At 37.9% G+C, this 288,358-nt stretch overlaps 13 protein-coding genes and 1 non-coding gene across 29 annotated transcripts; 8 read left to right on the top strand and 6 right to left on the bottom strand.

Annotated features, from left to right (window-relative positions):
* The first annotated feature begins 10,979 nt into the window (after positions 1 to 10,979).
* LOC131362270 (potassium voltage-gated channel subfamily KQT member 2) lies at positions 10,980 to 54,606 on the top strand. 7 transcript variants are annotated; one of them, XM_058404183.1, is made up of 17 exons: positions 10,980 to 11,393; positions 29,101 to 29,191; positions 29,787 to 29,913; positions 30,244 to 30,419; positions 36,534 to 36,659; positions 37,433 to 37,543; positions 37,697 to 37,792; positions 39,206 to 39,300; positions 41,183 to 41,251; positions 41,362 to 41,391; positions 41,620 to 41,843; positions 42,750 to 42,797; positions 45,812 to 45,917; positions 47,519 to 47,650; positions 48,557 to 48,652; positions 50,129 to 50,252; positions 50,751 to 54,606. In XM_058404183.1, the coding sequence occupies exons 1-17, from the start codon at positions 11,101 to 11,103 to the stop codon at positions 51,474 to 51,476; spliced, it is 2,670 nt and encodes an 889-aa protein (XP_058260166.1). In that variant the 5' UTR covers positions 10,980 to 11,100; the 3' UTR covers positions 51,477 to 54,606. The 7 variants fall into 7 exon arrangements, with proteins under 7 accessions (XP_058260166.1, XP_058260165.1, XP_058260168.1 ...); XM_058404182.1 differs by having other exon boundaries at positions 45,809 to 45,917; XM_058404185.1 differs by lacking the exon at positions 42,750 to 42,797.
* Positions 54,607 to 60,926: 6,320 nt separating this feature from the next.
* On the top strand, positions 60,927 to 65,921 carry arfrp1 (ADP-ribosylation factor related protein 1). The gene is made up of 7 exons (XM_058404060.1): positions 60,927 to 61,310; positions 61,465 to 61,552; positions 61,641 to 61,723; positions 62,884 to 62,965; positions 63,358 to 63,428; positions 63,948 to 64,048; positions 64,357 to 65,921. The coding sequence occupies exons 1-7, from the start codon at positions 61,218 to 61,220 to the stop codon at positions 64,442 to 64,444; spliced, it is 606 nt and encodes a 201-aa protein (XP_058260043.1). The 5' UTR covers positions 60,927 to 61,217; the 3' UTR covers positions 64,445 to 65,921.
* A 379-nt stretch (positions 65,922 to 66,300) lies between these two features.
* stmn3 (stathmin-like 3) lies at positions 66,301 to 72,461 on the top strand. The gene is made up of 5 exons (XM_058404061.1): positions 66,301 to 66,467; positions 69,169 to 69,264; positions 69,470 to 69,648; positions 69,925 to 70,116; positions 71,182 to 72,461. The coding sequence occupies exons 1-5, from the start codon at positions 66,449 to 66,451 to the stop codon at positions 71,239 to 71,241; spliced, it is 546 nt and encodes a 181-aa protein (XP_058260044.1). The 5' UTR covers positions 66,301 to 66,448; the 3' UTR covers positions 71,242 to 72,461.
* Positions 72,462 to 85,714: 13,253 nt separating this feature from the next.
* Positions 85,715 to 89,795, top strand: sp7 (Sp7 transcription factor). Its single transcript, XM_058402205.1, has 2 exons — positions 85,715 to 85,846; positions 87,270 to 89,795. Exons 1-2 carry the CDS (start codon positions 85,826 to 85,828, stop codon positions 88,602 to 88,604), a joined length of 1,356 nt encoding a protein of 451 aa, XP_058258188.1. The 5' UTR covers positions 85,715 to 85,825; the 3' UTR covers positions 88,605 to 89,795.
* Positions 89,796 to 103,127: 13,332 nt separating this feature from the next.
* Positions 103,128 to 113,216, top strand: igsf8 (immunoglobulin superfamily, member 8). The gene is made up of 6 exons (XM_058403652.1): positions 103,128 to 103,529; positions 107,215 to 107,595; positions 107,691 to 108,143; positions 109,092 to 109,502; positions 110,454 to 110,879; positions 111,005 to 113,216. The coding sequence occupies exons 1-6, from the start codon at positions 103,487 to 103,489 to the stop codon at positions 111,166 to 111,168; spliced, it is 1,878 nt and encodes a 625-aa protein (XP_058259635.1). The 5' UTR covers positions 103,128 to 103,486; the 3' UTR covers positions 111,169 to 113,216.
* A 5,299-nt stretch (positions 113,217 to 118,515) lies between these two features.
* On the bottom strand, positions 118,516 to 128,080 carry soat2 (sterol O-acyltransferase 2). Of its 2 annotated transcripts, none has more exons than XM_058403883.1 (16): positions 127,921 to 128,080; positions 126,045 to 126,203; positions 125,890 to 125,936; positions 125,615 to 125,766; positions 125,467 to 125,517; positions 125,269 to 125,376; positions 124,874 to 125,156; positions 123,126 to 123,201; positions 122,441 to 122,525; positions 122,286 to 122,331; positions 122,041 to 122,170; positions 121,019 to 121,116; positions 120,432 to 120,530; positions 120,208 to 120,343; positions 119,870 to 120,015; positions 118,516 to 119,578 (listed from the first exon to the last, which is right to left on the bottom strand). In XM_058403883.1, exons 2-16 carry the CDS (start codon positions 126,142 to 126,144, stop codon positions 119,522 to 119,524), a joined length of 1,614 nt encoding a protein of 537 aa, XP_058259866.1. In that variant the 5' UTR covers positions 126,145 to 126,203; positions 127,921 to 128,080; the 3' UTR covers positions 118,516 to 119,521. The 2 variants fall into 2 exon arrangements, with proteins under 2 accessions (XP_058259866.1, XP_058259868.1); XM_058403885.1 differs by having other exon boundaries at positions 122,041 to 122,101.
* A 1,016-nt stretch (positions 128,081 to 129,096) lies between these two features.
* On the bottom strand, positions 129,097 to 159,557 carry kif5ab (kinesin family member 5A, b). Its single transcript, XM_058403882.1, has 28 exons — positions 159,042 to 159,557; positions 152,102 to 152,189; positions 149,929 to 150,002; positions 149,745 to 149,849; positions 149,538 to 149,586; positions 149,013 to 149,068; positions 148,229 to 148,316; positions 147,936 to 148,060; positions 143,818 to 143,922; positions 143,515 to 143,663; positions 143,178 to 143,326; positions 142,668 to 142,822; positions 142,171 to 142,239; positions 141,812 to 142,018; positions 141,568 to 141,714; positions 141,242 to 141,430; positions 141,045 to 141,162; positions 140,560 to 140,606; positions 140,311 to 140,405; positions 140,112 to 140,213; positions 132,408 to 132,468; positions 132,259 to 132,330; positions 132,058 to 132,162; positions 131,715 to 131,931; positions 130,872 to 131,022; positions 130,710 to 130,780; positions 130,565 to 130,592; positions 129,097 to 130,382 (listed from the first exon to the last, which is right to left on the bottom strand). The coding sequence occupies exons 1-28, from the start codon at positions 159,168 to 159,170 to the stop codon at positions 130,283 to 130,285; spliced, it is 3,051 nt and encodes a 1,016-aa protein (XP_058259865.1). The 5' UTR covers positions 159,171 to 159,557; the 3' UTR covers positions 129,097 to 130,282.
* A 1,163-nt stretch (positions 159,558 to 160,720) lies between these two features.
* On the top strand, positions 160,721 to 175,905 carry dctn2 (dynactin 2 (p50)). Its single transcript, XM_058402405.1, has 14 exons — positions 160,721 to 160,923; positions 161,756 to 161,824; positions 166,587 to 166,683; positions 166,769 to 166,830; positions 166,923 to 167,021; positions 168,255 to 168,415; positions 168,700 to 168,850; positions 168,947 to 169,012; positions 171,236 to 171,274; positions 171,359 to 171,436; positions 171,673 to 171,744; positions 172,551 to 172,653; positions 174,926 to 175,017; positions 175,114 to 175,905. Exons 1-14 carry the CDS (start codon positions 160,888 to 160,890, stop codon positions 175,198 to 175,200), a joined length of 1,212 nt encoding a protein of 403 aa, XP_058258388.1. The 5' UTR covers positions 160,721 to 160,887; the 3' UTR covers positions 175,201 to 175,905.
* Positions 175,496 to 191,168, bottom strand: mbd6 (methyl-CpG binding domain protein 6). Of its 3 annotated transcripts, none has more exons than XM_058402403.1 (13): positions 190,665 to 191,167; positions 188,705 to 188,895; positions 186,655 to 186,794; positions 185,489 to 185,591; positions 184,928 to 185,096; positions 182,563 to 184,590; positions 181,573 to 182,411; positions 180,715 to 180,874; positions 179,672 to 179,811; positions 178,581 to 179,240; positions 177,295 to 177,344; positions 177,145 to 177,208; positions 175,496 to 176,993 (listed from the first exon to the last, which is right to left on the bottom strand). In XM_058402403.1, the coding sequence occupies exons 3-13, from the start codon at positions 186,768 to 186,770 to the stop codon at positions 176,943 to 176,945; spliced, it is 4,380 nt and encodes a 1,459-aa protein (XP_058258386.1). In that variant the 5' UTR covers positions 186,771 to 186,794; positions 188,705 to 188,895; positions 190,665 to 191,167; the 3' UTR covers positions 175,496 to 176,942. The 3 variants fall into 3 exon arrangements, 2 of the variants coding, with proteins under 2 accessions (XP_058258386.1, XP_058258387.1); XM_058402404.1 differs by having other exon boundaries at positions 190,815 to 191,167; XR_009206024.1 differs by lacking the exon at positions 175,496 to 176,993 and adding an exon at positions 177,433 to 178,148 and having other exon boundaries at positions 177,140 to 177,208; positions 190,665 to 191,168.
* Positions 191,169 to 194,227: 3,059 nt separating this feature from the next.
* ddit3 (DNA-damage-inducible transcript 3) lies at positions 194,228 to 198,607 on the top strand. Its single transcript, XM_058403037.1, has 4 exons — positions 194,228 to 194,393; positions 195,954 to 196,019; positions 196,478 to 196,685; positions 196,907 to 198,607. The coding sequence occupies exons 3-4, from the start codon at positions 196,545 to 196,547 to the stop codon at positions 197,573 to 197,575; spliced, it is 810 nt and encodes a 269-aa protein (XP_058259020.1). The 5' UTR covers positions 194,228 to 194,393; positions 195,954 to 196,019; positions 196,478 to 196,544; the 3' UTR covers positions 197,576 to 198,607.
* mars1 (methionyl-tRNA synthetase 1) lies at positions 198,608 to 213,752 on the bottom strand. 3 transcript variants are annotated; one of them, XM_058403035.1, is made up of 23 exons: positions 213,602 to 213,752; positions 213,392 to 213,526; positions 211,345 to 211,435; positions 211,193 to 211,271; positions 209,010 to 209,141; positions 208,505 to 208,580; positions 208,236 to 208,402; positions 207,405 to 207,514; positions 206,376 to 206,492; positions 205,860 to 206,063; positions 205,289 to 205,490; positions 204,957 to 205,031; positions 204,706 to 204,876; positions 204,519 to 204,614; positions 203,686 to 203,803; positions 202,918 to 203,131; positions 202,578 to 202,709; positions 201,325 to 201,429; positions 200,905 to 201,100; positions 200,668 to 200,739; positions 200,210 to 200,236; positions 199,301 to 199,366; positions 198,608 to 199,012 (listed from the first exon to the last, which is right to left on the bottom strand). In XM_058403035.1, exons 2-23 carry the CDS (start codon positions 213,492 to 213,494, stop codon positions 198,998 to 199,000), a joined length of 2,568 nt encoding a protein of 855 aa, XP_058259018.1. In that variant the 5' UTR covers positions 213,495 to 213,526; positions 213,602 to 213,752; the 3' UTR covers positions 198,608 to 198,997. The 3 variants fall into 3 exon arrangements, with proteins under 3 accessions (XP_058259018.1, XP_058259017.1, XP_058259019.1); XM_058403034.1 differs by lacking the exon at positions 213,602 to 213,752 and having other exon boundaries at positions 213,392 to 213,595; XM_058403036.1 differs by lacking the exons at positions 200,210 to 200,236; positions 213,602 to 213,752 and having other exon boundaries at positions 213,392 to 213,595.
* Positions 213,753 to 214,091: 339 nt separating this feature from the next.
* arhgap9 (Rho GTPase activating protein 9) lies at positions 214,092 to 254,231 on the top strand. 4 transcript variants are annotated; one of them, XM_058403860.1, is made up of 19 exons: positions 214,092 to 214,213; positions 226,914 to 227,396; positions 229,545 to 229,849; positions 235,233 to 235,451; positions 239,025 to 239,081; positions 239,536 to 239,682; positions 239,848 to 239,910; positions 245,082 to 245,143; positions 246,091 to 246,178; positions 246,325 to 246,420; positions 246,640 to 246,738; positions 246,836 to 246,953; positions 247,145 to 247,264; positions 247,948 to 248,046; positions 249,163 to 249,240; positions 249,432 to 249,485; positions 250,767 to 250,901; positions 252,097 to 252,202; positions 252,940 to 254,231. In XM_058403860.1, the coding sequence occupies exons 2-19, from the start codon at positions 227,012 to 227,014 to the stop codon at positions 253,130 to 253,132; spliced, it is 2,424 nt and encodes an 807-aa protein (XP_058259843.1). In that variant the 5' UTR covers positions 214,092 to 214,213; positions 226,914 to 227,011; the 3' UTR covers positions 253,133 to 254,231. The 4 variants fall into 4 exon arrangements, with proteins under 4 accessions (XP_058259843.1, XP_058259841.1, XP_058259844.1 ...); XM_058403858.1 differs by having other exon boundaries at positions 239,845 to 239,910; XM_058403861.1 differs by lacking the exons at positions 214,092 to 214,213; positions 226,914 to 227,396 and adding an exon at positions 229,366 to 229,414 and having other exon boundaries at positions 239,845 to 239,910.
* A 5,974-nt stretch (positions 254,232 to 260,205) lies between these two features.
* Positions 260,206 to 285,686, bottom strand: LOC131361132 (zinc finger E-box-binding homeobox 2-like). Of its 2 annotated transcripts, none has more exons than XM_058402055.1 (8): positions 285,549 to 285,686; positions 269,869 to 270,102; positions 268,278 to 268,475; positions 266,678 to 266,889; positions 266,451 to 266,559; positions 264,324 to 265,675; positions 263,499 to 263,682; positions 260,206 to 261,999 (listed from the first exon to the last, which is right to left on the bottom strand). In XM_058402055.1, the coding sequence occupies exons 1-8, from the start codon at positions 285,604 to 285,606 to the stop codon at positions 261,392 to 261,394; spliced, it is 2,955 nt and encodes a 984-aa protein (XP_058258038.1). In that variant the 5' UTR covers positions 285,607 to 285,686; the 3' UTR covers positions 260,206 to 261,391. The 2 variants fall into 2 exon arrangements, with proteins under 2 accessions (XP_058258038.1, XP_058258039.1); XM_058402056.1 differs by lacking the exon at positions 285,549 to 285,686 and adding an exon at positions 273,750 to 273,974.
* On the bottom strand, positions 279,667 to 279,830 carry LOC131362317 (U1 spliceosomal RNA). The gene has a single exon (XR_009206161.1). It is a non-coding gene; the product is annotated as a U1 spliceosomal RNA (small nuclear RNA).
* Positions 285,687 to 288,358: the final 2,672 nt, after the last annotated feature.

Genomic DNA, 288,358 nt, shown 5'->3' with positions numbered 1-288,358 from the left:
GTGGCATCCTATCACAGTTCCACGCTGGAATTCACTGAGCTCCTGAGAGCGACCCATTCTTTCACAAATGTTTTTAAAAACAGTCTGCATGCCTAGGTGCTTGATTTTATACACCTGTGGCCATGGAAGTGATTGGAACACCTGATTCTGATTATTTGGATGGGTGAGCGAATACTTTTGGCAATATAGTGTATGTACACTGATCAGGTATAACATTATGACCACCTGCCTAATATTGCTGCCAAAACCCTTCGAGGCATGGACTCCACTAGATCCCTGAAGGGGTGCTGTGGTATCTGGCACCAAGATATTAGTGGCAGATCCTTTAAGTCCCATAAGTTGTATGAGGTAGAGCCTCCACCTTACAGGACTTAAAGGATACTCTTTATAGATACTGACCACTGCAGACCGGGAACACTCCACAAGAGCTGCAGTTTTAGAGGTGTTCCTCCACACCAAACTCGCTCATCCATGACTTTGCCTTGTGTACAGTCATGTTGGAACAGGAAGGGGTCATCCCCAAACTGTTTCCACAAAGTTGGGAGCATGAAATTGTCCAAAATATCTTGGTATGCTGAAGCATTAAGAGTTCCTTTCACTGGAACTAAGGGCCCAAGCCCAAGCCCTGAAAAACAACACCTGAATTCATTGATTTGGAGGGGTGTCCCAAAACTTTTAGCAATATAGTGTATGACTGTGAAATCAAGTTTTGCTTGATTCAAAATGATTTTGCTAAATTTCTGTTGAATAAAATGGGATTATTAATTATGTTCACAAATGTATGACAAAACCTATAGCATATCTCAAGACAATTTTAGCTAGTGGTTAAAAAAGTCACAAAACAGCTTTACAGGGATATATAAATTCAGAATAAAAATGATCATGTTTAAAATGTAAAATTTTATGTTTATTCCTAATGAACAATCCAGAGGCAAAGAAAAACTCCTAATGATATTAGAAAGAAATCTTCAGAGGAACAAGACTCAAAATGAAATTAATTTCATGCATTAAATTTCCTGTAATAACAATTCTGGCATACTGGGTAAGGGGAAGACATTGCAGGCTTAGTGGTTAGTACATTTGCCACACATCTTCAGGGTTGGAGATTTGATTTCTGCCTCTGCTCTGTGTGAGTGAAGTTTGCGTGTTCTCCATGCTTTGGGGGTTTCCTCCAGGTAATCTGGTTTCCTTCTCCAGTTGAAAGACACGTGCTGTATGCTGACTGCCATCTCTAAATTGTTTGTGGTGTGTGTGAGTGTATACTGATCAGCCATAACATTATGAGCACTGTCAGGTGAAGTGAATAACACTGATGATCATCTTATCATGGCACCTGTTAGTGGGTGGGATATATTAGGCAGCAAGTGAACATTTTGGACAAGTTGATGTGTTAGAAGCAGGAAAAATGGGCAAGCATAAGGATTTGAGAGAGTTTGACAAGGAACAAATTGTGATGACTAGATGACTGGATCAGAGCATCTCCAAAACTGCAGCTCTTGTGGAGTGTTCCCAGTCTGCAGTGGTCAGTATTTGTCAAAAGTGGTCCAGGGTAGGAACAGTGGTGAACCGGTGACAGGGTCATGGGCGGCCAAGACTCAGTGATGTATGTGGGGAGCGAAGGCTGGCCCGTGTGATCTGATCCAACAGACGAGGATCAAATTGCTGAAGAAGTTAATGCTGGTTCTGATAGAAAGGTGTCAGAATACACAGTGCATGACAGGTCAGGACTGTTTTGGCAGCAGAAGGGGGACAACCACAATATTAGGCAGGTGGTCATAATGTTAAGCCTGATTGGTGTATGTGTAGTTGTGCCTTGCTTTGTGCTCTGCGTGGTCTGGGATAGGCTTCAGGTTCTTTGTGACCCTGTGTAGGATAAGTGGTACAGAAGATGGATGAACTTACAGGCTTTTCTGTCAGATCTTCCTTGAATCATTAGTTCACTGATTCTTATAAGTAATTTAATCCCTATACTTTTGATGTATTGTGATGGATAAAATAGAAAGTAAATTCAAAATGTTTGATGGCTATTTCATTTTTATCTGGTTAGACTGTCATTGATTAATACAGGTTGAAAGGCATGTATTGGGATTGTAGTATTTTATTTAGTGTCCAGTTGGCCATGGCTGGGCTATTCAAAGCTTGGTGCTGGTGTCTGGTTTGGACAGCATATTTCAGACACTGGTTTACCAGCAGTTATATAACACTAGTTACATATGGTTCTATGAGCCCCGGATAATGTCTGTGAGGAGTACGCTCTCCTTTTGGAGCAGTATATGATGGTAGAAGCTGGGACTACCTTTCACTGAGCTCTGTTTTAAGAATGGTCTTTTGCATCATGTGATGATATGCAGGAATCAATGACTTCCAGGCCTCTCTAATCAAGCTAGGCCATATTAGCCTGGAAAAATCGAAACATGGCTGTAGATATAGGATCCTTGTACTCTTCAAATGAGGAATGGGGAGGAGGAGATTGGAGGAGATTTAAGGAGATTGGTGAACATGTTAACACAGAGGCAGCAAGAACATAGTTGATGCCTATCTTCAGCTTCCAAAGGATTCGGAACCCGTCACAGTATTAAGTATTGGCAGCTGACTTAGCCGAAAAAACCAAGAATAAGACCAGTTATAGTGGAAGAACTCCACGCAAACACAGTAGTATGTAGCCACATGTCTGTCAGCCAGCAGGAGATGTGGAAAAACAGATGGAAAACCTGAGGCAGCTGTAATACTGAGGTGTGAATAGAGAGAAGCTGACTCCAGAGTTATTTGCTAGCAAATTTATCTAACATAGCAGGCTGTGAACAGCACGCGGTATAGATGGAAAACCCACTCAACCATTTTAGCAGCGCTTAGCCACAGGCCGACTAGTCAGTAGATGGCAGGAAGTGTGGAAAACTCAGCAGATAATGTGTAGAAAGAAGGGATACTGGACAGAGCCCCTACATTGGCTGCAGTTTGCACTTCATTAGAGTCCAGCTAACAATCTCGGGCTGAAAATGGTGAAGGAAAAGGACTCAACCATGATAGCAGCATATATTCACAGCCAGACCACAAGCAATTTGAAATGTGGTGATGAGGGAGAACCCAAACCTTTGGTTACTCATCCTGACTGAGAAACAACACAATTTTCTGACATTCTGTACTTGCAAACTGCATGATGAGTGATAGCTACAGCTAAAAATGGAAAGGCTCAAAAGAAAGCTTTCATAGGAAGCACTAGCAATGTATGGAAAATACACTCATTGAAGCAGAAGAGATGATAAGTGTTTATCACCACCTTTGAAAGACAGGTGATTGTAGCTATGAGAGTTCCGTTCCTGAAAGGGAAAGATGGCTATATGACACGTATTTATTGAAAGTGTAGCATCATATATCCATTTTTGACTGTTGGAACGTCGCACTATTCTATGCACAAACTTATGCTGGTGATTTTTGCAACCCCTAAATAAAATAGAAATGATTTATCGGTGTAAGCTTGGGATCTGTGGAAGCTTTGTTATTTATTTATTTATATTTTTTAATAAGTCAGCCATTTTTTCCACCGACCTCCTCCTTAGCAATATTGAAATGTAGTTATTTATTTATTTTTTACTCAGAAAGCAATATCTATATAGATATTATTCCATGAACTAGCAGTTTATATGTTTATAGCATAAAGTTATATATATATATATATATATATATATATATATATATATATATATACAGTATATAAAACTAATAGAAAAATATCCCACTAATAAAACAACAGTAATACATTGCTATTTGCTGATCTGAGGAGGAGAATCCTGGAGAATCTGTATTGATGCGTCATCTCAGTTTCCCTTCTCTGTATTCTCTAATTTCATCAAATGTTACAAGAAAAGACTCAGTGTTCTTATGTAATGGACACAAAGTACTAAATGCAGGGATGCCAATAACTGTGACACATATAGTCTTGTTAGAATAAATATACTTGAAGTTAAGGTTAGATTCCTCTGATATTTTCAGTGTTTGATTAACCACAAATTCATAAACTTGTTATTCATTTTTACCAAGGATGTGAATAATTTTGCTCTCTCACCGTGGAGTTTAGTCCCGTTTTACTTATCGATTGTTAATATAATAATCAAAAACATTATAACTATAATTAAGAACTGAATAGTTAGGTTTTGCCGTTTCATTACCTTGAAACATGAGGATTGTTTACACCAGTGATCCATATATAACACAAGCTGTTACTACATATACTAGTAACAATTATACAAGTTATAAATATACTCCAAAACATGACATCTTATCAATTTGAGATCTCTTGAATGTTTTCATCTGATATTTTCTGTTACAAGATTCCAACAAGCCAGATATAAGATTATTAAAAACCTATTTCTAGACATTTGTACTAATTACAGGCTTGGAACTGTTTTGTTTAAAGGGCAGATAATTTGGCTAATTTTTATTAAGTATTCATTTCTCCAGAGAAGTAAAATAATCTGCCAATAGAACAAGAAAATGTCAAATGTCAAATAAGCAAAAATGTCTTGAAATGGGTTTAATAACTTTATATTTAGTTAATTGTAATCATATAACAAGATATTTTCATCTGCTGTCCTTTTTTTCAGTCTAATTTCCTAGACAGATCCTAAGAGATGACCGATGACGCAAGCTTTACCTAATGATTCATCATTTATTATATTTTGAGTTCTTAACATTTGTTTAAACACATACATCTACCCACCATCTTGTCTCATGAGACTTCCAACCCCCTTCCCTGGATCTCTGCTCCCAACCTCTAAAAGCTGACCTTAGGTTTTCATCCTGTCAGGAGAAAGGTTAGAGAAGATAACTGTGATTTATTGGATTTCATTATCCCACAGGTCTCATGCACCTTCTAAGACATTTTCTAAATACATTATTTTCTAGGTTTTGCAGTGTTTGTGGAAATGAATTCAGGTTTCTAACAGCAAATTAAATGAAATTTTAACAAGAGTACAGATTTTGTCGATGAATTGAAACAGGACTGAGATTCTGAGGGCAGGACACAGAGGAAAAAGGCCTGTGTCAGTAGCATGCTGTGAAGTGTGTGTGTGTGGTGTGTGTGGTGTGTGAGACTGCAGAGAGACGCAGATTCTTGGCACTGTGACAGGCTCTATGTGCCCGTGTTAGGCTTTGGAAGTCTGCCATGCCAAAGTCTTACCCTGCTGGAGGCCTCTCCAGTGCCTTATGCTGCTCTTTCCCATCTCCTATTGAATTCTGCGGACAGTTCATCTGCTGCTTGAACTATAATATTAATAACAATAGAAACCACTTTCCAACCATCTGCTCAAATCTTTCTCAATTTAAAAAAAAAACAAACAAAAAAAAAACTAAATAGTAAAGCCTGCTCTGTATTACTATACTACCAGTCTGTTAGAGTACAATATTTAACCCTTTTTACCAGTTTACCACTGGCATTCTATTTCACACATTTTCAATAAGTATAAACAAACTCATTATTTTAAGTCTGATCTAATATTAGTCAGGACAGTGTTGTGTGAGATGTTTTACCTCTGTCTGGATAACCTTACACAGAATTTTAGTGGTTCAGAAAGGTTAAGAATATGCCTTTCAATTTTAGAAGTTTGTGAACAAGCACTTGAGGCATATCAGAGCGCGGAAACAGGTTTGATCTAAACATTTATGTTAAAGATATAAACATTTGTATGATCTGTATGATGTATATATGTAAGGCCAGGGCTCCTTTATGCACGTGGTGAGTGAAGGCTGGCCCGTGTGATCCGAACAGACGAGCTACTGTTGCTCACATTTCTGAAGAAGTTATTGATGGTTCTGATAGAAAGCTATCAGAATACACAGTGCATCAGAGTTTGTTGCGTATGGGGCTGCATAGCTGCAGACCTGTCAGGGTGCCCATGCTGACCCATATGCACAGCCGAAAGCACCAACAAAGGGCGCATGAGCATCAGAACTGAAACACAGAGCAATGGAAGAAGGTGGCATGGTCTGATGAATCACATTTTCTTTTAAATTTATGTGGTTGACTGGGTGCGTGTGTGTCACTTACCAGGGGAACCAGGAACCAGGATGCACTATGGGAAGAAGGCAAGCCAGCGGAGGCAGTGTCATGCTTTGGGCAATGTTCTGCTGGGAAACCTTGGGTCCTGCCATCAATGTGGATGTGACATGTAACACCTACTTAAGCACTGTTGTAGATCATGTATACCCTTTCAGAGAAACGGTATTCCCTGATGGCTGTGGCCTCTTTCAGCAGGATAATGCGCCATGCCACAAAGCAAAAATGGTTCAGGAATGGTTTGATAAGAACAACAACGAGTTTGAGGTGTTGACTTGGCCTCCAAATTCCCCAGATCTCAATCCAATCGAGCATCTGTGGGATGTGGTGGACAAACAAGCCTGATCCATGGAGGCCTTACAGGACTTAATGGATCTGCTGATAACATCTTGGTGCCAGATACCACAGCATACCTTCAGAGACATAGTGGAGTTCATGCCTTGACAGGTCAGGGCTGTTTTGGCAGCAAAAGGGGGACCAGCACAATATTAGGCAGGTGGTCATAATGCTATGCCTGATCAGTGTGAAAGCTCTTAAAGCCTGAGTGTCTACTTTCATATGAGCCATTTAACCACCACTGTGGAGTGTGACATGACAAAGAAATCATGCTGAATGCTGAACATGTACATGACAAAACACAAATTCCATTTTTAGGCCTCTGGTAAAGAGATAAATACGTAAGCTGGGGGATTTTTAATAATGTCTAATGATGTCATATTGTGCGTCAGCATCCAAGAAATCTGTGACAGAGTCTTGGGTAAAAATGAGTCATTTCTTCTTATTGTGAATCTAGAATTCCCCAGGGTGGTCTATCAACTTGGACTGAAGCTGTTTGACCTCCACTAAGCAAACATGCAAACCACGGGCAAATTCATTAAATAAACATGCAGTCAATAAAAAGAAAAGTAATCTGCGAAGTCATTCTCTGAGGTCACCTTGTAGTGTGTGTGTGTGTGTGTGTGTGAGTGAGTCTGAGAGATTCAGCAGATTCATCCTTGCATGTTTTTTAAATGGTCTTCTGTCTATTAGATGCCATAATAATATATTCTTTAAAGCTCACGATGCTCAGAAGAACAGAAGCCCTTTCCTGCCATCTGAGTTACTAATAGGTTTCCCTATATACCCTGCATAACCTGCTTTACAGTTCAGCTGTCCTCAAAGTTTACTGAAAGTAAACAAGAAGAGGACATGTAAATGATGCATCTATATAGAGCAGGAACACAAACATTACTTAAAAATAGATGTACACTAAGCCAGGCCCAGTAAGCCCATATCTATTATTATTATCCATCCATTGTCTATACCTGCTTTATTCCTAATTAGGGTCACAGGGGTCTGCTGGAGCCTATCCCAGCGCACATTGGGCGAAAGGCAGGGGTACACCCTGGACAGGTCCTAACTATTATTATATTTTCTATTATTTTATTTCATAGCAATATGATTGTAACCATGTTCTCCCTGTATTCACATGGGTTTCTTCTGGGTTCTCCAAGTTCCTCCTCCTACCCAAAGCATGCAGATAGATGGACTGGCTATGGTAAATTGTGTAGGCTTATTAATAAAACACCCAAATGTATCTTATTCTCATTTGATCTTTCTCATTCATATCATCAGTCATGGGATTCCACAGTGCAGCAGTACTGACTGAGTCAGATCACTGTCATTCCACAGACACTGCACATGTATATAAGTATCAAAAAGTTTCCTGTGAGCTCATCAACTGCTCTCATCAACAAGGTGTTCTCACCCACAGAGCCACAGCTCCTGTTTTATTCTGTCCATTGGTGGAGAACATGAATGTCTCATAAGATAATTGAATGAATAAGAAGGTTCCTATTAAAGTGGACAGACTGTATATATTTAAGTGCCTGCTGTTTTTTTTACTTCTCTAATCTGTTTGGGGAAGCTGATGAGAGTGTGAAGGACTCTACCTGGCTTTTGCGCGGAGGAACAAAATGAACCAAGTTGTCATGGTAACAAGCCCCTAACCTGATTTGGTACTGAATGTGGAGCAGTCATGTCTCGGTGTCTGACACGTTCACATCATTTTGTAAGCAGACACACAGAGCATAGACCTAGCTCAGCTTAATAAGCCCTCGTTTCGTAATGTCACCCAATTCTAAAAATCCACCTCTGCTTCCAGTATAGTATTACCCACCAATACGCCTATTTGCCATAACAAACCAGCAACAGGAAAAGTAATGATGCATATGTAGAAAACACAGATTCCTCTTTGATAGATAATAATCCACTGCATGCTATGTATGATATAATAGTGTCCCAGCGCACTCTCCTGCTTCTGAGAAAGCCACAGTGGCTTTTATGCTTATTCACACAAAGAGCCTCCTGTAGTGTCTGCAGTCCATTAAATCATTTTAGACTGTTACAGGGGAAAGCATGTTGGTTAAAGGAAATGAATTTGATCATTATCATAGCTTAAACAGAGGATTTGTTATCCAAAATATATCACTAGGTGAAGCTCCATCAGGCTTTTTAAGAGTCATTTCATTCTCCAGAGATGAAATGCTAATGGTTTCGTTTATCAAATTCAGTTGAGCTCTTCCAAATTAGGAGTTTTATCAACTAGAAACCAGTATATACCAGTTTGGTTCATTATACTTACACTATGTATAAAATGTAATGTTATTTGTATGATATATCTTTTAGTCCATCTATAACATAAAACATCAGTTTCATTACATAGAGCTCTTTTCTTTCTTTTTATGTTCTGGTGAAATGTTAGAGTAAATGGAATTATAAATTGTATGACATTATGTGCATGTTATATTAAATTCTTTTTTTTTTACATTAAATAATGTGATATCTAACATTAACTTAATATATTATACTGCTTTGTATTTCATTTTAATATTATGCGTTTTTATATTTTTTTATTTTATAGTATTTTAATTTTCTGTGTTTTTATAGAGGGAAAAATAAAATCTCTGAACTGGGGATCCTGAGTAGAGGTATGCATAAAAACTGGCTTATAAAAACTGGCTTATTGTTCACTGGGCTGTTGTCATGGAAACGCCTGGACGAACAGATGAAAGGCTACCCTCCATCCCGTTCTTCTGCTTCCATGCCTCTCTGTAGAAAAATACCATCTAGACATGCATTATTTATCACTATCACAATTCAAGTCATCTTTGGTGTCACCCCAAGGTTCTGATCTACTGCAACCTCAGATTAATGTCCAGTATGCAGCTGTGCAGTGCCTGATTCTACAGTCAACTGATTTTATACAACAGGGCTGTACAGTACCCTGAAAGGATTTAGTGTGTACTATAAATATTGTAGGTATTAATATGTAATAATCCTGAGTATGCTGGTTTTCTGGTGGAAATTGAGACATCAATCGATAGAGCGTAGTGTGATCAATCTCCTGCCCTCTATATATCAGCAGACCATCAGATGAACAGTCACATAACCATCACACTTAAAATTGATGCTGATATATGATATACATATTAATGGTATGAATTTATTGCATAGGACTAATAAAAATCTGCACAGTATTTGTGTTGTCAAAATGCTATTATGGAAAAAATTGAATTGTGACTGTCTTCAGTAAAAACAAATACAAAATAAGAATAAATAAATAAATAAATTAATTAATTAATTAATTAATTAATAATATAAAATGATGATAAAAAGAGAAATGTATTCCTAATAAGCAAGCCAATTGTGATGACAAGGAAAAACTTCCTGAGACGACTTGAGGAATGAAACCTTAAGAAGAACCAGACTCAAACTGGGTCCATCCTTATCTAGGTAACACCAGACAGTGTGCTAAATTGTTTACCTTCTATAACTGTGCATAGTAGAGAACTGGGTTAAGATGAGTTTGAATTATCTTGAACTCCACTATTGTTTAGGACCCTTGCATCAAACTGATCTGCTCAGTGATGGACACCTGAATGTAAAAAGTTCTTAGCAATTACAAACCAATGGTGAGTTTAAGGCTAACTTTGTGGGGATAGCCTGAATGTGCATATAGTTGTTTTATATTTGTAATAAAAATGAAGTGCTGTGACTTTACAGTCAACATACAAAAGATTACTTACTTAAAGTAACTGGCATCCAAGATATGAATTGTTTAGCATATAGTATGACTAGGGAATTATGAGCTGTTAGTGTGAGAGAAATGGAGGGCATTGGGATGCCGGGGTATAGGCCTATCTGATGTTGCTTAGAACACTGTGTGCTTAGTAGTGTGTGTCTGATTCACATCCAAATGATCTCTAGTGCTGCACACTCATCTTCATTACAGTGTGAACCTGACGATACATGAAATAAACAGCAGTCATAGTGATTGTAGGTATGATGAAATTACAAATGCATATTGAAGTGAAATTCTATTATCGAAGTGTTAGAGAGCATGTGTCTATAATGTGATCATACGGTCTCTCTCTCTCTCTCTCTCTCTCTCTCTAACCGCGTGACCCTCAGTGGCAGGCCTGGGCAGGTAGGGTGTATGTATCAGGGGTTTGCTCATGATTACATTAGCAAGAACTAGAGCAGATATTAGACTCAGGGTGAATGATCTGAATCTCTCTTTCTCTCTCTTTTTAATGTCCAGACCACTCCCATAGTACCGTTGTTTCACTACAGACTGTTTTTGTCTTTGTGAGCCACTGTACAGATTGTATACCTTTAAAGTGTTTACCGATTCATTGTTTGTTTGATTGTTTTTTCAATAGTAGTATGTGTTACACCGATTCTCCCTCCATCCCCTCTGAATTATTGAGCACCCGTTCTCTCTTATCCACTCCTGTTGTCAGGTGGTCGGTGCCGAGAGAGAGAGAGAGAGAGAGAGAGAGAGAGAGAGAGACTGCGGACTCTCATCCAGCATCGCTATTGGTTTCTCCTTTTCGCGCACACCGAGCTCCTCCTTGCGCGCGCGCGCGCACATCTTCCAGTTCTTACCAGCGCGCGCACACGCGCCTTTCTCCCCAAGCTGCTCGCACCTGGCAGAGGGCGGAGGAGCCCCGGCACGCGCGTCCGCGCCTCCTCTCTCTCCTCTCCATGCCAGCGCCGTTGCAAACATGGTACAGAAATCCCGCAACGGCGGGGTTTACCCGGGCCCGCAGACCGAGAAGAAGCTCAAGGTGGGCTTTGTGGGGCTCGAGGCGGCCGCGGCGGATTCGAGTCGTGATGGTGCGCTGCTCATCGCGGCCAGTGACGCGACCAAGCGCGGCAGCATCCTGAGCAAGCAACGCTCTGGCATCGCGGGCAAAAAGCCGCCCAAGCGCAACGCCTTCTACCGGCGCCTGCAGAATTTCCTCTACAATGTTCTGGAGAGACCACGAGGCTGGGCATTCATCTATCACGCTTATGTGTGAGTAACTCACATCAGTGATGCTGCAGAGCTTGAAAACCCAGATGTGTTTTTGTTCTCTGTTAGCCAATCCAGCAGGTCATGTGTCTCAGTGGTTATGTCAAATAAGCAGTCAGGTATTTTATTTACACCATAATTTTTGTTACAACATTCTATCAGACGTCCTCTAACATGTGATTATTTACCTCTTTACCTCTCGAATGAGTGGAATGTATCGAGATGACGAGTGTATAAGTCAAGGATGCTTGCGTGATTCGTTTCCATCTGCGTTCACGCATCTTACTCGTTTCCTCTGTTCGTTCTAATCCACTTCTCCTTGATTCCCGCTTCATGCATTTGATGCCACGTAATAAAACAATACTGTATATATTTATCCAGATAAGTTAGCTAGACGGTGATGGCTGGTGGTTGTATGGTGCTATTTTTGTTTTGAATGATTAAGATTCCCCTCGAAGCACGTGACTTGCTTATTTCAAGCTGTATTTTACATGTTTTGTCAGGTGAATGCTTTGTTTACTGCAGATTATATATCTTTCACGCCTCTATCTGATCTAACACAATTCGACATCGGCGGTTGTAGTAATCATCGTAGAAGACAAAGAGGCGTTAGACTTATAGTGTACACTGCGTATGAACAGGGTGAAAAGGATGTGTCTGCAATACATTTCACCCATTCATAGCTACATGCGTGTTATGTATCGTGTTTAATGGAAATGTAACGTTTCTTTATAATTTAGGCCCATGTTTACTACATGCACAGTGGCAGCTCCAGGTGCGGACGTGCCCTGTAGTCTAATAAGCTGTTTTGTTTTGAAGTAAAGCAATAGCATGTCACGCTCACTGTGCGGCAGCCCCTCTCAATCTGTGTATTTTTCTTCCCCGGATTGAGGAGATGCTCAAGCCTTTCCCAGCCTTTCTCATCTCACGCATTTCAGCACCAGCCAGCCCCGGACAGCTCCACGAGCAGCTACTCAAAGACAGAGGGTCTGAACATACTACACAGTACATTCTTAGAAAATTGCCAACACTTCATGATTACTCTGTGGGAACCTTTAAAGGTTTTGCATAAAACTCTACGAAAGACTTTCCTGTATTTTCCTATATCAGCATAGATTACATGTAAGAATCCTCAATTATTTAACAAATCCCATGAAGAGCCTAATTTTCTAAGAGTGTATATCAAAATAGGTGTCACAATATGTGTAGAGCATGAGCCTGTTTTTAGTTACATCTCCAAACTACATAAGAAAAAATGGCAGGAAATTACAAGCAACCTAAAGCACTGTAAATAAATAGCAAATAATTGTATAGGTGTTGAAATATTTTACATACTGTAGTATAAACTATATACATAATCCAGTACATTTGCTTATTTGGCTGATGCCAGATATAACTGAGCTTAAGGGTTTTGTTCCAGGATCCAACAAGAGCAGTTTGGAAATGATCTTCTGATCTGTAACTCGAAAGCTTGACCACTGAACCACCACAACCAGCTTGACTCACTTACACTGATTTAACTGCTTTTTCCATTAAATTTACTCAATAAAAGATTGCATTGTAGGGATACCTGCTAGTAGAACTAGTTGTGGTGGTTCGGGCTTGGAGTAAAAGATCAGAAGGTTTACACATTATTTTATATTATGTAAGATATTACAGAATTACTGCAAATATGTTATAAAATAAAAAACATATAAATTACTGCAAAATACTGTAAATCAATTTTAGAGTACATTAATAGCAACCCAGATTGGCACTGTATTACTGTAAAATCCATAGTAATTTTTTTAGTAGTGTAGACCTACAGTGTTTTTATTTAGTACCACCACACCCCTGTGTGTATGGCTCTAAAACCAGCCTAGTGTATTTATTTCCCCCCTCTTGTGTTTCTTTGATGAGCAGTATGTGCTGTCTTCAGCATATTTTTAGACCTCTGTTTTCTACAAATGTTAGAAGACTTTGTAGTGAAATCAAATTTCATGAGGGACAGAAAAGCATTTCTTGCATACAGGTGGTATGTTACGTTGCCTTTATTTGTAAATGTGGCAGTATGTGATTTTGGAAGTAGCCAAATCTTCATGACTTACAAGGGCTTCCTCAGCCATCACACTGTAGTTTATAAGAAAGAAGAAAGTTTAAGAATGAAGTGAATAAAACAACTGCGTTTTCTGTGACATTTTATAGTCTCAGCTATCATTGAATAGAAATAATTTCTCAGACATTGTTTTTTTGTTACTTATTGTACATCCAGTGCATATACAGTATATACTACAAATTTACACACAATAAAATGTATGTATTCATGATCAAAACCAACGCAATAGAATGATTTGAAACAGATATTCAAACACCACAAATTACCAACGTAAATACTTTGTTGCAAAGCTGTTGGTTAATTACAGCTTTGAGATGTCTACAGTAAGAAGTAATTGTGGTCCAATTTTGGACCATTCCTCTTGACAAATCGTCTTCAATTCCCCAAGGCTAAGAGAGTCCCTCTAACGGACTTGCAATTTAAAATTCCACCATAAATTCTCAGTGGGATTAAAATCAGGAGGTTGACTAGGCCATGCAAGAACTGGTTGAGTTATATTGGCTATATGTTTGAGATTGTTGCCTTGTTGAATCTTCCCACTTTCTCAAATAATATTCAGTCAGTTGGCTTATTAAATTAACCTCTAATATGTCTCAGTATATCAGAGCATCATGAAATGACCCTCTTCATTCTTCACTCTTGGGATCATATGCACATCTATTCTTTCTCCAAACATAACACACTAAATTACTGCCAAAGACTTTTACTTGGTATTTTGTTTGATAAGAGTATATTGATCTAAAATAGTCCTGAAATCTGAATGTATCTCTGTGCTCCTTTTGAAGGAAGATGAGGAATTTTGTTTGAGGTGTACAAATGGAGATGATTGTGGTGCTTTATTATTGTCTGTGTCCTGCTGATTTCAGGTCATTCTGCAACAATATTAGAATAACTATTGGCTTCTCCCTTACCTGTTTCATTTATCCTATTGATCTTAGCTTCCTTATGATTAGAATCACTGAGCACTAAGAACATCTCTGTACACCTACTCATTCATGCAATTATCTAATCAGCCAATCATGTGGCAGCAGTGCACAACATAAATTCATGCAGATCTAGTCAGCAGGTTCGGATAATGTTCCAAACAACCAACAGATTGTGGAGAAAATGTGATCTCTGTGATTTACACCGGGTCTTGATTGTTGTAGGCTATTGTAATATTGGTGCTGATTATGTACATCCCTTCCTGAACACAATTTAATTTATTTATCTCCTAATGGATCCTTCCAGCATGTTAATGCACCATTTCACAAAGCAAAAGTCTTGATCTCAAAGTGGGTTCATGAACTTGACAATGATTTCAGTGTTTTTCATTTACCTTCCCAGTCAGTGGATCTGACTCCAGTAGAACACCGTTTGTATGTGGTACAACAGGAGATTTGAAATTGCACCTGAAAATCTGCAAGGAATTGCATAATGCAATCATGTCAACATGGACCGGAATTTCAAAGGAATGTTTCCAATATCTTGTGGAATCCATGCCATGACGAATTACATCAATATCCAGTACTAGTATCCTAATAAAGTGTATTTTGTATTGTAAGTTCTTGCATGGAGAAGCTGTCCGGGGATGATTAGTTTTGGTTCCATGAATTTTCCACCTCTTTAATATAGAACCAATTGTACTGACAGGATGCGGTTAATAATTCTTTGTTACGGCTCTGTAGCTCCTTCATCATTATGAGATTACTACATTATATATGAAATCTTCCAGACCTATGGCAACCTCTTTTATATCTTACAAATGACACCAGGTGCTATTTGCACAAGAACATTTTTATGCATCCTTTGCATAAATATGCATATTTGTATATAGAATCTGAATACTTGTAATTCAGATTTGTAACACATCTACTTGTTTATATTTCTAAGTACAGAGTCCAAAGACATTATGTGTCTTAAATAAATCTGAAGTGGGTATATTCACTGGACATATTATAAATAATAAAACCAAATGTGACTGAATTTTTTATTTTGAATACTGATACATTTGTATCTCTGTAAGTCTGTCCCTTAAACCTCATTCTGTTGTTTGGCTACATGGCTAGTGCATGACAATGAGGAATTCCAACATGGTGCAGATTAATTGTGCACGATATCTGACCAATTTCCCCTAACCTGTTTATGATAACAAGGGTGAATTTGGAGAAAAAGTGAGGTGAGAAACAAAAAGAAAAGAAGTGAACAGACTTCTTCATGAGCTGTACAGCGAATGTGCTGATGGTTACTAAATTATTTATTCATTCAGTCGTCTTCAGTAACTGCTTTTTCCTGTTCAGGATCACGGTGGATCCGGATCCTATCCCAGCAACACTGGATGAGAGGTGGGAATATGCCCTGAATGGGATGTTAATCCATGAACGCACATTCACAATTTAAATCCCACCTACTGGCATTTATAATAAATGAAAAACCTGCAAGATGCTAGATATATGCTTTCTCAAAGGCAGTGAGGATTCATTGTAATAACACTGCTGTATCTGAGCTTCCCTTTTTATTAAATGTTGAATTTAGCGATTGTTGTCATTTTATTACTCCTCTGTACACTACACTACGTAACTCATTATGACAAGCAGCGGTGCAGTCAGCTCTTCAAGGTGCTTGTCACACACAGAGAGTCAAACGCACGTCTTTGCATTCTCAATGGACCTGCCTCTAAATTATTATGTTGTTCCAAATCACTTAGGTGTTGATAAGATTTACTAGATTCATCAGCAGCTCAGTCACGGTTGCACTGTATATGATTAAAAGCGGAAGAGATTCATGAATACATAATACTGATGAATTTAAAGCAGAAGGATATGTTACAGCTCTTTAACTCCCGATGTTTGTCTAAAAGATCCGCCTCAAAGGGTTTTGTCCCTGAATGACACTACTACTTGTCTTCTTTATTTAGTACTTTAGTGTACCATATTTACTACTTTACTGTCATTACTCTTGCTCCAAAGGATCTTTCACACTTGCCACTTGTTTTTACACATGACCATGTGCCCTTGCCATCCTGCAGCTATACAGCTGCCGACTGCATCTGATTGTCCTTATTGGGCTTGATACTGATGCCCCTCCAGACAACGCAGGTGTGTGTGTGTGTGTGTTTTAGTGTGTGTGCATGCATGTGCAAAGATAAAATGAAAATCAGGCACCAACATCCATTTATTTTATAAATACCAGTCATGATAACTAGCCTCTTGAGATCAGCACATTGCCATCTGTCTTGCAGCACCACACACTGCCAAGCCTGGGCCGAGCTAAAACTCGAACACAGACACATTTAGGAAAGCACTGAGTCATACTGAGAGGTCCATGGGCCATTATCATGATAAAGAGTTTTCATAAAAGTACTTTTATTGGATTTGCTGTCTGAATCTTGAATGATTTATCTCAGCTGAACTCATACCTGTGTCAGTCGATGTACACTTCAGGTCAGAATTTGAAACAACACTAATTTTATAAAAACAAACAAGAACTTTCTCATCTTTTTCAAGAGATAATGGACAGTGGATTCTTTATTAACACAGAAAAAAGTTTTTGATTAAATGTGTGCAATAGTAATTTAATAACTTCTTCTTACTTGGTATTTTTGCTTAAAGACCATATTTATCCTTCAGATTTAATGGCAAGCCATTAAATTCTGATGCTTTGGAAGGTTTGTCTAATCAGGTGTAAGTTGTAAATAATGAAATTCAGGTCAACGTTATAAGAAATGACTGATGGCCTCTCCTATGGAATGCTTTCAATCAATAATACAAATCTACTTCGGTTACACGAGATGTCAGAAATATGTTGGTTTATGTCCTTGCTCATATCCGGACCTTGTATCAATTTTTCTTAATCTTGAAAAATCACTGTTTGCTTACAGATACGAACCTAGAATCTGTCAGTGGAATCACATCTAGTGTGCTGCTATTACTGTATGTGAAATTCTGCTTCTTGTTCCTAGCAACTTGGCTGCTGTTACCTGGTGACTGGTATTCCTTTGAGCCCTGACTCTTTGTACCTTTGGTCTCTCAGGCCACTTGGGATACAGATTTATTCTTCCTTATTGTGCCACATGCTCATGAGCTCTCTCTCTCTACCTGCCAGCATTGAGTATTGATTCAGAATTTGTACATGCATTGGAATCATTCAGATTTTTAAATGAAGTTTAATGTTTTGCCCATTATCTCACATCTATGCTGGGGTTAATTTCCAGGTTGTCATTATTGCAGACCCAGTAATGTCTCTTTTTCTAAGTTCGATGCTATTTTGAGTTTGAATGACCTTCATGGACCCTGGCATTATTGATCGGTTCATAAGTAGTATCATAATAAAGATAATATAGTTACAGCCTTTCCCTAGAGCTAGTGCTTTATATATATTATTATCAAGCAGACTACATTCTCTCTGTTTTTTCCTCTGGAGTTTTTTGTTGTCTGTCTGTAAGTTGCTCTGATTGGCAGATTATAAGCACAACAACAGTAGTGGACACTGAGATGCTGACATCATCTATATAATGCATGCAAGCATTGGGCCAAGTGTGAACTGAGGCATCTAACATTAGCTCTTTGTGTAACATTAAGCTAGGGAAGGGCAGCACTAAACTGCACTGAGCTCACCACTCATCATCAATCCATGTTGTTAGTCAGTGTGTCAGTCAAATGTATCCTGCCAATGCTGTCGCAATAAATCTAGGGTGGATGTACAGCCGGCTGGATGAATGGGTAGATAGATGAGTGATGGATGAACAAAGAGATAAATGGCTGTCCCCTGTCTCTGGAAGGATTCATAGGTGACCCAACAGCTCTGAGAATTGGATTTCCATAGTAAATGTCTAACTCCTCAAGATTTCCTTAGAAGATTTGATCAATGCACTCTCCAATTCATTTAAGCCTATGTTTTTTGCTAGGGTGTATTATTCTGCCACTCCCTTTAATTGAGAACCCCACTCCCAGTAATTTATAATTGTTTTGTTTACTTTCCATTTTATGCTGGCATATTTTTTTGTATTCTCTTACTCAAATCATGGTTGATGGCATGGTCACCTGGTGTAATGCTGTGGTTCTAGAAACCCCAGATAGTGGGCAGTTGTGAGAATCGTATTTATAGCTTCTTTTGTGTGTGCAAGCATGCTGAAACATCACAAAGTGATGCATGACACTGTAATTAAATAAATCCTGCTGTTATACAGCTGGTTATTTCACCTCTCGTAGCCACCAGGGATAGTGGATAACAGCCAACCATATAATAAAGAACAGGCAGTAGTGACAGAAATTTAGTGCTGGACTGGAATCTGATCATGAAACTCTTTAGCTCAGACTGCTCAATTTTTATTTTTCCTGATTAGAATGTAGATTGGCTGCATTAGTACCAACCAAGGAGTGATTTTCTCTCATACTGTTATAGGACTCGTCTCCATTTAGTTTTCCTGGTCATTGGAAATATAGCAACTTCTAAGTACGGTAATGGGAGTGAAAAGGTTGTAACTCTAAAGTTATTGGAGAATCTCCCCTCAGATATCAAAGGAGAATCTAACTGATCTAAAGAAAAACTTTTTTTTTTCATATTTGATTGATGTCAGGCTTTGGGACCAATAATGTTAAGAAAGAATGCTCTGCAGGCTCACTTTAATGATGAGCTACAATCTCAGTCAACTGACCCACAAATAGGATGAGATGACCTTGAACGGGAGTCAGTCCACAAAGTTATAAAAGATAACAATTTCAAGGATGTTGTAGTGCACTGTGATGGCTGTCACATACATCTTTCATAAAGATGTACACATGCTGATGTCTAGTGGTCCCTGATTTATGGACATTAGTGCCAACAGCTTGAGGTGAGCTGCCATGATGTTCTGTAGTGAAAACCAGGGTCTGGCATGGGGCTGGATCATTGCTGAATGCTGATCAATCTAAAAAGGGAAGGGTTTCAAAGCACGGTGTGAGCTAGCACATCTTGCTTGAGTGGGCTATCCATCTCTACCAAAGAGAACTATGTGTGTACTTGGCATTGGCAAAGATGTCCATCTGTGCTTTGACAAATCTTGTCAACTCTAGATCTGGTTTACCAGCGTCGAGACACCACTATCACAGACATACAGAATGTGGCATGTCAGCTATTATTCTACTGCATTGCTGTACAGCCACAGCAGATGCACTGCACTGAATAGTGCAAATGGATGAAAAGATTCTATGGAAAGTGGAGAAGGCTTCTCAACCTTGTGCCATTCTGATGCTTGATATTGCTGACCATCGTGGTATAGAATTAGTAATTCATCATGTCTCATAAATTGCAAGAAGTCCTTCAAGGCCAGATGGACCTCCCTCAGTTCCATCTAGTTTATGTGTTCTGAGGGGACACACTTTTTGGGCTACAGTGATTCCACAATGTTCCCCAGCAATGTTTCTCTGTACGCAAAACATCTATGGTGAATATGACCCACTGATGGTGCAATACTCCCAAGTGAACCCCTTTTTTTGGCATTACCAGCCAGGGTTCATCTAAGTGAGCCAAGCGCATGTTATTGTCGATGGCATTTGGGGCCCAGCTGTAGACTGAAAACCCACTGAAAAGTCAGTTCCAGCAAGTCTATTGGAATTGACAGAAGCTGGTACTGCACATGCTGGCCTGGCTGAATCTAATTGACAAGCATGATAACATCTGGTGCACACGGTGTCTAGCATTTTCAGTGATTCAACCCCTATGTAATGTAATATATGCCCACTTGTGTAGGGTGAGATTAAAGGTAAGGGGTGTTTAGTGAGCAGAGAGTAAAATCTCATCAAATTAAGCTCATAGAGTTAATGTAGTGGGCAATGCAATGAATGGTAGTGCTAATTAAACATCAAAGCTAATGGATGTCTCTGCAAAAGTCAGTGATAGAATATATTTTATAAAAATAGAGAGAGATAATAAAAAAACAACACTTACTGCAGTTTAACAGGATGAGGAGGGCTACCCCCTAGTTTTGGAGGACAGGATACCCTTAGCTCTTAATTGTGTACATGTGGTCTTCCAGGTGCACAAGAAGAAAAGCTGACAGTATGGAAGTGTTATTTATTGCAAGTGCTGCATCATATATCACTATGTGACAGTTGTTGGAAATCCTTGGCATCCAGCTGATTCTCACTGCCTCTGTTGGTAAAGAGAGGTGAAAGAGAACTTGAATTTCTTCTGAGACTGTCACCTTGACAGTGAGAATACATCTTCCTGTTTCACATTCTCTATATCAAGGGTGTCAAACTCAAAATATGCCCTTATATATGATATATAAATAAGATATACTTAATGTTAAAGTTCATGGATCAGACTTGTCTGCCCAGCACATCCCACAGATGCTTGATCACATCCGCATGAATGTCAGGACCAAAGGTTTCCCAGCAGAACATTACCCAAAGCATCACACTTTGTCCGCCAGCTTGTTTTCTTCCCATAGTGCATTGTGGTGCCATCTCTTCCCCAGGTAAGCGATAAACGCACACCTAGCCATCCACATGATATATAAGGAAATGTGATTTGGACCATCAGTCCTGACCACCTTCTTCCATTACTCCATGGTCCAGCTCTGATGCTTATGTGCCCACTGTAAGTCATTTTCGGCAGTAGACAGGGGTCAGCACGGACACTTTGACTTGCTATGCAGCCCAGAACACAGCACTGTTTGTTCTGAAACCTTCTATCATAGCCAGCAAAGTCTAGAGACTGTTCTGTATGAAAATCCCAGGAGATGAGCAGTTTCTGAAATACTCGAACCAGCCCATCTGGTACCAAAACCATGCCACGATTAACGTCACAGAAATCACACTTTTTCCCTATTCTAATGTTTGATGTGAACATTAACTGAAGCTCCTGACATATATCTGCATGGTTTTATGCACTGTGCTGCTGCCACATGATTAAATGATTAGATAACTGCATGAATGTGCAAGTGCACAGGTGTTCCTATTGAAGTGGAAGGTGAGAGTATACTATTATCTACAACAATACATATACTATTTGGACATTATTTGCTCAAGCAAAGGCAGAAAGGATGTATAATTGATTGTATTGCCCCGATTGCTTTGCTTGTTTTCTGTAGTGTTTGTTCAGCTTTGGGTGTAGTACTGTACACAAAACCATTATGTCCCTCCCTGATTTTAGATTAGAGTGTTGATATACTCGACTGCAGAGCTGAATCTGGCTCAGACAGCCACTGAATACTGCAGTGTGTGTGTGTCTGTGTGTGTCTTATTGCAACCACAAAATCAACTGAATGTTTTAATGGTTTTTAATTCACTAATGTGAAAAAACAAACAGCATTGCTAAGTAGCTACTGTGTAATAGTCTCTAATGTGGTGACAGAAAGGTTTGTGACCTCTAGAGCTCTCCTCTCGTTCTTGTGTAAGGCTGTCTGGCATTAGAAATACAAACTTTGTATAAGGATAATACAGAGAGAAATTTGTGAATTTTGCTTAGGAAATGTCTGTGTATAAGCAGTGTGAGTGTTCTCCCGATCCTCCTATTGACTTCAGAGACAGCTTAGAAATGTGAGATGCTCAAAGATGATGTTTTAAATAGCTTTTGGGTCACTGTCTTTGCAGGTTTGTCACATCACCTGCAGTGAAAGTATAATTGGATAGCTTCAGTGATTTCTAAGGTTTATGGAGGATTCTGACATATTTGTGATGTTCCTATACAAATCTGGAAAATCTATGAGAAGGATTCTTTCCCCTATGTGTGTATATAAGAATGTAAGGCTGCAGATGCTCTAATGTGGTGTACTCTATATATCTACACATCACAGCCCACGGGGGGTTTGGAAATGTTTATATCAGACTTGTTTCCTTAATAATATTTTACTCTATTTTACTATTTTTCAGCTGTACCATTTAAGTTTTATGACATAAAACCACATTTTCTTTTCTTTTCTTCAATTCTTGCATATTGACATTCATATTTGGAAATATTTATATAATTTGGCTAAAATCTTGATAACACGAGACCTTTCAGTGACACATTACAGCTTTTATCTAGAAGTACCCTAAATGTACCAGTTTTCATCAGGTATCATTGAACTTCATGTCACAAAGTACAATGACCTTCAACATGGTATATCTGTACTGCCTATTTTTTAACAAGTTGGAAAATGCCTTAGGAGCTTTGAATTTATATATCGTACATTGTCTGTCTAAAATAATTAGTTTGTAATTAGATGTAATTAGTCAGATAAGGTGGAGCTAAGACTGAATCAACCCTGGGGCTTTAGTCCACTACTCAACAGCAAACAAAAAGGGAAATATAAGTGTGTGTGTGTGTGTGTGTGAGAGAGAGAGAGAGAGAGAGAGAGAGAGAGAGAGGATGTAGCAGACATCAAAAGGCATACTCAAATTAGCAAGTGCCCATCAATTACTGCTGCAGAAACTCATTAATATCAAATGAGTCCAGAGAAACTGAAGAGTGAGCCCAGCATTCCCACTGTGAAGGCACGCATCATCTCACTCTCTAGGGCTGGGAGCAAAAGTACAGTACACACTTGAATAACTACACTGCACTGAGTGCTGTGTCACATCAAACTTCACTCCATGTTTTAGACAGCTTTTATTGGATACAGTAAAAAGCACAGATGTTAAAGCATTAGTTATAGGACTGCAGAGTAATTCCAAGCTGTAATCAAAAGTAAAGGGGGCTATTAGGGATGAATGAGACTATTTTCTAATTCATATGTGTTTTATAAATGGGTGTGCATTTATAACTAAGAGAAACCTGACAGAAGTGACTGATTTAATGAGCTCAACATACTGCCTACATACTGTACAGTGAGGTGCAAAAGTGTGTAATGGCTATTCTTGTCTAATTTTATACAACATTCTTTCATTCCAATTAACATTAATGACAATGCAAGTAAAAAGTAGAATCTCTGAAATATTTCTTAGTATTTGTTTTGTCCCCTTCTTGCTTTAATGTTTTAATGATCTAATTAACTGGCCATAAATTCTATTTCTAACACTAGCTAGGTAACTAAAATGACATTACCAGGATTTCTAAAATAACCTTTGTATATATTCATACACTGTATGTCTATAATCTTACTACACTCGTACGCCATCAAAGAATTTAAGGGGGTACTAACCTGTATTCCTTTAAAAGGATTTGACATTTTCCACCAGAGCTGGATCTTCGGTCTCAGTCAGAATGAGAATGGTTCATTTAGAAAAAAGAGATTCAATCACAGATAAAGCAGCAGCTAGTTTATAGAGTGACCCAGCTGCTGGATAGAAACACCTGATAGTGATGAAGGAAAAGAGACGCAGTCACATCTGCACTGTCTATATTGTCGCTGACCTTGTTTATAATTGGTCATTTCGTGTGTCCACTACACACAAGACACAGTAGAACTCAAAGCACTTTGTCTGAGACTCATTTTAACCATCTGTTTCCCCATTTTGTATTGAACAACCAAAACCCCATCACACATGCCTGGTCAGTGCTGATTCTGGAAGTACATTAAGTTAGTGGAGTTACTCTTCTTCATATAAAGAGAGTAAATGCATGGGGTTAAAATTTATCAGGATAAAATGACACATGAAATGGTGTAGGCATGAGCACACTGGGAGTAAACTAGTCATTTACATTTTACATTTTTGGCATTTGGCTGATGCCCTTTTCCTTACATTTTATCTAAAAGAGCTTTGCTCAAGGGCCCAGTGGTGGCAGCTTGACCGCCCTGGGACTTAAATGTACAACCTTCTAAGCAGCAGTCCAACACCTTAACCACTGAGCTACTACTTCCTAAGTGACTAGTGTGATGTAGAGTAATGTTTGTACTGCATACAATATAAGGGACATGAACATTTTGTTATTATGTTAATTATCCTAATAATAGAGAAGCATGGTGACTTAGTGGTAGCACGATTGCTTCGCTCCTACTGGCTTATGGGGTTCAATTCCTGTCTCCATCCTATGTGCACAGAGTTTGCATGTTGTCCCTGTGCTTCAGGGGTTTCCTCCAGGTATTCTGGTTTCCTCCGCCAGTCCAAAGACATGTTAGGGATGCATGAGAATATTTTCTAATTCATATGTGTCTTATATATGGGTGTGCATTTATAACTAAAGAGAAACCAGACAGAAGTTACTAAGTTTTTGCCTACATGCTGTACAGTGAGGTGCAAAAGTATGTGATGGCTATTCTACTTTTATAAGCATGTCTCTGTCCTGTATGCATGTACTCCCTGTGCTTCAGTTCTTTCAGGTTTCTTTCAGGTACTCTGGTTTCCTCCCCAGTTCAAAGACAAGTGTTCTTGGCTGATTCTCTAAATTGTTTGTTTTGTGTGTGTGTGTGTGTATATGATTGTGTTCTGCAGTGGCTTGGCACCCTGTCCAGGGTGTCCCTTGCCTTTTGCCCCAAGATAGACTCCAGGTGTCCTATGATGATGTGTGCATTTACATTGACATTACATTTCTGGCATTTGGCAGACGCCCAGCGACTTAAAATTTCATTTTTTATACAACTGAGCATTAAGGGCCTTACTTAGGGGCCCAGCAGTGGCAGCTTGATGGACCTGGGAATCAAACTCACAACCTACAGATATAGACCAACGCCTTAACCACTAAGCTATCACATCTCCCTGCTGCTTTATCCTGTGATAAACAGTACAGAAAATGGATTGCTGGATCTTAATAACATTACTTTAATTCATTTTACCTACTAGAATTAGGTTTTTTCCATGTCTTATTTATCTTATTCTCTTTGTGCTTCACCTGATCTCTATCTCCTTGATACAACCTTGCACTTCCCCTCCTACAACCCATATCTTTCTTCCTTCTTCTGTTTCACATCACACTGTGCTCAGTCTTTTCTTTAGACAACTCTTATTCCCTCTCTCCCTCTGCCCTGCTATCTATCTCAGCTTTAGCTGAGTAAGGAGTGCTTCTTCTAGGCCGTCTGGTCACATTAGCTTAAGCTTGGGGTGGGTGAAAAGATGGAGTACATTGGTGCAGGCAGAACAAAGGAGGAGAAGTGGAAAATAGGTAGAGTGTCTTCAGCTGTCATGTGTTTATCAGTATAAATGGCATAAATCATCATAAAGGGTTCTGATACAATATGCTTTTAATTAAATAATAAATTAACTTAGCAGATGTTTATGATGCTCTTTCAGTGGAAATCAATAGCTTACACTAGCTATCAGATACATTCCATCTATGAGGAAAGAAAAAGAATTGATACAAGTAAGTCTAGGGGATGTGATTAATGGTGTAATCACAGTTACCTCTATGTGTAGCGCTTTTAAAGTAGATAATTACTGTTTAGGAATATTAAGGTTCTTAAGGAATGGAACATCATTTATTGATATTTGTTGACATCATCAGTTGATATCAGAAATCACAAACAAATTCACCATACTAGAAAAAAGAAAGAAAGGGAAAAATAAGTAGACTCGAAGACCTACTGAGCGGTAGACAGTTAATAATGCTTCGAATTTAATATAAATCAAGCTTTCAGGTTTTCCCTCAATTATAGTTTTGTATATTTCCTTGTAGTGTACATTGTCTCTGTGAGTTTTTGTGAATAATCCAATATTCAAGATCAATCCAGATCAGTCAGAAGCTACTCCAACATTCAATGTATCACAGGTATGCAAATAAAAAAAATATTATTTTCTTAAAATTAATATAATTTGATCTTCAGCAAATTATCTGCCAGAAATAATAAAGGCTCTTCTTAAGGCAAATGAGATTTCAGGCTCACATGAACATAAAAATATCAACTCTTTATTCAATATTTCTGCCAATACAAGTTTCTGTTTCCATAGCAATGGGGAGAAAATGTTCAGTGAGAGCTATCTGAGATCATTTTTAGATTGCGAAAAAAAGCCTAACCTAAGCAGTGCCCATCAAGCTCAAAACGGTAATATTACATATCAGGCCTCTTTCCTCTTTTTGTCATTCTTGTGACATACATGTTTGCTGAACAGAAAAGACAGATAAACTTGTCCCAGGTAACTGGTGGTCCATATAGACTCATAATCCCTCATGAATTTGGACATTCTTCTATTCCCATTGTCCAAAAGGCCTATGAATTTTCTCTCTAATATAAAAGTACATAGTTACTCCCAATTTGAACTTTATCATTTTATTCAAAACAAGTAGTTTTTACTTAAAATGAAACTGTTCCACCAACAATTTGTTTTTATTTAGTTAGAGAAACTAACCGATTTCATTTTCTTCATTATAATTCTAAAAGAATAATAGGAAAAAATGAAGAAACTCCTTCTACAAGCAATTGTGTCTAAATTTTTGGTTGGAATTCTTATTCTTATGTACTCTATGTGTTAATGAAAATAAAGAGATTTGTACTTTTAATAGCTGCTTAAACAACAATAGAGAAATATTTGTCTTTTTCCTGGTTTCTGCCTCCTGGACTATTGACTGTTGTCTCTTGTTTTGGATCGAAGGTTTGATGTGTCATCTAATCTGCTGGACAGAATATCTGTTTGCTGGGCCAAAGCACAAAAGGCTACATCTTTGTTCAGTAATGTGAGCCATGCAAAGCAGAAATACAAGACTGAAAGCTAAAAGCTGTTGTAGAGACACATTCAGCAACTGTAGATTATTTGATTTGAGAAAAATCAGACAATTCGGACTCAGTGGGGTAGGCGAGGTTGTGTTTGCAGTTGATTTGCTGTACCATGGGTTCTAGTTATCTAATGTTATCTTAGTCAAGAGACTATTGTTGAAAACAGGCGTACAGAGTTTCCCTATGCAAAAATAAATATGTTTTTATTATTATGTCCCACATGCTTATTTAGTGACTAATGACTGATGGAGCTCTAGCCCAACTGTTTTACCTGATTCTGTCCAAATGGCTGTACAACAAAGGCCTAAAAGACTGTTCTATTATTCATTCACCAGATTATAGACATGTATGTGAATATACTGCATTTCATCTAAGTGTGCTTGTTATGTGTGTCCCATGTTTGCTCATGTGAGTGTTTGTACTGTACGTTTGCATTACTTTTTTCTGTCTTAACTGTCTGTATATGTTTTCTTTGCATGTTTTCTTTCCTCTACGTTGAGCTTACTGAAACATGATATTTGATATTTTGTATGAAAGCATGTAGACATAGTTTATTTAGCTCTGCTCAGTAAAGTTAAAGGTAGTTAGGATGGCAGGAGTGTCTCCCCTGTGACAGAGAACAATACTAACAATTGTGTACAATGTCTCATATATGCAGAAGAGGAGAAGTAGCTCTGATTGTGTGTGATCAGCTGCCTAGTACTGTAACATGAGGACAGTGTTTATTAGTACTTAGCTTCCCTGGTAAGAAATGATTGTGTGATATAGACAAAATATAAAAACAGACAAAAGTATATTTTTTCACTTGTCTTTATTTTTGAAAAATCTTCTTTTAATCATCATCCATACTTACTGTATATATAAGATCGTATTCTTAATTGATGATAGGACCACGTTCGAAGGAAAGTGTAGAGTTACTCTGGCAAATATCCAAATAAGTCATTCAAAAATGAATTTCATTTTCAGCACTGTACAGATCTTTTGCCATTGTTTCAAAGCATATTTATAAAAGAGTATGAACCCAACAGTTTTTTACTATCTCAGGTTTCTTTCTTTTACCTGTTTCACCTTCCCATTTTCCCCCAACATGGTCATAATATCTATCAACCGAGGAAGGTGAAAGTTAACATGTGCTTCCTCTGAGAAAGGTGAAGCCATGGAATTGTTGCATAACACTGCATAACACACTTGGAGGCGGCTGCTTTTTCGCACTCTTCCTCATACATGTGTTATCACATGTCCACAGCCGGCTAGTACTGCTGTGATATCATATCCATCCCACCCAGAGACCATGGGCAACTTTACTCGCTTGGGTCCATGACCACGGATAGCTGTGGCATTGTTGGGATTTGATAGAGCAAACACTTTTCAATTTCACCACTCAGGACCTTTAATTTTCCCCCTTGCATGTTTTCCAAGGTTAAATATTAAAAGAAAAGTTTTTACTCAGATGAAGAAGATTCATTGCTTTATGGTATCATTTTTTAGACTCAGTTCTTCCTGACTGATGTTTCGAGGACGACAGGCTGCTCATACACACAAAATATATGGCTTTTATTTTTTTTTTGGCAGAAAATTCTATTATACCTATTGGTTTACATGTGAGTTATAATTTGCATTGGTTTATATTTTACAGGCAAAATTTGATCTCTGTATCAGTGTAATTGTAAAGATTATGACTTTTATATGAATACACAGTATTGTGCTTTTCACAGAGATGAGCTCACAGGTAAAAGGAGAAGAAGCAGAGAGCTGTAGCGCGTTTATGAGAGTCTGATCTCCTGCAGTGGATCTTATGTCTTTCGCACTGCTCTTGCTCTGACTAGCTCAGCACTTTCGTCTGAATCATGTTTAATCTCTCAAGAAATCTTACTAACTGCAGCAAGCCTCCTGCTATGCAAAAAAACTCATTTAGCCCATTTATGAAGACTTTTGAACAAGAGGCTAACTGTATTATGTTTAATTAGGTGTGTGTCTTGCATACAATATAATCTGTGGTAGCAAATGTTGAGAGGATCATAATAGCTCTGGTTCACTTTCATTAACCTACAGATACAGTGAAACAAGGCTGTTCTTTTCTCTTTCAGTTTCTTGCTGGTGTTCTCCTGTTTGGTCCTGTCTGTGTTCTCAACCATCAAGGAGTATGAAAAGAGCTCTGAGGATGCCTTGTACATACTGGTATGGAATCTGGTTGCATGTCTGGTTGACATTCTGATCATTGCAAAGTCGATATTTTCTTAATAAATTATAGATAGAACTGGATATACTCTCACTGGCAACTTTAATAGCAAAAAACTGAGCCTCAGATTCCTGTTCTTGGCTGACAGAAGTGGTACCTGAGGTGGTTTTCTGCTGTTGTAGGACATGTTTATTCTGGGATGCTTTTCTTTTCACCATGTTTTTTTTTTTTGTGGCCATAGCCATCTTGATTTCTAGAGACTATTGTGTGTATGAGAATCCCAAGAGATCAGAGGCTTCTGAAATATTTACTCCCAATAGCAACAACCATGCCACTATGCCTTAAGTCACAGAGCTCACATTTTACCCCTTTCTGATTTTTGCTGTGAGCTCTACCTGAAGCTCTTGATCTGTATCTGCATAATTTTATGCATTGACACAACTAGCTAACTCAGTAAGTGTATGAAAGTGCAGGGGTAAAGTTGTTCCTAATAAAGTTGCCAGTGAGTGTATATTAAACAATCTTTAATACATTACCTGATGATGCTTGTCTTCCTGTTTGTGTGTTTGTGTGTGTGTGTGTGTCTGTGCAAAGGAAATTGTAACGATTGTGGTGTTTGGAGTTGAATACATCGTAAGAATCTGGTCAGCAGGATGTTGCTGTCGATACCGAGGATGGAGAGGCAGGCTAAAATTTGCTCGGAAGCCTTTTTGCGTCATAGGTAAGAAAATTAATTATTATATAAGAACTAATATATTAATATAAAGTTTATTGCAATCATGGTCATAAAGCATGGCTTGAAAAACAATGTGTTCAAATTATAAATCAACTTTTTTTAATGCACTTTCCACAAATAAATCTGACCAAGTATAAAACTGCATTAATTTCTTCAGTATTTGTACATGATTTGTTGAGATCCTGTAGCTTTAAACCAGCACACAGGCACCACAGCAGGCAATCCAAAATTACTGTCTCTTACTATTTTCAGAGCAGTTCACACCAAGAATTCCTGAGTGACCCATAATCACTTTTGGTTTTCCGAATTCCACAGACATCATGGTGCTAATAGCCTCCATCTCAGTGTTGGCAGCCGGCACACAGGGCAATGTGTTTGCCACCTCAGCCATCAGAAGTCTCCGCTTTCTCCAGATCCTCCGCATGATTCGTATGGATCGCCGTGGAGGAACCTGGAAGCTGCTGGGGTCTGTTGTCTATGCTCACAGCAAGGTAATCAACATCACTGAACATGAGTCAGAAACTAAGTGGCTCTATCATCATAAAAAATAAAATAATCTGTGAGTAGTTCTCAGAGAATGGTTTCTCATTCAAATTGGCTAAGCTGTCTCAAGTAAGGATGGCATGTAGCATTGCCACCTCATAGTTCTAGGGTTCCTGTTTCAATCCTGAACCCACCGAACCTTTCTGTCCATGTGTAACCCTGGTGGAAAAACATCCTGTAATCAGTTCCAGATCCAACAAAACCCTGACCAAGATAAAGCAATTATTGATGATGAATGAATGAATGCTTCAAATAAGATTTTCAAGGTTTCCAGTATATGCTAACAAATTTCTAAATGGTTGATCTGGCTCTTGTCATCTAATATAGACTTTCATCAAAAAAGTAGCTGAGTACCTCCTACTTCTGGAAATTTCATTTGACTGACATAGCAGATGAACAACCACAGACTGTTTACTGGAGCCCCTCTGCTCTTGTTTACTTATCATTAACAGCATCACACAAAACTCATTAATAAAGTATGGTAGAGCTCATCAGATTGCACCATCAACATTCTGAAGCCTGTGGTCAGAAAGCTCAATAGTCCAGGCATTTTAGACTGAGCCTAATTTATAATTTACAAGTTCCTAAGTTAGGATTTCAACACTTAGATCTTAAACACCAAAGATTGCACTGTGTTAAGTCACATGCCAGCTCTACTTACCTCTTATTGTACCTTTTTGAAGTGTGTATTATTGGATTTGGTGATATTCTAAACATTTGATCATTGGTTTTTCCAAAGACCTTTTAAATAGCAACTGAAAGGCAACGTATCGGCAAAGTATCATAAAAAATTCTAGTTTTTCTACCTTGGGCTGAAATTGAACTTGAACTACTATTGGTAACATGCATTAATAATTAAAATGTTTTAAGGAGATTATTAGTACAAAATGACTGAAACCTGGGTGAACATGTTGGTCTGTAACACTTTTGACCATCTTCACACATTTTTAAATAAATATATTTATATGGCTGTTCAAATAAAAGAAGCTTTTTCCCTAACTATACTGTGAATGTGATTGAAGAATTGTGCACATGCTACTCACATAGTTATTAACATAACATATTTAATCATTTAGTACCCAAACCAATTTTCATGAAAAAAATAATAATAAAAGTCATCATTTCCATAGTCCAAATCCTTCTTCAAGACTTCCCCCAAAGACAGGAATTACTACACTACCTGTCTGGCACCATATTTTGTACCTATTTTGTAAATATCTACTCTAAGTTAAAAGCCAGCAAGGCCATATGGGAGAACCGATCCAGCCAGAGGTATTATATTAAACTGTCAAACCAATCTGCCATTTCTTTCTGATGATAAAGTGGATCTTGATTGGCTCTCACAATTGCTGGAAACTTGTTAAGAAAACTCAGCTCCTTCAGGCCATGGCGTAGTGGTTATGGAGTTGCCCACACTCTAATGAAACATCCTGATTAAGTGTCCTTTAGAATAGATTGGGGGCATGACTGAGAATGTTGGAGCCACGGTTAGTTTGCCTTCAATTAGTTTTGGTATTCCGCATCCTATTTATCAAGTATCTGTCCGGATGACAGTTAGTGACAAAAGGCAGGTATAGGTGACATGAGGATGGGTAGGATTTTGGTCAAAATCAGGATGTTGTCAAAATGTCTGCAGTAAATACACACTACATCTTTCAAGGATCTGATTCACTATTCTGTTGATGTCAGACTAATATAATTGAAACCAGATAAGCAGACCCTCCATTACCGAATGATCCCTTATATCTCCCTATCTCTGGATGTGTCCCAGTCCTTTCTATTCCCTAATGTAAGCTGCAGGCAAAATGTCAGTATTTTTTTTATACCCCTTAAATGCACTTATGTCTTTTAGGCTCCCGTAAAGCAAAGGTGCTGCATGGTGGAGTGGTATGTCATGTCCACATTAAATCAAATTTGAGTGTTTGGGCCAACAATCAGAATTAAGCATCGCCCCTGCCACTGTCACTTTTTTTTTTTTATAAAAGCCAAAGAGAACATGTTTGTTCATCCACAAATCATATAATTAGCATGCTATTTAAATCATTTATAATATTGGGAATATATTTCCTATGTATAGTAGGATTTGAGATCGTATTAAGCTAGGCTTTAAATAATAGTATTACAGTGTCTTTAAAACACCGCTATAAACGCTACCCTTTAATGAAACATTTAATTTTCAACCCTGAATATACTGAGAGAGTTCTTGGTTCTTGCTCTCACTGTATCTAAACCCATTTTTTGCCCACACATACTGTAGACCCAGCTCTATTTTTAGATCAGCACATTTTGAGCAGTGGCTCTTCTGAGTTGACGCCTCAGCACTTTGCTGCTCATTCAAAAACTTTAGCCTGCATAGAGTATCCAGAAGCTGCAGTCTTGGTGGTGCTACAGTCTTGCTATTTTTAAACAACCAATACACTTAATAAATAACCAGCCCCCTGGAGGCCTGCTTGAATATGATGCTGGAATATGAGTGAGTCTTATGATATCCCTATGGCAATGAACTTTTGTTTAATAAAGTGACAACCAGAACTGTTTCAATGAACAGCTATTTTGAAGCTACATTTGAGTGCTATGGAAATAAATTGCTTTGCCGTGTCTGTGAATGAATAAAAATCAATAGATCTTATTGAAAAACTTTGGAAAAGTCCTAGTACATCATGGACAGGGGTATTGTGTCCTCTTAGCATGAATGAAGAGAGATGATGGATGAATGTATTTGAACTGTTTTATGGCTATGCATTAGGGCTGTCAAATCATTTAAACAATTAATCTTGATTGTGTACAATATGTAGGTAAACTTAGCTAGTTTTTCACTGTTTGTGTTTTAAGGGCAATATTTGGCTTTAGAGCATTGACAGAGTGATAGAACCATGTATGTGTACCTTATGATTCATTATGCTCAGAATATACAGACTGAATGCTCTTTCCACTTTTTTCTTATCTATTGGCTTGTAATCCTGAGGTAAATATGGTTACTCATCCGTATCCAGTAGTTTCTGGTTAATGGACCATTTACAGGTCCGTAAATCAGTCACAAAACAGGGAGCTTAAAAAAGCATTGTGATAAAAGGTCGTTTATTTACATAACATTAACACATTAAATAGCTGTGCTTTGAATGCATTGTTTCTTTTGACAATAATCATCTTTCAACATATAAATCACTTGGTCTAGCCCACTAAAAAAAATAAATAAATCACAGCATCATGTTATTGATGCTGTGATTTAAGGGCTTATTATAGCTAAGTTGATGAAAGATCTGTGCTCTTGTTCTAGATGATTGCTAATCATTATACTTAATTTTTGCCATTATTTATCAGGATTTAAAAAATATATATTTTCTACTTTAGTCCCCATTTGCTGTTACAAAAATGTTTTACTCTTCTGGAAAGGTTTTCCACTAGATTTTGAAGCATTAGTGAGGTCAGATATTGCGGTCAGGTGGGGAGACCTGATGCGCAGTCTGCATTTTAATTCACCCTAAAGGTGTTCAGTGTGGTTGAGGTTAAGGCTCTGTGCAGGCAGCTTCAGTTCTCCCACTCCAGCATTGGCAAAGCATGTCTTCATGGACCTTGTTGTAACGTCTGGGACCCCCGCCCTATGCGGGGCTCGACCCCAGACGCCCGTGGTGTGTGGGCGCATGACAGCACACGGTGTAATGAGACCCGTGCGCAGGATTCAGCGAAGCACTGCTTTTATTACATTTAAGACGCGACATAGGGAAACAAACGTAACACTAGACATGGCGTGGTTAACTAAACTAAACAAAACCTAGACCTTAGCTTGGACATGGAACCTAGCAAACAAAACCCCAACAGAAACCACAGTACAGATAACAATCATGGACAAGGACACAAACACAAGGATCCCTATTTATAGGGGTAGACATTAGGGCTAATGGGATACAGGTGACACAGTCAGGATAGGAACAATAGGAAGGGCGTAACAAAAGACACACAAAGAAGCAGGCTTCCAAGGTTCACCTGCCAGCGCCCTCTCTGGGCCTGGCAGGGAACTGTCCAGCTGTTCCTGACACTTGTCTTATTCACAGGAACATTGTTATGCTAGAACAGGTTTGGGCATCTTAGTTTCAGTGAAAGGAAATCATAATATTATAGAAAACTACATGACATTCTATATAGTTGCTTTCTTCCAACTTTCCAACAAGTTTGGGAAACAACTAAATGTGTGTAATGGTCAGGTATATGAGTGAGACATTGTGGGACACTGGGTTGTGTTGCTACCTCATAACTCTACAGCTATTGGTTTGTACTGAGCTTGGGTTTTTATCTGTGTGGCATTTCTCTTCATGTTCTACTGGTGTCTATGTGGATTTTCCACAGGTTCACTGGTTTCCTCCAACCACTTAAATGCATGGCTGCAGGTGAATTGGCTATAGGAAATTGTGTCCCATTCAGGTTGTATTCCTGCCTTTGGCCAGGATAAAGTGATTACTGAAGACGATTGAATGTTTCTTGTTTTGAAGCAGTGTCCATAAAAAAAAAAATCTTTGGCACAGTTGTTTTTCTCCTCTGTTTGTCCTAGCAACTCAGCATGTGAGATTGATGTGGGGAATCCCAAGTCCAGCATGCTAACCTTCAGCAACCTTCTAGCTTTCCTGTCACTCCCACTTGTGCCAGCTGGATGTCAGGCAATACGGATGTGCCAACTTAGCACAATTTCAAGGACTATATCATGAGCCCGTAACAGGGTTACATAATAGGTAGTTTCTTCTGTGCTTACAGGATGGCGCTGTGCTCTTGTCACTCAACCAGCACTGAACTGTCCACTCTCTTAGGTGCTGAGACGAGCACAAATTCAATGGCTCCTTCAAGGTGAAAGTCCCAATTACTGACAGATATAGAGCATTAAGAGCTCATTCCTTTCTGTGATAAAGGTTTCGATGACTTTGTGGGGCTCCATTCTCTCTCAATGCTCAAGTACTGTACATCACAGGGAATGTTAGAGTGCTGATATAGCATGTCATTTCTTTTTGACAATTTGGCTTATTGAAGGTATTTGTGTTGTATGCTGTTTCCCTTTACCTCAATGGGAGCTCTAATTGCTAATCAAGCCTGTGTTAAATTTATTTATTTGATAAAGGGAGGCTATAAACCAGAATGTGTCAATACCCCATAGTTATCATGCTGCATATAATGTGCAGTATGTGATTACCAGTTTGATATCCATCAAAAATAATTAGTCTCATGCAAAAAAAAAAAAAAATGATGAGAACATTTTTGCCAGATGTACAGGGCATGATAAAATTTCAGCAAGTCCCTGCGGTGCACGTCAGTAATAAAGGTCTTATAAGATTAAGACATGGTTCTAATTCTATAATTATATTGAATTCCTGTGAGGTTCTTACCAAAGGCTGCGGCCCTTATTGATCATGTGGGTGTTGTCATGCTTTTCTCCAGACTTTCTTATTTGTCTTTGCTTTCACCTCAGGCGATGTGTCCAGTTCTCTTTTAGGGAGAGTAGGTTAGAAAATTGCATTACATTATTTTTATGAGAAGCTCTGGGCTCAGATGAGATTGATTTTACTGTAGTGCATTAATAATATGTTAGAAGATGAAGCTCAAGCTCATTACCCAGTAATAAACTTGATCAGTTGGATTTTGTTTTGGGCCTGTGTAGATTCTGAGGACTGTGACTTTCCATCCTGTTTTTATGTAAAGGAGGACATATGAATGTTTGGTTAGTTAACTAGGTTTTTCTAATCATGGAATAAATATGTTGTCCAATACAGTATCATATGTTAACATCTTCTACTTCTGTTTCTAAAAACACAAGGTTTATTATTTTTATTGCTTTTGTTTATTATTTATTTGTTTATATTTGTTTATTGTTTTTAGTTTTATTATTTTTATTTTAAAATAGGGATAATTAAAAGGTAATTTAAAAATAGTGCTTTCATAAATTATCTAAGAGATGAAGAAGGTTGACTTAATACTTTTTTTTGAAAATAGCAAATTAAAAGCATGCATGTTTCTCTGAATGTATGCTTTGTTGAATATTTAATGTATGCATGTGTTTGGGTTGTGTTTGCCCTTGGCAGGAGTTGATCACAGCTTGGTACATTGGCTTCCTGTGTCTGATCCTGGCCTCCTTCCTTGTGTATCTGGCTGAGAAGGAGGACAATGAGATGTTTGCGACTTATGCTGATGCTCTCTGGTGGGGTCTGGTAAGCAACATCACACTGTATGGTCGGCCATGTTGTGTTGTGTAGCTTTTCCATGTTTTCCAAATAATAAAGACAACAAAATGATCATACTGTTTGAATAACAAAGACTATATGAAGTTGACATTGCACCGATTGGATTCATTGTTAGCAATGGCAGATATTTGCTTTGTATTTTCTGCTATTTATGGGATTAAGGACAGAATTGCTTATAACTAGGTCATATCTCAGTATGGGTTTTTTTGTTGTACTTGTTTTTGCAGTCTCCACCCTGATCACCGCACTATTTTTGGTATTAACTCCTAACTATGTTTTGTTCTGATCTTTCAATATGGCCTGAAAAGCTGATCTTTCTCCTTATTGAATATGAAAATCAGTCGAGTACTCATGCTGTTCTGATGCTGTTTTCTATCACACAAACTTAGTAAATTAGGTACTTTGCATTCGCAGTGCTCATGCTGTTACACTCTGACATAAACAATATGCCATATGCCTGATTCATCAACAGAGTCTACCATGGTGAGAGTAGCAATTAGTCAACACTAGAATTATTGTCAACCAAAAGTGTGCATCAGTGTACACTCCCATCACAGTGCAGATTTAACAATAACAAAATTACCAAGAAACAATTCAGTTTAAAGGTGGACATTAAATGTAAGGAAGTAAAGCTGTTCTTCTGATCCTTAAATAAAACCTTAATTTCTCCAAATGACATATACTAGTGTCTCCTGTAATTGTCCAAAGAAGATATAAATACATTTTAATGTCTTTTATAGATCACGCTGACCACAATAGGGTATGGAGATAAGTATCCAATAACGTGGAACGGACGCCTTCTTGCAGCAACATTCACCCTGATCGGCGTGTCCTTCTTTGCCTTGCCTGCTGTAAGATTCCAGAAAGCCTGAGAAGAGACACAAAAAACACACAAACTTTAACAGTTTTTGCGTACCTCATACATAGACACTGCAGTCATTTAATTTGCAGTGGTCAAATTTGTAATCTCCTGTTCTAAGCATACACTCCTGTATACTTTCTAGGGCATCTTGGGCTCTGGCTTTGCCTTGAAGGTCCAGGAGCAGCATCGACAGAAACATTTTGAGAAACGACGGAATCCAGCTGCAGGACTCATTCAGGTAAATCACACTTTATATCCCTGTTATATACACAACATCCTTAATGGTTCCATGTCCAAATAATTGTAATTTGATTTGAGAAAATTATATTCTAATTTTACAATTTGATGCTTTATGTTCCTGCTTTATACTTTTGGTTACTGGCTATAAGATTTCCTGTACAGAAATGTACAAATTCTTACAGATGCTTATACAGCTGTTAGCGTGTTAAAACATATCTTACTTTTTATGCTCTGTGTTTTGGTTTTGAGGTCTTTGGCCTCAAAGATGATCTATTATATGAACAAAATGAACCTGCATGTGCTCAAAAACCATACACATGCCGATCTAACATATGTACATTCAACCTTTTTTGTTGTCACCAAAATAATTTTTCAATTATAAGTTTAAGTCCAACAAAACTAAATCTACTTCCACAGTGATTTGAACAGCGTACATTGTCACATAGAGCAGATTTACAGAAATACAGATATGTTATAGATTTCCCAGCTGACAGGAACATTATATTTCCAGAGGAATCGGAAGATCAAACATCTATAGCATCTGCCATCAGAGAGCCAATATTTTACCAGATGATATTGACATACCACAACCTATATATTAAATAAGTAAAAGAAGTCCCTTGAGTCGAAACCAGACCACAGTATCCTCAGTTTTTCTCTATGGAAATAAAGATGCATCAATCATCCCGTCCTTTGTGGGCTGCATTCTAGGTTCAAAAGTGTAATTTACAATGTCACTTGCCTCCAAAATCCTGTGGAGACTCAAGCTGCTGTCAGTCACTTCACAGATGATTACAGAAGCTGTCACTGTTCAAGGCTGGCTGAAGCTACCACTTCTCATTACTGATAACATTGTTTTCTAAATCGATATTTTACTGAGTGGTTGTCCAGTATGAGAGTTTAAAGTATGGACAAGATTAACTATGGTGCAAATAATAATAATAATAAGAAGAAGAAGAAGAAGAAGAAGAAATTTGTACTTTTGTTTGTTTGTTTAAATGTTCCTGTCCATTTTTTAGCAAATGCATTTGTTTCCCCAACCATTTCATTCATAAAGAAGTAAGCATGGTGGTCATGTGTAAACTAGTTATGAAAAAAAGCTCTACTTTGGATGGCTGCATAGAAAAGCAGAGGATTTACTAAAACATCTAGGATGAATAGTAAAGACATCTGAGCTGTTCAACATCACCGCAAATGAAATCAGAAGACAAGCTTTGAGATTTACTATTCTTTTTTAGAATTATTTTTTGTTTTATTCTTACCGAACTACCAAAATAATGTTGGCCTACTTTATTTTATTTACATTTTATACTAAACAGTGTATTGAAAATAAAATAAGCAATCTCTTAAATACATTAGGGAGCACAGTGCTTGTGTGAGTTATGTGCTTCTGTTTGATGTGACTTTTTAGGCAGCCTGGAGAGTGTATGCTACCAATCTCTCTCGCACAGACCTGCAGTCAACCTGGGACTACTATGAGAGAACCGTGTCTGTCCCTATGTACAGGTACGAGGCTTGAAAGAATTCCTCTCTATCCATCTCAAACGTCTTGTAATATTTATTCCTCTTTCTTCCAGAAATTCAGCTCTAGTCTATCTGCTTACAAGGACAAACTCTTGTCTTCTCTCTCTCTCTCTCTCTCTCTCTCTCTCTCTCTCTCTCATGCACCCCCTCAGTGTCCTGATTTAATTCTCAATATATTTCTCCTTTGTGTCAGATGAGAACAATGCACTAGATGCACTGATCCAGACTGTGACCTTATTTAAGAGGTGGTTGGGTTGGGAGGAAGGAAAAATTTGCCACATGATCTGGTAGCTTCTATGGCTGGGGATTTTGTAGTATAACAGAACAAGGACTGAGAATCCACATTGCTGAAAACTTTGTGAGACTAAGAACCTTCAGTGCTTTAATGAAGCAGTCTTCAATCTGTGGCTACAGGATTTCATTCCAGACAAATAGAAGGCACACATAATAGATGATTAGAAACCAAGATGCACTGATTAAACAAGTGGATAAGGTATGGCTCTTGCTTGGTTGTAAAGAAAATCTGCAGCCATGCTAGCCCTTTAAGGATAAAATTGAAGACCTCTACTTTAATTGTTTGTTCAAGGTACCAAGTACTCTTTTGGGAAATAGATTCATGAGTAGAACAATGTATGACTTACTGAAGGCATCTACTATTGCCAATATTGCTATCTTCTCAACCTCTCAGTCCACTAGTCATCGATTCCTTTTATTGGAACGTTGTCACTGGGAGCCAGATTCACTTATTGGAAAACTGGGAATCAGATTTATTTGTAAAGTAAAGTCAGCAGTAAAGCTTTTGTAAGAATATCCAAAAGGCAAATAAGTAAAGCATGCTAGAGTTCGTACATTGTAACATGATTTCTTTATACACCTTATGTTCCCATCACAATATTATAACCAGCAGATTGACCAGATCGAGTTAGCAAACACACTTTCTGTATCTAGTGATCCTATGTATACACACTTTGTGAAAATGTGTATAATATAATAGCGAAATATAAATACAGTTAATCATATATAGTGGCTGTTATCTCAGTGCATGAGAATATAATCCCTGCAACAAACCCTGCAATCAGAAATTCTAAATATGAAAATTAGTAAATATTTTTTAAACACAAATAGCTCTAGTAATCACTGGCACTTTTTTGGTAACACAAAACAATTTTAACTAAAGTCTTACTCACATGGACTCTTCATTGTGAAGAGTTTTGAACAGAATATCTATGGCACTCCCTCTAAGGCCCTGTGCCTGCGGTGACTCATCACAGCCGTGCTGATATCCATCCTTCCCTCTAAGATTTTCACCTTTCCAGCTTTTATGTGACCTTTATAGCTTTTATAGCACTGCAACCACACTTTTTCACCTTACAAGGCAGACAGCAGCACTGCATCCCCCTAGGAGTAACTCACACCTCCAGTTTTCTCTATACATATACAGTACACACTTCGACCTTACATGCACCACATTTTCTCACCTCAATTTTACAATTCAGCATGAATCTTTAACACTTCGGTCTTGTTTTCATCCTGCTTTCAAATTTATGCCTTGAGTCACACCATGGATTTATTGTTTCTCCACCTGCTGCCACTGCACACTGTGTTCTGGCTGGCTGATAGAAAACGTAGCATTTCTTCTTCTTTTTTTTTTTACGTTTTGCTGTTTAAATCTATATGTGATGCACGGTTATTGCCCTTTTAACATGCCTTCCTCTTTCTCACGACCTAGCATCATGGAATATGGTGCACACATTTATTGTTTACTTTGCCACGTTTGCATGATCATTAGATGGTATTTAGGCACACAAATTGACAGGCGACACACACTACCACTGAGGCTAAAACACTTGTGTATTTTTTTCAGACTCATCCCACCTCTTAACCAGCTTGATCTGCTGAGAAATCTGAAGAGCAAATCTGGCCTTTCTTTTAGGTAACATAATAGTTAATAATTGTGAATCTCATTATTTCTTTATTTTAAAAAAAACTTTGATTGTGAGTAAATATCCTGTTATATATTTACATATATGCTTTTTCACACAGGAAGGAAGCCCAACCCGAGCCATCACCCAGGTAAATATATTTTTAACAACAACGTACAATTTACACAATGAACATGTTCCTCTCTGATTAGTGTTTCTATTCACAGCTTATTCCAGAAAAATCTTTAATGTTACTGCATTACTGTCATTCTAGATCCTCTAAATCACTAATGATCATTTTTGTCTGTTTGCAGCAAGCTAGAAAGTTGGTGGTTTACTTGCTAACTGAGGTTTATCGCAATACTTTTATCCTTTGCAGTCAGAAGGTTAGTCTGAAAGAACGAGTGTTCTCCAGCCCGAGAAGCTCAGGAACAAAGGGGAAAAGTTCACCCCAGGGCCAGCAACCCCTGAGACGCTCTCCCAGTGCAGATAATATGGAAGACAGTCCTTCTAAGGTGCCCAAGAGCCTGAGCTTTGGTGACCGTAGCCGTGCTAGACAAGCGTTTCGCTTCAAAGGGGCGGCTTCGCGCCAAAACTCAGAAGGTAAGGGAATCTAGTAGAGATATATTCATATATAAATGCCTTTTGCTTCAGAAACGTGTTCAGTGGACAGTGGAAGGTCTGTATTATTGTGATTGATATTTGGGTTTGTGAGTGTGTGGGGCTTTTGTATGTGATTTGTGTGAGTGTTAAATTAGGCTCTAGTTCTGCTATCTCTGTTTTCATTTTCATTTTTGTTAAACTTTATAATTTTAGGAATTTAGTACCTTCTTTTAATGTTAGAAAAAAAATCATTAAAGTTACCTAAATTGAGTGAATAGATGCTAAATTTATACATTATAAACATCAGGATTCTTGTTCGTTTTCCCATAAGTTATTGCATGTAATTATTACCCAGTAACTTATGTTAAAGTGTGATGTGTTTCTTTTCTAAAGTGCTGTCTTTCTTTGTAAATATTTTACTGGTTGTGGTATAATGTGTAGCTTCTTTGTGCTGCCAGTGTGTTGGTGGATATATACTTTAAAAGTTGAGTGGAAGCACAGAAACTCTGGAACTGGAAGCCAAACTAATCGATTATCATTGCTACCTTAATCATCTTTATCAAGTCCTTTATGTTGCACAGAAATGACATCTGTTAGGGCCGCACCAGAGTTTGTGTGTTATTGCAATATTTTTTACTCAAGCTTCAAGCTGGTCACACTTTTTACAAAGTGCAATTTTGTGAAGCCCTAACATTGGTATTTTTATATTTAACTTACTACATATCAGAAATCCAAATGTAAATAAACATTTAAAGCAGTTTTAAATCAATTCTAATTCCTAATAATAGCACTTTGTGTAAAGTGCAGCCTCTTTGTAATCCATGCTGTTTTTCCCCCTTTGTTTTTTAATGAATATGGATCCTGATGCTGTCCTTTTCATTTCTCTGTTCGATGCTGATGCTAAAGTGCTGATTGAGATGCAGGCAGAAGATATGAGGCAGAAGAGCTCTCCAGGTCAGGCAAACCAGATGGGTCTGGGCCCTGTACAACTTCTACCGTTTAAAACAACACTATTCTAAATCAAACTACTTTTAAATATAACTTCCTGTTGGTAGATATACTGATGTTATTTACTTTGATAAATTCTGCTTTTTTTCGTTGTATCTTTTAGTTTAGTTATGCCTGTGATATGTTGTAGATGTACAAATTTGGGTGTTACAGTAGGTAAACATTCTTTTTAAATTCTTAGTATTTGAAAGACCACTCTGCTGTTTTAGCCACCAAGAATTGTGAAAGTGGATGCAAAATTAGTCCTACTTTATTTCATAGGTGTTTAATTAATTTTTTTGTTTGTTCATTTTGTTTTGCTTTGCTGTGAATCCTGGTAAGAATGTGTGAAATATTCAAATCGTTCTAGGTCCCAAATTGTCAAGGTTCTAAAATTGTATCTTGATGCAACATGTAGTTCTTCAATACTGCAGAGTTTACTCACATAGTAATTGGCTGTTTCTTGTCCTTGGGATTCTTTTCACAAGGAAACCTCTGCGTACTGTGTTTTTAAAGGTTTAAATGGTTTATTTTTTATTGCAATTTTTGTATTTAAAATTACTTAATATTTCCATGGAGTTACTTTATTTAAGAAGAAAGGAATGTATAAAACAACATATTGGGTTTATTACAAAACAATAATATAATATAATATAATATAATATAATATAATATAATATAATATAATATAATGTTTTATTTATTTATATTGGTTATCCTCAGGACCATCAACCATTTTAGGGTTTTTTTTAAGATTTAAGATTTTTTTGTTTAAGATTTAAAAAAAAAAAAAAAGTCCAATGATTACCAAGTATTATGGCACTTTGCATATATTTTAATCCATATTTTTTAATATTCATATCTCTTAGTTAACTGCTAGCATGTTTAACAACATTCATTTTCTGAGAAATTTAAATTACTTTCCTTTATATTATATTATATTATATTATATTATATTATATTATATTATATTATATTATATTATATTATATTATATTATATTATATTATATTATATTACTATATTTTTTCAATAATATATTACTTTTAAAATGTATGCCATTGTTTTTTTTTTGTTTTTTTTTTTAATAATTTCTAGTTATCACAAAAGTTGTGTGTTTTGTTTAAAATATAACAAATCCTCTGATTTTTATTTTCTATCATATATTTAGTTTTATGTGCAGTTAAGTAACAAATAACAAATCTTTGAGTTTCTGGAGAAAATCATGTCCTCTTGAATGGCAATACTGTTCTGGTATGTTATTTGATTAAGTTTAAAAAGCTATCTTTATGTTCTATTTTGTTTATTGCCTGTATCTGGGTGCATGTACATTTAATTTAATTCTAATAAGGCACATTTCACCAACACTGGTCCTTTAATACCCCCCTCCTGCAATTTATAGTGTTTTCCCTGCTCTAACACACACACACTTCAGCTCAGTGTGTTGTAAGCAGGTCAGTTAAAATAGTTGAAATTGTTAGAGCAGGAAACACACTACAATGTGCAGGACACAAGTACCTGGGTTGGGAATCAATCCTATAAGGCAAGACCAGCCCCGTGTTTACTCTTATACCTTACCATTAATTTATAGAACTTCATGGAGTTTTTTTTTTTTTAATCCTTGGTTTTCTTTATTGTTTATATGTATTCATGTACTTTAGCCATTCAGTTTTAAAAATGGCCTTGTCATATAAGTTCTTGGGAGCCACATTTTAACCAACACATTGTCATCTTTCTTCTCCAATGTTTGCAGCAATTGAAAGGTTGATCAGTAAGACAATAATCACATGGTTGTGGCCACTGTAGCAAGCACTTTTATGAACCCTAGAAAAAGGACAATCAACAAGGGTGCATGTTTCTGAGCCATTTCATGACCCATCATACCATGATTCCAAATTAACAGCCTCAGCCAACTCGCAATGCTGTGCTGTTACCTGCATGTAAGAAAAAGCTGATTAGTTTCTGAAGTCTCTGCAACTCACCACTTGATGGGGCCTTCCAGCTGGCATCACAGAGCACTGTAACAACTCCATAGTTGTCCAAAAGCTATTGCAGCCGTTTATAAATACCTGAGAGATTGGAGCTGTACAGCTTTTTTAGGCTCTGTGATTTAGCTGACGTAGAAAGCACGATTAATACTATAGTTATTTTAATGCCAGGTGAACTATGGAGACAAATGGGACCACAGTTGGCAAATACTGTAACCTAGAATTACTGCTCCAGCATAGTTATCAAGGAGATATTCAACAATTGGTGTTAGAAAATATTTATCAAAGCTTCACTGAACTGGAAATGTCAAGGAAATATAAAGTCAGTAACAGGGAACCATGCACATTGCAATTAAGATAAAAGCAGTTTATCTTTTACTTTTAACAGTTCAGTCAAATACATTATTAAAGACTTTCACTTACTATTTACTTTTAAGAGCATAAACACTCTTTACTCTTGTTCAGTGCCTTAGAATTTCCCTTACATCACCTACCATTAATTGAAACAATGGCATTTGACTTACAGGTACTCCGCAAAATAAAATATCCAAGAGCTCTGAATGTATACGATGATCTAATATCTTTTAGTTTTCCCATTTTTTTTGCAGAGTCACTGTAATTCAAGCTCTCACGGAGGTGGAGTGTTCAGCTCTAATATCTAATTTGCAGTATTTGCTGGTTCATGTGCTTCTGGGCTACAGTAGTTTTGGTTAAACCCTTATTTGTAAATCCTACCTATCCCTTCCCTCTCCTTGTGCATCAGGCCGCTGTGATATCACCTGGCCAATGAGATGAGCTCACGCTGCCCGTTAACCTGCCCTGACCTAACCAATATTCAACTGTACACTGTCTTACTGAGCTGTGCAAGTTAATGGCTGTGGCTGGTCTCTGCTTGGTGCCATCCCAGAGAAAACAAGCTTAAGACCAGGAAGTTTTAGGGGTTTGTTTACTAATGCTAGAGTCCCTGTTTTCATATTGTCTTTCTTTCAGAAGCCAGCCTTCCTGGAGAAGACATTGTTGATGACAATAAGAGCTGCCATTGTGAGTTTGTTCCACAAGATTTAACACCAGGAATTAAAGTTACCATCAGGGCGGTTTGGTAAGTAACATTGCACAGAATAGTTACCTGCAAAAAGCATAAACAGGAAGCTTACTAGTCGGTTCATATATTTAAGAACCTGAATTTAACATATAGTATATGGCCAAAAGTATGTGGACATCCCTCCAAGTAATTGAGATCAGTGTTTCAGCCACTCTAGTTGCTAACTGGTGCATCTCTGTAGTAGTACAATGACTCATACTGAAGAGCTCAGTGACTTTAAATGTGGGGCTCTCATAGGACATCACCTTTACTACAAGTCAGTTCATGAAATTTCTGCCCTGCTAGATCTGCCCTGGGCAACTGTAAGTGTTGTTATTGTGAAAGTCAGAGCAGGATTGCAGAGTGCTGAAGCATGTTGCACATTCAGATCACCTATCCTCTTTTTTAGCACTCATTACAGAGTTCACATTGCCTCTGGAACTGTGCAATGGGAGCCTTATGAAATAAGGTCATGAATGGGTGCCCCTGCACTACAAAAAATGACATCTTACAAAAGTTAAAAGAGTAAACCAAATATGATATTATTAAACCTCTTCATAGATATATATTACTATCTTACACATTATTTTTTCTTATTCTATTGGCAGATAACTTCCTTCTAAGGATGCTTCCTTCTAGATATTAACTCTTAAAAATAGCAAACAAGTCTGCCAATAGAACAAGATCATTTAAAGCTTAAAATAGTCAAATGTGACTAAAAAATTGTTTAATAATCTTAGATTTGGTTGTAATCTTTTAATAAAGACTATTAGATACATTTGACTGAATTCCAGACACTAGCTGACATTTCATTTTTTTTTTTTTTTTTTTTTTTTTGCAAAAGGTGAGATTTATAAAGACATAGTTTAATGAGTTTGGTGTGGAGGAACTCTAGTGGCCTGACCACCTGTCCTGACCTCAAGTGCACTGAGAAACTGGAACATGGAATGCAAGCCAGGCCTTCTCATCAAATATCAGTGACTAACCTTATAAATTCACAAAAACTTTATAGATGACGAGCAGAGGCTGTATAAGCTGCATACGAATGGTCTATAACAGCAATAAACCCAATGGTTATTGAATCCAGCAAGCTTATATAGATGTGATGGCCAGGTGTCCACATATATTTGGTCATGTAGACACTATTATAATTAATAGCTTGCCATTTTATGCTATTTCTTAATCATTTTTACGATATGTATCCCAATTTCTCATGGTGTCACCTTTTTATGCATTAAACAATCTAAGTTATGTATGCTTTCTAGAAATTCAAGAAGAACTCACTTTTGTTCCATTAAACCTTTATACATTTACAAATCTAAGTAAAGGAATTCCGTCAAGCATAGATTGACATGTTTTAGAACAATGGAAAGAAAATCATGGTCATGTGAGAAGACTCAAGGCTTCATGTTAGCATTTTGAAATTAGGAAAAGTTGTAATTTTAAGTGCCCTGTCATGGCATCATTTAACCCTAGCATGGCCTAACTGACATCACCAGACTTAAAATTAATTATTTTAACTTTTATATGCCATGTGACTACAAACTTAATGTTGTACTGACAATGTAATATATTAGACTGTCATTAATATTTTATGTGAAAATGCTTTGTCTCTGCAGCATTATGCGGTTTATGGTGTCAAAGAGAAAGTTTAAGGAGAGTCTCCGGCCTTATGATGTGATGGATGTTATTGAGCAGTATTCAGCTGGACATCTAGACATGTTGGCCAGGATTAAAAATCTGCAGTCCAGGCAAGAGCAGATATAAAAATCTCTGTGTTCTTAGGTAGTGGTTTCTCCCTCTGTGTTTTCCTTATGTTTTCTCCTGTTTGTCTTTGTTTTCCTGTTCTCTTCTTTCCCCACACCAATACCGATACACATACACACGTGCACAGAACACTATTCAAAGCATTGGCTATTGTAGAGCAGTACACATTTACCGCATGACCTTCTCTTTTGGAATCTTCTCTGGTTCAGTCATATTTATTATTTTCTTCAAAGCAATATGACATCACATTTATCACCTGTGTATCTCATGAAGTCAAATAGGTCAAAAATGTTTCATTGTGTGTATCTTATATCATGGTGTGACCCAGTTTGTCTTTTTGTGGTGTGTTGTGTGTGCATAAACACTCACCCACCATGGAAGGACATCACTGCTTATTTAGAGTGATAACACAAAATGTATGGTAGCATGGAAGGCAGACCTGAAACAAATCTGTTTGACATTGCATTTAGGGCCAATCATATCAATCCCATCTACAAGGAATATTGATATATGTATATAGTATATAGAAAGTGGCTCAATATACAGTATACAATTTATGAATATATTCATGCTCTTGAAGCATACTTAGGCATACTTTCAGTGTACCTACTTTTGCCAAAATCTTGCTTTTGTTTCAATGCAAGATCACACCATCACTGCTCCAGCTGAAACTTAGAAAACGGCCATTCAGCTGTTTACTCTGTAAAGTATGTCGGGAATATATTTTCACTTTTTTGTCCTTCTCTCTTTTCCTATTTAAATCTCCTTTTTCATGGTTTGGTTGTTTTCCCCCCCTCCCTATGCTAATGTGCCCATGGTCCTGACGTCTGTGCTGGTCCGTGTCGCGTCATCCTGCATTGTGCTGTCCTCTCCTCTATTTGCTTTGCCAGGATAGATATGATATTGGGTCCTCCAGGTCCCACCACTCCCCGCCATAAGAAGTATTCAACCAAGGGAACCAAAGAGTCGCCCCAGTTCTCACCTAGGTTAGGACGCACCAAACTGCATCTCGTGCTCGCCTTAGACCTATATTTTTTTAATTTTTTTGCTGATTGTGCTAAGCAGAAAGAAAAACAACCTGTTTTTGTTTCACACTACATGACTTGTATAACATTGTTTTATTGGGATGCTCAGTTAACGCAAACAAGGTACAAGAATGAGCTTCTACTTTACTGGATTGGCAGCTGAAATGTGACATGGTTTATTGACATTTACAAAACATCACAAAAAGCCTTTTTTTGTAAGGAGTATGTGTGCTCTGCATGATCATTTACATGGCAGCAGCAGCCCTGAGCAGTAATAGTTCCTGTAGTCTTTACTGACGGCAGCTGTGCAGGGATTTAGCTAGTAGGTGTTGATAAACTATTCATTTGCTTTTGTTTGTTGAGACTGAGCATGGTACATGTCATGGTACAAGTGCTGATTCACCCATATACAGTATCATATACATATCAAACCTAGAAAAGAGGATTCTAATATCATACATCATACAGGTAAGTAATTAGTAGCTGAACAAAAACAGGTTGAGCTGGTATGCTTGCTTCGCTGTATGAAATGAATAATCTGGACCGAGCAAAATGCAGCAAAGGTGCCTATGACCAAGTAGAATTGTAATTTCAACAGTCTTTTTTATGCATGTTGGCATGACATATTTTAGGGGCATGCCATATAATACACAACAACCATCCAAGGATGTCTGAGTATCAGGTATATGTAGGTAAGCTTATTTCAAAATCAATTTACTTCCTTTTTTATTCATCTCATTTTCTTTTTGTTCTCTTTCTTTATTTTTCTAGTTAATTGTCTGGTTAATTCAAGAAACTTGTTGAGTTAATTGAGTTAATTGTCTGGTTAATTCAAGAAACTTGGTGTTATTTTCAAAATCAGTAACAAGATTATTCAAATAAAAATATGAAAATAATTTTTTCATAAAAAAATTAAAAATATATTAATAAGATATTTTGAAAAATGTGTCAGAAATTTATTAGAAATTCAGAGTATGGTCATATGGTTAATTTGATGGTAGTTTACAGCGGCTGTTTTGTTCAGTGACACATTGTTCAAAATCTGTACTTCAGTGCACATATGTAGGTAAAACCTTTATGGTGGGCCGGGCTCTCTGTTCATTCTTCTGTTCTCTCTCTCTTTCTCAATTATCTGGAAACACCTGTTCATATCATGTTCCACCATTCTGCATGCTCTCATTCGCGTACATAATGTTCCAGTAGAGAGCTAGTGAATGAGTGCAGGATGTCCTTATATCTCCTCTCTCCTCCTGTTCTACTTTCCTCTATGTTATTTTTTATTTTTTACAAAGTTTATTCCTGAACGCACATTAAACAAAGCAATACAGCTGTCTCTGCATATTTTTTGACAGTTCCTATAATAAGGCTTGTATTTCCTAACTTGATTTTGCAGTGTATGCTATAGTCTAGATTGTTTCTTTTTGATTTGAACGGTAGGGTTGACCAGATTGTTGGCAGAGGTGCTCCAATCACAGACAAGGATCGTCCTAAGAGCTCAACAGAAGCAGAAATTGCAGAGGACCCAAGCATGATGGGAAGGCTTCTGAAAGTAGAGAAACAGGTCATTAAACATTATTAAGACGGGTTTGGTAAAGATGCAAGTTTTAGAGATTCTCACATTCATACATTTACCACTTTAGGTTTCTTTATCTCGGACGTGCATTTCAATGTTATAGCTCTATAAGACAAAGTACACACAAGAGTAATTCTAGTAAACTCCTATTCTCTTTAAAATCCACATACCATTTCCAAAATCTATCAAAATATTATATTTGTCAATTGGAATATTAACCATCCACCCACAGTTCTGCAAAAGTGTGGATTAAACTACCAGACTGCATTTAACTTCATAGACTGCAGCTGTGGAAACTGTTTGTTCTCATAAATTAAAAGAAAATGTTAGCAGCTGTTTAACCTGAACATTGACACTTGAACTCTCCCCATAAGTGTGAATAATTGCAAGTGAGATTTTTCTAATTAGCTCTTCAGGATTTTTTATTAATTCTTTTGTTACCTTGTACCTGAGGTGTTATGTTTTCCTAACTCTGCTCTTGAACAGGTGATGTCAATGGAAAGGAAACTTGATTTCTTGGTGAACGTCTACATCCAGCGAATGGGAATCCCACAGTCTGAGACAGATGCCTACTTTGGTTCTAAGGAGCCTGACCCAGCCCCGCCGTACCATAGCCCAATTGAGCACATGGAGAAATATGGCTCTATTACCAAGATCATCCGTTCCAACAGCTCAACTGGTCAGAAGAATCTTGATGCTCCTCCAACTGCATGTGTCAACCAGAACAACTGCCCTCCATCCACCTCTTGGCAACCCCATGCCCTTCCTGGACCCCCTCAGTGCTGCAGAGGCACCTCCCCAGTAGGTGACACCTCCCTGGTGCGAATCCCACCCCCACCAACTCATGAGCGCTCCTCCAGTGGCCATAATGGCTCTAACCGAGGATCTCGTGGTAGTGCCGTGGAGGAGGTGAAGCCTGGAGCTGTGTCACAGCAGCAGGCAGGTGCTGACAGTGACACCTCCATCTCAATTCCCTCTGTGGATCACGAGGAGCTTGAGCGCTCCTTCAGTGGCTTCAGCATCTCACAGTCTAAAGAGAACTTGGACTTCCTTAACAATGCATACTTCACTGGTGTGACACGCTGCTCCAAAGTGAGGCCCTACATCGCAGAAGGTGAGTCAGATACAGACTCTGAACTTTGTGCCCCTTCACCTCATTCTGCCACTGGAGAAGGAGCATACAGTGACAGGGGCTGGTCTGGCCCCAAGTAAATCTGAAAGGGAGCTTTCCAAGTCGGATTTTCTGCTGGGGTGGTAACCTCTGAAACCAAACACAGGCCACATGTGGCAAGAAGCTGTATTTGTTAAAACCACACCTACTTCTTACATGTACAGCTCTGAAATCCATGCCAGAGTCCTGGTAGTAATGCCAACCGCCTAAATGTGGAGCTTTCTGGTACTTAAGAATTTCCTAGACAGGTGGTACTTGTGGCTGTTACCTTTAAAGGTGTCATTCTTCTTCTGAGAGACAAGCATCTGCTGCGCAGTCATTGTGCATCTTTCCTTCAAAAATCTAAGCAAGAGAAAGTCACAAAAAAAGATAAGTCAGCAGGAAAAAATGCCATAGTTTGTCTTCACCTTAAGTCACAATGTTCTTCACCCTCATCAGAGCGCCAAATTCAGGTCATGTTTGTCTTTTCACACTGTACTCTGAGACAGATAACAAGACAGTTTCTTGTTGTCCACATAAGCCCATGGATGCACTTCAAAATATAAACTGCTTTAAAAATGGTCCAATATTCAATATCTTCCATCATGCCAAAAATAATTTTTTAAGTCAAACTGTACTCCTATAGAAACAAGAAATAATTTACTTATATATCAAAGGTACAATATTTCAGTGTATCAGGGTTCAAACTTTTTAAGTAATTACTGGTTTTAACAATTTGCATGAATTCAGAATATTTATACAGTTTATTTTATACAAACCATGGCTTAAAAAGGAGGAAAATAAGCTTAATATTTTATGCAGAAGCTTTGTTCTTTTCGTAAAGAGAACTTCTGAAGCTATCTATAAATATAATGTACTATTACCATAAATATTGACACATTTAACAAATCACAATGTATAGATGCATAGATCACGTGTGTAATTTCTGCGCCACAAATACTGTTGTCTAGAATAAAATAATTGAATACTTGATCTATTCATTTAAATATATTTTTAAAAACCGGACAGCTTTTTTTGTTCGTGGATAGTCAGATAGTCAGACATATCCTTAAATGCTATCTTTCGGTTTTCCTAGAACATGAGCACATTCTAATATAATGTTGCATCACAGCTTTAAAGCTGTAATGATTTATTGGTCATTAGGTGGCATGGTCAGTTTTTACTCAGCACTAAAGAGGAGACATTTGCTCTCTTATTGTGAAATTGCACAGTTCTGAACATGTACTTACCACAGGAGTGCACCGGCCCCATCCAGAGCATATTCATTCATGTATTTTTGCCTTATTTCACCTGCTGTATGCAACCACCACAAAATCTTTTCTGTGTTACACAAAACATACAAACTGGTCATGCAGCATTCTCAGAGGTAGGAGTTTATGATAGGGTAAAACTGTAATATAACTTGATATCATAATATTAATCTACTTTTCACAAAGCGTCACCGGTGGTTGTTGTTTACAAACTCTATAACAGATCTCACGTTTTTATTAATTGTTTCATGTGAAGTCACTCTGTATCACACTCGCCTCATCACTGGAGAATGTGTGTATTATATTCTAATGGAGTAACAACTGGAATCCTCTTCACACCCTGTCTATGAATTGGTTCCAAAATGGGTTCCAGTGTCTTCACCACATACTTTCTGTTCAGTCTACATAATAGCCCTCAAGTGCACGTTCCACAAAGTGCATCTTCAAACACAGCAACTTAGTTTACATCATTTTTGTCTTCCATGTCTTACTTTATACAGAACAGACACCATCATTTTTTAGAACCACCAGACTTTTAGAACCATCATCTCTATAGCTATGTTAAAGGGAGAAGACGTATATAACCATGATGATGAATCACATTTCTGAATCGGTTTGGTATGATGATAGTTGCAAATTAGATTAGGGTAAAGCATGCCACACTAATAATGACAGTTTCAGGTTGAACTGTGCTAAAGTCTAATATAACATGGGTAAAGAATCAATATGCAGGCCTTAACTTACATATTGTATATGAAATACTACACCAACATTTCTCTCATGTCCATTTAGAAAGTCTGATAGACGTGTTATTAAGTCATTTACAAAGCTCAAAAGCTCATTTGAGCACACAAACACAGGTGTCATGGTGTATAATACACCAGAAATATGTGTCACGTTCATTGATTTGTGTTTTTATTGCATATCTTGTCATCACAGCTGCCTTGCTTGGTTTAAAAAAAAAAAAAAGAATTATTTGATTATTTTCCAAAGAATATTATGTATTTTGCTAAATTGCCTTTGGTGTTTTGTCCATGTTTTCTGTAATGTATAAGTGTCCTCTCGCTGCAAATTTGTTCTAATCACACATTGTGCTTGTGAATGTATTATTGAATGCTATCTCACTTGCACACACACACACACACACGCCGGCACTGGCAGATATAGACAACCATGATTCATAATGTAAATGGATTTATTTGTATAAATGATATTTTTGGCTCACATTGATTTGTAGGTTTAGGTGACCCATTCTTAACTATTCACATCATCATAAACTAAGACATTTTGAGCAAGTGATTGGAATTAAATTGGTATCGTTTGTGATTCGAATCAAATCAGAGTACCAAGAACTAAAACTCATATGATGAATGGTACAGGATGTTTAACAACTCACATATACAATCGCTATAGCTCAGAACATGACTGTCTATCTCTGCTTTAAAAAAGTACATAACTAAATAAATAAACAGGACACAGTCATTGGACACAGAAGACAGATACAGAGAACGAGCAATACCTAACGCATGTCATGTAACCTGCAAGCCTTATGTTTTATTTGTTTTGTTTTTTTTTAACTCATGTCACAGTGGCAATTACATGATTCATGTTTACATTAAAAAAAAAAAACAACGTTTTCAATAGCCGAGCTTTTAGTGGAAGAAAAATTGTCTTTGCAAGGTCTGTAACTTGAATGCAACACAGTGGCGTTCGCATTGTGTTAACGGTCTCCTGTCATATACATGATTGTTTTACACAAAAGGCACTTTTTTGTTTCCTTAAAGGAATAAAATGCTTGCCAGCATGTTTTAAACCACTGGATGCCATAAAATATAGCTTTTGATTGTCATGTAGCATATCCCTTGTGTAGTCATTCAAATCCATGGGAGCTGTATAATAAACTTTGTATTATTAGAACAGATGATTATTGCTTGGCGTTTTTGTACATTCTGTATAATTATCTAGCTCAGATGTCTCCTAATAAAAATACTTCTAAATGCAGATGCAAAATAGCATACATATTTCATCTAAGGGTATAAATACATAATTATACTTTATGAAAGGATTTACATAATTATCTTATAATTAGGTATAAGATGTTTGAGATATTACTGTGTATTTGCTTCCTAACTCTACCAGGAGGTTAATAGCTCATTAAACCCTCCTGAGGTAAATAATAATGCTATATGGTATTTGGTATATGCTGGTATAACTTTATAGACCTAAATGACTAAATGTCACACTTGAATGTCACTAATAAAAACACTGATACACTGTGTATGAGACTAACTGTATATGGGATGAATACCGCTCAAAAGTTTGGAATCACTCAAAAATGTTATTGTTTTCCAAGGAAACACACACAAAATTAGTCTGAATAGAAAATATAGCAAAAGAACAGGACATGCTGACATGTCAGAGTTAGAAATAATGATTTTTATGGAAATGATGAATGTTTTCTTCAAACTTTGCCTTCATCAAAAAAAAAAAACACCTTTTGCAGCAATTACAGCCTGGGCATTCTAGCTGTCAGTTTTTCAAGATAATCTGATGAGATTTCACCCCATGCTTTCTGGAGCATCTCCCACAAGATGGATTGGCTGGTGGAGTCTTCCTCTGTAGCTAAAATCAAGCTGAAATATGCAAGTGATCCCAAACTTTTGAGTGGTAGTGTATATGACTCATCCCCATATACAGTGTACATTACTGCTTTTTGGGATTTGTTGTTGTTTTTTGTTTAGTTAGGTTTTTTTTGTTTATAAAGACAGCAGTTAATCAGCTAGAATCAGCAGACATCCAGCATCATATTTCATTGTGGAGGCAGAGATAACCATTATGAAATGGTTGTGGGGGTGTATGAAATTATTGTTGCTCACTTCCAATGAAGCCTAAAACAAATCCCATGAAATATCCTGAATGTGAGCATCTGTAACTTTCTTCAGTCCTTTGAAGATTATTTTTTATTTATGCACCACTAGGGTCTGTTCAGCCCTTACGCCTGTATTTAATAATTTGATCACATAAGAAAGTAGAAGATTAGGTTTCTAAAAATATTAAATTATAAGTATATTTAGTAGTCAACAGATTTTCTCTAGGTTGGTAAACCAACTGTCTTTTTCATGTCACAAGTTTTACAAATATTGTAAATGGTTTTGTATGGAGGCATAGTGTGTGTGTGTGTGTGTGTGTGTGTGTGAGAGAGAGAGAGAGAGATGAATAGTTTACTATTAATAGGATTACTATGTACAGTGCTAAATGTACACACAACCTTCCACTACAAAGTTACTCCATGCCTGTCTGGGAAAATATGTGTATCCTTGACGTTCTCTCACAGTTCCTGTTCAACCGCTGCCCACTTGTGTTGGACAAGGTATATAACAGCTCTCTGAATTCTGAATGAAAAAATATCCGGCTGGAGTGAATGAGAGAAGGAGTGTGCCTTTTTAAAGGAATGTTTGTCTCACTATTCCCATTCATCCCCAATTCAAAATGTTCTGTGGAAGCATCTCTTTACATCTTCCAGCTCCAGTCTAGTTTGGTTGAGCGTGTGCCCCCTGTAGCCTCAGATTCCAGTTTTTGGCTGATGAGAGTAGAACCCAATGTAGTCTTCTACTGCTGTAGCCCATCATGGTCAGCAAGCTCACCTCAGACTTCTTGACAACTCTCACTAATGTGGCCATTCTCCTTCATCTTTACTCTCCTTTACACCAGCAAGGTGTTTCTGCATAACTGTGCAAACCGTCCAGACATTTATGAAGGACTATGAGTTCTGTTCCTACTTGCTGGATGTGTTCTGTAAATGATAAATGATAAATGATAACACATTGATTCAGAAACCCTTGGAGAAGCTTGTTAATGATAGCCTGGAATCAGATATCCATAAGACATATTGACCAGTGTTTGTAATTAAAGCTAGGATGTTGATGCTGCAGTCTCATGGGCTGTGAGGAGGCACCTAGAGAGGTTTGGATTGGTTAAACACTGTGGAGAGGTCAACATAGGGTTCACAGATAACTTCACAGAGCCACTTCCATAAGAGTTAAGGAATTTCTATATTGTGACTAAAAACAGGTTTTAAAGCAGGTTATTTTCATGTGACTAGATAACTTTCAAGATATTTGGAATCATAGTTATCATAGGTTGCCAAACTTGATTTACATAAATTCCTGTCCTACTGACCAATGTAATTATATATGGCTATCATTTATGGATCTTAGAACTAAGGGGTTATAATCCATGTAACAATGTAATTACATAACTGATAACAATTACCTTCCTAGTAGTTTAAAGCTTGAATGTAGCTAGATCAGTGTTCATGAGTAAACAATTTGCATACATTACTGCCCTTTGTTGACACCTAATTCACATAAATAGTATAGTTTCAAGGTTACACAAAGATCTGAACAGGTGAATACAGACTGAATATACAGTATTGATAATAATTCGTTTAATTAACTCAGTATGCTCCAAAGAAAATCTTTTGTGAATTCAGTTTTATACAACGTTGTGACTATTTGGATTTAGAGCCAGTGCAGAAAGACAGTTGTCAAGCTGAATGTGTTGTGTAATGCTTATGGATGCAAAACATCTTGACACAGCTACCCCTGCGGTACACCTCAAACCACAATTACTAAAAATTTGCACTTGTCCTCTGTTGATTCAGGCACTAATAGCTGTCTTACTCTCTGGTGTTAAAGATCACAGCAGAAAATTGGTAGCTTGAAGTGAGCTATCAATGCAGTGGATCAGCCATGATGAATAGAGTAGAGCAGAGTAGAGCAGTTGTGCTGCTACAATAGAGGTTGCTTCAGGATTCATACTTCTTTTCCTCCATTACTGACATTCCAGTATTTGGTTATAATAATTTCATCTCCAACTTTTACCTTTATCTCAAGGGTCTACAGTGAGAGCTCTAGACTTTATACATTCACAAAAGGATGCCTTGTTTTTGACTTTCCACTCTTACCATTATAAAGGTATAATTACATTCAAGCTCATGTATTTACAGCTGAGGTCATACGTTTACATATCCCTTGCTTAATCTGCAAAATATTAATAATTTAAATCTTATGAATTGCAGTTTCCTTTTTATTTAGTTCTGCCCCGAGTAGTTATTTCACATAACTGATATTTACATATAGTCCAAATGATTAACTGAATTTACACAAATGAACCAGTTCAGCTTGACTCAACAACTGTGAATCAACAACTGTTTTTGTTGCAGTAAAACTGCCCACAGTTCTTCAGAGAAATCCTCCAGGTCCTGCACATTCCTTGCTTTTCCAGCATCTTCTGCATATTTGACCCCTTCCAACAGAGTCTATATGATTCTGAGCTCCATCTTTTCTCACTGAGGACAACTAAGAGACTCGTACACATCTATTACAAAAGGTGCAAATATTCACTGGTGCTCAAGAAGGAAAAATGATGTTGTGTTGATGTTATGTTATGATGATGGGTGTAAATTATTCATTTGTGTTCTGGGAAACATGTAAATATCTTATGTAACTTCTGAAGTGCAGTACTAGATTAAAAGATCTAGTTCTTAAAATAATCATTATTTTGAAGTTTTTACTAAAACATGTAGAATAAGTGTGTGTAGGATATGCGGGGGGTTATATTGGATTTGTTAATTAATTTTAAAAGAAGGTGATACTTGTATAGAAGTGGAAGATGTTGGAGACTACAAACATTAAACAGTGTATTGTAATTTTTATATCTAAGCATTTGGAAACGTTTGCAATCCTAATTATTTACATTGATAGTTGTATGTATATGCAGTATATACATGTCAATGTAATTGACCAGGGAGAAATTCTAATGTCATCACTCCCGTCCTGAGACCATGGCCAATTTTGCTTACTCAAAAACCCGGCAACAGATGGTTGTTGCATTGCCAGGTGCCAAAATCGTGATCTCCTGATGATTGGTTGTATGCTTTTCTGCTGTGCCACTTTGGAGCCCTAGAATGCTCAATGTGTATGTGCTTATATTCTCTAGGTGATTTACATCAGGTACACAGGGATGTGTTACAGCCACAGCGGATACTTTCTAGTCATTTCTGTATGCCACCTACTCAGGTCCTGGTCATTAGCCATGATTGAAGGCCAGGATTACAGATATTTCCACCTCCCCAAGTGCCCCCATCACCAGTTGCCTCAGGTTTCAGCCCCTTTGATCTCAACCCTAGCACCTCATCATAACCGACCCAGAACAGCACGACACCTCCTCAGTCACCCACAGTACATATAGAACTGCACTTCAGTCAGCACCTAGACAAAATCTGATGACTGGGCTGCTTGAGAGGTAAAACTAAACACATCTCTTGGGGTCTAACTGAAACCTCACAAGTTATATGCAGTAGTATAAAACACTGAACATTGGCTTACTTGGTAGCTTGATGCAGGAAAGGCTTAGGCTCATCAAGTCTATATTAAGAAAAATCTATAGCTGTAGAATCCTTTCCACTTAATGAACATGAACAGGCCTACAATTTGATGGTACAAGAATTTTTTTTTATCTTATTACAGGAATACTTTTTTTCCCCCATATAAGCCACTGTTTAAAGAGCTACTTGTAGCAGGTCTTTGCTGTAAATCTGACATAAAAACATTGCTTTTTCACAGCCCAGATTCATACACATATATACATACAGATTACATTTTGTTTTTTAGATTATTCTGAGAGACATTAAGCAGTATCTATTTCAGGGTGTCAGTAAGAATTGACTCTTTAGCTGAAGTTGTTCTGTTGTAATGAATCAGAATAGCAGAATAACCAGAATAAAGTAAAAAATATGTATGCATTCTCCTCTGAAAGTATTGGAACAGCAAGGACAATTCTGTTGTTTTTTCTATACGCTGAAGGTATTAGGGTTTGAAAGCAAAAGATGAATATTAAACAATAGAGCAGAACTTTAACTTTCAATTCCTGATAATTACATCTAGATGTGTTGAACAATTTAAAACATGGCACCTTTGAAACCAAACCATTTCTCGAGTGTTCAAAAATATTGGAACACGTGACTGACAGGTGTTTCTTATTGGCCATGCGTACCTTGTTAGATTGTTGTTTATTTTTATTTATTTTTTTGCATAGCTCTGAATGTCTACTATTGGGAGCCAGTGAATAAACATTGAGTAAAGTCAATGAAACAATTTGGTATGTCCTGAAAAAGATAGAAAGCAATGGTGTACCAAAAACTAGACAACTGACAAGTTGGCCAGTAAAAACAAGAGTCAGTGACATCACCAACAACCTCCACATGACAGGGGTGAAGATATAACAGTGCCCTCTTCAAAGAAGACCTTGAGGGCCATAATACAGCTGCAATACCACAAGATGCAAATCACACGCCAGCAATTTCATTGTCTATACTTTCTTGATTGGATGGTCAGTTCAAATCCCGGTATGGCCAAAAGCTGCCACTGCTTGGGTCCTTGAGCAAAACCTTAACCCTCAACTGCTAAGTTGTTTAAATAAGATAAATGTCACACAGAACAAGGTTTTCTTCCGAATGCTGTAAATGAAATCCTCAAGGTGTTGATCTACATGTAAATGAACGTGTGTTACCCTTTTATCACAACTGACCGAAAAAACATTTTAATGGTATGTTTGGTAATTCTCTGGGTACAATCTCAGAAAGAAAGATACCATCTCTGTGGTGGTACCCTGAAGGGTACAATTTTTTAACTGTACCTTTATAACTCGTTTTGGAACATAATTGTACCCTAAGGACCTATTATATTTTTTGTTCCCCTAGGAATAAAATTGTACCTGTGTGGTACCCTTTTTTCTGACAGTGTAATTCTCCGGGTTGTTGACCAGAAGATTGGGGTTCAAACCCCAGCACCGCCTAGCTGCCACCGTTGGGCCCTTGAGCAAGGCCCCCAAACCCACCCTGCTCCAGCGGTGCTGCATCATGCCCAGCACTGCACTCTGACCCCAACCCGCAAGGATAGGATACGCGAAGAAATAATTTCTCTGTGCAGTAATGTATGTGACAAATAAAGACAACGTCAATAAAGTCAATCATTTATGCATAAAAGGGTTAAGTATTACATCTGGAACATCTGGAAGAAAGAAACTGTCTTGCAGTCATCAGACTCAGTGTCAAGTAAAGGATGTAAACGTTATTTTTTTGAGTAATCTGTCCTTTTATACGCCAGGGCAGTAGGTGGCGGTTCACATCTCTTCTGTTTGTTCCTTCACGGCTAATACGGACACCGAAGAAGGAGAAAACTACAATTCCCTCAATGCCCCCTAAGTAAACGTTCACAACGGAAGTGTTAAGCTACTTTAGTGAGGACATACTTTGATAAACATTGATATGTTTCGGGTTTGTTTCTGTAATATTATCTATGTATCGACTCTTGTACTCTTTATCTAGTAATACATTGCTCGCGTATACACTCTTGTGGATGAACTAGCATGTTTAGTCAACTAAGCTAGCATGATAGTTCATTTATTACAGATTAATTGTGCTAATGTGACGTGAGCCTGGAAGGAAAAGTCACTTTGTTACGGTTCAGGATGTACACTTTGCTGTCGGGTCTTTACAAATATATGTTTCAAAAAGACGAATATTGCGTGTTGATTCTCGGGCTGGATAATGCTGGCAAAACGGTACGTTTCTTATCCTGCTTTATTTCTGTACACGTTAATCTGACTCTAATCCACATAAAGCGGAAACCTCGATAGACTCCCTTCATTTATATGAAGCTACAGGTTTGAGTTGTTTCACTCTGGAGTATTTACTTGGCTGTGGTTCCTCCCGTAGACATTTCTGGAGCAAACAAAAACGAAATTTAGCAAGAACTACAAAGGAATGAGCCTTTCCAAAATCACCACCACGGTCGGGTTGAATAGTAAGTGGATTTTGAGTGTGTTTTAGTGTTTAGGCATGTAAAGTACACAGAGCCTATAGATGACACACTGCCTGTCTCTGCTGTACAGTTGGCACTATAGATGTGGGAAAAGCACGGCTCATGTTTTGGGATCTTGGGGGACAAGAAGAATTGCAGTCACTATGGGACAAAGTAAGTGTTCATATTTTTTGGCATTTTTCATATTTGGCACATTTCTGTACCTGCCTGCTGAAAAATAATCCATCTCCAAACACAGGCTGGGCTGGTCAAACTGGAAGACTATGTTTACCCATTGCTTATGTTTACCGAGGATATGGTTCTGAATTGCCAGTATTGTTCATTATCTATAGATCCATTTATTTATCTTATTCGTTAACTGTTTTATCCTGGTCAGTGGTGTGGTGGATTTGGAACGTGTTCCAGGAACACGGAGCATGGAACACGAATTCACCCCTGAGTCCAGGGGCGTCCGAATTTATCCGCAAAGGTCCGGTATGGGTGCAGGTTTTCATTCCAATCAAACAGGTAACTGTGTAATCAGTGGATCTTGGCTTTCATTTAGATTCAGGTATGGCTTCTGCTTGATTGGAATGAAAACCTGCTCCCAAACTAGCAGGCAAGACACTTTGGACACTCCTGTGCTAGTGCATCCCAGCCTTACATTCACATTTAGGGGTATTGCAGTGCAATCAAAGACCTACTGGTGTGTTTAAGGATGGGAGCAAAACTGAAAAGCCGACATGAGGAGAACGTGTATAGAAACTCTACACAGATAGTAACCTGAGCTCAGGTTCAGACCAGAGAAGTAGAGCTGTGAGATGACAATGCTGCCTGCTGTGCCATGAAGCTGCTCCTCTCTGTAGATAAGTTATTAACACAACAGTAAGGGAATCTGAAAAGCAAGCATTTATGTGTCAATTTATCTTAACTTCTCAACTGGTGAAGATGGTGTACCAGTTTGGGCAGTGGTAGCTCAAGTGGTTAAGGGTCTGGGTCGTTGACTGGAAGATGAGCCCCAACACCCCTAAGCTGCCACTGTTGGGCCCTTAACGCCCCTACCCCACCCCCTGCTGCATCATTACTGACACTGCACACTGACCCTGACCCTCCAAGGATGGAATATGCAAAGAAAGAATTTCACTGTGCAGTAATGTATATGTGACAAATAAAAACAACGACAACAACAACAATTTGACCTGCCTGGCTTGTGTTTTGGCCGCTGGTAGCTGGTTCAGAGCAGGCTGAATTTATTTATTTGTTTTGTGCTCACAGAATAAAAGTAAAAGCATTTTTATCCCTTGGCCCACCTTTATTTCCTATTTTCCCCTCAGTACTATGCAGAATCTCATGGAGTTATCTATGTAATTGACTCCACTGATGAAGAGCGTCTGACCGAGTCAAAGAATGCCTTTGGTGAGTGTGAAGTCTGTACTAAATGTGCATAATTTAGGCCTCAAAATCAGTATCAAATGAATTTAGACTGTGTTATAACTTGCCTATGAGAATGGTCAGGAGTGCCTTCAATATCCTGTTGTTGCATTTTTAGTTAATCCCTACCAGGGTTGGCGAGTTAACATCGCTGGCTGCACTTGTTTGACAAATTTTCTTAAGCCAATGTCTTAGTGCCAAACTAAATAACCTTTCAAATCTGTGTCTCTCATGTCCAACATGTAAAGTAAATTTGTTAATACGGCCTTAATGTTCAAGTGTATTGTTCACCCTATAGACAGTTTTACATACTTTTACTGAACTTTCGTTTCTTTATCAATAAGAATATCTTGTTTCTGTATTTTTTTTTTCCACAGAGAAGATGATAAGTAGTGAAGCTCTCGAAGGCGTTCCTCTTCTGGTTCTTGCAAATAAGCAAGATGTAGAGGTACATGCTCGTATAAAATGCTTTTGTTTTTTTTAAACAGAGGTTTTTATGTAAGGATGCTCCACTCCAGATTTTAGTCACTAGATGGGGCTCTGTTTTCAACTTAAAGCCTCCAAACACTGTTGAAGACTTTGATTGTTTTTTTTTTTGTTTTTTTATAGAAGTGTTTTGTTTGGCTGTTTACCAAAGGCGATAAATTTGAATATATATAATGTAGCTCTAATTCTCTTTCATAGCTCTGAGTCATAATTGAATATAAACTCAAGCACTTTAGGATTATTAGTGAACCTAATAAATGATAGTAATGAAATGGTAGCCTTACATATTGCCTATAGGCACTATAAGGAGTTGGACTGTAACCTCTTAAAATTACTGGCAGATCATACACCGATGAAGCCTGATGAAATGCATGTACACATGTTGCTGTGTCACACATTTTTGCCATTTGACCGCCTATATCCTATAATCTGGCAGTAACTTAAGCTCGAATCTTCTTACTTAGAATTTTTTTCTCTCTAGAACTGTTTGTCTGTATCTGATATTAAGACTGCATTCAGTGACTGTGCACCCAAAATTGGTAAACGGGACTGTCTGGTCCAGCCTTGTACTGCTCTGACTGGGTAAGCATATCTATCTCTCTCGCACTGAATCACTCAATCTTTAGCTCTCTCTCTCTCTCTCTCTCTCTCTCTCTCTCTCTCTCTCTCTCACTCTCTCTCTCTCTTTTATTATTTAGTTGTGGCTATAAAAATAGATCCAGCTGTCTCTCTCAATTTCTAAAAAGGAAAGTATTTATTTAAAAAAAAACAAAATGAAGTGTAAGATTATCAGGCAGGTACTTTAAATGTCATACGGTTAAAGTGTTGTGTAATAATAAAACATGTTATTTCTGTAGTTACTTATATGCTTTTTATCGTTTTTTTTCCAGTCAGGGGGTGAACGAAGGAATTGAATGGATGGTGAAGTGTGTGGTTCGGAACATTCATCGTCCACCCAGACAAAAAGACATTACATAAACTGACATTTATTGTGTGTGTGTGTGTGTGTGTGTGTGTGTCCGGATCTGTTGATCTGTGAGAAATCAGTCGATGTGGATTTTATTGCAGTGGTTGCATTTATCCCAGCTTCTTGTCTTACGCTAAAGCACCAGCTCTGAAGGACAGGCGTGTGCTCGTGTAAATGGACTGTACTGTACATTCATGTTAACTTGTTTTTTAAAGTACACATTAAATGAAAGACAGTTTGCTTTGACAGTGAATTCTCTTGTATTGCAGATGCTCATCTTGGAGCAAAACTCTCTGTTCAGCAAGATTAAAGTAAAAAAAAAAAACGGTGGGGGGGTCTGTTTTTTAAGACTAAGATATTGAAATAATCTAAACATTCTACATGGAACATACACAAGTTCAGCAGCTTAGTTTTGTTCTTCATTTTGGAATCCTACCACATCAGATTTTTTAACAACTTCTATAATAAATTCTATAATAAACACCATTGTTGAAAGCGAATAAAGCCTCTGTGACCTCTGTTTACTAAAAAATCGTCCTGGTTATTTCAGACATCAGGGGATTTGAACATGCAGGAAATGCATGTGTTTTTGTTACATCTCGTATTGATTCGCGTTCCAGGATCAAGTGTAAGCCTAAAACTGGTTGTCTAGTGTCAATCAGTGGCTGTGTCGAATTTGATTAAAGTTCTGAATATAATCTTACACAGTCCCATGTGAGTGTTTATCTTTCTGTCTGTGTGAATTTCCCATCAAACCTAACGTTCTGATTCCTTCCTGGATTGTTCAAGTCCCAAGTTTCTTTTAACCTCTCTTTTTTTTTTCCATGGGAGCTATTCTTCTCCTGTTTGCTTTCTTTACAGGATTAATGAGCTCACCTCTGTATTAATGCAGGCAATGTTTTGGCTCTTTTATTAATGAAACACTTCCGGGAACCTCCTTCACCACAGCAGTTAAGCCTGTGAATAATCACTGACTAATGTAACATGCAGTGTACTGAATAATGTCAGGTACTGTGGAATATTTTCTTTTTTTGTATTAAACAATGACACACCTTTAAACTTTATAGTCTATATGGTAGATTAAGAAAATGAAGAACCTACAAAGCCACACTAACTGTGTTCTGATATTGCTTTGCACCCATAATGTGTTGATGTACATGTTTGTCTCAATCTTAGAGAACAGGTAAATGACTTGTGCAACTCTATTTAGATAGTTACTGTAAATAGAGCGGTAAAGCCTGCTGTCCTGTTCTAGCTTTTGCACCTTATTCAGATCAGTGTGACACCAGACATATCGCAAGACATACTTAAAAGCTGATCTTGCACATGAGTTGTGTATGTGGACTGTATTGTTATCTTGTTTTACCTTAAAACATTCTACATTCTACAGTAGTAGTAATTTAATATGCATGATTGCACATTGTCTTGCAGGAAGTTTAGTAAAAGCAATAAACATCAATGAAAGCCACGTTACACCACAGAAATAATGATGAAGGATTGTGTGGTTAATCAGTGGTTAAGCAGAACAAAATAGTATGTTAAGAACATGAAGTAAATAACAGAGATACTGTAATAAATGATTTGCCCTACCCCTGTATTTTGTCATTATGCCACATTGCTGACCTGATTTTTTGTTGTGCTCTGTGTGTGTGTGTGTGTGTGTGTGTCAAAGAAAGAGCGAGCTAGAGAAACTCTTTGTTATAGGTTGCATAAGCAGAAAAATCTGCCCTTTGTTTCCTAGACAACAGCCCTGCATACCTCCCCACACACCTTCAACAAAATGCAGTTGCATTGTCAAATTGCTTCGCCAGATCTCTTACCTCCTGCGCACCCGGTCCCCTCCCCTCACTTTTTTCTACTGCTCCAGCTCCCCTCCCTTTCTGTCTCTTGCTGCATCCCTAGCTCAAAAGGCATCTCGACATCACTTAACTCCAAGTCACCTTCCCTTTTCCAGCTTGCTTTTCTTTCACATTCTCCATCTTTCTGTCCTCCATCTGATCAAATCCAGCACCGTGATGGAAAACACCATGTCAGGTAGGGCCCGAAACAATCTATTTACTCATAAACAGGGAATCTGCATCATCTCAAGATTTTACAGGGTATCTCTCAGCTGTGCAGGATGATATATTGTCACACAACTTAAAACTGCCACTTAGGTAACACCGTAATAGCGACGTTTATCTGGAAATTGGAAAATATATAAATATGTGCACCTAATGTTATGCTAAAAGCTAAAGCAAATGTAGTGTCCTCGATTGTGTGTGTGTTTGCATTGCAGTATTCTAGGGCAGCATGCCTGGGGCAACGTATGTGTAATTTGTCTTGACAAAGACAGGAGAGTTTTCTCAGATCCTACGCCAGTATAAATGTCAGTCCTTGAAAAACACAGTCTTGCAGGAGTACCACCCACTCTGCCTCCTTCAGGGAATACCATCTCCGAATTTTCTCAGCACCTGCTCTTCATGAATGATATCATTCTGGTTTATAGGCTTTTGTTAAATTTTCATAAACAGAGGAGACTATAGCTGTGACCTGGCATTGACAGACATTTGCAAACAATCAGCAAACAAGAATTCGATCCCAAATCTGAAGAAAACTTTCAAAGATGGTCAAATGTAGAATGGAATATCCATTAAAAGTCTCATGCTTGGAAAGTAGAACACAGTCCATTATCTTAATCTAGCATTTTTAGTAGTATTTTATGGCATTTATAGATTACTGTCAGATTTTTCAGTTTCAGACTGTGTCAATCTGTAACTGTTTATATTAATAATATATTTGTCTACTGCATCAAAGGACAGCTCTGTAAAAACATTAGGCTTGGAATATTTTTGCCATTGTGAAAAGTCATCCTTTACTTAGCTCACTGACAATAAATAACACAAACAAACCCACGCCACCCTACTCATGACTCACACAATCCCAAGAATATCCTTCACGCAGATTGGCAGAAATGTCTTTGTTCATCTTCAGTAACTGCTTTAGTCCAGTCTGATGGACCTGGAGCCAGCACAGAAATGCTGAGCACAAGACAAGAATGAACCCTATATGGTATACCAGTATCTATCCATCATAGGTATCACATATTTGCACACACACTTGCACACACATAAGGGCAATTTAGAGCAGTCAGCAAAATTACCAGCATGCTTGTGGACAAGGGAAAGAAACCATAGAACATAGAAGAAATTCACATGGCCATGAGGAGAATGTGCAAAACACTTCACAGACTGTAATCAGACCTCAGGATCGAGCATCTGGCAGAAGCTTCGGTGAGAGAAAATGGAACTGTCACCTCTATAAAGATTTCTGCCTTATATGGAATGAGGTATAGGATATGGGACTGAATGGATCATGTTTATAGATACTGACTTTTAAGAATCTGTGGCTGAAGGACTGTCATGTCCGTCAACCTAAGATGTAATGGTGGACAGCAGTGGTGAGGGAAGTCATCAAGTAAAAAAAAAAGGAGAGCAGTCCTGATTCGTTTGAGGTTTAGGAGAACCAGGAGATGCAGAGACATTTGAAGAGTATGAGAGGCCTTGGAAAAAGTCTTTCAGGTGTCCTCAAAATAGTTCTGACAAACCCATATCAAGTGGAGGAGGAGGCCGTACACAAGCTTTGCTGAGCATGTGTGGGGGAGTGTTGATGTCTACTGGGGATATTCCAGAACATCCCAGTTATTTGCAGATGATGATATTCACTTGGCTGCATCTAAATTGGAACAAAGACATGCAATGAAGCGTTTCACTGCTGACCATGAAGATGAAAATCTGTACCTCCGAGGCCAAGGCCATGGTTTTCTTTAGAAAAGAGTATGATGCTCCCATGAGGGGACAGACCTTGCCTCTCAGGGATGAGTGTGTGTTCTTTATTATTCATAAGTGATGGAAAAAGAGAGTGTAAGACTGAACAACAGATCACATCAGTAGTAGCTTTAGTATTAGTTTATGATGGTGAAACAGGAGCTTGTTTTTTCGACAAAGAAGAGTTTCTGGACCAAAAAGCCTGCCTATGTCCCTGTACTCACAATGGTCACAAATTGTGGTTAGTGACCAAATAATTAAGGTCCCAATTACAAGTGGAAATAAGGTTCTTCCACTGGATAGCTGGGATTACCAGCTGTTACTGGGACAAGAGTAGTGCTGCTGATTGCCTCTGAACTAATTTACAGCAATGGTGGTGAATACTGTTGCAAATTTATAAAACTATTTTGTGTAGATTCAAGGCATATATTTATAATTACATTCATTTCAGTTAAAGTTTAAAACTGCAAAATAGGGTGAAGGGTGAATACTTATCCAAGGCACTGTATTTCAGCTTGGAAACATCTGAGGATTCCCCAGGAATAATTGGTTTTTGTGGTTGGGGCTGACCTTCACAGCCTGCTGTCACCACAATCCATGCAAAAAAGAAAATGAATCATTGAAAAGAAAATGAAAAACTGGAAGGATTAAATTAAATAAATGAGCTCTTTATGAACATATGTAAATAAACAAAAAAAAACAAAAATGAAGATACTGCAGGAATAATAATAAGGCTTGCTGTCTCTGTGGTGTGAAAAACTGAGCATAAGTAATAAATGTAACATTATGTCATCATTGCCTGATTAGTGCCTGATAAATAATAATACAGTACTATAGGAATAAAAAGTATTTTGCTGCATGTCGTACTGTGTATGATTATGTGATAAATAAAATCCGATTTTGAATTCTCTACAACTCCTCTTTCCTAGCCTATTCTGAAAAGCTAAAGGAGATGTCAATGCTGTCTCTCATCTGCTCCTGCCTATATTCTCAGCCTCATCATCAAACCATCAGCCATTTTGAGGGTATGTGGTCCTACTCTTGATTTATAACATTGCTATAAATAAGTACCTGATGATATATAGACAGCTGAACTAAATCAAATAAAACATCTTCTCCTACAGTATCAGTGTGTTACCAGCAAACGTATGCTGCCATATAAATAACTATATACTGTACAATTCAGTGAATAATGTTGAGTCACATAGCTTTAATGGTTTCTCTCTGTAGACATGGAGGTAAAGTCCCTGAATAAGCGAACATCTGGCCAGGCTTTTGAGATCATCCTGAATAGCCCCACTGATCTGTCACCCGACAGGCCTCAGAGCCTGAATCTGGCAGCCCATAAGAAGGAGCCCTCACTTGAAAACGTGCAAAAAAAACTGGATGCTGCTGAGGAAAGAAGACGAGTAGGTTTGACACTGATAATAAAAATTAGCAGTGACAGTCTGGTAGACTTCAGATTTGAATTCACCACCGATCATCATAATAATTCTACACAATTAATAGAATCATTTCTATTCATTTTCTGCAGATATTTTAGAGGAAACCCAATTCAATTTAAATGAGTTTTATTTATATAGTGTTTTTAACACTATCACAGAAAAGCATTTCATTGCCTTTGGCTTTTTGAAGTGTCACCTTTCCTTCTACTTATCTCTGTTTCTGTCTTACTCTGGCTACAGAGTCTGGAGAAGCAGATTTTGAAGCAGCTGTCAGAGAAGCGTGAACATGAGCGTGAGGTTCTCAATAAGGCCCATGAGGTTAATGACAACTACAGCAGAGTAGCAGAGGAGAAGCTCAATCACAAAATGGAAGTGAGCAATGAGAATCGCACAGCCCAACTCACTGCTCTAAAGCAACGCCTGAGAGAAAAAGTAAGCCTGCCTTCTGTGTTTGGTTTATCTCTGCACATGGTATAAACTCCTTTATTATTTAGAGGCATATCCAACAAGCATAACACAGGCTTAAGTATTTTATGTTCTCCAGTCTCACTTGGCTCCTCCAAGAAAGGAAGGATAATACTAATAATAATTTATCATGCTGCTCATGCAATATAGTGAATGCTAACTTCCCCTTGACTTAGCAATCCTAATAGTCTGAACATTGTGTCCTTACAAATTCATGACCTTCATCCAAACCTCTCTTGAAAAATTAAGACAATGCCCCTGTGCATAAGGTGAGCTGAGGTCCATGGTACACGGTTTGACAAACTGGTTTGGATCATTGACTGAACCCCAGGCCTCCACATCTGACATCAGTGCCTGACTCCGCTGATGCTCTTGTGGCTGATTGGTCAAATCCCCACAGCCATGCTTCAAAATATAATGAAAAGCTTTCTCAAAAGAGTGGAGGTTATTATAACACCAAAGAAGGTAATAAATGTTGACCGCGATGTTCAAAAAACACATATGGGTTTGATGGTTAGGTGTCCACAAACATTTTGACCATATAGTTTATTATAGTCCATTTAGCTATAAGGTTATAAGACAGTTTAGCTGAGGTGTTATTTAAAATCACATATAACAGCTTTAATAAAAATTATCATTCACATGAGGCATATGTTAGCTGTGTTGATTCTAAAAACTGCCATATGTGCTTTTTAGCTCAATAAGCCAAAAGGGATTGAATCTAAAGACTTTGCTAGTTCCCAAAAATCTATGCTGCTTAGCGTAGCTAAACTAAAAATAGCCTTGCTAAAATGAACAGTAGGTAGTCCTATAGTGTTAATCACTTCTTTTAGTGTGCTACTGTGCTACTTCATCCTGAGTTGGATTGTGTTTCAGTTGATTTTGTCTAGACCAGAGTTCAAATAATGTGTTTGCCCCTAACCAGACAAATTGAAGTGCTATAGTTTCATAACTGAATCAGATGATGTAGCCATGAAAGCAGCCCTGTGGTAAACGGTATAAATTAAATATGCAATGAATTCTTTTTTCCAGGAGCTGCATGCCGCAGAGGTACGCAGGAATAAGGAGCTGCAGACTGAACTCTCTGGCTAAGGCAGACACGACATCTTTCTAATGCCTACCAGCCTTGGGTTTGAGAGAGAAAAAAACATCTAATAGTCAATTTACCTGCTTGAACTTCAACTTAAGAAGATCTTTAAGAAGATCAACTTGCTTAACATTTACAGTGCACTTTCTGGAATACTCATGCACATACTGGTTGTGGATGAAAAAGTATGGGTCATCCCTTGTAGTTTTTCAGTTTGTTAAAGCAATATGACACATAACTGAATGCTAATAAAACGACTAAAGTGAAGCATAATGACTTCATATAAAATGTTATTTGTTACTCTTATTTGAAAAGACTCTATTTGCGTGTTAAGTGTTGAGCTAGCAAAATGATTTTACATAGTTCAAACCTTTTGACCTTCTTACTTGAAAAGAAAGGAACATCTGTGAAACATTACATACACTAAATGCTCTATGAATATGAAAGGATCTATGAAGCTGGTTATTATTAAAGATGTACAACTATGAATATTACTTAAAATTCCTTCAGAAATTCTGTCACATTAGCTAATGTTAGTTAGCCAGCTACGAATAGAAGTGTTTCCTTTGTTCCTTCTTCTTACCGTATGGTAAAATTGATGTGTCGATTTTTCATGTTCAGATCTGGTTGTGGGATTAAGAGGCTTGAGTGTTAATGGGAGTGGACACACCAAGTAAAATGGGAACTTAACCTTTACACTAGTTCTGTCACCAACGCCACAGAAATTCCAATGCACAAAGCACAATGAATTTCTAGCCAACGCCAAGAAGAATATGTGTCAGGGCATGTGTGTATTCGTGCTGAATAAATATATAGAAGCCATTGTTGTAGGTATATTAACTGAGGCTGCCTTCTAGTCAGACTAAATATCTTTTTTGAATATTAGACTGAATATTATTTTTCATATTTCTAACATGCAAAAGGTCATACATGAGTAAAAAATGTAACAGCCGGTAAATATAGCTTTATTAGGTTTTCCAAAGTCCTAAAGAGAAAGGGAGAACTCTAAGCATAGTGAAAACAAAGAAAAAGATTGTAAAGCTTCTGGCTGCTCAGCTTCTGTTTGCTCAAAATATGTTTGGCAGTCACTTTAATGGAGTGGTAGAATATGAATCATGAAGCAATAATGCCCTGTGAATGCTACAGTATTAAAGTAATTACATATTCAAGTGCAGTCAGACTCAAATGAATCGATCATTCTCAAAACGACCTATATGTTACATTTCCCTATATTTTCTTTGACTAATCCCAGTACATTTTTAAGTTGAAATAAAGTATCATACAGATGATGTGGTTTAAGAACCAATCATTTGTTTCTTCTTTGCCTTATAGAAAATAGATTCTACGAGTAAAATTGCTGGCTATTCATTATGGTTTATATAAATCTTATATGATGATCATCATTACTCCTTAAAACTAGTTCAATGATTATGCAGTTTTATTCGTTTTTTAATTGTAATAGATACTGCAGGAATCTTGTAGATCTTTTAACAGTAAACGTTTATTCAAAGCAGCTGCAGAAATCCTGACGTGGGTTTTGATCCCTAAGGAGCTGACCAGAGACCACAGTGAAAAACTCCCTGTCGCAACATGAGAAAGAAACTTTGAGAGAAATGAGAACCAAATCTTGATAATGTCATTTGTTAGTGTTATTATAAATGTAGAAGAGTTAAGACAAATAACAGTAGGTATGTTGAAAGGGTGGTCAGCGTGAGCAGTTTGGCTTCAGCCCAGATAATTACAATAATAGTTTTTAAAGGCACAAATAGATCTAGGTGGTATCATTCAGTGAACCAAGGGCTAGACACAGTTATAAACACTATACATAAAAGCAGCAGTATATCCAAATAACAAGAACAATATTTTACACATACTTCCATTAGGGCCAACATTTGCAAAAAAATAAAATAAAATAAAAAATTTTACTTGCATTTAGTTTCAAAATAGACAAAGGTACGCATGTGATCATATTAATATCACCACAGTGAATTCATCAGACATCACACCAGAATTCTGTATGCCGTATAAATCATTCATCATGTTTGACTTATCAAGTAAGTAGTTTTAAAGATTTTAATCTTTATAAACTGAATAAAGTTATTTAATACTAAAATATACATTTATAGTCCCCTCTGAAATTATTTGAACAGCAAAACCAATACACACTGAAAACATTTGGGTTTGAGATCAAAATGTGAATAAGAGACAAGAAATCACATTTTCATTTACTGAAATTAACACCCAGATGTGTTAAACAACTTAAAACATGGTTCCTTTGGTTTGCAGACAACCCATTTTTTATATAAGCAAAAGTATTGGTATTGCGATGGTCTTAAATTAAATAACACTTAATAATTAGTTGCACATCCCTTGCTTACATTAACTGCATCCAGCTGTTCTGTACAAACTGTTGCTTCTGTTGATGCTTCTCCAGGCTTGTACCACAGCCTCTTTCGGTTGCCTTTGTTTCAGGGGGTTTCTCCTCTTCAGGATGTGAAATGTATCTTGGTTGGGTTCAGGTCTGGTGCTTGACTTGGCCTTAGTCTAAAACCTTCCACTTTTTCACCTGATGAAGTCCTTTGTTAAGTTGACAATTTGTTTTGGTTCATTGTCTTTCTGTATGATGAACTTCCTCTTGATTAGATTGGATGCATGTTTCTGTAAATTGGTAGACTGTAGACTGAATTCATTGTGGTGCTACTATCATGAGTTACATCATCAGTAAAGATTAGTGAGTCTGTTCCTGAAGCAGCCGTGCAAGCCCAAGTCATGACACTCTCATCTCCACCATGCTTGACCAATGTGCTAGTAGGGTTTGGATCAGATCTTTTCTTTCTCCACACTTTGGCTTTTCCATCACTTTTGTAGAGGTTTATCTTAGTTTCAGAAGCTTTGTGCTTTATCTTTGTTTTTCTTTGTGAATTCCAGTCTGGCCTTTGATTCTTACAGCTGATGACTGGTTTGCATCTTGTGGTATGGCCTCTAAATTTCTGCTCTTGAAGTCTTCTTGATCAATGGATTGTGATACCTTCACCCAGCCCTGTGGATGTTGTTGGTGATGTCACTGACTATTGTTCTTGGGTTTTTCATGACAACTCTCACAATGTTTCTGTCATCAGCTGCTATTGTCTTCCTGTTTCCTGCTGTTGTTAGTGCACTAGTGTTTTTTTTTTTTTCTTTCAACATTCCTGAGCTTCAAAATGGCTTACTTTTCTCCCATAGACAATACTCTGGTCTTCATGATGGTTTATCTATTTTGATGACAAGTGCAGACTTTACAGGTGAAACCTGGGGCTCAAACTAAGCATAGGCATTCAGAGCTATTGATTGTTTAAATAGGATACAGCTGAGCAACAAGAAAGACCTGTCAGTTATATGTACTAATATCTTTGATCACTTGATTTATGGAGGGTGTGTTCAAACAAAAGCCACTATGTTGTAAACATGTAGATGTAAATGTCACAAATTTTTGACATTTCTATCTATTGTCACATAAGCACTGAGCTTTATGTTCCAATACTTTCAGAGGGGACTGTATGTAATGCATATATTTTTGTAAAAATATTGACTTTTTTCTAGTATACGAATTGTACATTTGGGGTATCTCAACATTTGCACTAGCCATCTCTTCAAGCAAGTACATCTCTTATATACTCTAGAAAAGTACATAATACATAAAATAGGTGCCAGTTATCTGCCATGAGGGGACCGAGCCAGAGCAATTCTGCAATTCTGTCCTACCAAGGGGCCTGCTTTATGGCTAAAGCATCCTTGTCCACCACAGATTCAGAGTATGCCTAATCAGTGGCTACAACACAATCCACCATCAATCTACATTTTTCACATTTTAATAAGATAACACACTGGGCCAAATACTCACGTGAATGCAACCCTATGGTTTTGTATCCCTGAATCATTCTTATAAGGATCAAACATAATGTTATACATGTATTAGAATTGTTGAATGTACACCAGAGGTGCCTTCAATAAAGAAACATGTGAATGCATGCTGCCCCTGAAGAATACACCAAATATTCTGTGTAAAGATAAATGTTTATTATAAATATCTATAATATTGATTGTGTGTATATGCTATTTATTTCTTTACCGTAAATTATTTTCCATTAACCTTTTAATAAATATTTCAGGGTAATCATAATAACACAGGATGAGTCAGTCCTACAGTTTATTCTTTGGAGATTTAAAACAAGAACTTCTGTAGATCCAAAAACCTAATGCAAAACAGTGATAACAGTAACAGTGAATCAATTGTGTTAGTGATACTAAAGAACATTCAAAATATACTGAGAGAGTTCCTGGATGTGGACAATGGTTTGCAAATAAAATTAGAAGAGGGTCCATTTCTCCCTTTTTTTTCCCTTTTTTGATAGCAGTGGGATGATGAGTGTGAAGTAAAATGAAGCTGCCAGACTTTAACAACCTGCAGAGTGACAGAACAACACCATCTGTGAGCTGGTCCTTGAAAGGTATGACTCAAGCTTTGATTGACTTGAGCCATTTTACAGACAGACATCAAAGGCAGAAAGAATCTGGGGCGATCATTTGCCTAGAGATATGGTGAGTGTAGAGATGTTGACCTATGAAACATTCCCCTCAAGGCAAGACTCAAGTGTTTGAGCGTGCATATTTATCCAGAGAATTTGTCTGTGCTATTGACAGAAATGGTGTTCAAGTGGTGACACCAATTAACATTTGCATCCCTGAAGAATACACAGCATTTGAGAAGGACAAATTGCTTCACACTGGAAATCCTCTGAAACAGACTGTCAACAGAGGAACAAACTTTTTATTGTGAAATTATTATGGATTATTGCAAAAGCCCTTCATTAGAAGATGGTTTGAGCGTTTTCGAGACTAAACAGAACTAACTCTTTGGCTTTTCTAAGAAAGGTGTAAAATTTCAAAGATACCTGTAAACCCATTTTCACTATTGGCTCAAGACCAAGATCAGTATGAAAGAGCTCGGCCAGCAGCATGAAATCGAGGGTTCAGGGCTGCAAAATTATGGCTAGTAAACTGGACAAGTATGCACAGCACTAATGAATTACCCTATGGGTAATGAACTGGCATAACACTTATAGTGTTTTCCCCAACATAACTTGAGTCCAAAGGTTTTCAGTTTACTGCTGAGGAAACACTAAATGCCTCAGGTGATATGTGAAGCTTTGACATTTTGGAGTGCTGTCAAGATAGCAGTACATGCCATTGTGCAGCACAGAAGCGTCAGGAAACTGGAAGATTGGTGCAACCAGGAAGAGAAGCTGGTGATGATGTTTGCTGTTCTAATACTTTTGAATGGCACTGTACTGTAACACTCAACTTATGACTTTATTAAACAGCACCATCTGCTGGGCCGAAGCTATGCTTTCCCTATGAAAAATTAAATAGAAGTAAATGAAAATCCAATATACAATGTAAATAATAATGTCTGTTTGTACCTTTCCCTAATGAGGGAAATTCAAAGCTGATGAGGATTTTCAGAAAATTTACGTCTGCATTTAGCATTTAGCAGACAACATATGTAGCATGAATTACACACAAGTACACATAAGCCACAGGTAATCTTGTCAGATGTTAGTTAGTTAGTTAGTTAGTTACACTGTAAAACATGATAGCCTGATTAAATTATGTTAACTTATTTCTTCTCTGTAACTCTGTAACAAAAGCTTATCTTCAAGTGGAATTTATTCACGATTTAAGGCAGCAGCTGAAATATATTTTTTAATTTTTAAATGTTTTACAGTGTAATTAGTTAGTTAGTTAGTTAGTTAGTTAGTTAGTTAGTTAGTTAGTTAGTTAGTTAGTTAGTTAGTGACAATGCTGCTATTCTCAGACATATTTTTAAATATTGTTATTATTAGTACATTTAGACCTTATATAAATATTCTTTTGTGCATTTGGTTAAATCTTTGATATCTCTTAGCTTGCTTGACAAAGCTAGCGTGTACATGATCACTTTGTGGGCTGCATTTCTTTTTTTGTTTGTTTGTTTGTTTGTTTGTATGCATCAAGCTGCATTGATCTCTCTGTGTTAATGTTATAATGATTAATGAGTTTGCAGCCCGTAGGAGCACTTACATGGTAAGAAAGGAGAGAAGCAATATGTTTGGAGGAGAGTAGGACAGATGGAAAACACGACATGAAGTAGAAAGCAGATTACTAAGAACTGCCAAACATTTTGCTTGTGTGTGTGTGTGTTTGTGTGCATAGCCTCATTAGGGTAAGGGGAGATTGGAGCTGCAGAGGGTTGCCTCCACTGAGCCACAGCCATCTTTCATGAAGCTGAATCCACAAGCTCAATCAGTCCCACATGAGAGAGAGATGAAGTAGTATTGGGGTGGGGGGAGGGTAGGTGGTAAGCGAAGAAGGAGGGGTACTATTTCTTTAAATATTTTAATGTTATTAAACTAAATGTGTAGGATATTAAACATATATTTTTTTCTATATTAAAGGAATCATGTGTATATTAAAGTCCTGAATGAAAACCAGCAGTGTATATCTGAGAGCCAAAAAAAATAAAGATTGAATCAAATTGAACCAAAAAGTGAATGGGGAGTCAGGGCTTGTTACCACCAAAGCCAGATTCTCTGTCTGTCTGTCTTTCCCTCTCTGTCTCTCGCAGCTTACACACCACTCTGCTAAACTTTACAACAACGCACCATCTTATTATTCAGAAGCTATCCTTTGTAAATGTGATAATTATATGCTTCTCAAAATCCCCTTACACAGAGGAAATATATCAGAGTATTTAAACACTGAGTCATTCCGACACCCCTAGCCATGGTTTGCCAGTGGGCTCTTTCTGTAATTCCGTGAACTCACCTTATTTCACAGTTTCCTATATGCATGCATGCATATATACGTGTGTGCACGCATATATGTGTGTTTATTGGCAGCCGCCATCACTATTGTACAGATGTGACCACAGCACCCCACTTTCACCACAACAAAGGCCAATTAAACAGCGCTGCCTCACAGGCCAAGCAGCCGACCGCCAGCCGCACTTCCACAAACACGCAGATCAGTTTAAAACCGAGAGGGGGAGGCAGTAAAGCTGAACCCAGGCTGAGGCCTCTGCTGATTCAAACCAGCCGCTCCACTCACCCTGCAACTCCTTTACTTTTCAAATTAGTGCCATATTATGGTTGATTGTTTAGGAAGCACATATTAACTTGCTAAATATCCGTTAGCTCTAAAAATCCATCAAATTATTATGGGTCACTGAATGAGGAACAGGAGCTGTTATGTTTGACTTGGACGAGTACAAGTGCTGGTTCTAATATGTCTCGGCTCCCAGTGTTGTGAAAAATAAAGCCTGGCTCAGAATTACCTCAGATGACATGTATTTCCATTCCAGAAATACAAAACTACCAGCTCTGGCTACTGTTTCAGATTATTGATAGCAAAATATTTCTGCCTTTGTACAGTGTAGATTTTGTCCAAAATCTCTGCTCTTTAGATGACAGGGTAGACTGCACGGCTTTGGCTTTCATATGAATAATCCTAATTTAAACTGAGCAACAGAGATAATCAATTTGCTGCTAAGATATGACAGACATAAAGACCTGCTGTATATATAAAGATTTTCATTCTGTGATCCACTACACAACCTTGTGTGCACATAGAACTAAACAACAGCTTGGCAGGTATTAGTGTAAGGCATTGTTCGAGGCAGGAGGTGAAGGGGAAAGACCATTGTGAAATTGGAATTGTTGGTTCAGCTCCTGCAGGGGGAGCCCTTTGCTAAAAGCTGGTCTGCTAACGTGGCGTGGGTAGTTCGTGGTGGCTTTGGTCAGGCTGACTGGAGCCCTTGGGCGCTGGCATGTGGCACAGTGTTTCGGGAGGGGCCCCCTCAAAAACCAACTGTTCAGGGGCCACACCCATCGTGTCCGCTCAGTGTGGGGGATGCCGCGCTGCGCCGAGCCGAGCCAGGCCTCCCGATTTAGAGGCAGTCTCAGACCGCACGCCTCAGCCATGGAAGGGAAGGGTTTGCTACTTTATTTTCAGGTTCAGACTGCATGGCAAGAGCGCTTTTCGTACTCTTACATGCATCTAGTGAAGGCTGAAGCATTAAGGATGCTTTGTTGACAAGCAGTTTCGTATCTGTTGCGCAAACATGTACAGATATATTGTGTAACATATATATATATATATATATATATATATAGAGAGAGAGAGAGAGAGAGAGAGAGAGAGAGAGAGAGATTTTTATGAATCATTTTGATAGGGGGTCTTATGTTACTTTCAAAATACAAGAATGTCCACAAAGCTAAAGGTGGTGGCTGTGTTATACTCAAGAGTCTAATGTTTTGCTTTGTAATGGCTATATTTTACATGCTGCTGCTTCCCTCATTTAGTTTCAGGGTGTGGGAGCAGCACTGGGTGGTCTAAGACTCCTTTAGCTTACATATGGTGTGGCTTTCTGGCCTTTCTTGTTTTGTTTTTGGGGTTTAAAGGAAAGGTTCTCTTTAGGTACAACCTGCTTATTTTTACCTTGATGTATAAGACTTCTGTCTCTGTGTCTGTTCTCTTCTCTTCAGTTTCCTTCCTTCCTCATATCCACTAAAACCGGGTGTGCATTGTTCTTCTTGAACGCTTTTGAGTTTGCATTAGTCCATTTCCTTGTCTCAGTGATGCGGCTAGCATAACAGAACTGCTGTTTCTACAGTAAACTGGGAAAGTCACTTGTGATCTTGCCACAAGCTGCCAGATATGCAGTAAAATCATTTACTAATATTTGCCTTGAAATTCAATGTGTGTTTCTTCTCTGTTGAGTTGATTAGAATTGCAAAAAGAAAAATCTAGACTTTATTTAAAAAACCCCACTTTTTTCATCAGAGAAGTGTGTCAAAGCCACAGGTTTATAGCTGAAAGAAAAGAGTTATTCCTTATTCACAGCAATAAGACCTTATTAGCAGAAATGTCTATTGGTGACTCACTTAAACTTTCTCTTAAACTCACTTTTACATAGGTCTGTCTCTCTGCCTTATTTTCCAGTAGGATTCCCATTTTTGTGACCATGCTGCCTGGAAAAAGCAGTCATGCTGCTAGGCAAGTCTGTCCCTGACCCTGTATCTCTTCCTCACCACATTTCCATCATAAGAGCCACTCACACACATCTAATCATTTCACATTTTCCCTGCGTGGCAGGAGTATTAAGCTGAATTTTCTGAGGGCTGCAGTGAAGGAATTCAGGGACATTTGATTCCACTGATTCCTATTTAACCACCCCGAGGCCTCGCCGCGCTGACGACACAGGCTGATGATGAAAGCATATTGACCCCAGACCCAAGAAAAAAGGCTGTGAAATATGTTCCAAGCCAATCACTCACTCTGTAGATTTACAGTTCAAATAAAACACCTCTGCATTTGAAATGTGATATTTGTTGAAGCCAAACACTACAGTGTTACAGTTACAATAACCCTGTGTTAGGATAAAGAATAATCCATCATTCTGTTTTGGGATTAAAAATATAGGATTTCAGAAGAGGCCAATCTAAAAGTTACACTCAGTATCAAATGGGTTTTTGTCTGTGGTCCTACCCTTCTGTCATGCCCAAGCTGATGTAAAGTATAAAAAGTAGAGAAGTTACTGCTCACACATTCTGCTCCTTGCTCTCAGTTTTTACACATTCTTGCACACACACTTGTCATAAAGTGCAGTAATCTATGCTTTTACAAGCTATTACTCTGCCCAACTTTAATGTCAATAATTCAAAAATAGACACGCAATGATTTCCTACTAAATGGTTTCCTACTAAATCTTTAATTACAGATGCAGTCTCTTTTCCCCTTTGAAGAGAACTGTTGGTGGGGATAAGCACCGAAAGAACATCCCCGTAAAGTGCTTACTTCCACTGGCTCTCCGTATTATGACTCTCTACACCTCTCCTTTCAATTTTATACACACTTTCAGGATGTGTTATTACTGATCATCAAAGGGAAATTGCAAAGCTATTAGGAGAAATGGGGAAACCACATACAAATCGCAAGAAGAGCCTCACACTTCCTCACATTTCCTCATGCTACATCAATCAAGGCTTCCATATGTGGAGCTATAATTTACCGTTTATATTCAATGCATGTGAAGCAGGGGCTTAAGTTGCATTTCAGCATTGAAGTTGTGCCATGAGCACTCAACCCATCTAATGATTAAAGTTTTAGAATCACCTTATAGTAATTATTAGCAACGTGTTTTATTTTTGCTCAGAATACTGCATATTTCACTAATGGTTTAACAATACAACACGCAAAATATTCCCATTTTTAGTAACTTAAATTACAAACAGACAAGCAACCATTTTGAGACAGTAAAGATGACGTCTATGGGAGTTATGCAAGGTTATAATGAAAACAGATACCTTTTTCGTCCCTATTTACTAGTTATGTAGCACTACTACATCATTGCAAAGTTTTTACACATAATCTCAAGTTCTGACTTCCTAAATGTAGCTGGTCTATGTTTAATGAGAAACCTTGGATCCAACACCCCCTTCTTTCCCTTTCCAAAAAGGGAGGATATCTTCTATTGACATGAGATGAAAAATGCAGTGCTCAAACTGTGGTTATGAATCAATCTTAGTAGGTCAGGTTATTAAATATTATATAAGCTGTTCAAAGTATGTTCAAAAAGAATCGAGTATTAAAGAATAAATTAGTCATTTTTATTAAGTTTCATTTTGTGACTTCAGACTTGCTCAGATCTGTTCAATCAGTTGAAAAAAGATTTCCTATCATACTTTTCACATCACAAAATAAGAAGTTAAAGAGTGGTAAGTGTTCTGGGGAGAGAAAAAATAATGAAAGTATTTAATAACAAAATAAGCTGCGATTACATCTTGTTTTACACTTATTACAAAGAAGTGTTTTGTGTTTACTGTATAGTGTATAGTTTTCTATTATGTATACCATTTTATTACTTTTTCAAGCATCCTAGCTTGCAGGTCTATGACCTACCAATACACGGCTGCTTCTGTGATCCAGTCTGTCTTCATTCCTGACAGAATTCTCTCTAGGTATCCTGTCTGTCTGTGCCTCAATTAACCTTTAACTACTGAATGAGCTCCGGATACAGCTTCTATGTACATTCATTATTAATATAATTGCTAATATATCAACATACGGTATTAATTATGCTCATCATAAAAAACAGCCCTTGTTTGGTGTTAAATTCCTTTTTACATTTCCATTTGAAACTATAAGCAATGTTTATACAGCTTCTAGTTTTAGAGTTGTTTTAGGATCATTTTAAAAGAGCAATGATGTATTTAAAAAACTCAATTTGTTTATTTGAGTAATGTAAAAAAAACAAAAAAGATTTACCTATGCATTTACCTTTTTTTTTTTCTTCTTTTTTCCAAATTTCCTTAAGGTACAGTATAGCACAAGGTCCTACATTTACACTGACCAGAGCTTGAACAAACATACAGTATTACAAGTAATATGATGTAATACATTACAAATGGACCAGACTTGCAGTGGGCTTGACAGTGCCCTCTAAAGGAAACCCATCTGTAGTCAGTATGCCATCCTGCATGACTAAGATAAAGAATTAAATGATTGTGCATGTGTAAGTGCGAGAGGTAGAGACTCCGAACGACGAAGACAGAGAGAGAGCAAAAGACACAGAGAGAGGGTCAGTTGGAGAGCAGACTGCTAAATATAGTCTGTGTGTTACAGTGAGGGCCAAACTCTCACAAACTACAAGCCTGCTCTGACCAAGCCTTGTAATTGAAGGAAAAAAATAAAGAATGAAATTATATGTTTATTTTTGAAAACAATTTTAATCTTCTCTCCACTCATTTTGGAAAAAAAAAAAGACACCCACAAGGACACTCCAAACCAAGATGGGCTACCGGAAGACCATTTTAACTGTTTATTTATTTGATAAATGTGTGTAAGCTAGCCTCACACAAAGTGGAAAAGCATGCTGCATTTTTCTGCTAGACTTAAGAAATCGATATTCCAGTGTGTATATTATTATATGCATTATATGATGTGTATATTACATTTAAACGTTTTAATACTTTACCATCTCATAATCACTTTTGTGTTAAACAGAATAAATAAGAGACAGTTGGGAGATTTTTAGGAGTTGCCTTTAAATGTGGCAACCATTCTTAGCCTCAATCATCCTGTCCCTTGATTGCAGAAAATGGAAAATACTGATGATATCACCCTGCCTTTTCTTTGCAGTGTTTTATTTATCTTATGAATCACAAGCCATATAAAGAATCCCAGGTTTCTCATGTTGGCATTAATATTGTGCTCAGCTTAATGAACCTGCTATTGAAATGTTTTGGAGTGTCCCTTTAAAGACCTTTAATCATAGGTTTAAGTCATTCTGAGCCTACACAAGTCTACACTCCCACACTTCAAGTGGCTTTACTTGTCGCTGATCTTTCAGTTGCTGAAAATGCAAGAGTAATGGCTTTAATCTCAACTGTTTTTATTTATTTTCACCAATTTTAAATGTTTGAGCCGACATCCAAATAATACTCGAAGCTCATAAATCTATACATAAATCTATCTATCCTTATTCTTTTCTTTTTCTTTTTGTCTGTCTTTCTTTCCTTTTATATATTTTCTAAAATACTAGATAAATATATCTACTGTGTGTATGGTACAGATACTCTAGGAAATTACACCATATCAAAATTTTACAAAAGCATTAATATTTATGTGTATAAATAAACAATGTTGTATGATAAAAAAAAAAAATTTTGTGAGACTCACTTTTATATTTCCTATGGACCATATGACGAAGTATATCTTACTGATATAGTCAGTACATGCTACTCAATTGTCAGTTCACTTGCACATAGATTCAGTTTGAAGAATTTCATAAAATCTTAAAGATATTTGGCATTGTGACTAACAAAAAAGCGAAAAATTGAAACTATTTTATACTGTTGTTTACAAGTGGGGAACATTATCAGAACATTACACGGGCATGTTATACCAGAGGTTTAATGTTTCTATTGGAGGGAACCCTGTGTTCATAGTTATTTTATTTATTGTACTATTATAAATCAACATTGTATTGTCTTTAGTTTGCCTAGTTTGTGACTAGTGTTACTAGTGTAAATTGTTACATTACTAGTAATAATTTTTCTTTTGTCTTTTTAAGTTTCCCTATTGTTATTACATCTATCTTGCTTACTTGCTTTTGGCAAATTGTATCTACCAGGTATGTCTCAGTGCAAGATGTCATTTATGTTCTCATGTTCTATTATTTAATGTGTGAACTTGTATGTAAGTTGCTGGTGCAGTTCTATCTATCTATCTATCTATCTATCTATCTATCTATCTATCTATCTATCTATCTATCTATCTATCTATCTATGTCCTGTTCAATTGTGTAAGTGATGCAATTTAATTTAATTTAAAAATGTAAGCTTTAGTCTAATTAGATTATTTTTGCATATAGGCTAAAGTGACCTTGTATTTTCCTGAGAACTATATGGGCTCCTTTTGCAGCATTTATGTACAAGTACTGTATTTCATACTGTTGACAGTATAATGAACATTGCGAACAGACAATACACATCCCGTTCATGTAACCTGTGCTTAATACTCCTCACTTAAACTGTCAGAAATAAAGGTAAACTTTTTTTTTTTTTTCTTGGGACACTACCATCAAGGGTGCTTGTTTTGATATATGGATGGATGGATGATGGATGGAAGGATGGATGGATGGATGGATGGATGGATGGACGGACGGACGGACAGATAGATAGATAGATAGATAGATAGATAGATAGATAGATAGATAGATAGATAGATAGATAGATAGATAGATAGATTCTACCTGAAAATCTTAATATATCTTTTTAAAATATACCTTAATACCTTGACCACTACTCTAATTCCACTGAAGGTTGGCTACACCACATGCACTTTCTTCCGCAAAAGAGACACAGACCTCATAGTTATATAGAACATGCATGCTTGGTGGTATCACCCCTGTGAGAAAGAAAAGTTTACTTCGGTGCTTTTATTTCTAGGCTCCTCTTTGTCTTTTTGTTCATCCACCTTCCTGTCAAGTCGAGAATGTGGGGACTTCCTAAACTTGTCAGTTTGGATGTATATATATATATATTTAATTACAAAATTCAGTAGTCCATGTCATAGCCTGCAGCTAATACCGACAGAAAGTGAGCTCCTTAACTTCAGATGTAAGAAGATTCTGATTTCTGTGTATAGCCATGGATGTTTTAATTATTGAAGGCTGCTCTGATAGTTGTGACGCAAAATAATTTGACGTAGGAACGTGAAAACTTATGAGACTTGAGAAACGCTTGAAAAGATACTTTTAAGCCTTTTTTGCAACAGGATGTCCTATATGAATCTCTCTCTCTCCTCTCTCTCTCTCTCTCTCTCTCTCTCTCTCTCTCTTTTGCCTACTTCAAAGCACACGGAGTCTGTCATTAGGAGGCGTGTCTCTGAATCCACATAGAAGTCGCAGCGCTCGGAGCGGAGCTTTACTTCACACACTGTCCCGGGCCACGCGTCTTTAAGGCTAACCTCCCGGTGTCCGAGTCAACTTTTGGAATTTGCTTCTCAGGGATGGCTGCATCGGTTCTGGAGGTACGTAACGTCAAACCAACAAGACACTGCATGCTAACTCTGTTAAGACTGGGTTTATAATAAAAGTCTAGCGATAATTGTCTTATACACGTAAATCAGCTGCTATAGCGCGCGCGCGCCTGAGCCAGACACATTATTAACATACCGTATTAACATACCATACAAACATTACGATGCTTTCTTTACTTCCAGCATGAATAGAACAAACATGGAGCACTTGTGAACTTGTCAGCAAACTAGTTTCTTGCTTCGTGTGCTGAAACGAGAAGATTTACGCAAATGGCAAATTAGGCTGAGCTGTTTAAATCTGTGAAAATGTCTTAAAAATCTGTTCTGGGGGTTAGAGATCGCAGGGGATCTAGAAGAACAAAATATTCTAATGTATAATTTTTATAAACGGATAGGAAATCAACCCTCGCGGTAATGGCTTTGGTGAAGGAAACGCAGTGCGGTTAATGGTAATGGTAGTTAACCTGGAAACGGGGACAGCAGCGTGCGCCAAGGCGAACCGCAAGCGCATGCGCTCTGCAGTGATATCGTTGCAGCGCACACGTTTCATATTCGTATTCTAGCGTCTCAACGGCAAAAAAAAAAAACCTCGCTCACCCTGACTTCTCTAGTGTCCTGATGTTGTGCTGAATGAACACTTCAAATGGGACAATGCATTGAAAGTTTACACTTCTTTAGATTACACTATTTTTCCATCCTGCTTTACACAACAGTTGTAAGAGTTTGATGAATAGGTGCCTGATTTAACATTCTTTTAAACACATTTTTAGCTAATTTACAGATATCATCAGACATAACTGAATATGCAAGCTCTTGCAATTTGGTCAATCGGATCTACTGTACAAAAGGAAAGTAAAAACATACTTTCAAACTTGCTGTGACAGGACAGACAGTGCTAATTAATATGACCAATTACACAGCAAACTATACCTATTATGGTTATACATTTAACCATTTATTTTCTCATTTTGTTCAGTTGTTCATCACCATTATATCCAGTCTGGTAACTGGTCCCACAAAAGCCTGTCTATTGTACTTATTCATTCACATGACAGGGTAATAGACAAAACAATAAAAGGCTAAGCCTATAAAGAGCAAGTGTCGTCAAAACAACGTCTAACTATTCTGGCACTAGTGATTACACGGCAAACGTGTTTAACAGGAATTGTATGTGTGATGGCATTTAAATCACTAAGGCAAAGGTTCTTGCATATTTTTGCCTCTAACAGACAAGACTTCCGCTTACTGCATAAGTCTGCAATTTGTATTTCAGTTTGTGTGCAAAGTGATTGATTGATGACATAAAATAAATATCTTTACAATTTGTGCAACAAAAATAAAGAAAACAAAAACTGCCTCAGCCCCTAAAAAGGTGTATCTTATTGCTGGTTTGTTTGTGTGTTTGTTTTCATAGGAGGAAACACGTTATGGCTCAAGTCCTTTAGCAATGCTGACCGCCACCTGCAACAAATTTGGCAACACCAGTCCAGTTCGTGACACCGCTACACCTGGAAAACCCGGAAGTGCAGCATCAGTAAAGAAACCTTACAGCATGACTTCTGAACTGCAGGCACCAAAAAATGGCCGAAGCAGTGAAGGCCTAGTAGACTCTTACAGCAGCTCATTCAGTACAAGTGGAGGCCTGCTTACCCCCACCGGCAGCCCTCCTCCACCCACAGGAGCATACACTTCTGACTACAACCCTTTCTCCACTTTCCAAACCTCCTCAGCCTCTCAGGATCCTTCACTATTGGTGACCAAAGCACATGCCACAGCTGACTGCCTGACCAGTGTCTACACCTCACTTGACATGACGCACCCATACGGTTCTTGGTACAAGGCGGGCATTCACCCTGGTATCACAACTGCACCTGCCAATGCCACATCCTCCTGGTGGGATGTCCACCCTAGCTCTAACTGGCTAAGTGCTGGCCAAACCCAGTCGGATGGTCTCCAGGCCCCTCTGCAGCCTGTGGCTCCTCAGGCTTCTCTTAGCCCTCCTATGTCAAGCTATAGCTCCGACTTCACTCCCCTCAACCCAGCACCATATCCTTCTGTGGGTCTCAGCTCCTCCTCACACCTCCTACAGTCCTCCCAGCACATGCTCCCACAGGACATGTACAAGCCCAAGCCAGTAGCTAGTGGCAGCCTCATTGAGAGCCCCATGGGCCTAAAGCCAGCTCGGGGTTCTGGGGCATATACCGGCAGTTCTGCCACCAGCAGGTCCTCCTGTGACTGCCCCAACTGCCAAGAGCTGGAGCGTCTAGGTGCATCTGCTGCCTCACTGCGCAAAAAGCCTGTACATAGCTGCCATATTCCCGGCTGCGGAAAGGTCTATGGCAAGGCCTCACACCTCAAGGCCCACCTGCGCTGGCACACAGGTGAACGACCTTTTGTGTGCAATTGGCTCTTCTGCGGAAAGCGGTTCACACGCTCGGATGAGCTGGAGCGCCATGTGCGTACACACACACGTGAGAAAAAGTTCACGTGTCTGCTATGCAACAAGCGGTTCACGCGCAGTGACCATCTCAGCAAGCACCAGAAGACCCACTCTGAGGCCAGCCTGCAGGGAAAAGCTGGGAGTGGAGAGAGTGAATCAGAACCAAGGGGCCCAGATGAGTCTGTAGACCCAAGTGAAGGGGCCCCAGCTGGTCCAGGAAATGGCATGCAGGAGCATACAACTAATGGAGAGGAGAAGAACACCACAGGAAACCCAGTAGAGAACAGTAGTGGACTGCTGGAGATATAACCACCGTATCCGAGGAAAGGATCTTCAGATTAAGCTGCTGTTCTAATCGGTGCTAATCAGCATTTTAAAAAATAGAATGAATAAGTATTTTTTTTTGTTAATATTCTTTAAATACATTTTGTTGCCCCTAAAGGGAAACAATGCACCACTATCACAGATATTCTCCTGTGGAACATGAAGAAACAGTGTGTGAAAAGAAAGTGTGGGACATTAACATGAACTTTTGTTTGATATGCAAACCTAGTCAGGCCTATGACAAGGCTTTTTTTTGTTATTTTAAGCTGTTTTTTATCTTTGTCCTTTCTGATCACTATCTTAAATGTTTTAGATGCTATTATTAAAATATGATAAGATGCATTTTTTTACCATGGTTTTGTCAGCATCCAGTGACGGACATTACCACCAGTTCTTTTTACAGAAAGTGCATTGTTTATGAGAAGAAAGGGACTAGTTTTGCTTATTTAATCACAATCATTTCTAAAATTAAAATAATTCTTTGAGATGTCCCTAGCAGATCAGGGCTCATGGGTCTGTGGAAGCTGCAAAAAAAGGGACTACAATGTACAGTTTAGTATTTTCCTTGAATTCCATCTGAATGCTGTTTTTTTGTCTTATTTAATTTCCTATTTACATTAAATTTTATTTATGCTTTAAATTATGAACAATAACAAGAGACAATCTTACATTTTACTGGCATTAAAATGGGAAATGGGAAACACTCAATGAAAGCAAAGCCAGTCATGAATAAATAAAGATTTTGCATTTTATGTAATTATTTATTTATTTTTTTCACTGTTTATTTTCAGGTTTTGATGGCTGTTGTATGACCTCTGTTTGTGGAATATTAAATGCCAAATTGTAAGGACTAAAGTGGATTTTTCTGAAGTGTCAATTTAAGTCTAATTTTAATTATTTTTACCTGTCTGTAAATATGAAACTCAAGTTATGAATTCCCAGCTAACTGTATGTCTTTTTAATTAAATTAAGTGAAATTCAATTCCCTGTTGTATTTTCATTTATTATAGCACTATCTACATTTCCCACATGTGTCTACAAGAAAACTGACAATGACAAAAATAGGGGTATTATTTATGGTTTGATGCCTTGTCCAGTTAACGTTTGTGTGGTGCTTAACAGCCTACCATTCAAGACAAGGCAGTGATTTTTGTATTTCAGGAAGCTCGGCTTGATTAATAGTGGTTTAAAAAGTGGTCAAGAGTAGTTAATCATCATGATAATTATTACTTAACATTTTTTTATTTTTGATTTCTCGTAGTCTTTGTTTGAATTAAATTAAATAGGTTAACATTAATAGTATTGATCATGATTACATTAAAATACCATAGCACTTATCTAAGTCATAATTGTACACTCAATAAAGCACTTTTTGTTCATACGTTTTCAAGAATTGTTTTTATATTTAATATGTGTAATGATTTTGGAATAGTAAAATCATTTATTAAACATAAACCTATTAAGGTCAGAAATTAACAGAGAATATGCTTACTACATAGTATGAGTCTTATTTTTCTTCAAGTATTGTGTAGTTACAACTTAATTCATGATGATGATGATGATGATGATGATGATGATGATAATTTACTAGGCTAACTGTGATCACATTTATGAGTGCTTATCATATGTTTTATTTCCTCTCTCTGGAATTTCCCCAGTCAGTTTTTCCTGAAGTCTGTTTTTCTTTTCTTTCTTTTTTCCAGCACAATCCTCCCTCTCTCCACTCCTCTTCTTGCCCTGTCCCACTCTGGTCTGTCATCCTCTGCGATCTTATGGCTGAACAAATGCTTTAATTAGTTCTCGCAGCCCAAACAACGCAGGGCTCTCAGTTGACACAATGTGTCTCACAGAGCGCCACTGAAGGTCTGTCGAAGAAAATTAAACCTCCCCCGCTGTCTGCATACACCAATTACCCCCACCAACCCTGCTACTGGACAATTACTCCACAGCACTTCTACGGGCTGGGCAGCGGAAGAGACTACAGAAGAGAAGAGAAGGGAAGCGAGAGAAGAGAGAAGATGGGAGGAGGAGGGAGGGAGAGGGAAGCTGGGTCACTATACTGTTTACAGAATTGTGGGTTGCCCATGTGGCAGTGAGCTAGCAACGGACTTCAAAAACCAAATACAAAATTTTCTGGTGCTAATGTTTGCAGGAATCCAAATACAGGGAGCTCTGTTGCAACTTAGTGGAATCTTGGGATAAAGTAATCATCTTTTCTTTTGTAATGAGTCACTGCACAATGCTTTTTATCCCCCACTGGGTCTGGAAAGATCTTAAATCTAATTTATCTAAACCTTTGCTAAAAATCTTTTGAATGTGTGCTGACGTGATCAGTGATGATAGAGAATGTCAGGAAAACCAACCAGTTGCATGTTGTTGTACACTTTGATCCAGCGTAAGTTTACGTGTGTTAAATTTGATAGTAAATCACAACTTATAAGGTATAAACTCTAAGAGAACCACATGCACAGTACCATGACACACACACACACAAATTCTGCTCTTGTGACAGTGTGCTTCCCTCCCGCACCTCTCCTCCCCTCTTCCCCTGGCTGTATGGTTTTAATTTACTGACTCTAATGAGCTGAAGTTGAGGTCAGCTGGTCCCGGGGCCGAGTCTGTCATCAGGGTCTGACATGTTTATGGAGGTCTGAAGTGGGCGTGTGGTCGAGTCCACAGCTTTTAAGACCCAGGCGGAGGGTTTGGGTGGGGTGTGCACGCGCGCGTGTGTGTATGTGTCTTTTGGGGGATATGGGGGGTAGGGGAGGGTCCGTGGCTTTTCACTCCAGCATGACTATTATTTTTGTCTTTTTATACTCCCCTGTGGTGGTGGTAACCTGGTTTTATTTTTAAAACTTTATGTTCGAAGACCTTAAAAAAATAGGAGAGAACTGTGCCTCAAGTAAGCCAGTAAAAAGACAAATATACTTAGGGATGTGAGAGAACTCAGTGGAGATGGAGACAAGACAGTGTGTAAAAAAGAGGAGGCAAAAAAAGGCTTGAAAAAGACAATCAAGTTGTGTCTGAACCCTAGGGACAACCATTCCCCAAAAGGGTCCTAAAACAAAGCTTATTTGAATTCACTGATACAAGTCAATAGCCACTTTGCATTTACAGTGGGGAAGAGTGGGAACAATGGCCCTTCCTCAACTATTGAGCTTGCAGTAGGTCATAAATCCTCCTCATGCCCTGAAGAGAGGGAGTGATTCATGTCAACGGAAAAACTCAGGTATGAGTGCAGGTAAACTTTTGCCTTCAGGCTGTATTAGAGGAAGGGAGTGAGATTTTTGTTTGGGGGGTTGGGGGTTCTGGCTGGGGGGGTTAACAAGTATCTGGTGGGGAAGAGAGGAGAAATCAGTGACCTGAAGAACTGCAAGAGGTCAGGAAAGGTCAGATGGTCACTGATGAAGAAAAAGGAAAGAGCATTTTCATCCCCACAAAGAGACATAAGATTGATCATCATTAGTCTATTTAAGTTAACTGCATTGGCAAGCGGGTGGTGCTTAGCAATACTTATCTAGGGTTTTCATAGCAGCCTTTATAGGCCTCTTTCTGTAACTGAGTTCCTTTCTGCTCTGAAATGTATCAAACACACCACTAAATGGACCAATTCTGTTTATAGGAACTGTGGGCAGGCTGTGGCAGGCTCCATATCCCTGTAAAAAGATAATATGTTCCCTATTAAATGTCCCCCGGATGACAAATTGCTTCCAGGAAAAAAAAGTGGAAGCTTAGGAAATGAGCTGTGACACTTCAAAATAGACATCCTCTTCTTAATTCCTTAAATTCACAATTTTGCTATTTACTGATTATATAAAATACAGAATAGTAGAACATAGTGCTCAGTTGCTAAAAATATTTTCTTTTATAAGAGAAATAAGAGTTGACAGGGAATTAAGGGGTGTTTGTGGTATGCTGTCATCATGATGAAGTGCCAGAGAGTATCATCCTCATGTCCACGATGTCAACATTTAAAAAAAAATATATATATATATATATATATATATATTATAGGTTTTTTTTGCAGGTAATTATGGCCTAAAGTAAATAATAAATAAAGAAATACAGTATTTTGGTTTTGCACCCTCAACTAAATGTAGGCAGTAATAAAGATAATAAAATAAAATGACTCGGTTGAGAGTCAGTTATGTATTAAATTGCATAGCCCTGACAGACGTATGGTAGCATAAGTGGAATAAAAAGAAAAAAAGAAAGTTAAATACAATATAGCCTACAGAAGTGAATAAAATGGGAATAAGATTTACTGAAAAACGTGGAATAGGATTTAGAGAGAGAGAGAGAGATGTTAAAAGTGAGTGATTTGAGTCGGGTTTCCAGAGGGCTGGCAGGGTTCTGGCGGAGGAGTGTGGTGGTTCAGAAGTCCTCCAGAAAGAGGCGCCAGTGTGTCCGGCGGGGGCTCTGACCATGAGCCGCTCCCCCCTCTTCCTCCCCCCTACAGTCACGGCCGCAACACCCCCAAACCAAGCTATTGGCAGACACCGGGCTACTGCCACTCCATGCTTCTTTAATATCCTGCCCAAATTGAAATATCTTTGTGGGTGAGCACAAACACACGCACACACATACATATACACACGCACACGCATCCAAAACACACGCGAATCTGCTACTATGCGCACACACTGACGCACACAAACATACAACCATCGTTACACGTGTTCAGCGCTGAAAATAAACATATAAACTAGTATTGTTTTTTTCTCTTATTTTATCAACAAAATAGTTAAAGAACCTCTCGCAGTCTTGTGGATGATGTGTAGTAATGGGAAGAGGAAAAATGTCTTACGCTGCACAAAACCCACTGGTGCTCCTAATAAAGAGAGGGAGCCTCAGCTCAGACAGCTGACATGGTCGATGTGCGCTGTAACACTGAACGAGAAACCACAAGCTTTGTGTTTATTTTAAATACTTCTCCCCCTTTGAGTAAAATGAATATGCAGCATAAACCCCAGTGATGGATTAACACCTCCAGTCTTGGACACATGTGAATAGTTTATAAAAATGTTAATTCACATCAAAACAACGATGAAGTTCAGAGTGAAGTTTCTGAAAAGAAAACTTTATTTTTATGACTAACTAATTTTATCCCTTTACTTTTAATTGTTACCTGGATGTCGCTCTAATACTATAGGAAGCCAGTGCGCATGTGATAAATCGTCCAGACCCACACCTTTAAAATAGCTTTTAATAGCTTAAATAAAGTTTGTACATGTAGTGTCGCTTGTGTTGTGCTCATTGTGTTAAGTGTTGTGCTGCTAAAACAGAATTTATTATGGGGGTTTAACAAAACAAAAAAAACAATGCTTTATATTTCAGCCACTGGCTGCCAGTGGACTTCCAGACTTCTCTTCCATGTCGCTTAACTGTCCAGAGACATTAAAAATGTTGTGTCCAGTAATCCACCAACCAGTTGCATGGAAGAATCGGTATGTGAAATTAAATTAATCGTGGAGGAAATCAGATGGAAATAATGAAAACAAATGTCTCTGGGAAAGTTAACATATATCTCAAACCAATACAAATATTTCCAAATAAATGGATTTGGGGAAAAATAAAAAACAAACATGTCCTAGGCCTTAATTCCACTTTGTGGAAGAAAAGCGTGTGTGCTGTGTCTGAAGAGGCTAAAACCCATTTATATGTGAAACTTAAGTACATATACGAAATGTTACAAATACATCCTGTGTGTGTTTTGCAGATTTTAATGGGATTTTATTTGGGCTCGTGAGTCTCCATAGTAATCAGCATGTCTTCTCCAGGGCCGCTGCAATTAACCCGGCGCACAGAGCTCGACCCACGTTTAGCGCGAGCACATAATGACTCTGATCATTACAGAGTGATTGTCTCTGGGACGAGAAATCCCTTAAACAGGCTCCTGGGTTTTGGAGCCGGAGAGCTGCACTCCATCTTCCCCGAGAGCCACCAACCGCCGATGCCGCCAAAAATAACACGCCGGCAGCGCCACTCCAGTCCGCGCCTCACCGCAGAGCAGCCCGCCGCGAGAGCCCGGATCAAAACACACACAAAAAAGGAAACACGGCGGATCGGGGAGCGGGGGTGGAAGGAAAAAATTGTTCATATAACTTTACTCCATTTCTTATAAGATACCCAGAATCTGCTGATGATTTTGGCTGCAGTGCGAAGCCGCAGAATCGAATCTACAGACGAGGGCCAAGTCAAGAGGAAACAAACGATGCTCGCGCGCTTGTGTGTGTGTGTGTGTGTGTGTGTGTAGCGCTGAATGGAGAGCTGATGAAATATCCTGCCCAAAGCGGTGGTTCGAAGAGCAAGTCATTCAGCAGTGGCAGCTACATTCATAATTCCCAAAAGACACTGAGTGTTTTCACCAAGTCATCACATTGAAGGCATTAGTATGACAGAGTAAAATGGTGCACCCAGGGGTACAGGAACAGACGACTGTGGCCTAGAAAAACAACAGCATTAAGTATACACAGTGGTTCCTGGGTGCTGGTGTGATTATGTAGACAGAAGACAGCATTACAATATGAAGGACGTGGAAAGCACTGGACCTCAATACAGCACACTATAAATGAAGTACAGGTATAGATGATCCGCCCATAGATTTATGTCTAAACCCATAATGATATATAAAATATTCTATCAAAAATCAACAGTGTACTTTAGCTGTGAATTGAAGGTGATTAATGAAAGTTGTAATTCTAATATGGAGCAATTATATTTATTTCAAATGCAGTTGCCTCCATAAGTATTCCTGAAAATGAGTAAACACTGATGTGTAAAAAAAAAAGGAATAATACAGGATCCCCTCCCACCCACACATATTCAATGGATTAGAGAAATGACAACTTGTCTCTACCTTGAAAAGATTAGGTATTCATTAAGAGGATCGGGGGGAAGTCTTTTAAGATGTGGCACCCTTTCATTGATTATGTAGACCATTTTAAATAATCATTATTGATCCCTCCCATTATATTTATTTTATTTTATTTTATTTTATTTTATTTTATTTTATTTTATTTTATTTTATTTTATTTTATTTTATTTTATTTAAATTTATTTATTTATTTATTTATTTATTTATTTATTTATTTATTTATTTATTTAAACAACACCTGTAATTCTCATCAGAATGAATGGGCAGCATTAATGGAGCGCTACTCTAGGGTTTTGTTAGTAAGGGCTGGGGGATTGTTAAATGCTATGTATATGTACATTATACTGCAAAATTCAATAAAAATATTAAAACCAAAAAAGAATAATACATGCAATAAGCAATATTTTAAGCTTAAACATACTGGGGCATTCTCGAGATTTAAGTAAAAATGTTTTTAATTATTAAAGACAAAAAAGTTTCATTAGTATAGTTATTTCCACCCATTTCAAAATGATCAGCACTCTTTTAATTACCCATCCTGGAAAGAATGACAGTCCTTAGACATGTCAATAATATCTTATTCATAATTTGTGAATTATGTGGCAGCAGCACAATGCATAAAGTCATGCAGATACAGGTCAGAAAGAGCTTTAGTTAATGTAACATCAGACATTAAAATAGGAGAAAATATGATTTTAGTGACTTTGACAGGCTGGATTTCAGAAACTGGGACTTTCACACACAACTGTCTCTAGAATTTATACAGATTGGTAATGAAGGCGATTCAGTAGGTTGAAATGTTATGTTGAAGAGCGTTCAGAGAAGAATGGCCAGAATGTTTCAAGCTACAGTAACTCAAATAACCAGCCTTCACAACCACAGTGAGCAGAAAGCATCTCAGAATGCACAAAATATGAAACTTTGAGGTGGATAGGCTACAACAGCAAAAAACCACATCAGGTTCCTGTTACAGCTTCGGTGAACTTGTACTGAGTGTCACTGTACTCCATTCTGATGTTTGACGAATGGTTTGTGAACATTGACTGAAGCTCTTAAACCTTTATCTGCTTTTTTATTCTGCTGCAGTAATATGACTGACTGATTGGACAATTGCATGAATGTGCAGGTGTACATGTGTTCCTAATGCAGTGGATGGTGATGCTAAATGTTTTGGAGAAAATTTTAAACTATGGTTTAAAAAAGTAGTTCTGATGAGAATGTATTTTTATTGTTTGTTTGTTTTTTCTTGATGTTTTGTTACAGCAAAAATAAATGTTTGTTTGAGTGAAAACTGTAATTATTGTCATTTTTTAAAATAATTGTAAGGGTGACTGGACATGCTGGAATTATATGTAATGGGGCTTTTTTTATCCTCTAATGTGTCATATTTGAATGACATTATTTATCAGCCTACTTGAAGTAAACACTAAATAAAGTAAACTCGTATTTTGATAACATCTCAATCAAAAATTATTTTAACATAATCGATACATTGCTTCATTACATCAGAGTATAGAAGTAAAATGCTGACCCCCTTTCTGTTCATCATATTATATAATATATCATATAAAATATCTCTATATCAAATAACTGCCAGTTAGCTTATTCACATACTTAATCCTGTTATAAAACGCATTCAAGTGTCCGATCTATTGGTCAGCCGTTACGGAAAATCTCACTTATGGTCACTAGATGGCAGCATTGAGAGTGGAATATTCTTAAAATTCCCTTTGCCTGGCTCTTATCCATGTCCATGTTCATGCCATTCCCTGTAGCTCCTCAGTGATGCAAAGATGATGTAATACGGGTGCACTGATGTTTCTTCTAAGATTGGAGGAGTTCATAACATAGAAAAATAAAATATTATATAAAAACATCAAAAATCCACTCATTTAGTTTTAGCCCACAGTATGTCAAAAAAGATTATCCAACATCATTCTAGGAAGATTCACAACTGTTCCAAGTTTAATCTATTTGTAGATAATGGCTCTGACTGTAATTTGTTGAAATCACAATGCCTTAGAAAAAGCCTCTAAAACACTTTCCAGACTTTTTTCCAGACATTAGCTGAAACGGTTCTGTTTCAATAGGGTTTAGATTCAGCAGGGATGGCAGTAATCAAGCCTGAGCATGTCTAATCTTACTGAACCTAATTATCGATTAAATATGGCTAATTGGCTGATTGAGTAACCAAAGGGTAATCAGTTTTTCACAGAGGGTCAGCTGGCATTGGATAAACGTTTTCATTCTTTGAACAAAATGATCATTTAAAAATGATTGTGTGTTGTTTCATGTAGCACCAGGGTCGTGGAGAAACGTTGCTTCATTTTACTGTGTACTGCATCAGCTATATATATATATATATATATATATATATATATATATATATATATATATATATATATATATATATATATATATATATATATATATATGGTTGAAATGACAATAAAAGCTTCTTGACTTGACTTTTCTCACATTGTTCTTGTTTTATATTACATTTTGCTTGGTATGAAACAATGAGCTGTGACAAAAATGGAATAATAAGCAAATGCATTCTACATAGCACTGTATAAAGTACAGTGCCTTACATAAGCATTTACCCCACCCTTGAACTTTTCCCCATTTTGTTGTGTTACAATTCAGAATTTTATTGCACTTCTCTGTGATGGTTATCATTCAAAATTCGAACTCAAATAAGAATGTTATTGGTCATTCTCATACGCAAACATACGAAATGTGCAATGAAATACTTTTGTCAACAGCCATAAAAATAGCATTAACATTAAGTAGAATTAATTCTATTCAGGTAGGAAAGGAAAATATAAAAATATAATATGAGGTATACCAAAGATTTCTGACAGAAGCAGTATGATTTATATAAATATTTTGAAAAGTGCAGGTATGTGAAGTTGTTTGTGCAATATACAGTAGTGTGTATTGTGCAAACAAGTCCCTGGTCTAATCCTAGGTGTTTTGGTAATTTCGGGTTTTGGAGGCACTAATAAAATTTACATAATTCGAGTTTATTTATTTCTTTTTTCATTTATTTGTTTGTTTTTTGTTTGTTTCTATGTAAGGCTTTAATAAATACTTTACTCATACATTAATATCCACAATGTGTCTGAGCATTTTTTAAGTGAGTTACACAAGGGGCTTCTAGGAGAAGGTAACCTGTCCCACTGGCTCAAAGATCCTGGAGATGCTTATCTCCCTTGCTATCTGGCTAGATAACTTGACGTGGGATAAGGGACTGTTACACAATGTCCACTGGTCTCCCCAAGCTCATAGCCATTAAGAAAGCCTTGTCAGGGGTGTAAATGGTTATAAGCTGTTTTATGCATGTGTTGTGAAGCCATTCACTACAGCAAAGAGTGAATCACAAATGCAGAAGCTCCAAGCAGAAGTTTCAGGGGAAACTGGGCAGGTCTGACTGGTAAGAAGAGTCAGAATCAGCCACCAACATCACATGTCAATGTATTGGTCAGAGCTGCACTGTCCCTTGTTAATTATTGTACTGTACTGTCTGGCACTCTGTGTACACATTTGCACACACACTTTATGAAGTGCTAGGTCTTTGTAGTGTACTTTTTCAGTGTACTTCAGAAAAAAATTTCTGGGTAATGTGTGCATGGTGTATATGGTTGAAATGACAATAAAAGCTGCTTGATGTGATTTGATTTGAGAGAGAAGATTAGTTATGCTCTTGTCTTACAGCAGTTTGAAAAAAAAATGTGAACATTAGGGGAGAGCCCATTTACAGCAATTCTGCTATAACATTTTGCTAATTTCCCCATGTGATTCAGTAACAATCTCTGCAGTACATCGATCGGGGGCGGGGGGAGGGGGGGTGCGTAGCAGATCCAGGGGAAGAGATCATATGAGCCTTTTTGTTCTCCTGCCCATGGCACAGTAGATAAACAACCAAAAACAAATTACAGTGCAGCTTTCCAATTTTCTTTCTTTCTTTCTTTCCGTCTGTCTGTCTGTCTGTCTGTCTATCTGTCTGTCTGTGTTTTATTTACTTTAGTTTACTTGTCAATAAAACTAATTGTGCACATTTCAGTGCACTGATAAATTCCCATGCTCAACAGATTGTTAACGGTGTGAAACTGTTGAAGTATACACTACCAGTCAAAAGTTTGGACACACCTTCTAATTCCACGGTCTTTCCTGATGTTTATTTCTTTCTAAATTGTAAAACAATGCTGAAGGCGGCTGAAACACACAATAATCTCGTTTGAACAGTTGATATTGAGATATGTCTGCTACTGATGCTCTGTAATGCCTTCATAACGGCTCTAATCTGAGGTGCTGTTAATTGGTGATTTCTGAGGCTGGTAACTCTAAATGAACTTCTCCTCTGCAGCAGAGGTAAATTTTGGTCTTGCTTTACTGGGATGGTCTTCATGTGAGCCAGTTTCATCATGGTGCTTGATGGGTTTTGCAAATGCACTTCACAATACTGTTCTTGCAAGAACTATTCCAGAACACCTGACCTTCGTGTCTTAAAATAACAACTGTTTTTTGTTGTCATTACATATGGATTACTTAAGTCCATGTGTGTTATTTCATAGTTTTGAAATCTCCAGTATTGTTCTAGAATGTAGAAAAGAAATCCCTAAACAAAAAACATTGAATTAAAAGGTGTGTTCAAACTTTTGACTGGTAGTTGACATTAACCACATGTCTAACCACACACACACACAGAGTGAGTGAGTGATTGAGAGAGAGCAAGAGAGAGAAAGAGAGCAACAATCAAATACAGGTCAACAAATGCTAATGAAGGAGAACAGAGATGCACCTGTTCCAGTACATCCTCAGCATGCTCAGAAACTGTTGAACATTTGAACATCCTCAGCATGCTCAGTATTCTGTTGATCTAGTAAGATAGGCACGTACTCCTGAGAGGGGGAGGTATTTAACTAACAGAGATGCAAAACAGCACAACACGCTCCAGGCTCGACTGTATTTGCCTACACCAGAGTCCGGAAGTTTTTTTTTTCGTGTTGAATTTTGCAACCTGAATTTGACAGGTTGAATCTGAGCCTTGAAATCAAAAACCTGTATCCGAAATCAAAAACCAATATTTGAAAACTAAATGGTTGAATCAGTTTCAAGGAGGTTAAATTAAAACAAATAAATACAGATTTAGTTAATATATTTCTATATTGTGAATTCAACTGTCTTTGCCTAATACCTCAGTATTAAGAATTCAAATGGTCATTTTGTTTGTTTCCATAGGATGTAGCTCAGCCACTGCTGTTTGATCAGGAAGTGAGAGCCAAAGCTAAGTAACTCTCTAGAATTTACACAGATTGGCAATGAAGGAGTTTCAGTAGGTTGAAATGTTATGTTGAAGAGTGTTCAGAGGAGAATGGCCAGAATGTTTCAAGCTACAGTCACTCAAACAACCAGCCTTCACAACCACAGTGAGCAGAAAAACATATGAGGTTCCTGTTACAGCTTTGGTGAACTTGTACTGAGGGTCACTGTACTCCATTCTGATGTTTGACGAATGATTTGTGAACATTGACTGAAGCTCTTAAACCTTTATCTGCTTTTTTATTCTGCTGCAGTAAAATTGGACAATTGCATGAATGTGCAGGTGTACATGTGTTCCATGTACTACATTCATGTTACATTCATGTGCATGTAAAGGCAGACATCCCAAAACTTTAGGCAAAATAGTATACCTGTGGTCTTGCAAGAAGCACTGAGAGCTTACATGACATGGGGGAGGGGAAAACATAATTTCTCAGAGACCCAGAGGAAAAGACATGGTACTATCCATAACAGAAATTGGACTACTCTCCAAATGTTATAAATAACATCTGTACTTAGAAATAAAATAAAACCAATAAAAACAAATAAGATCTTTCTGTCCAGTTTAAGGTCAATCAGTGAGATTTTATGGTCATTTGTAAATTTTTCTATAGTCGCACAGTAGAAATTCTGGGTGTTTAGGAGAATGGCGTGGTGATGTGGGATGATATAATGTTTTATTTAAAATAAAGTTATTTAGGTAGTCAACAAAGAAACATAAATTACATAACAAAAAATGGGTAAAAATTATATTCTGGAGGTTTACATTGCTGGTCAAAATGACCCCAAGGACAAAACATGTTTGTAAATTTGAAGATAACAGGAAGATTAAGTTGTTTCCCAATCTGCACAATACTGTACTAAATTGTTTCAATTTACAATGTAATGAGCACAATCACAGCCAGGCAATTAAAGCGAACAGTGGAGAAAATGCACAGCACAATATATATTCTTCAACAAGCGGCTTGCAGTAACTACCCAAAAGGGCGAAATCCACAATTGTACACCCTGTGATGTAGTTTGTAGTTTGTGAAGTTTGTAAAATGAAAATCCCTTTCTACTTACAGTCACTGCCCACTTTAATAGGAACACCACTACACACTTGCTCATTATGCAGTTATCCAGTCTTTCAATCATACAGCAGCAGCACAAAGCATAAAATCCTGCAGATACAGGCAAAGAGCTTCAGTTATTAGAGTGGATAAAAATGTGATCTGTGACAAAACCGATTCATGGTTGTTAATACCAGATCGACTGGTCTGAGTTCAGAAACTGCTAATCTATAGAATTTTCAAATATAACAGTCCCTAGTGCTTACTTTCACTTCACTTTCAGTAACTGCTAGGTTGCAGATAGTATCAGTTCAATTCTAATCTATTTTATTTACATAGAACTTTTGATAATGGACTGTTACAATGCTGCTTTATAGAAATCTGGACATCATGACACCATATGCATTAATTTATGACCACAAAATTGCAACAGAGTGCAAATAGAAAACAACTAGTTTGCACACAACCAAAATGGCCACATACCAGCAAAAGTAGGACCCACTATGTGACTGAAATAAACACATGGAAACCACCCCTGTGATGATGACGGAAACCTCACAGCACCATTTGTCCCCATTTTGATGCTGAGCTTACAGCTTATTGTGATTACTGAGACCTGTATGTACTCCCCATGACTGCATGCCTTTCTTTTGGTTCGTCTAGTTTCCTCCCTCCTCCCAAAAATATGTCATTAGGTGGATTAGCTATAGGTGTGATTGACCGAGGTGTGAATGAAAGTGTGAATGGCGTCCCAAGGAGGAAATGGTCTTACACCCACTGAAACCTGGATACTGAAGAGTCCCACTATACTTGATATCCCACATGAACTAAATGCACATTCAGATATCTCACATTAACAAAATACACACAGATTTTTAAAAAAAAAAAAAACATTTTTTTTTACTTTTTAATAATAGTCTTCTTTTTTCCACAGATACAAAGCTGTAGATAGTTACAATATAGAGGATTATTAAGATTCCTAATGTTGAATGGTAGTAATTAGTATACTTGATGTGTTATTAGCTTGTGCATTAGAACAGTTTCATAACAATTAAGTTGTCTTGTTCCTGAAAGACACTGTGTGCGGTGTGAATGAAGGCGTGGTGGTGAACCCGCTGAAAAGTGCTGGATGAGACGCAATTGATTTCTTTGGCTATCTGCAAGCGGTAGCGTCATCACGTTTGATTCCCATTGGTCAAGTCTGCTGTCGGTTAATCTGATGACCAATAGATTTGTAAGGCACAGAAGAACCCGCCCACCGCCGGAGAAGACAAACTGGCCCGTGGAAGGGCTGAATAAATGAGCAATATTAACACAGGAGAATCGCACGACTTTGTAGGATTGTATCATTTAGAGACTCTAAATATCGTTATACTGGATTATAAGCGCACACGCTGTGACAGTAATGTGTTGGGGTAATATTGAGCTTGATAGTTATCTATTTATATAGGTATCTGTCTATCTAAATATATGAGTTGTGTTAGCGCGTTAGATGAGTGTTGTATGTGTTTAATGCGATCTCCTAACCACGCGTTAATAATCGACTAAACAAGTGGCTATGTGTGTCGCTGGGAAAACCACTTGGGCGTGAATTGGGAATACTGGGAAGCAGGATGTCTCGGTGGTGGAGGATAGTGCTGATTGCTGTAGTGTGGGGTGAGTGATCTGACTTTTATACACTGCTGTATGTTGAATTGAACTCACAGGTTTGTTTGTACATGTGTACAGGGATGGGTGTTTCACTGACGCACCACAATGTCTCATCCGTTTGATTAATCTGTCTGATTCACTTCAGCTCGTGTCTCGGTTACGAAATAACCTTAGCCAAAGCGTGTTCCCAGAGCCGTATAATCTTATGATAGAAACTAAACAGTCATCCACAACCAGATAGAGCAGTTCAGTACTGTGGGGAAATGTACTGTGATGCTTCACTCTAACCGTGCAGGTTATACGAGTTATAAATCAGATATGTTGTACACCAGCTATTTAAGCAAGTCCCATTAACATGCTTTTCTGTGTCACACGCCCCTAGTGGTCACATTGTGTTATGTCATGATCCGCTTAACAGCCTGACCATACCTGTATCATGATTGGCTGCAGGTTAGCGGATAAACTACACGGTGGGGTTGGTCAGCGTGTGGGTGGGGGGAAAAACCTGACACAACACTAGACACTTTGCATATTATCTCAGGCCCTTTCGATACACTCACGACCACCAGTCTAGTTTTTCAGGTTATGTGCGCTGCGTTTGCGTGTAACGCCTTGATCCAGATCTCATGTAATTACAGAAACAGGTTCAGTGTGATTTGTGCGCATGCGCAGACAGGCTCTGCGTTTCCAAATAAGGCGTAGCTGCTAATGACAGCGTGTGAGCAGAGCTGTGTGTACATTTGGTTTAATGTGAGTCATGGGTAAAGGGAAGTTTAGGAAATGGTTTAGGATATATTCACACATTTGAATCTTACCTTTTAATGAAATACAGGTGTGGGGATTTTATTGGATTACTTTCATTTAAAAAGGTTTAGCATTCCAGAAATGGCAGTAAGAAAGCTACAAGATTGGACAATATCCTGCATTTTGCTTATACTGCTATATATTGGTCATGTAAAGTATTAAAGTAAATTAGTGAATTATTGGTCTCGTTTAAACACTAACACAAATAGCATGTTGTGCAGCTCTCAGTCGGTCATAACCGGTTACCAGTGTGCTCTGAAGATGAGAACAGCACTAGTTACTACTTGCATAAAGCACTTTTGTTACAATGAACAGTTTGTGCTTGGTGTCTGGATTGGGCTGCCAAGTGGGGTGCTAAGGATCAGTAACAACTGTGTAAACAACTCCAGAGTCGAGAAACAGGCTAAAGGAAATTCATTTTGGCTACAGTCATAAATATACACTATTGCCAAAAGTTTTGGGACACCCCTCCAAATCATTGAATTGAGGTGCTAGGCTTGGCCCCTTAGTTCCAGTGAAAGGAACTCTTAATGTTTCAGCATACCAAGACATTATGGACAATTTCGTGCTCCCAACATTGTGGGAACAGTTTGGGGATGACCCCTTCCTGTTCCAACATGACTGTACACCAGGGCACAAAGCAAGGTCCATAAAGACATGGATGAGAGAGTTTGGTGTGGAGGAACTTGATTTGCCTGCTCAGAGTCCTGACCTCAACCCGATAGAACACCTTTGGGATGAATTAGAGTGGAGACTGAGAGCCATTCCAAAACTGTCTGCCTTTAGATGCACATGCATGTAATATGGAGTTCGCCTACCCGTTGCAGCTATAACAGCTTCAACTCTTCTGGGAAGGCTTTCCACAAGGTTTAGGTTTGTGTTTAAGGGAATTTTTGGCAATAAGTGCATTTATAAGGTCAGGCACTGATGTTGGACAAGAAGGCCTGGCTCGCAGTCTCCGCTCTAATGGTAGTTTGAATGGTTTGATAAAGGCCTAGTCCACAATGCCATGGTTAAGTTTAAAATGAGCTGCTTTTTTGTGATCTCACCATTTCCCCAGATGTTACCATCAGCAATGACATAATCTTTGCATAATTTTTTGCCACTTTAATTTTTGACGATTGAACTTAAAGCATGAACTTAAAATCTTTACAAGCCACAGAATTGCTTGTATTCTATACAAAGCAGAACAGTACAGTGGAGATCAAAATTAGAGAACAAGCTATAAACACCTGTTTTTTTTCTAAAAAAAAAATATTATTAATGTTCATCACTCAATATTTAAAGGAATATTAGTTGTGGATATACCACTGTTTTACTAGCATGTTTTATGAAATAACCAAGTCACTTCAACAAAAGGCATTATGTTGTGGGAAATACAGTGACCAAAATTAGAGGACAGTAACCACTGTTGCACGAAATAATCTTTCAGGGTTACAGCTGTGAAATATTCGTAGGAAGTGTAGAGGCCCTTGCTTCAGCTTACTTCAGCACATCTGCTGTTGCAGGACATCATTAGTTTCTCACACTGCTCTGGTGTGATCTTGGTATCTTGGTCCACTCTTCTACTAGTCTTTTCCACAGTTCAGTAACTGTAGTGGGTTCCTTTGCAATAACTTTGTTACCAAGTATTTTCCAGAGAGATTTTCAATAGGGTTTTTATCAGGACTCTGGGCTGGGCATTTCATTATTTTAATGTTTTTAGCTTCAAGGATCTGCTTTACCCTTTGTACAGTGTGACAGAGGGTATTGTTTCGCATAAATTTGTGTGCTGGTTGGGAGATGCTCGCAGGGACAGAGTCACATGTTGCAGAATAATAAACATTTGCATTGACTGTCATATAGCTGTATAAGAGGCCCGACTCTTGCTGCCGAAAACATTGCCCAAACAGTAAGTGACAGAGGAGATCTGGTCCAAAGTTCACTTTAGTGATGAGAGCAGGTTTCATTTATTTGGGTCCAATGGGAAATATGTTCAGCATCAAACTGGAGAAAGACTGAAACTGAAGTGCATAAAGAAGTCAGTGAAAGGTGGAGGAGGAAGTGTCATGGATTGGAGGATGTGTTCTGCAGAGAACCTGGGCCTCTTATGCCAAAAAAAAAACACTACAGTTACCAAACTGTCGAAACGACTGGAAGAAGAGTGGACCAAGATACCAAGATCACACCAGAGCAGTGTGAGAAACTTGTGATGTCCTGCAGCAGCAGATGTGCTGAAGTCAGCTGAAGCAAGGGCCTCTAAAGTTCCTACTAATTTTTGACAGCTTTAACCATAACCATTTTAGTTGTAATCTTTCGTGCTACACTGGTTACTGTTCTCTAATTTCAGTCACTTGTGTTCTCCACAAAATAAAGGTTTTGCCTCGGTTATTTTGTAAAACATTCTAGTAAAATGGTATACCTAGATATTCCTTTAAATTTTGGGCGATGAACATATAACAATATTTCAGGAAAAAATCAGGTGTTTATAAATTGTCTCCACTGTATAAAATGAAAATACCTCATACAGAAACAACATGGTTCCTCCATCTTGGAATTAGGGAGATTACATGACAATCAACAACATTATTAAAAAAGCAATGATTATGATTTTTTTCCATATTCCATTTGAAAAAAGCAAAATGTATAAGAAAAAGGTATTTTTCAGATTTGATCTTTTTAGTGTAAACGAGGCCTCAGTCTCAAACAGTAACTGATTCTGTTTTGTTAAAGTAACTGATTGTGTGATAAACCATGATGTTTTATTTCTATTCCCTTTTATAGTGAATATGCAAATGCTGCAATATCATTTTTATCTTTCTCTCTCTCTCTCTCTCTCTCTCTCTCTCTCTCTCTCTCTCACTCTCTCTCACACACACTGTGTTTCCGTTTTATTTTATTCTGACAGAGGTCCAGAGTGTTGTGTGCCGTGAGGTGACTCTTCCACCAGGTCCAATCTACCGTGTAGCAGGTTTCCCTCTGTCTCTGCCCTGCACTGTTTCGGGCTATGATGGTTCAAGAACACAGGACTTTGAATGGTTCTTATACCGTGAGACTGCCAAGGAAATGTCGATTGCGGTTGTGTCCACTAGAGATAGGGGCTTTCCCTATGCCATTTTCCAGGGTCGAGTGAATTCAGGCGAGGTTCGGGTGGAGAGAGACTCGGGTGATAAGGCCAGACTGGTGATTCAGAGACTTCAGCCAGAAGATCAGGGAAAATACGAGTGTTATACACCAAGCACAGATGTACAATTCCAAGGCACCTACAGTGCGTCTGTGGACGTCAAAGGTAGATTACATGGATACAAAATGGAACATTTCCTGTGCCATTTGTATTGCCTTTGTTATACAGTTTTTATATCTTATTTTATTTACTGCTTACAGTGATCACAGACACATTGCTGATAACCCACTCTCGCATTCTGAGTGGCCAGTCTGTCATAGAAGGCACAGCACTTCAGCTGACATGTGCTGCTTCTGTCGAGTCAGCGCAGCACACACATTTGTCTGTCACGTTCGGGATGCGAGGCAGCACAGGCTCTGGCTCTCTGGGCCACAATCTGAAGGAAATCATCTCCATCGACCGCGATCTGCATGTAACCCCAGGCCGGGGAGGATCTTATGAGAAGAGGTACAATAATGGTGAGATTTCTATGGAGAAGAGGAGTGGAGATGAAGGGAAGGACCTTTACATTCTGACGATAAGCGCACTGGCCTTGGAGGATTCTGGTTCTTATTTCTGTGAGGCAGCACAGTGGATCTTGGATCCATCAGGCCAGTGGGAACGCATTGCCCAAAGAACCCTGGAACTGGGAAACCTCTCAGTGCAACCACTTGGTGAGATATTGCAACACTTACCCTCTTGTTCTGATTTTCACTGAGAAATAATACTTTTTTCTAAATAATGCTCAGAAAACCCAAGCAGTTTGGTCTAAATACCTCTGCTGCTGTATATATTTAAAGCTGACTTTCCAATAAGAAATTAAGCAAAGCTTGCCACGGGGAATTGGCATCATGAGGTTTGCACTTTTTCCATTTTCTCAGTTTCAATACGATCCTGGTTTGAGTGCTGTGATATGGTACTGCTATACAGTAATGCATCCTGTCTGTAATTGGGTAATATCCCAAGTCTGTTCCAATACATGATTCATTTTCATTCAGATCAGTGTTTACTCTGATATTGATAGTTATTACCAGATTGGTGCCTCCCTAGATGTTATGACATTAGATTCTTAGTTTAGTTAGTGTCTTATAGCTAAAGTGTGCCTCTCTTACGGTAGAGTGTGACTGCATCTGCATACAAATCTAACGCTGCTTAGAACATTGCTTTTTAAAGTGGTTTTAATTTTTTTTAATTATTTGATTCTTTTAATTTTGTCACAGTGTGGGAAGCCACCAACATTATTAAAGTTATTATGTCAAAAGGAATGATTATAAAAATAGTTTCATTTGGTGGACAGTTTAGAACTGTACTGAGGAGGTCTATGAACAGTTAAAAGGGTCCATGGGTTAAAAGACAAGGTAGTTTAGTAAAATATTACTAATAATGTCAGTTTGAGAAAGTGTGATGCAGTTTATACAGCTTGCAAGTAACATTAAAGGCTAAAACAGTCAGATGGTGGAATTGTCATAAAATCATTGACAAGACATCTTTGTCATTTATACCAATATGGAATGCAGTTCGATTTTAGAATTATATTTAAATGTATTTGTATGCAACAAGGCAAACATTTAAATTGCAGGCTTTGCTGTGTATGCCTGTGTAATACTTGTTGTTTGCTGCAGCGGACACGCTGTCTGTGAGCACAGTGCCAGTGGGTGAGGTGGCACTGCAACCCGGGTCCCCTCTCAGTCTCACGTGTCTGGTGTCGGGAGCCGGTCCGTGGTATCGCTCAGCTCTGCTGGTGCAGTGGTTGCGGCGTGGGCCGGCAGGAGGGGTGGAAGTGGAGGTGGCCCGCATGAGCCCCAACGGAGTCGTGAGCTGGGGCGATGACATCAGTAGTGGAGGAGGTGGCAGCATGGAGAAGGGAGAAGAGGGGAGATTTTCTCTGAGACGCTTCTCTGCCCACCCTGCCGATGCTGGACAATACCGCTGCGCTGTGAGTGTATATGCTGGGCAGCTCAATCCAGCACCATCCAGCCCTGCTACAATCACACAGAGGTCTGAGGGTGTAGTGGTCAGCCTCAAAACTAAAGGTGAGTGGCTGAGTGCACAAATGTTGACCTGACCTTTGTACTGAAAATATTTGCTAATCTGAAAGAGTTATGGTTTTAATGTTATACTAGTATAGATAATGAACAAGTATTGTTCCTGTTAGGCATGGCTCATCATTTGAAATGTTACATTTAGGGACATTTAGTAAGAGCAACCTAACCTAGTAAAAATGAGAGAAAACATCTTCTATGCTTGTGTATAAATGTTTGCATAAGCAATAAAGACATTCTTGTCTGTATTTGCAAGTTTGTTGATAAATGGCAATCAGCCATAAATTACTGGCTATGTGAATGCCACAGCTGATTTGCATTTGGTAACACCCACAAAACTCCATGAAAAGATCAAGTTCAAAAAGAGTGGAAAGCACAAATGGCTACTAAAATAAAAATATTGCGTCTTAAGTGGAAGTTGAAATATTTGACTTGTGTCTTTAAGAACAGAAAATATTATTTCGCTGCATATCCAGCAGAGTCACAGCACCTAAAAAGGCCCATTTGATGTCGTCCTTCAGGCAGAAAAAGTGTAGTCCAAAAAAATAGTTACTTCAACTGGGGAGGCCAAATCATAACAAACTTGACCAAATACAGTGGCAAGCAAAGCCAACTTATAATTCAGCTTTTATCCTCCAAAACTATTATGCTCAAGAAATCAGTTCTGCTATTTTCACCACTTTTATTTTCTTTTCGTATGCAGTTTGGTTATTGAGGCCCATTGAGCTACATAAGAGCAACAATAAGAGCAATTATTAATTTTTTTTATATATACAGAAAATATTTACATTAGTTTATGCATAGTTATTGTCCTCAAAACTATTATATTGAGTTGTAAGGTTGTCAAAGCACTTCTCATGTCATTCCTCTGCCATAACATTACTCTAAAGACTGGTTGCAAGTGTGGAGATTAAAATGCTGGTTCTCCCTGTGTTGGTACAGCGGTGAGTGTGCTGGCAGCCATTGAGTTATCACGTCGTCCACTCCTGAAACGTGGGAGCACCGTCACCTTGCTCTGTAATGTCTCTGTGGTGACCACAGGCCCCACTCAGGTGGAAGTGCAATGGTGGCACAAGAAGCGGGAGCTACACGGGAAAGAAGACAAGACCCCCGAAAATGCCAAAGGCAGTATCCTTGCAACACTGACCTTTGATGGGATATCTCGTATCTTCAGTAATGGAAGTGAACTGAGCGTTGACCGCATTTCTGCTGGAACTTACAGACTACGGATCTTTTCAGCACACGAGGAGGACCAAGGGGATTACCATTGCCAGGCAGATGTATGGACCCAGGACCCCCATGGAGGCTGGTACAATACAGGTGCCAGTGCAGAGTCATCCATAGTACACGTTTATTTATATGCACTAGGTAAGTTTAAGGAAATGCAAATATTACATTAGTGTATTTGTTGTTACTATGAAGCCTTTATTAAAGGAAAAAGAAAGACTACTTTATAAAGATCTGTTGCTTGCATTTATTTTCTCTCTGTCCAGTTGCTGACCTTCTCCTTATACCACTGGTGGTTGGTGTCTCCTCTGCCCTGTTTGTGGGAGTGGTCATCATCTCCATGGTAACATGCTGCTTCATGAATCGACTTGCCAGGCAGCGCTCCAACTGCGCTAGGAAACCAGCTGGCAGGCCGATAAAAGAAAAATAAATATAACTAAAGAGTGTACTTGACTGAAGAATGAAGCATACTGACTTCTGCTGGCATGTTAGGCTCTGACTGGTCAATCGAATTATTAACTCACACATTCAAAGTGTGCCAACAGGTTCGTTCTTTTCTTCTAAGCCACAATTATCCTAATTGTGTTTGGTATAAACTTTAACCTGTCCAATATGCAGCATCCAAAACGTAAAGTGGCTTTTGTTTATTGGTTTGTTTGAAAGGATGGACCAATTTTGTGTGTTGTTTTTTGTTTGTTTGTTTGTTTGTTTATTTGGGTTTTTTGTTGTTGTTTTTTTTTTATAAATGTGATGTAATAAGTTTAACAAATCCTGGTTTTGGTACAAGAAATTATATTTCATGTTCCTATATAGCATGCCATAAATGTTTCACCATTATTTGTATGGTATTTATGAAACAATGAACAACTAAGCAAAATGTTGCACTGATCTTTGTAGTTAAAGATAAGCCATCACAGGTACTTACAAACTCAAAGCCCACACACAGTTCATGCACACTGTACTGTAATTAAGCAAAGCCTTGATGATAGGAATTAGTTTACAGTGGGTGGAATAAGCTAAACACTGTGTGTAGTGTCCCCATAATTTAGAAATCAGCTTGGAGCCACTGAATGAATAGAACCAGGCCACTACAGTAGTAGTAGTTATTCATACAGTGAATTAAACTAGCGGTGATACTACACACTGTAAAATAAATGTAATTACCCCAAAGAAACTTGACCACTTTATAAAGAGTGAAAATGCTGATAAATATGAATTGTATATTCTACTGCTGATAGGCTGATGGGTGCTTCCCTTATACTGCAATAAAGCAGTACTTGTATGCAACAGCACTCAAGCTGTCACTAGACACAGCTGGAAATACAGAGACTCTAATTGAAATGCTGTTGTAGAAACTGAACATCTGGGTCAAATCACACAAACCTTGAGTAGACTTCTCAGCCAAATCAACAGGACCAAATTGGGTCAAGGACCAAACTGACCCTTAATTTTTTATTTCCTTTTTTTTTTTTAAAAGCTGTATTTTGAACCTTTTATATTTTGCATATTTTCTGTTTTGGGGGGTTCTTGTGTTGCACTGATATTGAGCTGGTACTGTGAAATGGACTTTCTTTTAAAAATACATTTATGCTTTGTCTTGTAACTTGTATAAGGAGCACCATTCATTGTGTTCTCAAATACTTCCTTTCAGCATATTACGATTGCTTTTTTTTTTTTTTACATCTCATATAGGATTTAACCACAGTAATGAGAAAAAAAAATGTGGTTTGGGTCATGAGTACAGATAAAATGACAGAGGCATGTATCTGTAGCGCTTCTGTCCCTTTTTGGATAAATAATCTGATTGCTGTTTTTGTGATTTAGGAGATGAAGATCTCTGATCTTTTTGATTGTTAATACGGTGAACACATTTGGAAAAGTTAGTAAACACACATTGCTATTGCATGTTAAAGTGCTTTGCAGTGTTCGACTCACAAATCTGAAAGCGGATTTATCTTCTCACCCAGCTGGGCCATGTGACCATTTCAGGAAGATGAACACAACACTGGCTGCTTATTAATCCTTATGTTTACATTGCAGAGAGACTCTTCTCCCCCCACCAAATTTGTCACGCACTATTCTGGATTTGTCCAGCTGTTCCACTCAGCCTAGTGGCCATTTCATTTCCATTCTTATGCTAACCTTTGCTGGATGGTTCTGCAAGGTTTTCATGGACAGGCTTGAAATCTCTTAGCAAACCCATTTAAATATCAGGCTTCAGAAATACATAGTGTACCTAAAATCTCATAGGCACAAGTTAATTTACGATGTTTTTTATGCGGATTGTAACGATTAAACTTCCCTTTTTTTGTTTTTAAAGCTAATTTCTGTGTTTTTGTAAATTAATTAGATGTCCATAACCCGCTGTATTTTGTGAATGTTGACGGTGACCTGTGATTTTCATTGTCAGTGTCTGCTTGTACTGCATAATTGTGGTTTAGGGACATGAATAAGTAATAAAATCAAAAAAATAAAAGACTTATGGATTGGTGAATTAATTATTAAAGAAGTAACATACTGATTCAATAATACAACTCGAAGCATTTATAAATAACTGAGTGTCAGACTTGGTTAACGTGTATGGGCAAAACTGTTAGTAAAGAGCATAAACAAATTCTATTTTCCATGACCACAACCACACTTTTAATGTTTCTGTCTCACTCACCAAATGTTACATTCTTTCTGCGTAATTACAATAAATTATGCACCTTAATATTTCATATATGTACAGCCTATAAGCTCTATATCTATTCTATTTGTCCACATTTATCCCTTAGGTCGCTTTCAGGCAAGGCATTTTGGAGTATTACAATGGCTTAAGTACACAGGTTTCACATTGTGGCACAGATAGAACCAAGTCTAAGGACTGTTTGGGCCCCAGGAAGAAATTATCAAGAGGCCATCCTTACATTTTCCTCCTCTTTAGATGCCTATATAAAGTATCAGAAATCCACAAAACGTTTTGGAATTGAAACTATTTTTATAGCTTAATAGAAATATACTGTTCAACCCCAGAAAGATAGCAAGCTAAGATAGATATACTAAATTAAAAATATATGGAAATGTATGATGAGCCAGCTATAGAATAACTTTGAAAGTTTTACTATTACATTCGGCATGCTAGATGTAGTGCCAGAGCTTCCCAATTAGATAAACCATTGTTACATTTCGTAAAGTCTTGGGTTTTATGTCTCTGTATAATTTAAAAGACCAAGATATCCATACAATCTGAGCAACATGATAAACTATACCAACAAAGCTAGCTAAATAATTATTGTCACTTGTCCAGTTATTTTGTTATGAGTAATGTCCCTACTGTAATGTCTGTAATGTGTGTAACCTACTGAACCAGTGTTAATGTTTTCAATGATAGAGACTTAAAGCACTTTTGTATGTCGCTCTGGATAAGAGCGCCTGCCAAATGCCAGAAATGTAAATGTAAATGTCCCATCATAGTTCTGCTTCCTCTTTTCCACATCTTGTTTTCTCTTTCTTTGCTCGCTTCCAGATAGATAAGTTCACTTTATTCAAAATAAACTTCCACAATGTTCCACGTGCTAGAAAAGTTCTTTTTCTCAGTGTAATGTGTGGCAAATCATACAATCTACTGCAGAGCCTAGTACAGAATGTTAAGCCTGGTGACTGCAGTTATATTGAGCTGACTCTGACACTTCCCGGCACTATTACAATGCACATGGCTAGGAAAGATTAAGCTGTACTGGCAGGAAGTGCCTGTGGTTGTAAGAAAGGGAATAACACTTCCAAGCACATTGAAGACACATGTTAATGTATTTACTAATGAGCTTCACAGCATGAAGGATATTAGAGTGAAAATCTGCATTAAATCAGACAGTATGCCTAAAATGCCAGAAAACTAGACCAGTTTATGCTGTTAAGTTCAAATTTAAGGCCGAGCTGAACCAGATTTTCGAATCACAAGTGCTGAAACCAGGCAGTGTGTGTGTCTGGGCTGTACCTGGTGTCCCAGTTATTAAGTAAGGTGGAACGGTTTGTCTCAAAGAGACTTCAAAGTGACTGTGAATGCATTTTTAGCTTCTGAATGGTATCCACTTCCACTGATTGCTGACCTCTGCTCTGGTCTGTTTTGGTCAGAAATTCAGTACTTGCTTATTACTTACACAGAACAAGTACAGAGGAGAGATGACCATTTAAAGTCATACATGGTGAAAAGGAACAAGCTCACTGTTCAGTCTGGTTGCATTCTGGAGGGCCGTCAAGCTATAATATCTCCACCCCTAAGAATAACTGCACACAGGACACTGCAGAATAGTGAGAATAAAGGAGATTGCTTGCATTTACTTCTGGTGGCCAGGGTTAGATGCAGCAATTGAATAGAACATTACTCCTGTTTCTTGTCAGAAACAGAGAAACATGCCAGGTTTGCAGTATTCATGGGACTTCCCACGAGTTATGGCAAAGAATTCGGACAATAAATACACCGAACATGGGCTATAAGGGTAGCAGCAATACCTTTAGTGTAAATAAAATAATTTATATTTATGGCTTTATCTGTTCAGTGGCTTAGACAAGGAAAGCTATGATGCATCAGAGAAAGATGTGAAAAGAAAGCATATTATGAGATGCAACATACTTTGTCTTTGTCAGGCTTAAACCTGCAGCCATCATGTTTTCCGACTGACATTTAAACAGTACAACTTAATAGCCATTGCAATAATACTCACTTCCCAGGGATTCCTGATATTATAATCAGTTGTCTCTAGTCTAGTTCCCTCAGTGTCACTATACAAGCTTCCACCCTTCTAAGAAAGCTTTTTAGTAAACATTGGAAAATGGCTGTGAGGATCTGTGCCAAATTAGCCACAAGTGCACAAGAAGTTGGGCACTGATCTTGGCCAGGACATTGGGCCTGGTGCATAGCTGTCATTCCAATTTATCCCAAACTTAATAGGTACATGCCAACCTTGGCAAACCATGTATTCATGTCTTTATTTTGTACACATGGCATTGTCATGATGGAACTTGTTCGGGCCCCTTGGTTCCAGTGCAAAAAAATCTAAATATTCAGTATACACAAACATTCTAAAGTTTGAGAAAGACCTACAAATGGCTGTTTATACTTTTGACCATATAAGTATCATTTTTTATAAGTAAATGACGAGCAGTTATGAAAAGTATAACAGCTGAACAACCTTTTCAAGAGTTTGTGTCTATTTTTGGTTGTTTTGAGTTGTTCGAGCTACTTGTGAGTGATAATGGTCCACAGCTGTTTTCAGAAGAATTCCAGTTGTTTCCAAACACCAATGGAGTTAATCAGCAGCCTATTGCACAGCAAATAACAGCCTTGCTATATCCAGACAATGAAACAAGCTCTTCATTCATCTTAAGGCAATAGCTTTCTTAACCAACAACTCAACACATTTCTGTTGACATATAAAAACACTCCTCAAGCAACCACAAGGCTCACATGAGCCTCAGCCATGTTGAATAGACACAGCAAAGATCTAAGCTGTGAAGCTAAGCACAGGAACTTTGGTAAAAGTGAGTGCTCTCAGTTGGAACTTCTGCAAAAGGACAAAATCAATCCAAGCTATTGTTGTGTAGACTGGTACTACAAAGTTCAAACCCAAAATGATATGATCTGGAGAACACATGTAGAAAAATTACCGTTATTAATAAAACCCAACAATGATTTACTCCATGTGTGAACCCTTGACTCCTTACCAGATATCTACCTTAACCAGGATCTGATTGGAACAACTTCCTCTCCGTAAAAAATGGAGTACCACAAAATGCCAGAGAAGGTTATTTACCCAAGATCTGGGAGAACATGAAAATGCAGCAACATGGCTACATGCTAAAGAACAAGGAGGCTTTCATCATAATCTCCAGTAATGGATTTGGGAAACTAGTGTCTGAGTGTGCTGCTGGTGAAGAACCCAGATGTTCAGTCTTATGTCGCATATGCATGGATGATACTAGAATCATCAGGGTCTCCTGACAGTTAGGTGAACACTTTTCTATTCCATCACTCAGGAGCCACGATCTTGCATTTTGGTTGGATGCCAGGTGGTAGAATAAGCAGTAATGGTATTCAGATATGGACTTTTAAAATGAGATAAAGAAGTATAGCCATGTAGGCCCTGGGGGATAGCATTCCATAGTTTGTAAGCCATAGCACTAAAGGATCTGCACCCAACTGATGTTTGTCTGTACTACCAGCAAACCAGAACTGTGGTGTTAGAGTTTATTAGTAGAATTTATACAGGTATCCATCGTAACTCTAGGGTAATGGGTGTAATGTGTATGGAATGCTTTGTATGAGTAATTTAAGTACTCTAGCAGCTGAGTTTTAAATGTGTTGGAGTCTAATTACGGTTTTACCAGGAATACCAAAGAATAGAAAATTACAGTAATCTAAGCATGAGGTTATGAAAGCTTGAACCACGATTTCAGCATCTTCCAAACTAAGAATTGAATGGGTTGAATGTTGCTGTGACAAAAGAGATTTTCATGAGTGAATAAATCTGGGATTTCAGTGAAAGTGTACTATGTCAAATCACAGGTCTACCAAGCTGCCACTGCTGGGTCCCTGAGCAAGGCTCTTAACCCTCAGTTGCTCAGCTGTATAAAATGAGATAAATTGTAAGTTGCTCTGGATAAGAGTGTCTGCCAAATGACAGAAATGTAAATGTAAATGAATTGTGTTAATGATCATACCTAGATTATAAACATTTGTAGAGATCCCTAGGTTTCTGTTTACAAGATAAGAGCAAGAGCTGTGTTGCACCATGTACTCAGAAAAATCTGACTCTTACCTGCATAACAGTAGAGACTACCATGCTTACTAATGATCTTTACTTTGGATGTCTACCACAGTATTTTGTAAAAATGAAATTTTGCAATCAGGCTTTCAGCTTGAATTTTTTTTTATATTTAGCTTCTGTTGCTGTTAACACTCAAATAAAAAGTCCAAAGAGCTGCCAGTGCCAGTGACACAAGCTATCTTTTTGGCTGAAAAATTAAAACAAATCTATCACAGAGATAAGGTGCAGCAAAAAGATGTCTAAAACACACACTTGCTTTTCAGGGTTTACGCAATGTAATTAGCTGCAAATATACACTTTAGTAGAAAATACAAGCATGATACATGCATACAAATACCCAAAACATGCAAAACATTCTATTGGAAACTAACCAGAGACTAAATGGCTGATCAGTCACACAATTATGCTGTTCCTGGCAGAATTTAACTGATAAATGTTGATCCTATTCCTTGTTAGAAAGCTCTGATAACCTGTCTTCTAGGCAGTTTAAAGCTGTAAGCATTCTATTCATGACAACACATTGATTATGTCTTACTAGTAATTCTCAAAATCTTAAGAACTAATGAATATTAAATGGATCAGTGCAGTAGAAAGGAAGAAACAACAAGCCCATAAATAGCATTTCTTCACATGGATAGAAACACCTCTTGGAAAATGATGCTTTCAGGTCCTTCTCCCTTGTTTCATTACAACCACATTGAGTATGGCTTAGGGCTGTCATTGGGCAGTGATTACATTTCATTGTGGCACGACAGCAATACACAGATGAAAGTGAATTACAGGGAATTACATCATTTCGCCTTAATTCTTAAAAAAGCAATCCTGGGTTGATTGATTTCCACTGACTAGATCAAGTGATGTAAGAGCAAAGCAATGAAGGTTTTGCTTTTCTGTGTGGCACATTGTCTGCATGTCATATGTATGTCAAAATATTGTAAGAATCAATGGTTCTTGCCACTGGCCAGGTTAAGGATTACAATGAATTTTGGAAAAGTTCAGGCTTGTCCTGCTACAAAATGTGTTTTTTTTTTTTTCAGTGCCTTCTTTTACAGTACAAGAAGAGAATTTCGCTTTGGTTAAATATTATCACTAATCATTTAAAGCGTATGTGAATAATATCTGGTCACGTAATTCATTATCATTCTTATTTTAGGCATTTTATTATTTGTAGTAGAGCCACAAAGCACGTACAATTATTTACAATTAAAAAAATATACAAGCATGAGGACAAGTACTATGTCTCCTCATACATCACACTTATTAGAGATTTTGATGCAATATTTCAGAAGTACATATCAGTAAGCAACATGGTTAACAAGTTACAAGAAGCCAGAAGGTGAGGATGAAGAAGAACACTGATTAAACAGACAGATATGAGATGCTTCTTTTTGTTTCTCATTAAAAAAAAAAAATCTTTAAAGACATTAAACTGTCACGCTTTAACATATTGGGACTGTTTTTCAATCTTGATTTATGTATGTAACATGAATTATCTAGCAGGATAATAAATACATTATATGGCAAAATTTGTAAACACCTGACCATTGCATTCATATATGCTTAGTCTAACCTTCTGTTCTTTTATAATAACATGCTCTATGCAGGGAGTATCAGTGAGGTCAGGCACTAATTTGGGCAGTCCCAAAGATGTTCAGTGAGTTGATGTCAAGTGTCTGTACCAGAACAGTCTTGGGCCTTACTGTTCCAGTGAAGGGAAGTTGTATTGCTACAAAATACAGTGGCATCCTATGCAGTTATGTGTTTCCAACAAGGAAAGCTCATATATGGGTGTGATGGTCAGGTGTCTGCAAACCTTACTGTGCCATATAGTGTCAATTAATGAGGTGATGATGAGAGATGGATGATGAAGATGATGATAATGATGATGATGAAGATGTTGATCATGGGCTGTATATTGCCTTTTGCTCAGATAACACTGTAGAAATAGACTGTGGCAGCATTAAATAACATTAGATGTTATCCTTTATAATCACATGTCCAGGATCTTGGTGTCACTAACTCCCAGAACCCTGTCTGTATGTTGAAACAAAAAAAAACACAGAAAATGGTCATTGCTATATTAACATTATGTAAGATTTCAAATTCAATTTGCTCCTCCAGCACCATCAAGTGGACATAGCAGTACTGCTACTACTTTACAGTTATGAAGGAGCACACATCTGAGACAGAGCCAGTCTTACAGAGTTAGTTTTTACAACAACGTTTACTACAACAGACATAAAACATGCTAGTATAATCTAAAATTTGCCATAAGCTAACAATAAATTGTAGCAGTAAGTCAGGAAATGGTATTGTGTCACTTACCCCAGTACGTGGGCATTGAACCTGAGCGTTCCATTCTAGGCAGTATAAGCACACCTGTACACCTTGGCCAATGAATAGACACGTCCACATAATAACATTCCACACAGGACTCTTGCGCTTGTCATTGAGGATGAAGTTGAAAACCACTGTGATAGTAGACACGTTCTTTTTTTACTGATTATAAATGTATTAAAAAGCTGCACTTAAAGTACAAAAAAATTATGTAAGTCAGGCTTTCCACAAAACGTGTGTTAATCTATTACCTAACAGATATTGAAAACAGTTCTGTTGCCCTATATCAGGGCATTTGTGAGGTAATTTGTTGTGTTCTGTCTTACCTCCAATAATTGCGAACAGACAGAACATCACAGGGTAGAAAAAGCCAAAGCCCATAGTAAAAGTATATTCATGAACAAAAGCTGAAACTGCAAACACAGACAGCGTGGCTACTGAACGAAGACGAGGGCCTAAAAGCTGAGAAGAAGATTAACAGAATTTAGTGCTATGGACAACACGTATATAGAGATAATTATAGAAACAATTAAAATATGAAGTTTCTTACCCAGAGGAAGTCCTGGTAGGCATAATAATAGAGCCAGTCATGCACCACAACGTTCCAGGTGCGATAGTAGTTAGCAAAGGAGGTGGAGTTCCACCAGTCCTAATCACGGGAAAAAAGAGAAATTGTGATTTTTGTTTTCAATGAACTGTACACACTTAGATTTTTTGATATATGTGTGCTGGCCTGGGAAAACCCTTCACAAGGTGAAATTCTGACATTTAATTCAGGTTTTCCTGAAATAAACTTAAAATATATATATATACAGCATTATGAAGTAATTAGCCCAAAGTTCAATATGGAGAAGTTTGCATTTAAAAACTGTTAAACTGGCTGCTTACCTGTCATGTTGTTTAAATGTAAAAAGGAACATCTTTAAAATGCACATTTAAACAGTACATAAAAATATTTCTATTGTGTTTGGGTGAAAAGCATGGTATTGGTTTATTAAAGATTAGGTGTCAAAGTAAGAAACCTGATTTTTCATGCTTTTTGTCAGAAATCTTGCCAGAATTCAGGCACATCAGCATCAGATGGGTTTTCCCTGACTGGCAAACATGTGAAAAGTCTAATTGAAAAAGATTTCTCACTTTGTAAAACATCCGATCAGCAAAGCGTAGCATCTCAGCAAAGGCATTTAGCCAACAGTGCAGAAAAGCAAAAAAGGCCAGTAGGAGCATCAGCATTCCTGACAGAGACAGACAACACAAGCACATATATTTACATTAATATCAATATAGATATTCATCAATCTGTATGAAACAGCTGTTACGAGGACACACAGTTGACACACACACAGTCAAGGCATTTTTGTGCATGTGATCCACTACATATTGTTTAATATATTTATAGCCCTTCATAGCACATATAGCACTTGTACATACTGTAAAAATATTTAGAACTGCTAGACTGAATATTATGTTTATTCTGAAGTGTCACAAAGTAAAGGTACTGGTAATATGTCTCTGTTTAAAAAATATGGTAAAAGGTAGGTATGTTCATATACAGTTACCTCCAAAAGTAAGGCCAATACTTTTGTTTTCACTACACACTGAAGATATTTGGGTTTGGGGTTAAAAAAAATAATATGTATATATTTTCCCATACATGTGATTCAGCAGTGAAACATATACTTCCTTACATATAATCATGTATTCAGGTATTCAGCTCCACTGAAATATTCTATAATACTGAAGTGGGGGGAATCAATATAGTTTGCAAATAAATAAAAAAATAAAAAAATAAAATTGTGATTGCAATTGTGATTGGGGTATACAGAATACAGATAAGCAAAGACATATCACAGAAGACTTGCAGCTGTAACTGCAGCTGGTGGTATAGTTCTAGCAAGTATTGGCCCAGAGGACTGGGTACAAACAGTAAGAATCAATAAATGTCAGCTTTTTTTGTTTAATTAATCTTTGAAAATGCCATATTGTATAAATCCATTTGTACAAAATATTAAAATGAAGTACATTACAGTTTCAGATTGTAATACTATATAATCTTGTACTTTTACCTGTATAGAAGAAAGATAACAGGTGTGTGTGTGTGTGTGTGTGTGTGTGTGTGTGTGTGTGTGTGTGTGTGTGTGTAGGTCTGTGGTATATACCTGGTAAAGTCGAGTGAAACACAGCCAGGACCAGAGTGCGCCGGGTGAATGGCTGATTGTTCTTATTCATGTAGACAGGGATGCACAGACGTACCAGGATAAAGTAAAGGTAAAACAGACTTCCCAAAATCTACAGCAATATGGAGGGTTCAGTAAAACAATATATATATATTATTACAGAATTATCAATACATTCAGCAGTGATTTCAAGTGAATAGTATGATTAAAATCTGAAACTTGGTCACCATTGCAAAGTTCCTCCTCACATAGTTCCATCTGATGTAAGGGTTTCTAGGAATGAATACCTCAATTTTATGTTGGTTGTAACTTCGTCATGCTAGTTGTCTTTGCGAATAAGTTAGCAGATTGATCTAGTGATTAATAATTGATGGATATTTACCGTGGGTATGTCTCTCTGTAGATCAGAGTTGGGCAAAACAGGTAGTACAGATAGCTGTGAAGTGTAGGGAATCTGTCAACTTCGTCTGGAAATCACACAATTAAACAATTAGAGATTTATCACAGTTTAATCCAAGGCAGTATTTTCAGTACCCAGATTTTGGTATGGACATTATTTTAAGTAATGCATACATTCAAACATTCAATCAGGGTCATGGTGAAACCAGAGCCTATACTGGGAACACTGAATATAGTCAGAATACATAGTGGATCGGTCATCGTTCACACACTCATACATTCATTTAAAGTAGACAATTCAGCTAAATGGAATTAGAGGTTTTTGGGAGTAACCCCATGCAGACACAGGAAGAAAAGGTAAAATACTAAACAAACAGTAACCCAAGGTCATAACTGAACCTGAGACCCTGTAGCTGTGATGTGGCAATACTACCCACTGTGCCATGCTGCCTTCTATTCAAACAATGTATTTCAAATTGTTTCAGTAAGATTCCCAAAACATATCTAAACTATTTTTTTTTTGTTCTAAACCAACTAAATCATGCAGTGCTTGTTTTTTGGCATTTCAAAGCTGGGAAAAAGTAAACATTTGGTCCATCTAAGGGTCGCAGAGGACTGAATTGAAAAGCAGTGTTAGACGCTTTAGTAAGCAAGTTAAGTAGAGTTACCTTTCTTTGATTTGGCTCTGTGGACTGCCACCACCACCTCCCGAATAAAGGAATAGCTCTTCATCAGGAATCGTATCTGGAATAAAGCATTTAGAAAGTTTAATGTTTATCCTAGTCTTTAGCAAACAATGTTTTACTAATATAATTATTGAGTCACTCCTGAACATGTCACTATACACCTTTGTCATTTTTAAGCTGTGAACCTCCTGTTGTATCACGTCTCAACCATGTCTGCCACCATCTTGAGGCGACTTTTGTTTTGTGACATGGCATTTGTTTTGTGGCATTATCGTATTGGAAGTAGTCATAAAAAAGGGTACATTTTGGTCATGAAGGGATCCACATGGTCAGCAACAAAAATTAAATAGACTGTGGCATTCAAGCCATGATTGATTGGGATTAACAAACCATAAATGTGCCAAAAAAGCACACCACTACACCCTCTCCACCAGCCTGGACTGTTGACACAAGGCAGTCATCCTGTCGCCACCAATTTCTGACCCTACCATCTGTGTGACTCAGCAGAAACCAAGATTCATCAGACCAGGCTACATTTTTCCAGTAGTCAACTGTACACTTATGGTGAGCCTGTGCCCACTGCAGCCTCAGCTTTCTGTTCTTAGCTGACAGAAGTGGAATCTAATATGGTCTTCTGCTGTTGTAGGCCATCAGCCTCAAGGTTTGATGTTTAATGCACTCTGGGATGTTCTTCTGTTCACCACATCTGTACTGACTGGTTATCTGAACTTTTCTGCCAATTTGAACCAGAATAGACATGATCTGTTGACCTCTCTCATCAACCAGGTATTTTTCTCTGCAGATCTGCTACACTGGATGTTTTTTCTTTATTGTACCATTCTGAGTAAACTCTAGAGACTGTTGTGTGTGAAAATCCCATGAGATCAGCAGTTAAACAAATAGTGTTTGACACCAACAATCATGCCACAGTCAAACTAACCAAGACCGCATCTTTCCCCATTTTGATGGCCCATTTCTACATGATTTTATGCAGCCACATGATTATGCTGCCAAATGACTGGCTGATAAGATAATTGCATGAATGAGTAGGTGTGTAGCTGTTCCTAATAAACTGCCTGTGAGTGTACTTCTGATAATGTGATAAGTTTACCCTAGCAATAAACACTTAATTCCTGCCACCTTCATAGACCTCCGGACCTCTAGTGAATTAAACATTATCTTATACTTATCTCATTACTCATCGCTTATCTATTATCTTTCCTTTTCACTGTATGACTATGTACTATATTATCAATTCTCTCTATGCGTTTTTCCTTATCTCCTTTTCACGTTTGTGAACTCCACTGTAATCTCCTCGATTCTCTCTATAGTGTGTTTCTCTTCTAGCCTTTGACCCCCTTTTTGCTGATTAGACCAGTCGTTGTTGGAATTGCATTATGAACATGGCTATATTGTACTGCTTTCTTTGTCTAAACACATTTGTTAATTTATTATAAGTGCTTGCCTTACCTGTATGGCAACATTGTGTAAAACGGCTAATGTTAGAATGTTTGTCATTAACCTAATAACAACAGTAAATGGCGGACACTGACAGATAGTGAATTCACGGAGCATGAAGCAGGACCATGTGTTATTATCAGACTCAAGTCATGGTTTCTGGCTAACCATTTAAAAAGTGAGGTTCTGCAAACATCATCTGGGCTGAAAAATCCCAGAACTGAGTCACATATAAATGACAAATACTAATTACTATTGTATTATCTCAGTACCTGTTCAGGGATGATGATGAGCCGTGATGCTGGGGGCAACTGGTAGTGCAGGACTACATACACAGGAAAATATCCCAGCACAGTAATTTCTGCTGCCAGCAGCACCATAGTTGTTGCTATTGATATTGGCATCTTCCACTGGTAACTACTGTGCAATTCCCTCCACTGCTTCAGAATATAGTACGGTCCAAACAGGGTATAACAGAACATGATAAGCCATGCCCATATGACAGTGCCCAGCTGACCAAAGGCATAGAAGAACAAGTCAAAATCTAGAACCAACCTGAAATAAGGAAAGAATGTGTCAGATTCAATTAAAGAAAGTTTTACAATGACTCCTATTACAAACTCAATTTTTGTAATTAATAGATATAGAATAGGTATGGCCAACACACCTGCCCTGGTCAATGTAATCCACTGCCAATGTGCTGATGATGAAGAGGAAGAGAGCAGCAACAAACATGTGATAAATGGTTCGGATGTGACTGATCTCAAACAGCTCGCTAGAGAAATGTAAATTACATTTTAGAATATTTTCCTATAAATATTCTCTGCATTTCTGGTATACAGTAGTCATTTCTATTCGCACTTACTCAAGCATGGACTGTCTGGCCACAAAAACCTTTCCATCCTGCATTCTACGCCTGAAATCATAAAGATTCATTTAATGTATTTTTTTACATTGTAGTTGATATTACTGTAAAGATCTGAAAAAATAGTGGTGACATTTTACTATTATACCTCCTATCATTTCCATCAGTCTGTTGCTGTGTATTCTGAACTGCATTTGAATGCTCACTTTGGGAGAACGACTGCAGTGAGTCTGTAAGCACTTTGTCCAACACTTCACTCATCTGAGCTTTTACTTGCTCAATGACCTCTGCTTTTATCTTCTGTTTAAGGAAGAGTGATATATCAGCATGTCTTCTGATCACATAGTTTGTTTTAAAGCAGATAAGGGGCAACATGACCTGCAAGGCCATACAATAGCTCATAGATTTTTAAACTTCTCTTACCTCTACATGCCTTGTCCACTGTATCGTATCTTCTGAATTAAACTTGTCTGCAAATATACACATTTCTGCTCACTGACCAAAGCACTTCACCATAATAATATTATAGTTATGTTTTTATTTTAAACGATTGAAAGATGTGTGGAATTGATACCCACCCTGTCTGGCAGGCCTGTTCTCTGTGGGAGAAGGATTTCTATGAGATGCCAGGCCACTGGTGCGATTCACTACATTACTGCTTGTCTTGCTGGTTGCCATGGTTATTCTAGTTGCAGAATCTTTTACCTGGAATTAGTTAGACTTGAGTTGCATCTAGGCTGCAAACAGAAAAAAAACTTGCTGATATGTTTGCATTACCATCATACAAAGAGAAAAGCATATAACAGAAAGCTTTCCTGTGAAGTCTGTCAAAGTGCGTGTGTGTTAACCTAAGGTTACCTGTGATGTTATTCCATGGCATTGTCCTCAGTCACTGAGAGGTTATCACATAATGTAAACAATGTTTAGTATTAGTGTGTACTTAAGAGTGCACTGCTTGTGTACATTGTATACACTATATATCAATGCTGTAGATATGTCCTGACTGAGTGTGTGTCTGAGACAGCACAACATATTGATATATAAATAAGCAGAAGTGACAGTGTCAGCATTCCCTGATCCTGCAGTCTATGTGGGAATGTCTGACTGGTATGCTGTGATATTCCAGTTAAAGTGTTATTATTGTTGCAGTGATAATGTTTGATACCACATGAACATAAAAAATTGGAATAATGAGGTTCTGACCCACAACAGTGTCATACAAGTTTTGTTTTTTTTGTTTTTTTTTTACATTTGTTTTAGCAAAATTCTGTTCATTCATTCAATGATTAGTTCATTTATTTCATATCCTAGGAACACTGGAATGTGAGGCAGTGAGTTATTAATGTCTACAGGAAATTTAGCATAGCCAATCCATCTACCTCCTTTCTTTCTGGACAGTGGAAGGAAACCAGAGAACTTGGTGGAAAAACATGTGAACAACTGGGAGAATATCTGATCACGGATTAGATTTTTTATTATTTTGAATATTTATAGCATTTCCAAAAAAGAAGCTAGATTTAACCATATAATTGCAAGGTATAATGGTTTATTATAGTTTTAAAAGAATAGAGCACTTACTACTGACCTTTCATGTATTTCACCAAATGATACAAACACTACATGGTCAAACATTTTGGACACCTGACCATCACATTCATATGTGGTTCTTCCCCAAACTTTTACTACAAAGGATAGAATCGTACAGAATGTCTTTGTATACTGCAGCATTACCTTTTACCTTTCATGGAATCTAACAGGCGGTAACATGTTCCAGCATGACAATGTCTATGAAGACATGATTTGCCAAGTCTGGTGTGGAAGAACTCACAGCCTGCACAGAGCCTTGACCTTAACCCCATTGAACATCTCTTTGCCCCGAGATCAGTGCCCGATCTCACTAATGCTCAAGTGGGTGAATGACCACAAGTACACACAGAGATGCTCCGAAATCAAGTGGAAATCCTTCACAGATATGTAAAAGGTTATTATAAGAGCAACGGGAAACTAAATTAGAAATGGGATGTTCAAAAAGCAAAAATGCGTATGATGATCAAGTTTCCACACTCTGTAGGATATATAAAGAATTTGGGTGCATTCAAGATCTTCAAATGTGTAGTACAAGAATTTTAATACTGAGTTTCCCTTTTTAATAAACTATTGCCTGCAAGGAACATTTATTTATCTGTATCTACACATCCAGAAAAGAATTATTGAATCAATTAATTAATAACGACTGCATTTTGTGGAAAAAAAGATTGTTAACTTTCTTATAGTTGCTTAAAACTAGTTAGTAAAACATTATTACTGATCAACAAAGGACAATCTTTAAGATTTTAAGTTATTCAGCTAATTTCCTCTTAACTGTGTAATACGAAAAAGATATCTATAGAAAAATATTCAAAAATTCTTTTTAAGTCTTAAATCCAAGTGGTTTAGAAAGAGGCTTAAACTCACCTTTTACATGATCCTCTTGGTTAAACCTTCTGCATCTTTCCCTTGGTGCACCAGGATTATCTGGTGTGTTTGTGTGGGTGTGTGTGTCTGTGTGTCTTTCTTTTAGAATTCTGTCCTTTTGATTCCCTATCCTTGACTTTGTCCCATGTCCCAAGTCCACGTGATGGCTCAGCTATCTCTACTCTCTCAGCAGTATGTTCCCTCTTATTGATCTGTTTGGGAATCTAACCCCTATTTTACTAACCTTTGCTGCATACATTATACTCACTTTCAACAGAGTCTTGTGTTTTCTCACTTTTTCTGCTTCCCATTCTCTCTCTTTCTTATCCAACATTTAAAATTAATCAAGGCCTTATGAAATCAAGGGCTTGATTATATTATCTACAATTATCTGAATCTTCAGTAAAGGGAACAATGAAATAGCAGCATAATGTTCTCTGTTAAGAACATTATCTTCCAAAGGGAGAACTGCTCAAAAAGTCATAACAATCATACTGCACGATTGTTGAACGTTAGTGGCACTTGGCTTTGAATAAGTTTGAACTTTAGATCCATTTCCTGTCTTTATGGCACCTTTAATAGGCCAGTATGTGTCTATGGTATGCCTTATATAAAAATGGATTACAGTATTAACAAATCATCATACAAAAGAGAAAAAACAGTTAATAACACACATTAGCTATAGCAGTTAGTTTTCAAGAATAAGAATAACAAAAATGAATATTAATAATAACAATAACAATTATAATAATGGTTATAAAGAAGTATGACAAGTCTCTTGTATTTATAAGGCTTTTTATACCACCGCATTTCATCATCCTGTGTGTCTGTATTTTGTACAGCATGGTTCTGTATTTGGTCCTAGTCTGTGTTTTCATGTAATCCACCACAGTTTACTGATACAGTGTTATTCTCTCTGTCACATGGGCACCAGGTAGTGAAGTTATAGTTAATTATTGGATTATACAGTAACACAGCAGTGGTGAGACTGATAGTGCAGATAATAATGAGCTCATGTTCAGACACAAATAGGTTTGTAATTTTGTTTTTTCTAAAATCTTGTGTTAAGAATTATACATTTGACAACCCTAATGCAAGAGAAATGAATCAGAATCAATTCTATTTTCCATTGCTAAAAATAAATAACAGTTGAAAACATAGCATGTAGAGATGTATTTTTTATTGACACATTTTCCTGAGAAGTGCCATCTTATCTGCTACAGATGCATGCTACGCAGCATGCACTATATTTTAGTCACAAAAAAAGAAGAGAACACAAAAAGCCAAGTCAAAAAAATAGTAACCGTAAACCGATGGCCTGAATCCATATGATTTATGTTTGTTTACAAATCTCTACTGCATTACATTAGGCAATTTTGCCCAACTATTGTGTATTATGCTAAGTTAGCAAAATGTGTGTAATTTATATGCATGCACACCCTAGGCCTGGACAGTATTACTTGCTCCAGAAAATCCTGTAAAGCCTGACACTTCAATTAATCTCTGTCAAAATACAAGTTTATGTGACAAAAAGGACTCTTCTTTATGAATCAAAATGTGTTCAGTTCAATGTGACTTTCCAGGGTTCAGAGTAACCTAACTAAAACATATTTGTCTTAGCTTAGAGGCTTGTATTTAATTCCCTCTTTATCATCGGGATGTACAGTTAGGATTTCTGACCTTCCTATTTTTCTCATCCTAAGTGGCTGATTAGGAGAGAGCCACAGCTGCAAGTACAGAAGAAGGTACATAAGGCCCATACTGAGTAATGCCTGCTGAATCAGTAAATCTGTGTGTAAATCTGCTGATAGTTAAGCAACTACAGCCTGATCTACATAATCTATGGTGCCTATGCTATGACTTTTCATCTCAATATACGTAATTTCATCATACATAAATACGCACAACTGACATTTGATTACATTGCCATCTCACATCATAATGCCTTTCGATTTATTTATCACCCCAAGATCACTCGTACAGTATTTGTGTGTACTTTACAGTATATAGATCAAATGCTGAGCTGCAAAACACAATACAGCGCCATCTGCTGATGACATTAAAAGCTATATATTACGTATACAAAATATAGAAATGCAGTGACCGTTTCAGTGAAGGACCTTTTGCAGGCAACATGCACATATACAGAAAGGGACTTACATGTTATCTAGAGACAAGCATTCACGTTCTTAATGCTCTCATAGCAATACATTATAGCATATCTAAATGTCAGAACAAGATTCAGTATTAGATGGTATATTATCTACTGAATGCTATCAAGAGTGTTTTTTCAATTATATCTGTAATATCTGTGCTTCTGGTGTGTTTTGTGTACCTCAGTTGGTACATTTTCAAGATGAATTTAGCTGGTTGCTTGCTCCTGTTGGATAACCTGTTGTTGCTGTCTGATCTGGTCAGGAGGAACGCTGCAGTGCCCATCATTGCTACACATTGAACAGTCACTGAGAGGCACATTATGGCAGGAATCAGAGGTCATCAGAGGATTTTTTTTTTTATTAGAGCCACAGAAAAAATTCCAGTGGCAGAGAAGATTGGTAAGGTACAGGTAAGGTACAAAAACAGAAAGATATTAACATATTTTGTGTAAACATTTAAGGTATTCAAATCACATTTTAAGACCTACCTGTTGTCATTGATGTCCGTGGTATTCCCTGTGAATAAATACCAACACTGTAAATCTTATGCTGCTACAGATTAACCTATTAAATACAAAAGCTTTAATTAAATTAGTGTAATTAATCTGCAGTTTAAAACATAGAGGAGTTTACCATTGACAGTATTGAGCTTGTGAGTGCAGTTTAGTGATTCATTTGCTGTGCTCTGCCTGTCCTCAGGAACTCTGTACAAAATGCAAATGCACACACCATGTCAATCGAAATACTATGTATATTTGTATATACAACAGTATGTAACATATAAGCATAACTCACTTGTCTGTATGGTTTGATTTAGTCTTTATCTGAGGTTGAATGGTTCTCTGAAACAATGCATTGCTAAATTCAATTCTTGGATCACTAGTGCGCATGAACATGTGATTGATTTGTGAGTATGCAGGGTAGTTCCCTGGCCGAACAGGTTTGGCTGAGAAAAGAAAATATGAAAAATGTGAACAATATTATGATCCATGAACTCAAAGTGGAAAATATACACCTATATGGCCAAACGTTTGCACCTAACCATTCATACCTATATATAGGCTTACCATACCTATTCTGTTGCTACAGAATTGTCTACAATGCCTTTGTACGCTGTAGCTTTAAGATTTTTTCTTTACTAGACCTAACAGGCCCAAACCTGTTCCAGCATGATAAAGTCCCTGTCCACGAAGTGAGGTCTACTGCATGCCAGAACTCCTCGCCTAATTAATCTCATTAATGCTCTTGTAGCTGAATGGGCAGAAATTCCACCAGCTTCACTCCAAATTCTAGTGAAAAGATTTCCAAGAAGTGTAGAAGCCATTACAGCAGCAGAGGTGGAATAAATCTGGAATAATACGTTCAGCAAGCACATATGGGTGTGACTGGTCAGGTGTGCACATACCTCTGGCCATATAGTGTATGTCCCAATTCCAAAAAAAAGTGTTGTGCACAATTTTTATTTGTTGCTAGACTTCTTATTAAAAGATTCTTATTATTATAAACTACACATCTACATTGTAAGTTTTATATTTTTGAATTAAATGGCAGAGTTGCCATAGATGTATTATAATCAGTAAACCTGTGCAGTCATCTTGAGATATAGAGATTACTGTTGGTTATTTGATGTGAACTGACCAATCAATGCAGTATTAGGGCGATGGAAGAAGTTCTTCGTTCTCATGACCTCTCTAATGCGCTCAACTTCTTGCTGGTAACGGCGCCGGTCCTTCATGGCTCCCTCTTTGGCTTCTTTCAATGCACCCTCCAGTGCACGAACTCGCTCAGCTGTAGAGCGAAGACGCTTCTCCAGTTTTGGAAGTTCACAGCGCAGATCTGCATTATCACGTACCAGCTGAGAGACAGAGCACAAGAGAGGAAAATTAAAATCAATTCAGAGTACAACTGAAATAAGAAATAAGAATGATTTCAGAATGCATGTTCCTTGTTTGTTTAATACCACTCATTCTGACACACTGACCTGTTTGTGTACTTTCGTAAGCTGTTCCAAGTTGTTCTCAAGAAAGGAAATCTTCTGCTTCTGGGTGGAAAACCCTCCACTATCATCAAGTTCCATTTCAGAGCTCTGCAAAAACAACACCAGACAGAGAGATGTCTTGAATTTTCACAGGGTTTTCATGGCGCAGTCAGCATGAGGTATTTCACATTTCATTGTACTCACTCGTTTAACTCGAGTTGTAAGGTCTTGAACAAAAAGCTTTCTCAGGTTGTGCAAGCTCTGGAGTTCACAAGCCTTGGTAGTGAGAGTCATGGTTACGATCACTGCATGATTTATTTTTCAGGTTTATGTGCTAAGAGTGAAATACTTACAACAGTTTCTTCCAGCCTTTTCATGTCCTGCTTAGCCTGCTCATGGCGCTCATTGAGATATCTGCGCACAAAAATAACAATCCCACACACACTCCATCATAATATTTCACTACATTAATGCACAGCTATTTTACATTTGATGAAATTTAAAAATAGAAGGGAAATAAAGGGTTTGCACACTCCATTGAAAAATCCCTGAGCATATGTAACTTGTTAGGCCTTAATTGACTCATTAGGATTCAACATTCAGGTCAGGAATTGTCATTAAGAATAGCCAGCAAAGCAGAATAACTTCTCTAACTCTTTGAACCACTGAAAATGAATTTTACTGATGGCTACAAAGCCGAAGAAGGCTATAAATTATTCTAAAGCACTTCCAGCTCTCAATTCCCACTTGTCTCAAATGTCATAAAAGAAACTATGGAAGTCAAAGGAAGGGAACTCTCTAATATAAGTGCAGTGTGCTGGCCATTAAGGCAATTCAAAACCCCATATGAGCAAGGACCTGTACGAAGCTTTATCTGGCACAGGAGTTGATACACTGTTCCACTGGGCAGCACTACTGCACAAACATGATTGCATGGAGTCATCACAAAATCCAACATCTAGATAAGCCAGAACAGTTTGGAACCGTGTGCCGTGGAGTGATCAAGTTAAAGTAGAACTCTTTGGCCACAGTCACCAAAAATTTGTTTGGACAAAAAAAGAGCAGCATTAAATGGAAAGAACATTTTGCCAACTGCAAAATGTTCTTTAAGCATTGGAGGTGGATCTATTTTTCTTTGGGTTTTATGGCAACCACACAAGAAACATTGTGTGGGTGGAAGGAAGTACGGATTGCTGTAAACATCTGCATATTCTGAAAGCAAATCTGACACATTCAGTCAGAAAAAAAACGAGGCTGAAAAGAAACTGGATTCTACACCAAGACAATGTTCCAAAACATATCCCAAAATCCACCTTGAGAAAGAAAGTTATGGGAGCAGTCAGTTTTTATCTTTATACATGCAGGAGAGGACAGTCAGTTAGGTAGCTCATGGGACAAAGGAAGACACATTGATGAACATGTTCATCACTGCCTTGGCATTGACCATTTAAATGAAAAATTCAGACATACAGTAGCATGCACTGACAGCAGTGATGGATATGCTGATACAGGGTGCCCAGCTGATGTATTTAGACACAAATCTGAGCCAAATGTCAAAGCCTAAACAACTTGCCAGTCCTAAAAGTCCATGTCTGGCAAAGACTAATAAACATAGAAGCTGAGAAAGCAGCCCAAGTCACACTTTATATGCATATGGATAACATGGTAGCATATGGCTGAGGAACAAGATGATAGGTCTATAAGACCGCCTCAGCTAATCATAACTAGGCGATTTAACTCAAGCCTTTGCAGCATCCAAAAGTGAGGCTCTAAATTAGCTTTGACAGTTAAAACCTGTGTAATGACAAAGATGGCTGTGCACAGGAGATTCCATTTCAGTTTTATAGATTTGGAGCATTTATGTAGCAAAGAGTGGAATAGAATCCCATTATATACTGTAATTATGTATAGGAAAATATTCATTTTATAGAATCTTATTTTTCCACACAACACTAATGCATTATTTATAAAGTCATAATTTGGCCAAGTGAACTACATGAGCACTACAGGATCAAGTCAATTCTAAAACTTTACCATTTGGTTGTAGTATTTCTAACAGTAATTAAAGTGAGTAACCACAATCAAAGGGCATGTTAATTATACTAATAAATGTATAGAATTCAGCAAAAAAAAGTCCTGCAGACTTGTCAATTCTGAGTTGTAATTTGAGCAAAGGTTTAATTCTCTGGTCTTGTCCCTTCTACAAACTGTAAAGTTATAAATTATCTATCACATTCCTATATTTGTAGCTTCTAATCTGGTGGTGCAAATGCTAACCCTGACTTTATCTTTCAGCCCATCTTTCACAGTAGGTTGTGGCCTCTCATTAAGAACGCACAAGCACACTAATTTGCCACACCTGGAGGTCACTGTGATTGACCGAGTTCATTGGTAAGCCAATAAACAAGAATTTAAAAAAATTAAATACAGCAACATGGAGGTTTTCACATCCTGTTCCACCAAAGAACAAAGTTTCAATGTGCAGTGTTTGGTTTGCTGTTACATGTTTCTGTTTAGGCCTGTTCCTATCCAAACTAATTTAACATGATGTGGCAAGCCAATTTTCTTATTATAGTGTATGCAACTCTGGGTTCATTTTGCCTAGAGATTATTGGGAGTGTTACAAAGCTGAGCTCAAATGAAAACAAGGAAAGTAATGGCACAAATCCACAAGCTTGGCTTGAGGACACTGAAGGATACCAGTCTGATCAACCTGCTTCAACAGGTAATAATGGGCAGGTAGTCATATAGAGTCTTGCCAACTGTGTGATATTCTTCTTCTTTTTGTAACTGTGCATATTCTACTTAGTAGCATGGCATGAGTTGGTGGAGTCAAAGCTGAGGCACTTAAATCCCACTGTGTATTGTGGTGGTGATGCCATGACCCTGCGTGTTCAAGGAAGTATCATGCCCAACTTTATGATTGATGGAGGTGATTATTCTGATCTGGATGTCTAGCATGTCTAGATCATCAAATTGTCTCTACTGTATAATTAATAGAAAAAATATTAGTAGTGTACATATGGTATCCTAAAACAAGATTTTTATTCGGGTGATGGTCCAGTCCCACTAACTCGGATACCTGCCAACTGTGGACTCTCCATGACTCAAGGTGCCACAGATGCTGGCTTTACTGTAGATTATCAAGGCTGTCATGTTACCCAACAGGTATGTGTTTCTATATAGACAGATTACTTGTCTGTAAAAGTTGCTGCTATGATGATGCGACATGTAGTTCTTATGAGTTTGTTTTGGTGGAGATCGCTCCAAAACAATGTATGGAATGGATTCATTATGCAGCTATTAACTTATCCACTGTATAGAATATTTTCCTAATTAATGCATAGTTTTTCAAAAAGTGCTTTGATTACACTTGTGCCTAGTCTTACAATTAAATACAAAATGCAAACTGGATTCCTTATAAATGTATAAAGCTCAGCATATTTTGGTGGTGTCCATATGCTAACACCCCTACTAGACATGGTAAAAAAAATTGAATCAAGTGCCTTTGAGCAGAGATCATTAAATTGCACAGACCTCTAGAATTGGTGTTTTTTAAGCCATGTTTGGTCTTCCAATTTTTTTCAATTTTTTTTTTTTTTTTTTTAAATTTCCTTCCAGGGAGAAGGTCATGTTCTGCCACTGCGTCTGTGGGGAATGCCCATGAAAATGTCTTGTCCTTTGGCTATGTATACTCATCCTAATGTCTCGTGCCTTCCATCCCATATGGTGACCAAGTTGAACTGTAATTCTGCAGATGCTCTCAAACTAAAGGGTGAGCTTTTTTCTTGTCTACTGCCAGCAGGTTTTTAAGTTTGGCCCTGGATGGTCACAACATCGAGACTTCCCTTGCTCCAAAATATAGTTGCAGTTGGCTAGGTATTTGGTCCATGTCCATGCTATTTTTCTATCAGTTTACAACATGGTTCTTGCTTTGTTCCAGTGAATGGCAAATGGGACCCGTTAATATTGGCAAGCAGCACATGTGGCATCACTGTAGAGTCTGAGAGTGATGGAGTGGTGGTCACTGCTCCATACCAAAGCAGCTGCTGGCAAATTAAGGTAGTTATCCATGGCAGCTTAAAGTTTGCCTAATTGTTTGTTTCGATCCTCTAAATATCTATATTTTCCCCAGGGTGATGAAAGGTTTCTGTCCATACTGTATGGTAATGAGGAACTCATCCTTTCCTGCCCTGATTCCCATGATGCTCATCCCTATGGTCGTGTTGGAATTATGTCTTATGAGCCTAATTTAACCACTCCTACAGGTACTATAAGGACCACAAATATTTCAACAGTTACAACAGGCCCTGCCAGTAATCCAAAACAGCCTATGTCCTATCCTTTTGGTTACATGCATTATGGTTATGCTGGAGAAATCCCTGCAGGAATGAGTACTGCCAGATCAGTCACTATTAGCCCTACCACAAATTCCCCAGCTACTGTTTCTACTAGTACAACTGTAAATATGATGCATCCTTTCCCTGAGATGCATTATCAATTTGGCCCAATAATGTACCATCACAAACCCAAGCCTTATGGCTATCCTTGGGGGTTTCCTGCAAAAGCACGCACTACTGCCCCAACTACAATTACTTCCCAAACAACTGCCACAACATCTACCACTGTTGCTAGTAACCCCCAACAACCTCCATATGCTTTTAATCAGAAGCATTATCCATTTGGTATCATGCCATACCATCCTAAACCCATCCCTTATGGCTATCCTTGGGCTGTTCCTGCAAAAGCACCCACTACTGCCCCAACTACAGCTACTTCCCAAACAACTGCCACAACATCCACCACTGTTGCTAGTAACCCCAAACAACCTCCATATCCTTTTAATCAGGAGTATTATTCATTTGGTCCAATGATGTACCATCACAAACCCAAGCCTTATGGCTATCCTTGGGGGTTTCCTGCAAAAGCACCCACTACTGCCCCAACTACTTCCCAAACAACTGCCACAACATCCACTACTGTTGCTAGAAACCCCAGACAACCTCCATATCCTTTTAATCAGGAGTATTATTCATTTGGCCCAATGATGTACCATCACAAACCAAAGCCTAATGGCTATCCTTTGGCTATTCCTGCAAAAGCACCCACTACTGCCCCAACTACAACTACTTCCCAAACAACTGCCACATCTACCACTGTTGCTAGTAACCCCCGACAACCTCCATATCCCGTTTATTGGAAGCATTATCCATTTGGTATCATGCCATACCATTCTAAACCCATTCCTTATGGCTATCCTTGGGCTATTCCTGCAAAAGCACCCACTGCTGCCCCAACTACAACTACTTCCCAAACAACTGCCACATCTACCACTGTTGCTAGTAACCCCCAACAACCTCCACATGCTTTTAATCAGGAGTATTATCCATTTGGCCCAATGATGATCCATCCTAAACCCATTCCTAATGGCTATCCTTGTGTGTTTCCTGCAAAACCACCCACTACTCCCCCAACCATAATTGCTCCAACCACTAAAACTGCAACAACTGCCACAAAATCTAGTACAATTGTTAATAACCCACGACAAACTGTGAATTCTTTCAATCAGATGCATTATCCCCATGGCTCCCAGCCATACCATCGAAAACCTATGATTTATGGCTATCCTTGGGCTTTTCCAGCAAAAGTGCCTACTACTACACCTACTAAAACTACTCCAACCACTAAAATGGCAATAACTTTGCAAACAACTGCCACAACCCTGACTAGTGTTGTCAATGACCCTATCCAGTCTGGGAATCCTTTTAATCAGATGCATTTTCCATTTGGCCCCATGCACTGCCATCACAGGCCATCACATTATCTTGGCTATCCTTTGGCTTTTCCAGCAAAATTCTCCATTACTTCTCCATATATACTTGCTCCAACAACAAAAACTACAGCTGCAACAATTACAACACCCACAATTGTAGCCATTAACCCCCAGCACCCATATCCATTCAATCAGCTGTATTATCCATATGGCCCTATGCATTGCCATCATAGGCCCTCACATTCTTAGCTATCCTTTGGTTATTCCTGTAAAAGCTTCCACTACTGCTTCAAGTATACCTGCTCCAATGACTAAACTACAAATGCTCTAACTACTAAGACAGCAACAACTATCATGGTCCAACTAAACCAACAGCCTGTACATCCTTTAATTCTGATGCGTCATCCATTTGGCTCCATGTCATACCATCGAAAGCCCATGTCTTATGGCTATCCTTTGGATTTTCCTGTGAAGCACCCACTACTGCTCCAATGACTGAAACTGCAGCAACTGCCACAATGGCCGCTATCATGACCAATAACCCTCAACAGTCTGTGTATACCTCAACAGTCTAATGTATACATTAGTCCCATGGGTTACCAGTATAAAGCTTCTCATCCTCTTGGATAGCCTTGGGGGAATGGCTTTTCGAGCAAACGCACCAACTACTTCAATACAACTTCCCCTCAAATACATTATCCTTTTTTTGCCTATGCATTTTACAAATGTGATGCCTTAAAATGTCACCCTGGATGTATTATTACTACTGCAACTTCTCTTGTTGCAATAAAGCACTCAAAATCAGAAAGAAGTAATTTATCAAAGATTAACCTTAAGCAATACTACCAGTTGTACCAGTGATCTGCAAGCTTTATAAAAATGACCTAAACCAGCCACTGTTAATTAACCCATGTACTATATTAAATATTTCCTGTTGGTGGCATCACTGTGTAGCCTGTTCATTTTTAAATTGCTGTTCATACTGTCCATCTTGAATGGCCCCTCTTGGTTATTTACTTTTAGCAATAAATTAAGCAAACTGACACTGAAGTGGTATGCTGTTTCACTAAGAAATTTTCAGGTAAAAAAAGAGAGTACAATGGTGGTAGAGATGCTGTACCTGTTATATTGATGTCTCTTAAAAGAAGTCACCAGCATTGATTTGTTTTAACTATTTATTCTTTGGAACTTCTGTACTAGTCCCTCTAAATGAACAATAATGCATTGGAATAAATCCTATAAAATAAATAATGTGGTGTTGCTGGAACTGTCTGCACTGCATATGGGTGTAGATTTGGTTTGAACATTGAAGTGTGACTGGGAATGCTTCCTTGTGTGTTTGATGCATTTAGACACAACAGTCTAAATAAATGCACTGAATATAACTGATTTAAAAATATACACATTATTTATTGAGATTTTAGCATGCCACTGTAATGCAGCCAGTGCAGCTTGCTAGGGGGAGCTGTACAGTTTTACAAAAATAATGCATACCCTCCAGCTTATCATATTTGAGCATTCAAACACATTGTGGTGGAAAAAAGATTCAAGCAGGGTTATGTGGCCTGCAAATCAGGATAGGTCCTGTTGTGTTATAGCAAGTATGAACTGTTCACTTGTCAGTTTCTCTTTTTATTTTAAAGTTAATGAGACAAGCAAGATCAGTTTGTTTGGTTATCAAGAAACTGAAAATTGTAAATTCCTCTTTCCTTAAGACACTTCCATGGTACACTGCCACCTGAGAATCCTTTCATAAATCTTACACAAATGTCTCGTAAGGGAAAACTTCATGATGATGATGATCAGTTTTTTTTAATTAGCTTTGGCCCTGCCTTACAAGTCCCTGATATTGATATACACACAATGCATAATTTGTCACAACAGGAAATAGTAGTTGTGCTGTTATAAATTATATCTTTTTTTAATAAAAAGATCTTCACATTTGAGAATTCACTAGTGCTGTGGGTTAAATGTTGCATTTGAGATTTTTGTTGAAAATGAGAGAGCCAGAGTTAGGTAATTCTCTGCTGTTTTCCTGTTTCAAGTAAAGTTGTTTGAAACCCATCTAAAGTTACTGTCCAATCTAGTCTGCTATCAAATCATTATCCAGGATGAATATAGCTATAGCTATGGTCAGTCAACATCTACTGTAAATTCTGTTACTGCAGTGACAGTCTGGAAGCACCAGTAAGTCTTTTTATACTGACTGATTCTTCTCAATTATGTTTATTTGTGCGCGTATATGTAAATCCATTATTCTACGTATTTGTATGTAAAAACTCACTTGAGCTCTTCCAGCCGGGCGCTCTTCTCACACTCTCGACTTTTCAGGCTAGCAAACTCTGCATGCAATTGTTGTAATTCCACAACCAGCCTCTGATTTTCACTAGAAAGAGGGAGAGAAAGAGCGTGTACAGGTTAAAATCTACAGACATGATGGGATGGAAAAGTAAAGAAGAGGGCATAATACTGTTAACACTGACTCTGTGAGCTCATCAATTATCTTCTGCTTGTTGTTGATGTCATCACGTAGGCGTACAAGTTGTTTGTGCTGTGATTCAAGATGATTGCCTCTGTGCTGTTTCACATAAAAACATTACCTTTTACATTAATATTATTTCAGCAAGCAGGAGAATGACATTTTTGTGCCATTTGCATGACTACATAACAGTTTAGGGCTACTACTACTTATTAATAATATATACATGTCTATCCAAGTATTATATGTTGACCTTAGGTTCCCCAGACTCCTCATTGTCTTGCTGGTTTTCTTGGCTCTCTGTAAATAAAGAAGCTGTTATTGAACCCATTCAGAAACATGCAGGCTCTTATAAAACATATTGCATATCCCTGGGTAGTGATATACAGGCTCTTTGCTACCTTTCAATATAACTGTGGTAGTTTATTTCATGAATATTTTTTTAGGTGCTTTTTTTTTTTTTTTTTTTTTTTTTTTTTTTACTTTTTTACAGCAGTTCCCTTTATAGGTTGCCACACAGATCATCTGAGCCATCTGATTCTAGACCATCAGGGAGCCCATTATATGCTTTTTAAGTACTGTTCTTTTTTTAAACTAAATTAATTAAATTGTAAATTGATATTTACTTAAACAAACATGTTCAAGTTTGTGTTTAGTGTATTTAGTATCCCTTTAATGCATCCATTTCCTTGCCATGGTCTTGTATGTGTTCGTTCGGTAGTGTTTACTCAGGCTTGCCTGCGTTGTTTAATCTTGCAATCTCGGTCAAAAGACAGTCGCAGTTCTCCTCCAACTGCCTCTTCTTCAGCTCCATATTCTGCATGTACTCAGTCAGGGAGCGGATCTTTGCCTCATGCTATACATGCATGCCAAAAACACAGTGAACAGTACAGAGAATGTTTTGATACTGTGAGTGTGCATTTATGTCTTCTCACCTGTGATATGAGCAGTTGGCAAGATGACAATTCTCTCCCAGTCTCCTCCATTTTGCGTTGGCTGTCTGTCTGCAAGTTCTCTAGTTGCCTACAGCGGTTTACTAGGGATTTCAGCTCTGATTTCACCTTACTAATGTAAACGCACACCACAGCATATTCTCCCTCTAACACACCAGAGAGATCATTTGGCTATGGAGACCAAATAAAATAGTCAAAGGAGTGGGAGAAAAGCAATATATGAATATAAAGGATGGAACAGATGTGCATGAAAGACTGAAATTAAACAGATATTGAGTGAGAAAATCACTAATGATGTATTTACATACCAGTCTGATTTCTCCACTCCCTAAGATGATGCTGAAGTCACTCAGGTCCTTCAGCAGGGTATTTAGAACCTCAGTGATGCGTTTCCTCTGCTGAATATTTATTTCCTGCAGCTGTGAGAATTCAGTCTCCAGGCACATCAAATCTGTCTGAAGTATAAATTACCGCCAGCCATGTTAAAATGGAATGAATTCAAGTCTCTACTAAAGATCCTCATCAAACAGTAGTCATAAAGACAAGGTTCACCATTTTCTGGGCAAGCTCTTGGGTGAGCAACTTGTTCTCCATACTCTTGTCTTCTGCCTCATGACTCTTCTGGTCATAGCTCAGAGCCAATTCTTCCAGAGCCTGCAAAACTTCCTTAACTTCTGCTTTAGCACTCTCGCTCTCAGCCTGAAGGTGGCCCAGCTCACACTGGATCCGCTCATTGTCTGCACGTGATGATGCCAAAAACTACATGCAGGCAAAATAATGAACAAATAGTCATAATATATATTGCCAAAGGCACATTTAAAAAAGTGAATACTAAGAAAAATGAAAAGACTTGGGGGAAGAAACCCAAGAATATCTGAGAACAGAGATCACAATAAAACAAGATTCTCCACCTCCTCCTGATCCAGCATCTGCTTCTTCAGTTTTTCGACCAGCTGACTTTGCAAGTTAATCTCATCGTCCTGCAATCAGGAAGAGGGTCGGGGCAAAAATGAAAGTTAGATGACACAAAAAACTGATGCCAGATTTCTTACCCAGTTACATTTGGAAGAACTAAAATTGAAGTGTCAATACAGAAGACTTATAGGTGATATAGAAATATAGGTAAAAGCAACACAGAGACGTTTATTGGCTAGCACAGGCTGGCAATTCATCTGTTTTTGGAATTCCTTATGCACACAACGTTTTCACGTTCACAATGTCTTAACTCAATTCTTGTTCACCACATTATTATGAATTGCTATATTCTAAGGACAAAGGCTACTTGATCACAGACCCCTGAATGGCTGGTTCATTATGCATCATATATTTTTCTTTCCTAGTGAGAAGATGCACTGTTATTTTGTTAAGAATTTCACCATACAGCTGTATGTGCCCAAACCATACCTACCTTGTCATCTAGCTGTTTGTAAAGTTTACATAGCTCCTCCTCTGTAACTGTGAGGTGAACTGAGGTTGGACCAGTGCTGCTCTCATCTAAAGCAGCATCTTCACAAAGCTCAGATTCCACAACACACACACTGTCCACTTCAGGGACTGCCTCACCTGCAAAAAAAATTTCACCATTTTGTGACCATTTTCCAATATCCTCAACCCAAGATCAAACAGCCTTAGTCAGCCATTTCCCAGCCCTTGTTAGTATTTTTAATGTTAGAAAGTGAACAGAGACCATATGCTTTTTTCTTTCATCTTTATCCCCTCTCCCGGGCACTAATGCCAAAATCTGTAATCAAAATTAAAAGAAAAGCATATGTCCAGTCTAACAACAGCTCTAAGCCCTTTTTAGGGTACACACGCATCCTGTTTCAGTGCAGACAGGGTCTTACCAAACATACAGAGGCAATATAAATAAAGTTTGACTGTGTCTATTATAAACAGGTAATCTTTCTAAAGGCTTTACCATTACGCCAGCGATTAAGTTCAGCCTCCAGTCTTTTGATGGTTTCCTTCAGAATCTTGTTCTTTTCCTTCTCCTTCTCATACTTCCTCCTGTACTGCTCTGCTGTCAGCTCCAGGTTTACTGATGCTGTATTCCTTATGGTTTTAGCACTGAGAAATGTAGGTGGGGTAAAGAGTGTATGCTTAAAACTACCTGCAAATTAGGGTCATGGTTTATAATAAGAGTACTAGAGACTAACAGAACTAAACATCTGTTATAATCTGCTTGACTATACAGTATTTACTGTATAATATAATAAAGCTCAGTCCTTTTATGGTACTCAGTCCTGGTATGTTACCGTTGTCCAAACATGAGTGTAGATTTAGTCTCAGCCTCATTGTATGAGGAAGGCGAACAGCAGATAAACATGGTGGTTCTGCAGTTTCCACCTAATGAGTCCTGGAGAATTCGGGTCATTTTACTGTCTCTGTAAGGCACATGGGTCTTCTGCAGACAGAAAGATCAAAATGAGCAAATCTGTAATTAATTATTGAAAGTATATTTTATATATATTTTAAGTATATTTTGTTTCTGCCCACAGTGGTAAAAACTGAACATGGATATTTTGATTTATTGACTCTGTTTTAGTTGCTGAGCTCACCGTTCCCTCAGCCAGTGCAGATATCACATTGCCCAGTGCAGAAAGAGATTTGTTGATATTTTTGGCCTCATCTAGGACAGACCCTTCTGCACCTGTCTTGCTCACCTTGGAGAAAGAGAGAAAGAGCAAGAGGTGTAAGATAAATTTGTCTGTAAGCATGTGTTTCTTAAAATAAGTACAGTCATGTGAAAATGAAAGTACACCCCCTATCAATTCTTTGTTTTTGATTATCAGGACCAAATCATTTGATCATTTGATTTTGTGACAACAAAAACACAACACATTTCAATATTATTTTTTCCCAAAAGGTAAACCAACAATCAGATATCATGCAGGAAAAGATAAGTACACCCCTTCTAACTTTTACAATCATTAAGAATGTAATAAGCAGCTAGCTGTTAATAATGTTAAAGTTGTTAATAATTTTAATAATTTACAAGATTAATAATTTACAAAGAACTGTGGCTACATCTATAAAAGCAGCCTATTTGGCAGTTTGGTGGGGTATTCAAGTGTGTGTTTACTGTGTGTCTGCATCATGTGAAGAAGAAAAGACATGCAATGATTTCAGAGAAGCGATTGTTGCTCATCATTCTTGAAGGGGTTATAAGGCCATCTCCAAAAAATTTGAAATTCACTATTCTGTAGTGAAAATTAATATTTACAAATGGAGTTAGTGTCCCAGCAACTTCAGTCCAAGATGAGAGCATTTAATGCTTAGAGATATTAAAAAAGCAGGAGTTACATCATGTGACCAACAGGCTTCTCTAAGTGCATTAAATGTTTACATTTATGACAGATGTTTCCATTTCATGGAAGGGTCGCTCGGAAACAAGAATGTGGTACTGTGACAATTTCCTCTGACTGATATAAACAAAAGATTCTTATCTTGCAAAAAAGTGAAGTCAAGATGTTTCATCAAAAGTCATTATGGTAAAATTTTTATGGTAAAATGTGCCCCCTTAAGAAGAGGGTTACATTTTGGTGAGTATTTATTGACTCAAAGTGCAAACATGGCCAATTGTTTTTGAAAGTATATAGAAATGTGGTGTTCATAAATTATATCTTGTAAAATGTTTAACTTTTAACATTTTCAAACTTATTGATATCCTGGGTGGAAGTGCACAATGGCAAGTCTGTTCTGCTAAGCCATATTGGAATTGGATGATAGACACACGTTTAAATATCTTGTGACATAAAATACACATATTACAGAGTATAGAAGAACTGGTGCCCTATTCTGCTGGGTCTGTGTGTGGTGAAGATGCCAACAACTACAAGCCCACCCATAAAACTTCTAAAACTAGAAGTATAAAACTAGAGCTTCGCTTTGCAGCATGATCGAAGTAAGAACAGCAGCTGACAAAGGATTCAACAAATCAGCTCTGCAGAGAGGAGAAAAGGAGCATCCTTGCACTGGATCACAGAGTAGGGGAGCTGGCAGCAGGCCTGAGCCAAAGAGGGCAGAAAAATGCAAAGCCTGATGGAGCTTATTAAAGCTGAATTGCTCGCCAAAACAGGCCCTGAGGTACTTTTATTGGCTGGATTTCAAACTGAGGCCTACCTTGGTGGAGAGCGCTCATAGCCTACAAACAAAGGATTCGGAAAGTCAGCCTGTAACCCCAGAAGATGGTATAATTGCTGCAAGGTTGGCTTGACAAATGTAAAGCTGATCCTTCAACCAATGCAACTGATTGATCCATAGTCTGGTAAAGCAGTCCAAGTAAGAGCTGTTATATTCTATAGTGGACCAGTTTAGGAACTCATATGTGTTTCAAAGGTCAAGAAAGTTTGTCCTGGTATGTGAGTATACATAGTCAAAGCACTAAATGCAACCAGCAGAGACCCCACTGGCCTAACTAGTGATAAAAGCAGAAAAGCATTGCAAGCAAACACAACCTAAATATAAAAGAGCTGACACATTGGTGTGAAAAACATATGATATGCTTGACAGTGTGAGTTATATTGCTAACCCCGTGAAGCTCTTGGCCATCAAGGAAGTAATATATATGGCTATACGTTTTAAGGTGGCTTGGGAAATCTCTTGTTCAACTGAAAATAAATGACAAAGCAAGTTTGTGTTGCGCAATTGGTTTTGCCATTGGCTGGTCTGTTTGTCCATGGGGGCAATAAATGATTGCTTCTTTCTGTCTGAGAAACAAACACATGAAGCAGCAGCTTGTCTTTGAGCACTTGACACATACAGCATTGGCACTGTTTAATACTGTGCCTGTTATTGTCTGGAGAGATTCAACTTACATCATACAGCCTCCATTACTTCTGAAGAAAACCACCCTGGTGGTCCACAACTAAAGGAAATACCGAAAGGTTCTAGGGCAGGGGTCTCCAACATATCACTCCCACTTCTAAGTAGCTCTCCTAAAGTTTCATAGAATATGTACAAAATTGATCAAATCAAATAAACTCAATAAACCTCCGTCCCTTTCTGGTGTTGTACTAAAATCTGTGCATGCACATCAATCGATTTTAGCTAGCACCAAAAATCTACAAGCACAAATTGCAGTAGTTTGGATACAGGATAAAAAACACATGGCAGATCCTTTTAACTTGAAAGCTGCTGGGGATTTGACAGCAATAGGAATAAAGCTACGATGCTGCCAAGTAAAACCAGTGAATGAATCTGTCCTGCTGCAGGAAGATGCAGGACGAGTGTGCTCTAGACAATTCTTATTAGTTCAGGTGGTGTTTCAGAGTAAAGTACTGTTTAATATTTCCCATTGCAATAGCATATGAATACCATGAAATACTGTTAATCACATAAAATCCAATACAATTTCAGGTTTCTGTTTTCAAAATTAATATTAACTTCAATATCAAAGTTGTTCCCTTTTTTATGAAAAGAGTCTTTTCCAGTCTTGCTGAGGCCATGAGGGTATGTGCCTTGGGACTTAAATAACAGTTTGCTGATAAATAACAGAATCCATGTGAATGTGAATAAATGAAACCTGACAATAGTTAACTTGATTCAACAACAATGTGAATTTAAAATGATTTATTTCAAAATATGATGTTCGATATTGACATTTTTTCACACAAAAATAGCTTATTTAGTTGGTTTGGTTTAAGGCAATAAGCTGTGTAAATAAATAAATACTAATAATATAACACGAGTAGCTCTTGGCCACCTTAATTTTGTCAGTAGCCCTCAGACAAAAAAAAAGAAAGTTGGAGACCCCTGTTATAGGGATTCATTTCTTTTCAAACAAAAAAAGGTAAAGAGTCAAGCAACTATTCTATATTCAAAGATTTTCACTTTTATCTTCTGGAAATTTCGTACCACTGGTGATGGAAATAGATTTAGTTGCATTTGCTGACTTTTTGGGACTTTTTTGTTTTAATATTCCGGGACACTTGGTTTTAATAGTATGATTTAAGCCACAGCCAATATTTGTCACATCTCCATTACAGCACAGTGATTTTTTTTTTTTTAACATATTCTGGCTGGTTAGGAAACTAGGGTTAGCAGAGACAGTTACGGGTCTTCCTTAAGGGCTTAATAACTACAGCAAATATAACCACTGAGCCTCCACTACCCTGCTATGGATTGCTACAGTTTTCAGATCATACATCCATCTTCACTAACCACTTTATCCTAGTCAGGGTCATGGAGAATCCGGAACATATCCTGATCAAAAGGCGAGAGAATTCATTCTGGGTGGGACACGCCATTCACACTCTCATTCACCTCAGGGCAATTTAGCCAATCCAATTATCAGCGTGTTTGTCGATAGTGGGAGTGGAAGGAAACCAAAAGCAAACCCACATGATCACAGGAAGAAAATGCAGAAAAAGTCCCCAGTGACAGTAACAGTGAGATGTTCAGGATTACTGCCAGTTCTGATTTATTATGTATGTTTTGATGACGTTAACTTGGATCCAAATTGCATACAACACAAACCCACAAAAAAAATGTTTCTCACATACAATATTTACTTACCAATTAATCTCCCAGAAATATGTAAGGCGATTAAACAGTTTCAGGACTTACAGGCCTAGTAAATCGTCTAGTAAAAATGTATCTAATCAACTGGACTAATAAAGCTAGTAGCAGTCCACTCTGACACAAACAGTGATGTAAACACAAACATTGGCCTCACCTTTTCACTCCCAGCTAAGTCCACCAGGTAGAGCTTGCCACTGAGTTTCTGCTCTGTCTCCACATGTTCTTGTTTGATATTTATGAGGAAGATGCTATGACTCCTGGAGCTGTGTTCATTCATATCTAAAGAAGTAAATGACTAAGGTTACTGACATCTAAAATGGCCCAATGAGAAAAACTAACATTACATATTATAAGATTTTATCTGGGTTAAAATGAAATGGCAGACAAAATATTATAAAAGTATGGTTATGAATTCTTGAATGAAGTTTGTTAAAGTGCAAAACTCACTGGTTACAGCTACATGGCGGTTAGATTTCCCTTCATCAATTACATCCATCATTTCCTCAGGACTGGAGACAAAGCGTTCGGTACATCCCTGTCTCACGCACACATACACCCCAACAGTGATACAAGTAAGTCTTAATTTTTGTGTGATACATCAGTGACATACATTTATGCCAGTCAGAATTTTAGCCAGTACGGTGCCAGTGAGTTGAAGACATACTTCCTCATATGTGTATCTCATAGTTCAAACCTAGTATTTTATCTACCCTCCTTCCTCTACACCACACAGGATTTCATATATTTGTGTTTGTGTGATAGAGTGGAGCACAAAAGCCTGTATATTCTTAGAATAAAATGAAGAAAATATATTCCATGTGAACTGACATTTAGTCAGTAAGCTTTCTCAAATTCCTCTGTAATCACAAAAATCTCAACATCTAAAGATATCACTTCAAACATTTGAATGCGATTAAAAGTTTCCTTCTGAATATGGTACTGATATGATCTGATGCCTTGTCTTTATAACTGTCTAAACTCTCTTTGCATTTCTTCTGATCTTCCTTGCATGTCTGTATTTGTGCTGTCAAATTCCATAGTTTAAACAAGTCTAGGGATGTATTTGTGGATAATTGTAAAATGTACCGGTACATTTTTTATTGTTAAGCCAAGTACAATGCTTGTATTTTTTCTCAGGTGTCCCTAGTATCTGACTCAATTCAGCACCCAACCCAGTCTTTAATCAAACATGAACAGGCAGCTTTTCAGCTATCACTCTGTTCTATCTTACCTTGACATATGGGACCTTGTTCTTGTCTTCATGCACTGACAGGTTGGTCTTACTCACTGAGAGAGAGAGAAGGAGGGGCAGAGAGAGTTATTTACAGAATATACCATTAAATACAGCAAAATATGTTAAGTAAAGTACAACAGATGGAAAGAAATTGAAGAAGGTTCACCTCTTAATAAATAAACATAATTCAGAACAGGCAGAAAAATAAATAGTCTAGAGAGTAGCAGAATACATTCTCTCAGCCCAATCTAGATTTTTACTATTTAATATATAGCACAGATAAATCTACACCATCTGTCACACAAAAACTGATCAAACTGTGTTTTGCATGAGTCAGGAAAGATCAGCCTCACTTGCTGTCTAAGCATCTGTGTGATAAAGAATTCAAATGAGTGACTGCATTCTGCTACACCACATCATGCCAACTAATCACAATAATAACAACTCTTTCCCTCAAGTCTCTCTCTCTCTCTCTATCTATTTTACTGATGTTTATGTTTAATCTGTTTCTTTCTTTCTCACCATCAAGCAGGTCTCTAATTTTATCCATGTAGATTTCAAAATAAGAAACCTGCGTAAAAGAAGAGGAAAGAAAGGTTTTGTGGGATGCATGAATAGCTTTAGATCAATGCTGTATGTAGCATTGCTAATAATGCCACATAGCACATTCTTTATAGCTAAATCATGAACATTATTTAGAAAAAGTCGAAATGGATATGTTATTGTTGCCTTGATGTGAAATTCCAAGTTTTCATCCATGGCAAAGATGTAGTTGAAGATGTCATCAGTGATCCTTGGAATAATGCCCATGTTGTCAGGATCATGGAGCTTTCCCTGATCAAAAGCAAGAGATCTCAGCCATGGTGAGAGCTAAAAACTAATAAATATGTTGATAAATTCTGGTCGTCTTTACCTCCATGGTGTGGGTTTTGCCAGAGGATGTTTGTCCGTATGCAAAGATGGTACCATTGTATCCATCCAGCACATCTGAAGTGAGGGAGAAAAGACAGAAATATACAGATTTTACTTATGTTTTTAAGTATTTATGTACTGTATTCATCGATTTCTAAATAAAACTAACATTCACATACCAAGTACTACTGTCAAGAATTTGCTATCAGAATTAGAAAATGTACTTCTTAGGTGCATCTCATATAAAGTGCCCTCAATCTCAGTATGACATAAAATAATAACAGCATTTATTTCTGTGGATTTTCTGATGTGTCTTTTACAATCAACAAAATAGTTTTTACAGAATATGAAATGTTTTCTAGGCGGATATTGCAGCAAATACAATACATACATGCTGTAAATTACATACACCTTAGCTAAAGACATTCATGTTGCTATAAATTTCATGTTTATGTAGAGTTAGGATATTTATTTTGTTTCCATGTCATTTATTTTGCATACACATTTCCTGCTTCAACTTGCATAAAGTGCTTTAGGTAGCCTTCCACAAGCTACTCACATTACTTTGCTGGAAATGTTCTTGGTCACAGCTTTAGGATGGTAACCTCAAAATGTTCACTTTGTTGTCCTGAAGCCAAAGTGTAACAACTGTGGAGGTATTCTTAAGATCACTGTCCTGCTGGAAGACCCAGATACAACCAAGTGTTTTTGCTTCTGTGTCCTAGATAATCCTCAACCCATAATATGATGCTATCACCCTGTGCTTCACAGTTAAGATGGTGTTCTTCAGATTAAAAATTCCATGCCTTTTTTTCCAAACATAGTGCTTCTTCAAGTGTTTCTTCCTTGCATGACATTTCACACCATGGTGATGTAGATCTCTCTTAACGGTGGTTGTACATATGTTGGTACCTGATGTTTGTTCATCCCTGGGAGTTAATTTGTTCTTCCTTTCTGGATGTTGCAGTGTGTTTGTGGTCCCAAGATTTTTTAATTAGCATACAGTTGTTTGTACAGATGCTCATGGTACTTTCAGTTGTTTGAAAATTGTTCCTAAGGATGATCTGGACTTGTGTAGGTCCATTTTTTTTACTAGAGTTTTCAAGGATGGAATCAAGGAAAGAAAAAAACTGGCTTTAATGGAAAAAACTGAGAATATCTGTAGGCTAGGTGTACATAAATATTTGGCCTCCACTGTATATAGAAGAGCAATGGCAAAAATTCAACCATAGCTGGTAGATTATTTTAAATATATTAATTAATTTATGGTAGCTGACTGTGACTTGTTTGTTTGATGTTATCTGTATGCTTTATGATGTCAGATAAAAATAATAAATACATATTTTTAAACATACTATACATTACTCGAATTTTCTGTAAACAATTTACTACTATTTATATGGAAAGAAACCATCTTGGCTGATGAAAGGACTGCTTTTCTGTACTGCTGTTGTGAATGTGCAGTGCAGTTGGTGTGTGTGTGTGAGTGTGTGAGAGAGAGTGTGGTGGGGGGAGCTAGGTTTTAAGCATAAGCCTGTCACAGTGCAGGAGAGTGGATTGGAGATAAATTGAACAGCAGACAAAAAGGGAACAATCAAAGAAATACAGCTGAGAAATGGGGGAGCAAACCAATAGCAATACTTATCTTCACTGTCCAGATGGTTAACGTGCACACACATACACACTCAAATTGACTTAAATTCTCTCTATCCAGTCTGTTCCCTTCCTTTCCTTTGCCCTTGCTTTAAAGAGGCCCCATTTTATTCTTACTCAGTGCAGTGCAGCAAGTACAATGGTTTATAATACATGCAGATCCGACATCCCAAGCCTCTTGGATTCATTAAAATGTCTTTTCTATTTTAAACTCCTCAAATTACTTTTAAGTAAAGCACCCCTGGATTAACAGAAATGGAAAGCTGATGATTTGGTTTTTATGCTTTAATTCACAAAAGGTTATATAATATAATATTTTAAATATGTACTTTGCAGTTAAAAGCAATTAACAGATAGCAGATTGCTGTTAAATTTTTCAGTACTAGAATTACCTACTCATTCACTTTCAGTAAAGGTGCTGTGCTGCTCATGGTGATCCTGGATCTGTAGCCTATCCCAGGAACATCCTAAACCAGATGTTACCTGTATGAGATGTTCCCAGTTATTACACACACACTCACCTTTAACAATTTGTTTGGCACAGCTGTTGTAGATCTGATCTTGTGTGGTATTAGTGGGAAAGACTCGGTCAAATACAAAAGACTTTCCCTGCAATAAAGAGCAAAGTAGAGAAAGAGAGGGATGAAAAAATGATGGATAAATAAAATCTAGTTCATTGTTTTGATAGCAATTTTATTGTAAGGTGGCCTGGACCGCTGGGGGGTGTGGGGGTATTTGTTTGGTTCAGAGGGTCAGTTTGAGCTGTTTATTGTGAAGAGGCAATTGTATACAATTGTGTATGACCCTTTCTGTGCAATAGAAAAAAGCAATAAAAAATAAATCATTAAAAAAGATAAATAAAATCTACTTTATTAGGTACACATACACAAATGCACATTTGTGCAGTTATTTAATCAGCAAATCATGTGGCAGCAATGCAATAAATGCAAAAAAAACTTGCAAACACAAGTAGAGAGCTTCAATTAATGTTCATGTCAAACATCAGAATGGGGAGAAATGTCATCTTGGTGACTTTAACCATGGCATGGTTGCTGGTTTTAGTATGTGGTATCAGAAACTTTTAATCTCCTGGAAATTCCACACACAACAGTATTTACAAGAATCTGAGTCTTTCACCAAAACTGGACAGCTTAAAACTGGAAAAAGCCAGAAAATGTTTTTTTGTTTTTTTTTTCTTTTGAATTTTTTTTTATTTCTTTTCAAATCTTCATTTGTCCAGTTTAGATGAGTCTGTGCCTCAGATTTTTTTCTTGGCAGACAGGAGTGGACACTAATGTGGTCCTCTGCTGTTTAATTCATTCACCTCAATGTTGTTTTGTGCATACTGAAATAGGTTTCAAAGAATGATTATTTGAGTTACTATATCCTTCCTGCCAACTTCAACCAGTCTGGCCAATCTTCTATAATCTCTCTAATCAACAAATCGTTTCCACTCAAAGAACTGTCTTTTTTGTTGTTGTTGTTGTTGTTGTTGTTGTGATATAGACACTAAATGGATATTGATACAGAAACAACAGAACAATAAGTCAATTAAAATATTTTGCAGTGTGCACCATTTTGCACAATCAGCCCACTAAAAACTACAGAACAACATACCATTACTGTAAACATTTAGTATGAATGCTGTTAACATTAACTACTGTAACAACCTTATATCTCTACTGCCAGTAAAAAAAAATTACTGTGAATTTAAGCATTGTGTTAGATATAATACTAGTGGAGGAAATTGATTCAGTGATGTTTTCTCCCCTGCTTAACAGGTAATTCAATTATTTCTTCCATAATCTGGTGGGAAGCTAGCGGGTGATAGTAATCCAACATATCCTCATTGTGGATTTAGTATCATTTCCTATTTGTTTAGCAGGACTCAGGAATTGTTTGTGTTTCTTTGTGTTTTTGTATTTCAAACTCAGTGACAGATGAAAGTGAATCATTGGGGTATCTGCACAATAAGGAAAACAATGATTGCCGTCTCTGCATTTTTAATAGAAGGAAGCACATTTTAAATTTGCCAGTCCATTGCACCGCACCATTCACAAATACATTCAGAAAATCATTCACACCTACTAATGATATAGTGTACCAAGTCCATTTGCCTGCATGTTTTTGGCCAGGACAACCATCATGAACACAGGGAGAAAGTGTAAAATTACTGGGGTTGTGAGTCAGAAACATTAATACATTAATATATATAATATATATGGAAAACACTGCCTTTATGACTTGTATGGTTCTGTCTGGCATTATAATCAGTATTGTTTACAATTATTATATATAGTCTCTCTCTCTATCTCTCTCTCTCACACACACACACACACACACACACACACACAGTCCTTTCATCATCTGTTTCACACTCATTAATTAGTCCCTCTACTTCCTTCTCCACAGGGAGAGACCTGAGCCCTCACTACAGAAACAACACCAGACCTAAGCTCTTTCTCGGTCTCTCTAAGCATAACAACTCATGACAGATGCATCTTCACTGCACAGCAAGCTTCTGTAGTTAAAACAGAGGATATTTACAGATAAATGACCTAGGGAAACCTGACTATATACAGTATACCAGACATAATGTGTTAGACAGTATCTGGGCATACTGAGAGTCACGCTAATCTAAATATACCGTTTAAACTATCAAGGGACAGACACAAACAAACACACATATGCATAAACAATGTTACTATATTTATAAGGACCTTCCACTGATATATGGGATGAAATTAATGCACATTTGCTCCCCACAAAGCCATAAAAACATATCCCTTCAAAACCCTTCTTGACCAGAACTAGCTTCAAGAAGGAATACACCAAGATTTTTGCTGTTGCCACTTACCAGAACAAAATACATGTAGGTTATCTCTCTTCAGAAGTAGACCATGCTGTGGTATTAAATATTAAACCCATACTGCAAGTGTGTGGGTATGAGGAGCAAAGATATAGAGTAGAAAATGTACTAGAAAGTAATGGGTTTTATTCTGAGATTGAAAAACTCAGAAAAATTAAGAGATGGCCAAGAGAGTGAAGAAAACGAAAGAAGAAAGGAGGAAAATGAAAGGAAAATGAAAACAAGATAAGAAAAATAATAAAAGAGCATGCAAGACAAAATTAAAGTAGGTAGGAATTGGGCTTCAAACAGATCCTGAGCACACACATACACATATGCACACGCAAGCATGGATTGACCTTAACCTAGAAAAAGCAGTCCAGTTCTGAGTTCAATTCTTATGTACAAACACAAACCATCTGAGATTGTAGGTATATTACACCACAGAGAACAGGGGTTTTAATCAAAAAGGGAACCAGTCCTTTCCCACATGAGTGGTAGAGAAGATTCTGTTTTCTTTTAAAAGAAAAAAAAAAATAATAATAAATAACATCAGAAGAGAATAAAGTATTAAGGATATAAGCTACAAATAGACTACAAATATACATAAATCTGTAAATCTACATAACACAATACACATACCTAATAAGTAACCAGTGATCTTATAATGCAATGCATAATACCAGTTTTAAATGTTATGATTTAAAACTGTGCTTTCACATAGTAGATATCATTCATTTACCTTAGTAAACACTTTATCCTGGTCACGGTGGATCCATAGTCCACTCAGGAAACACTTGGCACTGAGTCAGAAATATACCCTGAATGGGACAGGGCAGTATGTTGCAATTTAGAGTCACCAATTCACCTACTAGTTTTGTTCGAGGGGAAATGAGAGAACACAGGCAAAACCTTAGGGAGAACATGCAAATTTTTGCCCAGACACTAAGCCCAGGAGAGACCCTGGACTTGTGAGGCAACATCACAACCTGCTGTGCCACAGTGATATACAACATGACATGAACCAAATTGGTTGGACTTGCTCTACATGCCACAGCTTGTCATCATTCAGGCAAAGTTTTTTGCAGCACCAGAATGCCCAAATGCCCAGTATGTGTGGTTTGGACTGGACCATGCTGCAGTAATGTTTCCCTATCTGATTAGCTTCCAGGTAAAATCATCCAATTTAGCCTTAAAGACTCATTGAAGAACATTTTTTAAGAGTGTAGCATTCAGCTGCAGAACAGAAAGGCAGCATTCTGTCTAAAGCATGAATAAAGCCTCTCTCTCATATTCTCCCTGTCTCACATTCTCAGAACACAATATTCTTTTCTCAGGATAACGTTCTTAAAAAAATGCTATTTGTACTTATCTCCTTCTGTCTCCCTTCTGTATTATTAAAGATCGTGTTTGATTAGATTATTCATTTCCACCAAGAAGAGACTTCACACAGAATGCCCTGCTCCCATTTTTCTTTTGATAACAGTTCTGTTGTTCTGTGGATATTGTGTACACTTTTTATGTCTGTATGTAGGGTATAATGCAATCTCTATTTGTATCTATATCTGTTTAGTGTTCAAAATATTCTTATCTGTTTTTATATTCACGTTTATACAGGAAATGGTGTGGCTTTTGGGTTTTTTTAAATAAGCTAAAATTATCACTCTGCCCTGGAAACACTGGAAAATGTACTTGTTTTTATTTTTTTTTTTTTTTTAATGTTTACTTTATTCAACTCCTATATTAGATGCCCTGTGTTACTTTCTATCTCCTGTCTAATGTATTTGGCTAAGCAAACTATGTTTCAAAACAGAAATGTCTTTCCCAAATATACAACTGACAACATTAGTCATCTAATAATATTTTTAAGATTTATTTTTATTCTAAGGTTTATAGGACACCTGAGCATCACACCCATGTGTGGTTTTCGAGTCAGTTTCAGATTTAGACAATTTTTCTGTGATATTTTTTGGGAAGACTTACCACTAGATTTTGGAGAAATAGTGAGATCAGGAACTGATGTTGGATGATGAGGCTTCGGGTTCTTCCACTTCCTCCCAATGGTGTTAAGTGAGGTTGAGCTCAAAGCTCTGCAGACCAGACATGCTTGAGCAGATTTCGGTTCTTAGTTCCAGTGAAGGGGAACTGTAATGCTACAGCACACAAAGGCAGTCTAGACAATTGTGTGCTTCAGTCTTTGTGGCAACAGTTGGAGGAAGACCCACATATGGGTGTGACTGTCAGGCATCCACAAACATTTGGCCATATATTGTTGATGATATAAATTAATTAAATTATTATATTACACACAACATGTCATCTTCATTGACTACACGCAGCAGCAGCTCTATAAATAAAAGCAAACATTGCAGAATTGCAATTTGCAGATTGCAGAATTAGACTGCAAATTAAAAATGCACACCACAATTAACTTGTTGCCCACAAAATGAAAAAAATATAATGAAAAAGGTTTTGGCATGGCAATGGGAATTCTTTTCTTTACACTGAAATATCAAAAGATGAACAGATGTCTAGATGTTTAAGACTTGAGTATGGAACTTTCGGTAGCAGACCAAACAATTTTTAGGTGAGCAAAAAAAAAACCTGAAACAGATAGATACTTTAAGCCAGAAACCCACTGATATCACCAAACCTTTGCCTTAAATGTATTGCAAAAACAAAAGAATTTGCCTTGATGTTCCAAAACTTTTGGAGGGGACTGAATATATGTATTTAAGACAGAATGTGAGAGAAAGACAGATATGAAGAAAAAGCATAACTGTAAAGTGTTGCTGTTCCTTTATTTTTTCTCTTCATTTTATTTAAGTCTCTTTGCCTGAAGCACATTCAATCTGTGATTGCTTTCATAATATAATAAGGGGAAAGACAGAATGAAGAATCTTGATAGATAGAAGGATGGACAGACAGATGGGTGAAAACAGCAGTCACATATGCTCAACGTCAAACCCAAATGATTCATTCTTGGTCTGACTCACACACCAACCAATGTTTATAAGAAGGGGAGGATGGAGAAGGCAGAGAAAACCCGTACCCCACTGGGACTGACACCTTCTCTTTGCTGTGAGAAAAAAACAGACAACTCGTTCAGCCTAATGCTCCCGTCAGAACCACAAATGGCTAGAAACATCTCAGCGAGCACTGTAAAAGAGCTGATCTAAGATTAGATGATCAGTGTACACATATAAATCTAATTATAAGGTGCAGAACCGAACAGGAAAACAACCAGTGAGACAGATGTGTCTACTATAATCAGAAAAATAGATAGTATAACCTGTTTGGAAGCTTTATTTTTTTATTACTAGCTTGTTATTTATTTTGCTGAGTATTGAGTGCTTTCTGTGCTCTACATGTTCTTAAGGAACCAGATTTAATCTAATCGGACAGCCATGTCGATTTCCCCTCGTTAAGAGAATTTATTTAGCATGAGTGGGTGTACCATAAATCATGTAGCTGCATTTAAGACAGAAATAGATTGAAGCAAGGAAAAGAGAAAAAATCATTAACATCAGGAGTGCAAATGTCTGACCCCATTATTCTGTTTGATCATGATCCTTTATGAATTATTCATCCTATGTAGAAATTTTAAATTGATTTTAATTCTGGTACAATTCAGCAACTTATACAGTAGTGGAATATCTAAAATAGTCTGGGCTTATAATAGGCTTTAGATATCAGTTTTGAATATCCCACAGGGCACTGATTCAATTTTACGAAACAATTAAGGCCCTATTACTATTAACCACACTGTGGTTGCTGTCTGAGGCCCTCAGTCACACACTGCTGCCCCCGTGATCAAAAATCTGTGTGTGTGTGTGTGTGTGCGTGTGCATAAAGCAGCTAGCAGCTGCTCCCACTGTGTAAATTTTATTTAGCCAAAATTTTACAAGACCCACATTGAGTGTTTAGTGTTAATTATTAAGATGATTGTTGCCATAGGCTATCACAATTGCTTTATTGAATTCCTGTGACTTTGAAGCATAGCACATATCTTTAAATGTGTGAAAATACTATTATGACTCATTAACTGTACCTGGACACATTTATGGCAAACTTTATTACCAGAAACAAGCACCCTATACAAAGTATTTTGCATGTCCATATTCCCAGGGAGAATTTTTCAGCCTTCCAGAATACCCACAAAACATTCACACATTTTGTGACAGAGAGTCAAATGAATGCATCCTTATACATTCTGGCACATTTTGTGCTTGTCTTGTGTTTAGGAAAAAACTTGGCTGGTTGAGGATTTCCAGTCTTGCTCAGCCTTGAGGCATGATTTGATGGTGGCCTAATTTAACATGGCCTGATTTATACATGTAATAAAATGCTCAATAAACATTTAAGCTATTTTTTTTAAAAGAAAACCAGACAACATTTGGCACATGCCAGTCAATATACTAGTGCACTAATAGTTAAATGATGGTCAGTTACACAGTGTTTTTAATATATTCATAGTTTTATTACAGATTGGTTGTAACTTCTTAAGAAAGATGTTAAGGACAGGTGAGAGACTCTGCGTCATTCTTTAATTAAAAAAGAAAAATGTTAAAAATCCTCACAATAAATGGAGAGTCAGTATGAACGCAACTTACCCCCACGATGACAGTGTCATCTCCCTGAAATACGGGGAGAAATTTGTCTCCACGAAGGATTTCATACTGGTTCAATGGACGAAAACGGCACAGCACCTTGATGTTGCATTCTGCACCGGCTTCAGTCATTGTGTGATGTGCAAAGAGTTTTAAAGGCGATCGTTTTCCAGTGACGGTCCCCTTGCGTTAACAGGCGCGGAAAAAACGATCGCAGACACTAGTCTTAAAGCAGATGAGTAGACTGTTGGGATTAAATAGTCGAAACACTCAGTCACCGTTTGAGTTGGCTGAATGACAGATGCGCAGTTTCGCACCTTCCCTTGAGCTGTGCAGTATCCAAAACAGGGAATGCGTCTCTATGCTCTATGCATAAAAAAAAAAATTCCGCACCAGAAAACCTATGAGCCAAACTGATTTTGATTATCATTAGATGTCGGAAATGTTTAGGAATGATTGAATGTCCTGATAGTTTTGATCTTTTGCCTACTCCATGCGCAACCGGAGAAGGCAGGTGTGCAGTATGATGCTGCGTACTCGGCACTGCTTGAAAATAGCAAGGGGGCGTGGCTTGGGTTCTGATGCCGTGACAACGAAGTGTAGCTCGCATCAGTACCACTGAGCTCGCAATCAAAAAATATAAAGCAACTTAAATGCAGCTTACTACACAATTACTGACCAACTGACCAATTATAACACATTAAAAAGCTAATAGCCTATAGTCCATCCCTTCAGACATTTAATAGACGTACATATACGAAAATACCAAAAATTATAGAGTAACTACATTGTCGTCTTCAAATAGTTTAATTATATACACAGCATCTGTTATGATGAGCGAAATATGTCACAGAACCAATTATTTAATACTTAAGAAGAGAGACATGGGGAGTCATAATGAGCTCCCGTTTATCCTCGGGATACTGTTCTCGCGAGACTTTGTGAGTTCCATTGTTGCCAGATCCGTTGTTTCGTGTCTACCTTTTAGATTAGATTAGATGAAACTTTGTCATCGTTCAAAGTACATGTACAAAGCCAATGAAATGCATTTAGCATCTAACCAGAAGTGCATAGCGGTATATTTACAATAATTTAAGGATAATATACAGCTTTGGGGGTGATATATACAGGGGGGAGTGGATGATCTATGTACAAGTACTTCTTTTTTAACTGTTCATTTATTTGATCATCTTCAGTAACTGCTTTTTCTGGTCAGGGTCACAGTAGCTACAGAGTCTGTCCACAAAAGGGATGCCATCATTACAGGACACCATACACACACCAAGGGCGATATTTATCTTAGCCAGTCCACTTTTTATGGTGTGAGACAACACCTATATATATATATATATATATATATATATATATATATATATATATATATATATATATATATATATATATACAATCCCACTTGAGGTGGTCTCCTGTTGCTTTGAATGTCATCTCTGTACGGTGCTGTATGGAATGATTATGTGTAAATGAATTAATCTACTCAGTATTTCTCAACATTAATTTACTCATTATTATTTGAGACCATGTAGGGCAACTGAAGAAATAGTATATTTAAAACAGTATATATGATAAAGTACATTTCTGCTCATGATGGACTTTAAACGCAATATGGAGTTTTAGTGACTTTACTGTTTTCGTTTATTTGTCCGAAACCTGGCAACCTTTCCGCTGGTTTCACGCCTGACGTTTGCGGTGTGTTGTCAGCAGCTTTGTAAGGCACCGAGGCGGCTGGCTTGTGGTGCGCGTTCGCTTCTTTTCAAACTGGAAATTATCTAGCACAAATAATATAAAACACAGATACTTGGAATTCTGTTGTACTTATTTTTGTGGCAATATGGCCGACCCGAAGTACGCCACCCTGCCGGGCATCGTAAGTCTCTGTAATTCATATTGCATGGCTAGCGACCGTCAGAAGCTAGTTAGCTAAACAGTATCCCTTTAGCGCCTAAAAGCTTTGTAGCTAAACTAGCTACCTGTAATATTATGCGGTTCGCATTTTCTTTCTTTACTATTATTTTTAACCAAACGCGCTCTTATAACAGCATATCGTTTTGGAGATTATTTAACAGGTATTATTTTTCTAAAGGCTAATACAGTTAACTAGATAATTAGCCGAGTGAACTGGTAAACACTACACCCCAAAAACAGCCGGCTAATGTCAATGATCAGATCATCATCAGCTGTAAATATAAACAAGATAGCTAGCTAGACAAGTGATGGAGCAATCCCATCGTTTACCTGTATTGTGTTTCAGTGAAATGTACATGAACATGTTTACAGCCAGATATGTAGCGTGAGATGTTGATGTAAGACATTAGCTAGCTAGCGTGAAGAGTCATTTTAATCGTTATTTTATCGCACTAGCTTGATGGAGAATGGCGTTAGCATAGGCACCTTTAAGTTTACGAACAAAAACAACAACAATGCAATAAAATCCCTAAGTTAATGTAAGTTTTTATTATTTAGTGAATGTGTGTCCGGTTCTCCATCCATTTTGTAGACGCGTCTCTTCTTTAAAGGGCGTCGGCCTCCGGTACAGTGTCCAGTACACAGCCAGTTACAGTCATGCGCTTCATGCTCAGCGTTTTCTCCTGCAGTAAGACGTGTGTATTCCGGAGCCGTGTCCAGACAATGTGTGTGTTTATCCTGAAGAGACATGAGGAAAGTTTGTGCTTTAATAGAGTGCACTCTTGTGTCCACAGGCCTCGAACGAGCCGGATGTGTATGAGACCAGCGACCTGCCCGAGGACGACCAGGCGCAGTTTGAGTCGGTGAGTTACTACACACACACACACACACACACACACACACATGCATGCACTTTACACACTGCAAATTTTTTTGTTTTGTCTGTGTGATGTCAGTATCCTGGCCAATGACTGTATCCATACAGAAGAAAAGTTTGTATTCTCATACAACAGAATTAAACAGTTATTCATTTTATTAGGTATGAACTGGTCATTGGTAACTTATTGTAGGCTGTTTTTTTGTTGCAGTTTCTCTCTTTCTCTTTCTATCTCTCTCTCTGTCTCTCTCTCGCTCTCTGTCTGTCTGTCCGCCCGCCCGCCTGTCCGTCCCCATTTCTTTCTTTCTCTCGCTCTCTCTCTGAACTAGCGTTCAGTAGGGAACTAGTTCACTTGAACCTGGGCAGATGCACATTGCTCAGACAGGTTACATTGATTTGTCTAATTGCTGTGATCTTATCTGCCCGAACAAACCATATCAAAGGGCAAAAAACACTAGAGTTAGATTTAAATGACTATACACTGCAGCTGTACCTGATCTCAGCATCCAGTCCAGTTGTGGGAGCTGAGAGATGGGAATGACTTTATGGCATTTTATATAAAGATATTAATAGTGAAAAGTGTGTCTTAACTCTACCTGATGTTTTAAACTATCTTCATGTCAAGAGAGTCATAGAATGAATGAATCTGTTTTTTTTTTCAAGCTGTTTTCTGTTTTTGCCTGTATTTCTTTATTTTGTTGTGATTCATTTCCTTTTTTTTGGATACCTTGTTTTAGATACCTTGATAAAATGAAGTTGTTTCTTTGCTTTTATATTCAAGACCTGTGGGGGAATGCAAACTTTTGCATTCTGTATATACAGTCTTGAACCTTGGCCTTTTCAGATGAGTCTTGTTATGAATTTCTACTGACTGATTACAAAAAGCAGAAAAAAAGTTGAGCAAAATAATGTAAGACAACTGTGTCACATCAAAAGTTCACCACTTTGCTGTTCATATTTTGATTACATGTGCATGTCAGATAAACATTATTGACCTCAAGGGGAAATTAGAGCAATTACAATGTAATGTAGTAAACACAACAAATTATTACAAAGTGTTTTATCAGTTTTGTTTTTAAGATTTTTGAACGTTTGTATTAAATCTGTGCTAATTACTCACACACTATTAACATAATAGTGCTTTACTTTCCTTGTCACAACACCTTCCCTCCCTGTTATGATCCACTTCGGACACTAGTTTGTGCAAGTAAGATGTCCTCCTTTTTCTCCTGCAATTACTGCATGGATTGGAATCTTACTCCCTCTCTCCTTGGTTCTAATCAGGAACATTTATATCCTAGAGCTGTGGGACCTTATGATTTTTTTTTTTTCTTTTTTGTTATTTGGAATCTGTCTTGATTTGATTCATTTTTTTAATGTAAGCATGGGATAAAATTGAACCGTCAATGGACTGGACTGGAGGACATCCCATAGAGCCACCAAGAACATTTTCTAGCCATAACAATTTAGATTGAGCATCCTAAATTTCAGACCAAATGCTTTATACAGAGCATGAAATAGAGAGTGCTTGTATGCACATGTATTGCTTTAATGGACTGTCGCTCCTTTTCCACCAACACAGTTCTGCTGTCAATCTTGCTTCTCGTGTTGGTTTCCAGCGGTTCAAGCACCAATGCGTTACACAATCAAATGTGAAGTGGTTTAATTATAAGAGAAACTATGGAGGTTGTGCAAGTTTTGCTTATGTCTTTGAGAATTTAATTCACCTTCCATAATAAAACGATTTAGTGCCACAAAAACCCATCAATAATCACTATATACAACAATTCTGTGATGATTACAGATGATTAAAGATTTTTTTCCCGGGATGGACAAATCATAAGTCCATTGGCTAACTCGCCAGGCAAGTAAAAGCCCCATTGTACTGCCAAGTCCCAAGTTTCAGGTGCCTAGAAACTAATTGAAGAGGTTAAAAAGTTCTAGCTAAGGTAAAGTTAAATCATTTATTAGCTACTTCAGTGGAAACAAATGCATCATTATCCACTTCTAATGTAGCCTAATGTTTTCAGCCTTGACAAAAGGTCAGCAAGTCATTGATACAGGTTTTTGGCTATGAGCTGTGTTCTCTCCTCACAATGCTTATAAACATTATGTCTACAGCATCTATATTTTCTCTTGACAGGTGACTGTGTCTAGCAAGCCGAAGAGTAACAAAATGGCTTTGCATTAAATTTCATGTTCCTGTCCTGTCAAAAAGATCATCAGTCATCATCCATGCATGCTAATTAATTTGCCTTAATGATAACCTTTCCCCTGTCAGATAGATTATGTCTCAAGCTGATGTGTGTAGTGAGGCAGGCTTTGGGATTTCAGAATCATGATCTTTTGTTTTAACATCAAGGTGTGTTGCATCATCCTGAAGCCCAAATGGAAAGTTTAGTTTTGTTAAAGTTTGTCAGCCAACTATGTATAACTTATAACTTATAGCCCAGATATTAAACATGATTGTGCCGGATGCCTGAGCTTGAGATTTGTCCAACCCTGTGGGTTTTTTGTTTGTTTGTTTTTTAATATTCTTTAAGTGTAGAGTTGATCAAAGTTTTGCAGCCATTTGCAACATAGCTCTCAGTCTAATTTGCTGTAAATCCTTCTGAAATGTTTTTTTTTTCCTTCCAGCTTTGTTTCATAATATTAATTTTCAGTTTTCAGCACTCTTCTAACACAATGTTTCCCAACCCTCCCATAATGGTATTTATAGAGCAGTCATTTGAATTCAAGCCCTATCAGTGACCCTGGACAAAACATAATGCTGAACTTCAGCATCTGATGCACCTTGTGTTTTGTTTGAGCCCAGTAATGTGCAATGTTTTCACTCTGGAACTGGGCCAGTTGTTCTGGCAGAAAACTGTGGTGGAAAAGTGAGAACAAGTTCCAGATTAGGCACCAGCAGGAACCTTGAGAACCTTGTCAGCAGAAAAGGGAAGAAGTAACTGCTGTGTACCTCCAGTGTGAGCTCCATATGTGTGAAACACCTGCTGTTTCTCTGATCTGAAGGAGAAGGTGCTTTAATCCTTTCATCCTTCACCTTCAGGCTGAGACAGAAACGCTCTTGCACAGCTGTCTGAATCTCTTGTCGCCTAACCTACATCGACCACAACATGCGACCCCTGCTTTCCTGTTCTAACTCAGTCCAGCCTGTGACTTGCCGTGTTTGTCTAAAAAATTTGCCCAAACGTAAACACAGCTTTGCTCTGAGAAGTTGGTGGAATGCTTGTCCTATGGCCTTGTGGGGTAGGGAACAAGAGAAAGATTGAATGAATAGATCGCACAAGGGAAGCTTACAACAACCAGCCCTCTTATTTTGCCACCAGCTCCTGTTGTGCATGTCATGTGATAACCACATTAATATGTGTCTCTTTCTTTCTCTCTTGCTCTTTCTCTCTTTTTCTCTCTCTCTCTCACTCTCACTATTCTTTGTGTCTTGCTTCTCCTTTATTTCCCCTCTAACTCTCTTTGGGAACCCAAGGAGCTGGTAAGAGCTTACGTGATTCCCCCTAACATCTAACATCACTTCTCCCATCTAATCAAAATCATCCCCTTGTCTGTTTTAAGTGGTGTTGTGTTTGACTGAGTGTTTGCATTATTGTGCATCTTCCTGTAAATCTAATACTCTTTACGAATCCAGTGCTAACTAGGTGGCATAGCACATAAGCGCTGCTTTACCTTGGAACTGACTTGGAAAGCTAAAACCACAACCTGTCTGAACAGCAACACCATTCCAGTAGCTCCTCAGTGATTTTTCCCTGAGCCACCTGAAGTGTGTATGGGTGTGATTTTTAATTGCTGCCTTTAGTGGATGAATAAAACTGGATTCAGTAATTTATGTAAATAACAAACTAATAAACTAAGTTAATAAAATTGGCCACATCATGTCTTGGTCAAATTGTGTGTGTGTGTGTGTGTGTGAATAACATTGAATTTGAAGTAAAAATCAACATATCAATCCTATGTGATTAATGTTTTTAGATCATTTTCACCTGGCAAATTGATCATGTTTGCAGTTCTATAGTGAATCTAAGGCTTAGTGTACACTAGGCTAGTGTGATATAATGATATCATCCCTATATAATATTAAACTGCCATGATATCCAGTAATGTTTATTGCTGAGTACACTTATATTATCAGACCTGCAGCATACTACCTATTTTGTGCAAGAGTGCCATAAAACCTCTAGATCACTCTTACCTGTGTTTATCACTCAAAAATATGCCTAATGCATCTATTTCTCTCCAGTAAAAAGAGAGATTTAGTTGATATATAAATCTTGTATGATTTCACTATCTCACACGCCAAGTACACATTTATTTATTTATTTATTTTTGTTTGCAGTACTTTAATAATCAGCACTGTGACCTTTCTGCCTTAATTTTCTAAAAACGATGCATGTTCAAATTGTTTGAAAAAACCTGTATGTCTTATACTATATGTTATGTTCTTTGGGCCTTTTTTACATCTGTCATTAAAAAGCAAACTGCCTGTGGAAGAATTTTAATTGAACCTAAACCAGAAATAGTGTAGTTTAAAACCTCATAAAATCTACTAAGATATAACCAGAACAGATATAATTTATAGATAAGAGATATAATTTAAATGATAGGTGTAACTGCAAGCAGGTGTTAGTGCTTTTAGCATTTAAATACCGTTTTAATCTCAGATGTAAAAAGCAGCCTCGGATGTTCCCGCTTGTAAAACAGCTGTTAACATGTTTTCCTCCTCCCTCTAACAGGAAGAGTTGTGCAGTGACAGTGTGGAGAGGATTGTTGTCAATCCCAACGCTGCCTACGACAAGTTCAAAGACAAGCGTGTCAGTACTAAGGGCCTTGGTGAGTACAGTGACTGCTGGATGATCGTTTCTAATTTGTTACGTGAAATGTTTCGTGCATGTGTTCCTCGTCTGCCTGTTTACAGATTTCTCCGACCGCATTAGCCAGAATCGCAGAGTCGGCTATGAGTCTGGAGACTATGAGCTTGTGAGTTCTCCCTCAGGATCACTTTTAGGCATATACCAGCCGAAGTGTTTGGTTTAATGAGTCACTCCAACTTTCTGTCTGTCCCTCTCTAGCTGGGTGAAGGATGTGGGGTTAAGGAGACTCCGCAGCAAAAGTACCAGCGGCTTGTTAATGAGATTCAGGAGCTCACAGAGGAAGTGGAACAAATTCAGGTTAGGGATCAGTACACGCAGAGACACACATCCTCTTTTTTTCCTATAGCAAAATGTTTAGTCATTTTGTTACAAATACTCCATGAACCATGTTATTAAAAGCAGAAATCTTAACTGCTTATTTTTTAAGAATAGAAATGATGGTGTCAACCAAAGGATAGCAGTAGCACAACTCCTCTTAATTGCTGGCATTTGTATTCTGCTTTAAGCCCTGAAAAGCATTTGGAAGTGCATGGGTACACATGGTTTAATGTTTGAGGCACCAGCATTCATTCATTTGTTTTGATTTGTTTTAATTCACTGCTTTATTAGTTAACATGGACATGTCTGCTCTAGCTTAAAAATGATTAACTGTGCCCCTGTGATCATATAAAGTTTGTTACTCTAAAGAAGCACGGCACACATCATGCACACAAATATCAACATGGCTGTACCTTTTTAAACAGCAGCAGTAAAAATCTTCACGCAGTTTGTTTTTACAGACACCAGAGAGCATAAAACTACCGTAAAACTACAGGGCTGAATATTTAGCTGACATACAGCAAAGCTTTTCATCTGCATTTTTTTATTAGTTCTTTTCATTATTTCTCTGTATCATGTCTTTTAAACAAGAACATTTGTGCCAACACCACCAACAGAGCATTTAGATTTAGTTAAAAATGAGACCTGATTAAGTAATTTTTATATCTGTGTTATAGAATTCAGCAGAAGGCACGTGTATATGCCAGATCCAGAGGAGCATGTTATGTCAGTGACCTTTGCAACAGTGAATAATTATGTTGAAAAATATAGCTACTGCTTTCACTGAATATTGAACAGATGCCTGTTTTAAACATTACATCTTTTATAAAGTCTGTAGTTTCATTTTACAGGATACTGCAGCTGTGACTCAGTCAGTTTTTCAAGTGCTAAACAGGCAGCCAAGGATTTTAGTATCTAGAGTAATAACCAGCTTTTCAGAGATTTCTCCTTCCATCATTATCAGCATAATTTTATCACATTATATGTCCTCTGATATGCTTTGGAAGGTGTTCAAATACCCCGAATAAACAGTATCTATTAGGTTTGGTGACTGGACTTGTGATATAATCTGGAAAAGTCCTTTGGATGAGTTGTGAAACATCAACATTGTGTTCCTTGACTGGGTCTTTCTGAACATATAGCTCCTTAATTGATTGTTGGAAAGGTTGGAGTGCTTAACATTTATCAACACTGTGTGTGTTTTTCCCCCAGACCAGTACTAAAGAGAGCAGTGCAGAAGAGCGCCTAACACCAGTGGTTCTGGCACAGCAGGCAGCCCAGCTCAAACAGCAGCTGGTGTCGGCCCATCTGGACTCATTGTTGGGCCCAAATGCTCACATCAACTTGGCCGACCCAGACGGAGCCCTTGCCAAGTAAGGAAAAGTAGAGATGGGTCTGTAATGAGACTAAGGCTCGGAGTGGATGACACATTTTTCTGCTGATATTGGATCGATGATCTCTGTGCAGTGTGTCCTTTCAGCCAGTGCTGCAGGATGAGCTAAACTATTCCCGAAATAAAGATATGCTTAACAACCATGTAAATAGTACAGAGTGTTCCTGAAGTGTTAGGAAGAGAGAGAGAGAGAGAGAGAGAGAGAAAAAATGGAGTGCATGAAATGGTGACACAATTTGTATTTTGTTATTGTGTGTGTATTAGGCGGTTGATGACTCAGCTGGAGGTGGCACGGGGTATTCGCAGCAGTACCGGGGGAGAGGGGAAATCAGCAGCACCCAAAGGCCCAGATGGAGTTGTGATGTATGAACTCCACAGCCGACCTGAACACGAGAAGTTCACAGAGTCTGCCAAGGTAAAATGAATTTCTTCTAAGTTTAGTTTCATCACTTACTTGGGACAAAGATGTTGTAACAGTTACTGATTGTTTCCCCCGTCTATTTATCGATAGATAGCAGAATTGGAGAGGAGGTTGGCAGACCTGGAGACTGCAGTAGGTCCTGGATTAGATAAGCCGGTGCGTAATTTGCTTGGTCCACCACTTTCTCATAGTCCCGACTCAGATTAAACATGGGTTTGTAATAATCATCCAGCTCAGCTGAGTTAAATCTAGGAACAACTTTGTGTGTGAATTAAATTGAGTGTGGTGCCTGGGAAATGCCTCCATGTGCTATTGTCTGGATTTATTACTAGGCTTTCCTGAGCTGAAGTATATTCTTCCGTTGCATGTATTTCAGCCATAACTGAAGTTATAACATTTGGTCTACAAGTGAAAATTGTGTTTAAAATTGGGGATATTTTGACAGCAACGCCTGTTTAGAAACTGAGTTGATCAGGCTTACTTACTGTTCTCTGAGGCACCTAGACTGACATCCATTGTGTGACTTAACTCTTAAAATCTTGGCCTCATTTCCTAATCTGATCTTTGAGGGACAGCCTAGGCAAGATTGAAAAATAAATAACAATAATTGTTTTGGGGAAATATGTTTATGGTAAGCTTACAGTTTTATGCAAAGGTTTGGGCACCCCTGAAAATAATCATAATTTCAATTTATAATCTGCTGGGTTTTCGAAGTAGCAACTTCATTTGGATATAATTTATAGCTTATGAAAACAGCAACATTTCAGTTCTGAAATAACATTTATTTAATCAACAGATATAACGCAATGTAAATCATAACAAAAACAGACAGGTGCAAAAATTTGGGCACCCCAATGAAATAATGACATCAATATTTAGTAGAGCCACATTTTGCTGAAATAACAGCCTGTAGACGCTTCTTATAGCCAGTGATAAGTCCTTGAATTCTGCCTGCAGGTATTTTGCAAAATATCTCCAGTTCAGACAGGTTTGATGGCTGGCGAGCGTGGACAGCCCTTTTCAAATCAATCCATAGATTTTCGATGATGTTTAAGTCTGGGGACTGGGATGGCCATTGTAGAACATTGTATTTGTGTCTGTGCATGAATTCCTTGGTAGATTTGGAACAATGCTTTGGGTCATTGTCCTGCTGAAACAACCAACCCCGGCGTAACTTCAACTTCTTGACCGATTCTTGAACGTTGTTCTTGAGAATCTGCTGATACTGGGTGGAATCCATGTGACCCTCAACTTTGACAAGGTTTCCAGTACCTGTGCTTGCCACACAGCTCCACCAAATTTCACAGTAGGGAGCAGGTTCTTCTCCTGGAATGCTGTGTTCTTTTTCCGCCATGCAAAGCGCCTCTGGTTGTGACCAGATAACTCAGTCTTGGTTTCATCTGTCCAGAGGACATTATTCCAAAACAATTCTGGCTTGTCCAGATGAGCGTTTGCATACCTTAAACGACTCTGCTTGTTAGCAATACACAGAAAAGGCTTTTTCCGCATCACCCTTCCACTGAGCTTGTGCTTCCTTGTGCAGAGTTCGCTGGACTGTAGAATGCTGTACAATGACATTGTCAGCAGCAAGATGTTCTTGGAGTTCTTTGGAGGTCGTTTGTGGTTTGACCGTGACCATTCTAACCATTCTTCGACTTTGCCTTTCTGATATCTTTCTTGGTCTGCCACATCTTTCTTTCACGAGAACTATTCCTGTGGCCTTCCATTTCCTAACTATATTTCTAACTGCGGAGACAGAGACTTTAAACCTTTGTGACAACTTTTTGTAATCTTCTCCTAATTTATGTTGATGAATTATCCTAGTTTTTAGGTCATTAGATTCTTTTGAGGTTCCCATGTTGCTACCTTTCCATAGAGATGAAGGAAAAGCACAACTACCAATCAGCTACCTTAAATATCTTTTTTCATGATTGGTTTTACCTGGGGGTTTTTTTTCCTTTCTATTGCAATCAGTTAGTATAAAGTGTTAAGTGACTACATGTATTCAAATCCATACCAATGAGAGGGTGGCCAGACTTTTGCACAGCCTATTTTTCACTTTCAGTTTTATTTTACACAACACAGTACTGCTCCACTGAGAATTTCTGTCTGAAAAACATCACATTATTCAGCCTTCTCTAAAAAAAAAATAATGGCATATCACTACAATCTTTTTTTTTTTTTTTTTGTAGAAAAAGAGCACATTATTATAAAGCCATAGAGGGGTGCCCAAACTTTTGCATAAAACTGTATATCCGTATGCAGTTGTGGTTGCCAAGTTGTGGTTATGACCGTATCAGAATGTGAAGTTGTGACTGTTTGTTAGGGCTGGCTAGTTTGTGGTGGCCACTGTAACAGTCTTGGTTGTGTGTATTGCAGGGTCCTCTCAGTGCTGGACTCCAGGGAGCCAGTCTAATGGTGAGTCTTCATAATATCACATGTGTGCTAATGTGCATGACTACTTGTCTGTTCCACTTCACGTTCTTGTTTCTGTCCCTGTAGGATACTATGGAGCTGCTGCAGGCTCGAGTTAGTGCTCTGGATGCTGCCACTCTGGACCAGGTTGAAGCCAGACTGCAGGTGACCATGCCTTCTAGTATTAAGCTTTCCTACTGACAATAAACAACAGAGAGAAAGTTCCAGTGCCAGTTAAAGTAACACCAAATTACTACAGCAGATCACAGCATGACAATCATGATCTGTTTTGTGTATTATACATTAGAATGCCGATTTTTAGGCAAATGTTAACCGTGATTTGAATCATTTTATGTGTATGCTCCAGGATCTAAGAGAAAGTGTTCCTTTTTTACTTGCAGAGTGTTTTGGGGAAGATGAATGAAATAGCAAAACACAAGGCAGCAATTGAAGATGCTGAAACACAAAACAAGGTGAGCTTACAATCTCTCATCGTTTGCTTGTGAAATTGTCTGCTAAAATGTATCAAAATTTAATTTTAGTGTTTTGGGCCCTGAATGTAGTAACTAGAATATTACCCTGTCTGTGTGCTGCATATAATGAATGGTCATCTGCAACTATAATAATAATAATAATAATAATAATGATAATAATAATAATAATAATAATAATAATTTATTTATAGTTGCCTTTCTAGTCAAGGTCACCATACAAATTCAAGTAATAAATAATAAAATAGCAGTAATAACAATAAAACAATATTACAAAAATAACTTTTTGTGACTTTATTTGCTAGTGTGAATGCAGGGTAATCTGTGTAGAGAAAAAGCCACAGCAATCTGAATAGTTTGTAATATTTTTCTACCAAAGAGGGCAAAATTTCAAGCTTCTTGCATCCTGTAGGTCTAATACATAGTATATCATGAAGTACACCGTTGCATATGCTCAGAAATGTTCATATTTATATTGCCAGACATCTATAAATGATATAATGACAATGTTCAACAGAGGGAAATTATTAATGCAGCACTGATTTATGTAAGCGGTGCAAATATTTCAGTGGCTCAGAAGTAAAGCATTCTGTATCCTGTGCTCAGTTTGTTTGTCCACTTCTATGTGAATGTACACAAACGACTATTTCTTTGTACGCGATCGTAATGGACACCTTGTAACTGTTGTTTCATATTTACTGTTTATGTTTAGAGTGGACTTTAAGTGTTTTAGGGTTTTTGTTGTTAAATTATGTTCTTGTTGCTGGTTGGGTTTGTGCTTCATGTAGGTGGCACAGCTGTATGATATGGTGCAGAAGTGGGATGCCATGGCAACCTCTCTCCCTCAGGTGGTCCAGAGACTGATCGCTGTTAAAGAGCTACATGAGCAAGGTAACCTCTCTCTCTTTTGGGTTCTCTGTGGTGCCATTTGAGCAATTATTTTCACAGGGGGCTTGGGTTTCTGTCATGGATTAAAAATATCGATTTTTGGATGCTTTAAGATTCTTTCTCTAAAAGTCATGATCAGATTTCAGTACTGGTTAAAGTTTTTCTTTTCCCCTGGGCTTGTTGTTTAATCAATCATGCTGCACCTCTACAGCTTACAGACCCATGAAGTGTGTTTGCTTTTAAGCTGTATAAATATAAAATGATAAACATGATGGGGCATGCTGTTTATAGGAATATAAGCAACAATTTTGGGTGTTGATTAATTTCCAATAACAGCTCATGCTGAAATATTTTATTTCTCTTATACCACAACAATTTGCTATTTATTTCAAATTTTAAGTTGTTATTGGACATGGCATCTTTATGGCTTTTTATCAATTTATTTCTCTCACCCTTCTCTCTCTCCAGCCTCGTTCTGTACTTCTCTTGAAGTTGATTAGACATAAAAAAAAAATGCAGCTCGTCTCTCTCCTGTGGCAAAAACCATTATAAAGCTCTGATATTAAATTTCCCCTCACTGAATGTTTCATAACATCAGTAATTATCCTATGTTAAAAAAAATGTTTTAAATTCATTTATGCCACATACACTATATTGCCAAAAGTATTCGCTCACCTGCCTTGACTCGCATATGAATTTAAGTGACATCCCATTCCTAATCCATAGGGTTCAATATGACGTTGGTCCACCCTTTGCAGCTATAACAGCTACAACTCTTCTGGGAAGGCTGTCCACAAGGTTTAGGAGTGTGTTTATGGGAATTTTTGACCATTCTTCCAGAAGCGCATTTGTGAGGTCACACACTGATGTTGGACGAGAAGGCCTGGCTCTCAGTCTCCGCTCTAATTCATCCCAAAGGTGTTCTATCGGGTTGAGGTCAGGACTCTGTGCAGGCCAGTCAAGTTCATCCACACCAGACTCTGTCATCCATGTCTTTATGGACCTTGCTTTGTGCACTGGTGCACAGTCATGTTGGAAGAGGAAGGGGCCAGCTCCAAACTGTTCCCACAAAGTTGGGAGCATGGAATTGTCCAAAATGTCTTGGTATGCTGAAGCATTCAGAGTTCCTTTCACTGGAACTAAGGGGCCAAGCCCAGCTCCTGAAAAACAACCCCACACCATAATCCCCCCTCCACCAAACTTTACACTTGGCACAATGCAGTCAGACAAGTACCGTTCTCCTGGCAACCGCCAAACCCAGACTGGTCCATCAGATTGCCAGATGGAGAAGCGCAATTCGTCACTCCAGAGAACGCGTCTCCACTGCTCTAGAGTCCAGTGGCGGCGTGCTTTACACCACTGCATTTGACGCTTTGCATTGCACTTGGTGATGTATGGCTTGGATGCAGCTGCTCGGCCATGAAAACCCATTCCATGAAGCTCTCTGCGCACTGTTCTTGAGCTAATCTGAAGGCCACATGAAGTTTGGAGGTCTGTAGCGATTGACTCTGCAGAAAGTTGGAGACCTCTTCGCACTATGCGCCTCAGCATCCGCTGACCCCGCTCCGTCAGTTTACGTGGCCTACCACTTCGTGGCTGAGTTGCTGTCGTTCCCAAACACTTCCACGTTCTTATAATACAGCTGACAGTTGACTGTGGAATATTTAGGAGCAAGGAAATTTCATGACTGGATTTGTTGCACAGGTGGCATCCTATCACAGTTCCACACTGGAATTCACTGAGCTCCTGAGAGCGACCCATTCTTTCACAAATGTTTGTAAAAACAGTCTGCATGCCTAGGTGCTTGATTTTATACACCTGTGGCCATGGAAGTGATTGGAACACCTGATTCTGATTATTTGGATGGGTGAGCGAATACTTTTGGCAATATAGTGTATGTCCCGGTGTATGAGAGGTTACTATGGAAACAATAACATGTTAAAAAGAGCACATTAATTATAAGCCTGTAATTTGAATTACCCAGGACATAAACAAATGATTTCTTGGTAAAGTGGGCATGATGATGTATATGGAATAGGAAAATAGATGGAAGTAAGAGGTGGAAATAGCACACATTTGCATCTCTCGCATGCCAGTGATATTGTTGGTGTTTAGTCTGAATGGGTTTGTGGGGTAAATTGACATGCTGGCATGAGACCACTACATTCTACGCATTTGGCTCGTGTTAAACTGCTAGTGTGACTTTTGTCTGACTTGTTTGTGAAACGAAGTGCTTTCATGTTTCTAAGCAATATGTGTGTGTGTGTTTCCTCAGCCATGCAATTTGGGCAGCTGCTGGCCCATCTGGACACCACACAACAAATGATCAACAACTCACTGAAGGACAACAGGACACTGCTCACACAGGTACTTGCAGCTTTACTCTTTTTTCTTTGTACTGGTACAGTTGCTCACATACAGCTTCTCTGTTTTTATATGCCTTTATTCTGTCTCTATGTTCAGGTGCAGCAGACAATGAAAGAGAATTTGGTTTCTGTAGAAGAGAACTTTGCTGCATTGGACCAGAGGATGAAGAAAATCTCCAAATAAGATTTTTGTTCTCAAATGAGCAATCGAGCGAGGGAGATTGAGGGATGTGGAAAAGGATCATTTCATACATTTTAAATCCGTGCTTTGCTCCTTCCTTTAAACTTTTTCCTTACCGGAGAACGTCGGAAATAAAGTTTAAAACAAAGTTGTAGTTGAAGGTTATGACCAAATGCCATTTTACACTACAAAAATCTAGTGACCTTTACCCCTCTACTCTTCCTGTCTCTAGAGATAGATATGTATCTCAGTCACTTGGCTATATTCCACACCCAACTGCTAATGAGGTTTCTTTAAAAAAAAAAAAAAAAAAAAAAAATATTCCAGCTTGATGATTTTCCTACCATCTTAACATTTTAGCTTGAAAGACTGAAACTAAGTGTCGTGTGGTAATCTAGTCACTGGGTAAGAAGTGTCCACTTGTCTAAACATAAATTCACTTTTCAGTGACCACTCCATGAATTAAATGTACACGAGAGCCACTGCCTCTTGGCCAACGTTTATGAGAGGATGTTTGCTCATTGAGTCAGAAATCATACTGTATTTATACATCTGAGAGTATCTTTAACTAATCACTCTCAGTTGCTTGTAACTGTTATTGTATTATGACCAAGATGAACTGGCACAGGTTACTCTGCTTTTGTCATATGCATAAACTTTAAAATATTGTCTTTCTCCAACTGTGAGAATAAATTGAACATGCTTTGAGAGGGTGTTGCTCTGTTCTTTTTTCTCCCCACTTGTATAACTACAGAGCAGTCCAAGAAATAGACACACACAACTGACAGAAGATACAGGTAAACATTTTAATTTGTTAAATAAAAGTTGACTCCCATAAAAACAAAGAAATGCTACTGCTCACAAAGTATTCTCTTTACAAAACCAACGTAAATATGGGAAAGGAAAGGGGTTTTTTTTTTTTTTTTTTTAGAGGAGGAAATACTTTACAAATTGATCATTTTTTTCCTAAAAAAGTGTACAAAATAAAATACTAAAACTGTACATATTTACATAAATTCATTAGTAAAATTGCATAATCATCCTCATTATTACTTTAAACCATTAATTTAATATTTTGTGCCTATGTTGAAGTGGCAGTTGGTGTCAGAGGCAACGGAATGGGCGAGTTACAGCTCTGACTATACATGCAGAATCTGCCACAGCTCACAGTATTGGACTCCGGCCCCCGCAACTTACACACATATACAGTACATACTTTCCTTACACTTGTGTGAGGAAGGAGATTCTACTCATGAGGTTATGTAGGTCATCACATAAGCAATGACAAAGTTAAGCCTGTAAATAATTGGTTTCAGTCAAAGTTTTCATGGAACATTTATATCCCAGAATGACTCCAGCATGATACATGGCAGGTAGGAAAGGAATTAAGAGGGAATGCAGTAACAATAATTGGCAGATAGAGGGCGTTACAGACCCATATTTAATATAGACGGTAAAACAGGAGGGGACAGATCCTACGCAGTAGTGTTGGCTAGCCGACTCCATCGCTTGTTTTGTTCTCGTCACTGTGGCTAGACATATGTAACAGAACAAGGGGTCAAATCCATGAGAGAGAGAGAGGGAAAGAATGATGAAAGAAGGAGGAGGTGTGACAGGAAACTAGACTTTTAAGGTGGAGTGCGTTCTGCAGGACAACACAGTGCTGCACACTGTGGGTTTGCCATATTGACAGTGCTGGTGTTGGTGTGTAAAGTACAGTAGGATAAGGGCTTCTATTAGAACGTCTATCTGACCACACGCCGCCTTTTCCCTCTTGCTGGCCTCTGCAGTGCTATCTGCATCACACAAGACGCACGGGATTAGAAATGAATTACAATATACACCTGCTATAGTCAGGCGGAATGAACTCTGACTTTGATAAAGATTTGTACAAGAGCGTTAAATTGGGTACAACGTGTTTCTGGGATGTTTGTGTGTTGGGCTCACTGTAGCTGCAGGCTCCTCTATGATGCGCTCAATATCTCCATGAAACTCTGGCCCTCTCTGCAGCCTAGTGCAAACAGATGGCAAGGAATTGGCTTTGGCTTAATTAAAGATCAAGTAGACAGATTTTTGCTCATTGACTGAAATACTTACGTTTGTTTTCGTTTTCTTCCCCTCCTGGCTCCTGTACGAATTTCTAAAGCCTGTAACAGGATGGAAAAAAAAAAAAATCTAATCCTGGTTATAAAAAGACTGACATGCATAATCTATACTGAATATTCAGTGAATAACCTTTCAACCATTTTGGTCATGGGGATCCTATCCCAGGGGACTTGGGGGCATAAGGCAAGGTGCCAGTCCATAGCAGGACACACTCACGCACACATTCACACACTACAAATATTTTAAAGATACCAATCAGCCATAGCACGTCTTTAGATTCCGTGAAGAACTCAAACTACCTGGAGGAAACCTCTGAAGCACAGGGAGAACATGCAAAAACCAAAAACTGCTAAATCACTAAAAACTGCAAATACGACAATAAGCACTTTGTTTACATTTGTTTTTAAAGAGATTTTGAAAGAAAAACTTTTTTAATCTAAAAGCAGTTTACTTTGATAAGCAGGTAAATATGAGGCACAAGCACTTTTCTGAGCGCTCCATACCACTTAAGTATAATTAGAAAATTGACTGCAATGCCTTAAAGGAGCAGTTTGTTATTTTTACTACCTGCTGACTGAGAGGTAAACTACAATGAAAACACTGAAAAGTGTGTGCAACACTTGTTAGAATCAGCAGCGACTCGACCAACAAAACGATTTATCCATGCTTGGATTTCTTGCTACAGGCATGTTTCAAAGATACCAAAGCCAGAGATCTGGTACGTCTCAACCAAGCCATATATTCCTTAGTGCATGATGTTTCATCATTGGGCTTCTTCCTGAGAACATCAAGGTTTCCTTACAACAAATTCCATCCTGCACTTCCAAGGCATCAGGGAGGGGGCACTGGGCAACAACAGGCCACATAATGCATTAGTATGAAAGACTAACACCAAGACAATTAAAACATTTTCCCCACTTTTCCTTGGTGAGGTACTTTGGAATCCATCATCACCTTGTGTAAGTATCTACTTCTTTGTCCAATTACACGTCAAAGCATTTTCTTTTCACCAGTAAATGCAATGAGCATCAGTAAATGCAAACCAGGTGTGCATTGGCATTTATCAACATATGCACAAATATTATAATATTTGCTAAAAAGGCAATAAATGAGGCCAGGCATAAAAACCAAATACTGAAAAAAAAACTTTTCAAACAAGTTATTTAGTACTATTAGGCTAGTATTATTATTGTACTTTTAACACTGATAAGTGCACCTTTAATGCTTGGAGAGCTTGTAAGAAAAGACCAAAAATTTATTCTTACAGAAATACTCACCCTTCCTTGCTCTGTGTCCACATTACCCATGGTATCATCCACTGGGTCAATGCTGACTCTCTCTCTGGGGCTTAAGTATCCTGGTGCCTGTCTTCGTTCTTCTTCACCATCTTCATCTCTTCTCGCTCCTGAAACTATACCATTGCTATAGACACACAGCTTGGCTGAGCCATCAGTCTTTGCCTCTTCCATGAATGTGAGATGAAGGGGGGCATCTGGTGGGTGAGACACTGCAGGTTTACAGGGTGGAGTGGTGGGCGGGTCTTCACTGAGTTTGGGTGTGCCTCGGGCTGGAGACTGGGCCGCTTCCATGCTGAGGCGGGACAGGTCAGGATTGTGTACTGAGCATGCTCGCCGAGGACTGAGAGAGGGTGCAAGCTCTGGGTATGAGAGTGGGGTAGAGTCACTCCCTCCCTCTGAGCCACGCCCACTCACCTGCAGGAAGGAAGTGTAAATAGTATCCATAAAGGAGCCATATGGGTCAATGAGCCCTGGTTCAGCCCCTGCTGGCTCTTCCCTCTGCTGTGTAGGTGGCTGTAGGTGGCCAGGATTAAGCAGGGAATCCTGGCACAGCTGGGAAGCGGGGAGCTCTTCTTGTGCAGGCGTGGTCTCATGTACTGCCAGTGGTTTCTCACCCATTAGTGTTGGACCCATAGACAGCTAAAAGAAGTGAAAGAGCATAACTACATCATATGAATGATTTGCATTACGGAATAAACATATATTCCTGAAATATGTGTACAGAACCTTTCTGAAAAATATTCACACAGAAATGGCACAGACAGTCAAGATGATAATCAAGGGTGAGATTAGAAGGAACACAATGTTGTGCCTGTACATATTCCTGGAATATTTTTATTGTACAAATTTTGTACAGTGTTTTGTGTGTGTGTACACTCCAATATAACTTTCAACATTTGGTACTTTTTACAACATGAAATGGACTTGCTTTAGGCCCATAATACTGAAGTGTAACCTCAAACGTCAAAAACCCAATTACATCCATTTTAATTGCAGAATATAAAAAGCTTTAGATGGCAGGGTAGGGGAGAGAATCAGTTCTTTGAATCATGTTTGGAATACTGTGTTACCTGCAGGCACGTTAGTGGGTTAAGCGCAGCCTGGTTCTGTGGCAGTGGCATTCCCAGTGACGGAGCCTGGGACAGCAACAAAGGCCCTGCTGCTAGTAAACCATGTAGACTATTAATGTTCCCCAAAGCTGCCAGGTCACCTTTACAAAGAATAAGAAACAAGTTTATATATACAAGCAGACACTTGTTTTTACAAAGCAAATTTGGCTCGGTATACTGGGCTCTTCCAGTTATGCTCTTAGGCAGGTTTAAAACAGTGGATAATCACAATGTAGGTGGCAATAAACTGCTCCTGAATGTAACAGACTATTTAGAAATTGTAAATCATAGTGAGCGGAACACACCTAATGATTTCAGTGCTCAAACAGATAGGGTTCGTTTTTTGACCATTTTCTTATTATAGTGTAGAAAGGAAAACACTCCTCAGTGTTCTGTCAGCAGGTGAGATTTTCAATCAATATCTTTTTCACTTTTTCTCTGAACTAAAGCTGGCCTGAAACAGCAAAAGGCAACTAAAAATTAATTCCACAAAAGCTTTAAACAAAAAATAACATGTGGCAATTAATTTTAAGTATTATTTTGGTAACAAATTGAAGGTTCTAATATTGATATCGGAACTTCTAAAGACATGACAATCCTAGGATTTGAACTATTTAGTCAATCAGCACATTAGAACCTTTTTCATTAATAGGTGATTATGGTCATTATTCTGGATCAGCCCTGACACCCAGCCTTAGCAGTATGGACCTTGCTATGTGCTTATGGTCCATCACTGAACCCGGTTTCTAGAAACAGTTTACAGGCTGCTTATAGCCGCAAAACAGAGAATGCCCATATTAAAAGACATAAGAAATGGCAGAGGGCTAGCAGCATGTACATATACATATTTGAGGGAATCTCCCCTGCAGGCGAACTGTACAACAATCATGTCATAACTATAATCCAAGGCATGGCACAAACACACAGTAAACATTGCATCTATACAAGCATACAACATAATGGAAGAGGAATGCTTAGCTTAGAGCAGTTTTAACTTTACTTACTCAGGACCCCTTGAGGCAGGATTGTGGGAAGAAATTGAGGTGTCTGGCTGTTGGTTTTCTCCTGCTCAGTCAGTGAGTCACATGTTTCCTGTCCAGTGACTGGTACCAGTGGGGTACAGGACACAGAGGTAGAAACCAGTGCAGGACTGGAAATAGTCCCCTACATCATGCAAAAACACACACACACACAACATCTTGAGCCGTCTTTCATATACCAACTCAAAATGTTTGGCCGGCAATATAATCTCTGAGTTAAGCGCTTCTAAGAGACTCTCCTCATGCCAGATAAATTTCTACTTTCTGAACTCAAATGATTTCAATTCAAATTTATTATGGCACATTGTGTATATTAGCTATTCACAGCAAGTGAAATGGATTTGAAACTAAATAAGCACTTATATATTCATACACTTCTACTTTTTATGTATTAGAATTGTATGCAATGTAGGCAATGTATTAGGAAATACTATTCATCTATACATTCGCTTGTAGAATATCAGCATACCAGAGCCCTTGATGTGGTTATGCTACCAATTGCACAATATAGGCAATTTATTTTTAGGTTTTAATAAAAAGAAAAATCTCACGTTGCATATTCTTTTCTGTTTTTTGTGTTGACGCTCACAAAAAAACAAATATTACCACCTGAAATATTTAGCTGATATTCAGTAAAGCTTTTATTTGGTGTTTAATATTTCTTTTCTTTATTTTTATGTCTGTCATGCACAAATACTTGCTGTACTTAAATCATGCAACAGTAAAAATGTTTCTGACTCCTGTACTTGTTAATAAAATACCTGTTCATTAAATCCTAAAAAAAAAAAAAAAAAAACAGACATGGTCAGCTGGTGTGAGTACCTGAGTATGAGGTGGGGGGGATGGTGTGTGGTTGGGAAGGGTTTCAGCCTGTGCAAGAGCTGCAGCCAGCAGTGCAGGGTTCAGGGACAGGAAGGCAGGAGGAGGAGGGGGAGGAGTGAGCTGGGCAGAGAGCAAAAGCGACTGGCCATCTGCAGGTGGCGCTAGAGCCTGGAGAGCATCTAGGAGTCCTGGCCCCATCAAGACAGAGTCCAGCAGAGCTGGGGTCTTCTCTAGAGAAACCCCTTCCCCAAATACCTGCTGCAGAGGAGGGAGGTCTATATTGAGTCCTGGCAATGGGAGCATGGCAGCTGGGTTCTGCCCAAGAAGCAAAGATGCCATGAGCAGTGCCTGCAGCCCAGGGTTCTTTTCACCAGCCTCAAGCCCTGGAGCTACACCCGGAGCCAGTGGAGGCCCTGGAGCAGGAGGATTTAATAGACTAACAAGATTAAGAGGGAGGTCCCCCTGAGGTCCCAGTGCAGAAGGCAGAACATTGAGTGGAGAAGCCTGGTTGAGGAGGTTGTTTGCTCCTTGTGGTGTTTGGGTGCCTCCGGTTGTGGGAGCCTGAGTGCCCGTCCAGAGCCCGAGAGGCAGAGAACCTAAGAAAGGGGGAAGAAGCGAAGGCAGGGCTGCATTGGAGGAGAGAAGTTGGAGGAGCTGTTCTTGCGTCATGAAGGGAAAAGACTCAGCCAGCTGCAAGGTGCTTGCATGGTCAGCCGCAGAGTTCGGGAGATCGGCCGAAGAGGTGCCAGGTGCATGAGCTAGGGAGAGGTTAGATTCAGGATCACAGCTAGAAAGTAGCTTAGTCTCCAAATTCTGCTGCTCTTCTGATATTACAGGACCTGAAGAGAGAAAAGTCACACTTGTTTAGCTTAATAGGAAATGGCTAGTTCATTTTAGATGTTTATTTTTGAGGCTAGAAGTAGTTGGACAGCCTAAAAGAAATAATTCAATAAATATTATTGATTTATTTTCTGAAAACTAAAATCTTACCCTCACTGTCTGCAGCCTGGTTTTGGTCTGGCTGGTTTGTTTGGTAAATGTTATGATCAGGTCCCATATCCCCTAGTTTGGATCCACAGGTTTTGTCTGATATGGTGGAAGCAGACAGGCAGGCATCTGAGGACATCTGGCTCATCACACCAAGGGTATGGCTGGTAATGGGAGGTTCATTTCCTGCACTGGTGCTTGTGTTAGGCAGGCTTAAGTTCAAAACCGCATTATTTGCTGTTGTTTTGAGGTTTACTGCGACTCCTTCCGTGTCTTCACACGTCAGAGAAAGGGGCTGAGCAGATGTCAGCTGGGAAAGAGGATCCAAAGCGGGCACCAGGGTTTGGGGCTGAGACTGTTTCATGTGGATGTGTGTTTGTGGTCCAAGCTGGCTGTCATACTGAGGCATTTGAGAGGTCACCAAAGGTGGTGAAGAAGGGGGCACAATTGTGTTCCTGCTGTGTGATATCGTTGGTGGAGTGTTGTTCTGGGCACTCTGCATACTGAGGAGCTGGAGCAGGGCAGAGAGAGGCTGGGATGAAGCAGGGGGTGAGGACAGAGGAAGGGAATTTGAAAGAGCCATTCTCTTTCCCTCCTCCAATTCCGTCTGCCTTAGTACACTATTAGGCACAGAAGTGGTGGAAGGAGGAGCGCCAGATAAGCGTGCAGGCTGGAGGTGGTTTTCTGAGTGAGCGACAGGAGGAGGAGAGCTAGAGGACGATAAAGAAGGGTAAGGGACAATAGGGGAGGAAGCAACCAGGTCTCCCACAGTTCGAGTTATCTGAGATTCTTTCAGCATGCTAAGAACAGTGGGTGAGCGACGCTGGCGTTTGCGGCGTAATATTTTTTCAGACTGAGCAGGGTTGGACACAGGGAGAGAGGGGGAATGAGGAAGCAAAAAAGCTGTCAAAGATTGGGTTGGGGCTGTAGGGGTGTTGAGGCTGCTATTTAAAGTGCTAATTAATACCTTGGACTGCTGCTCCTTGTCCAGGGCTGGGAGAGGAAGGGCACCTGTTTCTGCAGCCCTAGACTGGCTCTGGTTTTTCTGGCTGGCCAACTGGGCTTTGGCAGCTGCAGAAAGGAGGCTGCTAGCTGGGAAAGAGTTGCTGATGTGCTGCTGGCTCTTCTGCTGACACAGGATCTGACCCAAAGGGAGACCAATCAGTCCCGGGGCAGAACCTAGCATTGGTCCATTCCTCTTATCACAGGAATTATTCTGGGCTGGCTGTGGATTCTGCAGAGTTTCAAGTTTGTTTTTGCTGCTGAATGTGTGGTGTTGTTGGGTAGCGTCAGGGTTGGTGGTGCTGCAGTCTTTGTAGTGCTGCAAAATGCCCTCCAGGCGACTGCGTGGGCTGGCCGGTGGTACGGAGTGTTTGGGTGAAGAGCAAGGTTGGGCGGGAGGCAAAGGAGAAGGGGAAGGTTTAACCCCCTGAGCGAGCATGGATCCTGGAGCTCCCTCAGAGAGAGAGGAGGTGGTGGAGTGACAAGATCGCTGATGAGGGGAGAAAGAGTCCTGAGCATGAGAAGGGGATGAACATAGAGAAAGAGGAGGAGAAGATTTCACAACCGTTCCCTGTAGATGAGGCTGTCCTGCCCTGGCAATCACAGGTGAAGATGAAGAGGGTGATGAAGCAAATGTTATGGGAAGGGATGAGTCCGTCTGGTACGTGTGGGCTGTGTCTAGTTTTGTAGTGCTGGGAGAGGTTGGCTTATGAGGTGCTCTTTGGAGAATGGTTTGGGTTAGGGCAGGATGAGGGCTCCACTGGTGTTTCCCAAAAGCAGCTACACTGGGCCCTGGGGACTGGGGAGATGTCTTCTTTAAAGGTGAGCTTGGATCAGAAGTCAGTATGGAGGTGGTGTGAGATATAGATCCATTCTGAAGAAGAGGCGAGGGCAAAGGAAAGCTGCCACTGCTGCTGGGTCTGGCCTGGTTGAGTGTCAGCTGGGTCGTGTAAGTGCGCTGGGCTACATCTCCTCTAACCACTATTGACCCCCTCTTGTCTTTTCCATCCACTGAGCACACACCACTCCCTAAAAGCAAAAACACATGTTACCATATGAAACAATGAACTACAGTTGAGGGCAGGGATTTCAAAACAAGTATTCGTATGACTCAGAACAGAAACAAAAAGGCATACAACTACAAACAGATGATGTTTCAACTAGAACAGAATATGCTTCTTCACTGTGAAACTGATCACAATTGCAATGTCATGATGGGTTTGCCCAATCAGAGATCCCAGACACAACAAGTACTAATATGCACATTAAAACAATACTTTAGATAGTGGACATTAACAGCATATATTGCAAAACAAAGATATATAACAAAAACAGCTAATGTATACATAGGGCTAGATTAGTTTACCTGAGCCATGAGCTGGTAACGGTATTTGGGAAGCCTGCATACTCCGACATAGAGCAGCCATGGCGACTACTTTCCTCCGATGGTTGCACAGTTTGGTCATATCTTCTTCCACCTTCCCTGACTGATGACTCTGAGCATGAACCCCTGCACTAGGGTCAAAGTTGAACACCTGCAGGGAAAATGAGTTCTTTAAGGAATCATGCCCTTTTTATTGCATTATGAGCTTTTCAAGCTATCTCTGCTGCACTGATTAGAGAACAAGGAGATAGAGCTCCCACGGCCTGTCTTTATACAAGCACAAACACCACAAGCTAAAAATTATGAATTATTATGTTTTTAAAACAAAAATATCAGAAATATGAAAATACTTTGTAGGACATGCAGCAAGACTATGTAAAAACACTTAATAATAACAACAACAACAATAATAACATGGCCAATCACTTAAGATAATAGGGAAATAACATCAACAAAATAAATAATAAGCATTTCCTATTGTCTCTTTTTCTTAGAGATGAAGAAAGCTAACGGTTAATTTTTACAACTAAACAGGAATCTCACCTTATGAAGGACAAGTGGGCATTCCAATCCACACTTACATGTGCCATCTGTTAACAGATACAACCTCACCTCTTCCACAGAACACAGAACTGTACCACTTGGGCTGTATATGAGAGAGAGAGAGAGAGACAGAGAGATTGAGTGAGAGAGTGAGTATTTAATGCTTAGCTCACAATGTCTTTTTTACAGCTCAGTGAATGTGTTTGAATGTGTGCGACTGAAGTTTGCCTTGGAGAACAGTCACACCCCTCTGTGCGTAATCACAGCTGCCTTGCCTGCCATTGGACTTCAGTCAATCCCACAAACTCTTTCAGAACAAAGCCACATATTTCCCCACTACTACTATTACCCTTCCATTTGAATATTGACATTAAAGCTACATTTTGCATAATTTTTGGTTTACAAATAAAGATTATTCAATAAATAGAGAGAAAAACACTTCTTTTCACTATACTGTAATAGTAATCGGAACTGACAGGAAATTTGTACATTCATATGTTATACGTCTGATGCCATCACACCCCCATCATTAGACGGTTATTAAAAAATAAATTAAAAAAATAAATAAATAATGAAAAAAAGGAGCAGGAGCGAGAGCATAAACAAACCAAACAGAACTGAGAAAGTTTTGTATATTATACTGTAGCAGGGGAATGGTTTCAGGACTGCCAGTGTTTTTTTTTTTGTTTGTTTTTTTTGAGAATAAATACACAGAGAACAAAGACTGCATACAAAAAAAAAAAACTAAATGACCAGGTATTGTTTTAATTTTAACCTACTAGCTATGGTTAGCATCTAGCTGTGTCTTAGAGTCACAGATGTACACTGAACCTTAGAGCAAGCGTGTAGATAATGTAAAATGTGGTGCATGCAGCGTGCTGTAAAACTGTACTTCGATTCTGCTGTAAACTACAGCTTATATTTTAGCTAGAGAGTCAACATTAGTAATTTTACACTGTGGAATCTGTAATGCATGGGTACAGTTGCTGGATGAATCTTAACACTAAAATCTAACTTAATATCTACATTGTTAACTATTGTAACTATTGCACTATAACACAGTCGATACTATGTAGTACAGTATGTATACTACAAACGATCATGAGTAAACTTTTGACCAGGTGATGAACCAAACATGGAGGAAACTTGAAACGGTGAAACGTTACCTAATGTACGCCACAGCCCCATCCTCCACTTTTCTCTGCCAACCAACAGGGACCTGAGCGGTGAGTGTCGGACCACCATCTTTTTTTCCTGCTGCCTTCTCACTGCCCCCAGTCATTTTTGGCTCACACTCATCCAGCTCCTGTAAATGCAAACACACAGGTCAAAGACAAATTAAATCTATTTCAGTGATAAACAAAACACAAATGTACAAACATCTTTGATTAACATGTTCAGCTGCCAATTTGAGGACACTCAACATAATAAAGTCTCAGTCCAGCACCCTTTAAATCTACACCAAAGATTGCACCTGACCATCACATCCATGTGTGTGCCTTTATGAAACTGTTGCCACAAAGTTGGAAGCACATAATTACATGGGATGTCTTTGTATGTGGTAGAGTTACAATTTCCCTTTTCTGGAACTGCATGACAAGGCCCCTGTGTACAATTCAAGATCAATAAAGACATGATATGCCAAGTCTCCACCCCACTGAACATGTTTGGGATGTACTGAAGCACTGACTGTGCCCCAGGCCTCCTCACCTGACATCAGTGCCCGAGTTTACTAATACTCTGGTGGCTGAATGAGCACAAATTTCTACAAACGAACAACAAAATCAAATAAAAATTCTTCACAGAAGAGTAGAGGTTATTATGCCAGGGAGTAAATCTGAAATGGGATGATTAACAAGCACATATCAGGGCTTAAATTTCTGCACAGGGTTGCAAATAATTTATTCCTTCTCACCTTTACAACACAAGAAATTCCTGCACAAGTATATTCACTCATCTCAAATTAAACGATTAAATTAATCCACAGACACAAACAAATAAAATCCTTCTATTTTTCTTTCAGAATTTAATTCCACAACCAGCGCTGCACCACCATTCTGTACTATAAGCCTTGGCCTGTTTTATATCGTCATTGTCACATATTGTGCGCATGTGATTCACTCTAGCATTTAAAATCAGAATTCATAATGTCTTCAATATGCATTTTATCGAAAAATAAATATCAGAAAGTATGTTAAAAAAAAACACAGTACTGCTTGCTGAAATTCATTATCTCATGTAATCACCCAATCCATACTTTGACCATGGTAAGACGCCAATAGTGTACATATTCTACGCATTATATTTTCCTTAAAGTATTGTTAGTGTATGTCAGAGGAAATCTAATTTTCTAAAGATTATTTGTAAATTTAATTTTAACGTAATTTCCTCAATTTAATAAAAGACATATGAAAACAAATTATTTCTTTAGAAAGGCAAAACTTTCCTTATTCATTTGGTGCATAAAAATTAAAGCAACTCGAAATAATGAAGTGACATAATATTTTTTATCGAAATCATAATTCATTCATTAGTTAATAAAAGTTCATTAAAAGTATACTTCATTAAATTTAAGTGCACGGGTGGATGTAGTGTAGAGTGATGCTGATTGTGTTTGAACATGTGACCGTGCCTTTCTCCCAGTTTTCCATTGTTATCCAAACTGCCCAGCTGCAGGGAGAAGAGGAATTACTAAAAACTGCTTACTTACTTGCAGAAAATGAACTGGCCAATTCAAAATGTTTCAAAAGTCTTAAAGATGAATAGGAGGAAACAGACAAAAGTCGTAAATCACAGAATAAGTAAGAATAAAAATGTGACTTGAAGTGAAACAACATGAAAGATAAAAATTAAAGACATTAATATTGTTTAAACAGAGTTCTGAATGTTAATTTGAGAGTGAGCATGGCAAATTTTGCATAAATTTTGGCAAAGAACTGAAAAGACAGCTCATACATAATTGTCTTGTAGACATAAACATAGATTAATTTAAACAAATGTTATTCCCCCTCCAAAGTCTATAAATCCCCCATGTGATGCATGTAAAAGGAGAATTCCAAACAGTTTAAAAAACGAAATTCAGGTCCTGCATGTACATGTGATGGTCAGGTGTCCATACACTTTTTGTCATGTATCTCACTGATACAATGTGTGCATTAATTCTTCTGACATCAGAACAGTACACTTACAATACAGTACAATTACAGTATACAATACCTTTTCATCTTTATTTAGCCTGGGTCAGCACCATCCATGAAATCCACCCAAGTGAAGACATCCTAAGTAGTCTTGCCAGCGCTCAACACAACTGATCTCAGATCCGGCCAAAACAGGCAGACCTCTCTTCTCTTCTATTTATCCCCAGTGGACTCTCTTGGCTTGGAAAAACTTCTCTCAACACTTACAATCTGAAATGAAAGTAATAATAGCACTCTTAGTTCACCACACTTGATAGATCACAGTTTTGAGGGAGGCTTAATACAAAAAAAAAGCAATTAAAAAGTCACTGATTAGCCATTGATTAGATCAGTGGTTCTCAGTGGAGAAGCATAGCCAAAGGGTGGGTGAGTTATTTATTACATTTTTTTGGCACAAGCAAATCACAATCCAGCATTATGAAAGATATGTTATTTATTAAGTTTTTTTTATTTGACTTTAGTTTACTTTAAGTGAATGGATTTAATCAAAGCCTAAATAAAAAAGTAGCCCTAGAAATAAAGCAATTGAACATTTTGTCCTTAAAGTTGATGTGTTAGAAGCAGGAAAAAACTGGCAAGCGTAATGATTTGAGCAAGTTTAACAAGGGCCAAATTGTGATGTCTAGACAACTGGATCAGAGCATATCTAAATCTGCAGCTCTTGTGGGGTGTTCCCGGTCTACAGTGGTCAGTATCTATCAAAAGTGGTCCAAAGAAGGAACAGTGGTGAACTGGCGACAGGGTCATGGGCGGCCAAGGCTCACTGATGCACGCGGAGTGAAGGCTGGCCCGTGTGATCTGATCCTATAGACGAGCTACTGTTGCTCAAATTACTGAAGAAGAAGATGCTGGTTCTGATAGAAAGGTGTCAGAATACACAGTGCATGACGGATCAGCAAAATTGGGAACGACACAATACTAGGCCTGTGGTCATAACGTTATGCCATATCAGTGTATATTTATAAAATTGTTTGTTTTTTTCCCGGCTCTCCAGCCCCAAATAATTCAGAAACCATGCACTTTATATATATGAATGGATCGAAAATGTTTTGGAGCCAGAGACTTTGGCTAAAAAAAATTGAATTTACAGACCTGTGTGTTGAAAAACAGAAAGAGGAGAGAGCTGTAGTGGAGGACAGGGTTGAGTAGAAAGCTGGAGGAAAAGCATGGCAAAACCAAGGTGTGAAATGTGTCAACAAATGTCCTCTGTTTGAAGTACATACTGGAGAGGCTCTCCAAACAGTACAGTGCAAATAACAGAAAGTGGGATTAATTCATATACCAAGGGTCAATGACTATAAACCCAAAGAAAAAGTGCATTTAATAATCTGATCATGAAATCAGACACAAGCTGCTATATGTAAAGACAAGTTTCAAACTTTCCCATCAGTCCATTTCCATAATGTAATAATTATTACATTATTATTATTATTATTATTGTCTCAATGTTAAATACAATTGTGTAAAAGTGAACTATGAGGAAAAAAAACAAAACATGTCTGACTCTACATCTCTAACCTACAGCGTGTCATGACAGAAGGAAAGTAAACAAGTTAAGGAGTGAGGACAAACGGCGAAAAAATAACAACTTAGTTATTTCACATTATTTAAACCTATGGGGTCTTGAGAATAAACCGATCCTTGTCGATTGTTTGCAGAAGCTGAAATAAACCATGATTAGACTGATTAGACGAATAATAATGAGAGGATCAGTCCGTTTAAAGCAGCCGGCTAACAGCTAGCTAGCAGCGCCTACATATTACTACTTAGCTAACTAGCTAGCTAGCTTCGCAGGCTATGAAGAAACGATTCGACTATCCCCAAAAATGTTGTATAATATGGACATTTTAGGCTTTGACAAAGAAAGCAAAATATTAAAAGATGCGATTTAGGCGGATTTGTGAGCAATGTGGTGGATTTGGTGTGCACAGAACGTTAGACAGACTGCGTTAGCTCGCTTGGCTGGTTTAGCCACATACCTCCTGTGTTTACGAAGTTTGCTGCTTGTTAGCCGCGTTGCAAAGCGAGAGGAGAGAGATAGCGGAGCCTTTCGGGCAGCCTTTAGCTTCAAGTGCTGCTGCTGTGAGCACCTCGGACGGCACAACACTATTTTCCAGGCACTTTCCTACCTCTTCTGCCTTTGCGCCATCCGTCCGTCCTGCCTAAAAACAAAGAGCAATAACGCTAGCTGGGTTTTATTGCGCTCGGTGCATTGTCGCCCAAATTGATCTTAAATTTCGAGTGGATCTCAGTCGGTGGCGGACAAGCCGATTGTTTCATTCAAAGCGTCAATATCGCTTGAAGCTTTTTAAGCACGTGAAAACGAATTAAGGTTTTGCTGTGCTTCAGGTAATGCCCTGTTCCCATTAATCCCAGTTTCAAGTTCCTATTTTCTCCAGGATTTCGTGCCAAAAAAATCATGGAGTTTCCTTCGGACCTGCGCACTGGCTTCTTTCGGCCTAGGGAATTCCATACCCACAATGCACCGGCGCTAAAGGGAGCGTCTGGACTCGACAGAAGCGGGCTGAGCTCCAAATCGCCTTTTATTCCCTTTATAAGAGCACTATGAAGTGTGTCAGAGATTTGGTCTTTACCCTCCTGCGTAGTACAGTGTACGTAAAATCTAGAGCTATTTGTAACTCAGCCCCTGTGACTGGACCGAAGTGGAAGACGCGTTTCTCGTTTAATAACAAAATAGCAATACTGACATGATACGTGGAGTCTGAAATAAACATGGTGATATTTTCTTCCAAGTTATTTTATATGGTTTACATATAAACCATAAATAAATCTAGGGTTTGTTTGGTTTTTTTTAAGCTAAACTTCGATAGAACACAGTCCATTAAAATACAAGATTGGTATATTAAAAGTATTCCAGTTTATTAAATAAATATATTCCTATTAAGTGAATATAAAATGGGAAAAGAAAACCATAGCCTTGTTGAAGTTCCAAGTATTTGAGCTAACTGGACTTATTTATGATGTGTCTAATTTCCTCCACGTGGCCACGAGTGGTTAAAACAAAGCACAGTCTGTTATACTGTACTCCATAATACAGTACTGCTGTCACCTTATCGTCATCGAGGTATTTTATATATATATATATATATATAATACCTCGATGACGATAAGGTGACAGCAGTACTGTATTATGGAGTACAATATATATATATATATATATATATATATATATATATATATATATATATATATATATATATATATATATATATATATATATATATATATATATATATATATATATATATATATATATATATATATATATATATATATATATATATGATATATGCCACAGCTTCGATCCTTCACTTAGTATAATACTTATAATATGCGCTTATACTAATACTAATTAGGGTACTATGGCTAAATACGTAATAAAATAATTATTCTAAAGCGCCGTAGTACAAAGGTTAAATATGTAGTAAATATAATGAATCTAAAGCAATATATAATAAAAACATTCTGGAGTCAGGGTTAAATGTTAAATGTGTAATAAAACAGATACTACAATACATGGTATTATAGAAGTTTAACATTTTAATGATGTACCATGAAAAACTACAGTAAACAGCATCATCGGCTGATTATCAGCCCTCTCTCGTCAAATTACTCTCTCGTGTTTAAACCCATAGGAAAAGATGCCGCTTTTAGGGGATGAATAAGATAAGAGCAACTTCACTGAACGCCTAGGAATTTTGGTGCCAACTTGCTCAGTGCAATACATATATTCAAGAATAAGGTTGGTTTAAAATATGTCAATCTCAAATAAGTCATAATAATAAAAATATTCTATATATAGTTGAATAACAGACACCGGAGGTCGAAGAATAGCAAAATCTTTCGCTCATCCTCGTGTGCAGCCTAAATAAGCACATCTTAGGCTGGGGGTTAGTGAGTTCATTTAATGAACATTTGACAGTCCAAGTTTGCATAACCGACCAAAACACCGAATACACACTGATGTAAAAAAAATATATATAAAAATAAATACTGAGGACGACGAGTGTGTCTTTGAAACATCGCGAGCGGAGTGGACAGAGCAGCTCGGCCACGCTTTTACAGCTCTGTGAAAGTAAACACAACTTTTGGGAATAAAAGCTTGAGCTGCCAATAGAATCGCGCGCGTGCAGGTGACAGCCATTAGCGGCGGGGAGAGAGCGCGAGACTACACAGCAACAGCCGCGCGGCAGTGACGTGTTCGCGGCGCGCTGCTCGCGAGCGGCGCGCGCCTCCTGGAAACAGAAGTTGAGCTTTCTATTCGCTAAGCGTGCGCGCGGCCCACTTGCGCTGTTGCTAGGCAATACGCTGCACGCTTCTGCACCGTGCATGTTAAAGTGCTCAACTCCTGTGCTCAGGAGAGTTTCTGAATACTAACGAGATGAGCCCCGGGTGACATCAGATGGCCACAAGTTACGGGTCATTCTCGTGTCCACACCCATATGGCGCGGTAAAAAAAAAAAAAAAAAAAAAAAAAGCAGCACAGCAACAGAAACAAAGTTACACCTGTACTCTCCGCTGTCACACACACTGAACGACGGATGCTGTTCATGAGTAAAGTGTAAACAGTGTAGATCTGCATGTCGCACTGAGCTCGATACCCTGAAAGAATGATAATTCTATCGGAATAATTACAATTTTAATATCAGGTCCTTCGGCTAGAAATATGTTCAGTAGTTTGATCATTTATCTTTACACACACACACACACATCAAGAGGCGCATCATGACCAACATGCCGGCTGCGTGCCAGGACAATAACAACATGCATCAACCTAGCAGCCTTTTATAATGACGGAAAACCATATTATACTATTTGAACACAGAGAGAAAACCAGTGATTAATGTATGGCTTCTTGTAGCGCTTCAAAACGCTACAGTATGAGATGTCAATGAATCTTTAGGCAAGCCCAAGAGGAGAGCTGTTTATTTATTTCTTCTTATTGTATACTATGGTTGTTTCAAGTAGTAACTAATATTGGACATTGAAGTCCGACACTTGGAGTATTATCTGTACAACTGGGATCGGGGACAAAAAACACTGCAATAAAAGCGACTTAACGTCTAAAGGATATTATATAGCTACGCTTTATGAGTGTTTTGCGAACGCAAGCAAAATCGATAAATTTTCTCACGTCCTTATAAGGTATTTTGTCTGGGTTTTCTTTTTAATACAAGGCTGTTTAATAAAACATGCTCGGGCTCTGCTAGTCTTATCTCCGACTAGAAACCGGTTGCCAACGATTGCATCATTCCTTTCATGTGACTCCCTTACGCCCCAAATTCGTCCTGGCTGCCTTATGACTGCATCACATCTTTCCGTTCACACGAACTCGCTCACTGAGAGACAACTAGCATGGAGCCTTAGTCCCGCCTTTTGCACTCTAGAGCTGCTCTGATTAGATGTCTCTAAGCAAAAGAGTTTTATCCTTCGCCCAGGATTGTGTGGTTTGCCCGACAGTCTGCGCTCAGCTCCACCGCTGTGTGTTAGGGTGAAGCTGAAGCGCTTCCTCTGGAGTTTGGTTGCACTTTAGCCTCCTATATAAACAGCCCCGGGAGTTTCCGAAATTCATACTCGGTGACTTCAACTGAACAATGGTTAACATGAACTATCACCAATCTCAACAAAAATATATACACAACCCGAGTCCAAGACAGTCGAGAAAACGGCATAATAAAAGGAAAAGGGTAAGTTTCCGTTTTGTGTCTTGTTTCCTTCCAGCAGGTCCGAGTCGGTGTAAGTTTGGGGCTCCGCCGCTCCCGGTGCGAACTTGAGTTTTTCCCTTTAGAAGAGCGGAGTGCTCCTGTGTTTTGGCAGCGATCCCGCAGCTGTTTTTGGACAGCAGTTGTTCTCACTTCTTATTTGTCGGGGCTTTCTATTAACCATCTCTTATTTCTCACTGAACAGACAAAGGATTTTGGAAACTTTTTTTTTCTTTCCGTTTTCTTGTTTTATTCCCTAACTTGCCCGTGTTTGGTTTAAAGGGCAAGTTTGTTTTCAGTTTTAGGGAATTTAGCCTACGTCACTGTCGGATCCAAATCTGATCATTTCTTAATTTTATATCCTTTTTTTATTTTTTAATTCACTTTTAGACACTATACATTAAATTACAACGTTATAACGGAACGATATATTCGGGTTATCTTTTCTTTTTCTTTCTTATATCAATACTATAACACTTTTATTCTAATGTAGTTAGGGTTTATTTACTGTTATTATTAATAATCTAATTTCCTTCCGTAAGTCATGTGTCCTGCTCATACAGTGACCGCTGAGTTGTCTTTCTTTTGTTTCTCCGTCCTGTACTTTGACTCCATGACGTAACTGGCTGCCTTTCAGTTTATTTAACAGGGTCATTATTATAACCTTTATAAATGTTATTGTGCCAGTTACAACCTCTAACACTCATTTAGTTAGCCGTCTTTTTTTTCTTTTTTTTTTTAAGTATTGACCATTTAAGAAGCTTGTTATCGTAACTCTTAATTCAACAATCACACCCAAATTAGATGGTGGGAACTACTTGAGCAGGGCTTTGGGCTTTTCTGATGGCTGTGTGTCATATCGCCCGTGATTTAAGATAAAAAACAACTAAAAGTTGAACTTCACGGATAAATAGGCCTCCATAGTTATATGATGGACGCACGGGGTTTAACGCTGCTCTTCTGGAAAAAAAAAGGCTGGGGAGGGAAAAAATAATAATAACAGGAACTTGATATCTGGCAATAAAAGTTAAAAACGGTAAAAACAATACAACAAAACAATGCATCCATTACGAAAAGTGTCCGAGTCTAGTATAGTAACTCTTGAGTACCAGTGAGGACGGTGAGCTTTCGGACCTGATGATCGTCCCTGACCTCGGGCTGGACCAGGGGGCGCCAGTGACCACAGCAGCGCTAGTGTTTACATAAAGAGTCAGTGACCTGAATTAACACTCATTACCGCTAATCACTCAGTAAAACACCTTCGTTTAATTTCAGCATATTTTACATCTTTGACTCATCACCTTTTCTCTCCTGCTTGTTTATAACTTCAGTTTGTTTAAAAATATAGAAATTTTGCCCTGAAAAGTTTTATCTGTAAAAGTAATTTAAAAAAAAAACATTTCTGTGCGCGATTAATTTATTCAGATTGATAAGAAGGCTGGTTTTTCGTTATTCATGTTTAATAATCAGTATCTTGGTTGATACTTTCAGTGTTTGTATACAGTAATGTGCGCGACAATAACTTGTTTAATGATTATTTTTCAGAATTACTGGGACACAATATCGCCGACAACTCACAACCACACTTGATTAAGAAGAAACGCTTTTAAGGTAAAGCCCACGTTTTGATTTACTTGTGTTTTCATTTGTATTGGACATGTTTAATCTGCCATAGATCTATACAGCTTTATTCTTTACTGCATGTTTTTGTTGGTGTATTGTCGTGCTACTTCGATTTAGAATATTACAGTAATGATTACTTTTTAATGTCTGGCATGTGCATGCAGATCGCTGTAGTCTACACTGCTCTGAAGTTGAATGGTCTGGTTGGACTTGTGATCTTTGTAGTAGTAACTCCTTCTGGCCACTAAGTGTCCTTAGACAACTAAATATTTTCATTTGTCAATATCTGGCCACTTTAGTTTTGAGACTTTTTTTGTACTCACTGTAGTACTTCTTGCCCAGTACTGTGTGTGCTTTTTTTGGTGAATAAGGTCTGAGACTTTTTTGACATAAAAAAAAAAAAAAAAAAAAAAAAAAAAACCCCACTTAATTAATTTCTGGGCCAGGTCTGGTGTGCTGGGTGTAGGAGCGTGTTGAGTCGTCGTGTCTGTGCGTAGCAGCTGATTGGTTGAGATGACTGCGGAGTGGATGTACCCCCCCGGCGTGGCGCCGCTGTGTGGTGCAGAGTTGGAGGCGTGGTATGAAGACTTGCAAGATATATTGGGATCCGATGCAGGTGGGGCCAAGCACACACGCCCCCCGCCCTGCGCCGAGGTCAGTCACGCCGAAAGCAACGGCTGCCGTCTCTTGTACCGTCTCTCGCACCTCCAATGTTACGCCCTCCCTCCTCCTCCTTTCTATGCTCTGTAAAGGCATTTGATGTTTTTGACAAATTGATTTTCTTAAGTGATTGAAGCCTATTTATTTGTTAATTAATATTCTCTGCTAATTTAGCTATTGAGTCACTTTGTCTCTTCTTTATCTCCCACATGCAGAAAGAGCCGGAGTTCCTGGATGTCTTGGAGAGCTGCTCACTCACCTGGCTGACGGAGGGGCAGGTGTGGGGGGAGGGGGTGCAGCGTGTGATGGAGGAGCCTTCACCATCTCCGCTGCTCCTCAGCCAGCCACCGGCACAGGAGGAGCAGCGTGGTGCACGAGAGACGGCAAGCTCTGGTGCAGGAGACCTTCTGCCCCCTGAGTTCTTCGAGCTGCTGAGTGAAGGAGGAGTTGGCCTGGTGGAAACGGGGGCAGTTATGGTCACCAATGGCTACCACCACCACCACCCCCCGAACCCTCCGCCTGCCTCCCCATCAGTTAGCGAGGAAGAGCTGCCCACCGTCCCAAACTCGTCCCCGTCCTGCTCCTCATCCTCCTCATCCTCGTTGTCGCCTTCCCTCAACTGCTCACCTTCCTCCTCCCCTCCTCTCTCCCCTCCACCAGCCCCTGCCTCTTCACGTCTGGGCAAGAGGAAGAAAGGGAGTGCACTTACCTCACCTTTCTCAGGGAAGAAGAGCAGAAAGGAGCGGGAACAGGAGAATGAGAGGAAGGTGCAGGAGCTGACCGACCAGAACGAGAGGCTTAAAGCTGAGATTGAGCGACTTGGCGAGGAGGTTCAGAGGACACGCCGCGCGCTCATCGAGAGGCTCGTCAACACCAGGAAGTGAGGGGTTACGGGAAGGAAGTGGGGTAGACAGAGAGAAAGGTTGGAAAGAAAGAAGGAACAGGTAGAAGAATTAAATGGTAACCATGAAATGCACATATGGAGACAAGAGAGGAAAAGGCATGTGGAAACTGGGGAAGGAAGAGAGTGATTTTATTTTTTTAAAGGGTCTTCCCCAAGAATGAAGGCTAGCGAGAGAAAGTGTGATTAAGTCTGACTTAACTATAGAACTAGAAAGACCCCAGGTTTAGAGTTATTACTATAAGATTCAGCATCAGTAATCAGGCACCTTATTGTTAATTTAATACACGGTTTCCTACACAAGAAGCAGACTGTAGGTGTATTGTATTTTTCCTAATGCAGTATCCATCACATGTTGCTTTTGTACTAGACTGTAGAAATAGGATGTAGAAATCTTGACGTGGTAACAGACTCCCGGGGTGGGTGTAACTGGCAAATACTTCTTACCAACCTTTAGAAATGAAAACAATTATTTGTCCGTTTACCCTTAAAACAGATTTGCAAGACATGTAAAATGGTTTTATGCAAGGATTCTCTGTGCATTTCATTGTAATCCAGTTATAGAGGTAGATCAATATTGTCTTATCATGACAAAAGGGCTTAAACAAATGTTATGGTAGAATTAGCTCAGGACTGATATATATTATTTTTTCGTTTTTAAAAGAGAGACTGCATCTGCAAAAAATTTTTTTTTTTCTGAAGCTCAGCTTAAGCCATGGCCTTTAAGCGTGGATGGATAGGGGTAGGGGAAATGTGGTGGGTCTAGTAGTCATTATGTATCACTTTCGTAATTTAGCCATTTAGATTATGCAGTTCAAGCTGATCCATGCTTATTTTTCTATTGTATCTTCCTATCTAATCACTCATTATATATATCATTATTCACACTGTAGTATTGTGTAATAAGTAAAATATGCATGCTATATTGTATTTGTATAGTCAAAGGTGATAGAATCTCTTTTTTTTGTCTTTACTGTATTGTATACCTTTTACTAATAAAAATTTGAACAAAGAATTATTTGAACAGTATGTGTTTTTAATGAGCAGTGGATTTGATATTTGCAAGGAATATGAAGAGGAATGATTTAAAAAAAAAATCATCAGGTAATGAATGCATATTCTTCACATAACAAAAAAGAAAAGAAAAGAAAGACCAGCTCTACAACCCTTTTTACTGAATGATGAAATAATTGCTCTACTGCCAAAACCTTGCCTTACTACATTAGCAGTTTTATTGTTGTACAGTGTTTATTCTGATGTTCAACATGGTGGCCTTGGCAGCAAGTTGGTTCTGGTTATATTTTCATTCACAATGATTCTTAAAAAAAAAAAAAAATCCCTGCACTATGTACCTTCATCTGGTACACCCAAACGGTGGTCTCCTTCACTTCTGCTCCTCTTTTCGTCACTTCTTTCCTTGCTGAGGGGAACAAACATATATAAACTGTAAGAAATATAATAAACGAATAATATAGTATTACGACTAATAATACCACGATTGTTAAACAAGTCTAAATAACAGACTTCAAGAAACTCAAGAGCACCGTTTCCAACCATGCAGTTATTACTTATACACTACATATTATTAATGCAATAACTTGTGAAGTACTTGCATTGTATAGAATTGTTTAAAAAAAAATAAAGCATGAAAAATACAGTGATCAGGAACAGCCAGCTGTCTGGCTTTCTTATTATCTGCTGGACTTACACTGGTAATAGGTTCTGCGGCATTGGGAGGGTTGGTCCCTGTTGTGCTTGTCTTGTTACTGGGACCCTGGCCGAGAAAAAAATTAGCCATGCTTTTATTAAGGTATGAAAATGTCATGTTTGAAAATTTTTTTTTAAACAGTTTAAAACGTTTGCCAAAAACAGCATTATGTGAAAGTTCTATTACTAACCTTAGTTACCACATTGGACATTGACACAACACAGATTTTACCGTTAACACTCCACAAGCAAAGCTAATGTAATCAAACTTGCATTAAAATGACGGGGTTAAAATGCATCCACGCGAAATAAATCGGCGATGTTAATAAATGCTGATAATTAAATGAAGTCAGGTCTCTCTGCGTGACTGTATATTTATTCTGCAAAATTAATCCCCCAAAACAATAATTTTTACATTAGCTCATGATGCACAGAGTAGATGTATTTTATACAATCATGCAAGTGTTTAATATACTTTAATAATAATAACTGTTATTATACTTGAATATTAATTGTGGCTGAAATTCATGATCAGTTAACGATAACAAATTACACAAGTGCAAGGAAACTCGGACAAATCTGATCAATTAACAAAAAATAATCCACAAACATGCAGACATTCGTCTCCTATATAACGTGATGTAATCATTCCACCCTCTTATTCTTATGAAAAAGGCCACTTTGAATAAATGGCAGTTTGTTAAAAAAATCTTTTCAATTAACTTTCTTTTTGCTCCAGCATGCCCACAGGCAAACAATTCTGAACTGAAAAAATAACCCCAAAACCCTAAACTAAAACACCACACTGCTTGGCAGAAGTGGGCTTTGATCTGGAGGTGCTAGATCAATTTCATACTTAAGGCATCAGTGGAGGTGCACAAAAGCATGCAACGGTTTCCCTCAGATCTACCTTTCCCGTAGGGGTCTCCTCCTCTGGCTGAAAAGAAGGTTTCAGTAAGAAAAGGAAGACAGGACAGAAAGACTACATTAGCTCTGACTGGAATGTGGCTGCTCGAGGTCTAGCTCTGAATTTATAAACAACACAGAGAATAAGTAAATGTAAATATTCTGCGTTTTTTTATTGTAATCATGTTTTCTTGATGGTGCAGCAATTCCTGAATGGCGCTTAAAATATCGCCCCCATCTTGCATTTCGAAAAATGTTGCAACAGGTGTGATTGGAGCTTGTTATTTTACTCTGGAATGATGTAATATCCAGACACCTCATCCAACTTATGAACCGGTCACTGTGTCACGTTTCATCAAACCAAACTGTTAATTATGTCTGACCTCAAAAGAAAAAGGCGTTTATCGAAATGATTTGCTGGTCTGTGATTTTCAATCAAATCTTTGGTACGCATTTACAAACCTGTTGTCCTCCAAATTTCTTTCTCAGTATCTCAATTTGCTCAGTCTCCAGCTTCTGGAACAAAGGTTTGACCTGATAGGTGAAAAATAAAATGCTTTAAAATGTAATAATAATAATAATAATAATAATAATAATAATAATAAAATTCCAACTGCAAAATTAAATATAGATTTTATCACTAACTGAATTTGATACATCAAAGCTGCTGTAGTTAAACATTTATTACAGAATAATTACCGTGCCGATTTGGTGGCCGGTCGGGAGGCTGCGGAGGAAACATCCCTCAGCACCCAGCATAGCACTGGCACAATTATCTGGAGCTTGCAGCTGGGCACGGATGGTCTGACTGACTGTGGGCATATACGGCTCCAACACTGCCGACAGGAGACACGCCACGTTCACCGACACGCCGGTTACTGTGCCTGCGCGTTTCCTACAGAACATACACAAATATTATGACCTCGGAGTAACTCTGCTGTAAAAAATAAATTGTAGAAAGAGTATCTGTATTAAATGGAAAGGGTGTTGAAAATGATTTGTAAACTTCCTCTAATTTAAAAAGGTGAGTATTAATTGTATTTGAATCGAACCCATGCATTTTCACTCACTAAGTGACCGAGACTACAGTCACATTGATGCTTATTCACATTTACTTGCCTGTCCTCTTCTCCTCCTTTGATCTTCTTCCAGGGTTCATTGCTCTGAATATACTGGTTGCCATGACGGGAGATGTTGAGAATGCACTTCAGTGCATCACGAATCCTGAGCAAAAGAAATCCCCACAATAAAATAAAATCACCAAACATACATTTATTACATACATTTATTCATACACATATATATATATATATATATATATATATACATACATACATACATACATACACACAATGACATTATATGTAACTTGTTAAGTTTTAAGATTTATTTTTCATCTCTGATCTTTTGTAGTTAACGTTCTATCTCAAATCTATTAGAAATACTGTGGCGCTTTTCTGAATAAAACATTACCTAAATGACTGAAACCTAGCCGTATATGTTGCATCTGCATTATATCTGAACCAGTAAATAATTAATTATGAATACATTTTTAAATGCATAATTGCAATAACATTTCTAAGTAAATAGTATAGTAAATTGTAAATTATTTTTGTCATCTAAATTATAAGATATAATTAGTAAATCTAAATAAATGTTAAAAATGTAAATTTTCTTTAGTTAATTCCATTATTTAAGTCACAATTACATCATTAAGTCTTTAAAATGTTATACGACCACTGCTATATTACTCCAATGTACATACAAACTATATCCTGTTCATTGCATAAGGATTTCTCCCCAGTTGTCAGGAGCAACTAACACATAATTAAAAATACATCTTCTAACAGAATGTTGGCTGTGATGTAGAACCCAAGTGTACAATTTATCCTCATACATTACATTTGTTAAGGCTGCTTTTCAAACATATTCATTAATAGCTGATGTTATCAAATGAAGCTTACATACATCATTAAATACAAAGTTAGGGTATCTTCCTTTTACAATGTTTATGAAGATTTAACAACAAAAATTAAGTGATTGATTATAGATGATGTTTTGGTTTGTCCAATTGATTATAGATGATGTTTTGGTTTGTCCAATTGGTCATTTGACAGCAATGAGCAGATCATTTGTGCCTCGTTCTTTAAATGTATTCAAATAGTTACTGGTTTCTGCAGCGTTCTGCAAAAATAAGAAAGGTCATAGTGGCTTTTAGCCAGAAGAATGCATTTTTTACTTTCATTGTTTTATAGACAAGTATAAAACTGGTATTATGAAAAGCAGGTAAATTAAAATGAATTACAGAAACAAATCATGAGAGATCTGTTCAAAAGAAACTAAAAGACTTTTACACTGAAGGCATTTCTGACCTGACTTTGTCCAGCAACTGGATGTACTGCTTAAGCTCCCAGGACACCTGAGCAATGAGACGCTTGTCTTCATCCTGCAGTACAATCTCCGGCACACAGCCATTAAAGAACTTACTCACAAACATGCCTGCCCTAAGAGACAGAGAGAAAGAAAGGCAGAGACAAGAAAACAGATCTGGTCAATAAAAATCCTGTACGTTTACTGAGCCGTGCAGAAGAGTGTAAACGTGTAATGCAGTCTTCAATAAGCTTGTTTATCTGTGTAGATGAGTGTGTGACCTGTTTGTTTATTGAAACAGGCAATTAGGGAACAAAGTGGGAGTGTTTGTGGTCTATATACCTGTTGATAAAATTGCCCAGGTTATTGAGCAGTTCGGAGTTGTTCTTCAGAGCCAGGTCAGCCCAAGAGAAAGAGGAATCCTGGCCCTCAGGTCTCACGTAAGTGAGGTAGAAACGCCAAACATCGGATGGAATGCCGGTGTCTTTAGCCATGTCTCCAAACACTCCCACACCACGGCTCTTTGAGAACTTTGTATCCTCGTAGTTCAAGTATTCTAAGTTTGAATAAAAAAAAACCCAAATTAAACAAACTAATATTTTGTAACTCAAAAAGCTCAATCCAAGCTTAGTCCAACTTGATTTACCAAATACAATGTATTTATAAAACCATGCCACTGATTTAAATCTTATCATTACAATACATTTTTTGTTATAAGACAAACCATTCTAAAATCTAAAATCTGATTGGCTGAGCTTTGTTTGAAAGCACTATAAACGCACATTAATCAAATTCATTAATATTGCTCCAAATAAAATATTTCTCTGAACAACAGTAATCCATTTATTGTCCTCATCTTTGTCCAATATGTTCCTTAGCAAAGCTTACTGCTATTAGGCTACATTGCTTTTCAGAAGAAATGTTTACTGCAAATATAATTTAGATAATGATTCTTCATGTCGTATCTAAGAACACACTTACTCATGATAAATCACTGTACTGCACAGGCTCTCATGGCTTATTGCATTATTACACACCCAGCTGCACCTTATATCTAGTTGAATGACCAAAATCAGCTGGACAGTTTTCAGGGGAGTTGTTGTGCATCACCTGTAGCGATGAGATGGTTGACGAGCGTGTAGTTGTCCTGTGCGCCGAGCAGAGAGCATGGGAAAACCACACTGTGGAATGGAACGTTGTCTTTTGCCATGAAGTTGTACAGCTCCACCTGCAGGATAAGTCAGAGAGACACAATTATTTTTTTGGTATATAGATATAATAATTATTTGCTATTCCAATAACTATAATTGAAAATAAAAATAAGGAACTTGAATATTTTAAATATTGGCATAAAATTACTTAATTAGATTATACTTCTATCTTTATCTCTTTATCTAAACTGCCCTGCTTATATGTAGATGCATTCATTTATTAACCTGAACAAGGCTAATCTTAACTGATCTCATTATACTATAAAATTTCTGAACTATGTTTTCCACAGATTTTTACACACACAGGCATATACACAATACACCCAGAGAGTGAACTTGTATTAAGTGATACATGTATTACTTCTTAAATTAAACAGGATCAAAAGGCAGCATAATCTCACTCGAATTATTTCACATACCATTCATCATCTCCAAGCTTGTATATTCTCATTGCAAAACTAGTCCTTTTTTAAAAACCCTTGCAAAATACCAGCACAGATATCAGGAAACCTGTCTTGGCATTGTGTCCTTTTGCACATCACTACCACGAAGAAAGACCCATTGCAACCCTTGTGTAAATTTTACTCTTCTTCCTTTAGGTTTTGTGCAGATATAAAATGTACATTTACTTTTGTAAACATTTAATTTTGTTAAAATGTGCCTCTTGCTTGTTGCTCAGCTACTATATAGGGGTGTAGGTGATAACGTGTTTGAAGGGTTGAGATCTGGCACCTGTTGTGGGTTCTTCCACCATTTCTCCCATTCACTGGTGTAGTTGGCAGTTATGGAGAGGTAGCCGATGGGGGCATCAAACCAGACATAAAACACCTTTAATGAAAGAGGGACATCAGCATGTAAATCAGGTGTCCACAAAATAAGGTCCAAGCATTTGTGACTGTATTTAGAGCACTTGTCTTACCTTCTCACTATATTCAGGGAGTGGTACAGGTGTCCCCCACTTCAGATCTCGTGTGATGCAGCGTGGCTTCAGACCATCTCTTATCCATGAGCGGGTGATCTGCTTAGCATTAGCGGTCCAGTCACCAGTATTAAAAGTCTTCTCCAGCCATGCCTCCAAGTCTCCTTCCAGCTAATAAATGCACACACTCAGTGTTAGTGTAAAAAATACATGGACATGTATTATTTTATAAGTAAATACATAGTTGTTACCTTGGGCAGGTCGAGAAACAAGTGCTTAGATGTGCGAATCACAGGAGTCTGTCCACACACCTTACACAGAGGATCCTATGGGAAGGTCAAAAAAAAAAAAAAAAAAAAAAAAAGACCCCGAATCTCTAAGGTTATAATCCACTTTTGGAATAAGGACACGCAGTATCATCTTCATAGAAAGTATGTCAGTTATGTTTACATGTGAACTGGAAGGCAGCAATAACTTAACATTCAGGAATATACCATTTCATGGAATCAGACTGAAGATGACTACCTGTAAGATTTCTAGTTACCATGCAGAGGTGTTGCTGAAATGGGTTTTTTAATTGTACCTTGAGCTCCACGGCGTTAATGAGTCGGCCACACTTGTCACACTGGTCCCCTCTGGCTTCGGGATATTTGCAGTTAGGACACACACCCTCCACAAAGCGGTCAGCTAGGAAGCGCTGGCAATTCTCACAGCGCAGCTGCTCCACTATGTCCTCTTGCAGAAATCCTCGCTCATATAAACGAAAGAATATGTTCTGTGAAATTCTGAGAGAAAGAATGAAAGAGAAAGAGAGAAAATATGTATAAGCAAAAAAAAAAGGAGCTCAATATTTTATTAATTTTATGTCATAGGGATTTGGTGCTGTTGGAACTGTTGGAACAGTTTTTTGTGTCAATAAAGTTTCAGTCAGATCTTCAATATTAGAAAATAATGACTAATCTGTTAGTGTCAAGAGGTCACATGATGTGCCTCTGAAACAAGTCAAGCATGTTACTTACTCCATTAAACTTCTGCTTATGTAACATCACAGAACTGTGTTGTGCCACTCTGAAACCCCCTTAAACACACTTAATTCAGCACATCATCCATTTCTGAAACCCTTCCGAACTCACGCATGCATTTCATCATCTTACTCTGTCTGTTGTTGAGTGGTGGTGCGGCCGAAGTAATCAAAGTCGATCTGGAACCACTTGTAGATGGCACTGTGGACTGCAAAGTACTTGTCGCATATCTGTTGGGGTGTTAGACCCTCCTCAAGAGCCTTGTTCTCTGTTGCAGTGCCATACTCGTCTGTCCCGCACAAATACAGCAGGTTCCAGCCACGCAAACGGCCATATCTGCAGCGAGAGACAGATAGTGAGACATACCTTATTGAAGTATTAAATTTTGGTTAAACACAACTGAAAAAGCAGGATTTTACCATGTGTGCAAGCTTTATTGTTACATGTTCACAATTTAGCTTAAAAGATTTCTATAGATACTTTCAGTGCAAATAACAACAAAATATTTAAATAATAAAAATATTAAACAATATTTCAACTGCAGGGCAACCAGGTGGAAAGACAGGTCCGCCTACTGTAGTTTTCCCATTAGTGCTTCATAATGAGGGCAAACAAAATGAGTAAAAGCAGAGCAGAGGGTCATGTTACCTGGAGAACACATCAGCGCTGAGCACGCAACCGATGATGTTGCCAAGGTGAGGCACGTTGTTTACATACGGCAGTGCACTGGTGACCAGCACATTACGCTTGCCTTCCTTAGGTAACCTGAGTAAATCACAAATATCACATTATAAACATCACAGCTACACAGTACAACTACAATTAAAAACAGATTAGCAAAAATACATGATTTCTGCATGAATGTGATTTATATTATGACATCAATCTAAAAATGTGGGTTACATTTATTTATGACAAATGTTTACGTGGCATTATAAAAAAGCCATCCATTCAGTAGACCAAGTAAAAATGTGTAAAAAAAAAAACAACAAAAATTTTCCAAGACTACTTCTTTTATTTATTATATAATACTTAATATATGCTTCTTCCTAGAAATAAAATCATACAAATCAAGCAAAATGATCTGTCAGTAGAATGATAATTACATCTTCTTAATAATCTCATATTTGCTTTCTAATAATCAGATAAACTACTCAATTTGTCTATAGTCAAGTTAGATTTATTATAAAATAATTAATCATATAGTTGGCCAGCTCCAGTAAACTACAGAAATATTGACAGCCTTGGTAGAGCAGGGTAAAAATGATACCATATCTTTCTGCGTATCTAGCTCAATCTCACACTTAAAATGAGAAGTAAACTTTTAATTAAAAAAGGTGGCAGTATTTCTGGAGCAGAATGTAGGTACAATTCTTTAATGCAGGGCTTCAATCTGCCAAGATATGATATGTTGCATTCGGTTTTAAAAACACCAGATATAACTCATGTTCAAACCCCGTAAACATTGTTGTTTGTAAAGTGATGAGGTGATTCTAGCCCCCTGATCACTGCTGTAAGATAAAAGTGTGTTTAGGGCTGAGAAAGTGGGAGATCTGAAAATATTTTTTCCCCCTACAACGCTGTGAACTCCTTACACATTATTACACATTATTACATTACTCAAGAATTTAATCTTCCACTCTGTGTGTGTTACGTTGGAGAAGATTATAATCTTACACAGGGTGTTGCCTTTTTATGGTCTCGTCACACTCTGGCAGTCCTTTACTCCAAGCCTGAGCAGCTACCTCGATCTCTTCCTCGGTCATCACATGCTCAGTGTCTTCAGTCTAAAAGACAACGATTAGGGTCACGTTTTTTAATTAGTTAAAAAACAAAAAACACAAAGAGAATATTGTGCTATCATCTTATCACTGACTAGCCAAGCTGTGTCTGTCATAACAGTGTTATTACAGCTGTATTACATTCTGCTCAAATTATTGTCGTCTTCTCATGCAAAGATGCAGAAATATGACAACAAGCAACAAATGAAAAAACATTTGTGAAACATATCAGTAATAATAATATATTTACTAAAATACTAGATTTATTTTCAGAATACCTCAGCTAGAAAATAGGTCCTTTAACCTTTTCTGTGTCACAAGCAAATGAAATGAAAAGCATACATCAGTCTTTCTCACCCCAGCAGCTGGATATAGGATGAACTTATTATAGCTTACTATTTATGGCAGTGAAGCACTCCTCTTATGGTTAAGAAGTATCAAATGGGACGGATTATAACAATGTATTATAATACTGATAATATATTAGAATTGTCAGACACCTGAGGAACTGATTTAGTATTGTTTACTGCTTTTGTTAAGAGCTGGCGATGGTGTATTTTTAAAAGTGAACATGCATAGCAATGAACAGCTGACTGGATTTCACCCTGCTGCGATGTTATCTTATTCTGCTTTTACAATAGCCACAGAATGCCACTGCACTCGAAAAACAGGGTCACATTTTCTTACATTTCCTCTTTTCTGTACTAAATGAAAGAAGATTATGTACCTCACTGGGCAGGTTCTCCCTTCGCTGTGCATGTGGCACTGGTTGCTTTTGAAGGAAGTTCTTCAGGCCATTAAGCTCCTTCCCTGGCAGAATCTTCTGTACTGCTTTAGTGCATGCTGGCAGCTGACTTACACGCTCAAACCAGCCTCGAACAGAATGCAGCTCACCTGAAAACAGAAAAATGCACCCCGAAAGAGATCATTATTTTGGTAGTATAGCACATTGACTTAAGCAGGCACACATTAATAAATAACAGCTGCTTCTCTCACCAGCTTCCAAAGCTGAGTCAGACAGAACGGGGTACAGTGCTGCCCACAAGACGATGTCTGCCACTTCGACTGTCTCCTGAAACAGACAGGACTGCCTGGTGAAACAGCTTGCATTGTGTAGAAAATAGGGAAGATTTTATCGATGCAAGTCTCTTTACTATGAAGTCGCCAGTAAACATTCCCACTACTGGTTGCCATAGTAATACTGTTGATCAGTGGGTGGCGCAACTAGCATTACAAATCAGTTTTCGTGCAACTAGAATGAAACATTCTGGAGGGAGATTTGCGATTATGTCTAAAATGTACTAGTGTATCATTTCATACAAGATGAAGGAGAAGCAGTGTGTGTGTACCAGTAGTAACTGAAGCGCAGAAATTTGCATAGATGTACGTGTGCTTACACAATAGAATGTTATGCAGACAACAAGATCAGAGCTTAATCCAAACCTAGTCTACAAGATCCACGATGCAGTCAGCTCTGCTAAGTCAAGGTTTAAATACTTACTGCAGTTAGGAACTGTCTGGGTTTCCCACTCAGACATTGCTCCAGCCAGCTCAGAGGGTTTTTCAGCAGCGTGCCGGCCTCGCTCCTCTTCCCCTGAAGCACGGCCACATGGAGGGCCTGAAGCAGCACAGGCTACACAAACACACAATTGACCATCAGTCAACAAACTTCAATATAATGTTATAATAATATATATATACATATTATATATATATACATATTATATATATATATATATATATATATATATATATATATATATATATATATATATATATATATATATATATATATATAAAATATTGATACAAGATGTTTATATATAAGATATTTTAGGCTGTCAAAAGTTGTTTTGACAAATCAGTTTCAATTTCAGTCAAAGCATCCTAGCAAGTATCCTTGATTTGTATAACAGATAGAGTGTGAATCATGTTACTTCTATTGCAACGTATATCACAGTCTACATTTTTGTGCAAATTGTCAGAATCTCAAAAACACTGACCACGTTTTGATTCAGAAAAAAAAAAAAAAGATTCAGTGCCTGGTAGGTGGGGTCACATTAGAAAAGAAAAACTGCATAGCAACAAGCAGCTGACTGGATTTCAGCCTGTTGTTGTGTTATCTTGGTCTGCTTTCACACTAGGCATTTTTCTTCTTAAACCACAGCTCATGTGTTGTATGAAATCCTATGGGAATTGTGCGCACAGGAATGCTTCAGTCATCAAAAAGCACTGTTTTTAGTCATAGCAGACTAGACCGCTTACTGATTTAAAAAAAAAAAAACAGATGAAAAAACTACTTTAACCTTGCAATCAGTTCACATATTGAGTTGCAAGTAAATAAAATAAACAGGACTGACAGACTGTCAGTTACTGCTAGTGAGGGAATATAAGGGACGGGATACAAACAAGGCTTACATACACAGCTCCTTATTGATTTTCTTCCTCCAATGCTTGTAAAGGTAAATAACTTCTCCATCACTAGTTAAACCTATCATTACACCGATCAGCCATAACATTATGACCACTGAGAGGTGAAGTGAACAACACTGATTATCTCCTCATCATGGCACCTGTTAGTTGGTGGGATATATTTGGCAGCAAGTGAACATTTTGTCCTCAAAGTTGATGTGTTAGAAGCAGAAAAAATGGGCAAGCATAAGGATTTGAGTGAGTTTGACAAGGTCCAAATTGTGATGGCTAGACGACTGGATCAGAGCATCTCCAAAACTGCAGCTCTTGTACGGGGTTCCTGGTCTGCAGTGGTCAGTATCTATCAAAAGTGGTCCAAGGAAGAAACAGTGGTGAACCAGAGACAGGGTGATCAGATCCAACAGCCGTGCTACTGTTGCTCAAACCGCTGAAGAAGTTAATGCTGGTTCTGATAGAAAGGTGTCAGAATACACTGTGCATGACGGGTCAGGGCCGTTTTGGCAGCAAAAGGGGGGACCAACACAATATTAAGCAGGTGATCATAATGTTATGCCTGATCAGTGTATTTAATATTTAATACTATTAATAGAATACTATCTAGGACTGATTAGATCAGTGAGGTTTAAATTCTAGAAAAACACAAAAAGTGCTCCAGCTTACTCATTTTCTGAAAACAAAATACACTCTAATTTCTGTTTACTCAATATCTACTTTTATTTTGATAAACTTAAAAAAATAAAAATAAAAAAAATAAGATTGTATCTTTTTATTATCTCTAAAATATACTTCTTTGCTGCAATAAATGTCAGAAAGTAGGCAAGGACTCTTGCACAATATTTTCATAGCAAATACTCCACATAAATTTCCACAAAGTCTGTATTTTTGGTCTTTTCTAGGGTTATACTAGAAATAGTCATGGGCTTAATGTATTAATAATACCATTGTTCGGTGGTACCTACAAAAATAATGAGTTTCCTGTGAAACTGCATCTGTTTAGCTGGTGTATTGTTTTCTTTTTCGTTCATTAAATGTATGCAAACCCAGGAAAAGCTTAATAGTGTTATGATTTATTAGGAAAATATATTCAAGCATGAATTTTTTGTTATACACTAGCCCACCTCATCTAATAATATGTACACTTTGAGAAGCTTGGAGTGTAATATATATAAGCCCTGAAATGAGATCCACACATGTTACTGAAAATAAGGTAACAGTCAATACGGTCATTGCTCCTTGGTAGCAGATCCTGACCTGCAATTCTGTTGCTTCCCATTCCAATAACTGCCTGCTGGCATCAGTGATCTCTTTTCCACCAACCTCGAACAGATATCTGTGGAGATATGAACATGTAAGGCTTCCACATCAACAGGGCAGAAATGAAAGTTTTAGTAGGGAATACTCACTGGCAGATGGCATTAGCACTGAAAAGTTGCTGGCCGCTGGGAAGCAGCACAGCAGGGAGGACTGGGCGACTCAGAAAGGACACCACGCTTTCTGGAAAAACACACACGTACACTCAGATAGAAAGTAAACATAAACTGTTTATATATGTTAATAACCTACCATAACCTGATTGCTGTGTCTTTATCAAATAGACCACCATTTTGTAGGTGTACAATTACCGAAACCCATCTGTATCCGACCCCTTAACTCTAACAGAAAACTTAAAACAAAAAACACAAAGAGAATATTGTGCTATCATCTTATCACTGACTAGCCAAGCTATGTCTCTGTCATAACAGTGTTATTACAGCTGTATTACATTCTGCTCAAATTATTGTTGTCTTTTCATGCAAAGATGCAGAAATATGACAACAAGCAACAAATTAAAAAACATTTGAAAAACATATGAGTAATAGTAATATATTTACTAAAATACTGGATTTATTTTCAGAATTTTATAGAAACTCTAGCGACTATTATTCAGGTTTGTCTGTTCTTTTACAGAAATACCTCAGCTAGAAAATAGGTCCTTTAACCTTTTCTGTGTCACAAGCAAATGAAATGAAAAGCATACATCAGTCTTTCTCACCCCAGCAGCTGGATATAGGATGAACTTATTATAGCTTACTATTTATGGCAGTGAAGCACTCCTCTTATGGTTAAGAAGTATCAAATGGGATGGATTATAACAATGTATTATAATACTGATAATATATTAGAATTGTCAGACACCTGAGGAACTGATTTAGTATTGTTTACTGCTTTTGCTAAGAGCTGGCGATGGTGTATTTTTAAAAGTGAACATGCATAGCAATGAACAGCTGACTGGATTTCACCCTGCTGTGATGTTATCTTATTCTGCTTTTACAATAGCCACAGAATGCCACTGCACTCGAAAAACAGGGTCACATTTTCAATGTGATTACAATGAAATGCAAAGCATACATCAATGAAATGAAAAGCATACATCAGTCTTTCTCAGCCTAGCAGCTGATGTATTATAATACTGATAATATATTAGAATTGTCAGACACCTGAGGAACTGATTTGGTATTGTTTACTGCTTTTGTTTAGAGCTGGTGATGGTGTATTTTTAAAAGTGAAAGTGCATAGCAATGAACAGCTGACTGGATTTCACCCTGCTGCGATGTTATCTTATTCTGCTTTTACAATAGCCACAGAATGCCACTGCACTCCAAAAGCAGTATTTTTCTTTCTGTTTACCAAGTCGGAAAAAAAAGAATGGCCAGACTGGTTTGAGCTTACAGAAAGGCTACAGTAACACAGATAAGCACTCTGTGAAATTGTGTTGAGCAGAAAAGCATCTCAGAACGCATATCCCGTTGAACCTTGAGGTGGACGTGCTGCAACAGCCACGCCAGATCAGAACATCATGATAGTCCAACATGACAGTCATCTCTAAATGGTTTCAGTGGACTTCCCAGTAATCAGATCTGAACGAAATAGATCACGTTTGGACTGAGGTATGACCGAAGATTTGCAGCATGAAAGATCATCTGGAAAATGCAGGAACTGTACAATGCAGTCAGGTCAACAAAAACCAGAATCTCAAATTGCTAGTGGAATCTATATTATGAAGAATTGAGGCAAATTTGTTTTGAAAACAAACCCAATATATGTTTAGTGCTCCTTAAAAGTGCTTGATGAGTGTAACTCATCTTCCCCTTCTCTTGGGTTTCTGCATCACAGCTGCTACAATGCAGGGCAAATAACTTCATCACCAGACTTTAACCATTATATAATCACGTGTATATTGATGGTTTGCATGTTTAATACTTTTTTAATGATGATAATTCATTTAAATACAGATCAGCTGTCAGAATGATCACACACTCATTCATACTTTCAGATTTCTATAGCAAGTCCTGCAGCTATTATTCTTCACTCAAGAGGCTGATAACAAACCTTTTTTTCACAGAAAATACCTAATGTTTTAACATTTTGGAAGTGAATTTGACAGAAAGTAACATTAACAGACTTTCTCACCCTCATGGCTGAGCAGCTGCACGTCACATTTCACTCCGGTGTGCTCGAGCGCCGCTAACACTTTCACACACTGCGGACTGCCTTCACTTACAAACAGCTTCATCTGGACCTTTCGTCTGTTCTCCTGCTGTCAGCCTAAAGGAAAGACCATATAACGTGAAATCTCTGAAACACAAACATAAAACATTCCACTTGAACCGGCTTTTATACCTTTATTATCTGATGCAACTTGGCACAGTGTAACTGCAACTCGGCAAGCTGTAGTTTTTATGGGTCTGCTGCGCCGTGTACATAGATCTACACAGGTTGTCAATTGGACTACAATACCCAGAAAACAATGCACGCTGTCGTAAAAAGCATCGCACTTCCTGCGTTTCTATCATTGGTTGCGGCGTTTCCACGTGCCAATGAAAGTTGAGCAACTTTAAAATGAACATAGATTAATAAAGATATTCAAACGTAATGTTCATCTATGTAAACAATTATAACATATAATATATTTGTGTTACAATTCCGTTGAACGATTACCCAGCCTTAGATATAATCTCCAGAAGCCGCTGGAGTGACTGTAGGCTTAACGTCACGTTCAATTTCGAAGCCATTGTCTGACTCCCTATGTAGTGTTCATGTGTAGGGAAGAGACGGTTAATTGGGACGTTATGTAAAATCAGCTCAGAGCCAGGTCACGTGACCGGGGCCAGCTAGGCTCGCGCCCGGGGCAGAGTGTAAACGCTGGAAAGGAGCGGAGTTTGAGTTGTGAATAAAGATGCTCGGCTGATTTTAGACTATTTGGATTACAAATCCCGAATGCACCTGCAAAAGGTGAGACAAATACAATTGGTTTATAGGTTTTTAAATAATTCGGATACTTTGAGCGCTTAATTGATTTCGGATCGTTTTTGAAAATTTTAATTTTAATGTAATTTATTGATGTCTTGGCTGTATGTCAATCCTACACACAGAGCATGTGGCGATTTTGTAAAATTGTTAAACACATAAATAAAATGAACCGAGATGTTATTTGATGCGCACTTGGGGAACTTTTTAATTCATTCATACGGCTTAAATTCAGATTATTCAGCACACCGCAGACGGAAGGCAGAGCAGATGACAGTTTACAGTCTCTACAGGTAGCAATATTTTTAGCCTGGTCATTTGACCCCCTGCAGATCACAATAAGCTCACAGGAAAGATTTCCGAAAGCCACTGTTTTTTTTATTATTTCTTTTTTTTGCCTACAGACCCGTGTTGAGATGAAAAATGATATATGTAGTTTTTTTTTTTCGTTTTTATTGTTCAGCGGTCATCTGGCTCTGCCGTGACAAATTGTCCTACCTAGGTTTGTGCGCATGCGCACCTCACTTTGGCAAACAATCGTTTGCTCCTTCACCAATCTTGTTGCAATATTTTTATTTTGTATGTTTTTTTTGTATTTTATAATCCTTATAATCTATAACGAATAAATAATGTCGAAATATACCTGTAGTTTCATGCAGGAAGCATTTTCCTACAAGTTATGCTCTCATAAGAGAATGCACTCTCAGAAACAAAGAATACTAAACTGTACCATCTTTTGAGACTGGGGTAGTGGCTTCAAGGGTAAATCTTTTGCATCTATAACATATATACACTGATCAGGCATAACATTATGAGCAGTAAGAGGTGAAGTGAATAAGACTGATGATCTCATCATGGCACCTGTTAGTGGGTGGGATATATTAGGCAGCAAGTGAACATTTTGTCCTCAAAGTTGATGTGTTAGAAGCAGGAAAAATGGACAAGCATAAGGATTTGAGCGAGATTGACAAGGGCCAAATTGTGATGGCTAGACCACTGGATCAGAGCATCTCCAAACTGCAGCTCTTGTGGGGTGTTCCCGGTCTGCAGTGGTCAGTATCTATCAAAAGTGGTCCAAGGAAGAAACAGTGGTGAACTGGAGACAGGGTCATGGGTGACCAAAGCTCACTGATGCACGTGGGGAGTGAAGGCTGGCCCGTGTGGTTCTATCCAACAGACAAGCTACTGATGCTAAAATTACTGAAGAAGTTAATGCTGGGTCTGATAGAAAGGTATCAGAATATACAGTGCAAAAGGGGGACCAACACAATATGAGGCAGGTGGTCATAATGTTATGCCTGATCTGTATATATAATTTTATATATATATATATATACAAAAATATACACACACACATATATATATATATATATATATATACACACACACACACATGTTGTGGGAGATGCTTTAGGAAGCATGGGGTGAAATCTCATCAGATTATCTTGACAGCTACAATGCCCAGGCTGTAATTACTGCAAAAGGTGTTTTTTTGATGAAGGAAAAGTTTGAAAACATTCGTCATTTCCATCAAAATCAACTCTGACATGTCAGCATGTCCTGTTCTTTTGCTATATTTTCTAGCAATATATATATATATATATATATATATATATATATATATATATATATATATATATATATATATATATATTACTTATGCACGATATTGCGTACATTTAAAATGATTGTGTACACCGTTCCAGGTAAAAAAAATACAAGAAATGGTACAGTGTAGTACCCTTGAGAGGGTGTGGTTTTATTTTTTGGCCAGGGTAATAAATTAGAGCACAACACCAATGTCCTGAACCTGCATGACATTATAGAGATGATCAAAATATCAGTTTCGGATTAATTTCCCATGCAGGCCAAAAAAATGTGTGCTTTTGCAATTTACGACTTTAAATGAAATCAGTACAGAAAGCAGGAAGCATGATATTGTAAAACCGATGCAGTGCCTTCTTTAAGGTCCCTCTGAACGTAATGCATATATACTACAGCACTAAACAGCAGGCTAGGTCTAAATACCACATTTCTCATACAGCACAATATTTCATAGGTTTTTCTAGCACACATTTTTGGACGTTACTGATGTAATGTTGTGGAAAAAGGATGTGGTTGTCATTGTTTCACATTTACAGCTCAGTATGTTTAATCCCACAAACCCCAGTGCTCTTAGAAGTGAAGGAAAAAACCTGTTTACGAACTGTCTGCTTTTTTGTTTTACCCTTAAGCCTATATACAAGTGACGCTTCTGGTATTTTTCTATAAACCTTTCACAAAGTGTGGCAGCTCTTCTCAATTTAATACAGCCACATAATGTGTCATAATGTATATGACGTTCTTAGCACTGATATCAGACATTATTAAAGCAAGTTTTGTTATGCGTGTTACGATTAGCACACCAGAACATAAGTTAAGTCTAGTAATAATTGTAGATGATGCAAAAAAAAGGTGTATTATACATTGTGTTTCCAGAGAAACAGTGCATTTTGGACAAAAGCCTTTCATCATCTGTGCAAGCAAAGTGCTTGTGTAGCTGTAGGGTATGAATCATGCGAAAGCAACATTTTGCTTGCGCAGCTAATGAAGGACTTTTGTCTGAAAGACCCCGTTTCTCTGGAAGCAAATGTCACAACTCATGCATTTTATAAAAAAAAAAAGAATAGCCTTTTTTTGTTCACTGTGCCTGTGTTGTTTGATACACAGATTTATCAAATCAACACTGAACATTACAATATGCTGTATTGTTCTTTGTGTCTAGTTCCTCTCAAGACTAGGGAGTGTTTTTCTTGCTAGCTGTTGTCTCTTGCCTGCTCGGTAGGGATCTAAATTCACATCTATCTTTCTTTAAAGACATTTTATGACACGAAAAATATATATAATAATAATATAATTTTATAATATATAATATTATAAAATATAATCCAATTAAAAGCATTTCTCTAAAAAGCAATGTATGACCCGAGACCAAAAGAAGTTCATTGAATTCACTGGACTTTTTTTTCTTTCCCATGCACTTTTTTTTTGGCTATTAAGTGGTGTTTTTTCTTTTCTTGGTTTCAGTTTGAATGTGTTTATGCTGTCATACAGTTTGTTCATGTGCACTGCTTGTAACGGTTAGTGGAAATGAAAGCCTGTGCTTTGTAAAAGAGTTACATTCAGAGCAAACTTTCTCCCATTATAGGCTTGTAAACTTTGCACATATACACAAATGTCTTACACTACGGAACTGCAGATGCTCAGGCATTACTGCACAGAATCCTTTTTCTAGTTATTTGCTCTCAATTCATTATGTTGTATGGTTTCTTGTTTTTTATTTATTCAGTCTGAATATATTATCTACCTTACAATGCTTTTTATACTTTTTTTTTCTTATTTCCTGTGTTACATTTCTCATTCTAGGGCTATAAACTCACTTACCTCTTTAATATGAATCGTGTTGATTGTTTAGCTGTACTTGTATCCACTTGTATCCAATATCCACTGGCATGGTCAAAATCACATTTTTGTCACCCATTCTTCGGTGGACATTATACAAAGCTCTTGACCTGTGTCTGCATGATTTTCTACACTGTGCCCCTTCCACATAATTGACTGATTGGATAACTGTATAAATGTGTTTGTATTATTTATTACACTCCTGCTGTTGATTTCATATTTTGCATTTTGTAAAGGTGCATTGGGATGCTTTTTATAGCTGGTTCTGTAAGTTGTTGTTGATCTTTCGACCGCTCCCTACGTGTTTAAGGGGTCGCCACAGCGGACCAACAGCGCAGGTTTTACGCAGGATGCCCTTCCTGACGCAACCCTCCAATTTTATCCGGGCTTGGGACCGGCACTGCATCCAGTGTCTGGGGTTTGGGCACTGGCTGGGAATTGAACCCGGGCCTTCCACATGGTAGGCGATAAACCTACCACCGAAAGCTGGTTCTGTAAGTGTAGTTGAAAAAACACACACTTACAGCCCCAGGGTCTGTGTGTAGGTGTTTGCTAGTTATAGACCTCTTTATGTCTAGTTAATCACATATATTTACACACGCCATATTTCCCTCATGACTGTCTGGCAGGCAAGCTTTTTTATTGTCAGTACATGTCATTTTGTCAGTATGTAGGCAAAAAGAATGTCTATTTACATGTCTCTCTCTATCTGGATCGGTAGTGGAAGTTGGATGTGCATCAGGCCTCATCTGTGTGTTCAAAACTGTAATAGAAAAATCACACTGACATATGTCTCCTTCCTCCACACAGAGCATGACAGGGCATGAGTGATAAAAGCATGTTTTAGAAGAGTAGGACAGAATACCATGTTTTTGTTGCAGCGTCTCGACCACAAGCACGCAAAGTAGAACACGAACATGTGACTGGTCTATATTGATAGACCTGTAGCCATAAAAGCCATAAAGCTTATAGGAAAGAAGTGGCATGTTACGCTAAAGAGTTTCATAATGACGTTTGCTTTGTGAAACCTGGTTAGACTGCATGGCTGCTTAGGAAATAATGCCAGCTCTGTCAGTGTGTTATTGGAAACCACTCTGCTCCACTGATTTACTCTTCTTTCTGATATTGTCCATTACTATGAACTAGACCAATAGAATTCTTTCAGATCTCTGTGGGCAATGCTCATTGGTGTCTGCGGGAGAAAGAATAATATTGCCCCGTGTGATGCAAAAATTGTTGCATTTTTCAAGTGGCACCACACGTTCAAATACTGTACAGTGAAAGTTGATTAGCTATTCGTGCTGTTGAAGTCTGGCGTCATGTACTCATGAGGAATTTTTGCAGGATATTTCATGGATATCAGAGTATTTCATAGGCTTGCCACAGTCAGACAAGTGTTTTGTGAATTGTGCAAGACTGAAACTTTTTACTGTAACTTCAGCGTTATGAGGTGACTTGTTAGCATTGCCCTAGCCTGGTTATCATGGAAAACAGATCAGAATCTGTCAAAATCCCCTTTAATGGTTTAACAGTTATCTGTTTTTTCTTTAACGATAAGGTAAGGAAAATCTGTGATATACTTAAAAGCTACCTTTTCTTACAGCAAACAACAGTGACCTTGCTACTAACTTTGCTACTTATTTAGCTTAATTTATTGACCGTAAGAGCTTGAGTGTTTACTTCTTGGAAAAATATTTCCACTAGACATAATCAGAAAGTATACACATTCATGTTATTCCCTTTCGTTCGTTTGTTCTTTCTTTCTTTCTTTCTTTCTTTCTTTCTTTCTTTCTTTCTTTCTTTCTTTCTTTCTTTCTTTCTTGTGAAAAAAGTTAATTCTTAGCTAGTGTTTTAAGAAAATAAATGCTAAGAAATCATATCTGTCCACATTATCATGGGTTTTTCATCATCGTGGTATCTGTCATTGGCTTTAGTATACGTGTATACAACTGTGTACCAAAGGGCTGTTGATTTTCTCAAATTTTCTTCGGATTAATCAGAAGGCGTTGATTATTATCAGCAGTTCAGATGGTTGTGTTGGCTGTAATTACATCCCAGGTTTATTTACGTGATCATTCAACCACCTTCACGTTTTAATGTTAAGAGGCTTGCTGATGTCCCACATTAACAGATATGTTAAAAAATGTGTGTCATTTCTGTGAGTTTTTCTCTGAGGACACATGTATATAGTGTTTTCAGGGGTTGCCTCCAGTGTTATTGCTCTTGTAAATAAGAGGTAAAGCTGTAATTTTGAAGTTTTCTGTTATGGCAAAATCTTCAGTATAATTTGGTTCTGTTTATTTAACTCTTAGACAAGGTGAGAAAACATCTGTTTATAACATAAGTGACAACAGGAGTGATGCATTTTGCACATCGCTAACTGTAACTATACAGCATGCGGATAAACAACATGGCGGCTTCTTTAATAAATAAAATATTGTAAACATTGGAAAATTGCTATTGAACATATATTACAAGTTAATTATGTAATATTTGCATAAAAAATATATGTAATATGTGCTATTACGCTCTAGCTCTATTGTAATATGATCTTATCAGTTTTGTCTATAATGCAATAACATGTCTGGAGTAACAAACCTTATCATGAACACCATCGGTCTCTGTTTGTATGCTTCATTTTGGCTCAGTTCATAAAACCTGTCATCTGTGCTATCATCCATAAAGGAGAAGCAAGAAAGATATTTCAGATATATTAGTTCAAGCATTGAATATAGTTAAGAGTTGAATTAAGGATGAAAACTGCACATGTAATGTATAGCTTTTAGACTTATTTTTATTATTATTTTTCATTATTATTATTAAAAGCTCTTTTTAAATAGAGCTTTTTTATTTGGCCATTTATCTGGATGTTTGTTGAAACAGTTCTTCTCGAGCAGTCAATATTGGGAGAGTTGATTGTGTGCTTGGCTAATTGAACAGGAGAGTGGCTTTAGGTCAGAGTACAGTAATTCATTATCATCTATTGGATTGGCCAATGAATCGATTGGCCTTTGTTGCAGTGCTGCTTTTTGTTCTGGGGATCTTGCCACATTGTGAATATGACTTCATACTACTCTTCATGCTCAGATAAGGCAGGAGGAAAATATGAAACGCTACTTAGAGATGATACTGACTTTTAAATTTCTTGATATAATTCCTGTTCTAGTTTACGTATAGGTAGAGAAAGTAATAAAAATCATTAAATGTATAATTTAGAAAAACCACTTACCCAGATTGAATCTGAAGTTTTATTTCAATCAAAGAGTGTGTTTGCGTTTTCTTGTTTTAAGGCTACTTAAAACAAGCGACTACAGCACGTTTCCTAAACAGCAGCCTCTGCTGAATGTGCACCGACCTGGAATGACTTATTAGCGTAATAAATGTCAGTCTCGTGGCAACTGATTCGACTGTGTACAAAGAAACAGGGAGCTGACTTTGTAACAGAAAGAAATCGTGCATAGCTGTGTGTAAAGTCTATGCATCTCAGGTTAATCTCCTCTCAGAATCTAAGGGTAACTGAGCGAGCTCTGGCTTACATGGCTGATCCAGGGCCATTCAGCCTGTATTAGTGAATGCGAGATATGGAAACACACACATCTGACCACTGACTTATTCTAAGCTGTTTCGCTGTTACGTAGCAGCTTGTTATTTCATAACATTTTATAAGAACTTCATTACATAAAACCCACATGGCACCTTAAAGACCCTTAATTTATCCAGAATTACATAATAAAACATCTTAAATCGAATAGGTTCAGCATTATTTCATCCTAATCTCTATCTGCTGTATCTGTACTGTGCGGATATTGAATAACAATTTCAATGTGTTTCCTAGTATTTATAAGAAAAAATACCCTAAATACAAGCTGCTCTTGCACACAGTGCAAGCCTTTGTTCTCTTCCTGGTTTCATTAGTGTTTGACCAAAGCCAGGTTCATATCTACCAAGCCAGTCTTGTTTAGTTTATGCCTTCATGACAAACAACTTATGTCAGTTTTCCCAAAGCAAGAACAGTTAATCCATGATTACATTCACTTCAGAAGACAAATGTGTTTATGATTTTTTTTTTTATTTATTTTACTTAGAAGAAATTAGTTTCTTCACATATCCCAGCTCTTTAGGGCATTGGGGATTGAGCAGAGGGTTAGCCATGACACAGTGCCACAGAAGCAAAGGGCCCAGCAGTAGCAGCCATTCTTACTTGAATCCCTAGCCTTCTAATCAGTAACCCACAGCCTTAATCATTGAGCCAGCACTTCCCCTTACTCTTTTTTTTTTACCACATTCATGAAGCTTTGGGCTCATCTGTGTAGTGTTTACCTGCTAAGAAGTACATTCATCATCTTCATGATGAAATTTGATAAATGTTGCACTTTATTGGCCCCAAAGTGCCAATACATTTTTGCATTATGGCTGTCAATAATATTCCTACACACATGTGCATCACTTTCTTTTAAATCACCTTACAAATCTTTTCCTTACATCCCAACTCTCATCATATTACCTTTTAAAGGTGATTTTAACAAGAATGCTTGATGGTTACCGGGCTCAAGGACTTACTGTAAGTAAAACTATGGGAAACTGTAAAATTCATGAGAATGTGTACAAAGCTGAATGTAAAAATGAAAGGTCTGATACAAAAATATACTCTAACATCCAGTCAGCTACAGGTGTAAAAATCCAGACAGTCAATGCTGTGAAGGATTCCAATCAATAATTCCCTTGACACACTTTTAAATTTACTTTTGCCAAGCTTTGATTTCTAACCATGCAGTATTCTATAAATGTTTTATCAAGAGAAAAAAAAAAAAAATCCGGAGGAAAAAAAAAATTGGATCTGGGATCTGGCATCCCTCCCATTCTCTAATTTTTTTGCCCTTCACTGTTGGCACACAGGTGGCATGCAGCACCTCCCTGACTTGTCATTGCTGCTCAGTGAAGGCAAATACCTGCTGGTGCCTGCGTGGCTGGTTTGCATATATGTGAAGATAGGACTGAGAGTGCAAAAGAGTCCTCACCACTAAAAATCCTTTACCGAATGGCAATGTAGTGAATAAATTCAATAAAGCTTATGGAAAGATCTGCAATTCTGAGTTGGACTTTGGTGATCTTGCATGTGGTTTCCTGTTTTCTCCACTTCACTTCAAAGCTTCTCTTCACTTCCTGTAGAGACACAAGCATATTCATTAAATAGAGCGATTTGAAAGAGATACAGTAGAAACGAGGCGGTTTTATTATTTTAAATAAACATTGGTTGTGCGCTCGTTTGTTATTGTGTTGATTTGAATCAAAATACAGATGCTACCTCACAGCTGCATGAAATGTTTTGTGTGACTTTATGTACCCGATATGTGTGTCGCTGGGTTTAATGGGGAGTGCACGTGTGTTCCATATGCTGAGAAGGTGGTTTTTAACATAAACCACACTAAGCATCACTCAAGCACACTACACTGCAGTGAGGATTAAGAATCCTGCTTTGGCACACACACGCACACACACACACCCACACGCACGCACACACACACACACGCGCACACACCCTTACATATGCAGGAAGTCAAGCTGTGGCCTTGTTTACCTCTAGACTAGCAAGCTGTTCTTGCATTTTTTACGCTGTTCTCAGTACATTTATGAGAGGAGGGAAATTCAGGAGACGCTTCAGTTATCAGTCAATACTGCAAATGTTCGTCTTTTTTCTCTTGGCTCTATTGTTGGCATCAGCATATGTTGTAAAAGATATCATCAGTTTATAAGAAAACAAGCTACGTATAACGTTTAGCAGGTGGCTGAACTAATCATTAGATTAAATGCTGATTAAATCAGATTTGTGTACTAGCTGTGTAGAGCTGTTCACACTGGGTATACTGGGTATATATATATTTATATATATATATATAAATATATATATAAATATATATATATATATATATATATATATATATATATATATATATATATATAAATTATTTTCAGTTAATTAAAAGAATAATGTTGGATGTAGGGTATATTTCAAGGTGCTTCTAGTTTAGCTCATCATCTGGGTCTGGTCCTAAAAAAAAAGATATCAGTGTAAATATATTTAGGGCCAGGAGGAAGCAGAAAACAGTTCTAGGAATTAGTAAGAACCACATACCTACTTCTCCCTCTTTCTGCTAAGTTGTTTCTCATTTTCAGTTGAATTTTTAGCTATATAAGGCCATAGCAGTCGCAGATTGATCCATTGATTAGGATATAAAATGCCCTAGTGACACGGATACAAGCCTAATCAGGTTTGTAATCAGATACTGACTGTCTATTTGTCAGTCACGCACCTGATCTTCAAACCAGCGAAGAGAGCTCAGACACTCAGATTACAGCTGACATTTCCTCAAATGTTTGATTGAAAGTGGTTAATAAAAAAACGTCTAAAAATACGTGAATAAAGTTCAAAGAAGCAGTATAGTGACGGCAATGAGGCTCGTAGTTATACTCGTAGGCTGTGAATGGATGATATTCCCATCCTAATCCTGATTCTTTATACTTTACCTATATCCAATTGTAAAAATTCAGTAAAGAAAAAGTACATTAAATTACAAATATAAGGGTAGCTGGTGCGACTAATCGTGAAACTAGAATGGAATTTTTAAATGCAGTTTTCCTCCATTTTCACTTTTGGGGATAATCAGAATTTAAATTGATAAAACTTTACTAAAGGATACATATTTCAATTTAGAAAAATTACAGTGGGGCCCAAACATCTGAGACCATATTAAAATTTTGTAATTTTTTCATTTAAAAAATGAAATAGTTCAAAATCCATAAACTAATTTATTATATATATTTAAAACTAAGAAAGAATTTTTAGCATTGTAATATTTAACATTCAAGATGTGCTATTTCTAAGTCCCTTTTTTTAATTAAGGCAAGTTCATAATCCTGACCATATTAACTGCATTGTACAAAAGGTCAGATTTTCCTCAGGTCTAATCTCTTCTGTTGAAGCATCTGTTCAGAAGATACTGTTGAATTTCATCTAAAATGGATCATAAGGTTTTACACAAACTTGTAGAGTCCGTGTCAGCTCGAGTGTACACTGCTACACTGCAAAACGTGGAGAAAATGAATAGTAAAAAATTCTGAAATACATGTAAATATTTCAAATATTCTGCTTTTCACTTGTTGTTGTCAGCAATATAATTTGTAATGAAAATTGTTGTATTAAATTAGAAAAAAATGCGAAATAGAAGTATTTTCACTAGTTGTCTGAGGCTTTTGGAATCCACTGTATATAGTAAAAAAAATGTTCAGGTTTGGTCATGTGGAGGCTTTTGCAATGGCCAGCACACATATTGTCAATTCGAAGGTGATTTTCCTAAAATAAGTCAGCTTCTTATTATTCTTTCTCCTCTAAAATGACTGATGCAGGCTACATCATATGCTGTACAGACATGAAAGTTGGTCAGGCAGTAGTTATGCGTCCCGCTACTGAGGTAATGGTAGTGCAATAGCATAGTCTTTTATATTTTGTTCCACATTGTTCGAAGTTGTGTAGTGAAAATTGTTTCCTTGTCTGATTTCAAAACAGCCAAGAAGAATGAAGTAACATTTACCTCTGCCAACTTATTTGGAAAGCTAATTTAGTTAGTACTTTAAATACACTGTTGAGAAATAGTCCTGATGCTTCTTTCTTTTGATATCATGATGTCAGAATACTCTGTGTCTAACTCTCAATAATTTTCGTTTCATTACATGTCCCATGCAGAGTGTATTTCCACATTGTGTTTCTGGGATTGGTTCCAGATCCAGTTATAAACAGAGTTCTAAACAATATGTCTGCCACACACCAATAAATCCTAGCTGGCTAGCGATTGGTTTACGTAAACCATTTCATGGATTGATGCAAACCATAAAAGACATGTTCAGGACACGATTCTGTGTGGTCATGTATGGGTTGTGCTGTAACAATAGTTTCTCAGGAAATGCCTGTTCAATTGAGCTGAAATTTTGTTTTATTGGTTCATTGGAAAAAGATTTCCAATGATGACTTCATTAATTGAAAAGCCTGGGTGACCATCTACTTCTGGCAGGCGTTTGGACTTGATTACCATTACGCTATCACAAAATGATCTGCCCCTACAAGAACTGGCAAATGAGGAATGCAGCTGATGTTTTTAAAATGGAAAACAATGCTGTTGTAACTTCTTTCATTTATTACCACACAGCTTGAAATTTCTGTTCAGGTCAAGATTTTAAGGAGGCTGACCAAGAGCCTGGGGTCATGATCATCAATATTGGATGCTGTAACATTCAAATAACATTTTTTTTACAAACTGCTTATTCAGTGCAGTTGAGATTTGCTTTACCGCTAATCTGCAAGTGGATTTGTAATGGCAATTGAAAAAATCTCCGTCATCAGCCAATAGTTTTTAGCTGTCATTACACGATCACTAAAACCTTGCTTATCTCTGGCCTTTATAATGTTCTGTGTGATGAATGTGGGCATTACATGTATGAAAGCTTATTGGATTACAGTTTACATATACATTTACAGCATTTGGTATCATATTTTTTAATCCAGAGCGATTTACAGAAGCTTTTTGTAGTCTCATTTTACACAACACTACAGGGTGTCCCAAAATTCTCCATACATAGGGGAGATATAAGTCTTCCAAAATGTTTCATAATTAGTTTCCATACATACATATTTATATAAGAAGAACTTATTAGGATCAGGAAGCTCTTGCGATGAACACACACTGTCTTATTGTAAGTACATTATGAGAGTGAGAGACAATGCCATGTGTGATACAAAGAAATGGCAATCATGTAGAGGATGTTTTGTAAATAAATTTCCATTCTGCTAAAATGTGATCATTTCCCAATAGAATGGAGACTTTTGGAACATGCTGTAGTACAAACAGGTCAAAATCTAAGAATGATATGAAGCTAAAACCCTGTTAGTGATAAACTAGTATAGCGAATAAACACTACAATCCGTCTTTTATTGATCTTGAACAAGTGGATTGTAGATTTTTATTCACCTTATGGACTTTTTTGGTGTGGAGAGAATACTGAAAATGTTGAACTGAATAGAACGGAGCATGAGAGGATACCATCAGCATATGTGCAGTTTACAGTGTATATTGGACATGGAAAATGTTGTGTTTGTGTATGTATGTATGTAATAGTGTGTTTGTGTGTGTATGTATGTGTGTGTGTGGCTCTTCTGGCATGTGCTAATCTCTTTTCCCACCATTTGTTTCAGAGCATGCCACAATGGGCATCACACTGTCTTCCCCCGGTTTCCAACAGTGCTAGCTGCTACTGTGGCATCAGCCCTTTCACCTGGTGCCACTGAGAAACATGTTGTCAGGCAGCTGGTACCGGAGCATGTCCAGCCCCACCCACAGCCTTCCAGTGGGCAGGGGCTCATTGACGCCTGGCCTTGTGGTTGTGGAAGCCCAGTATGACTACTCGTATCGCGGGGCAGATGGACGAACTATCTCCATACACGACGGTGAGCGCTTTCTTTTGCTGAAAAAGACAAATTCTGACTGGTGGCAGGTGCGGAGACTTGGAGTTGGGAAGAAAGCCAAACCATTGTATGTTCCCGCCACTTATGTCACCGAGGTGCAAGTCAACGCACTGCATTCATCACAGAGCAGCAGCCAAACAGCAACCCCTCCACAACACTCCTGGCTGGTGGCTCGCAGCTCACACAACCCCTGCTCACAGATGCAATGCTCAGGTAAAGTGTGTGTGTGTGTGTATCTGTGTGTCTGTGTGTGTATACATTAGTTTGTGCGTCTGTTTGAATGCTCTAAGTGTCTTGGAAGGGATATGGAGGATGTGGGATGTGATGGAGGGTGTGTGTTTGTCAAGGGTGTATTTTTTGTGTATTTAGTTTGTAACAAATTGTAGTATACAAACACATTAACTGTAGCTCCAAGTTTGTCGGACAAGAGGTCTGTATCAATGCTTCATAAGTGAGGAATAACACTTAATGGAATGTGCTGAAAATAATGATGCGTCCTGACATTAAGTTTGTTTTCCAATATTCCAGTAACAGAAGTGGTTTATTCCTCTTAAACCACAGCAGTGTGTCAATGATTCTTTTTCATTAATAAATGACACAACACACTTTTATTTTGTAGTTACATTAAATGGTGGAAACATACTCGTTCCACAGGACAGTTGTTGCCTTAGCAGCTTCTCCATTTTTCTCTCTCTTGAAGACACTATAAATGCTGCTTGTCATGTTACCAAGGAACCTAAAAGCCAGCATCTCCTTGTGGAATACTAAATACATATATTTAATACACTATAACTCCTGTGTAAATTACTATAGAAACGATATAGAAAATGTATCTTATTTCTAATTAATCAAAATCCTGTATTCATCAGGAGTATTCATGTATATCATATATGATTTCAATAATGCATAAAAGTATATTAGATACAGAATCTGGCCAAGCCCCGACCATCACACCCATATGTGCGTCTACGCCAAAGCTTCTTTAAAGCACAGAATCATGTAGTCAGTTTATCCTTCACTGCAACTAAGGGGTCTATCCTTAACATGTTCCAGCATGACACTGTCCCTGTGCAGAAAGTGAGGTCTGTGAAGACATGGTTTTTCCATGATAGAGTAGAAGAACTTCTGTGTCCTGCACAGAATTGGAATTGGCCTCCTTAATGCCTGATCTCACTAATGGGAAATTGTCAACCACCATAATTTAGAATTTTAAAGGCTTTCTAGAAGAGTGGAAATGATAATAACAGCAATGGAGGGGACTAAATTAAGAATGTGATGTTTAACAAGGACATGTGGGTGTGATGGCCATGTGTCCCCAAACTTTTGCTAAAATTACTGCTATGGTGGTAGAAGAAAAAATAAGTAGAGAAGCTCAAAACTTTACTCAATACTTTATTTTAATAAAAAATTTAAATATGTTTTAATGTATGCATTATATGATTTAAAAGGCAGCCTCCATGACTTAAATCATTAAATTATTTGCTTGCTAACTAGTTCATAATAAAGTTAATGTACAGTTTTAACTACATGAAAGAAAGATATCATTCATTCATCTTAAACAAGTGCTTCATCCTGGTCATGGTCATGAAGATACTCTTTTTTACTTTTAGGAATTGAAAAGCGATTAATGAAATAATATATTAGGCAATAAAATAAACACATCCTGTTATCGGGACCATTATAACTGTGACAGTAAAGCCGAAAAAAATGAAATGTACAACTATAACGTGATCACAAGTACAATGTTTTTAAAATAGTATTTGAGTGAAGGATATGCAGTACTCTACATCTCTGGTCGAAAGCCCTTCATTTCCTTTGGCCTCTACATTCAGTTCTAGTACACAGGATATTTATCTTGTCTGTGGTTTGGTTTTGGTCTACACTGGCTTCATCAAACCTTTATTTTTGGGGAAGAGAGTGTTTGATTAACACCAGAATATGCACGAAATGTCATGAATTTACCTTATCGAGAGTTTGCGCTTTCATTAGTAGAGGGAAGTGATGTAAGTTAAACATAAAGCATGGCTTTTGTTTAACCTACATCAGAACAAATTGTCATGCAGTCAGCAACCAGTGAGAATCAGTAGGCTTGGACACCACACTCAGAGCTTGCTGATTTGAATACCACCCAGCGCACACAGGGATGTTTACGTAGCACCATTCTGATGCTGGCTGTAGTGTCGTGTTGTTGTGAAAAATACTCTTTACCACATGGAAATCTAGTAATACTGGTAAATTTTTAATATTTGGTGTATTTAGGAGTAGGTCTAATGGGTTATGGTGTTGTTTTATATGTCTGTTTTATCTGAGTGTTGCATTCTACTTTGACTTTAGTTGTTTATCTGTCTTCTTCCTCGTTAGCACCTACTAAAGAATTCTGTCATTCCATGGAGGACCTGAACAGTAACAGTGCTTTTAAGAACACGTGCATAGGAAATGTGTCACCAGGGAGACATTTTGCCAAATCGTCCATCTCAACAACCGCCTCAGGTCACCTCAAGGTCCCGGGGTCTTTAATACCACGCAGCAAGAGCTCCAGTTACCTGCCTCAGAACCCGTATGGGGAACTGCACATTACCAGGCCGAGTCCATCCAGCTCCCCTAAGTCCTTTAGCCAGTGGGATATGGCAAGCACCACTTGCAAACAGACAGGTGGAAACATCCAGGTGATATACACACACACTCACACACACACACAGACACACATGCACATGTTTATGTATAGATAAAACAATATTCTGTGCCACATTTTCACCAGTGCATTAGTAAAGTTGCTTTCAAACCCCTTGTGCAAAATGCCATCTTTGTGGCATATTTTAATCGACTGTGATAGTTTCAATTCCTCATGGACACTTATTTTATTCAGTTGAATCAGATGAAAAGATTTTTAATAAATTGAGATGAGATTTTTTTGGGGCTTTGTGTGAAGCTGGACTACTTTCTAAGGTATTCTGTGAATTAATTATTATGAGATAACTGGAATCAAGCACAGAAACCCTTTGACTCAATAGTGGCTCATGGAACTGACTTGTAACTCTCTCACTCCTGTATTTACTCACTCATTCATTTTCTCATTCACTCACATTTAGAAGATTTTCCACTAGAGGAGCTAATGGTAACGTGGCGTATATTAAGGCCACTAGCTATGATGGAAGCACTGTGTCCATTAAGCTTCCATGTTAATAAATGTGGCTTTACTGTAATGAGATGACTTTCTTTCTATTAGAGATGGCACTGATCAGTATGTGGCTGATACCAGCAAAAAGTTGTGGATCGGATATTGGCGAAAATATTTGAACAGACTGGAATTAGATTTAGAAAATAAATTCACGTTGGGGACTGGGACATATCAAGAGGGTTGACTTTTTACTTTTGTATGGATTGCTATTAGTTACACTTTATTTTTACAATGTAAGTTATTTATGTGTGAAAGAGTTCTGTGAAAACTGTGAAGTTTTTCTGTTTAGAAAAAAAAAAACATTTTAAAGCGTAGTTGTTTTTATAGAAAGCTGTATCAGTTGGGTATCAGTATCAGTTGATGCTTAAGGTTTCAGTATTGGTATCGAAAAAGAAAAAGTGGTATCATGAAATCTCTCTGTCTCTTACTTCAAATCATGTTTTGTAATGCTGCAGTACTTAACTGATTTGTGTTTCATGTCTTTCACTTGGTCACCAGTACTCTAATGAAAGTACAAGGATGTTACTCAACCTTGAAATGTCATTTAAATAATGGAGTAGCATGAATAGCAACTATAAATGATTAGAAGAAAAGTTAGACATATTTCTTTTCAGTAATAAGCAACCGTCCAAACATCATCTACAATGCTGCAATATTCATTACCCAAATTCTGTCTTCTGTTCAAGCCTCTAAGAGGATTATCTAACTAGTGATAGATGTCTCTATCTTGCTACCATTAGCAGGTTGTATTCATTCAGTTAATGTGCAGTGCTGTAATAACACAACAGTATTCATTAAACATAGATATCAACTCATCTCACATGAGCATCCATTTCAGGTCTAGCAAGATAATAGGAGCAAACCATCAATAAGATTTTATTCTGAAAATTATTGCAGCAATGGCTTGCGGTAAAAGCTTTAAACATAAGCCCTTTGTGTGTTCTTTTTCAGCATTGAATAGATTGGTTTTCCTTAATATTCTATGTATTGTGTTATATATTTATATATATATTTACCAGAGGCCAAATAATTTGTGGAGTTTGTGTCTGTTGTGGGGTGCTTCTGTTCAGCTTTGAATTTCTTTGACATGTCACACTCCATAGTTGTCCTTATCGGCTCATATGAAAGTAGATATTCAGGGTATAAGAATCTGCTGTTTAATATAAGTATTACTGTTTTTATCTATATACCGTAGAAAAGATTTGTTAGTATTTTTTCACTCAGAGGTTTATATCTTCAAAGTCAATGGTGATAATAAACCCATTTCTTCTCTCTGGTATTGAATTTGAAGGAGTTGTCTTCAATCACTAAAATTCAGAGCAAGGTTATCCCAACAGAGGTAAAAGCATCTCAGCCTGAAAATCCAGTCCTGACTAATTTTATATCAGACTTGTAGCGATAAAATTATTTATTTGTTTATACTGTTTAAAAATGTCTGATAAGCCGATTTCCATTCTGCTAGCGTACTGGCAAAAAAAATAGTATGAAGCTTACCGAACTGCTCACATGAGCCTGTTCTTTTCCACATATACTGTACATGCATATACATATAATACCTACATCATGTCTCTATGTAATCTGAGATTCCAGATACCTTCAGGTCACAAGTTTCCATGACAATTTATAAAACAAACACAACCACTAGTTTGCATTGTGCTCCTTATACACATACACACACACACTCACATGCACAAACACCCTTAGGGCCTTTGGTTAATGCATGGCATCTTTTTTAGAATACATAAAGGGAAGTGAGAATCTCAATGTCGTTTTTGCAGTCCGTAATTCGTCATTCTGATGCCACACGCCGGTGTGTGTGTGTACATATATATATATATATATATATATATATTTGATTTACAATTTGATTATTTATTTAAGAACATGTATTGCTTTTTATCCATTTTTAGTTCCATTTAATGTTCAGCAACATCTGTAAAACAAGTTAGTTCCTGTTATAACATATAAATAGCTATAAATAGTTATTCCCCCACCCATCTTTTTTTGATGACGTTCATAAGACAAAAAAGGAGGCCAAAGAGGAGGCAAAGCGGAAGGCCAAAGAGGAGGTATATGGACGTAATAAATGAGGATATGAAGCTAGTTGGTGCAAGTGTTGACGATGCAGGTGGATAGGTGGAGAGAGATGATTTGCTGTGGTGGCCCCTGAACGGAGAAGCCGAAAGAAGAAGAAGAAGATGAAGTTCGTAATACAAAAGTTTGTCATGTTTCTGAGAAAGTGAAGGTGACGACGGTGTTTTTATACAGCACTGACACTGGAGACATCTTTCATAAATATTAATTAAAAGTCTCCTCACAGAAAAGCTCTGAATGTCTATACACATTTAAAAAAAATACATTTGTGTGGCGTGTCTGCAGTTATAGTCCTGCACAATACTTGTTAAGGTCAAGGACAATTGTAAGAGCTGTGCTGAAAATTAATCACCAGATCAGATTCACGCATTCAACAGCACTGTGGTATAATAGTAGGTCTGTACTGCAGGCAGGCATATATTTTTATCTAGAGTGGATTTCATTATTTGTGGTCAATGTGTAGATGGAAGGCAGTGTTCACACTTAAACACACGCACGCACACATTAGTACAAAGAAAGAACAAAGATGATGCTATTTGAAAAGACTTCATCAGTGGTTTCCCATCCATAACAGACTGGGAAGTGACGTACGACTGATATATTTCCAGATGTTAAATATGTGTACAGAAACTTTAAAATGCCTACTTCAGGCAAATGGTGTTGAGATAGAGGAAGTGTTCTACAGCAATACGTGCACCCAGTATTCTGGCACATGGCTTTATTAGTTCGAGTTGTGTTGAAAAAAATCTGTTTAACACAAAGTGCAAGGAAATATTGTGTTACACCACATGGCCAGAAGTATGTAGATACCTGATGATCCCATTCCAGATTGAGTTCCTATTAGCTGTTATAATGACCTCAAGCCTTTAGGGAAGGCTTATCACTAGATTTAGTTTTGTGGCTGGGGGGATTTGTGCTTATTCAACCACAAGAGTATTAGTAAAGACAGGCACTGATGTCATGTGAGGAGGCGTGGGGAGCAGAGTCGATATTCCACTTAATCCTGAAAGTGATCAGTGGGGTTGAGTTCACGGCTCTGTGCAGGACACTCGAGATGTTTCACTACAATGTCTGGGCTAGCACTATTCTGACGACTCACATTCGACAGTGATGCTCAGGTGTCCACGTATTTTTAACATGATAAACAAGAACAGTAGTTGAAAATGTGGAAATATATTTAATCATACTGTACATTTACATCCACATTCACATGCATTTAGTCAGTTAATTGTCATATCTGTAAGTGTATCTTCTGCTGTTTCTGCTACTGATAATATTCAAGAGCAGCCACCTGGTGGTGAGTGACTGTTATATGTTTTCCGACCCTTACTACATTAGAGTTACTTCAGTACAAGGCCTCACCTTTTGACCTCTTTATGCAAATAATCTAACCATGGACTAATGCTAATACATTACAGTCAGCGAGCGAGTTTAACATGCTGAAGTAATTGGATTGCCTGTGAAAATGAACAAATCTTCAATCAAAGACTAAAGTGTCTCTGTCTTGGATAGGGTTTAATGGTCTCTCACTGTTTTTCAGCATCATCCTTTTGTTCTATGTTTTGTTCTCTATCTGTTTTTAAATGTATCTCACTACACATACTGTATATTTTTGTTACCATATTTGTGATGAAATAGATATATATTAATTCCTTAACTTTAACTATTAACAGTAAAGAAAACTGAAGAAATCATTTTCATCATAAAAACCTAAGTGACGAAAAAAATGAAACATCATAGTTCCTGTTATTACTTAATAACATACGTATAACTGCTAGAAACAGCTGTTCCTTCAACTGCACAGCTTTTATTCTCTCTCTGCTGAAGTTAATAAGTCAGAAAGTGCAGCTTTTCATGTTAATGAGAAACTCCAAACTCCTCTGTTCAGATGAAAAATTTGCAGAAAAGTATAACATCAGCAATTGCAAATGTCTTTTTAATCTGTTAAATGTGGAGTGTCCATACAAGTTCATGTGGACTAATTTTAAAGAACTTCTAAAAAAAATATATATATATATATAGATTTTGAACATAATATAAATCTGTCAGATCCGTTCTGTTATAGAAAATGAATCCACACTTTTGTTATTTTATCAACACTGTGGTAGAAATATACAGCTCTGGAAAAAAAATAAGAGACCACTGCAAAATAATCAGTTTCTTCTGTTTTTTTCTTCCAGGTGCATGTATTGGTGAGATGAACAGTTTTGTTTCATTTTTTGTGAACTGCTGACAATGTTTCTCCTAAATTCAAAATATAACTATTGTTATTTAGAGTCTATATTTAAAGGAAATAACACAAAAAATAACCCAAGATCATGCAGTATTTGCAGAGCTTTAATAACTCAAATAAAACAAAATACAAATAATTTGTAAACAAACTGTGTTAATGCTTTGGCTAAATAACATTAAGAAATCAGTATTTGGTGGAATAACCCCGATTTGCATGCGTTTTGGCTCCATGCTCTCCACCAGTTTTTCACATTGCTGTTGGGGAACTTTATACCACTCTTTTTGCAAAAAAGCAAACAGCTCAGCTTTGCTTGATGGTTTGTGACCATCCATCTTCCTCTTGATGACATTCCAGAGGTTTTCAATAGAATTCAAATCTGGAGATTGGGCAGTGGTCTCTTATTTTTTTCCAGAGCTGTATTTATACCTTTAAATTCTTGAGAGGATGCTTAGTAATGTTGTGCAGAGTATTATGATTGCATACAATTTACAAATTACAAGGATGCTTTTTTAAAATCAAATCTTCATCCGCCTTTCTTATTCAGGCCTACATCTCGCAAAGTTCATTGCCAGACATGCAGAAGAAGCAGTGGACAGAAGTCCCGAGCCCAGTCCCAGGCCAGAAGCCGTTGCAGATGCTGCAGCTGTGGGAACAGTATCAAGACCCTGCCTCCGGTCGCTTTTACTACGTCAACAGTGTTACGAAGGAGCGGTCATGGAAACCTCCACGTAGAGCTCGCCGTGGTGATAACATACAAAATATGGTAAACAGGCACTTACTGTTCATTTTGTGCATTAAAATTGAAACCTGTTATCTTGGGTTCGATTTAATTTCTTAAATTTCACCTAAGACACAGTGATCACAAGGCATGTTATGGCATTGGTAACATTTCCAGGTTTCACACTGTTTCATATCACATGCTCTTGTCATCTCATTTTTAGGCCAATGTTACACAGTTTGAGACTGCCCCATGTGACTCGAACTGCCTGTCATTTCCCCTGTACAACTCAGGAAGCAGGGTAAAGAAACTGTTTGCATGTGGCTGTGTCTATGGGTCTGTGGGTCTAGTCCCCCAAGGTGATATTGTGATGTGTCAATATGTCTATATTTCATTCCGGTTATGTTTAAACAAGCAGAACATATTCAAGTAACTCCTGTAGCATGCCAGAAGCTGGACTGTAACTGAAACTCAGTTTGATGGGTTTGTTTCTATAACTCACTGAAAATGGACAGGTGATGCCTAGCAAAAAAAGAACAACAGGTGATTTTTTTCTTCAAATGTCCATTGAGCCTCAGATAGCCTCAGATTCCTGTTCTTGGCTGACATGGAAGCTGATGCGGTCTTCTGCTGTTGAGGCTCATCCACCTCATGGTTTGCTGTGCATGCATTCTGAGATGCTTTTGTTGCTCTTTTTTTCTCCCCATGGTTGTAAACAGTGCTTCAATGTAAAAAGTCACTTCCTGTTATAGACTTCCTGTCAGCTCAGACCAGACCAGTCCTTCATATTAGATCTCTTCTCATCAACATGGTGTTTCGGCATGCAGACCCTTCACTTCTCTGAGTTTTTCTGTTGTGTGTAAAAATCCCAGTAGATCAGCAGTTTCTGAAATATTCAAACCAGCCTATCTGGTACCACCAAGCATGCCACAGTTAATGTCACAGAGATTACACTTTGTCTCCATTCTGATGTTTAATGTGAACATTAACTGAAGCTCTTGATCTGTATCAGCATAATGTTATGCACTGTGCTGCTGTCACATGATTGGCTCATAAGATAACTGCATGAGTGTACAGGAGTATCTACTAAGGTGGACAGTGAGTGTAGATTACAGAATAATAATAATAATAATAATAATAATAAAACATAAGTATTCACATTGCTAAGCAAGCTCTAAATTAGTTATTTTAGAAGGACACATGATTAGAGAATTAAAAAGTATATTGCTGTTTTGCTTCTAGTCGAATAACAGAGACATGCTGGGCTTTTTTTTAGGAACCTTTCAAATTAATTACAGTCTACTAGGTGATTTTTTTTATTTAGATCACGGATTAGAAATTCAGATTTTGGGCCGAAATGAAGACCTTTATCCGGTCAGTATGTTTGACGCCTTTGCTCTAAATAGTTCACTGGTTTCCAAAACATATCCTGTGATGGTTTTATTAAGCATACCTTTGTTTCATTTTCCTCACTCTACTGACGACACATTAACCTGTTCAGACATACATGAGGAAGGCTTGAAACTCCTCCTATTAAGACAGATGTCATAATGATTTAGTAATAATTCACAAACAAAATGCAGCGTGCTTGTTTCCTCCTTAACTATAAGCTTTAATGTGACCTCGGAGAGCTAAATTAAAATTTGAAAATTGGACAAGGGCATCTGTGCTACTGAAAATGACAACCGCACAGACAGTTTTAATGACTAATGATTTTGAAAGGAATAATGACATTGAAGAGATTTAGAGTGGTCTAAGCTGTGCTGTGGCTGTGTGGTCTTCTGAATTTAGTTGTGAAAGGTTCTGTGTACGAATTGCACAAATAAACTGACCTGACTGACTGTAGATTTTAGAATGAAGGTAAAATGAAATGATTGTATAAGCAGGAAGCAGATATGTTTAGCAAAAAAGTACAGTCCCTTACTTTTAGCTAGACACACACACAATGATGGCAGATTGCCTGAGGATGAATGTGCAGATTAGAGCAGAAGGCAGAGTCAAATTAAAAAGGGGATTACGCTTTCAGTTATTTATTTATTTTCCTTAGATTGCTTTTTGTGTAGCTAATCCTTCTAGTGTAAAGACCTCTGATCTAAAGCTGGTGGCCAGAACAACTTTCTATACTGGTTACTGAATGGACACACACACTTGCTAATGGTGTAATCAAGTCATGTTGGAAAGATCGTATTTATGATATGTACATATTGCGACCTCATAATTATGAGTGGGAACTTGTTGGAGTTGAGGGCAGAATCAATGGCTGCAACATCTGTAGTTGACAGTACAGTCTTGGTGGACCTTCGACCTGTGATTTGAACTTCCACATCCCATATTATGTATCACAAGCTTTGTATTTCAAACATGATAGCATTATACATAATGCTTAATACATAATGATTGATGTAAAGTTGTTTCCAGTTTGCCAACTTCTTACATTGATTTAAAACATAAACATGCAAAAGATGCCTGATGCTCATTCTTTATTCTTCATTTTGTAGTAGACTTAAAAATCTTTATTGTATTTTTTTTTTGTTTGTTTTTGATGTTATTTAAGAGAAAGTATTTTGCTCTGACCAAACTGACCTGACATTATAACGGTGACTTCACAACTCGTAAACATAATCTTCTCAGGAGGACTTGAATACACAGTAACAGTGTTCAGATTGCTGCAAAATGCCACATAATGTTTCTGTGGTAAGAGTTGAATTGTGGGCGAGAGTGGGTTTAAAATGACTGTGACACACTTAACCCATGCTTCAGTTCCTTGTTCTATTGTGTGTGTGTGTGTGTGTGTGTGCGTGAGAGAGAGAGAGAGAGAGAGAGACACACAAACACATAGAGACAGAGAAATATTTAACATGCTGATTATGCCACCTTCCTTTGAAAATTGAGGAAGTTCATAAATGGAGAGCAAAATGGGCTGGAGCTGTGCCTCAGATGGGGTGAGTGTGCCATGAGAGATAGTTTTCCCGAAACTAAAAAAAACTAGCAGACTGTCCCCTGGATTAAGCAGAGCTGGAATTTGCTGGATTATAATTTTGTAGGCAGATTGACGAGTTCTGCCGCTGTAAGTTGGGTGCGATTTTCTTTTTTACCGAACAGGAAGAACCTCAACTCTGACAGTTATTTCAGCTGACATACAGGAACTACCACACAGCAGCCTCTCTTGAGAATTGTCATGCTACAGCAGATGGTTGAAATTATGTAGAACCTGACAAGGTTTTAGCACACATTTAGAAATAACTGGCACACTGAAACCTTACACAGAGATGATACAGGTTTGTGAATTTAGTGTTCTTTTTATCTTTTGTGTTTGTGTGGTGTGTGTAGACCATCAGATCTGATAAAGCAGCATGATACTTATGACTGCCTCCATTTTTTTGTGTCACTGTTCATAAACATGGAAGCGTTTCAGCTTGGCCGTGTCTCTGTGCTGCTGGAGAGTGGAGTGTATGTATGTCATGTATATAAAGTTAGTCATAAAGTCAGGGGATTTCCATACTCAAAATTTCTCTCTGTCATTTGTGCTCATTTTCCTGTTTCTCTCTCTCTCTCTCTCTCTCTTGCCCTCCCTCTCTCCCTCCTTCCCTCCCTCCCTCCCTCTCTGTACTCTCTCAGCTCTCCACTAACCTGACCCACAGTACCCAGGATGCAAATGCGCGACAGCTGATTCAGGTGAGGCATTCGACTTTAACACTATTTGTCATAGATTCTTTTTTACAGCTTATTCAGAAAACGTGGGCTCAGTGCAGACCCAAGAGCAGATGTAGCAGTAACTCTGGAGGGGTTTCAAGTTTGTAGTTACAAAAGCCGTTACTGAAAGCTCTCGTCTTGCGAAACGCTTGGATGCTGTTGACAAGTAGTGCACTTTGGTGTGTGAATTTCTGGTGCTAAATAAGAGCTTCCTGTCTGCCTGGGGGTGGGTTGTAGTAATCCAGATCAAATTGGCTGATCTCTAGTCAGTGTGGCACTTTAATACTGAACCTTTCTAATAAGCTGATTTTGCTCAGAGTGAACTGAGTTTGCTAATTGAATTGAATAGAATTAATAAAACAAGAAAGTATGGATTGGAACATGTGTGTATGAGTATAACTCATGTAACTAAGTAGAACTGATTTGCATTTTACAGACCATGCAGCGTGCAGCCTCATCAGACACGCTTAGTTCCTCCTCCTTTACTACTGATGTTCAGAGCACAGAGGGCAGAGCAGACATCACCCAATCCCAATCCACGATTCTGTCTCCACAAACAGCCAGGATCTCTTCAAACGGCAAGGTAACTTTCACATAGTGGTGTGAATCTTGACATATCACACAATCTAATTTCCTTTACAGTGCAAAGATGCAGTTAATGCAGCACAAAATAATTCTGGATGCATCTCTATAAATATGCATGTGTTTGTCATAGCTGACACTAACGTCTTTTATTGTCCTTCAAAAGTCAGAGTGTCAAATGGTGTTGGAGTCACCGAACAGTTCTCCGGACAGTGATGGAATGACACCGGTGAGTCTCTCTCTCGCTCTGTCGCTCTCTCTCGCACTCTCTCGCTCTCTCTCTCTCTCTCTCTCTCTCTTGCACTCTCTCGCTCTCTCTCTCTCTCTCTCTCTCTCTCTCTCTCTTTTTCTCTCTCACACACACATACACACACACTCAAAATCGATCCACCTGTTACACAGAGCATTACAAATAAGTATATTAAAAGAACTTTAAGGAATTGTCCATAGATTCATAAACAAAAATGTAATGTTTTCACAAGCAAGCGTATTTTTGCCTAAAAAAGAGAAATACATTTTAACAGGTCATTCTTAAATATTAAAAACACGGAAAAGATATATAACTTATAGACACGTTTGATAATGATTATGTAATGATCTGCTGAATTTAAAACGAGCAGGGTATCAGTTCTGTACAAAATACTGCAACTTTAAGTTACACTACACCTATAAGGCAACATTTCTTACATAGGTTACTTTTCATTTTTCAGTTGCTATGCAGTGGTCTAAATTTGGACCATAATAACGAAGAAAGCCCTTTGTTATGCTTCCTCAACTGAGCGCTTGGAGCCATTATGAATTCTGTCTGTCCGAGATTCACAAACATTTTTATAAGATTTGTACAGAGTTATCATTGCAACCCGCAGATAAAATGATTCGATTTTGGAATTCATCTAAACAGGGTCAAGGTCACGGCAAGGTCATAGAAACAAGAAGAGACTAGAATTGTAACAGAGGCATCCATGTCGACACAGTTGGCATCGAGCTGTACTTGTTTCTCATATCTTTAATCATGTGACCTCTAAATGAAAAACAAAAACTTTAGAATCTCCATATTCTGTAATTTCTCTGTGATATTCATGTTATAATCTACACCTCTAACAATGATCAGTGGCTGGGAAGTGAGTCACATCCGCACTTCCGTCACACGCTAAAGACAAACAGCCCAAATCTTTCCTTTTCTCACAAAGATGTTTCTTGTTATCTGATGATACAGCCAGTTCTTCTAATAGAACTGATATTTATAAACGTGGATTTTGACCATATTAAGCACTCTTTGACAAATTCACATTTGGCCCAGGGGCTGGACTTTGGACAACCCTGTTCTAAAACATCATAATCAGAGTCTAGCGGTTGTTATGGTCAACGGAAGAGACAGAACACCTCAGTGTTATATAAAAGCAGAGTTTTTATAGGACTGGTGCACTGTGATTAGCTCACCTTTACAGTACAAATGCTTGGACTGAAAGCATTGCATGACTATACATTTTCCTATATAGGAACAGCTCCTCGTTTTCAGCTATTCCTGTATGATAGCGTACTGTTCATGTAAGAGCCCCAGGTGAGTGTTAGTAACGAAGTAAAATTATATGTGAAAGCAAGCCTACGATTATGAGCCGTACTTCCGAAATGAGTAACCAGAATCGATCCTGAGTGTGGGCCGAGTGTGAAAGTACTTCATAGTACTACTTATTAATAGTTTCACAGCAGATCAAGACAAAATAAAAGGAGGAAAATTTCAAAAACTAGTTTAAAATTTTCTGTACTCAGAGTTCACAACTCCTCAGAGTCTCAGAGCCAGCCATTTAAATACTGTATCAGAAGTGAAGCAGGCAGCAGTGCTGCCTCGTAGCTCCAGGGTCCCCGGTTTGATCCTGAGCTTGGGGTATTGTCTGTGTGGAGTTTCATATGTTCTCCTTATGTCTCTCTGGATTGCTACATTCTCTGGGTTCCTCCAAGCTTTTGAGTCCCTCAAGTCCATGAACAGAAGAGTAAAAAAGATTACTGAAGATGAATGAATCAGTGAATCAGTGCTTGGTGACTTTTGCGATGCAGTGATGCTTACAATGCTAGCAGTTTTCTCCATTTCTAGTAATATGATGTGGATGTAGTGGTATGATGTGTTAACACAATGTTATAATATGCAAATGAGAGGTAGACCTAGTTATGTTTAGACATAGTTATGATAAAGTCTTAAATTAATGGCCATGTCCATCAAATAATGAAGGTTAATTTAAAAAATGTAACAGAGTTTGGTGACATTGACAAAGAGCTAATGTCTTCTCTTTCCTGATCATCAAAAGCTGAAACATCTTTAATTCTTCACTGATCTTTCAGTTAGTTATCTTGAATATTCTTCCGTAAACACTGTGAATTTATTTATAACTAATAGTGAAACTAACAGGGAACGTTTGTAGGAAGTGGAATATAAACTTGTGAAATAAATAGAAATTTTATTGGTGGCATGATACACGATCATACACAGTACATCATGCAGTTAAATGCTTTTTTCGACTGTGCGTGTCATAAATAGATCAAATAGTTTAAAAAATAGACTAGGATCGCAATAAAATATATGTATACAAATACAGTATGACTGATATGAATATGATGAAATGAATACAGTATGACTATTACTGTGAATACAGTGCAGATGTGTTTAATTCTACTGCAAAATATGCAATATTTGCTATCCAAAACTCATATTAAGGAAGTGGGTGTTGTGTAGAAGTGCAGAAAAGTTCTGTGTTGTCTTGGTTGGGGCCTGGATGACCTGCGGGGGAAGCAACTCCTCCTCATTCTCGCTGTGTTGGCCTTTAAGGAGTGAAAGAACATCACTGACTGCAGTATAAGTTTGAGTCTGGGTAGTTTAAGGCCGTCGTGTCACCCTGGTTAATTTCTAGTGCTATTTAAACTAGAAGTGCCTTCCATTAAATAAAAGAGACAGAAAAGAAACAATAATGGCTTTATTTCAATAATATACAAATTAGATGGCCAGACTGAAATAAAGGTCTCGCTGAGATGATATTGAGATTTGTAGTCACATTAATTGAGTGATAGCTTTTTATGAAGTATACATCAAATACTACTAATAAAAAAGTGTTTATTACATTGATGAGCGCATATGATTGTTTATTGCCTACAGCATCAGAATGTGTGAACTCTAGAGAGTGGGGATCATCTGCAGCAGAGTGAAGGATATCTAAAAGTATTTACACCAATAAGCCATACACCTGCCTTATATTGTGAAGGTCTCCCTTGTGCCAACAAAACACCTCTGAAGTGTTGAGGCCTGGACTCCACATGTCCTCAGATGGTGTGCTGTGGTATCTAAAACTAAAATGTTAGCAGCGAATACTTTAAGTCCTGTGAGGTATGAGGTGGAACCTCCATGGATCGGACTTGTCTGTCGAACACATCTCACAGATTCTCGATAGGATTGAGATCTGGGGAATTTGGAGGCCAAGTGAACATTTGAACTGTTCATCAAACCATTCCTGAACAGTTTTTTGTAGTGTGACAGGGTGAATTATCCTGCTGAAAGAGGTCACTGCCACTAGGGAATATTGTTGGCATGATGGGGTGTACTTGGTCTGAAACAGTATTTAGCTAGGTGGTACTTGTCAATAACATTCATATGAATGATAGGTCCAAAGGTTTCCCAGCAGAATATTGCTAAGAGCATCACACTGCCTCTGCAGAATTGACATTAGCTCTTCTGTAGGATCGTACCAGACAGGCCGGCCTTCGCTCCCCAGATGCATCAGGGTGCCTTGATTGCCAATGATCAATGATCGCCGGTTTACTGGATGTCCTTCCTTGGACCACTTTTGGTATGTCCACTGCATACTGGGAACACCACACAAGACCTGCTGTTTTGGAGATGCTCTGACGCAGTCATCTAGCCATCACAATTTGGCTCTTGTCAAAGTCACTCAGGTCCTAACACTTGCCCATTTTTCCTGCTTCCAACACAGCAACTTGGAAAACTGACTATTCACTTGCTGCTTAATATATCCCACCGCTTGACAGGTGTCATTGTAACAAGATAATCATGTTATTCACCTTACCTGTCGGTGGTTTTAATGCCATGGCTGATCGTGTGTAGTTCATAATATTATATTCATATACAGAAAATAATGTTCAAAATGTTCCACAATCTGCAGTCTGCTGTGTGTCAGGGTCAGCTAGGGTGCATCATCAAATGGGACCAAGATACAATTTTAATATATTTAATGACTAAATCTTTCTCACACACCATCCAGCCAACACTTCAGCTATAGCTCAGAACAGGTTGATATAAAATCCTGCCTTGCTGTCAGGCAGAATGAAATGTCATAATAAATGTTTGATGCTTTTAAGAACAGTGTTGAGTGGAGATGGTGCCCTCTTGGAATATGTCTTCTAATGGATTTCTGGCAGTATATTTTCATAAGAAAAATAAATCTTTCTATAAATTCTTTATTAATCATGGAAATGAATTACATAAGGGATAAAACATGACAGCACATGTTGTCATCACCTTAAGGTTTAATATTTTCCAATAAGCATGTCCTGTACTGTCCTAATTCTCTTATACCTCAGAAATTTGCCAGTTGCAACCGATTAAATAATGGCACATTATACGTTTTATTTGTTTATAGTATTATGTCTTATCTTGTGGAACATCCAGGAAGCAAGCTAGTTCTGTTTACATTATAGCAGCGATAAACCTTTCCTTCCCTTTGCAGCTTCTCCTTTTCGCTTTCTCTTGATGTTAATTAGGTAGAAAGTGTATCTTGACATGCTTCTCACTTTAAGGCCATGTCCATTTCCCATGTCAGAAAACCTACAGCTTTACTGACTGATACAACACTCTGACAGCAAATTCAACTCCAAACTGTTAAGTAAATGTCTCCTCAAAGGAAACCTCACATGACAACAGCTACACATTTTAGCCTGTGTGTGTGTGTGTGTGTATGTGTGTGTATGTGTGTGTGCTCTTAAATTTTTTAGAATTTCTATAATGCTCTCTCTTTTTGTGTGTGTGTGAGAGAGAGAGAGAGAGAGAGAAGCATGATAGAAATTCTAACAAAATATAAGTACTGCATTAATATAAACTTGAGATTGGTTTATAGCTGACACTGCTGTCAGAGCGTGATTGTTATAGAATATTAATTAAGAAGTTCTGGCCAGAGAATTAAACTGTGCCGTGATATAATCAAGAATAATATATAATATAATAATATATAATAACATCCACATAGGAAAAATGAATCAAAAGAGTTACATTCAGGTATAGAGCTCCTCAGGTGCAAATGCAAATTTATGCAGATTATACTATTGTGTGTGTGTGTGTGTGTGTGTGTGCACTGCCCATGTTATTGCTAAACTGCTGCTGACATCTGTCTTCTTATGCAGGAGCTTGAAAAAGCAGGTCTGCTCAACAAAACCAAGATAGCAGAAGGAGGTCGGAAGCTGAGGTAGGTTTATCTTAAGGTACATGTTTTCACACACCAGCTTATATGCTACCTCTTCAATCCTAGAGTAACCATGTACATAATGTCCAAGGAGTAATGATGGTTCAATTTAAAGATGAACGATGTTCACAGACCTTTTTTTAAATACTTCTCTAGTGTCTTTTCTCTCCTGATCATCCAAAACTTGAGCTCTTGAATATTTTTTCAGTTATTCATTTTGAATATCATTCATTGACCGTTATGAATAAATCTGTAAGTAATACAGGGAAGGTTTGTAGTTACAAGAAAAAGAAAAATAATATAAGTTTGGTTCCTGGTAGGCCATGGTATCACCCTGCTTAACTTCTCGCTAAATGTAATTTAAACCTGTGTAAAACTGGCTTCACGCTTCTGTTGCAGAAAGTCACACATCATGTAGAATTCTTTGCCCACATGTAGAAATCTGCTGTCTGAGAACATATAATGTGACATGCTCACTTTTACAGTCAATGTTGCAACTAAACCAATAACAAAGATCTAACGCCGTGTGCAAAACTTTTTTATTAAAATCTCACAGTGACCACTGCTATGATATCCCATATAAAAAGCCTCCAGTAAGAGGAGAGCATTGGATAAAGCAAAACTAACAGGTCTATTGTTAGAGAATCTTGGAGAACACGTTATCGCTTGATCTGTTATAGAATCGGTCAAGATTTTATTGGACTCATCTCATGCAGTGTGACAAGTAATAATCTTAAAAGGACACTGTAAAAAAGTGGCTTAAGCTAGACAGCAGATGTTTTAACACACAACTGAAATACAGAGGGACAAAATGATTGTTAAACTTTAAATATTTACAATTCAGCACATTTTATGACATTGTCTGACAAAACTTTGTGCAATACTGAAAGTTAGACACCTGACTAATAGATGATGTTGAACATAATTTTGAGTGTTTGTGTGGCCTGCAGGAAAAACTGGAACCCCTCGTGGGTAGTGTTGGTGGGGAACAGTCTTATGTTCTTCAAAGATCCTAAAACCCAAAATTCTGATAGCTGGGTAAGAAAACCTTCATCCTACATGTATTTGAAAATGATCCTGAAATCCTGAATTACTGACCTGCATGTAAGGGCTCTTGTTTATCATCGCAAACTCAGTCGAATACTCAATGTATGTGTTGTCTATGCCTGTTCCTGTGGGTGTAGAAACCGGGGAACAGCTGTCCAGAGAGCAGTGTGGATCTAAGAGGAGCTCAGCTGCAGTGGGCCAATGAGCTGTCCAGTAAGAAGAATGTCTTCAAGGTAAGGAAAAAGATTACAAAAAATTGGTTAAAAATGACTAGATGAATAGTAGAATATTAAAGCTTGCCAGCATGAGCATACAGGTTCTGTGCAAATGTGAACATGTTCAGCTAGGCGATGCTATTGTACCACTGAGTTCCTCATTATTGTTCTCTTTCAAAGCTATAAATAGGATAACATATATTCTTTGTATGTTTGTGTGTGTGTGTGTGTGTGTAGTTGAGGACTGTTACAGGAAATGAATTTTTGCTGCAGTCAGACACTGACTCTGTAATTAGAGAGTGGTACAGCACAATACTGAAAGTTATTGACAGACTTGTAAGTCCATTTTTATCATTAATATATATTTTAATATTACTATATACTTAATATCTGTGTTGCCTAAGTGGATTTGGTGTGTGTGTGCATTTTGTAGGATAAGGAGAATCCTCTGGATAATGTATTGCAGTATTCTTTGAGAAGAACAGGCTCCTTGGATTTGTTGGACCATAGTGGTGATGAAGAGGAGAACCGTTCAGGACACAAGCCCTCGCGTTAGTTTACAAACACACACTGCTTTGTAAATAGATTATGGAGGATTAGGACTGAGACAGATCATACTATATATAAATATTGCTAGTTATTTGTCGTAATTAATACATTACAATTAATACTAAGTGATACTGTCAGTTTTGTAGTAACATTTCTCAGTAAAAAATCTCTCTTTCTCTCCTATTCAATTCAGTCCCACGCTCCATCTCCAATTTGGAGACTTCAGAGCGGAAGCGAGTGAAGAGTCGATTAAGGAAGCTCATTCTGAAAAGGCCACCAATCCAGGCATTACAGGAAAAAGGCCTCATCAAAGGTGAGATATATATACAACGTGTGTGACAGTTTCAGAGAGACAGTTATTTAGCGGATATTTAAAGCAATGATGTGTAAAAGGTATTGTTATAAAACTTTTTTTTTTTTTTAAATATGCCTTAAATACAGTGTATTGAATCAGTATCAGACATTCTAGACCTCCAAACATGAACTAAAAAACATGTTTAAAAAAATATTTGTAGGTCAGTAAAGAAAGGAACATATTACAATGTAGCTCACTTTACAGACTTCCCATACCTCGAGCACTACTGATACAGTTGCTTCATGTCTAACCACATTAGTATAGAAGCACAAAATAAAACAGTAAATCATTTAAGATTTATGAATAAATTTATGAGAGTTAATAACACTACATCAATCTAGATAGATAGATGGATAGATAGATAGATAGATAGATAGATAGATAGATAGATAGATAGATAGATAGATAGATAGATAGATAGATAGATAGATAGATAGATAGATATTATCTATCTATATAGATAGATTCCCAAAGGGAAATTTAAAATAAAAATAAAAAAATTTATATCTATCTCTCACCTTTACATGTGTGTCTTATACACTACAGTTCCTCACAGGTTTAACCATCTCTTCATGTTGCATGTTATTTTTGAGTGGTAAAGATAGGATGTAATTGATGTGTGTGTGGGTTATTTTTTTCAGACCAGGTATTTGGCTGTAGTTTAGAGCTGCTGTGTGAGAGGGAGAAGAACACAGTGCCACGCTTTGTCAGAAACTGCACTGAAACCGTAGAGAAGAAAGGTAAGCCTTAGATAGGTTGAAATATCAGTGATACTGAATCACTGCCTCTTATTAGAGGTGTACCGCAAATATCTATACCCTGTACAAACGCAGACTCTCAAAAAAATCTATACATACTTTCCCAGACCTATCCCCTTAATGCTCTACAAATGTTCTACTTACCTAATGTCTGATATATTGCTTCCCCTTTTCTTTTCTCTTTCCTCTTTTGCACCACAACCTTCGAATTTGCATTAAAACATTACCTGCTACTTTTCCATTGTTTGCTATTAGCAACAAACACAAATCTGAGGTTAAGTCTAGTGATGGTGCACAATGCATTTTATGCCACATTCTCATTAATGAATTAGAATTTTCAAAGCAAAGTTTTTACCAGACAGGTTAGGGTACCAGGTACCCGAGTGACCCGTATAGTGTGAAGTGTCGGATTTGTACTAAACCTACTAAATATACCAACCTGGGGTATATGGGTGAAGCAAGAAATTGTCACATATTCATTTTGATAATGTCTTTGGCTGAAATTCACTCCACTGGACAGTACGCAAAAACCTTTAGCGTTAGTGTAGTAATTCATCCAGTGTTTATTTCTCTTTTTAACTCTTTGTCCTTCGGTTGTTTTTGAGGCATTTATTCAATTTTATACAAGAATTAATTTATACAAGATTTTGTGATCCAGGTAAATCTGGAACCTTTGAGCTGTTATGAATCCCAAATACCTTTTCTATTCAGTTTGTTTCTCGCTATATAAGGTATAACATAATGGCATGTGCTCAGTAGATGCTTTGTAAAGAAGACCAGAAGAAGTATCATGCATATTTACTGTATGTGAAATAACAGTGTGATTTTATCGTGTAAAAAAAAAATCAAATCAACTACATTTTCTGTAGATACTTATCGTGTGCGCCCATCACAGGTCACGAATCTGTATATAAAATACTATCACAAGTACCTTGATGCAGTGGGAAATCAACAGGATAGTTCTGGAGATGGATTCATAAAAGCACTATTTGCCCCTGTCACTATTCCCCTTGATGTGATACGTCTGATATCATTACCACCTATGGTTAAACATGCATACTGCCCACTGTGTATGTTTGTGTGTATGTGTGTTTTCAGGCTTAGAGACAGATGGTATTTACAGAGTCAGTGGAAATCTGGCTGTAATCCAGAAACTACGCTTTGCTGTCAATCATGGTAAGATGCACACAGATTATACTGATGAATTACTGTAATAAGAAAAAAAAACAACTCAAGAGATGTTTTGTGTTCAGGTGAAATCTGTTATGAAATCTGATATAATCATTTGAAGAAGAGCATGTACACCATATATAACATATGCAATCAGGTGCTAACAGGTGGTTTGTCACTCCTGTCCATTCTTCCAGAGCGAGCCGTGTCTACAGATGGACGTTATCTCTTTCCAGAGGATTTAGTGCCAGGTAGCACGTCCAATCAGCAGGAATGAAAATCCTTGCTTGCTTCCACTCTAAAGCTAGCTTTGCTTTCTCTGTGTTGTCTGGGATTCTGCCTCCATGTTGCACAACAGCTGCTTATACACAAAAGGCTTAAATCAACAGTTTAGCCTGTAATATTGCAGTCCTTAATAATAATTTACAATAGGGGACCAGATAGCGTTAAATCAGTCACATTAAGCGGTGTATATTTTCATTGGGTTTTTTGTTTTTTAAAGCACTTGGGTTAAGCTTGTAGTTTTGGTTCTAGGACCTGTCTGAGGTTCTAGTTTCTAATCTAATCTGATCTGCTAAATGAATTTAGAAATTAAGTGAAAATTGTCTTGTGGATTACAAGGTGAATTGTTATTATGTATTAAGACATACATACCAGCCTGATAAAGGCTCTAATTCATCCCACTTTATGAATTTCTAATCTGTATTCTAAACAAACACTGATTTGAGAAGAGTCTCTTATTCCACTAGGGGGCAAATTGGGGGTAAAAAAATCCAGGCTCATAAACTCATCGACTGACAAAATGTGTTAAAGGAATGTCCTTTATTATAGCAAGCTAAAAATTGACATACAATTCAGGTTAAGTACTTTTCCAGAATTATTCTGTAATAATAATAATAATAATTATTATTATAATAATCATTATAGGTAAGGAATTATTTATTTTGTAGCTGATGTATGATCAGTCTGTTTGCACATTCAGAATGAAACCTTCAAATAATGCTGATAAATTCACAGCTTTAAGTGGAGTTGGGGACGTGTTATTGTTGATGTTGAAGTTTCTGGTCACTAAGCTGATTATATTTGGTCTGGCACACCTGCCATGTTGTTTCCATGTGTTTGACAGTGCTGCTGTTAAGGAAGTTTGTGACTGACACCTTGTGGCCAGTGCCACTGCACACACAGCTTATTAAGGCATGCATGCTGCTCTGTTGATTTATTTTTTATTTGCTTATGCTTCGCTGACTGAGAGAAAGATGAGATGATGTATTTCTATAGTTTTAGTGCTCTGGATATACAGACATTTCAAACTATCAAAACTGTGTGACAAAATATTAGAAGCTGTTTTTGCCTTTGAGCAATTTGCTCTTGTCTCATTCCAGAAAGCTCTCTGCTGTGATAAATATGAGCATATGTTTTTCTGCTTTCTCCATCCATGCAACACCCCTAAATCATTTTTTTTTATCTCTCTATCTTTCGCTGTTCCACTTTTTATCCACTCCCAAACTCATCTTTTTTTCATTGTGACTCAGTGGACCATGTGGACCTGGAAGACCCACAGTGGGAAGACATCCATGTGATAACAGGAGCCCTGAAACTCTTCTTTAGAGAGCTTCCTGAACCACTTGTACCTTATGGAATCTTTCAAGACGTTGTCGAAGCTGTCAGTAAGTGAAAGAAAGAGAGACATGGATGGATGGATGGTTGGATGGATGATGTTCAATAGTATGTAGTATAGACTTTTTGGGGAGAATTAAAAAGCCTATATGAGAAACTGAGGATACTTTTATGTTGTGTGTTTTGTTATGATATTTGTTATAGCAGCATTTTCTGGATTTTACTAAAATTCATATGCTAATCCTTGTGCTACAACTCAGCCCAAAAAAACCCCCCAAAATCCTACCCCCAGTGTTTGATTGACAGGGCTAGCTTGTTGACTGTGAAAATGCAAATGTGAACAGGATTGCAGAGGTGTTTTATTTTTGGCTGAGTGGTAGCATGGAGAAGTGCAATCGCAAATGGATGGCATGTTGTCCGTTTTTCACTATGTTGGAATGATACCAATTAAGACACTGACACTGAAATGTCAAGCAGACTTTGCACTTGTGCTTTCATTTTGGCAGCTAGTGTGGAAGAATGTATGTTTTGCGATTAATATACACTGATCAGGCATAACATTATGACCACTTACAGGCGGCGTGAATAACACTAATTATCTCCTCATCATTGCACCTGTTAGTAGGTGGGATGTATTAGTAAACATTTTGTCCTCAAAGTTGATGTGTTACAAGCAGGAAAAATGGGTAAGTGTAAGGATTTGAGCGAGTTTGTGATGGCTAGACAACTGGATCAGAGCATCTCCAAAACTGTGGGGTGTTCCCGGTCTGCAGTGGTCAGTATCTATCAAAAATGGTCCAAGGAAGGAACAGTGGTGAACTGGAGACATGGTCATGGGTGGCCAAGGCGCATTCATGTGGGGAGTGAAGGCTGGCCCGTGTGATCAGATCCAACAGACAAGCTACTGTTGCTCAAATTGCTGAAGACGTTAATGCTGGTTCTGATAGAAAGGTGTCAGAACACATAGTGCATGAAGGGTCAGGGCTGTTTTGGCAGCAAAAGGGGGACCAACACAATATTAGGAAGCTGGTCATAAAGTTATGCCTGGGCAGTCTATGTCAAATTATGCTGTTACAAATACATGTTTGAGTGAATGTGTCTAGATTAGCAGATGAATTTGAATAAAGTTAAACCTATATGGAAATAAGAACTATATCAAGCCTACTAATATTACTAAGAATATTTACTGAAAATGTTGTCATAATGCAATTTCTATTGTTGCTTAATATATGTGTACATTTTTAGAGCTGCCTGATTACATGGAAAAAGTGGAACGTCTGAAATTGCTAATTGTCAACATGCCTTCGCCGAACCACGATACCATGAGGCACATGTTCCGGCATCTTAAGCAGTATGTAATGTAGTCTTATTCACAATGTAGAAGAGTAACATAAGCACACCTAAACCAGAAACTTGCATTTATATTTTTAGATTTGTTTCTAACTATTTATACACTATTTTCTATATAAGCTGTAATTTTTTTTAATGTTTTTTTCTAGTAGTACTATTTTCAGCCACAAGAGGGGGTAGAGAGCTGACATTGTTTAACAGGCTAAGCCACTCGGGCTTATCAGTTAAAGCATTAGTGTGGCTTTATACTGTTGAAGAGAGAGAGAGTGTGTATGTGAGGGAGAGAGTTTATATATATATATATATATATATATATATATATATATATATATATATATATATATATATTTATAACCTCACCTGAGCTATACTCCCTTCCTTTACTACTTATATACTTATCATTCATGTGCATCCTTTCCTTTCATCTATTTTTTCTTCATTTTATGAGACCTGTGTGTCATCTGATAGAAGGAACACCACCACCAGTGCCATCAGTTCTGGAACCTCTCTTCCCTTTCCCCCTTTTTCTTTTTTAATGTGGAAGTTTTGAGCAATTGCTGGCTGGATCTGTGGTTAAGTGGGAATGGCATTTTTCAAGAGAAAAAAAAAGCCTCATACTAGAGGTTTAACCCTTCTTTTGCCCCGTGTCCTTGTTGCACTCTCTCTCTCTCTCTCTCTCTCTCTCTCACTCACCAGTATCTCTCACACAGTATTTCGTTTTCTCTCTCTTTATTGCAGGGTGATGGAGCGCTCAGATAGTAATCGGATGACAATGCAGAACATCGGGATCGTCTTTGGGCCGACTCTGATGCGTCCGCAGAATGACTGTGCGAACATGGCCATTAACATGGTTTATCAGAACCAGGCAGTAGAACTCATTCTCAATGAATATGACCAGATCTTTGGATCTGACTCATCCAGATCTCTCTGACATGGTGTGAAGAAAGCCGGACAGCAGCAGAACCTGCTCACTGTGAACCAGAGGAATCCAAAAGGCATGGAAGACGAGCTAAATATGATCCATGCAACTATTCATTAAACTGCATTGATGCCACAAATTCCATCCTGGTGGATGATGGATGGATGAATGGTTGGATGGAAGCGCTTGAGCAACAATCAGCCAAACTGGCCTTTAGTGGGCACAAAGTCACACAAAAAAACATGTGTTTTCAAATTGAATCAAGAGGCTTATTTTATGTTCGTTAGTGTGTGTGTGTGTGTATGTGTGTCATTGTGATGTCTTCTCGCAACTGTTTTTCATTGTATTGTTTGTAGTGACTTTGGGAAAAACCACACATTTTGCGTTGGCAAAAAAAGACATTAGCCTCCATGAACTAAATTCTATAAAATAAAATCAGCAATAGTCACCCAATACGCATAAACAAGAAGACAGTTCTGAAGTCTAACCTGTTATTCAACTGCGTTTGAGTCATTTCGTTTCTTTTTTAACAATCCAAATTGCTATGTAATCTCCTTTTCCATTGTTCCAGCAGTATGGCTGTGGTGTGTGCATGTGTCTGTGTGTGTGTGTGTGTTTTGCGTGACAGATAGAAGGGTAGAAGTATGTTCCGTATTTTGCTCGTTGATTCGGTGGAGCTTTTTGCCACTATTGGTCCAAATCTCTGTTTTTAATAACAGAACAAAAGAAGAGCTAAAAATGCATTATGTTTAAAAAATGTGGAGTTAACCCCCCACAACCCCCCATCAGCACCAGGGCTTTGGTAATTTTATATTGACTGTGGCTTGGCAAGAGACAAGAAGAAGTGAGAGGGGAAGAAAAAGAACACGGAGAGCATATGGATTTTAATGTTAGAGTTTATATATTTATTCATTTTTTATTTTCTTATTATTGCTATGCGCAGCATGAAGGAAGGGGGAGATTACTGAAGTAGTATAAGTGGAGAAATGAAATGAAGTTTTACGCTATTTTTGTTACTTTGGAGTATTTTGTTGGATATTTAATGGACTGTTGTCCTGCTCTTAATACTGTTGCCCTTGTATTTCTGTGCCATCTTTTTTTTTTTTTTTTTTTAAAGAACCTCCTTTCTCACTGGAAAAAAACCTTCATAACCAATCTGTTTAATTCCAGCGGCTCATAAATGCGGTCTTACCCTGCATTGTTTGAAGATTTTCTATGCCCGTCATACACCGGAGTCAAGTCCTGTTTAAATGTGTTTTGATATCTTAAAACAGCGATTTGAAACATTGCTGGAAATCTTCTGCTACGAAGCCGTGCACCTTTTTCCTTAAAGGCAGTTCACAAGACAGATATAGTTTTAACAGAGGAGAGGTGGTTGGTTGGAGGGAAGGAAAAAGCTTGTCATTGCTTTCATTGCAGTTTGCCTCACAGGCAGCAGAGGACAATTGCAATTTGCTCCCTTAACTGTTTAATTGAATCATGTGTGTTGGAAATAGAAAAAAAACCCGGCAAACTTCAAACAGAAGCCTTATTTTAACCACTGCAGAAAGTACATGTTCATACTGAATATGAATCCATCAATATTATTTTATTTGTTGTGCCAAATGTTTTACCCAGTGACCTTTGACCGATCCCCAAGATTTGTGAGACAATTTCCATTCTTACTTTGTAAATATATATATATATATATATATATATATATATATATATATATATATATATATATTGTCCCTAAATTGTACGTTAAGTAAGATTACACTTGTACTATAATATTTCTTCCTTTTTTTTCTTTTTTTTTATCAAGTAACTGCAGGTTTTGGACTGCAGGTGTTTGGTCTCTTCTGAATACTATTTTTATGTTGCAAACCTGGTTAACTGCTGGTCTACCATTTCTCTACCATTCCTCTAGGTCCTGTAAGCTACTTCGAGCAAAATATTTGACAATAAATGCTAATTGAGGAAATCGGAGACTACTATGTTTATAATGATAAACATTATTTATCAGAAAGGCTTTAGAGAATGGTATTGAAAAATGGATTTTGGTTTGAATTTATATGGACATTAGTGATTTAATGCCCATAATGAGAACAATCCCATTCTACATGTATGATTACACATTTACTGGCTAAAATTTTAAAGGTTATGATGAAGCACCGTTAGATTTTTTTTCCACAGCATTCAATCTTTTGGGGTAAACTGAGTGAGTATGGCATTCTGTTGCACATATGATTATATTCTTCACCTTTGGTCTCATCAGAGCATAATTTATTCTACATGTTTTAGGAGATGGGTGTATGTTTCTGCTTTTTGCAATGTCAATATTAGATGTTTTTTGGATAACAAAAATAGTCAGTCTTGCCATCTTGCCTCTCTACCCCATCGCTGAGACATATGAAGAATTCGGGAGATTGTTGTCACATGTAGGGAGCAATAAGTATTTGCCAGAAATTGCTGCAATTCTTTTAATGTTGCTGTAGGCCTCTTGGCAGCTTCCCTGACCGGTTTTCTTGGCCTTCTCATCATTTTTAGAGGGACATCCTGTTCTTAGAAATGTGACTGTTGTGCTGTTTTTTGAGTATTGTATTTACACTGTTACTTGCTATATCCAATGCCAACGGAATTTTTTATAACCCTCACCTGATTGATATTTTTCAACAGTCAGATGCTATACTTGCTTTGTAAGCTCTGTGTGTATCATGGTGTTTCTAGTTAGGTGTTACCAAGAAGACATCAGGAAAATCCAATAGAACAAGCTGTACTTCAGTTGGAGTCACTTAAATTGATGGTAGGTGTATATATACACTTAGTATTTAACATGAGCTTGAATGTTATTGATTGATTCGCAATACTGACACATTCCCAGTTATAAAAGGGTACAATCACCCCCCCCCACCCCCCAATTTACTCACTCTAACAATTAAACAGATTTAATTTATAATTGGCTCCAATTAGATTATACACACAGGCTTGATTGCTGGCAGTCAAATATGAAATAGGATCAAATGTGCTCAACACGCAGCACATTCCATGATCGAAAGAAATTCTGGAAAAGCTGAAAAGATTATTGAAGTATTTCAGTGTGGTAATGGTTACAAAGCCAGTTCTAAGGCTCAGAGAGTCACAGTGAGACCCATTAGCTCCAAATGGAGAAAACTTGGAGCAGTGGTGAATCTACCTAGAAGTGCTAGACTACCAAAATTCCTCCAAAAGCATATTGATGACTCACCCGGGAAGTCACATAAGCACCAGACAATCATTAAAGGACTTGCAGGCCTCATTCCCTTCAGTTAAGGTCATTCATGATTTTAGCATTAGAAAGAAATTAGACAAAAACGCATCCATAGGAGAGTTAAAAAATCAAAACAAAATAAAATAAAATTTAAAAAAATACAGCTAATCAATAGGAACAAAAGAGCCCATCTCACATATGGCAAATAAACACCTTGATGACCCCAAGCCTTTCTAATAATATTCTGCTGAAGCTTGTTGACTGATGAATTGAAAGTGGAACTATTTGGATGACGTTCTATGCCTCTTTAAAAGCTCAGCATTCCACAGTAAAAACATCATACCAGCAGTCGAACATGGTGGTGGCAGTGTGATGGTAGGGAATACTTTGCTACTTCATGTTCAGGGCAATGTGCCATAAATGATGGCACTGAATTCTGTACCTGAACAATCCTGGAATATGTCTGATGATTATTCCATAATATGATCCTAAAGAGCAAGACTTCCTCTGAAGGGTTCTGAGGGCAATTAAAGCTGGTTAAATATTCTGTGTTACTCATCATCAGATCCCAATTCCACAAAAACCATAACAATCAGGGAAAGAGAACACAGACTATAAGATATGACCTGTGTGTACTGTGGAGGACATAGTCTATAACCTGCCCTGACCAACTGAATGCAATCTAATGGGAACTTGAGTGAGTATTGTACTACATCAACATCAACAACTCCATTATTAAAGGACTGGCTAAGAAATGATTTCTCATGTTAAGCAGGAAAGCCATGCCTCTTTAGACATTACCCCAGTCTACTAAAAAATTTGGTAGATACATTTAGAAAGAACAAGACTGGCCAATTATTACTGTGTAGATCATGGGACTGTGCCATAAAATAGTTCCATACTAAATCTTCAGTAGCCACTTGAACCAATCCCAAAAATTAGACACAAGATACATGTAAAAGGCTTGTGTCCTTACTGAAATCAAGCTATGGAGTGTGAAGAATCATTAAAACTGCAGAGAAGGGTAAATGGATGACAATTTTTCTAACCACTAGGGGGTGATGTGAGTGCTCGGTCATGAGTAATGGGTGTTGCTAACACCATCTTTGTCTGTCAAGTCTTTGGTGATAAAGTGCTCAGAGACATGTTTGATCAAGATGTCATTGTTCAAAGTGATAATATTTTTTATATTTATTTGGCTGATAAACCGTTGACTGTGTCTACCCTGTATGTCTTGTCCTCTTTTGATTACTCCAGAATGGATTTTATGTCAAGGCGGAAACATTTCTAGTCTACATTCTTATTCATAAGATATAATCTTAATAGATATGGTGTGAGTATAGATCAGACTAAAGTGTAAGCAGTGAGAAATAGCCACAACCTAGAGATACAATTATAGATTTACAGAATAATGTGGATTTAAAACAATTTTGATGTTTAAGGATTTAGAATGATAGCTCTGATATCATTACATGTTAAAACTCATTAGCCACTTCCTCTGCATTTAACTATGTAAAGAAAGTAGGAGGCAGCAAGTCCTCCTCTAACCCAGTTCTAGTCACACTGAATTACAAAAAACACTTGCTCTGGAAAAAAAATGATTTTGGTGGCCTAGATTAGTCAGGTATAACTCAATCTGCATGCAGATTTATTCTTGTATAGCCAGTTCAGTTAATTCAGCTCTCTAGCAGCACCAGTCTCATTATAATACAGACTTCCTGACAGATATACACAACATTTTAGCTGGTTATTGATCTTTTTACAAGGCTTTGTCAGTTCATTTCTGTAGCTAAATTTCCTACTGCACTTAAAACAGCCAAAGGTCTATCCGAAAAAGTTTTAGATTCTACAGAACTTTTGAAGATAGTTTATCTTACATATATGGAAGGCTCACTCTATAAATATCAGTCTCACATGGTGCTTCGACCTCAGTTTAGCAGACAAGGGGTTATCTTTGATGGGCAGAGTATGGCTGAAACCAGGTCATCTGCAGTGCTTACCACTGACTGTCCAGTGTGTGTTCAGTTTCTCGTTCTCATTACTTCATTTGTCAGGTCGACCAGGCAGCTAATAGATGGCCGAGTGTAAAGAGGTTCTGAAACCGCTCATTTAAATACCCCTCATTTTCCTAGTGGGGTTGTGAAGGCAACAGTCTGATATGGTCAGCACAGACTGCTCTATCCCTGACCAGCAAATTCAACTGCTGGTCATCCCAGGTGATTCATCCCCAGGTCAGGATCTTGCGATATCGTTACACAACACTCTGATCTCCCATATGGCCAGTGCTTGCAATCTTGAATAACTATGGACAATCAACTGTCCTATTTCTTGCATGTGGCTAATTTGACATGCTCATTTCTGTTTCTTCTCTACAACAGGCTACTCAGGTGCTTTGTTCTGCTTGTCATTTTGAGACCCGACTACTGCAACTCTCTACCTCTAAATGCATTTCGTCTTCTGCAAATGATCCAAAATGCAGCTGCGCGACTTGTTTTCAACCTGCTTCCAAGTTCTCACAACTCCACCGCACTGCTGTGCTCCCTCCACTGGCTTCTGGTAGCTACACGCATCAGATTCAAAACAATGATGCTTGCCTAAAAGCCAAAAATGGACCGTCAGCCTCTTACCTCAAATCTCTTATCATTTCTCACACTGCACCATGCTCCCTCCAATCTACTAGCACTGCTAGACTGTTCCCACCATCTCTCAGGGTAAGTGGTAGGTATACATCTAGACTCTTCTCTGTTCTGGCACCGAGGTGGTGGAATGAACTTCACCTAGATGTCCGACCAGCTGAATGGTTGTCTTCAAATGATGAGTGAAGACCTGCCTCTGCCTGAAGTACTTAAACTAGCACTTACTTTTCCCTGTTTGTATTATGTATTAAAAATAAATTGTGCTATAATTCCTCCCAACAGTAGGCTGATGAAATCCTAAGTCTGTAAACTAGTAAACCAATGTTTATGTATGCTCTGAATAAGGGTGTTTGGCAAATGTTATAAATGTACATGTAAATTCCTCTTTCTCCTACGTAATCCCCAGGTTCCAAAGCCAATTTGTAGACATAATTTCTCCAGCATATCTAGGGGATGTGCCTGATACAGCTCTACCAGGAAATGATCAGAGTGCATCCTTGTAACGTGCTCAAACCACTTCGATTTTTCACTCTGAAACTCCCTGAGATATAAACTTCAGTACCATATCATGGAAAGAAGGTCCAGCAACATAATTCCTTTGTCTCTACCTATGAGTGAATATAACAATGTAGCCTGCTAAGTAAACTGAACTTCACCAAAAGAGACTGGTGACAGTGACTGTAACACTGCGACCTGCACCAAGTCAGCCTCACCTTCTTTTTTTCTAACACTCATGAATAAGATCCCAGTATACTTAAACTCTTTCACCAGGGTGAAGCAAATTCTTACCCCTCACCTGAGGGGAGTAATCTACATTTTCTATGTCTATTTCTGAGTGAAGTAATTTTAAACAATTGTACACTGCTTACTGAACTCTGTACATAGATTACTCTGTTATGAATCCAAGATGAACACAGAGGTCTTCCAGTGTCAAATCAGTTTCCTTTTTTATATTAATCTATGTAGATATGCAGTATTTGGGACAGCCCAAAGTCCGGATCTGACTCAGAATTGTTAACAAGGGACCTCACTGCTCATCAGGGAATGCAGATGATTCATTCTGTTATCTTAAACAAATGTTGCTAGTATATAGATGATCAAAAAGTGATGTATATACCTGAAATTGTAAATATTTTAAAGATACTTCTCTCAGTTATAAAAAGAAAAATGATTTATTCTAGACATAATAGGTTCACACTGACCACTGTGTCTATTAAACACCTGAGAATTGATATGTACAACTTTATTAGACTGTAAGTAAATGTATGCACATTGAAATAATTCTATACAATGGTACAAAAGCCTAACAAATTTTGTATAAAAGCAACACTGATGCACATAAGACATAATATTTAAATAGATTAAAGAGATATACATTTAGCAACATGTACATGTTGACAGATAAACAATGATTTCAGTTAAACAGAAATAAAACAGGATAAAGCTGGAACCAAACCTGGAAAAAAGCACTATTGTGTACTTGGGCAGTTGAATGCTACAGGTGCTGTGCATTGATCTGTTGATCTGAACCTTCGCATAGTTAATCTACACATTAGCAAACCTCAGTAATGTCATATTTCTCACTCTCTGCGGTCTCATGCAGCAATGCAGTATGCAACAACAATATGTTTAGTTTTCCTATGTAGCAAGTTTTTCAGAGATCAACAGCCTATGTTTCTGTCTCTGTCACAAGAGACACAATGCTTTCAGACAGACAGCCTGACATCAGAGAGTGCTAATACTTTTGGATTTGTTTTGTTATGAATCCTGAAATTAATGAATGTTCATGGTCAACATATTACTGTTTTTCACAGTACAGATCAATCTACCAATCTTTATTTTAGAATATCCTTGATGTTTATATAAGATAATTATGATGGTGAAAACCCTATGCCCTGAATCAGCCCTCTCGTATTTGCTGGCTGTGTTAAATGGATTTCAAGGAAATGGGTCAGAAATGAAACAAATAAGTGAATGTATGGTTGTGTACCTGGATTAACCCCAAAACATTTTCTGGTATAACCTATGATTGAGCATTCTGAAACTGCTAATGTGAAGACATAGTGGCTCCAGTTATTATACTTTTTGTGTTTTCGTTAACCTGTATACCTATCTGATAATACCGTTGGTAAAAAAAACAAATGCTTTAAAGAACACAGTATTCAGTGAGCACCAAATATACAGTTTAGTTATTGTTACGTAGCCCTTGTGCGTTGTGTATGTCACTGTATTAATAGCAACGGTGTTTATGCATGTTGCATGATTTTTGTGAATCAGCATAGATCCAAAGGCACAAGGCAGACCTTTAAGCACTTCAGGCATTCAAATTCTGTTCTGTACAAAACTGTCTTTGTGTTTTTATACATTTTTTGGCAAATTAGCTTAAATTTTCTCTGTCCAGAGCATTCATACTGGCTCTTGATTCATGTCTCTTTGTTCCTCATCATGCTCCTCTTTGATCTCTCTGCTGTGATGATCATTTTTTATGTCCTGTCCTCCAACCTCCTTTTTTTTCTTCTTACAATCTTCAGTTGACTCTTCCATGTGTTTACTTCTGTCCTCTATTGCCAGTCTTCTTTCCACCCTTCTCTTGTGCCCATGATTACTAAACGAGTTTTCTTCCTCCTCCTCCTCATCCTCCTCGTCCTCCTCCTCTTCTGCTCTGTATCCTAGTGGAGCCATGTCCATGCTGGAATCGCTGAGGAACGTGGCTGTTTCCTCCAGCATGAGAGGATTGTCTCTTGTCTCAGGATGAAGTTTGGTGTGTGGGTTTGTGTAAAGAGCTGTTTCTCCCAAAATCTGCTCCTCTCCCTGAGCATCTGGGTCATTGTCTCGGCCACAGAAAGCATAGCGGTGATTCATGTGCTGTGAGTAGGAGCCTGAGTGTGAGAAACGCTTGCCACATTTATCACACTGATATGGCTTTTCTCCAGAGTGAAGCCGGCTGTGCTCGATCAGGTGGTGCTTGTGTTTAAATGCTTTCTTACAGATCTGGCACTCATGTGGCCGCTTTCCTAAAAAGACAGAAAGAAAAGACAGTTAGCTGAAAGGCTCTTGTATTTTTGCAATTAAATAGACCAGTCATATAATCTGGTTTATACCACAACGCTGTTAAATTCTCAAATATGATTGGTCAGAAGATGTTTTCTGTAATAACACAGCCTTCATGTGTTTACACCGATCAGGCATAAGATTATGACCACCTGCTGATTGATTGATTGATTGTTGTGTTGGTCCCCGTTTTGCTGCCAAAACAGCCCTGACCTATCGAGGCATGGACTCTCTGAAGATCTCTGAAGGGGTGCTGTGGTATCTGGCACCAAGATGTTAGCAGCAGATCTTTTAAGTCCTGTAAGTTGTGAGGTGGAGCCTCCATGGACATGACTTAAAAGATACTTATATGACTTAAAGGATACTTTTGATCGATACTGACCACTGCAGACCAGGAACACCCCACAAGAGCTGCAGTTTTGTAGATGCTCTGATCCAGTGGTCTAGCCATCACAATTTGTCCCTTTGTCAAACTCGCTCAAATCCTTACGCTTGCCCATTTTTCCTGCGTCTAACACATCAACTTTGAGGATAAAATGTTCACTTGCTGCCTAATATATCCCACCCACTAACAGGTGCCATGATGAGGAGATCATCAGTGTTATTCACTTCACCTCTCAGTGCTCATAATGTTATTGCTGATCGGTGTACATTAATGCACACTTTTAAATGAATTTTCATTTCTGTTGTAACAGCTAAATCACAGGAACCTGCATAGCAGACTCCTCATATAAACAGATTTTTTAAAAAATCCTGTGTAACAGTTGATATTGTGTCTGTGGGGAGAAAATTTATTTTGCATTTTTGAAAAGAGTCTCAATAACGTTGACTTACATATTCTTATGATAATTTTTTCTGACACATGAAATACTACATGATGACAGAGGGCTATGTAGTTTGTTTTTTTTGTCTTAAAAGAGATTTATTCTTAAAGAGAGAAAGAAGGAGAGGAAAGCTGTTTTAACATTTAATAACTTAAGTAACAACAGACAAAAACTAACATGTTTTTGTGGACATTCCACAACATTTAAACATATACAAAGTATGAGATGTTTTTAATAAATTAAAAAAGGATTGGCAACGTAGTATAAGAGGAATAACTCAATTCAGGCTGTGTGTTTTTCTTTAAGAAAAAAAAAATCATTTTGGGGTGACCCCACCCTGTCATATTATTTCAATTATTTTCTCATAAGAGCACATCCTGTTGTGTTTTATTCGTTAAGCAATAATATACACCGATCTCTACAATATAGTTTGACAAATGATGAAAAGTATAGTAAATATAGTAACTCTCTCTCTCTCTCTCTCTCTCTCTCTCTATCTATCTATGTGCTTTGAACATACTGCAGTTCTTCTATCACAATATATGTCTGGTATGAATAAATTCATGCCTGTTTGCTGCTTAATTCATAAAAATCCTGGCCCATTTCCTAGAAAACACATGAAGATATGGCGTCAGTACCTGTGTGTTCATATTTATGACGCAGCAAAGAGCTGCTCTTCTGGAAGCTTTTGTCACAGATGTCACAAGCGTATAATCCTTCCTCTGTCTTCCTAAGTCTCTTTCTTCCTGGACCATGGTCTCCGTCTAGACCCTCCTCCATCAGAGCGAGGTAGTCCAGACATCCTCGAGCTCTAGCATCGCCCTTAAAGACAGATATTCGTTTTGTTAATCGGGGTCTTTGACGAAGCCCCCCGATAAATAATAATATGTGATCAAAAAAGTGTATCCTATGTGTTTCATTTGTGAAGTCACTTTATGAGTGTGAAATTTGAAAATGTGTAGCTATGTGTAAACAGGCTTGCATTTTCTCTGCCCTTTAAGCATGTTGGGGCTGGAATTCCCCTCTGAGTAATATGCTTGTTTACAGCACAAATGGGGGAAACAAATGCATCAAGTGCAACCTACAACAGCCTAAAAGACAGCTAATGAAGGCCTGTTATGATTCTTTTTCTTTTTGTGGCACTATAGTTAGGCCTTTATCTTCATGAGGTACACTTGAATAAGCGACCCTGAGTTGAAATGAAAGTACAAATTGCTTATATTGTCGAAAAGCTGTGGAAGGGGCTGTGGGTGGGTGTCAGTATAGGTTTTAATATGGGTTTTAATGAGAATGATTCTGCAAAATATTCTTAAAATATATGTGATAGGGTAGCTAAAGCAGGCCCCAAATTTAGGACATGTTTTTGTTCTTTTCCATGCAGCTGATAATCAAAGAATGAGATTACTACTGGCCACATGATGCTTGGGGTCAGATTGAGTTACTGATTCAACATGTGTTCTCACCATGACATTTATCTCCTGATGCATTCTTTTCAGCATGGTCTCAGTCTCTGTCTCCATCATATATGCTATAGGGGAGAGAAACCCAGGGCTGGGTGCTGGTGGTGTTAGAGGAAGTGATGTCAGGCCATTATGCCCTATTGCTGGAAGACCACTTGACATGATGGGATTAAAAAAGGGGTAGTTATTGAAAACTGCGCTTCCGAATAAAGGTCTATAGGCCCCGCCTGCTTCGTGATGGGATAGGGGGCTTAACCTTCTGCTCATATGCTCCACATCCCTGTGGTCTGGCTGTGGTGAGCTGCCGTTGCAGCCTGCTGCAGGCTCTGAGCCTTTACGTACTTTGGGAATGGAGAGGTCTAGGGGTTCGCTCTGAGAACCCTCTGATCTGGGTGATGGTCTGTGTTGAAAAGGCTGGCATGGTGATGAGCCTGATGGAGAGCTAAAGCCTGGACGTCGCTGCTCCTGTAGTGAGGGCGAGGTCGGGCTCATGACGCTGGAGTTTCCAGGACTGTCTGTCTTTCTGTTTGGCCAGTAGGCAGGTGCAGGGTCAGAGCGGAAGTGTAAAGGTGACTGCAGTGGCACGAGGAGCTGCTGTGGAAGTGAATGCCAGGATGTCCGCTGTGGAGAAGAAAGCGCTCTGGTCATTCCGTTAGGGGTGGTGGGAGTTTTCTGTGTGTCGTTCTGGGAGACACGTGAAAAGTTGAGTGGTGCTCCATCTTTGATGCACTGCATCTGTGCGGCGTCCTGCTCATCTTTTCCCTTGCACAGATATCTCTCGTGGTGCTTTAGGACAACTTCATTTGGAAACAGCTGGAAGCACCGCTGACATGATATCACACTGACAGGCACATCACTTTTCACCTCTCTTCTTTCTGTCTTGTCTTCTTCCTTTTCCTGCCTGCTTCCTAGCTGCTCGTCCTTCCCCACTTCCTTTTGGAGCATTTCCTGCAGGAGCTGTTCAAATTTGCCACCAGAATGCAGTAAGGGCAAAAGTGTAGTCCCTTTAAACACCCCCATCCTCATGGCTGTAACAGAATCCCACGGTCTGCTTAGATCCGAAGTTCGGAGGGCAGAAGCAATTGATTCCTGTCCCTGATTGGCTAGCTGCTCTGTGAAGCAATGACTCAGTGGGGCATATGGAGAGCTCTTTCCTCTGTTACCATTCCTGCTTCCAACTACAGGAGGTGATGTTGGGGAGGGGAAGAGGTAAGCAGGGTGAGAGTGGCCATTGAAATATGTGCCGTTCCCTGATCCGCCTCCACTGAGACATTTTTTGCTGCTCAGGTGTGAGCTGTAGGAGCCTGAGTGACTGAAGCGTTTCTTACAGTTAGAGCACTCGTAGGGCTTCTCACCTAAAATGACAGAACAATATTCACTACAGGTTTTCTGCATGTCTGTAGAAATGTTATGGCAATTCTAAATGCTAGCTCATTAATACACACAGCTGATTTTATATAGCTGCACCAAATAACTTTGTTTTGCACTGTGCTTTAATGATGTTCATAAAAGGTCAAGTCATCATTATGATTCTTCCTTATTTAACCACTGCAGACGTCACATCCCTGAGTCATATTTTAGTCACATTTTATTGGTTAGGGTGCAAAAACTGTTAGTCAGCTAGTTACATTCTCAGCACAGAGATATCAAAGTTACAGCAGATGAAGAGAAAAGAAAGAAGGCTAGATTCGCTGTTTTAAAGTGAGATGTGAAAGTTTCGCTACTATAAGCATATTTTTAATCATATTCGTTGGAAATCTCATGATTTTTTTTCCCCTTATGCATATTAAAGTTATCAACATGGCACAATTGTTTGACTGGTTGATGAGAGTCTTAAATAATTAAAGACTTAAACAATATCTTAATATAATTTATAGACACTAATGTCTGGAATCTAACAAAATGCATGAGCACTCCACTCTTGTCATTTTAATTCTACAAATGATTTTATTAGCAAACATGTAGCCTTTCTTATCATCTCATCTTGTGCAACATATTACTATGATTTTTTTTTCTTAAAGCGATAGAGTAATTAGTCACAGTTTCACTAGCTATTATAACACAATTGTGTGTGTATTTGTATTGAGATTTTTTGTTGATTATGTGAATTAGAAAGCACATTATTCTTACCACTATGAATGCGTAAATGCTCCTTAAGATGATGTTTGTATTTAAAAGCTTTTCCACACTGTGTACATTTAAACTTCCGGTTTTCCATGTTAGGGTCAGACACAGAATTCTGTAAGACACACATCAGAAAATCAAATAAAACTGAACTGTCCATCAATTGTGATAAATATTTCAATATCTTTATGTTGTACTCAGTTGAAGACATGTATCACAGCACGAGTTCCCACCTTCTCTTTAACCTGGGCGTGTAGTGCCATGTGCCGCTCCATCTGTGCCCTGTATGGAGTGCTGTAGCCACAGAGTGGACACACACTGTGTCCTCTGTCCCTCTCCTGGCACAGCTTCATGTGTTCCCTGAGATAGGTGCCCTGCTGATATGACTGCTGGCAAAATGGACACACCTGCATTTCTGTCCCTGTAGGATCAGGACTCCCAGGATCTGTTAATCAAGAAAGATTATCCTGATTATCCAATAATCCTGCTTTTAGTTATCTGGATTATTGCTGTTATTTTTTTTTATTTGTAAATAAAACACATACTTTTCTCCTAGTTACAAAATGCCCTAATTCCTTGAAGAATTCATTTGGAATAAAAAAGATAGCTGGTTTTAATATATCATTGTGACTACCATGGCTTGGTATTAATTCTAGCCATTAAGGTCATTTTTTTAGGCCAGAAATATATAAAGTACAAATTATCAACTTTAACATAACAGTAGTAATCTTGACAAAGCCATAACTTATTAGTTGGGTTATGAAATTGTCCTTATCAAATTATCTTATTTATTTGTTTATTTATTTATTTTCTTATTTTTCAGTTTTGCTTCAAGACTACTATAAAAATATTAACATACAATAATTCATTTTGTGTCTGCATGCAGTTTTCAGTCTTGTTCTTTTTCTCATATTGTTTTCATTTTACTAACAACCCCCCTCCTTTTTGTACACTGCGTTTCCTAATCAATTTCTCATTTCCTTCTTCACGCCATTTGATACTTGCAAGCTGTCGAGCTGTCCTGATTTGACCTGACCTTTTTACACTAACTGGTCACATTTGGCCTAGCTAAATGTCGGTGAGGTCAGACTAAACAGCAGGAAAGCACAGTTTGCAGAAACCAGCAAGAGAACAGTCGGGCCGAAAGAAAAACAAACAAACAAACAAACAAAATATATATATATTTATATATATAAATATATATAAAGGAGATATGCTACACACATACATCTGCATGTGTCTGGTAAATTAACAATTCCCACCACCATAACAACATTGAAAGCCAACAGAGACTTCAGTATCTCCATTTGTTCCCCTCTCATAAAGATCTCCTCTTGGATTTCAGTAGATATTATGCTCAGATATACCAAGATTAAAATATAATTTAAATACACTACATGTTTTTCAAGATGTACATCTCTGTGAGAGATGTACAGTTTACATCAGGTACACCGTCATGTTTAAGTATACCTGGAGGAAATTCTAGTGTACCTAGTTGATTATATATAGCATAGTATACTTGAAGTACACATGATTAGGTATTCAGGTATTTTTAAATGTAGTAATACAGACATAAAAGTATTTATTTCTATAAATTTACTTAACACCGTATTTGGCAAAAGAAAAAAAAAATCCCTATTGCACAGATATCATTTTAAGTCAATTTTAGTGTGCAGTAAAAATCATTCAAATGTTTGTCTGAATAGAAATGTGCACCATCCTGAATTATACAGCAATCTGTATCTTGAGCAAGTCTGAATCTTGGTAATGACAATCCTGAAGCATTAAAGACAGTTCTCTATACGTGTGAACTTTTTCTAATTTTTTTCTAACCTTTTCCCTCAGGTGACTCCTGAACACCCGGTGACAAAGTGGACGGTGTGTCGTCCTGCACGCTTGCCATGTGGTAGGAAGCGATGGAGCCGTTGTGTTGCTGGCTGTTGCGCGAGTCAGGAAGGTGGGACACTTTTCTCAGCTGCATGAGGAAGTCATATCGAGTCCAGTCCTCCTCTACCCGGGCATCTTTCTGTGCTGAGAGATCAGAGGCAGGGTGTGCTGATGTTAGATCAACATCTGTCTTGCTGACTAATGTCATAATTACTTCAGAAAGAAAATGATGCTGCTAATTTGCAACATGCTTCTACTGTCTGTGTTGTAATGATAACCCAAATCTTGTGGTTATACGAGCCGTCTGCACTTTACAGCTGCAGAAAAAAATTAAATATTTACACACATGCATTTGTTTGTCCTGTGGTGTTCAATTTTACGAGTTCATACCATTTCTCAGTTTCGCCCCAAATATAGATGAATGTTACAGAAATACACATCACGTGTAAATAATCACATGATTCACAAAAATTCTTTCTTCTTTCCTGTCTTTTTGTTAAAGACAATTTAAAATAAAATAAGACTTGTCGTGGGAATTTAAAGAGCTCTGTAATGGGAATGATGAGAGCTGAAATGAGGAAAATGTTTCTGAAATTCTCCCACGAGACCAATAAGATCCAGAGAGCCAAAAAAAACCTCTCAAATAATAATATATAAAGAAAGCAAGGACAAATGCCAGCACTGCGCTGTGACTTTGAGGAGGACTTTACAAATGTTTGCAGATGTTGGCATCATATTTCCAGCTTTCTTTACTGCAGCCAGAGAAGAGGCAGAGCACCTAACTGCTGTGCAGGCGCTCCTTTTCTTCACTGGAGAGAGAGAAACCCAGTATGCAACGATTGTTTCTAGATGAGCTGCATAAGTCTTTCTTCTTTATGAATATAAAAGGAAAGCTGTACTTACTTAATTTAGACTTTAGAATGGGAACCTCATCTAGTTTGATATGAAGACCCTTTGTCATGCATGATGTGACAACTTTTTGAAAATAACCTTTGGTACTTGTGTTATCTAAATGCTAGCAAGAAGTTTCAATTTCCGTCCACAGCTTGGTTATTTATCATCTCTAATATCTCGTAGGTGTTGGAAATTGCTGAAGTCAGGCAACTGGTTTGGAGTCACAACTCCTGCAATGATTACAATCATTGCTTAATACATCATAACTAAACACAGTAGGTAGCTGTAAATGCATATGCAAAAGAAAATGATTCCTATCATATAAATGAATGTTAAGTCAGCCAGGATAAATAATCAGCTGGATACGCACTGTCAGGTACGTTACGTTTCTATTCTGTACAGCCTGAATCTGTAAAGTCTCTGTTCACTTTTATTGCTGACAGATGTTATAGCCTAAAGTCTGTTAAATTCACATGTAAGTTCGGCAAAAGACTGAGGCCTGTTTGTCATTTTTGACATTCAAAGAACGTCCTGATCTCAATTTCCTAAACCTGGTCAATGCCTGTTGATTTTGTAAAGAATTGACAGGGGTAAAGAGTTTTCATCTCTGAACAAATCTGGTCATGTAATCATAGCTACTTACTGTATGCGCTGGTCTCTGTCTCTCCAGTTGTACTTGGGAGGGTCGTGTTCTCGGCCTCGTCCCAGTGCTCCAGCGAGGGGCTCAGACTGTGGCCGCGGGTGGAGCGAGCAGGACTTCCAGCCTCTGTGCCCTCGCTGGGTGTCAGACTCATCTTATCTTGTTCATGTCTTTCATCCTGCACATCCGCCCCCCATGCACACCCCTCATCTTCACCCTCAGAGCCCAGAGAGCACTCTGGCGAGAGAGAGAGAAACCTTTTAAAGAAATATCTTTAGTATATATTTTAGTGACAAACCATGATGTTCATGATTTTTGGGTTCCTTATAATGTGTTACATTATGTCTAACGGGAAATGCATAACTGTAGGAAAGACTCAGTTCACCCCATGTTTTATTTTGGACTAGTCTCACTGTATTTATTGTTAACCAATCACCAGTCATTTGGAGCTGTTAATAATAATAATAATAATAATAATAATAATAATAATAATAATATAAACACTGTTTATACTGATTTGTATCGACTAAGAAGGTGAGACAGGAAATTGTTTACTGTGTGAATGATGTCGATATAAAGTTTAATATCTTTAATGCACAAATATATTCAGCATAATGAAACGTAAAACAGTATGAAAATGGTGTTGAAATTATAAAAATGATAAAAATTAAAAAATAATTAAAAAATAATGATAACAAGGATCCTTTCATAATTTCAATTTATTCTTGTTTATCTGGCAACTCCAGTACATAATAACTACTTACTTAGGACTAAATCAGAAATGAGGAACAGGAAATTCAGTGGAAGAAACAGATGCTTATGGTGCATTTATATACTGCAGAAACTTGACTAATTACTAAACGTGGCTAATTATAACTGTTTTCAGGTGCTTAGGACTAAAGTGCTAAAAATGAATTAAAGGATGTTTTATTATTTGTAAGGAGTATGTTATAGCACTGAGGAAACTGCAAATAGATAGAATGATTCAGTCGTATCGTTTTTGTCCTATTTTAATAGATCTTCTTTTTATTTACAGTTGACTAGCTTCAGTGGAATAATGTTTAGTGAGACGTCTATGTCTGTATCTGTGGGAGAAGTAACACTGTATCAGCTGGTAGTGGCTTTCCGAAAATGAGACTGATGATCCAGCATGTTTACAAAAAGAGCAGCCTTATCTCCCTGGCCTATGATTAGTTTAGAAATGACTTTGCTTTTGCTTTGCATTTCAAGCAATAATGAAAATCGAAACAAATTTTATATATATATATATATATATATATATATATATATATATATATATATGTGTGTGTGTGTGTGTGTGTGTGTGTGTGTGTGTGTATACACATAAATGACGATAAATAGTTGTTTCATATTTTCCCCTCGTCTTTGTTCTTTTAGGTCCATAACTTCCACCATTAATATTACAAGATGTAATACAATTCATTTACTCACAGTAGTCTATTAACCCACTAAATACAGGAAAGGTAAACTAATAGGAAAATTCATGTATTCATAAAAGTGAGAACTGAAATTTGGTATGGATTAATTACATAAACCTTTTGTGCATTTTGGTCTTTATGTTTTACAACATTAGATTTAATAAAGAGATACAAACTGTGTGTGTGTGGGTGTGTGTGTGTGTGTGTGTGTACAATTGAGCTGACTCCCTTCTGCCTAATTAGTTAAAGTATAAACCTATTGGCATCATGTGGCAGGAAACTGCAGTTTCAGTTCGACTGTGATGGAAATAACAATGAAGTGTTAACTGTATGTATGTGTGTGTGTGTGTGTGTGTGTGTGTGTGTGTGTAAGGGAGAAAGAGTGTGAGTTGGCATGTAAAGTTCTAGTGTTGCTCATCCATGAGTAATGCACCCTTATGACCAGGTGAAATACACACACACACACACACACACACACACACACACAGAGTACACAATTTGATCGTTTCTTTTATGACTGTACAGAGCAGAAACACAATAATGACCCACCTCCTAACGAAACAGGGGATTGGACAAGGCCTTGTTCTTGCATGCACACACACACACACACACACACACACACTGTGCACAACATGACCTTTTGTGTTATGACTGTGCAGAATAGTGAAGCCATAATTCAGTGGGTGTAAGACTTAAACAAGTCTTCACACCAGCTTGTGCTCACGTTAGTGGACATGGTCCACTAATATTGCCACATTTATATTTATTTATTTATTTATTTTTATAAATCATATACTGTTGCTGTGGTGCTCTGAGTGACAAACACAGGTCAAGATTTTTGATGTCATTTTTTATAGAGACAGCTAAATTAAAATGAAGGATTTGCTGTAGATCTACTTTAACACATTTGAAACACCAATAACCAACAAATAATATGTGTCCTTTCAGGATTTTATAGTTATACAGATATGCCACCAATATACTGGTACACTTTCCCTCCAAGCACAGCACAAGATAGGAGACAGCAGCGACCAATTATTCTCATGTCTGTGTAGGCAGCACAGAGTGTTTTCACCAACTGTGCTACACCTCAACCACTCAACTAGTTTTAAAAAATATTCATATTTAGCTTTTTAGTTTTATAAATTTCATAATTCATCTTGTCTGTTCACTATTTATTTTTTATCTTGTTATGTAGTGTGTACAGTAACGCATTTTTTCTTCACATATACAGTCTAAACAAACCCCGACAGGATTTATATTTGGAATTCATAATGTATTTTTAACTGTGCTTTTAAAATGTATATTTTATTGTATTGCATTATTGTACTATTGTTCTATATTATTGTTCTAAATATTCCATACAATAACACTAAGCATTATAAAAATATATGTTATAAAAACATTATTAAAAATGATGTAAATTAAAACTTTGCCATTCGGTCCAAAATAAAATAGAATAAAACCATAATGGTTTGGAAATAGAGATTTTATATATGGATATATGCTTGCGATACAGCTTGAATTTACAACTACATTAAATCTGGTAGAGAAGTGTGACATGATTTCAGGAAGACAGTGTTTAACATAATATAACACGGAGAACTGCGAAAAACTAAGAAATGCTCATCAGGACTTTTCTTTACAACGTATTTTGATAACTACAAATCAGACAAGAATGGAATAGATAGATCTGAGAGGGAAATTTGCGATATGAATAGAAATTCATATCTAAATAGAAGGAAGAGCTTCTTTTTTGACAGCAGTATAAAAAAGCAATAAATAATTCTTTATTCCATCCCACTTCGAAAACAGAAATTGCTACTGAAAAAGAAAAAGGAAAAAAAAAAAAAAAAAGGTTGCAGTTTTAGGCATTATCTTAGTTTCATTGTCATGTACTTTTATGTATCATCACTATAGCTTTTACAGTACAAATGAACAAAAAAAATCCATGAAATTGTATCGTAACACCGTACAGTCATGAATATCCAATACCATGGTGTTATTATGTATGTAGGTGTTTCTCAGCTTTCGTTTTTGCACACAAAGCCTGTGACCACTATGTGAGACTGAAAACTAAATTGAAATTATGTCAAAAGGTAGTGTTGTTTTAAAAAGTGCAAAAAGGTATAGAAACCCAAGGATGTGGATCCAAATTATTCTACTGCATCATGTGGTGCACAAATGTACAGTGTGAGAGTTTTCTCAGTACAGTAAATACCACATGAAAACTTGAAAGACTATGTCAGATGTACACATTTTAAGATTTAGAATTCAATTTCTCAGACTATATTGAAGCTTTTAGGGAGCATTTAGCACTACAATTTCATTTACATTTACTCAGCCAATATCACCGATCATTCGGACTGTACTTCACTTCATCATATCACTCAGCCTGTCTGAACAGATCAAAATACAAAAGCAGATCAAAATGTCTGTTTTTACCTTTTGTAGGTGAGGTAAAGGCCGTTCATGCACAAATCCACTGTGGTCTATTAAGTATCTATTCCAGACCTTTGCTAAAGGGCAAATAAAAGCATTTAACCTCTACATTTCTTAACGTGAAAAACGCTTGAGAAATTATCAGATGCCGCTATTTTCAAACTCTGACGATGAGTCACATACACACCACATCATAGCTACAACGCTCTCCTACATACTATGTCTCAGATGCACACACACACACACAGACAGAGAGAGAGAGCGAGAGAGAGAGAGAGAGAGAGAGAGAGAGAGAGAGAGAGAGAGAGAGAGAGAGAAAGATATGCATATAAACACATCAAAATCTTACTCAAGCCTTAGTCATACTCAGAGGACCGGTACACGAATATACCACATGTAGATAAGATTAGATTAAAGAACAAAAAGCAAACAACATGCAAACGTAAAGATGGACTGTTACTGTAGTGTGTCACACTGTTGGTGTTGTTTTTAACAAGAGAAAATCTGCTTCCTCAGCTAAAATTGACTTGCCACATTGACTACAAGCACACTTTCAAAGTGTGTCATGCTGCTTCTGGGTGACACTGAACACTGCATGTGACATTATGTTCTCTCCTAAAGGGGTTAAGGTGAGGTATGTGTGAGTTTGCGGGCAGGACATTCAGCACCTTAAATGACAATTCGCTAGAATCCTACTTTATACTCATACTTGTTTGTTTTGTACAGTTTTGTGTGTGAATGGAAACAGTTCTTCCCCTGAGCACACACTAAGTGCAGCGAGGTTATAGTTTTTCTCTTTGTGCTTGTAGATGATCTGGCTTTTATTATTGTGACAGTGAAAACTCTTCAAGTAGGTTTGGAGTAATAAATGTGGATATTGTGTTTATGTGAGCTAAATCTCTGTTCAAAGCTTAGGAGTGAGTGGTTGTGCGTGCATGTGTGGACACGGTCATGTTCTAAGATGTGCTTGGATGTGTGAAGGGAAACAGACATTAAATTATTCTACACAGATTTTATAAAATCGCTCTTGCATTTTAAAAAAGGAAAACAGACGTTTTTGTACGCATATACATGCATACTCATAATCGATCCACCCACATGTGCTCATGCTTACCTCGTTCTCGTAATTAATTTGGTATGCATGGACACTCGTATCCACTACACCAGAACATATACTGGCAACACACAGCTCTTCTCTAAAACTAAAACAGATATTCTTTCCAGTAGATAAAAAAAAATATCCGTTTATAATAGCAGCACACACATTTTCTAAGTATATTCCAGATATTAAAATAACCAGCTTTGATCATCAATTATAGTCACTGAACACAATATGAAATGTATAATGAGATGTTTTGATGTCATATCGAATTCACTCTTCTATCATTTTCAACAACGGATTTAAGTTGACTGTCTATTATGATTAAGCCCATTTAATCTGTATTGTAGCACCTTTGATAATGATCAGCGTAATGGAATTAAATGAAATAAAAATGATCACATAGTGAACTCTGTGGTAATGTCACACAAGTGGCTCACAGAGTAAATCTAACATTCTGAATAAAATGCCTGATGTAAAAAAGTGCAAATATGGCTCTTGTCAGCAACTAATAACAGTTTGAAGTGATTGTCCTGATGTGACAGACGAGTGCTCGCTAGTGACTGTGTATTGATGCAGAACAGGGTTCGCCCCTCTGTGCCTGTTCCACGAACGCACCACTAGTCAACTAAGCTTGCGAAAAGACGGGAAGGAGACAAAATTTCTGAGAAGGACAGAAGGGGAAAAAAAAGTGCCTACATGGAGAGGGTGAACTGTAGTTGTGTGTGAGAATGTATGACACAGTAAGAGACCCTTGACTCAGATCATTCTAGTGCAAATATTCAAGCAGCACAGGAGGAAGGTGCATAGGGAAATTCCCCATGCTGAGCTACTATAGCAGTGTGACAAAGCCTTTTACATGACTGCACCCACACCGCCACCTTGCAGCTATCAAACCCTGTAGAGCTTTTGAACATACCACAGATCATACTTCAATAATAATAATAATAATAATAATAATAATAATAATAATAATAATAATAATAGATCAACACATCAAGCTACAAAAGAGAAACAAATTCACACAAAAGTCAAATTCTCTAGCTCCTCAATTCAGAGCGTTTTATAAGACTTCTCTGCCATGCTGTTTTATCAGACATGAAGAAATGCATACACATAAGAGAATGTCAAAGAGACATGTTAACCTGCGTAAATGTTCAGCGGAAATTATTTTCATCTGATAAAAAAGAGAGAGAAAGATAGACAGAGAGATAGAGAGAAAGAGAGAAAGCATGAGACACAGAGTGAAACGTGTGACAGTTTACCTGTGTGTACGGTTAGTGGAAAATGCATGCATCTGATAACGTTCTTGGTTACAGTATGAAATTGTGAACATCACGCATGTACATGTGTGCGTGTGTGTGTGGGTGTGGGTGTGACACCAAGTACATCACCTTCATTTTCACATCTCTTCAGTGGTTTTGTACAGGTGTCTATTTGCTGGCTTAAGCAGGTGTCACAAAAAGGTGTAAGTCTCACTTATGTTGTTTGTGTAAGTGTGTGTTAAACACACATTTGTATCTATATGTATGTGTGGACATCTTAGATGACTGACTTGACTGACATGACTGTGTAGATGTGGTTTCAGGTTATAATTTAGAAAGGGTAGATTCGCCACTCTTTATCCAAGCAACTCCTTTTCATGACTCTCCTGTTAAGAGATCTCACTGTTTCCCATTCTGTCTCTCTCTCTCTCTCTCTCTCTCGCTCTCTCTCTCTGTCTCTCTTTCTCTGTCCGTCTCTTTGCACCGCACTATAAATTCCAACCCTTCCCCCCAAAATTTGTTTTCTTCTTCTTTCTTTCTTTTTCTTCCCCTCCCAACATAAGAAAATGTTTGCAACCTCTTCTAAGCTATCTGATGTGGTTCGTTATTTTGTGCATTTGCACAAACCACACAATCGTGGTTCGTGATTATTAAAACATTCTCAGAGCTCAGAGCACACGCACAAAAAGTTTTGAAGTTTTAATAGGGGGTCCAAAATAAAAGTGCCTCTTTGAGCTTAACAGCTATATAATGTGCAAGTTCGTTAGTTCGACTTGACTTGCACTTGCTGAGAAATTAGTTTTTGGGTTTCTCAAATATGCCTGGTATCTATAGCAGTAGGACTGTTTCGTCTTTTTATGGACTCAAGTGGCATTTCTGCCTCAAGTCACCAGAGCTTTCAGCTTCTTTACGCAGTCCTGATGTGTCTCCGATAGGCACGGCTGAGCCTCGCTGCTTCAGTTACAACCCTATCATATAATAGTACAATTTATTGACCAAAAACAAAACAAAGCAAAAAAAAAAAAAAGAGTCACACATGCTACAGCATCTAGTATGCTGGCTTTGAATTCAGAGAGCTATTAACAGGCATTTCTCAGCACCACCTTGTGACATGAATAGGAAATACATGTAGGCAAATCAGCTGCTTCGGCTTTAGTATTACACCTCAGTTACTATAGCAACAAGTTGATTTAAATAATAATATATAAAAAGCCATGTGTATTAAAAATAACGTTTACACAACAGAAATAATCTACCCTCTGTGTGTGTGTGTGTGTGTGTATGTGTGTGTGTGTGTATGTGCTGGCATGCATGGGAACCTAAACCAACGTCTTTAAAATCACTCCAATTAAAGCCACACAAAGTGCAAATGCAGCAAAACAACAAGTAAGGAAGTGTGTGTGTGTGTGAGAGAGAGACTTGTGGAAAAAAGCAATAGAATAAAGACATTTCAGAGAAAGGAAAAAATGAGGAAGTTTAAAAAGGCAAACTGGAAGTTGAAGATGATTGGTGTGTGTGTGTGCGCATGTGTGTATGCGTGTGTGTGCGTGCATGCGTGCGTGTGTGTGTGTGTGTGTGTGAGGGAGAGAGAGAGAGAAAGAAAGATGCGTATGGCTGGATGGCTGGGACTTGAATTCTGTAAGTTAAAGCAGAAGGCGGTTGGCTGTAGTGTATTTGAAGTAAGTGTGTGTGTGTGTGTGTGTGTGTGATGTGGTTTTGGGGGGAAAGGAGCAGTGTGTGGCGTCAGTGGGACTCTGAGAGGGGGGTGATGGCGACAGTATGGGCCCTGAGCGACCCCCTCCCTTCTTCTCTCTCTCTCTCAACTGCCTTCTGCTTCATCTCCTTGTCTCTTCACATTATTGCATTTTGTGTGCATTTTTGTGTGTGCATACGTACTGTGTATGTCCTTTTAAAGTATTAGTGAGACCTTGTTCACACCTCTGCTTGCTATATTAATGATCTTTAGCATGTATATGAAAAAATACAAAGAAAATATACCATTGCAATGCTCTCTCTCTCTTTCTCTCTCTCTCTCTCTTTCTCTTTCTCTCATTGTCATGTATTCTCTATCTCATAGACCACAAACCTTTCTGAGAACCTTTTCGAATAAATTATACCCTCTTGCACTTGGACTTTATTGACAAAATCTATTCTGAAACCTTTCTGTCTTCTGCTGAGCAGGTAATCAAAGTGAGGTTGCTTGTGTCACTTTGAAGAGAATTTCAAGGCCTGTAGTCAAGAATAAATATCAAAAGACCAGTTGTGTGTCTAGTTAGGTTTTTTTTTTGACACTGGATCGCAAAGTGGTAGCACGACCTACTGTAATTATATAGGGGGAAAAGTGGCATTTACTGAATATCTGACTTGATGTGGAAAATGAAAGACTGTACAATGACATTATGTTAAAGGTTTGCATAGAAGCTCAAACCTAATGGATACATTAGCTAAATATGACTTATAATGGCTATAGATAGATAGATAGATAGATAGATAGATAGATAGACAGACAGACAGACAGACAGACAGACAGACAGACAGACAGACAGACAGACAGACAGATAGATAGATAGATAGATAGATAGATAGATAGATAGATAGATAGATAGATAGACAGACAGACAGACATATAGATAGATAGATAGATAGATAGATAGATAGATAGATAGATAGATAGATAGATAGATAGACAGACATATAGATAGATAGATAGATAGATAGATAGATAGATAGATAGATAGATAGATAGATAGATAGATAGACAGACAGACATATAGATAGATAGATAGATAGATAGATAGATAGATAGATAGATAGATAGATAGATAGATAGATAGATAGATAGATAGATAGACAGACAGACATATAGATAGATAGATAGATAGATAGATAGATAGATAGATAGATAGATAGATAGATAGATAGATAGATAGATAGATAGATAGATAGATAGATAGATAGATAGATAGATAGAGCATATGACTAGCACATAACATACTGGCCTAATCTCTCAATATTTTCATGTCCCTGCAGAGAAATCTAGAGTAGAGTAATCTAAGTCATATTGAATAAAGATGTCCTCCAAACGAATACATGCAATTGAGTGCAATTATCTAGAGTGACACATGTGTTGTTGCCACAGATTTAAACATGTGTAACATATATCTATAACATTCACGATGTCCGTACATTTATTACAGAAACAGAAAAACAGAAACAGCCTTTATTTGTCACATATACATTACAGCACAGTGAAATTCTTTCTTCGCATATCCCATCCTTGGAGGTTGGGGTCAGAGCGCAGGGTCAGCCATGATACGGCGCCCCTGGAGCAGAGAGGGTTAAGGGCCTTGCTCAAGGGCCCAACAGTGGCAACTTGGCAGCGCTGGGGTCAACAACCCAGAGCCTTAACCACTTGAGCCACCACTGCCCCAAAAAAAAATAAAAAAATAAATATAAATAAATAAATAAATAAATAAATAAATAAATAAATAAATAAATAAATAAATAAATAAATAAAAAAATAAAAATAAAAATAAAAATAAAAATAAAAAAAAATCAGGGGAGAGCACGAATGCAGTCCCCCACTACCAGAAATTATGCAGTCAAGATTCCCACATTTGGGGAATTCGCACGGGTCAGCACAACCGGAGTGCAATGGCTGAGCCTCGCCCTGGGTGAACCACCTTCTTGATCATGGTATCTCCCCTGCCAGGTAAGTATACAGTGTCATACTACAGAGTTTTTCATGCCTTACACTTTCTACACACATTTGTTTTACCTCTTACGACTCTTAGACTGTCTGGATTAAAATCGTTTCCTACTTCAATGCCAAATATTACAAACTGCACAAAGTAAGAGGTATGTGTTTTTGAAAATTGTAGTCTTCGCTAGGGAGAACCCTTTATCTCTTACGTGGTCAAGGTTTTTCTATACAGTGATGAAAGTTGCAGGGTGAAGCTGTGTTTAGTGGAAAGTGAGTGAAAGTGCAGTGCAGCAGGTGCAGGTGTAAGAGTAGCTGGGTGGTTCGGTTGTACCTGTTTCCTGCAGGTACTGGGAACGGGAGGGAAAGGGAGTAACTCTCTCTCTCTCTCTCTCTTTATGCTCAAGGTCAATATTTTTATCATCAAGACACCTCAAACCTATGTGTGTGTGTTTAGATTTTTGTAGGGAACAAATGTGCCCACTAAGACAGAAATACCTACAAATTTTAACCTGAGGATTTTTCTATGGTCCTTACAAAGCAACATGCTTTTTCTGCTAGAATAAAAAAGTCATTTGGGGTTTGAGGTTAAGGTTTAAAGTTTGTGTGTGTGTGTGTTTGTACTTTCAAGTGTGTGAAAGAAACAGTGCAATTATCCATAGGTGCCCACTACCACACATGGCAAGCAACAGCAGTCCATCTCAACACATCAAACATCACAAACAAACACCACCAGAAGTGTGTGCACACACAGCCACTCACACGTAAACAATAGATTCAGCTCGACAAATATCTCAGTTGGCTTATTGTTGATTCATCACTGTGCCAGCTGGGCTAGTTTAAGTTTCCAAACATGAGATGATTGCAGTCACATGCAGTCTCACCTTTTCTTCACACATTGCCCAAGACAACTTTTTTAACACACACAAACACACACACACCACACACACACACACACCCACACACACACAGAGGCCACATGTCTATGAAGAGTATCAGAATGTGAAATATCTCTATACTTAAAGTCGTGGTTATATTGTGATACACACCTCCTCAATAACAGCAGGCTCATTGCAAAAATGTTTTATTCTACACAATATTAAAATGTGTTGTCTTGGTCTTGGTGCTCTGTATGAAGCATCTCTCCTATGAAAATACACATTTTCCTAATGGAAGAAATGCCACACACTGATATATTCTTGACAATGAGAAATATACTGCATACGTTAGTATTATCAGCAGGAGCTGCTGTGAAGTCTGTTACTTAGGATTCAGGTTCCTCTATCTCTATCAGTTTTTGACGTTCTTATTCACACACTACACTTCCCTTTTCGGTGTTTCCATGTGCTGATTATTTGTCCTTGTCTTTCTGAATCCCTCTCTCCTGCTGAGGCTGACGCCTTGGCCCTGTTGTATAGGCAGCAGCTCTAATAAACCTTGGAGCCTGGACTCCGCACAGTCTCTCTCTCTCTCTCTCTCTCTCTCTCTCACTCTCTCTCTCCTTCTCGTTTTCTCTCTCTCTCTCTGAATCTCTCTGATTTCTTGCCCAGTTTTTCTCTGTGGTCCAAAATGACAAGTGACTCCCACTTACAGTTTTTCTGTTACCCCCCTACTCTTTTCGTGCACTGCCCACTGTGACGAGCCTGTGCCAGAGAGCCACACACACACACACACACACGTTAGAGAAAACACACAGCTGGACCCCAGCTGCCTACAAAGAGAGTGCTTTGGAAATCAATGAAGGAGAATGTAGAAAAATGGGAAAGAGTTTAAATAAATTGGCACTTAAAAAAAAAAAGCATGGAAAGGGAGGCAATTGGAAAAGTTGAAGAGAGGGGACAAATGAGGAGGGTCAAGGGGAAAGGAAATGAGCTGCAACCACAGAATAGAACTCTAGCTTTGCTCCAATAGAAGGTCAAAGACCAGGAGGGCCAATGAGCAGAGCCATATTAAGTGTTCACTTTCGTCTCTATCATGTGCTCTTCTTCAGTATAGCTGGAATTGCTTTAAGAACTTTTCAATAAGAAGAAAGTCCAGATCCAGCATGACATACTGTCTGAAGTTTTAAACGCCTTCTAAATATCTTACTTACTCTGTCAAATGCTTAAATATCTCATCTTTTGATGTTGCATGATGTGGCGTCATCTTTCATGTCAGATAGTTTGACCGTTCTCACTGATTGTCCTTAATATGTCAAATTTACGTAGGCTGCATTTGACTTAAGTGGGGACTCGGAATTACATCATGTCCAGCCTTGGCATGTTCCAGCTACAAAGTGCGGAAAAAATACTGACGCCTTCATGAAAGCTTGTCATCTGTTAGCTTCTAGCTAATTTCATTAAAGTTCATGATGTACTGTAGATTCATTCTAAAAAAAATGCAACAAGAACAAAAAAAAAAAAAACCCCACGGCCAACGTGATTGATTTAACCGGCTAATGTTGATAGATTTAAGCAAACAATATTATAATCTCGTAAAAGTAGAGAAGTGTTACTTTGTGTAAATTGTATGGTCTAAGCAACCATGTTTGATATGATATTACATGGTGAACTCAAGGTTGAGGACACTTTCCCGAGTAGGAAGGTAGGAATTCCAAGTTGAGGAAACATTTTCTTTGGTTTTATATAACAAGCTTTAGTCAAATCACAGTTTTTATTTACTGATCCGCAAAATCGTTCAGTCGTTAATCCGGTCTGATCACAGAAAAGAACGATGATGCCAATTTTATAATTTTCTTCTTCCCTTTTATACAAATCCTAAAAGCGTCTTGGCCTCGATCTGTAGAAGGCTGTTTAAATCCATTTTTCATTTTGTGTCCTGGCTTATGAAGGCACACATGTGCCATATTGATGACTGTAATTCTATAATTGAATTATAATGCGTATGTAGTGTCTTTTAAACTTAGGAATGTTTTCAGTTCAAGGTGCTGTTTGGACCAAAGTCAAAGAATAAAAGCTAATTCGATCCACAGTCTCAACAAACTTTGGGCACAAGTCTCATTGTTTAAAACGTGGTGCAATAAAGAAAATGATTACCAGGTGACCATATTTGTTTCCTTATGAATTGTTAAACATTATGCAGCATGTTTTTTTTCTCTCTCCCCCTCTCTTTATCATGGTGTGTTAATTGTTAAGAATTATGTTGTTGTCACTTTTCCCATGAAACAAGCCATGAGCAAGCAGCATTCCAGGGAACTTGCCCAGATTCTCTAATCTGCTTTGCTGTGTGCTTTCTCTCACCACAGATCACTCTCATCTGTCCTACACATGCTCATATCCCAGAGGACACAAGGAAAAGAAGGGAGAGGAGACGGATGTCAAAAAGACATAGGAGAGGACACACAAAATCAAAGGAGGTGCATGTGTGCGATTCAAATATGTACTGTATATGGCTAATGCTGCCTGCCCTGAAACCAGAACACAAGCAAGACACCATCACAATGCAAAATGTGATGAAGACACACACATCCTAATTTGCACCATAAGTTGTCACCTTTGCTGTGGGTTCCTGTAAGCTGACCATTTAAGCCACCAAAAGCCAGTTGACACTTCTGAGAAACATGCTGTCATCACAAGTGTGTGGCTGACAGAGCTATCACAACTGTATGAATGTAGGAACATTATCACCTTATAGAGGAACTGCATAACTTGTGAAGAACAAAAGTTGTCTCTCACAGGCCACTTCTTCTACTGTGTTTGTGGGGGTGTATGGGCGTAAATGTGTGTGTGTGTGTGTGTGTGTGTGCATGTGTGTGTGAGAGAGAGTAGCATGAGCCCCAAAGGACTTACACTGGGGTGTGAGGCTGACAAAGTTGACAACTCTTGATGCATACTATTAAGGAAGGTCAATCACACCATACTGGCACACACACACACACACACACACACACACACAGAAAATTTATATATATATCAATATATATATATATATATATATATATATATATATATATATATATATATATATATATATATATATATATATATATACCAACTACTGAAAGAATATTGGACAGTATTACTCACAATATCCATATGATTGCCCATTAAAATAAAAATAAAAAAAACTGTCTATAAAAGCACCAAAGTACCTGAACCATTTTCATAAATCATCAACAACTGTGCATCATGTATTACTAAAGACAAAATAGATATCCCAAAACACATAAACTGTAAAATGTTTATATTTCTAGATGAAATAAAAAATACTTTTATAAAAGTATAAAAGAATTTAAATGTTCTGCATAGGCATTCATAACTAGTTTCTGCTTTTTACAGTGGCTTGATATGTTTTATCACAGCTACTTTAACTACAATAAAAATCCATACATTAAATGTAGAAGAATGGTGAGTGGATGCTTGAACATTTTTTTTTTTTTTTTGCCTACAACAAAATAGTAATATACATTACTGCATGGACACTTATGCTTTGAGAAAGACAAACAAACTAATGTTTATCTGATGGGTCCAAATGAATGATATGAGAAAATATTACACAAATTAACAATAAGACCTAAAAGAGCTTATATTCTGAATCTAAAACCTGAATATAAGCATTTAATATGCTGTAAAACAAAAGCATGACTGCCAGGCTGTCATATCTTAATCTAATGTGTAATTAAAGTATAATTGCATACTATATAAAAACTGTCTCCTGAGCACCCGGCAAGGACATAAGAGGTGTTTCTTAGAATAGGAAATTTTTTAAGAATTTCTAGGGGGGAAAAAATCTTGATTTCAATCTCCTTTGCAACTCAGAAATATTATTTATATACATATATATATGTGTGTGTAAAAATATAAATACATATACATAACAGGCCAAGAGTATCTGTTAAATAATAATGAATATTTATTTCAAGAAAAAACATGCTCCAAAGCATTTTACTAAATCTCTGTAGCAGCAGTGTGCAAATAACTGATACTTATTTTGTTTTTGCATTTTAAAATCTCTTTTAAAAACAAACAAATTATATTATAGGAATATTTGGAACATGTTTTTTTACATCTTTGTAGTAGTATATATTTGAACATTATTTAACATATTTGGTAAGCCTAGGTGTTAGTAATTATTTTAAGGGAAAAAAAAATATACAAGATTATAAAAAAAAACATTACATTTGAATAACTATATTATATTCTTCGATTTTTTTTTTATTTTGTTGCGAAAACTGTTTATTCCAGATTCTTGAGGTATTTAATGAATTCTTGAGGTATTTAATGAAATATATGTAAATAAACGCATATGTTGAATGGTGATGGAATTTCAAGGTGAATTCTGCACCTCGTCGTATGCATTCAACATTTTGATATTTCCCTTGTAGACGGAAGATTTTTTGTGTTGCATGTGGAGTCCTAGAAATCATCCACACACACATTCAAGCTCTGTTTAAAACTATAAAATCTCCACGTCTCCACAAGTTGGTGTCCATGCGCATTAGGAATAGCAGCAAAGTATAAAGCAGAGTTATAGCGATGCTGAAGGAGCCACACACTTTATAATTCTCTGCTCAAACGCAAATGTTTACTAAAAATTGTTGCGTGGTCAGATACAGGTATACACAAGCTGTGCGTACAGCGGAGTGACTGAAACACACACGCGTTAACTGCCTAGCATGCCTCTCACAACTTGTGTGAAGTGCCTGCAGCTGCACCAACTTCATGCGCAACTGTAGACTGCATGCATGCAAAAAATTTTTTTTTTACTAAATATATACAAAGAAGTTGAGTTCATCATACCTCGGTTGCGTCGCGGGTTCGCCTGTTTCCTCCGTTTTCCGCGGCTCTCCTCGGCCATAGCTCCGCTGTAGCTGCCTCAGTGAGATATGGGCTGAATGACAGAGCAGTGCTCCGTGTGGCCCGCGCGCTCTGCCTCACTGACGTCCTGCCCGTGCGCACCAGAACAAGTGATGTCATCAGAGGCTGGTCCTGACCTGGCATGGTCAGAGATTTTAGCCCGTGTGTGAACCCTGTCCCAATTAACCTCCAATTAAGCACATTTGCGTGAAATACGAATGTCCAAATTATTATAAGCATATTTAATATGTAGCTGTTATAGCTGCGCCTTTTCTTGGGGCGTTGACATCACCGGTAATATGGATGCTATTACCTGAGAAGGTGCATCTTTATTGGTGTAGCTTTAATGAGCTTTTAAGGCACATTAGTGGTTATTACAGTCCAATTATGCACATAAATAATCACTCAGGTGCATTATATTCACGTTTCGTGGTGTAGTGTCACAGTTGGAAAGAAAAGTACAATTTTGGCGTCTTTATTTGTTCGTATATATTTGTTATGTGTTATTTTGGATGAGGATGTCACTCTGAATGTGATATATGTATATACATGTATATATAATAATGTTTTAAAAAGGCTATCCATACCATCCAGGTCATAAATAAATCTGACAATAAAATCTGACAATAAATGTTTAACGGTAACACTCTAAGCAGGGTCGGGATGTTGTTTTGTTTGTTTGTTGTAAGTAATTTGCGCATTTTAAGGGACAAAATCTGATAGTATAATAATTAAATATAATACAGAATAAATTGACATTAGACATATAATTTTTTTTCCAATATTTTTTTAAATCTTTTTTTTATTTTAATTTCTTCTGGTTTTACTCAGTTTTTAGCTTTTTATTTTAGGTATAAAAAAATATCTCAGCATAATAATGAAATATAATGCAAAAGTATAACAATACATTGACATTTAACATAAAAAAGTGTGTGTGTGTGTATTTTTAGATTTTATTCAGTTTTGCGCTTTTATATGCCAGCCTTAACGTATCCTTAATGCCTCCTAGGCCTACAGGCCTACGGATATGTTTATGCGCGAATGCAATAAAAAAAAACGCATGCAAACAATAGGCTTTTACATGCACACGTTATGGCTTTACGGTTTGTTGTACGCCTGATGTATAGCCGTAAAGTCATGTAAAGCCATCCCACCTGCACCTCGCTCCTCTCCCCGATCGCTGGAGGAAATATTACATTGTCATCCTATTGTGTGAATGATTGGACTGTAATCTGTTTAGCAACTGAAAAAAACATCCGAAAAAAACCCACTAACACACCGTTTCAGGACCCCTACCTTGACATTCACAAGCATGACCCCCTGTGGCGCACAGCGGGCTTCTCCAGGGCACTGAATGAGAATGTAGGACCAAGCACAGTCCAGCAGCTCAGAAAGTTAGCCATCTCTGCCAATTTGTTTGCTTTGAACATATGAATCAATCAAATCAGGAAAGTAAATTGGATGCATAAATGAGTGCACTGTGTTTTATTAATAGGAGCTGATGGTAAAACTGCAAGACAATGTGTGTGACACTGTATGTATATGTGTGTGTGATATTTGTAGTATACTGCTTTGTCGCCTCCCTTTAAAAAGACAGGCAGGATTGTGGATTATGAAATGAAGTGTGTTGTTTAAGAAATGCACTATAGAGCCAGTCAGAGTCAGAGCCCCTGCTTTAATGGTTTGCGGCGCCATCTCGAAATGTCGCTCCTCGAGTAGCGCCTGAACAGCCGCTGCGCTTTGATGTGGCTGAGGTCGCCGATTCAAGCAGCTCTGAAAATAACTTAACGGCTGTTTTAGAGCAGCGATGAGGGTTGCCCTTTGTGTGGAAAATCCTCGTAAGGAACCGCAAACCTACGACTCTAATTGTCACCGCAAAATCACTGGACTTTTTTTTTTTTATTTTTTAAGTACATTTAATTGAAAACAAGGTTTCACAGAACATAGGTAATCTAACTATTCCAGCTGAGCCTTCTGGAAAATTCGATTACTTCACTGATGTAAAATGTGGCATCAGTACAGTGAGAGTTCAAGATCCCTTATTAACTTTTACATTCAGATTTCCTCTCTCTCTCTCTCTCTCCCACCCACCCACACACACACAAAACTGAGAGTAAAATCAACCTAATCCTCCTGCTGACCCTCTGGAGTTGCTAATGGACATTTGTCCCTTTTAGCCCTCTTAAAAAGAGGATTCCAGGTGGAGAAAAGAAAGAAAGAGTGAGGGATGAGAGGTCACAGACCTTTTGTCCAGGAGAGGAAAGGAGGTGCAAAGGGGATAATAAAGCAACACCCTGCTGTGGATCAGGGATGAGAGGACAGAGGGAGGAGGTGAGAAGAAAGACACAAGAAAAGTCTTGCGATGTTAAGTTTACTCCTAGAAAACCATACTGAGATTGAGATCTGACATTATGTCACATGGCATTACAGAGCTGGCTGTTTTATTGTAGTTTTGTAGAAAATGAGAACCTTTACATGAAAAACAAGGATATATGAATAACAGTCTCTGATGCTGTAGATCCCTACTGCATATACTACATCCTTACTTTAAGAGACAACTGTTCATATCTGTCGTGTGGCCGGAGTATCTATTCGTTTAAACAATTTTTTAAACAAGTCCCTAGAAGCTATATTTATAACTATATAACTGACAAATAAACGTACATGTGACCTGGAGGAAACACAAGTGTGATAACACCATTGTTCAAATGTGTGCGGCTAATGTTATAGTTACAGAAATCTCATTAGTGTCC

This window comes from Hemibagrus wyckioides, linkage group LG11, assembly GCF_019097595.1.
Source record: "Hemibagrus wyckioides isolate EC202008001 linkage group LG11, SWU_Hwy_1.0, whole genome shotgun sequence".
Classification (NCBI taxonomy): domain Eukaryota; kingdom Metazoa; phylum Chordata; class Actinopteri; order Siluriformes; family Bagridae; genus Hemibagrus; species Hemibagrus wyckioides.
Note: the sequence above shows the minus strand (reverse complement) of the source record. Positions and strands in the feature narration are given on the sequence as shown.

What these genes read in the sequence shown, in the direction of transcription:
- LOC131362270 (XM_058404182.1), top strand. Translation starts at nt 11,101, where the DNA reads ATGGTACAGAAATCCCGCAACGGCGGGGTTTACCCGGGCCCGCAGACC. An exon ending in AGGATGCCTTGTACATACTG is followed by an intron (nt 29,192 to 29,786) that starts GTATGGAATCTG and finishes GTCTGTGCAAAG; the next exon opens with GAAATTGTAACGATTGTGGT. An exon ending in GAAGCCTTTTTGCGTCATAG is followed by an intron (nt 29,914 to 30,243) that starts GTAAGAAAATTA and finishes CGAATTCCACAG; the next exon opens with ACATCATGGTGCTAATAGCC.
- arfrp1 (XM_058404060.1), top strand. Translation starts at nt 61,218, where the DNA reads ATGTACACTTTGCTGTCGGGTCTTTACAAATATATGTTTCAAAAAGAC. An exon ending in TGGATAATGCTGGCAAAACG is followed by an intron (nt 61,311 to 61,464) that starts GTACGTTTCTTA and finishes TTCCTCCCGTAG; the next exon opens with ACATTTCTGGAGCAAACAAA. An exon ending in CACCACGGTCGGGTTGAATA is followed by an intron (nt 61,553 to 61,640) that starts GTAAGTGGATTT and finishes TCTGCTGTACAG; the next exon opens with TTGGCACTATAGATGTGGGA.
- stmn3 (XM_058404061.1), top strand. An exon ending in AACCATCAGCCATTTTGAGG is followed by an intron (nt 69,265 to 69,469) that starts GTATGTGGTCCT and finishes TTCTCTCTGTAG; the next exon opens with ACATGGAGGTAAAGTCCCTG. An exon ending in AGCAACGCCTGAGAGAAAAA is followed by an intron (nt 70,117 to 71,181) that starts GTAAGCCTGCCT and finishes TCTTTTTTCCAG; the next exon opens with GAGCTGCATGCCGCAGAGGT.
- sp7 (XM_058402205.1), top strand. Translation starts at nt 85,826, where the DNA reads ATGGCTGCATCGGTTCTGGAG. An exon ending in TGGCTGCATCGGTTCTGGAG is followed by an intron (nt 85,847 to 87,269) that starts GTACGTAACGTC and finishes TTGTTTTCATAG; the next exon opens with GAGGAAACACGTTATGGCTC.
- igsf8 (XM_058403652.1), top strand. Translation starts at nt 103,487, where the DNA reads ATGTCTCGGTGGTGGAGGATAGTGCTGATTGCTGTAGTGTGGG. An exon ending in GCTGATTGCTGTAGTGTGGG is followed by an intron (nt 103,530 to 107,214) that starts GTGAGTGATCTG and finishes TTATTCTGACAG; the next exon opens with AGGTCCAGAGTGTTGTGTGC. An exon ending in TGCGTCTGTGGACGTCAAAG is followed by an intron (nt 107,596 to 107,690) that starts GTAGATTACATG and finishes TACTGCTTACAG; the next exon opens with TGATCACAGACACATTGCTG.
- soat2 (XM_058403883.1), bottom strand. Translation starts at nt 126,144, where the DNA reads ATGGCAACCAGCAAGACAAGCAGTAATGTAGTGAATCGCACCAGTGGC. An exon ending in TCATCATCATCCCTGAACAG is followed by an intron (nt 123,202 to 124,873) that starts GTACTGAGATAA and finishes GCTTTATTCCAG; the next exon opens with ATACGATTCCTGATGAAGAG. An exon ending in TCTGTTCGCAATTATTGGAG is followed by an intron (nt 120,016 to 120,207) that starts GTAAGACAGAAC and finishes CTACTATCACAG; the next exon opens with TGGTTTTCAACTTCATCCTC.
- kif5ab (XM_058403882.1), bottom strand. Translation starts at nt 159,170, where the DNA reads ATGACTGAAGCCGGTGCAGAATGCAACATCAAGGTGCTGTGCCGTTTT. An exon ending in ACTTAATCGCTGGCGTAATG is followed by an intron (nt 142,823 to 143,177) that starts GTAAAGCCTTTA and finishes TTTTTTTTGCAG; the next exon opens with GTGAGGCAGTCCCTGAAGTG. An exon ending in CAAGCTCAATACTGTCAATG is followed by an intron (nt 130,593 to 130,709) that starts GTAAACTCCTCT and finishes ATTTATTCACAG; the next exon opens with GGAATACCACGGACATCAAT.
- dctn2 (XM_058402405.1), top strand. Translation starts at nt 160,888, where the DNA reads ATGGCCGACCCGAAGTACGCCACCCTGCCGGGCATC. An exon ending in ACGCCACCCTGCCGGGCATC is followed by an intron (nt 160,924 to 161,755) that starts GTAAGTCTCTGT and finishes TTGTGTCCACAG; the next exon opens with GCCTCGAACGAGCCGGATGT. An exon ending in AGTCTGGAGACTATGAGCTT is followed by an intron (nt 166,831 to 166,922) that starts GTGAGTTCTCCC and finishes GTCCCTCTCTAG; the next exon opens with CTGGGTGAAGGATGTGGGGT.
- mbd6 (XM_058402403.1), bottom strand. Translation starts at nt 186,770, where the DNA reads ATGACTGGGGGCAGTGAGAAGGCAGCAGGAAAAAAAGATGGTGGTCCG. An exon ending in ACCCACTAACGTGCCTGCAG is followed by an intron (nt 179,241 to 179,671) that starts GTAACACAGTAT and finishes CACTTCTTTTAG; the next exon opens with CTGTCTATGGGTCCAACACT. An exon ending in GGAAGAAAACGAAAACAAAC is followed by an intron (nt 177,209 to 177,294) that starts GTAAGTATTTCA and finishes TGTTTGCACTAG; the next exon opens with GCTGCAGAGAGGGCCAGAGT.
- ddit3 (XM_058403037.1), top strand. Translation starts at nt 196,545, where the DNA reads ATGACTGCGGAGTGGATGTACCCCCCCGGCGTGGCGCCGCTGTGTGGT. An exon ending in GCCCCCCGCCCTGCGCCGAG is followed by an intron (nt 196,686 to 196,906) that starts GTCAGTCACGCC and finishes TCCCACATGCAG; the next exon opens with AAAGAGCCGGAGTTCCTGGA.
- mars1 (XM_058403035.1), bottom strand. Translation starts at nt 213,494, where the DNA reads ATGAAGCTGTTTGTAAGTGAAGGCAGTCCGCAGTGTGTGAAAGTGTTA. An exon ending in TGACTCAGCTTTGGAAGCTG is followed by an intron (nt 208,403 to 208,504) that starts GTGAGAGAAGCA and finishes TTCTGTTTTCAG; the next exon opens with GTGAGCTGCATTCTGTTCGA. An exon ending in GGTGGAAGAACCCACAACAG is followed by an intron (nt 203,804 to 204,518) that starts GTGCCAGATCTC and finishes CTTATCCTGCAG; the next exon opens with GTGGAGCTGTACAACTTCAT.
- arhgap9 (XM_058403858.1), top strand. Translation starts at nt 227,012, where the DNA reads ATGTTGTCAGGCAGCTGGTACCGGAGCATGTCCAGCCCCACCCACAGC. An exon ending in TGAAACCGTAGAGAAGAAAG is followed by an intron (nt 248,047 to 249,162) that starts GTAAGCCTTAGA and finishes GTGTGTTTTCAG; the next exon opens with GCTTAGAGACAGATGGTATT. An exon ending in AGACGTTGTCGAAGCTGTCA is followed by an intron (nt 250,902 to 252,096) that starts GTAAGTGAAAGA and finishes GTACATTTTTAG; the next exon opens with AGCTGCCTGATTACATGGAA.
- LOC131361132 (XM_058402055.1), bottom strand. Translation starts at nt 285,606, where the DNA reads ATGGCCGAGGAGAGCCGCGGAAAACGGAGGAAACAGGCGAACCCGCGA. An exon ending in GAACCCGCGACGCAACCGAG is followed by an intron (nt 270,103 to 285,548) that starts GTATGATGAACT and finishes CTCTCTCGCCAG; the next exon opens with AGTGCTCTCTGGGCTCTGAG. An exon ending in GCATTTACGCATTCATAGTG is followed by an intron (nt 265,676 to 266,450) that starts GTAAGAATAATG and finishes CTGTCATTTTAG; the next exon opens with GTGAGAAGCCCTACGAGTGC.